The sequence below is a fragment of the Phocoena sinus genome, chromosome X (assembly GCF_008692025.1).
Source record: "Phocoena sinus isolate mPhoSin1 chromosome X, mPhoSin1.pri, whole genome shotgun sequence".
Classification (NCBI taxonomy): Eukaryota; Metazoa; Chordata; class Mammalia; order Artiodactyla; family Phocoenidae; genus Phocoena; species Phocoena sinus.
The window spans coordinates 5,617,350-5,905,707 of NC_045784.1; positions in this window are offsets into that span (position 1 = coordinate 5,617,350).

Genomic DNA, 288,358 nt, shown 5'->3' on the forward strand with positions numbered 1-288,358 from the left:
TTCGCTTAAATTTTTTTTTAATTAACGTAACATGTACATACCGTAGGGTTTGCCATTTTAACCATTTTGAAGTGTCCATTCGGTGGCATTAAGTACATTCACATTGTGAGCAACCATCGCCAGCGTCCGTGTCCAGAGCTGTTTCATCTAGCAGAGCTGGAACTCTGTCCCCATTAAGCACCAGCTCCCGTGCTTTCCTCCCTCCAGCCCCTGGTGACCAGCATTCTCTCTTCTGCCTCATGTGTTTGACGACCCTAGGGACCCCATATGAGCGCAGTCATACACTGTTCATCCCTTTGTGACTGCCTCTTTGCGCTTAGCCTAAATGCCCATTTGGAGAGCGTCTGTGCCATGTGCAAGTGTGAGAATGTCTGTAGCCTCTGAAGCCCTTTCACCTGGCTCTTCTCCCCTGCCTCTTGTCAGACACTCACAGAAAGATGTGCTCGCCAGAGACAGAGGGTTGCACCTGTGGCAGACAGAGAGGCATTTTAGTTTCCCAGTGATCTGTGGGGAGACAGTTGGGGAGGCAGCCTCCCCTGCCATTCTGTTACCTTAGCATGAGAGGCATGGCTGCTGAAACCTAACTCCCAGCCGGGGTGGGCTCTCAGGAGGTCAGCTTCCACAGGTGATGAGCAGCGCTGCTGAGCGCCTCTGTTGTGGCAGCCCTGGCGGGCTTGGCACCGGACTGTCAGTCGCAGGTGGACTGTTGACTCCCGATGCCCAGGCTGAGTACTGCAAAGGGGAGTAGTGCTGACTGAGAGCACTGAATGCTTCCAGAGGGTGTCCTTTCTGGGTTGTTCTGGACACACGTGTCCACTGACGCTGTGTGACAAATGATCACAGTGATGGCCACGCAGCAATGATGGCTTACATTCTCTAGCAGAAAGGATCCATGTGGATTCCTTCCCCCACCACAGACGCACACTCTTCTCCTGAGACTACAGCAAGGCCTACCTCAGCCGTACTCCTGACGTGATGGAAGGAATGGCCGGAACCATCTGGGGCTCTTTCCACCGATAATAACAGAGACAATAGAAGCCAGGTCAAAATTAACAAGATATCTCTGTAAAGACCAACTTTTCTGGTTTCTGGAATGTTTAGCATCCTTCCTGACTCTTACTGCAGGAGGGTAAAAGCTAAGTAGCTATAACTAAGAGACAGCACAGGACAGCCAGTCCAAAAGACAGACATGCATTTCTCTCCCACCCAGAGCGTGAAGGCAGATCTGGCTCCAAATGGTCACCCAAGGCCCCAGGAGAGCAGGAGACCCTTACATCATCACATGACTCCCAGTGCTATTCTAGGGGTCGCAGACTTTAGCCAGCAAGAAGGCAGAGGGAGAGAGGCCATCAGGAGCACCCGTAAGGACCCAGAAGTGTTCCGTAGCAGTTCTGTTCACATTCCCGCTTCTGAGAACTAGGTACAGACCACATCTGTACTTGGAGAGCCGGAATAAAGTATACTGTGGCCGTAACCGTAGGACAACAACAGCAAAGAAAGGTGGGGGGAGGGGTTGGTTAGGGACACATTCAGAAGTCGGCCAAAGTCCAATCTTTTATGCCCTGAAATATACGCACACTGCTTGTTTTCCATCTGTAGGAACCCATTCGAAGGGAGGACAACCCCAAGTCGCATGCAGTGAGAGCATCCAGCTCTTGAGAGAGGTGTAGTTTGCTTCTGCAGGTCCATACGAGACTTCTCATCACCCGCTTTTTCTTTTTCATGTGAGTATTTAATTTATTTATGTATGTATTTTTGGCTGTGTTGGGTCTTCGTTCCTGTGCGAGGGCTTTCTCTAGTCGTGGCGAGCGGGGGCCACTCTTCATCGCGGTGCGCAGGCCTCTCACTATCGCGGCCTCTCTTGTTGCGGAGCACAGGCTCCAGACGCGCAGGCTCAGTAGTTGTGCCTCACGGGTCTAGTTGCTCCGCGGCATGTGGGATCCTCCCAGACCAGGGCTCGAACCCGCGTCCCCTGCATTAGCAGGCAGATTCTCAACCGCTGCGCCACCAGGGAAGCCCCATCATCACCCACTTTTTGATTTAAAAAGTAAAAGCCAAGTTCCTTGCCCTCTTCTGTATAAAACGGCATTGCAGTAACACGGTACATATGAAGATCTATCATCAGAAAAGGGGAGAATGAGAAGCAGATACAGTGAAGACATAGCTAGCGGTCATGAAATCTTACTGGACGGTAGTGCTTCTGGTGGTGGCTTCGCTGCTTGGGTCTCTGGGAGGCATATTCTTGTTTGTCATTCTCCTTGGCTACGTATAAAATGGACGTTGGCCATCACGACCTGCCTGGGTTACTGTAGATCTGTAGAAACTCCTCTTTTTGATATCTGTATGAGAGCTTTTGAAGGTATTCCTCTGCAGGCAAGGCTTGTAGTTTAATTAAGAATATAAATTCCTCAAAAAATGTCATAGGTTTCCAATTTATTTACTGCCCAGGAGGCTCATGAGTCTGTCGTCATTCCCAGAGTCCTTTTCTGGAAAAAGGTCTTGAGTCTGCCTCGCGTATTTGACCTCTTAGTTTACCCAGACTTTCTCTCTCGTCTTAACTCTGCCTACCGTGAGATCATTTAATATATTAGACAACATTGTGAATCAGATCATTGTCTTAGGGCTTGATCTCTTGTTTTTTTTTTAAATGACTAAATATGGCCTTTGAGAAAGGCATTGCTCAGCATTGGTAATTCCTGTGATGGAGGACAGAAACAGTTTCTTTTTCTTAATGACCCCAATTTCTCACTCCACTGTTTCCTTACATCTCTGCCTGCAAATTGGCCAATTATTGCCTAAGTTAAGTTCCTTTTTGTAATGCCTTAGTAAAAAACAATTAGGGTCAGCAAACATAAGAACCTTCTTTTTCCATTCATGTCCGGCAAAAATCACATACTCCACCTTTTAATTTACCATATGTGACACATTTACCAAATATTTTCAAGGTTTGTTCAAGGTCATCAGCTTTCTATTCTAAAGTATGAGTTTCCTTGCCACCAAAGCAATAAGCCAGTGCCATTTTTTTTGTTATCGTTGTCGTTATCTAGTGGCGTACTTGCCATACCAGTTTCCATATGGGATAGTTTTACTAATTTGTCTTAGAGTCGCATGTTGTATGCTCAGTAGACACTACGGAATCTAAGCATTTTAAAGAAAATTATTAGGTGGGACTGGACTAGTAGTTGAAAAAAAGTTGGGGAAATCTTGCCGATCCCATCAAATGCTGTTGACCTAAATTTAGTAAGTAGCTGGATCTGTTTATATTTGAAATATCCTGCCAGGGCTGCTTTTAAAGTTTGTTGGAAAAAGCCAATACTTTTGGGCAAAGAATCAGAAGCCAGTGGTAAATCAGAAAGGGAATGGAGGGTATAAGAGCTAGTTCCAAATGGTCAGCAACAGTGCTACCCAGGTTGTAAAAGTTGTTCAAATGATGGCCAGACTAAACCATTCCATTTGAGGAATGGTTTAGTTGATGTAAAAAGGCATGAGCACAATTTTTTTCGTATCGAGGAACATATCTATAAAATTTCTTTTTACAAATACCCTGTTCCCACTGAACTGTACTGAGATTCTTGGATTACTTTGGGGAAAGGAGATAATTCCTCTATAAATGACTGTGGGAAGAAGCGCACCCTGTGTGAGTTTCAGATTTGTTAAATCATTCCTGTTGAGATGCTACGAAAAATTTTTCACTTCTGGCTGTTGAAATGGAAGGTAATAGTGGACAAATAGTTTCCAATATGAATTTAAATTCATTTTAAAGATGAGTCATAAAAGGAATTTATCATCATCATATTACTTTGTGGTAACTGGCATTATCCAAAAACAGGAAAATATTTTCTAAATGAAAAATGCATCTCTTCAGAGTTTTTCCAAAGGCAATCATTTATTCATACTGTAAGAAAGTGCACTGCTTTCCTTCTTTTTTAATTCTACTATTGGGCTGCTATTTATTTTTCCTTTTCCACATGGAAAGTTCTTAAGAATTGACCATAATATTTATTTCAAAGGTCACTGTGGCAGCTGTCCAGCCAGTTTGCCTAGTCTTCTTTCTTGTATGTTCCCAGTGACTCTGTGATACAAATTTATAGGTTATTTAGTTTGTTTTGGACACAATTTTATAACAACAGGAGGCACAAGCTTATTTTTTTTTTTTTTTTAGTTTTTTTTTTTTTTTTTTAAACATCTTTATTGGGGTATAATTGCTTTACAATGGTGTGTTAGTTTCTGCTTTATAACAAAGTGAATCAGCTATACATATACATATGTTCCCATATGTATTCCCTCTTGCGTCTCCCTCCCTCCCACTCTCCCCATCCCACCCTTCCAGGCTGTCACAAAGCACCGAGCTAATATCCCTGTGCCTTGCGGCTGCTTCCCCCCAGCTATCTACCTTACTACGTTTGTTAGTGTGTATATGTCCATGACTCTCTCTCGCCCTGTCAAAACTCACCCCCCCCCTCCCCATACCCTCAAGTCCGTTCTCCAGTAGGTCTGCGTCTTTATTCCTATCTTACCCCTAGGTTCTTCATGACATTTTTTTCCCCTTAAATTCCATATATATGTGTTAGCATACGGTATTTGTCTTTTTCTTTCTGACTTACTTCACTCTGTATGACAGACTCTAGGTCTATCCATCTCATGACAAATAGCTCAATTTCATTTCTTTTTAAGGCTGAGTAATATTCCATTGTGTATACGTGCCACATCTTCTTTATCCATTCATCCGATGATGGGCGCTTAGGTTGTTTCCATGTCCTGGCTATTGTAAATAGAGCTGCAATGAACATTTTGGTACATGACTCTTTTTGAATTTTGGTTTTCTCAGGGTATATGCCAAGTAGTGGGATTGCTGGGTCATATGGTAATTCTATTTGTAGTTTTTTAAGGAACCTCCATACTGTTCTCCACAGTGGCTGAACCAATTCACATTCCCACCAGCAGTGCAAGAGTGTCCCCTTTTCTCCACACCCTCTCCAGCATTTATTGTTTCTAGATTTTTTGATGATGGCCATTCTGACTGGTGTGAGATGATATCTCATTGTAGTTTTGATTTGCATTTCTCTAATGATTAATGATGTTGAGCATTCTTTCATGTGTTTGTTGGCATTCTGTATATCTTCTTTGGAGAAATGTCTATTTAGGTCTTCTGCCCATTTTTGGATGGGGTTGTTTGTTTTTTTGTTATTGAGCTGCATGAGCTGCTTGTAAATTTTGGAGATTAATCCTTTGTCAGTTGCTTCATTTGCAAATGTTTTCTCCCATTCTGAGGGTTGTCTTTTGGTCTTGGTTATGGTTTCCTTTGCTGTGCAAAAGCTTTGAAGTTTCATTAGGTCCCATTTGTTTATTTTTGTTTTTATTTCCATTACTCTAGGAGGTGGGTCAGAAGGATCTTGCTGTGATTTATGTCATAGAGTGTTCTTCCTATGTTTTCTTCTAAGAGTTTGATAGTTTCTGGCCTTACATTTAGGTCTTTAATCCATTTTGAGCTTATTTTTGTGTATGGTGTTAGGGAGTGATCTAATCTCATACTTTTACATGTACCTGTCCAGTTTTCCCAGCACCATTTATTGAAGAGGCTGTCCTTTCTCCACTGTACATTCCTGCCTCCTTTATCAAAGATAAGGTGTCCATATGTGCGTGGGTTTATCTCTGGGCTTTCTATCCTGTTCCACTGATCTATCTTTCTGTTTTTGTGCCAGTACCATACTGTCTTGATTACTGTTGCTTTGTAATATAGTCTAAAGTCAGGGAGCCTTATTCCTCCAGCTCCTTTTTCGTTCTCAAGATTGCTTTGGCTATTCGGGGTCTTTTGTGTTTCCATACAAATTGCGAAATTTTTTGTTCTAGTTCTGTGAAAAAATGCCAGTGGTAGTTTGATAGGGATTGCATTGAATCTGTAGATTGCTTTGGGTAGTAGAGTCATTTTCACAATGTTGATTCTTCCCATCCAAGAACATGGTATATCTCTCCATCTATTTGTATCATCTTTAATTTCTTTCATCAGTGTCTTATAATTTTCTGCATACAGGTCTTTCGTATCCTTAGGTAGGTTTATTCCTAGATATTTTATTCTTTTGTTGCAATGGTAAATGGGAGTGTTTTCTTGATTTCACTTTCAGATTTTTCATCATTAGTATATAGGAATGCCAGAGATTTCTGTGCATTAATTTTGTATCCTGCTACTTTACCAAATTCATTGATTAGCTCTAGTAGTTTTCTGGTAGCATCTTTAGGATTCTCTATGTATAGTATCATGTCATCTGCAAACAGTGACAGCTTTACTTCTTCTTTTCCGATTTGGATTCCTTTTATTTCCTTTTCTTCTCTGATTGCTGTGGCTAAAACTTCCAAAACTATGTTGAATAAGAGTGGTGAGAGTGGGCAACCTTGTCTTGTTCCTGATCTTAGTGGAAATGCTTTCAGTTTTTCACCATTGAGGATGATGTTTGCTGTGGGCTTGTCATATATGGCTTTTATTATGTTTAGGAAAGTTCCCTCTATGCCTACTTTCTGGAGGGTTTTTATCATAAATGGGTGTTGAATTTTGTCGAAAGCTTTCTCTGCATCTATTGAGATGATCATATGGTTTTTCTCCTTCAATTTGTTAATATGGTTTATCACATTGATAGATTTGCGTATATTGAAGAATCCTTGCATTCCTGGAATAAACCCCACTTGATCATGGTGTATGATCCTTTTAATGTGCTGTTGGATTCTGTTTGCTAGTATTTTGTTGAGGATTTTTGCATCTATGTTCATCAGTGATATTGGCCTGTAGTTTTCTTTCTTTGTGACATCCTTGTCTGGTTTTGGTATCAAGGTGATGGTGGCTTCGTAGAAGGAATTTGGGAGTGTTCCTCCCTCTGACAAGCTTATTTTTAAGGATGATTTTTGATTTGGGGAATTTTCCATTCTATCTTGACATTTTGACATGGACTTTAATAATTTACATGTGTAAATAGTAAAAAAAAAAAAAAAATACAGTTTATTTTTGGCTACCTTAGAATAACTCCGGGCACAAAGGAGGTGTTGAAGGGAGACTGTAGTTTCCTTTCCGTGCTGTCTCTTTGCATTTCCACCAAGAAGAACATCTTCTAGCGCAGGATTCGTGATCTCTCTGCCCCTCACTCCCTCTTCCCGTAGGGGAAAGAAATCATGTACCTCCTGTGACTCTGGGACAAGGCTCAGGGATGAATAACTCTGCTTCTCCCCTCCGCGCTTCTGTTCTGGGAGGCGGCCTGGCCGGTGGGCGAGAGCACGTGTTCTGGTCTGAGCCTGTGTGGTGTCAGGTCCACATATGATATAAGGGCTGGGGGTGAGGCTGCGATCGCTGGGCACCGTCCTTCCTTCGGGGGGAAAATGAAATCTTCTGGGCAGTCGGTCGTAGCCCATTACTGATAAACATCAAATACGTATCTTCTAATCTGGCTCTCATCACTGATAAAGGCGGCAGTCCGCCATCCACCTGCCCGCCTACCTTGCAGAAGAAAAAGTGAAATGATCTGAGAAGCCCAAATACTAAGCTCTGGCCCTTGGTTGGGAGCCTTGAGATATGGATTAGAATTTGGGAACCACTTCAACAGGAAGTTACTGAAGCTTCAACTAGGGGTTGGGATCCAAGTTTCCTGGCCTTGGGATTACCAAGTGGCCTTTTGCTAGAGTTTGAATTTTCCCTTTGGTGAGTCATGCCAGTTTGGGCCATTACTGACAACACAACAGGACACGTTTTCATAGTGAGCGGTTACCTTATGCAAAAACCAGCCCCAGGAAGGACACTGGCTGGGCATACTTGTGTGGGCCTGAGCAAAGTATGGGCCTTAGGGTATAGGGAGAGGTGGCTTGAGCTCCATTCACACAGGCCCTGGACACGTGAAGACCCTCCTTGCTAGTGCACTTCTAAGACTTCTAAGGCGTCCTAAAACAGGAAAGGACTCGTCCTAGGAGAATATGTTCTCACTTTCATACTGTTGATTTTCAGATACTATGGAGGCAGGAACTGGCAATCACCTGCCTTTGTTCTTAATAAGGCATTTCATAGCCAGAGCTTCCTGGAATCATGCCAGGATTTTAAGTTGCACCTAAGCTCCGTGCTTGTGGGCGAGCACGAGCGTGTGAAGTTCCAGCTTTTCAAAAGCCGCGAGTACCGCGCTGATACTGGCAGAAGGAAAACACAGCCGCGGACAATTCTGTGGGATTGAAAGTTGTTCTCAACCTCAGCCGCCTGAGGAAGGCGTGGAGGGTGGAGCTCTGGGAGTCACGTCTTCAGGTTATTAAGAGTCTCTTAGCATCACGTGGACTAGGTTGGCTTTGGGTTTGAATGTTGTTGAAGCTCAGAAAATGGCCCTAGGTGTCAGAACTCAAAGGGATGTGGTTTAAATTTCTGGGACTGTGTGAAATTTAGGAAGATGTCCAGGAAATTCCTTTTGTATGTGCTACAAGAATGGAAGAGATTCCCCCAGGCTGGCTTCTGTCTGTTTCCCGCCTTGTGTCTCCCACGTTGCAGGTACACAAGCAGTGCTGGCACCCAACGAACATTTTCATATAGAAAGAAGCCTGCTGGCCTAGCTCCTTTGTCGTGTCACCAAGAGCATCAGCACAGCAGGTGGTGGGCGCCTTTCCCACACTAGGGTGTTGCAGTAGGCAGAATAGTGGTCCCCAAAGGTGTCCCTGTCCCAACACCCAGAATATGTGACTGTGTTTCCCTACACCGTAAAGGGGACTTGGCAGGTGTAATTAAGAACCTTGAGATGGGCAGATGATCCTGGCTCTTCAGAGGGGGAGCCCATGTCATCATGACGGTCCTTATAAGAGGGAGCTGGAGGGTCAGAGTCAGAGCAGGAGATGTGAGGAGGGGATCAGAGGGTGCATTGATGCGGGACTCGGAGCCCAGGAATCCAGGAGCCTCTAGGACTCGAAAAAGCGAGGAGATGCCGTCTCCCCTAGAGCCTCTGAAGGGGTGCAGCCCTGCTGACCCACTTAGGAGTTCCGACCTCCAGATCTGTTCAGATGCTGACTTTGTGTCGCTTTGAGTCACTGCATTTGTGGTAATTTGTTACAGAGGAAGACGAAACCAATAGAATTGACTAGCAGTAACTTAAACATAGAAAAAAAATGCTGAGAACTTTAAAAATGTTCCACTAAACTGAAACCAAAACGTTACCCCAACTCATCCATCCATAAATATGAGCGCCAGCATGCACCTGAATAGGCCAACCCTGCCCCGCCAAAGGGAAATGTGGGAGAGGAGTTGGGAGTAATGCTGTGTAGAGATCACAACTGCCTGCAGAAGTGTGTTCCTTCTGTCACAGTAACAAATGGCCCTGTGAACTGGACACATTATCAGGGCCAGGGCCAGGGTCCCAGTGAGCCACTCAAGTCCAAGGTCCAATCTGTCCTTATTGAATATTTTGTTCCTTGTGGGATTTTCTTTTCTTGCATTAATTTACATTTTTTAAAAAATAAGGTATTAAAATATTATTTATCCTGATGTCTTACTTTTTGGGCCCTCCCTTCGATTCTGTGCCCAGAGTGCCTCATGCACCTGGCTATTGGCGTGGAGGCAGAGTTTCAGCCTCACTAGCCTCGCAGAAGTCGGCCTCCGCACCAGTGAGAGCCTGGGATAAAGGGACAGGCCTCGGGAGCGCGTAGGTTTGCAGGCCCAAGCAAGGGTCCGCGACTGCAGCTACTGGGACCAAAGATTGCACGGGCTGACTCCCCTGAAGGCAGCCTTGGTTCTGGAAACACGGGGCTCAGAGGAATCAGAGGGCCGGGAGGATGTCGGCAGAGAAGACGGTAGTGACTGGCTTGGCCCTTCCGTTACTTCGCAAGTTTTACAAGACGCAGCTCTCAAACGCTGCACCCTGAGAGAAGAAGCACGCTCTCAGGATTTTGAACATGATGAGAAGATTTGGGGGTGCATCGGTCAGCGTATGAAAGACAACGGAGCGGCACTATTTCGTGCACGCACGTGTGTGTCTCTGAGTCTCACACAGCGTCCGCCCACACGCCGCCCGCGGGTCAACTCCTTCCTGCCCAGCGAAACGCTGCCTGGGTGTCGCTCCCAGGGGAGCTGAAAGGCTCGGGTGTCGGGCCCTGTACAGCCTGGGGAAACAGACACCAGACCTGTTGTCTCCATCCCCAGCTTCTGCCTGGAGGCCACGTCGCCTCTGCCCTGATAGCCCCGTATCCCACTGGATGGGCGGGCTGGCCCAGCCTCTGCGCGCAGAGGAGAGGTGCGGCCTGCACGCTTGGTGGGCCTGGGAGGAAGAAGTGGGTCTGCCTAGCCTTCTCCCCGCACCCCGCTCCTGTCCTGACTGCGGTAGCCTCCACCCGAGGGCGGGCGTCTGGCCTGCCCGTCCCCCACACCCCCACCCCACCCCGTTGCGCACAGGGCCACCCCCGCCCACGGAGGCTGGGGTGGAGGGCCACCTGCGGAGGCTGACTGCGAGGGTCCCTGCCCCTGCCTTTCCTACCTGGGTCCTCCAAGTCAGCTTTCATCAGCCATGGATTGCACATTTCTAATTCCAGTTGTCTCAGTTCTCGCTCTCGGTTGTTTCCGAATTCAGCCAAGAACAAACTGGTAGTAATTTAGTAAGCCCTCTTAATCCCCAGTAGTGGATGATCAATAAATCTTTCCTGAATAAATCAGCAGCCTCATTATTATTTTTTTTGTGTGTGGTACGCGGGCCTCTCACTGTTGTGGCCTCTCCTGTTGCGGGGCACAGGCTCTGGACACGCAGGCCCAGCGGCCATGGCTCACGGGCCCAGCCGCTCCGCGGCACGTGGGATCTTCCCGGACCGGGGCACGAACCCGCGTCCCCTGCGTCGACAGGCGGACTCTCAGCCACTGCGCCACCAGGGAAGCCCAGCAGCCTCGTTTTTATGATTGGCCTCAAGTTTATGCGTTTGCAGAGTTTCAAGAAAGTATGAATCATTTAGCTGGCTACCACAATCATTTAGATTACCACAGGGGAGAAAAATTGTGTGTGTGTGTGTGTGTGTGTGTGTGTGTATATTATATATATGACTGATCTTAGGTCTCTTTTGCATCCAAATTTGATTAACTTTATTTTTCGGTGAATACAATAAAAGTACTTATACATGCGGTCCCTGTCCTTAAATAACTTTTTCATGCATCCTGTTGTCGTTTGTGAATGTGCGTATGTGTGTGTGTCTGTTGATGGAAGCCGAAGCCAAACTGTGTGTATGTGGGTGTAATTAAGGCTTGCAGCATGCACTTCACGTGGTTTGATTTAAATTTGATCTGTTGTAAGTTCAGGGTGAAAAATAAAATCCACGTCTGACAAAGAAAACCAAAAGCATTATGAAAATCATATAGTTTCACATACATCCTTCATTGGGATACAAGCTCACGCCCAGCAATCATTCAAGCAGACAGGTCTCCACTGATCGGTTTGGTTTTAGATTCCACCAGATTTCCTAGACTTGGACCTCTTCATCTGTCAGGCGGCCTGTACGCTAATTGGTCAGGATATCAGACATGTCGAAAACCAGAAATCCATTCATACTGCCTGGTTCAATCAGCGTAGCGAATCTGTATTCCACACGTCCAGGTCAATAGTTTTAACCTGGCATCCATGGCTAAAATTGGAGCCTAAGACCCAAGTGTTTCTCATTAATGGCTTCTGCTTCATATCTTGAACATTCTCTTTTTTGAGGCATTCCTCTGCAATGCCTCCATCCATTCAGAGCCGGTTCCCAAACATTTTGCTGTTTGAGACACAGGCAGTTTAAATCACTTGTAAAGGTCCTGTCAGGCACCCTCTTGTGATTGGCAGTTCAGAGTCCTAAAGAAGGGGTTCTCCCCTTCCAAACATTCAGAAACTTGAAATGGGTTGTGCACCATATAAATGAAATCACCATTTCCTTGAAAAAGTACAAGATCATGATATTGAATACTGCTATAAAATTATCGTGTGTTGATTGGTATAATAAGACAAAAGAGTGGTACTATTTTAATTTTCGTTTAGCACTGCTTTCTGCCCGTTGCCCTTGCCAGGATTTTCAGAAGTTTTTAGCGAGGAGGCTGTACAGGTTGCTAGCACGCTGTGTACCCCACTGTGTCCAGGCGGGAATCTGCCTTCTGACCAACCCAGATTCCCACCACATTCCCGCTCCGTGCTCCTCCAGAATTCCATTGCCATCCTCTCCTGGGTGATACCAAGGCTTCTGGGAAACAAACAAAAATAGAATGCCGCCCCCCCGCCCCCCGCAAATGTTATGGACAGCAGATAAAGGCCAGCACAGAGAGCAGCTGGATAGGACCCGGCCACGACAACGGCGTTATAGGTGTGATTGCATCTGATGTACCTGACAGGCTGCCAGGTGGGCATCACAGCCCCCATTTGTGCACACGCACCTTCTTATACCCAGCCTGCACCCTACACTCTTCCCTCAAGGGCATGGTGACTTCTAAATTTCTGCGCTGCCCTTCAGGGCTTCCCTCGCCAGGTCTTACAGACCGTCCTCCTCTTTCTCTGCACTGTGTAAGTTGTGCCTTATCCCAGATCGTCAGACACACGACATCCCAGAGAATATTAGAACTGTGACCTTCTTCAGACGGAAGGAGGATGTGTCACTACTTTTTCACTCTTGTCATTTTGCCGTTGGAGACACAGGCAGTTTAAGTCACTTCCCAGTGTGTTCCAGATGGTTCCTGGTCACCTTTCCCTTGCCTTGTCTATTTGGAAACTACATTTTCTGTAACCCCCCCTGGATGTGGGTTTCAGGGTAGATTTTACCTCAAATCATCCACGTCATGGGCTTCTTTATGAGCTGGGCAGAGGCTGGGAGGAACTTCCAGTGGTTACTAATCTCTGAGCAATCTCCCCTCTCCTCTGAGCTTCTTCTGGGCCTCCTACCCCTTTGTAAACAGTTCGTTTTCAGCAAAGTGCCTCTGTTTGAACCCATAGAGTGCTAATGTCTTCCCGTCAGACCCTGGCAGATGCAGTCAGTGAAATCTAACTTTATTCTCTTTCCAGGACAAAGAATCAAATTACTTTGGGAAACTTTAGGCAAACAAGTGGTTTTAAGACCCTTTACTATGGCCTAAAGAATTCCAAAAATCTTTTTTTTCTCTTTAAGGAAGTTCCCTGAGTCAGGGATGAACACAGCAAGAAAACATTGACCTTAGTGACTATAGTTTCCCTGAGAATTTTCGGGCATTTTTATGTTTCCAAATACTGAAACATTTTCTAAGCTTCATTGATCGAAACTTCTAACAGCTCAGTGAATTTTATCTATATCTGAAGTGGAACATAAGAAATGCCCCAAGGTTCTCAAAGATGTTTTGTAATGATTTACAGTAAGAACCGTGTCTAATGGAAATGACAGGTATAATTTATTTATGAAAGCCGACATGAAATTCAACCTTGACTACAGATGGGTATTTTTCCAGCGTGCCATGGGACTCTGATGCTCGTGATGGAGATGAAACTATGGGCTTTGGTTTCTTGTTCAAAAACACTAGTTCAACTTTAATTCTGGAGTCACGCAGCACCTGTGCAAATGTACGATCAAGATAATTTTTAAAAATCTTAATTCTTCCTGAGATTTAAATAAAGCTCTTGTCTTTTAGAGCATGCTTGAGTTTTGTGCATGTAGAAGTGCAAAAGTCAAGCTCGCCCTTAAAAGGCAACGACAGTGTCATATTCTCACATGCGACTTTCAGACAGACCCACGTGAGCATCATTTTGTGCGGACAGTACAGCTCTGAGACTCGTGATATGTGGAAATGCGTATACAGAATATTTGGCATAGAAGGGTCTGGATAAGTAAAGTGATAGGAAAGATGTTCCCTAGAGTATTTTTTAAGTGGTGTGAGATTGTGACAGGCTTGTTTTATGTAACCTTATGCAACATCAAAGCGTAACTGGCAGAGGGCGACTAAAGAGCAAGTAATAGGATTATGCAGTTTGCTTGATGATCTTACCCGTACGTTCTGATCGATATTTTCTCCAGAAAGCAGAGCAAATACTGATTTTTTTTTTTTTCTTTTTGCCCGCACCGTGTGGCTTGTGGGACCTTAGTTCCCCAAGCAGGGATGGAACCTGCGCCCCCTGCAGTGGAAGCACGGAGTCTTGACCACTGGACCACCAGGGAAGTCCCCAGCGCAGATATTATTATTCCCGTTTCATGGGTAGACCGTAGTATTGAAGGTCACCTGTTCCATAGTGCACACCTGGCCTAGGGCCGGGTGTTCTGGCTTCCTCCCCGCCCACTTGGGGGCACCAAGCAAGATGACTGTTGTTCTCTACAAGTACGTGCAGTTCCCCACTTCAGAGTACTGGTGACTGCTGTTCCTTGGGTTGCGATTTCCTCCCCATCACTTTTATTTGTTGTTGCAGTTCCCTCATCACATTTGTACGTTGCAACCCTTCTTCCTGGCTCTGCTCAAATGCTCTGAAGTCTTGTGTTGAATTCTGTTAAATTATCAAAAGTAATTAAAGGATCAATGATCAAAAAAGAGGTTTAACCTCACCGTACAGCTTTCATTCCAAATGTGTTGATAAACTGGATATTTTATTTCTTAACCTACCTAGTTTTTATAAAAATTTAAAAGCCATTAAACCAATACAAACCAGAAAACCGAATTAAAGCCATTTTCTGGTTATTTGTAGGTTGAATTCATTTAATTACAGTGGTAATTAAAGCTGTTGAAGCTCACATGCTTTTTGGGTGGGGAGGGCTGGTGGGTAGGCAGTGTGCTTGGGTTGGCTACAATTAAAAACAGTGTTTCAGTTCTTTTATGTGTAGACAGGGCCTTAGGGATGAAATGATGTAAATAACTTAGCATATTCACGTTTTAAAGTGAAGTATAAATATTCATATTGCAAAATATTTTCTGGCTTTAAGGATGTTCCATCAGTATGATTTTAGATTAATCTTTACAGTCAAGATATGTCAGAGAAACCTGACATAGGTTATTTTCTGCATTGTTACTATGTCAGACGGTTGGGATTATGTTTGTTCTTTTTCTGTTCATTGTTATAGCCAATGCATAGTTCCTACTGACATTGATTTTAAAAAGGAATTATGCTGTAAACCTTTATAAATGTGTATACAAGATTTCAGTTCCCGGCCAGAGACTGAAGTCAGGCCGCGGCAGGGAGAGCGCTGAATCCAAGCCACTAGACCATCAGCGACAGTGGCCAGCGACGAGGCGCCTGGCCTGTCGGCTTTGTAGAAATGAATTCCCACCAAGAGACGGAAAGTAGTGGAACAAGTAAAGTGCTTGTTAGGAGGAAATTAGGTACGTGTGAATAGACTCACACGGGTGGACTCAGAGAGAGAGTCGCGCCCTCGCGGTGGTTTGCATCACGCTTATGGGGCATTTCTGCCGGGTTTCCTCTGGCCAGTCATCTCGCTTTGCCGGGTTCTGAGTCCGTATTGGGCTCATCTCAGGGTCCTCCCCTGTGTGCGTGCGCATCTCTCAGCCAGGACGGATTCTAGCGAAGAGGCCTGTGGGTAGCTTGACGTCACCTACCATGGGGGGGCGCCCCCTCCCTTTTGACCTCCGAGGAGGCTTTCTGCGCATGTGTCATCGGGGAGGTCCCGAGTATGAGGACTGTGTGGTCTTTTACCTCTTAACCTGGGCAGGGCTCGGCTCCTCCATCCCTCTGCATCTTGGACTGTTTGTCCACAGGGGACAGCTCAGCTGTCCCGTGGCTCAGCCTGGGGCCCATCTATCTGCTGCCTCAAGTGGACTTTTCTAATCTGCTTTGAGAGGTGGCAGATTCTTTCGGGAGAGGGGCTTTGCCTGCGAGCTGGAGCTGCTTCCTTTAGGCAACCTCTTCGTTATGTCAGGGCTGCCGGAGCCTTCTTGAGGACCAAGGAAGTTTGCCAGTGCCTAACAGAATCTGCTTTTCATTAAGCCCCTATCATACGCCAGCAATGTTGCTAAGGATTTTGTGTGTGTAATTTCTCATTTCTTGACAGTCCTGCAAGATAGGTATTACTATTCATATGAAAGGCCGCCTAACTTATAAAGGGGTAGACGTGCTGAGCTTAGAGTCAGGTCTCACCTAACCCTCAACCCACTCTGTGTTTAATTCACCATTGCTGGGAGGCTTTCGTTGCGGGAATCCCAGGTTTCCGTAATTACCTGTCAAGTGATGAACAAATGAGTGAATGCAGGAGTGCCTTTTAGAGCATCAATCTTTCAATACTCAGAGAAAGTGAAGATTTCACATTATGTGTGTGCAGCCAGGAGGCTGCTGTAGGACCACTTGGCTTGAAATCTAAGACGTGCTTCAAGGCAATGATCTAGATGTTTGCGGTCCAGCTAGGATACCCTGCTTCCAGTTTGCTGGAGACTGCCCTGATTTAGCCCTCTGTGGATCCATAGCCCGTGTTCATGACTTTTAGGTCTCCCTTTCGCTCTCAGCTGTGTTTGGTTTAAACAGTTAATCACACAGTCACAGAAATGAAATTCTCTACAAATTTTAACAAAACTTGTACACAAGAAGAGGAGGAGGAAAAAGAAAAGGAAGAAAAAGAAAAGAGAAACGCCTCATGTGCAGGTTTACAAAGGACAAGTGTCCACATCTGTTGTCTCTGGCATCTGCTGATACCCTGACTCGGCATTGTGAAATCATCTTTCATTATGAACCTCAGGGTTCTTTCTCAGGGCAAAGTTTAAAAAATCAGTTCTAAAATCAAGTATACTTCAATTTAAAAAATAAATAAATAAATAAATAAAATCCTGGCAAGGTCAAACAAGGAAAAAGAATAAAATCGGTATTAGGAATGAAAAAAGAGGATATCGTTATAGTTCCTTGCAGACATTGAAAATATAATAAGAGGATATTACCAACAACTTTAATAAGTGTAAAATTTTTGAAGAAAATGTTAGCAAGTTAACTCAATTAATATATAAAAAACTTAACACGTGAGCAAACGGAGTTTAAACCAGGAGCACAAGACCAGTTTAATGTAATTTTCCACATTAATTTTATAAAGGGGAAAAATCATGTGATTATCTCATGTATGCCAGTAAAGTACTGATTGAAATTAAAAAACAAAACAAAGCAAAATCAGTCAGTTATGCTCATTCAGACACCTAGTGCTGCATGAGACATTTATCCTCAGATATTAAGAACACGTTCATTAATTTTGTTTTGCTTTGTTGTCCCCTCTGGTTGTGTAGTATGTTCTCTAAGGTACAGCCCAGGCCCATAAACACAGAGGGAGAGGGTTGCATGTCACGATGCCCCTTCTCAGGGCAGGAGTTGCAGGGTGTCTTGTGAACCATCTTGCAGGGTGCCTGCCATGGTACACCAGAGAAAGTGAAGATTTCTCACCTGCTGTCGATTGATGCGGTGGCCTTTCAAAATTTGAAAGTGCTGAGGAAAAAAAAAGGTCTGTTTATTCTTCCACTGTACAGTGTTTCGTAAAAATGAGAGACGGTATTTGGAGAAAGTGTTGTGTTGATCTTGATTTTTAGCGGTGGCACAATTTGAGCGATCCCTGTGCGTCTGCTAGTGGTCTAAGAATTTTGAGTGTGTGTACTGTTTTGCAAACAGAGCTCAGTGTGAGAAGGGGAGGGTGTGGTCGGCAGAATTTTAACCTCGCCCCTCCCCCGCCGCCGATTCTGCCCCCACCCCCCACCCCGGCGTCCACACCCTGTACAATCCCACCCCTTGAATGTGGATGTGATGAAGGTGCTCCTGTGGTTGTACCAAGGATGTGGCAAAAGGGAAGAGATAGGGCAGAGGTGACCAGGAAATGGGGCCTCAGCCCTAAAATTGCAAGCAACTGAATTCTGTCAATAACCTGAATGAGCTTGACAATGGAGTGTTTTTTGGTCAGACCTCAGATGCAAATGCAGCCCTGCACAGCTTGACTTCAGCCTGGGGAGACCGTGAGCAGAGGACCGGGTTCCCGCCCCCCGCCCCCCCCGTCCTGGACTTAGCCATCTTGTACGCGCGTGTTGTTCGAACATGCTGAGATCGTGGGGCGTTGCTATTCAGTGTAGAAAACTAATGCACACGGGAAGCCATCTTGTGAGGTTACGTGCAGCATGCAGCCAAACACTACGTAAGAAATACTGTGTAAGAAAAGCCCTGTTGTTTCTTACAGGCAGTAAAGAGCCCGAAGTACCTAACGTGCTAAGTGGGACACCCCCGTGCGAGGAGCTCAAGGTCACGTGTGCCATCCAGCCGGGAGCCACCCGTGTCTGTTCTGCTCCATGTACACCTAATGACTTCTCTGCTTGCCCTTTATTTCACTCCCAAGACATCTCTTTTTATTAGCAGTTTTTTGTGGACTGGTTTTGTCTTTCCTCCTCTACTGCAAGCCTCGACTGGACCCAGAGGCCCTTATTTTTCTTTCCAGTGTGTTTTCCTCCAAGTTCACAGAACGCAAAAAAACAGTGTCGTTAAAACAATGGTGATTTGGGCATGTTAGGAAAATGGATTCCTCTCCCGAGGGCCATTACTGCTGAAGAAGAAAACAAAGTAGCACGCCAGCACGCATTGTAGTGATGGGGCTTTTCCAAGGCGCCCCATTACTTTGATCAATTTCCACACTTTATTAACGTCCGTCAGCGTTGCTCCAGACAGGACCACCTGCCTAGAACTCGAACACAATTTTAGAATAAGCGGAAAAAAACCCCACATTTGTCAGCCTCTGTGTTGTAGTGTCTAGAATTGCAAGTGCTGCCTTCACCTGTTAGCGTCCCGGGACCCGGAAGGTCTGGCTCTGTGTTTGGCCCGCTCTCCCCAGGTGCGCCCCCCTCCCGGCAGGAAAGGCTCCCCACAGACGGGCCAGCCGCACCTGTCGGCCCTTAGCCTCACGAGTTTCACCCGCGTGCGCCGTGCGAGGTTATTTAACGGAGCCAATCCCGTCCTCCCGTGAGAGGGAGACGCCGCTTCGCGTCTGGTGTCGGCCGGGCGGGCCTCGCAGGCCCGGCAGGATCGCGCTGCTCCGCCTCGCAGCCGCAGGGGGACCCCTCGCTGGGGGATGGCCTTCTTCCCCAAAACGTGAGTGCGTGCGGCTAACAAACTGCTGTCGCCTCGTGTGCGGCTCCAGTGTCGGGTGTCCCGCGCGCAGGCCCTCCACCCCCCGTACCGTTTCGGCTGGGGCGCCCCGCCCTCTCCAGCAGGCTGACCGCGAGGGGATGCCGACAGCCTCCCGCCGAGGCGAGCCAGCTTGACCCACGGCATTGCTGCCCCTTTCTGGGCCCTCTGCTTGCCTCCCCCCCGCCCCCCTCCCCGGGACGCCCAGCACTTTGCTCTCCTGGGTTCCGGCTCCACGAGGGTGAGACCTATAACCAAGGAAGCGCTGGTTTCTGGCTCAGCTGGAAGCTTCAGACATCCACCGGGGACACGCAAGAGCGTTAGAGTCTGCACGTTGCAACAGAAGCGAATTCCTATTTCCTTCGCACGCAGAGGCAGAGCTCACTAATTCTGGCTGTGGCGAGGGATTGGAGGAAAGCTTGATATGAGGAACAGTATTTGAGCCAAGCCTTGGGGGAGAGCTGGGTGTCGGCAGTGGGACGGAAGGGCCCTTTAGGGAGACAGGACGTTGTGATTAGAGTTCCAGTTTCGGTGAGCGGGAAGGGTGGGGAGACGCAAGGGGCAGGTGTGCCGATCCAGGGGGTGAGGCGGAAAGTTGAAACAAGACTCGGTCTGACGTGGAGCAGCCTTGGATGCGGTGAAAAGGGCTCAGCCTTGAATCTTTATGAAGTGGGGAAGCGTGGGGCGTTTGGGATTGACGGGCTGACGGACGTTCGTTTTGAGCAGATACGTCTTAATAACAGTGTGGGAGGGATGTATCTGAGCCTGTCATGCGGGTGATACACATATGTAGCATTTAAAGAGCTGTAACTTACCACCTAGAAGTCTCTCCATTTGTACAGCCGTAGTGAGCACGTCGGAGGTGAAATGCTTGTTGTAGGACATCTTTCCAAACTCATCTCAGAGCACATTTGCTCTGAGCCACTTTCTATTTATTTTCCTAGTTACTTCTTACTTTTTCACAAATAAACCTTGTGTTAAAGTATTAGGATTGATTTAGAAAAAAATTTCATCTCGTGTGGTTCCTGAAAATTAGAACTTAATATAAAGTTGTGAATAGAAAAGGTTTTCCATGAACCCAGCTGAATCCATCGGCAGTCGTTTGCTTGCTTGTGTGTTGCACAAATATTTCACCTTTTAATGTGATAAAGATCAAGGAACGTGAAGGGGGGGCCATGATGAACACTTTCCCGCTGCCTTAAAGAAGAATCGTAATCGTGTGTGTTAGTGCCTTCCGCATCTTAGCAACTTGAGGGCAAACTTCCAGATTCCACTTCCAGAATTCTGCCCACCCAGCAGTCCTCTGATTGTCCCTTAGAGGTGTGTTCTGTCGTTTAAGAGTAAATCAGATCCGTGAATACCTTAGGCATCACTGGAAAAACGGTATAGTGCACATTGTTATATATGGTATCTTGGCCAAACTAGAGAGTCAGGTGCCCCAGATTTCCTATTCCTCCCCCAAACTCATACATGTTTAGCTGATTATTAACTAAAGTTCTAGTAATTAAAGAAATAATTTTTTAAAATGTAATAACGGAGATATAGAGGTTATTCTTCCTGGTGTAGTTATTTCTAAAATAAAGTAGGTCAGAGTCCTTTTAGTATTAAGTCCCTTTTGGTTTGGTGCCATTGCTACATTAATACGGTTCGTAGTATCTCCAGGGTCAGAACTGGAGACCATGTGTTGCTGCAAGGCCTGCATGACTAATGTGCTTCTCCAGACACTGAACTTCTAGACTGTGGCAGATCTCAGTGTTTACATGGGAAGGCTGAACTTGACATAAGTAGGGTAACACATCTGGGGAAAATATCAAGAAAACTCAAACCATTTTTCTCTTTTGAATTATTGGAAGGGTGAGATGCTGGGAACATCAAGGATCATGCTTACAGCAATTCAAAAAACATTCCTTCAGAGACTGGGGGAAGCATGAAATATGTCAGTGAACAGGCCGGCGAGGTGATATTTGCGAGAATGCAGCAGGAACTCTCATGGAACTGTAAACCCATTACTATTCCAGATTCGCTTGCTATTATTCAAATAGGAAAATGGCAGCCTCGTTTTCTGTCTCAAAAGAATCCCTCTATTATGATGGTTATATGTTTGATAGATGTAGAAAGTCTTTAATGTCACCTTTAATGATTAAACTGGGTGGGTCTGGAAGATGCTTTTGCTTCATTTCAGAATCTGAGATGTGCATTTGTTTATATTCATTAGCTTAATTTAGCTCCTTTTCTCCGAAGAGTCCAAGGTGCTCTTGAGAGAGGCTTCGCGTAAGGAGCATGCAGTTCCTCTTAAAGCAGAGGGAAGAGACAGGCAGGAGAAAGACAAGGAAAGGAGGAAATGAAAGACCTTGAGGTGAGAGTGAGTTAGAAGGGGTCACATGGTGCTACGAACTTGGCGTGGCTTGTGCAGTTTTTAGAAACTGAAAACGTTTCCGAGATGGGCATTGGCCGTTCAGTAAGCCCAGGACGTGATGGGCAGAGAATACCCAGTATCTCTGGCTTCTTTGGAGTTGAGGAAACCCACTACCTCCAAGTGCAGATAATATCATTGATGATATCATCATTTCCCAAGTATTTAAACCTGGTGTTGACTCTCTTGAATGTTAAACTTTCTAGAAACTCTGTCCTATTTTCTCAGCAACTAACTCTTCCTTTCATTCCACTTTTCCACCCAGTGCCCTGCCCTTCCTCCCCTGCAGCCTGACACCCAGTCTGTGACGGCCCACTCTCTGACTTGCTTCTCTGTCACCGTCCCTCCTTTTCCAGTCAGGTTTTCCCACCTGCACTCTCAGAACGATATCCTTCTGGGGTCTTGGCTGTGTGTGCTCCTTCCCTGAGCGCCTTTTCATGCCTGCTTTCTCCTCTCCTTCTATCACGCTTGTTCTCCAGAATACCTATGTTCTTTTTCTGTGTCTTTCTCTCTGCTGTACATGTCCCGCTGAGTGGGCCTCTCACTGTCTGTCAACTCCACTGGAGCGCTTTCTTCTCCATTCTTCACATCAGAAAGTGTGTCATCACACCCAGGTGGTTATTTTCTTTCTTTCTTTGCACTTTCCCCGTCTTCCAAGCCTGGATGCCCATTCCATGCTCTTGAGGACAACCCTTCTCCACTGTAGGATCCTCTCCTGAAAGTGGCAGCTTTGTTCACCCCCCACCCCCACATACACTGTCCCCAGAGTGCTTCTTTCCAAGGGGAAGGACCATGGCTGCTGAGGTTGCTTGTTCAGAGCCTCTGAGAATTCTGTACACTCAGCACCCTGCTCTCATTTCTCAAGACCCTGTTTTCTAAATGGAAACTGGGGAGGCTAAGGTGCTGCCATGGACTGAATTGTGTTCCCCGAGTTCATATGTGGAAGCCCTAACGCCCAGTGGGATGGCATATGGAGGTAGGGGTCTTTGGGAAGTAGTGAGGGTTAGATGAGGTTGTAAGGGTGGGGCCCTTGTGCTGAGGTTAGTGTCTTTATAAGGAGAGGAAGAGGGAGATCATGGAATCAGCCAACACATTGACCTTGGACTTGTCAGCCTCCAGAGCTGTAAGAAATAAGTATCTGTTGTTTAAGGCCCCAGTCTGATATTTTAACAGTGTCAATGTACTGTACTTGGAGTCTCCAGTTGCCCTTTCTGAGTCTGTAAACTGAAGACATGTCTGGACCTTCCTTCTTTTCAGAACGTTCTAAAGACCAAGTGGATATGTTCTCAAATTATTTCTGGCGAAAGGGGGAAAAAAAATAGGAGGTGGTTTATAGTCCAAGGGACAGGAATCCCACACTGGAGGTTTACAAAGTTGAGTTAAGGGTTGGAAAGTTTTCTTATCATTTCATAGATTTCTGTAAACTTGTAACCAAAGTAAACAGCAGAATAAGAACAGCGTCACTGGTAAAAATATTGACTGGTACCGTAGGCTACAAGAAAACACATTCGTTAGAATATTTTTCCACATTTTCCAATTCTGTCTTAAAGTTGGTTAAACATGTAGAATTCTCTAATTAGCTTCTTAGTCATCTTATGAAACAAAGAATGCTTCGGGCCTGGTGCTGCAGGGAACGTAACCTTTCAGTGGTAGTAACTTGTTTTAAAAGATGAAATTTGCTTTGCATTTAAAAAACATATACCTTAATTGTGTGGTTTTATGGTTGACTGGAAGTTGCACAAAGGGGATTGTGGTGTCCGTGTTTGGTATTTTTTTAAATTAATTTGAATATGAGTTTAAAGTGCAATCAAAGATCTAGCTTTTTCCAAGCAGAAAGGTACTTTATTCCTAATCCATTTCAATCCACTTCAACCTATTAAGCCTGGCAAAGAGGTGAGGCTGGGCCAAGAGTTACTGATTAAACAGGACAGCCCACAGAATGGAAAATTTAATGAATCCTGGCCTGTTACAGGCTACCAAGCTATAATCACATTTTTATTCCTGATCACTTAGAATCCTGTAGGAAGTTTGGCATTCCTGAATATCAGTCAAAATATAAATTTGTAAAATTTCCTATTGATTTTAGAACAGTAAGACTGAATCCCAGATTCCATTAGATTTCAGTCATTAGAATTGTTTCTAAAATACAAAAGAATTTCTTTGACTTTCATTTCAGTTAAATGGGCATGAAATATACCTTAGTGTAATGTTTTGTTATTGTTGTTCTAAGTTTGGTTCAACTATAAACAGGTTAAGAAAAAAATGATGTCTTCAAATTAAGGAGGGGATTCCTAATAGAAAACCAAATGAGATCTGTGCAAAAGCCATTTAAAACCATTCAGCAAGAGTTGTGAAGGGCTTCGTAAGGAGAGTTGTTGCACTCACTCTCCCTTGAGTGAAAGGGATTGAGAAATACTCCAACAAACTCTTTTGGGTGCCATGACTCATGCTGTGTGAGTGCCAAAGATTTGTGACTCAAGTCAACCGATGTTGAAGTGCCTTTGAAGTCTAGAGTGCTCTGGTGAAACCGAATGCCTAGGAGAGGTCTCTGAGGTATTAGCATGTCAGATATTTAAAGAAAACTCTCCCAGTTCTTCGGATGCATCTGCTGTTTGCAAATAGCTAGCCCTAGTACTTTTCAAAGATGTTCTTCTGTCCTTCTTAAAAACCCGATTGGGGAGGAGACTGAAAATATGTTTTGGACAAGACACAACTCAGTTCTGCAAGTCAGTATTACTGCTCCAGGTGAAAACATTTGAGGCAACAGATGAGGACATAATCAGGTTTACTTTTTAAGGTTTTCTTTGAGGTGTCTTTGGAGAACGTGGCCTGGTTATCAGAGAGCAATAACAGAGTAACTGGCCTCATTTGGCTTGACAGTCTTGTCCATGCCAGTGGCCTCTCCCCACAAGGAACTGGGGAAAGGGGTGTCACGCCTTTCAAACCACAGTTGTAGGTGGCTGCGCTGGTGGCTGGTTGACGTCTGGGCACACAGAAAGCGCACTGTTGCAGCGAGGACGCTGGAAGCATGACAGGTCAAACAGCCCGAGTCCCGACTCTGCCATTTCCTGCTGGAGGTGGGGGTGGTGGTCTGAGCCAGCTTGCTTAACCACGCGGGATTTCAGTCCTGACTGTGAGACGGGGATGAAATAACCACCTCATACAACGCACTGCAGTCTTTCATGCACGAGCTTGGAGGGGAGACATAATAGAGTGCTGGGGAAGGGGAGGGGGACCGCAGGCCGACTGCCCGGGTGGGAACTGCAGGCCTCCGCCTCGGGGCTCTGTATCTGAGCGTCTGTGCACTGGATGACAAATGTCAAACGGGGATAGTAATTGTCACTAACCTGTGGGCCTTCATAAATCACGCAAGTGAGATATTTACCATGGTGATGCTCTTTCTAAGTCTGTAATGTATTTGAGCTCTTACTCAAATAAAAATAGGCAGTAGGAAATTAGGAGTAGAGGGCAATGCGATTCATAGGGGCCCTCGTTTTACTAACCTATGGGTATTCCATAAGGAACTTATAAATAAAGGACTGAGGGGTTAAGTGGTGCTATCATTTTCAACCAAGAGAAAAGTGGGAATGGCAGTAAAAGAAAATGGCTGTAGATAGTAGTCACTCTCTGTTTAACTGAAGAAAGAAAGAAAAAAAAGGTCCAAGTATTTGTCCTAGTCGTTGGTGTTAGGAATGGAAACCCTCTGCATTGCTTCAGGAAATGTTCATGAAGTGTCTGCCTCGTGCGTAGGTCTGTGCTGGGAACCAGAGGTGCAGAAAGAACGTGTGCTGCCCCAGGGAGCAGACTCTACCTGGTCAGGGGCGTTAGAACGCTCAGGAGAGTATGGTAGGAGTTGGATAGGGCTCTGTGCCGGCCTCTCAAGGGATGGCCCAGCGCAGATACCCTTCGGTCATCTCTGCCAACTCCTCCTTCCTCTCCCGGGATGGAGGACCCTGATAGGGAAGATACCAGCAGGGGTAGGCAGCCTCTCTGGGCATTTTCTCTCCATGAGATTCTACCCCCTCTCCTGATGCAGGATTTCTCAGCTGTGTTACATCAAAGCAGGTGCAGGAAAATTATTCCATTAAGCCAAATTCTAAATAGAAACTGTGAGTGAATGTAGTTTGATCAATATATATATATAACTTTGCAAAACTTTACAAAGAAAAGCTTTGCATTTCAGTTGACAGCCCTGTTAAAAATGGAACCATTCAAAGTGCAGACTCTAATGTATCTAATGCATTAAAAGTATAGACTCTAATGTAATGTAATGCTGAAAGAGGCCAGACACCATTGACCCCTTGCTGCCCGAGGAAATAACAAAATCAGTGAACTTTTTCTCATCCCAGGGCTATCCAGGGGCTATAGATTCAAACTTACTGATAAATTCAATTAAAAAGGTAGTATCTTGCAATTACTAAATTCAGTTGTGTTTATATGAGTCCATGCAGACACATGCAGGGACAATTACATGCAATTTGATGTCAAAATAAGGCAAGCTAAGAAGCTGAAAGAAGCCTATGGTTCTTCACTTTTCTAAAATAATATCCTAGGGCATTTTTCCTAATTAAGGTTTAAATAGGAGAATTATATGTGTCGACTTGTTACTTTCATGTTTATTTCTGAAAGAGGTAAAAACCTTGAGTTACCATTAAAACCATTACTGAGTTTTGTATCAGCAGATATCAACGTTGTCAGTTTCCTGGTCTTAACCATTGTGAAATTCATACAAAACCTTCCCATCATTTCTGTTCTCCTTGCCCCAGTCTAGGAAGAAAAAGATTTCTTAGGTCTCCCCAAGGTCAGTTTTTATGGATAGCAAACATTTAATCATAAAAGGAAACCATGCTCTTTAGAAGGGTGTTTTGTCGGGGCAGCAAATTACACTCAGAGACTGAGATTGTCTTTGCCAGTAATTTATTTAACACAGGTTCACTGCGGAAATGACCCATAATTTCACAAGCCAATAGAGTACAGGATAATGTCTCTTAATAAGCCACTAAAGAAGTAACATATTCCAAGCCAATGATAGATTAATCACGCTATTGTTCCAGGCAAGGGGACGATGAAAGGAATAGAGTCCAAGTTTAGTTGAGGTGTACCTTTCTCTGAGTTGCTTCTCTGAAGAGTTGCTTGGCCAACTGAGAGCCATGTGTCAGTGCTGGGTCCAAAGTGAAAATTCTTGTTGCTGGAGCACCTTGCCAGGGAGTGAAGGTGCAGATGTTGTGGGTGAGATTACCTCCTTCCTGGGGCCGCTGCATGGTTTCCAGCACTGCGGGCAAAGAGTCGCCTTGCCCAGGCCGGAGCTGATGCCCCCGGGTCTTCAGAGAGCCATTCAGGTCAGCAGTCGCCTTGCCCAGACCAAACACCCTGGGACAGTCCTCACGGACTCTGGGTGTGTATAGTCTGAAAGGCCCCTGCCCTAGCTGCTGCTGCTTGCCATGTTTTTGTTGTTAACCACGTGCATGCATGATGACGTCCTGACAACAATTTCTCTTACGCATCAGAACAACTTATAATCACAACTTTGTTGTCATGAGCAAGTGCACTGGAAATCATATCAGACCAATACACAGCAAAGGGGATAATTCAGCTTGGTGAGTTAGCTGTACTGATCAGGAAACCTCTGGTTTCAGGAGAGTGAAAACCAACTCTAGTCACCTGAAGAAAGAGAAGGCTTTGATTTCCATGTGATGAGAGGTGCAGGTGAATGCAGGAGCTTCAGGGACGCCCTAAGGTAACTTTTCCTCTCCACTCTTGAAATCTGCCTGTTGACCTGATAAGTTAATGCCCTTGTTGTTTACAGAGTGTGTAGCCTATTTATTCCTGAGTGCTTCTCCTGGTATCTATCCCTGGAGAAGTCATCAGCACTGCCGAGCTATCACCAGTTCCTTGGTCTCTCTGCTGTCATTTTAGTGCCTCATTAACCAGAATTACTGCGTGTAATCCATCAACCTTGAACACTCACATGGCATTTACTTGGCTAGCTGTTTAGTTGGAACTTCATTATTAGGAAGAACAAAATTGAAAAATGAAAACGGTGTACATCTACAGCAATGGAATGCTTATTAACGTTCTGTCAGTGCCAGAGCGGATCTTAAAACTAAATCGAATCTGTCCGTGTGTCACTTACACAGGGAAAGGCACAGATCGTATTTGAAGATTTTGCCCTACGTTCACAGAGGAAACGTATGTTGATGTTTGTTTACTAAAAATAATGTTTCCTATGTAACAACAAAGCCCTCCCCATTTCCTTTCACCAATAAGCGAGTAAATCAAGTTGTTCATTACTAATTAGGCTAAAAATAAGGTGAACCGTTTTCAAGACATCCAAAACATTGTTTCAGTAAATTCAGCAAATTATCAAGATACATACGTTCATTTCAGACTCCTTCGGAATGTCAGACTCTTTTAACTTATGCTACAAAATTTATTTCAGTTGTAGTTTTAGTTTTGAAATTAAGAAGTTAAGTTTGGATATTGAAATGGTTATCATTAACTGCATTTTGTCTGTAACTCAGATATGTTTCCCCCTATTTGTCATTTAGATGGGTAAGTGATGAAGTACTGGTTGAGTGTATGTAGTTGAACTATGATAGCTATAAAAACCACTCCAAAAAGCTCAGAGAACGCAGAATTATTGCTAGTGTGTTTTCTTGCTTGTGGAGAGGTATTACATATGCATATTTAACGCAGCAGGCTCGGCATAACTGTGTCTTATCACTGCTGGCTACGGTGGATTCCTGAGTTCAGTCACTTCAGCGTGATAGCACAGGGTGGCTTTTGCCGAGCATGTTACAGAGATCTGACACTGTTAGGTCAGAAGGTCCCAACCGTATACCCCAGCAGGGTGTAAGGACAAGATGTGTGAATTTCCCCCGTTCCTAGTTGTTGTCAGGCCTCAAATCGGGTCCACTCATTACTTACCCTCCACCTCATCCTCTTCTCGTTTTCTCTGTGACGGAGAGTTTCAGAATTTTGCTCCTGTCCTACCTGACCTGTGCACGTGAAGCACCTTAGGACTAGTAACCAGAAGCCAGGTTAAGTGCAGAAGCAGTCTTCGTCTCTCAGTCAACCTCAAGACTTTGGTGTGAAGGGCGAGCCACGCCGCCTAGACCAGGTACCTGAGACGATGCTCGGGGATGAACTACACATCCTCCTCTGGCCTTCCTCCAGGGGCTGGTGGCCCTTTCCCTGGGTGCCTGAAAACGGCAAAAGGAGAACGTATCGCGTCTTAGGCTGTACTTAGCACTGCCTGTGAGCCGATTCCAACTGCGGGGTCCCAGAGTAAGTACAGATGATTCCCCCAGTCAGAGTGGGATTCTGAGAGTCAGGTAAAAATAGAATCTTTGGGGGGCGGGGAGAAGCAGTGGGATCATTTTCCCAAGACCCGAGCGCACAGTCGGAACAGAAACAGGAGGCGCCTGGGTCTCCATAATCCACGGAGTGAAGATTTGCGTGGTAGGAAGAGTAGAAGCTCACAGAATTGCCTTCCCTACTGAAAGACTGAAACAAAGTTCACATTGCGTTCCTGAGGAGAGTAGCAGAGACTAGGGCCACCATCAGAACTGGAGAGTGTCAGGTGTACTGTTGTGTATCACAGCCCCATTTGACTCACTTGTTTGAGATGTGTGGGTGGGACTTGGAGAAAGATGTAGATTCGCAGAGTCAACAAGATGCTGATTCGATTTGCAACTTTGGTCCAGATGTTGTCTTTTTATTGGAAGAAAAAACACACAACCTGCCACCAGGTATTCAGTTAAAGATCTCGTTTTGACCAGTATTTATTCTCCCAGCATCCATTCTCTTCTAGATACTTTATTCCTGTAAGCCTAACCAAGTTTTAGCAAGCAGACGGCCGTCCAGTTAGATCCTGAATTGCCCCACTGGTTTGTAGCTTGGTATGCAGTCACATGACTAAGTTCAGGCCAGTGGAATATAATGGTAACAACAAGAACAGTTTCTGCCTCCAATTCTTGAGAAAGGAGGACAGATACCTTCCATTCTTCTTTGCTTCCTGTTGGCTTAACAGTGTTGACAAATGGAGCAGTTGACCTTAACTCACAGGTGCTGAGTCATGGGTTAAGGACGGCAAAGCTAGCCCTCCAGCCATGTCTGGGCTGTTGCATGAGAGAGAAGCAAACGTGTAGTCTATTTGAACTTCTGTGTTTAGAGTCTTTTTGTGTTACAGTAACTTTACTTCCCAAATAATGACAACATAACCCTGTCGGTCCACTTAAGTTCATGATTCCATATTTAGCCTAGGATGTTTGTTCAACCCCAGATGCTTGTATTCTCTCGGTCACTTGAAGGCCCTGATCTTTGGAGTGCTTGGGCTTCTCTGTGTCTCTCACTGTCTCTGTGCCTCTCCATCCCGGTACAAAATCAAGGTGCACTTCCACAAAGGACAACTCACACAGACATGTAGGTGTAACCACGTTCACTAGTGATTTAGATACTCTAAAGTTAAGTGTTTGAAACTTTTATTGTTAAAAATTGTTCCTCAGTAGTAAAAGAAGATGAGTAATCTTACAGTGGAGAAACCTGAAACACTCGATCAGCCCAGGGATCAAGGTCAATGTCAACTGGGATATGTCATGTTGATAGCATGTGACCTTGATGTGATGTAATGAGAAGGGCACTTTACCTCTGTGGTCTTCCAGATGCCTGTAACCCCAACCTAATCATGAGAAAACCACTGGAAAAAGCAGAATTGAAAGACATTCTACAAATCTGTCAAGGTCATCAAAAACAGGGAAGGTCTGAAACTGTCAAAGCCTGAATGAGACCAAGAAGCTATGGCCACTAAACGTTTATGTGAGGTCCTGGTTTGGATCCTCGTGCAATAAATGGCCGTTAGGGGAAAACTAAGGAAATCCAAGTCAAGTATAAACATCAGTTAACAATAGTGTGTCAGTATCAGTTCATTAGTTGTAACAAAGTACCGGATGAATGTAAGAGGTTCAAATAGGAGAACTCTCCAACATTCTTGCAACTTTCCTGTAAATCTAAAAGTATGCTATAACAAAAGGTTTACTAATTTTTTTTTGACTAAATTTTTTAAAAACGTGATTTAGCTTTTTTCTCTCTTGCTTAGGGTGATTTCTTTCCATTTAAAGGTGAAGTTTAATGAGAGATGAGAAAGCAAAGCATGCAAATGTAGGGACCCCTGGCTGTGTAAAGAGGACAAGCTTGGGAAGCAGATGGGAGTTGAAGGAGAGGTTTTGTTTTGCTTGTTTTCAAAATGAGTATATTTATTTATTTTAAAAGTTATTTATTTATTTTTGGCTGCGTTGGGTCTTTGTTGCTGCGTGTGGGTTTTCTCTAGTTGCAGCAAACGGGGGCTACTCTTTGTTGTGGCGCATGGGCTTCTCATTGCAGTGGCTTCTCTTGTTGTGGAGCACAGGCTTCACTCGTGCAAGCTTCAGTAGTTGCGGCACGTAGGCTCAGTAGTTGTAGCTCGCAGGCTCTAGAGCGCGGGCTCAGTAGTTGTGGCTCATGGGCTCTAGAGCACAGGCTCAGTAGCTGTGGCGCACGGGCTCAGTTGCTCGCGGCATGTGGAATCTTCCCGGACCAGGGCTCAAACCCGTGTCCCCTGCATTGGCAGGCAGATTCTTAACCACTGCACCACCAGGGAATTCTGAAAATGAGTATATTTAAATGTGGGTGGAAAGGAAGCATTGGAGGGAGAGGACAAAATTCTGGAAGGAGAATAGATAATAGTTCTGATGACTGTCCCGAGAAGTCAGTAGCCAGTGGGATCCAGAATACAAGTAGACAATAGGAATCTTTGCAGGAGGAGATAAGGAAGAAAAGATTGCCCCTCTCACAGATAAAAGAGTCAGTCTCACACTAAGAAGTTCCAATCTCAGAATTTCTGTTTTCTCTTTGTAGAAAAGTACATTATTTGGCTGAGAATGAGGGATACAGTCATCGGATGTAAGGTTTAGACGTTAAAAAAAAAAGCATCATCTATCCAAAGACTCAGAAAAATGTAAGAGGTATAAGCATGTAGTAAGTGTCCAAGAAACTAGAACCAAAGACAGAGTATCACTAGGGTTTACTCTCTCCATGCTTAATTCTCCATATTTTGTATCGTTCTCCCTGATTATTGGTTTCGTTAGATATATTGATCGTGGCCACTGCTGGGGAAACATGGGTAGCAGGGCCCCTGCACCCCACTCACACATTCACCAGAAGAGACATGTTGGTACTTTTCACTGAGGCAGAGAAATGGGAGCCCTAGTGACCAAGTCAGGGCTCTGGCCAGGCTGCCCGATTCCAATCTTTGATGTAATTCTAGGCAGGTGCTTTGCTTCTCAGGTTTCTCATATCTACAATGAAGATGGTGCATATCCCCGAGGGCAGAGCTAAGTACATAGCAAATACAGAGCACACAAGCCAATATTTGGGGCATAGATCAACTTAGTATTAGACTGTTGATAGAGGATGTGTGTAAGACACTGGACCACAGGAGTAGAAGGCATTGGCTGGGTACCTGAAGGAACAGGAGACAGCTGGACGTTGTACGGGAGAAGACAAAGAGGTGAAGGGGCTGGAGGTGGAAGATGTTTGCAGGAGGACATGAGCTAGAGGAATAGAAGTGCGCATGGCCAGAGAGAGGAGTACTTGATAAAAGATGTCTGAGAGGAAGGCATCCCAAATGATGGCAAATTGGTGGAAGGACAGCGGGTATTTGGAACAGGCAGTGTCTGGGGACATCCAAACAACAGAGCCATAATGGTTTGTTGGTTCCGTAAAGGAAAGCGTTAATAAAAAGCAGGAAGGTGGAAAGAGGAACAAGGGTCTGGGCATCACAGAGAGGACCACGACCGATGAACCAGTTGAGATGAGGGAGGGTGAGAGGTCAGCGGCTGGCAACTAGAGAGGAGATATTATACCACTGGCAAAGTGGGGCAGTAATCAGTACAGTGTCACAGATTTTTAACAGTGTTAGAGAGGAGTGAAGTTTACTTACTATGACACCATATCAAAGTACGTTACTTTTTCTGAACTGGTTTGGTTCCGGATTGCCATCAAAGTGAAATACAAACGTACGTATTCCTCCTAAGGATAACGTATGGCTTTGTACACGGTATCAGATTTACTTCGGCTGGTGAGTGGTGTGAACACTCGTGGATTTCTGAAGGTTGGCGTATTGCCTTGGAAGGTCAGTGTGCTCATTGTCTGTTGGAGGCTTGATTACGCCTTTGAACAGCATCGTAATTCGGGGGGGGGGGGGGCGCGTTTTCATTTTCTTTCTCATCCGTGCTGAATTTTCCGTTGTGGAAGATGCCAGCCATCAGGAAAAGGGTATGTTTTACAGGGACAGACGTAGTTGCCAAGAAAAACGAGTGTCATCGAATTGTGATTCTTTGTCTTGTAACTTTAGTGGTGCCATTCTGTATAAGCAGGAGATAAAATCTGAACCCTTCATCAAGGGCTGGCTTCAACCTTCACATGTCACATGGCAGTTTTAATCTTTCAGTGTGTTCTCAACTGTTTCTTTTAGCTAACTGTGAACTTGACCTCAGAACTACTATTGTTTTCCTTTTCATCTTTTTAAAATGACTAACCAAACGTGATTCTCTTTTAAGGGCTATATATGTCAAGAGTTTTGAAGGTTACTAATGTAACTAATTTGGGTGGCTCTGGTATTCAAATCGAGCATGTATTTTGACTGGATGTGACATTCGTGAAAAGACCTCCTATATTGTCCCAGATTGTAAAGTTGTTATGCAATGTAATTGATTCCAGATCATGTCTTTAAAAACTTAACTCCTTACTACTAATATGATAGATAGTCTTGATAACACTGGCATTGAAAATTCTTTTCCAAACAATGGAATGTAATCACAGAAAACAGAATCACCACTTGACTGCCAGAGAATTAGTTTATTTTGCAAGTTCGTTTTACCCTTGTTGAATTCTCTTGAAACGGTGAGCAAATGGCACCTGCATTTTGCTGAGAGCTCCAGCTTTTTTTTTTTTTTTTTTCCTCGGTATGTGGGATCTTCCCGGACCGGGGCACGAACCCGTGTCCCCTGCATCAGCAGGCGGGCTCTCAACCACTGCGCCACCAGGGAAGCCCTGAGAGCTCCAGCTTTGAATGTGCATGACAGGTTGCTCTCTTTTGTTTCTCTGTGGTTGGAGAATGGCACTGAGGACCCTGAGTAGCTGGGAACTTCTATGCCTGCCTGGGCCTTAGAGGCAAGGTAACTGTCAAGGTGACCTCTGGTTCTTTTTCCATTATGCGAGTCTAGAATTCCTATAAAAACAACATGTGACCTGGAGAGCCCAGTAATTGCTGAAGAAATCTGGGCTTTTAGTCACCTAGTACTCTTGGCTTGGGGTCTATTCCAGGACAAGTCGTTCAGCCCCTGTGATGACATAAGCCCCTCATCGGTCCAGTGAGGGAGGTGGGTAATGATTACCTACACTTCAGAGCTACTGATAAGAATAATTTGGGATGGATAATGCTTAGATTAAAGGTGCAATGGAAGTTGCTACTTCAACAGCATGTATTTAGCCACTTAACAGTACCATCATTTAAGCAGAGGAAATTGATACAGCTATGGTGAACGTTTTGTCTTCACTAGGGGTTCTCAAAGTGTGGTCTTCAGACCAGCAGCATCAGAATTACTTGGGAGCTGGTTAGAAATGCAGAGTTTCAGCAGCCACCCCCCACCTGCTGGATCAGAACCTCTGCTGCAGGGTGGGAGCAGCTGTCTGTACATTAACAAACCTCCAGGGATTCTGATGCGAGTTCAAGTTTGAGATCCACAGCTCTAGACCAGAGCCTTTTCGGAACAGGGCCAGATAATAAACGTTACTGGCTTTGCAGACATGTGGTCTCCGTCTCAACTACTCAGCTCTGCCGTTTGAGCCTAAAAGTGGCCATAGACAGTACATAGATTAATAGACGTGTCTATGTTCCAGCAAAACCTTTATAAAAATGGTAGCTGGGTTTGGTCAGCAGGCTATCACACTTGCTGACCCCTTTTCTAAACCTCTGTTACTCATTTTAGATCAATTTGGCTTGTTTTCTGTGAGTTGAACTGAAGACATTTATCCACATATGATGTTTTACTTTTTAAATTTTTTATTTTATTTTTGCCGCACCACACGGCTTGCTGGATCTTAGTTACCCAACCAGGGATCGAACCCATACCCTCAGCAATGGAAGAGCAGAGTCCTAACAACTGGGCCGCCAGGGAATTTCCACATAGATGATACGTTTTTTTAAAAGATTCTCTTTATCCAAAATATGTCTATTACTGAGTGCAAATTGAAAACGTCTTTTTATTATTTGAACTTGTAAGGTTTTTGTGTGTAAGCAGAAAAGTAGATGCTTATGATAATTAAGGGAAGATATTTATTTAAAACATTAATATTGTATTTGAATTCATTATTAATAGATAAGGAGCAAAATCTTACCTTAGGTCTTTTGTTTTTCTTGTTTTCTTCTTTTGTTTGTTTATTTTTTTAACTTTTATGTTGGAGTATATATCCAGTATTTTATATTGGAGTTGTGTTAGTTTCAGGTGTACAGCAAAGTGATTCAGTTATACATAATACATGTATCTCTTCTTTTTCAAGTTCTTTTCCCATTTGGGTTATTACAAAATATTGAGCAGAGTTCCCTGTGCTATACAGTAGTTCCTTGTTGGTTATCTATTTTAAATATAGCAGTGTGTACATGTCAGTTTCACACTCCCAATCTATCTGTCCCCCCCTTCCCCCGGTAACCATAGGTTCTTTCTCTATATCTGTGAGTCCATTTCTGTTTTGTAAATATGTTCATTTGTATCACGTTTTTTAGATTCCACATATATGTGATATGTGATGTTTGTCTTTCTTACTTCACTTAGTATGATAATCTCTAGTTGCATCCATGTTGCTGCAAATGGCATTATTTCATTCTTCTTAATAGCTGAGTAATATTCCATTGTGTATATGTAGCGCATCTTTATCTGTTCCTCTGTTGATGGACATTTAGGTTGCTTCCATGTCTTGGCTATTGTAAAACGTGCTGCAATTAGCATTGGGGTGCATGTATCTTTTCAAACCATGGTTTCCTCTGGATGTATGCCCAGGAGTGGGATTGCTGGATCATATGGGAGCTCTATTTTTAGTTTTTTAAGGAACCTCCATAGTGTTCTCCATAGTAGCTGCACCAACTTACCTTCCCACCAACAGTGTAGGAGAGTTCCCTTTTCTCCACACCCTCTCCAGCATTTATTGTTTGTAGACGCTTTTTTTTTTGCGGTACGCGGGCCTCTTACTGCTGTGGCCTCTCCCGCTGAGGAGCACAGGCTCCGGACCTGCAGGCTCAGCGGCCATGGCTCACGGGCCCAGCCGCTCCGCGGCATGTGAGATCCTCTCGGACTGGGACACGAACCCACGTCCCCCGCGTCGGCAGGTGGACTCCCAACCACTGTGCCACCAAGGAAGCCCTGTTTGTAGACTTTTTGTAGACTTTTTGATGAGGGCCATTCTGACTGGTGTGAGATGATATCTCATTGTAGTTCTGATTTGCAGTTCTCTAATAATTAGTGCTGTTGAGGATCTCTTCATGAGCCTCTTGGCCATCTGTATATCTTCTTTGGAGAAATGTCTCTTTAGATCTTCTGCCCATTTTTTTTATTGGGTTGTTGTATTTTTTTTGTTTTTTTTGATATTGAGCCACACATGAGCTCACAAATTTTGAGCTCACAAATTTTGGAGATTAATCCCTTGTCAGTGGCATCATTTGCAAATATATTCTCCCATTCTTTGGGTTGTCTTTGTGTCTTGTTTATGGTTTTCTTTGCTGTGCAAAAGCTTTGGAGTGTAATTAGGTCCCATTTGTTTATTTTTGTTTTTATTTCCTTTATTCTAGGAGACGGCTTGAAAAAGATCTTACTGTGGTATATGTCAGAGTGTCCTGCCTATGTTTTCTTCTAAGAGTCTTACATTTACGTCTTTAATCCATTTTGAGTTTATTTTTGTGTATGGTATTAGAGAATGTTCTAATTTCATTTTTCTAACATGGAGCTGTCCACTTTTGCCAGCACCGTTTATGGAAGAGACTGTTTTTTCTCCATTGTATATTCTTGCCTCCTTTGTCAGAGATTAATGGACCATAGGTGCGTGGGTTTATCTCTGGGCTTTATATCCTGTTCCATTGATCAATATTTCTGGTTTTGTTCCAGTACCATACTGTTTTGATGACTGTCGCTTTGTAGTATAGTCTGAAGTCAGGGAGCCTGAATTCCTCCGGCTCCATTTTTCTTTGTCAAGATTGCTTTGGCTATTTGGGGTCCTTTGTGTTTCCATACAAATCTAAAAATTTTTTGTTCTAGTTCTGTGAAAAATGGCATTGGTAACTTGATAGGGATTATATTGAATATGTAGATTGCCTTGGGTAGTATAATCATTTTGACAGAATTGATTATTCCAATCCAAGAACATGGTATTTCTTTCCCTCTGTTTGTGTCGTCTTTGATTTCTTTCACCCACATCTTTTGGTTTTCATAGTACAGTTCTTTTGCCTCCTTAGGTAGATTTATTCCTAGTTATTGTTTTTGATGTGACGGTAAATGCGATTATTTCTTTTATTTCTCTTTCTGATCTTTCATTGTTAGTGTATAGAAATGCAACAGATTTCTGTGTATGAATTTTGTGTCCTGCAACTTGTATCCTGTCCCCTGTTACTGCCTTTTGGGTTGTAATACCAGTTTTGCCAAACATAGAAACAGTAATGTAGAGAGCTCACATTCACGGTTTCCCGAAACTTTTTAGTGTAAGGAAAGTTCTCAATATGTATAATTCCTTTTTTCTAAATCCATGAGCATGATTTAATAATATACCATGTGTGCATTTTAATGATATGTGTATTTGTATACATAATAATATTTGCATCTTTACACATGCATTATATGGTAAATATAAACTGCTTTCTAGTACCTTCCATTTCTATTTTTAAAAAACTATTTATCTATCTATCTAGATATCTATCTATCTATTTTGGCTGCACCAGGTCTTAGTTACAGCATGTTGGATCTTCGTTGCAGCATGTGCAGTTCTTAGTTGTGGCATGCGGACTCTTGGTAGGGGCATGTGGACTCTTGGCTGTGGTATGCGGGATCTAGTTCCCCCACCAGGGATCGAACCTGGGCCCCCTGCATTGTTCCCCACTGGACCATCAGGGAAGTCCCTAGTCCCTCCTATTTCTTAAAGTTAAAGCTGGTAGGAAATATTTTAAGTGCAGTTATATACTTTAGTGATAAAATTATGTCTTACTCTAAGTTTACAGAGCCCAGGATTATTATCAAATAGATTTGGATATCTTATAGTGCTAGCATAGTCTTTTACTGAGAAGAAAACCATTATAAATATTTGCTGAGATGCTGAGTGAATGAATGGATTAATGAATGAATCAATCAATGAAGCATTACCTGAAGTTAGGACAGTTTTCTTCTTCAGGTCATGGAGCTTTAACGGAACAGCTCCATGTAACTGCTCCAAAATGATAGATAATTGCCCTGTGTTCATATGTGAAAACATGTGTATATTACTTTACACTATGTATGTATTTTTCTCTTGGTTAGTCTATTTTATATTGTATCTTTTTTTTTTAAACAAAATTACTATGAAAGCCTGCTAGTTTATGATGAAGTTTCCACAGGCACTAAAACCAAAAGAAAAATAATCAACTCTATTTCTCCTGTGTCCAAAATGTGAAAATTGTTATTTTTGGATCATTTTCAACTATGTTCTTCATTTTTTTTCTGAATTTGGCTACATTATTTTTATTTTTAGTGTGTGCTTTTTATTTCTCTCTGGCCAGGTTTTCTTGCCTTTAAAAATTGGTTTAGAAATGATATAACCCATGGAGACCTCTGTTATTCTCTAACCGTCCATGTGACAGACATTCTGGCTCAGATGGGTTAGTCAGGGTATAGGTGATTGAAAGCTCATTAGAGTATTCTGGCACTGAAGACACAAACCACACAAAATGGTCAATTTTTGATGAAGGAGACAAGAATATACAATGCGGAAAAGATAGCCCCTTTAATAAATGATGTTGGGAAAACTGGACAGATACATGCAAAAAGAAACCGTACCACTGTCTCACACCATACACAATAATTAACTCAAAATAGTTTAAAGACTTAAATGTAAGACTTGAAACCATAAAACTCCTAAAAGAAAAAAAACACAGGCAATCTGCTCTTTGACATCAGTCTTAGCAATATTTTTGTGGATCTCTCTCCTCAGGTGAGGGAAGCAAAAACAAAAATAAACAAATGGGACTAGGTCAGACTAAGAGGCTTTTGCACAGTCAAGTAAACCAGCAAAACAAAAATGCAACCTACTGAATAGAAGGTATTTGCAAATGATATGCCTGATAGAAGGTTTAATATATAACCCACAGAGACCTCTGTGGGTGTATGTATAAAGAACTCATGCACCCCAGTGTCAAAACCAACAAACAAAATCATTTAAAAATGGGCGGAAGGTAGGAACAGACATTTTTCCAGGTAAGACATGCTGATGCCAGCAGGCACATGACAAGGTGCTCAACATGACTCATCATCGGGGAAATGCAAACCAAAACCCCAATGAGGTATCACCTCACACTGGTCAGCATGGCCGTCACCAAGAAGACAGCAAATAACAAGGGTTGGCAAGCATGTGGAGAAAGGGAACCCTCGTGCAGTGTTGGTGCGAACGTAAATTGGTGTAGCCACTGTGGAAAACAGAATGGGAGTTCCTCAAACACATTAAAAGTAGAACTACTATATGATGTAGAATTCCACTCCTGGGTATTTATCCCCAGAAAATGAAAACACTAAGAAGATACATGCACCCCAGTGTTCACAGCAGCACTGTTGATAATAGTGAAGACATGGAAGCAACCTAAGTGTCCATCGACAGAGGAATGGATAAAGAAGACGTGGCACGTGCATCTATATACGCACCTATATACAAACACACACAATGGAATACTACTCAGCCATAATAACATGAATCAGAGAAAGACTCATTATATTTTTTTCACTTACATGTGGAATGTAAAAGACAGAACAAATGGACAAATACAACAAAGCAGGAACAGACTCACAGACACAGAGAACAATCTAACTGTTGCCAGAAGGGAGGGTGTGGGAGGACGGGCAAAAGAGGTGAAGGGGAGTAAAAGGTGCGCAATACCAGTTATAAGATAAATAAGTCACAGGGATGTAACGTGAAGCAGAGGGAGTATAGTCTTTGCATGATGCATAAAAAATATCCCTTATTTCAAATAAAGACACTAAATTTTCAGGGGCTTGAGGAGCATGGTCAAAGTTACAAATCAGTAGTGACAGGGTCGGAATCTGGGACTTCTCCTTATAAATCACTAGTATAACTTCTTAGGTTTACAGAAGTAATGACATGAAGGAGGAAAAATTGTAATAAATGACAATGGCCAAGGAAAGAGAAGCAGCAAATGTATGAATAAATTTACCCATCCTTAAGGCCCCCTTTTTATCATGCAATGCTCTGTTCATATATAAACAAGGCCCACTTCTGTTATTAGTTCACTAAGTGAAATAATTCATTTCACTTTTCTCTGAGCATTTTTTCGAAAGAAAAAAAAGTGGGCCAGGACAGAATGAATTCTAATCATGAATGAAGATTAAGGGGTTCTTTGCAAATGGGTGTATGTACTTAAGAGATACACTCACAGTTTTGTTGATGCAGATACCATATATCTGTGCATAAACTCTACATTAGCATCCACAGTTTCTCAAAATGGATAATTTTTATGCATGCATGTGAAAATACAAAATTGTTCCTGAATGCCTTGCCTATTTCAATATTGTGCATTTCATTCTATACATAAACAGCTATCTAGATGAGTAGCTAGATGGATGGATGGGTGACTGATGAAGAGGGGACAGAGAAATTTATGCAGCATCGAAAGTCTTTGGCCACTGGATGTCATGGTTTTCCCCTGTAATCGTTAACCCTTCACTGATATTTGAGGGGTTCCTGTATTTCCGGTGCAGCGGTTAGCAGTGTAAATGGCAAGTTTCATTAAACTACGTCACAGTCCTTTTTCAGTTGACTATGCTTTGTCTAAAGCGCATTGTCAGTATTATTTTCTACCTGAAACTGGCTGATGAGGATTAAGTCTCCCAATATATATTTTTAACGTCTAAATATTTAAACGTCCAAGAATTCCATAGTTGTGTTGATTATACTTAGGTTTTACTGAATCAAACTCAAACCTGAAGACTTCGTGCAGTGCATTTATGCACGTGCTAGGGTACGTTTTTAAAGAACTCTGTGCTCTACAGAATTTCCATAGTACAAAGAGGTACAGATTTTTAGACGTAATGATCGTATTTGAGCATCTACTTGCTGTTATCGGGACCTGGTGAATACATGTGTGGTGGCAGGTGTATTATGAAAGCGTACTGTTAATGAGAACCAGAGAGCCATATATCTTCCTTGTGGATGTGGTCCAGCCTACAAAGTCTGATGGAGGTGAGTGGTTGTGACAGTTAAAAACAGTTGTGCTTCTTCTGTCACAGAAATGCTGCTGAGTTTGTTTAAAAAGCACTGCAGGGGCTTCCCTGGGGGCGCAGTGGTTGACAGTCCACCTGCCAGTGCACGGGACACGGGTTCCAGCCCTGGTCCGCGAAGGTCCCACATACCGCAGAGCCACTAAGCCCGTGTGCCACAACTACTGAGCCTGCGCTCTAGAGCCCGCGAGCCACAACTACTGAGCCCACCTGCCACAACTAACAAAGCCTGTACACCTAGAGCCCGTGCTCCGCCACAAGAGAAGCCACTGCAATGAGAAGCCCGCGCTTTCCGCGACTAGAGAAAGCCTGCGCACAGTAACGAAGACCCAACGCAGCCAAAAATAAATAAATAAATTCATATGAAAAAAGTTATTGAGAAAGGTACAACAGTAGGAGTTAGCAAAATGTGTGGGTTCATGGAAAGTCTGCTTTTGTTTGAGAAGGATTTTTCTAGTTAAATTGGAAAAACACAGCCAATGCCCAATTCTTTCATATCCATGTTCAATATTGTTTGTGGAGATGGTGACAGAGGAGGAATCAAAAAATCAATGACAAAATGGAGAAGTGCTATTCTTTTTTTTTTTTTTTTGCTGTACGCGGGCCTCTCACTGCTGTGGCCTCTCCCATTGCGGAGCACAGGCTCCGGACACGCAGGCCCAGCGGCCATGGCTCACGGGCCCAGACGCTCCGCGGCATGTGGGATCTTCCTGGACCAGGGCCCGAACCCGCGTCCCCTGCATCGGCAGGCAGACTGTCAACCACTGCGCCACCAGGGAAGCCCGAGGTGCTATTCTTGGTTACAACTGTCAATAGGAAGATTTTTTGAAATGAGATAAAGACCAAGAAAAATTTAAAACCACTCGTTTAACAGGCATTTTTAGGGCACTTACTCTTTGAATGAAGCTGAAGTTCTACTTCACCAAAACCCCAGCTTTCAGGGAACTGTCAAACTAGTGGAGAGTCAGATACTAAAATACTCACAAAGATATGTCATTAAAATGGGACATGTCGTGTTGGTAGCCCTGTTTTTGGTCTTGGGGTGCAGAGAAGGTTTCCCTGATGATTGATGCTGGCTCTTCAGGCCGGTGGGAGCAGAGCTTGGGACAAGCGTGGTGCGTGTAGTTCAGGGGCACGCCTTGAGGGCAAAGCGCCTGGATGGTTGAGGGACTGAGAGACTGTCACTTGCAGGGAGTAATTTATAGGACGGGAGGAGGCTGGCCACTACAAGGTGGAGGCATAGCGTGCGATAATCTGGAGAGAGGAGGGAGGAGGGAGTGTTTTGTAGGGCTGTTTAAGAAGCTCTGGGCGTTTCAGACATCCCTGCAGAAGGAGAGACAGAAGGGAACGGAAGGGCAGTGAGAAGGCCGTTACAGTAACGTAGGTTGGAGACGAGGACAGCTCGTATGAGGGTGGTGGTGGCGTTTGGAGCACATCAGATGCAGCTGAGAAAAGGTTTGCAGATGAAGTTGATAAGGCAGGCATCGTTCGTAACTGGATGGTGGGAGGAGGTGGGGGGTGGTCCTCAGGAACACAGCTCAGGTTTGTGGTTGGATTAACTGGGTGCATGGGAAGTGGATGCTTGAAGGATCCAAGCCTCAAGAAAAAGGTGATGAATTCCGTCTGGGGTTGGTGAACTTGAGGCGCCTTCGAAACGTTAGTGGAGATAAGTAGTGACAGACATTTGGTTACTGGTCTGAATTTCTGAAGAGAAAGATGAGCTAGGAATGGAATAATGATTAATTTTATATGTCAGCTTTGCTGGGCCGTGGTGTCTGGATGTGTGGTCAAACATTATTCTCCATGTTTCTGTGTGTTTTTGAATGAGATTACGTTTAAATTGGATGACATTGAGTAAAGCAGTTTGCGCTCCATAATGGGGGTGGGCCTCATCCAATCATCTAGAGGCCTGAGTAGGACAGGATTGACCTCTCCTGAGCAGAAGAAAATTCTGCCAGCACATGGCCTTGAGACTGGAACTACAGTATCTGCTCTTCCTGGGTCTCCACCTGGTGGCGCACCACGTGGATCTGGAACTTGCTAGTCTTCCCTGATAGCGTGAGCCAGTTCCTTAGAATATGTCTTTTTCTAGATATTTACGTTTCCCATTGGTTCTCTTTCTCTGGAGAGCCCTGACTAATACGGATGGTTATCACGATGTCAGCGGTGTTGCCTAGGTGGGAAGTACAGAGTGAGGAGAGAGCAAGTCAATGAAGGACTGTTGAGAAACTCCCCCGCTTCGAGCCGCGTAGCGTGTGCTTCCTCGGCACGCCGCGAGGTGCCCCTTCCTTGCCGAAAATAAAGACTCCTCTGCGCACATTTCTTCTTGGAGATGGGCTGGAACCAGGTTCTCTGTGAGGCTGCCTTGTAGTTTTCTGTATGCCCCTGTTCTGATGACAGTGGATCGGTGCAGGGGTCCAGTGTGAGCCAAGGGGACAGTTGGATGTTCTTTCTGGAAGGCTCCAAAGTGGAGCCGAGAGAAGGCTCGCTTTTGTTCCGGTGTATAGATTCGGAGGTATGAGGCGTGGGGACTTGCAGCGGAGGGACACCCGGGTGACCGCATTTGCGACTGGACCCACTCGTCAGAAAGAGTAAACCTGTGTTTGGAGAGAAGCAGGCGCTCAGGCGCTCGTGCGCTCGTGCTGTGGAGAGAGTGCAAGCGCGCGGAGGCGGCCCAGCCTGGACCCCGGGGGAGTCCTGTGCCGCGTCTGCTGCGCCAGCCCCCTCCCCCCCTCCGTTGTGTCTCCCCGCACACATGCCCTCCTGTCGCCTCCGTTAGTTACGGCGTGGCTGCTGTCGTGGGACACCAAGAGAGAGCTGGCTGGCAGGAATGGGTGAGGGCACCACTGAGTAAAAGGAGGAAGAACATTTGAGTTTGGAGGAAGGAGAAAGAGTGGGAAGGCCCCACCGAGTTTTGCAGGCCGGAGACTGTGGGAACGTCTGCAGAGCCGTTTCTGCAGTGACGGAGTGGAAGACACGTGGCAGCAGCCCGAGGGGTGAGCCGCACGTGGGGCAGTGGGAACAGGCACTGCAGGGACCACAGCTGGACTCGACAAGCTGGGAGCTGGGGAGGGAAGTCAGAATACAGAGAAATTCCCCCTTTTATTCTCCCCTCCGCTCCCTTCTCCGTTTTCCCTTTCTTCGTCCCCTTCCTTCCTTCCCCTCTACCCTCCTCACTGCCTGCTGTCCTGCCTGCCCCTTTCTTTCTTTCGTTCTTTTTTTTTTTTTTTTTTTTTGCGGCACGCGGGCCTCTCACTGCTGTGGCCTCTCCCGTCGTGGAGCACAGGCTCCGGACACGCTGTGCGCCAGGGAAGCCCCTGCGTTTCTTTCTTGATGAGAAACTTAAAGATATTTAAATATTTTCATGATTCTTCTGGTAGACAAGGAAAGACTAAAGAGCAAAGGTGTAGTAAAGAGTAACGTCGCTGACAAGGAGAGAATCGAGTCCAGAGAACAGAGGAGGGCTGCCCTCAGGAGGACCCAGGGGGGGATGAGGGACAGTGCAGGCTTGGGTGGCTGGTGGACTTGAAGTGGGAGAACACGAGTTCCCGTTGGATGGATGAGGTTTTACCCTGATGGAAGCATTGTGTCCTCTACTGAGTATAAGGAGTGAGGCAGGAATGGATTGGAGAGCAGTGAACCTTTAAAAGAGTAGTTGTGAACAGCGGGTACGCGGTGGAAGTAAAAAATGTGTTGGTTTTTCTGGATATTTTAAAGTCCCTAGTGGATTTCGTTGATTAGCAGTGCACTGTTATCCATCTGCCATTTGGGTGTGGTTTTCCTAGGGGTACGCCTCACCTGTCTGGGTGAAAGGGAGCAGAGAGATTTGGGTGAGAATGTTTTGTCTGTTAAGTATGAGAAAATGCAGAGCCAAGGCAGGTTAGCTTATTGGCAGGGCGGTTATTAGAAAGGTGAACATTTACTGTGACATAAGTGGATATGCAAACAAGAAAAAGTAACAAGGGGCGATGGATGCCGTGCGTATTTGGACCCGGTGGTACTAAGCAGTAATTTTAGTGGGAGTGGTCCATCAAGCAATCCGCAAGGTAAGAAGACTGAGGTCTGAAGATGAGAGACTTCAGGTTGCTCTGTTGGAGAGGGAGCAGTCATGGAAAAACAAAACGAACGAGTAGATGACCACAGATGCAGTTCCAGTCTGGGCAGTTGTGGGAGACGCAAGGCAGAAACAGAGACATGGAAATGAGTGTGGCGTCAGTTAAAAAAATAGAGTGCCGCGAAGCCCTAGCACGATTCTGCAGGCTGTATGCACTTTGTACCCTGGCCCCGCTGGGCATACGAGTGCATGGACGACAGGCCATCAGCCACCGCAGAGGGCCTTTCTCTTACTGCTTCTCAGTCTACCTCAGGTTTGTTTTGGTGGGTGAGTGACCTGCAGTCTGGTTAATTCGGACCTACCTACAGATGAACTCTGGGAAAACGACATGACAGGGGAGCTCAGTGTTTGCATGCTAATTTTGCAGTGAGCTAATTCAGGGTCTGTTAGAGTAATCGATGACTTTATCCTTAGGGACTCGCAGGTTGAACTGGGCTGAAATGTGAACATGGTATCTGTTCCTCACCGTGGTGGCCGTGGAAGAGGCACGGGTAATGTTGGGAGAGGGCTTGCAGGGCTTGGCTCTGGTGCGAGACTGGGCAGATCTTTGTTTGTTTTCCTAATACCTATTGAGGCGAAATGATAACAAGTGCAAAACCATTATCTATGGTACAACCTGGCGGGGAGGGCAGACACCTAGAATCAGTGAAAGGTCTTCTGAATTATTTGAGCTCAGCAAGGGCATTGCGTTGAATCCCGTCTTGAAATCATTGTCTCATGGAGAAAAAGACATACTCAAGACAGACTTTGAACCAATATGGAAATGCAGCAGGTGGTCAGTTACTGAAAGATGAGCCACTGACTGCCCGTGTGATGGTGGCACGCTCGTCTCTGTTACCTCTCAGCCGTCCTCACCTGCAGGGTAGGGGTGTCTGTCTAGGCCAACACTCGTCTGTGGAGACATCGCTCTCTTTATTGATCTAGCGGTCTGGCTGTGAACTCCCGCCTTAAAGCGATCTGTCACATAAAATCCGGTTTCAAAGTACATTATTTTAAAATAAAATCTCGTGTGTATGTGCTAAAAGCTGTCGCCCCTGCCTAGGCTCTTGAAAGCACAGATGTCAATTCTTTCCTCCTTCTGGCAGTCCGACCGCGCCAACACGATGAGGCCGTCCCCGGAGGAGAGAGGCCGTGTCGTTCCACTGGGTCCTGGCAAATGCGTTTGGGGCTTCTACCTGAGAAATACGCGAACCAGCCCATTTCTCTCGACTCGTATCCTATGTTTTATTGCTACGGATGAATCGGAAGTAAAGACCCCTGACTGCTGTGTCCTCTTAGGGTCTGACTCCACAGGGGTGATGGTCACATTTCGAACAGCAGAGCATGGTGGTGTCTGTGCTAAGCGTTTGTGTCTGTTACAGCAGGGCAGAGGCAGCGTAGGGCCAGAAATGGTTCTAGTGACACGTTCGTGAGTTCCGCTACAGGAGTGTCTCAGCTTGAATTGAAATAAAAAGTCAGTGGCACAGTAGGAAGGCTGCTTTTTGTCACGGGACCTGACAGTCCTGAGTCGGTGTGACTTCTCTCACACGCCACTTTGAGGATGAGAGGTGCAGAGCTGTTCAGATCACCTCTAGATCAAATGGGCTTTGTGTGCATTTGATTATGTATCAGCAGTGGGGTCCGCTGGGTAATTTATCGTTATGTGTAACAACTTATAAAATTGTAAGCTTGGAGGTATCACTTTAATTGATCATCAGATATTTTAGAGCTAAATACACTGATTTTAAATATGTATAATAATGATCGGTCCCCCCCCGGCACACTGGAAAACCTGAACAGTTGCAGTAACCCCGGAGTTTTGAGGTGCTCTACAGCGAGCTGTACTCAGGGCCAGTGTTCCGGCCCCATGGAGTCGCGCTCTTGCCTTTCACAGATTTCCCAGAATTTTTCCCTGGAATGCTCTGGCTGCTGCAGAATGCATATCTGGGTGTACTTTTGGTCTTCCCCCATGTCAGCTAAAATCTAACCTCTGGAACAGAGCTGAAAAGGGCTCCCTCCATCTTCTCAACCGGGTGTAGCCTAGATGCATATCTCAGGAACGATGTAGTTACGTCTGAACAACCAAGACGGCCAGAGCTGCAAGGGGCCTTGCTGTGAGGCTGCATTGCATTCATGGAAGAGAGTGGGACGGCGTTCAGAGATGGGAGACGGTCAGGGAAGAGCATGGAGGGAAAGGCTGAAACACAGTAGGCAGCCTGAGCAGAAAATGTGGATGGAAATAGCAGGCTTTGCTGAGGAGGCTAGGAGCGATGAAGAACAGGGACAGGGACACTTGAGCGAGTGCAAGAGAGAAAATCTGCCACGGAGAGACGTACAAACGACGGCAGCAGGAAAAGAACCAGGTGTGTGTGTGTGTGTGTGTGTGTGTGTCTGTCTGTGGAGAGAGAGAATGACACATAGAGACAAGTAGAGACATAGAGAAGGAAGGGGTTCTGTCGCCCTTATACCTAAATATTCTTGATTCAAACAAGCAGGATTTTTGTGGGAGATTTTTTTAAAAGTGGATAGTTCTACATGCCATCCCCCCCATTATATCAGTATAGAATGATACCCAATTATAAAATTATAGAAGTAGGTATCTTTTCTATCCTCCTGCCGTATTGTCCTATGGAAATTGTAAGCGAGCAAAGTTAAAATTTTTGATCAATGCAACGTAGCTTTCAGTGCTCATGCTAACTCCGTGTAGACCGAAACAAGTCTCTGAAGTGTTATCCGGGTGTTTAAGTCTACTTCTCAGTGCCCGGATGGACTGCCTAATGCATGTCAGGCATAGAGAGTGGGGCTGAAGCACGGGACCCAGGGACATGCCGGAATCCTCAGGGAATTTCACCCACAAGCGTGTCTATTCATCACTGCAATGCGAGGGAGACTAAGATGTATGTTCTCAAGCGAGAGCATTTAATGACTCGGGGATTCCCATCCGGGGAAAATTATAGCTGACTGCAGAGAAACAGGTAAATGGACTCTGTTGGGAGTAAAGACCTGAGGCAGTTGGTTAAGGAAGCAAAGTTTCTATGGGTCTCGTAGGGACAAGAATTCAAAGAGGACTGAGCAGTCTCACCAGCTGGAACACAGGGCGAATGTAGGGTGAGGGCGGAGGGACAGGGGCTGGGCCACACCTGGGAGGGCTATGAACACCAGGTTGGGGGGTTATTGGCGGGCGGGAGGGACCGCTGGTGGCTTAGAGCGGAAGAAGCGGGTTGCATGGCAGTGCTAGAGAACTGGGGGATTGCACGCTCCTTCCAAAGACTGACGCTAACGTGAAAGGAGATAATCTAGGCTCACCCCACGGAACAGAAACACAAGCCCTGACGACGGTCCTCAGACGCAGTATACCCTTGTAGCAGCACTGTCCAGTGGGATTTCCCGTGATGACCCAGAGGTTCCAGGTCTGTGCCGTCCAGTAGGGTAACCACTACCCACATGTGGCTTTTGGCCCCTTGACATGTGCCCAAGGTGGTCGAGAAGCTTAATTTTTAATTTCATTTAATTTCAATTCACTTAAATATAAATGTAATAGCCATGTAGCTACTGGGTTCTGTATTAACATAACTATATTAGGTTACAGAGGGAAAAAGAAAGATGATAAAGCACGTTAAATAGTATAAGGTAGATTTTGATCCTGAGGTTAAGACGTTTCTCCTACATCCACTTCTGGTACTCTGTCAGATTCATTATCAGGAGATCTCTGTCTTACTGTGAAGCTGGATGTTGAGAGCGTTATCAAGGACGCCCTGGAGGATGTTTATGGACCAGGGGCCCAGGCCCAGTCTAATTTGGCGATTCATAGTTCCTGTTTTTCTGCCTGTTGCAGTTACTTGACCAGAGTCTTAATTGGACGTTTTTGTGTCATGCTTATCAAACACCCTCACCTTCTAAAACGCTGTGCTTGGTGGCAGCTCATTTTTGAGGGTGGGTTTCTTCCGGTGGCTGAGAGAAATGCACCTCCAGAAAGTCATTTCACGCTCGGGGGTTTGTGCTGTCGTGATCGATTTACGTGTTGGGCAGAACAGTCAAGGTGAGGAGAGACACGCACACGCGCACAGAGCAAGGTCTTGAGAGACCGCAGGCCGGAGCAAGGGTGACGGGTGGAGGTGGGGAGGTTAACGAAAAACCGAACCAAACCAAGGGATTCCAGACGAGAAGTGAAGACCTTCACACGTTCCTGTGGAAATGGACCGACAGGCTATTAACAAACTCTGACGTGGGACCTCCTCCCCTATAAACGTTAACATGGTGGCTAATGGATCAGAAGACACACGTTCAGCGGCCCCCCTCCCACTCAGCGTCGGCCTTCAGGTGTCTTTGTGGAGCCCAGGGTGTACAGAGAACAGAGTTGGACAAAGTAATTGTGTCTGAATTAGAAGAAATGACCTCAGTGCTGTGTTAGAAGAAAGCAAAAATTCCTGGTCTCACCAGGGTTACCCAGAATAGTTCAGAACAAGCAAGGGCGATTCAAAGATGGTGTAACCAAAACCAGCAGAGCACAAAAACCCAGCCCTCAGTTTGTGGAGGAGAATCCACAAGTGTCTAATTGCAGCCTGAGATATTTATGGTTAGGTCAGCATTTGAGGGCTTCCCTGGTGGCGCAGTGGTTAAGATCCGCCTGCCAATGCAGGGGACACGGGTTTGAGCCCTGGTCTGGGAAGATCCCACATGACGCGGAGCAGCTAAGCCCTTGTGCCACAACGACTGACCCTGCGCTCTAGACCCCGCGAGCCACAACTACTGAGTCAGTGTGCCACAACTACTGAAGCCCGTGTGCCTAGAGCCCGTACTCTGCAACAAGAGGAGCCACGGCAGTGAGAAGCCCGCGCACTGCAATGAAGAGTAGACCCCGCTCACCGCAACTAGAGAGAGCCCGCTTGTAGCAACAAAGACCCAGCGCAGCCAAAAATAAAAATAAATACATTTATATAAAAAAAGATTAGCCTTTGATAGGAAAACTAGTTATAATGTGTACTACATTTCCAAGTGAAAAGATAAAAAAATTAAGATCTCGTACATGCCATAAAACTGAGAATTCCTATCAAAATGACCTTGATCTATCAATACAGAAGTTTGTATCTCAGTAAAGGGGAACACTTCAAAGAAAGCAAAGAAGAGCCCACTGCATTTCTAATCCCAGTTCAAGCTCCTTCGTGGCACAGATGGGACCTGAAAGTCCGGTCTGTGGGGTGTCTACTTGGGAAATGTGTTTAAGCTCCTGAGAAGCCCGTGGAAGGGGTTCTGCGTGAGTCCTCGGGCTTCAGCTGGTTGTATGGCAGCTCCTTCCCCCAGACGCATGTTAAGAATAAAAGGACCACTCGTTCAGTCACTTGGTAGTTTCCCCTCAACTCATGTTATGGTTCTCAGAAGAAGGCAGTTTTTCTTTGGAAGGTGTTTTTGAATGTTGACTTCTGTTGATGAGACTCAGACTACAGTCCTCCTTGGCCCGCCTGGTAGGGAGAACGTGCAGAGGGGCAGGACTTGGTGCGCACAGGCAGGGAGGAGAAGGGCTGTTCCGTCCCATGGTCCTGCTGAAAGAGCAGAGACGCGTTCCTCCGAATACCCAAGGGAGTCTCCTCGTGTCTCATCAGCCTGAATGGGTTGTGTGGCGTCGTGAGCCAAAGCCAAGCGCTTGCAAAGGCAGCGGACCCACTTCCTCGTTTGCTGTAGACTTTCACGCGCCTGGCGTACCCTGGAGCATCTGGCCGCTTGTCGCCCTTCCCGGTGGAGATCCTGGGCACCACCCGAGTCCTAATTAAATCAGACTTATGCCTGAGGCTGGGATGTGTTGACTTCCCCCCCCGCCGCCCCCAGTCCAGAGAGATAAGAGTTGAACACAGAGGAAGAATCGGGCTGGGGAGACCCAGCAGGCAAGTCTAGGATGGACAGGTAGAGATGCTGCTCCAAGTGTTTTCCTCAGGGACACGTCTGCCTGATTCCTTTTTTCGCCTGGTCAGAATACTATCTTTTGTCTGCACCAACTATAATTATGGTAATTATAATGTCTTTTGCAGCATAATTCGCTAAATCTCGTCTTAGAATGCAGAGACCCCGAAGCAGCATCATTGTGTCTATGAACTGTGTGTCACTAGCACGCACAGAAATGGGAGTGAGGAGGAAGGAGTAGAAGGGCAGAGAGAGAAAGTGTTGCCATCTTTGGGAATTTAGCTGATAAACATTCGCTAACATTGGACTTAAAATATCAGATACTTGTTTAAGGACATTTCGGAAAGGATAATTTTAAATGCGTATGAGTTGCCATCGTGTAGGACTTTTTCAGTAATTTGAGTCATTTCTTACTGTGAAACATTTGAGGATGTCTCCTTTATTAAAATGCGCTAATGTCATGCCACGCAAGCGCCTGGTGGCCACAGTAACACAGAGTTAAGAATTTTTGCTTGTTTAAGGAGTCTGCTCCCTATCTTTGCCTGAAATCTTAGAGAATTCTTTTTAGTTCATAAGGAAACATAATACCTCCACCATTCTTAACTCACATCGTTATTAACATGTGTATGAAAATAACCTAAATGTTTTCTTAAACTACACTGGATAACAACATAATTGTTCGACCTGGATACAGGATTATATCAGCACATGTTATGAACAGATCATTTTCTAGAAACACAAAAAAAGAGCAGGGATGAATTTCAGTGCCCCTACTCTAATCACTGGAGACCAAAATTGCTTTACTTCAAACTCTTGGAATCAAGGAAAAATGTCTACTCATGTGCTTAAAGGGTTATTTGTTCTAGATTTAATCTTACAGCTACTTAGGGGGAAAAGAATTGCACTTAAAGGTAAAATGTCACTAGATGTATTTTCAAATCTTTCCCAAAGCATGGTTACTCTTGCTTATGTTTAGTTATCTGGAGAATAAAGTTTTAATGCTTCCCTCATGTTCCCTGAAAACTCCTTGTGTATTTTTATGAGATTAATATCCTGGGAGGAGAGATGGCCATCCGTGTCCTGAAGCTGGAGATTCAGGACTAGGCAGTGGGATGGCTGAGGTTGAGGCTCACTCTTGCTCCTTCAGGTATCAGTTTGTGATCTATCAGTCACATAGTATCGCGGCAAACCTTTCACGTATCTACGGTACAATATGTGCGGTAGACATGATTAAGAAGAGCCTTGATTGCGAAAAACAGATACATAGAGTAAATAACTGCAGAGACGTGACCCGTGCCATCTAGAGCAGTGAATGTAGCTACGAGGCAAGGATGTGCGGGTCGCCGAGAGATCCTCGTGAGCAGAGTCCAGGTGGTCAGCCACGAGTGTTTCGAAGGAGTTTCAAGGAGCAGTCTTCTCACCAACCTCTAAAACTCCATTTTGTAATTAACACGCACTCCATGTTATTTTTCCTGTTGAGTTGCATTGGGCACCTTCCTTTGCATATTTCTGTGCAGGGATGATAAAATACTGACAGAACACATTTTATGGTCTTACGGAGAACGCAAGTGGGAACTGAGACACAGTATTCACATTAGAAAAGAGGCGGCTGGACGGGCTGCTTGTAATACTGCCAGCTCAGCGGTGTCCTAAGTACTGTGTACTTCAGAGCAAGGAGGCACCGCTTGGAGGGGTGTAATTGAGCCTTCACAGGTGCTAAAAAGGAGGTGAGAACTGAAAGAGCCAGTGCAGGCACAGGAATAAGGGAGTCAAGGTCCGGGGGTGGGGAGAATTTAATGGTATTTTTCCCAGCTGTATTGCAATATAATTGGCATATAACATTGTGTAAGTTTAAAGTGTAGAAAGTGTGGATTTGATACCACTGTAGGTTAGCTAACACTTCCATCGTGTGACATAATTCCATTTCTGTTCTGCGGTGAGAACATTGGACTTAAACTCTTCTCAGCAACTTTCAAGTGCATAGTGCAGAATTAACCATATTTCACAGTGCTGTGTATTACAGAACTAGGAGGTGAGAACATCTGTATCATTTCTTCCTGTGAGTGGTTCCCGTGATAACTAGGATTTTACCAAAGGGCGTTTTCTGCCCTGGTTCTCTAAGTAGATGGAAGTGTAAAGCAAGGGTTCCAGTGGTATTTTTAGTGGCCTTCTCTGCTCTGGGAACAGTGGTCTCTCATGTACCCTTCTGCATCTTAATTCACCTTTGCACACTGCAGAAAGTAGCTCCACGGAATCTTCCCGTGTAGGAAGAGAAGTTTCCTGAATCCATGTTCTCTCCACGGCTTCCACACAACTCAGGAGCTGTGAGGGGGCGTCCTTAAGAAACAAAATTCCTTTAAAATATATTTGAAATAGATTTTCAGGTGAAGATGTCACTTAATCAAATGACCAATAACAGAAGAATGTTGGGACTTCAGAAATGTTGCGACTGGGTGGTTGACCATTTGACCCATAAGTAAAAAGGAGACTTTGGTTTAGGGACGTGCCTTCTGCAGTAGGCGGCGTATCTATCTGTGCTACAGATTAAAATGGCAAGATTGGGAAACAGGACTGGTTGCAGGCACACGTGTTACCAACAATGAAATATGCCCTTTGTCTGCAGTGTGTGGTTAAATGATGTTGGTGTCATGTTCAGAATTAGGTTTCTTGGGCTCTGAGTTGTTTGTTGTCCTCAGGGTTAATCTTATAACCATCTTTTATCAGGTATTCATCTCTCCCAGCAATGAAGATGCTGAGGCATAGCTTGAGGTCAGTCAGTTGAAGCAAACGCTCTAGCTCGTTTGATAAAATGGCACCATGAGAGCACACATCAGCTTCTGTCTGCGCACAACTCCCCGTCTCCCCCTGCCACGGAAAAAAATCATTTCACAGCACCCTGTTTATACAGGTATTTCCAAAATCTGAACTTAGTTTGACCTTGGCACTTACCAGATAATGGGAACCGTTATGTAACTGAGAACGTATTATAAAAACGTGCAGAAGACAGACGAGTCTTAACTTCTGCAAAGCCCAGTTGTTTCACTGCAGCAGTGTTTTCCCCATTATTTGCTGGAGTAAATAAATACTGAAGCCAAGAATAACTAACTTCTTTAACATTTGTAAAATGGCCAACTCCCCCAACTAATCCGTCTTAAACACGAAGGGGTTAGGTTTAAAGCTCTAGGTCATGAGTTTTGCTGAAGTGATGGAAAGCTCAGGTTTGCCCTTAGGTAAAACTAAGATTAATAATAATTTTATAAAGTGTCTCATAGTGGTCGTACCTCCACCGGTTTTCCCGTTGAGACCACGTATTTGTGAACAGAGGCCTGGTTGCCTCTTTCTCTCTGGTAGACGGGCGAGTTCATTGTGGTCATGGGGGCGTGAGAGGCTGAGACCCTCCTGGGAATGCCTGGGGGGTGGTGAGTCACCTTGGAAGCACAGCAGTTCTGCACAGGGTCACGTGGTGTCTGAGAGACCACACTGAAACCCACTATAGTTACCTGCAGAAACCGACACTGTTCCTATTGGGGTCAGACCTCCAGTCCATGGGAGCTCGTAGCTTCGGGGACCCACGCTGTGCTTTTCGGAAAGCCTTGGAGTTTATTTACCTTGCCTTTATTGGTTAAGCAAGTCCAGTGGTCTGCCAGGCAGGGTATGTTCGTTTCAAGATGAAGACCAGGTCCTCCCAAGAGGGAGAATGCATGTGCATTTAAATTTTTTTTTAAATTCACCACATAGGTTTTACTTTATTAGCTTCACTGGTTTATAACATTATGTAAGTTTCATGTGTACAACATTGTATTTCTACGCTGTGTCCTGTACATGCCGTGTGCTCACCACCAGAACTGTGTTTCCATGTGTCACCATACAGTTGACCCCTCTATCCATTTCGCCTTCTCCCCTCCCCTCGCCTTCTTGTAACCACTACTCTGTTCTCTGTATGTAAAGGTTTTTGTTTGGTTTGGTTTGTTGATACATTTTTTTTATATTCCACGTGTGAGTGAAATCGTACGGTATTTGTCTTTCTCTATTGGACTATTTCACTTAGCATAACAACCTAAAGGTCCAGCCGTGATGTCACAAGTGCCAAAACCCCATCTTTTTTATGGCTGAGTACTATTCCATCGTGTTTGTTTGTGTGTGTGTGTGTGTGTGTGTGTGTGTGTGTATACACACACACTGCATCTTCTTTATCCGTTCATCCCTGAATGGGCACTTAGATTGTCTCCATATATTGGCTATTAATTACACGTGTATTTTTTTTGTTTTACAGAAAGGTGTAAAGATGGACACTCCTAGGAAAACTGAAGTGTAAATAATGCTGTCTTCCTTTTAAGTGAACAGTGGTTTTGCTTTTTTGTTTTTTTCCACATTAAACTGGTCAGTCTTTGACATACCATGTACCCGTGTGTGTGTGTGTGTGTGTGTATAAATATGTCTGTGTGTGTATGTATACTTAGTATTCTGATAAATTTCCTATATTACACTTGGAAGTTTTCTATGAAAACATGAAATGATACTTGCAATAGTACATGAAAGTTTTCCCTGGTTCCTCTGAATCACCTGTGTCTAGTAGAATTTATACGTCAGCCAGAATTTGAAGTGCCTCTGTAATTGTAAAAGTTCTAGTAGCCACGTTAAAAAGAAACTAGTGAAATTAATTTAAGAGTATATTTTATCTAATACGGTATATCCCAAGTATCAGCTCTACACGCATTGTAAAATGTTGAATGAGATGCTTTATAGCCCACCTCTTTTCCTGTTTAGCCTTTGAGGTTAGTGTGTATTTTGCACTTCCGTCACGTCCCAGTTTGGAAGTGCCACGTTTCCAGTGTACACTGGCCACGTGTGGAAACGAGTGGTGTGCTGGGCAGCCTGACTCTGATGCCGCTGGTGTGGTGGGTTGACGTGCAGAGGCTGGCCTTTCTCGTGGCCTTCCTTAGTGGGATGGGTTCGCTGTACGAGGCCCTCTTGGGTTTTATACCGCTGACTCCGTGCCGGTCTGGAGGTTCGTACCGAAAGTAACCTTTGCTTCAGTTCACAAGATCTTCATCCAGATTCCTTCAGTCACGTCAGGCATTTCTCAGAACTACCTAGGGAGTCAGAGTTTTGCCGAACAATCTTGAGGGGTACTGCTCAGGAACTACATAGAATGTCCTTCAGTTTGGGTCGGTCCATACTGCAATGTAGAGGAAACTTTTCCTGTAAAAAGCCGTAGAGTAAATATATTCAGTTTTGTGAACACTGTACGTACGGTCTCTGTTGCCATCCTTCAGCTCTGCTGCTGTCCTGTGCAAGCAGCCACAGACACTGTGTGAATGAATGGGCAAGGATGTGTTCTAATAAAACTTTATCCACAAAAATGGGCAGTGGGCTGAATTGATCCATGAGCTATTTGCCAAGCCCTGATGGAGAGGCAAGAATGCTAGACTGGAGCAAGTCTTTTTGGTTCTCTATGGGGGGAGGAGAAAATGACAGACTGAAGAAGAAACTGAAAGAGAACAAGTCAACTCAGGTTGCCTTCCATTTGTAAAGTCAGACCCTTGATGCTAACGGCATGTGACCCTAAATAACCTTGCTTTGCCACCTGTCTTTTACGTGATTGGTTTGGTTAAAGAATGAGTATAAATCGTGAGAGGGAGAGAGGAGAGCCTTTCTAGATGCTCTCTTTTACAGCCACCCGCTCCACTCTGACAAGCTGTCGTTTCAGGGCTCCACTGTAGGTAAACAGAAGTGCATGTTGTAGAAGAGGATGCCACGTGAAGTCAACCTGAGGGCAGGTGCCCGCTCAGTTTGTTACAGATGTCTGTCCCTTCCGGGGGGACCCTGTTTAGCAACTTATAAATGCTTTGCGAATTAAGTAAATGCTTTGCTGCCTCAGCACATTCATAGCTTTTTTTTGGTTTTAACCAAAACTAGGATTCCAATATTTCTCTAGTTTTTCTCTTCTTCTTACTCTTGGTGGTGTTATTATCACCATTACTAGCAGAGATATTACCGAGGCCTTAAAAGAGTGAGTGTGTATTTAGATCAAATTGTGAGTTATGTAAAAATATTTTTCTATTATTTGTAACTCTACATAAGCTAAATTTTGAGTCCTCATTGTGCCAAATGACAGACAGTTAGGCTGCAGCAAAAATACAGGTAAACTCATTGACTTCGGATCAATTAAATCCTGCCTGCCCTCTTTTCCTCTTGCCTGCAGTGGCATCAGAAAACCTAGGCTGTTTGTAGTCACTGCATTGGGAGGAGGCATCAGTTCTGGTCACTGGCTTGCCCCTGGGTGGCCTTCACACTGCATGGAGTTCCTATCTTCTTTTTTTTTTCTTTTTTAAAAAAATTAATTATTTTTGGCCACGTTGGGTCTTTGTTGCTGTGCCCGGGCTTTCTCTAGTTGTGGCGAGCGGGGCTACTCTTCATTGCAGCGCGCGGGCTTCTCATTGCGGGGGCTTCTCTCGTTGCGGAGCACGGGCTCTAGGCACGCGGGCTTCCGTAGTTGTGGCACGCGGGCTCAGTAGTTGTGGCTCGCGGGCTCTAGAGCGCAGGCTCAGTAGCTGTGGCTCGTGGCCTTAGTTGCTCCACGGCATGTGGTTTCTTCCCGGACCAGGGCTCGAACCCGTGTCCCCTGCGTTGGCAGGCGGATTCTTAAGCACTGCGCCACCAGGGTAGTCCCCCTATCCTCTCTTTTACGAGGAGAGAAAAGAAAAAGAATGAAGGAGGGGGAGAGGAGGAGAAGAAGAATGGACTCAGCACTTGGCTTTTATTTTTCCAAATCTTTTTGTCATACATCTGCATTATTGCTTTTTTTTTTTTTTAAAAGCAAGACTGACATTTTTGGACTCTGGTTCCAGAGCAACGATCTCCCATTTGGACAATGGCAGCCCAGTACCTAATGGTCCCCACAAGAGGGGAGGAGAAGAGGTGGGAACCGTCGGGGGCAGAGGGAGGGCATCATGGGCTCTAGGAGAAAAGAGCACATTCCCATTCTGTTTTTCATTAACCCTTGACCACATCCACTCCGGACGGCAACTCCAGGATAGGACGTCATAAGCGTGGGAGACAGGCTCGTTGCTCCATGGAGGCAGGGAACCTCCAAAATGTGTGACGTCTGGAGCAGACCAATAAGTGGGCAGCCCTCCCAACTAATGTTAGTTGAACACATTTCATCCTTTACTTCGCGGCAGTGCAGCAATCTCATTTGCTCTTTCCCACTGTTTTACTACAGTTTTTAATCAAAGCGTGGTAGTGCAGCCTGCATCACGTCAAGCATGATGCGAGCGTGTAGGGAAAAAACGAGGACACGCCCTTACGCCTGACCCCGCCCAGCCCCTCCCCTCGTCTTTTCTCCATGAGGACACAGAGGTCCTTGTCCCTTCACACTCCCAACAGCTCTCTCCCCTGTCTGATCTGTTCTTCCTGGAAATGATCACTCCCTGATGGACATTTTGCTTCGTTATTTGTCCCTTCACGTCAAAATCGGTCCTCAGTGAGAATAAGTTGATCTGTTTCGATCGTTGCTATATGGAAGGCTCAGTAAACATGTATGGGATGAATGAGTTGCACTGCATTTATGTGGTCATTTTGCCTGGATTCGTTGTTTTCATATATAACTCATGCCACACAGCAGGTATCCAGTAAGGAGTTACTGTTCTGTGTGTGGAATGTAGTTGTAACTTTATGAGCATGTTGTATCAGGCGGAGACGTTAGAGAATATTGCCGAGGAGACATCCCTGGTCTTCCATGGTGTTTAATATGTAGGGTATAGGGTATTAAACAATGGATGCAGAATGGAAATGAGAATATGATTACGGCGTTGATCTGACTTTCTCATACGACAAGGTTCATATCAATGGGGCTCTTTAGAGTTGACTTTTACTGAGAGCTTGTGAGGGAGTGCCCAGCATCGGATACCACTGTGCTGAGCATCTAACATGTGTTAGGGAGTTCATTTGTCAAAATGACCCTAGAAGAAGGCAGGTACTACTGTTAAGGCTAAATGACTGACTCAGAGAGGGTTATTGATGGAGAGGAATTGTGAGAGTGATCTGGCCCTGGTACCTGTGTTCCTGAATCAAGTAATATTTCTTGAATCCAGAATAGAGTCTGGCTACAGATAACGTACATAAGATTCTAACAGTGGGCACACGTATGAATTGGAGGCTGATGGCTTCCTGTTTTCCAGTTGAAGCAAAAGGTGGCATCTTTGGTTGAGAATACGTTTGGGAGGGCTTTGAAGACAAACCATTTGAAAGGATCCCAGGAGTCTGAGACAGGGATACAGCACAGAGGACAAAACAGACTGGGTCAACTTTGAAAAGCCCAAGGGATGTGAACTCAGTCCCTTCAGGAAGTACGGCTGCCTGAGGAGCTGTAGAGAGATGCACAAGTAGCTGCGGGCTTAACTCAGCCAGAACCAGGAGTCCTCTTCCTAACTGTGGTAAAACCAATGATATAAAGTAAGTCCTCACACTTGGAGAATGGTGACCCTGATTTTGTTTTCTGTTTGTTTTTGGCTCTCATTGGAAGACATGGCTGTTTTATCTTTGAATGATCCCAGAGCGCTTTGCAGCCAGTCTGTATGTTTCTCTCCCCAAGATGATGACCTTATTTGGTTTGGTCTGGTTGGCGTCGTTGGCCTTGGCTAATGTCTGTGTTTCAAGCTCTTCTTCGTTTTCCACGCTTCCCCGATTACTCAGCTGCGTGGTGCATTGTTTCAGCTCCAGTCCCATTAATCAGGCTCTTGCCAACGTTTCACAGCTTGGGAAGGATTTTTACTCAAAACGTTGAAAACCAGCATTTCACGGAATTCAGCTGTGGTTAACAATGGGCGGCCTTGTCGGTGGGGACCACATTCAAAGTTAATGGGCTTGAAGGAGCCTCTTGGGGTCATCAGCAGCTGAGGGTGCAATTAGGATGCTCAGGGCCGGCTCACCAGCCCTAGAGACAGCTTCGCCAGCTCGGACACGTTCTCAGGGTCCGGGATGGGGAGAAGCAAGCCCATGTCCGTACTCCTATTGTGAAGACTCCCGATCAGAGGCAGGGACTTGCAGTGGGAGGAAAATCGGGGATTGTGCCCCGCTGCTCGCTCACGCTGAGGTCACACTGGCCTGCTTTTCCACCCTGCCACGGAACAAAGCCCTCTAATAAATTTATTAAGTCCGAGTTATTTGCAATTCATGTGCTCTTTGCAAATCAGGAGTAGATGATGAGGACGATGCCCTCTTTACACAAAAGAATCTAAGCATGGGGGGAATTTAGGCAGCGAAGGAGGGCAGCGAGTCCTTCTAAATCATCCTACAAGCCCTTCAGGTAGGTTTTTATGCAAACCAGATGCAACGTTCTTTTTCTCTGCTGACTCTGGATAGCTAGGGTTTGGTGTGGGGGGGAAGTTTCTGACTTAAATTCAGGATTATATTTTACATATCACGACATACCATGCCATTCATTTAAACTGTCTCAGCAAACTACTGATGAAGGCATCACTTAAATTTCCTACCATCCTAAACATTTCATTTCCTGACCTCTACAGATGGAATTTTTTTAAAAAGTAGTAGGCTTTGTTTCTCAGAGCACTCTTAGGTCTACAGAAAAATTGGACAGAAAGTCCTGCGTTCCTGCGTACTCTGCTTCCTCCCTCTGGTCACTCTATTATTAACATCTTGAGTCAGTTTCATCCATTTTGTTAAAATGGATGAACCACGATTGACATTATCGTGAGCTAAAGTCCCTGGCTTACATTAGGGTTCAGTTGTTGTGCTGAGTGTGCTGTGGGTTTGGCCAAATACACCACATCCCGTGTCCACCATTACAGTATCAGACAGAAGAGTCTCACTGCCCTGAAAATCCTTGGCATTCCACCTGCTCACCCCTCCCTCCCCTCTAGCCCCTGGCAACCGCGGATCTTTTCACCATCTCTGTTTTCTTTTGTTTTTTTTTTTTAGTTTTTAAATCTGTAAATTTTGCCATCTGAATATTTTTCTTTAATCAACTTTCCTGAAATTGACCAACACCAAGAGATTGCAACAGTAGTTTCAGGTTCAGATCATATATTCGTCTGTCATATGTAACATGGTTTATAAAAATATCCACTTTCATCAAATGTTAATGGACTTATTTTTTTCTTTAATAATAATGAAAATCATTAAGTATCCCTAGACAAAAGTGGCAAAAAATTATAGCGTGTACTGGAAAGAAAATATAAATTGTGGGATTATTTGTGATTTTAAAGGAAGATGTCCTGAAGGACTTGGATAAAATATGACTTTAAAAATATGTACGAACCGTTACATAAGTGTCATGTTTAGAAAAACACATAATTTATTAAAAAAAATTTTTATTGAAGTATAGTTGATTTACAGTGTTGTGTTAGTTTCTTCTGTACAGCAGAGTGACTCAGTTATGCATATATATACATTCTTTTTCATATTCTTTTCCATTATGGGTCATCCCAGGATATTGAATGTAGTTCCCTGTGCTCTACAGTAGGACCTTGTTGTTTATCCATCCTGTACATACTAGTTTGCATCTGCTAACCCCAAACTCCCACTCCATCCCTCCCTCACCCCCCTCCCCCTTGGCAGCCACAAGTCTGTTCTCTATGTCTGTGATTCTGTTTCTGCTTTGTAGATAGGTTCATATGTGTCGTGTTTTAGATTCCACATATAAGCGATATCATATGGTATTTGTCTTTCTTATTTACTTAGTATGATCATCTCCAGTTGCATCCATGTTGCTGCAAATGGCACTATTTCATTCTTTTTTATGGCTGAGTAGTATTCCATGGTATAGATGTACCACATCTTCTTTATGCATTCATCTGTTGATGGACACTTAGATTGTTTCCATGTCTTTACTATTGTGAATAGTGCTGCTATGAACATTGGGCTGCACGTATCTTTTTGAATTATGGTTCTGTCTGGATATATGCCCAGGAGTGGGATTGCTGGATCATATGGTAATTCTATGTTTAGTTTTTTAAGGAACCTCCATACTGTTTCCATAGCAGCTGCACCAATTTACATTCCCACCATCAGTGCAGGAGGGTTCCCTTTTCTCCACACCCCTTCCAGCATTTGTTATTTGTAAACTTTTTAACGACAGCCATTCTGACCCTGGTGTGAGGTGCTACCTCATTGTAGTTTTGATTTGCATTTCTCCAGTACTTAGCGACGTTGAGCATCTTTTCATGTGCTAGTTGGCCATCTGTATGTCTTCTTTGGAGAAATGCCCATTTAGGTCTTCTGCCCATTGTTTGATTGGGCAGGCCTGCTCTGCACCAGCGTCCTGCAGAATACCTCAGCCTCACATCCCCTGCTTGGGGGCCTGGGAGGCCACCAAGTTGTAGACATGACAGCTGGTAGATAAGCAGGACCACCGAGGATGAATGGGCAAGAGATACATCTTTGCTGTGTGGCGTCACTGAAATGGGGGCGCTTCTTAGATACCGTGTCATAGTTTACCTTGTCCTCACGAATCATAATAATTGGGTATCTGAAGCTTTTCCTTTGTATGTTTGGTTTTCTGGTACTCTACTCCGAGCAAGTTGAGGAAAGATTCTGGTTTACTCTTCCCAGGAGCTTATAAAGTAATTTTCTGCTTTGCACTTAACTAATGTCTCAGCAGTAAATTAGGGGATAACCCTAAAGCAAAAAGAATAGTGATTCAATTGTTGTGCTATATATATCTCACAAACAATGTGATAGATGTATATTACATATTATACATATTGTATATTCATCACACATACACACAGGCATACCTGTATGTCGGTACCTCATAAATTAGGAAATACGTATGTATTTGAAATAGAGAACGAAATTAGTGGATTGTTGGCTTATTAGTTTTTCCTCCTTCTCAGGTTTTCAATGATTTATTTCTAGCTTTTTCTAACTTTGAATTTAGCTAAGTTCTAGATCCAGTTGCTAAGTTTTTAAGGAAACAGCGTTGGCTGTAATAGATGTTTTACAAAAGTAATGAACGACAAATTGAAAATATATTGCCATGTGCATTGAAACTCAGTCTGCAGCCTTGATTGCAGCCTGGATGTGTAATAACAATCCATACGGGTTATTGAATCGCGATCATGAGGCTCCCAGTAAAACAGGTTGTCCTAGAGATAAAAACACGGAAATGTATCACAGGTGGTTTAATCTTTACAAGACATTTTATTTTTGCATGACATTGGCAATGGGATACTTTTTAGCATCCATAAAATCATCAACAGTTGTCTCCTCTGGGGACAGTAGCAAAACAGAGGGCTCTGGTGGAGAAAGGAAAGCTCAGCTCCACTAAAAAGACTGACATGGCCAACATTCCCTTGACTTTCATGCTACCACTGTGGGAAGCCTGGTCTTACAGGGGAGCGGCACCCACGGTGAGGCAGGGAAGGGCCCTCGCTCCACAAGGAGCGCAGTGAGACTAGTGAGATTTGGCCTGTCCACACTGTGTATCTGGTTCAGAGACTAACCGAAGGTCAGATAGAAAACACAGCCTTCCGTCAAGTGTCAACCAGGTAGAGATGATTAGACCATCTTACTGCTGTTGAGAAAATAGCGCACTTCTGTGGTCCTCTTAAGACAGCCAAAGAAATGTCGTAAATTTACACTGCTAAAAACTCACTTCACGCTCCCTATATCACTAACGAAACCAAAATCGGACAGGAAGGCACAGACATCTCGCTGTACGTAACACACCGTGTAAAATGACACAATTGAATCTTAACTGCCTTTTGACAGTAAGTGCACATAGGGTCTCTGTTCATACAGAAAGGCACTCATTACAGATTAAAACCAAGTGATAAATTGTCTACCAGAGACACACCTAAAACAAATTGATCGAAACATTTAGGAAAAGTGTCGACAAGCATAAATAAAGCATGACTGTACTTAATCATCATGAGTAAGACCTTTAGAAATACGGGGAGTCGGGGAGGCTGAGACCTCCAGAGATCATGTAAACAAAGTTTGGAAACTTGGTAGAAGACCCAAATAGAATAATTACCAGAATTTAGCATGTGTGTCTGTATATTTAATACCCGTGAGCCGAGCTAGGCAGACCACGCCTTCCCCTCCAGGACCCACAAAACATTTCCAAATTTGGCTTTATACTTGGCCACAAGGACACCCCGCAATCACTCAGTGAAGGGAGCAGTAGTAGACACCCCATTCTATGACTAGGGAACAATACAATTAGAACTCAATAACAAAAAAGTGTAATAAAATCCTAAGTGGGTGTGTTCTTTTAAAAATAGCACTCTTTAAGTAGTGAGTTATTTAAGAGGGCATTCAGAGATTAAGGACATTCAAACAAGGGAACGTTTAAAATGCAATTGCAAGTTATTTAGAAAATAACGCTGCTGGGCAGAGTAAAAATCAAAACGAGCTGGGCGTGGTTAGTGGTGGGCTGGTAACTTTAAGAGTTGCTTTTCTGGGTGTATTTCAAGCACGAGTGGTGTTTGTGTATTCATTTATATTAATGAGTGAGAGAAAAATAACAGGGAAAGTATACATGAGAACTTTACTTGTGCATCCCCCAGCTGAGCAATTTGTTTGCTGAGTTCGGTAGTTAATAAACTTCAAATACTGGGAGATATTTCCTCCATTTCTTTGTGTTTGTTACTCACAGGGTAATGGCTGAAGACTCAACACTCTTTTTGTGGTTAATCTGCACTATTATTATTTTCTCCAGCATTTTCGTTAGGAAATCAACAAAACAATAAAGTCCTGATTTGTAGCACTTGCCAGTTTCTGTGGTGGAAATGCCCCCACCATGGCCGATCTCAAGCTCCCACCATGGTCACTGGACACAGAAGTGGGAGGAGATGGACAGTAGCTGCCAGTATGTAGTGTTTCCACCATAGACGCCGGTAACCTCCACAGCAGGTATAACAAGTAGGAAGATGATGAGAGAATTACAGCATTTGTTTATTTATTACTATGGTTTTAATAGAGTTTTGACTGAAAGTTTATGTAAGTTAATTTTTAATAATGACAGCGTTGAACAGCAGGCTCCCCGAATTCCTGAACATTTAAGAAATCTGTGTGAGCTAGCTCCAGACGTCACCGGCAGACAGTCCAGTCCAAAGTGTCCTTAGGAGGAGAAAATTCCAGTCCAAAGTGTCCTTAGAATTGTTTAATTTCTAATTCGATAAAATACACGTTACGGTAATTTGACTAGGTAGCCCTAAAGATAGGAGGAAGAAAAAATTAAGTTAAAAACAAGAATAGTACTTAGAAAATAGGAAGACAGGGTAGAATTTATAAATGCTCTGCCAGTTTCTTTCAACAAATGTGCAATGTACACAACTAAAATCTGGCGATACTCTCCTTGTTCCCATTGATCCCCGGTCCTCTTAAGAGAGAAGGTGCTGGACGTGGAGAACAGAGCACATAAGGCCAGAACAGGAAGTAGGGGATTGTTTGTAGGAGATTATGAGGTAGATTCATATGACTCTGTAGAGTTACCTGCTGTTCACCTGTTCTGGAACTAAAGTCGGTTTAAGTGCCAAGTATTTTGGCCTAATTCTTTTTTTTTTTTTTTTAATAAATTTATTTATTTATTTATATTTTTGGCTGTGTTGGGTCTTCGTTGCTATGCGCGGCTTTTTCTAGTTGCAGTGAGCGGGGGCTACTCTTCGTTGCAGAGTGCGGGCTTCTCCTTGTGGTGGCTTCTCTTGTTGCAGAGCACAGGCTCTAGGTGTGCGGGCTTCAGTAGTTGTGTCACACGGGCTGAGTAGTTGTGACACACGGGCTTAGTTGCTCCACGTCTAAGTGGGATCCACATCCTGGTGGGATATTCCTGGACCAGGGCTCGAACCCGTGTCCCCTGCATTAGGAGGTGGATTCTTAACCACTGCACCACCAGGGAAGTCCCTTGGTCTAATTCTGAGAGCTTGGAGATGATAAAGTTCCCCTGTGGTCAGAGCATTAGAGGTGGCTCAGTACAGCTTCACGTGGTCCATGCTAGGTGCCCCTCACCAAGAGTGTAAGTCCTGGATCCGGTTCCAAGGATGTGGAAAGACTTGACTACAGCAGCGGTAGGATCAGCTTATACCAATCTGGCTTGTTCAGCTCTCCAACCTGAGCTGACCAAACTAAGTATTTTAAGAAATCCAAACTCTTTGCCCAGACTTATTTACTTGAGTGCAGAGGAAAGGGGAGGAGCAGATGGACCCAGGGGGCACCCTGTGGCTCGTAGTCACAGTGCTGGGCATCCTAGGGATCCAGGGCTCTGTGAGGGACGCGGGTGGTTGCCAGTCGATACAAATGACTTGGTCTCTCTTGGCTGGGCTGCAGCTGGGTACCTCCCACAGATCCGTGTTCTAGGGAATTCCCAGGGCAGAGTCAGGGTTCAAAGCACCCTCCACACAACAAACCAGCAACGTCCACTGCAGCAGCCTTGGTTCTGCACAGAGCCCAGTGTTTGTTCATTTCTTTGTTTTCTTGATTCTTGTCTCATTAGGTTTGGGAGCTTCCTTCTCATTGTCTTATTCCAGGACGAGATGACCATATTCACTTGGATGATTGTTTCATGTTGGTTCCAATGAATTTCTCTGTGCAATTTATGATAAGCCAAGGATCAGTAGGTTGTCGATTTACATTTGCTGTCCCAGAGCTGGTATTGTAGTCAGGAAACAAACTTGATAATTACTAATGGAGTCTAATTTCCTAAGGCATGGTGCACATTGCAGAACCTGTAGATGAAATCCTGTGTACACCAGTGTAAGTGAGGAAAGGGAGAGGGAGGGAGAGAGAAATATAAAGGATAAGTAAGAATGTAAAATTGGAATATATACGGAAAACTGTAGAATATTTATGAGGTGAAATGTTAGGAAAGTGTAAACAGACTGTTGTCATGGTCCCAACTGAAAACAATTGTCAAAGCCTCCCTCCACTCTCTGCTCACACAGTGACAGATGGAGGTTATTCCGCAGGTAATTTTCCCCCATAATATAGGGAAAGTGAAACTTCTATGCTATTGAACTTTAAAGGAACAAGTAATCCCTATGGTACTAAAACTGACCAAGGCCATATAAAAAGAAGGAGTAGTTGTATTAAATATTATGAAGGTAGATTAACTCTGATATTAAAATCTGACAGTGATCACAAAGTAAAAAAGTTATATGCATAAAATGTGTCATCTCAGTTATATAAATATTAACGCAAACTCTGTAAGTGAACATTTAAACCAGCAGATATTAAGAAGTAATACCTCATGATGAAATAACATCTATTTTAGGAATACTAGAATGATTCAGTATTAGGAAATGTATTAATGTAATTCCTGACATTATTAAGTTAAATGAAAAAAATAACTTTGGTGCTTCAGTAAGTGCCAAAAAAGTTTGATCAAATTCAACCACTATTTCAGACAAAAGTTCTAGGTAAAATAGACATGAAAGTAATAAAAATAACTTCAACCTAATGCCTAACTATGTCTTGATGATGAAAGAAACATTCCACTAGAGTCAATAAGAAAGAAGGGTGCCTGATGTCATTTTTATTATTAACATCAGTGTGGAAGTATTAGCCAATACAGTTGTTTAAAATTTTGGAAATCAAAATTAACATATTTTAAAGATAGGAAAGCCAAAAGAATTCATCATGATAATGATAATGAGCTATATGATAATGATAACAGAAAACACAAGCATGTTAAATAAGGTGGCCAGTTACAAAAGAAGCATACGTATGTAAATATGACGTGAAGAATAAAGAGAATGATAATGATGATAATTTAAATGGTATCTACTGTTCATTTAGTGCTTACTTTGTCGCAGGACTTCTTCTGGGCATATTAGTGGCACTGCGTTTAAATATCTTTCACAACCCCGTGAGATAAATATTGTTCTCATTGTACCGGCCAGAGATGTTACTCACCATAAATACTGATTAATGCCTATGATGACAACACTCCATGGTGATTATAAGAGAATAGTCTTGGGAAATAGGTAAATGCTAGAGGATGCAAATGATAGGTTTGGGAGAAAAAAATAATAAATTTTTTTTCACATAGCGTTTATGGGATATCGTGGTAGAGGTGCCTCAGAAGCATTAGAAAGGCAGTTCTAGGGCTCACGTGGGGAGTGAGAGTTGGGTTCATACATTTGGAAGTCATCACCTTACTGACAGTGATGCTAGGTTTTCATCTGAAGATTTAATGTGTGAGTTATTTCTTTTTATAATCAATTTAATACTTAACATTCATATTGGCTTCTAACAATGGGCAGAGTTCAGGACTGAAAATTAATTACATATTTTAAACCTGGTGGAATATTTTAATATTATGACATTTTATCTAATTGATTTATTTTTATACGTATTTAAGTTAGAAGTGTATGTGCACTCATACTACTGCCTGCGTGGAAAGGTGTATATATATATATTTTTTTTTTTTTCAAATACTAGAATATTGGAATATATATATTCAAATACTGAGCATATATATGTATTCAAAAACTGGATTGTAACTATATCCGCTAACAGATCATCTTTTTTTTTAACCACTTAGTATGATATTTAGAAACATGAGCTGCTGATAATAAAATGCATCTAGAGCATTTTAATGGCTAAAGAATATTTTATGTATACTTGGAAAAAAATTCAGTCTTCAACTTTGGGGCAATAAAGTGGTTCATTTATTTCCCTAAAATAAGCAATGTTACGGCAGCTAGTTTTCATAAACTTTGAATATTTGTCTGAAGTGTTTCAACAGAAGATCCTAGAATCAGAATTTCTCTTTCATTAGTTACGCTTTTTAACAATAACATGAGTTTATTTTTTAATATACAGAAGTACAGTGAAAAGAGAAAATGCTTCCTAATATCACCGTCCAGATGACATCACTGATACTTTAAGAAGTAGACACATGTTTAAAAATTCATAGAGCACTAAAAAATTGAAAATGACAAGTGACAACTTCTTTTCCTTTTCTTGAAATACATAAATTGGAGAGCTGTGCATATGAGCATATGCAAATCTAACTCATTGTTTACATGGCTATGAATTATTGAAGAGCCCCTCTCCAGGGGTGGGAAATATTTCTAGATTAAGTCAGCTTCCCAGAAGTGGCTACCTAGTTTGTTGTTCTCCAGTGCTTTGGGCTCCACCATCTGGAATGTTCTTTCTTTTCTGTGTGTTCCTTAGCTGCTCAATAACAGGAAGATACACCCTTTGAACAAATTTCTCAGTTTCTCTGCTTCCTGCGCATACATAGCTGGGGATGCTGAGGCTCACATTTACATTTTGAACTAAGTCGTTCTGTTTTATTCCAGACTGGTAACACTTTTGCCAGTACAACTGTCTCAAAATCTTGGAGGGTCTCCTATGAATTGGATTCCATGCTGGTGCTAGAATGGAATTAGCACTTCTCTTTGAGATATACTTTCCTCTTGGACTCAGTCACTACTTTGGGTATGCAAGGCTGTGCTAGAACAATGCCCTCACATTCTCAATAGTTATTTTGCCCAGCCAACAGGTTCTTCTAGATTTCCGAAGTCTTAGTACAGGGTCTTAGTGCTACACTCCTGCTTTGGTCTTTGCCCTGAGGCTACAGCTTTCTGGTAGTTTGCTGGATTTTTTTTTCCCCAGGGTTTTAACTTTTTTGGGGAATCATTTTCTCACTAAACAAGGTGGTGTTAAGACACATATTTGTTTTCCAGTTTTGCTGTTCCCAGAATCTCTATTTTCTCTAAATTCTGTCTCCAAGTTAACCTGCTGTTTCTGCATCTATTCCTTTTTATAGCAGTACCTTCTCATACACAGTTAGTAAGGGCCAGCTTGCCTCTTACAGTAATTTGCATAAAGCTCTCTGTCCCAGTGCAACAATTTCTTAGGTACATTTTCTGTCTTCCAAAGTTACCAGAGACAACAGGTCAACCAGTGCATTGATTGTGACTGCAAAACACGATCACAGGTTTTTCCAGTCTCTTAGAACAGTTCCCTTGGCATTTTTACAGCCTCCTACATTCTCAGAGATTCTCGGTTGACCGTTCCATTGTGATCATGTTTGTCATGGGTAGTGGTGTCCAGAGATTTTACTTTTACTTATGGGACATGAACAAATGCTTCTCAACACCTTTCCCCTTGTGTTTACTATGGAATGGGTTTTAAGTACTGTTTTCTTGAGCCCTTGGATTCAAGGAGGGTTGGTCTCTGCCTTTCTGGGACGTGCCATTCTTTGCGCAGCAGAAGATAGTTCTCTGAATTCAAATGAAACCCTTGGAGCCTTTCCTTTCATTACACAGTCAGCTTGGTTCTCCTTCTGGCCACACTGCTTCCCCTGAGTTTCCACAACCCCTCGCAGAAAGTGAAAAGGGGAGGGAGACTTGGTATCTGGTCCCAGCTTTCCTTCTCCGAGGGAGGGGAGGTAAACTTCACGTGGGGCTCTCTGGGTGACCCAACCCGCTGAGAAGATCTTGAATGACTTGATTTCTCTTTAGTCTTACTTTCCCCTAAGCTCCTGATAGCCAGAAAAGGAAGGGAAAGGAAAGAACTAGAGTTGTATTCCTTTCCCATTCTCTCATCTCACCATGGACTCCATTGGTCTTTTCATGTCTTCGATAGTACATCATCTTCACCAAGGAGCTTGTCTTCTTGAAAAACTTCCTCCGCTCCCTCCCGGGCCAAATTCTTCGTCCATCCTAATGCCACTCTTAAAAGTTGAGGGTAACTGTGGATCATTTCACAGGTTTAGTCTTACTAAACTCTCTCCTTCCTTAAAGGAGGAAGAGAGGAGAGGCCACATGGAGCTGCACCCAGCAGAGCTTTGCAGACAGCAGGAGAATGTCAGGCTAGACGACATGCTGCTCGTAAATCCTTCCCTTTGTTGGAGCGCTGTGGGTATTAGGGAGTGGGCTGCTTAGGGGTTGGTCTGTGTGTCTTTAAATTGCAGTCTTGCTTATTCTGTCCCCCTTTCCCCCCCCCTTACAGCTTATCTGTTGAAGAACCTGGGTTGTTTGAATTGTAGTGTTCTCCACAGTCTGAGTGTTACTTACTGTATATTTAAGCTGTGGTTAAACAGGTTGTTCTCTTCCCTGCGGTTCCAGATGATTATCAGGTGAATTCAGAGGCTCGATCAAAATCACATTTGGTCCGTTGGGCAGGACTATAGCTGGCGTTAAATCCTTTCATCAGGAGATGCATGTTTTCTGGCTTTTAATCTTTTTGCTCTTATCAGCATTTGGCTTTCAATGCCTATATCCGTGAATTCATTGAGGCCTGCAAAACGGTGATGTTCTAATCTGATGACTTTGTTTATTCCTTTATTTAACGGTAGTAAAAGTATAACTCTCTGCTAACATTCTGTTGCTTACGTGGAGAAAGCCAGATACACATTTAGATTTTCAAGGTAATAAATTGGCCACCACTCATACTCACAGCGCGATCAGCTAGTCTTATTTTTTAAATATATTCATAAATTCACGGATCTAAGTGTATTTGTTGGGCTTCACTCATTTACAGACCTGTCCTTCCTGAAGCTCAGACTGGCTCGGCTGCGGCCAGTGCAAGTTCCTTCAACGTGGCCACCGCGTCTTTTTGACAGACCCCTGCTAGTCTTTGGTATCTTGATTTCTCTGATCTGTCCAGATGTTCTAGTCTCATCGTAAGCAGTCATTTCTCTAAGAAACTCCGCCTTCTTGAAATCGGCAGTGGTACACCGAAACCAAAATGGGAGTGCTGAGAAGGGCCATTGCCACTCAGTCGTGCCTAAGAAGTTCCAGGTAGTTGAAAAGTCGGTATGAAACTTGAGCGTTCATCCTCATGTGTCTGTGGCAGTTCTCCCGCCCGTCTGCCTCTCTCATGGTTGTACGTTTACGTCTGAGAGGCAGACGACTCATCACTTTAGTTCACACGCCTTCAGATCAAGAGGGGCTGCACCCAAGTAAACCTGTCTGCACTTGAAGGTTACTTTGGAGACACGCTTTTCTAACTTAAGTCTGACCTTGACTCTGCAATGACATGACTTTGGGGTCTTGGAAGAGAAGTGACTATTTGGAAGCCAGATATTAGATGCTGGTTCCAAAGGTAACTCCCACTGAACTGCAACTTCTTGTATGCAAGCCCTAATGTAGTCCCCTCCCCCCTGAATCTGGGCTCTCTGTGACCTTACTTTACCAATGGCATGTGGCTACTTGGTGGTGTGCCCATGCATGCCTCAGTCTCAGGAAGGTGTTGCAGGTTTTACTTTTGTGATGTTGTAATCCCTGAGCCTACCATGTAAGAAATCCAACTTCCCTGCTGGAGAGACAGCCGGGAGAGCCTCAGGAAGAGGCCCTGAGACTATATATTGATACATTTCAGCAGAGACCAGCCTTCCAGACATCCCTGACAAGCTGCCGGAAAGATGACTAAACCATCTTAAATGTTCCCGTCCAGCTGAGCCCCTTCAGAGAGCTGCAGCTTCAGCCAATACCGTGTTGAAGAAGGACTGCCTAGTTGAGCCCAGTTAACCCACAGAATCATGAGAGATAATAGAATTATTGTTTTAATAAGACAGAGTGTTGGTATTGTAATATAGCAGTAAAAAGGCCCTACTTACTTTGGCTGTAATCACCACCAAATTGTATATGATTAGCCTCGAGCACAATGTCTGTTCCTAAATAGCTTCGCAGATGCTGTTCCTTCTGAAATATGATTTCTTCTTGTCTGGGTGGAGAAAGCTTACTTCTCACTAGTGTGGGGAAGCCTAACCTGACTCCCTGCAAAGAGAAGTGCTTTCCCTCTGTTCCTTTGTGACTCTCCTGATATATATGTAGGGAGGTGAGTAGGTGGATATACAGATGGACACAGAGATAGGTGGATGGATAGTAGATCTTTCTGTTGATTGCAGTGATCTGTTTATAGGTATGACACACTCATTTTTCTTTTTTTTTTGGTATCCCCATTACTTAACACCTAGTAGGTGCTCAGCAACCTTTGTGAACTGAAGGAGTAAACTTTGTTTCGAGAATTGTTTAGAAACATTATGTGAGATGATCATACTAAGTGAAGTAAGTCAGAGAAAGACAAATACCATACGATATCACTTACAGGTGGAATCTAAAATATACAAGTGAAGCTATATACATAACAGAAACAGACTCATGGATGTAGAGAACAAATGTATGCAAAGGAGGGGAGGGATAAATCAGGAGGTTGAGATGAACAGATACACACTACTATATATAAAATAGATAAACAACAAGGTCCTACTGTATAGCACAGGGAACTATACTCAATACCTTGTAATAACCTATAATGGAAAAGAATCTGAAAAAGAAAAAAAATACATATATATATCTGAATCACTTTGCTGTACACCAGAAACTCACACAACCTTGTAAATCAACTATACTTCAATTAAAAACAAATCATGTGGAATTTTGTAAAAAGGAAACCTATATCATAGAATCACTTATTATTAAATACATGTTATGACTGTTTTAAGTATATGTCATTGATCTGTGAAATGTATATTTCACCTCCATTTGAGGAACCTAAAAATAGAGATGGGAATAGGTGAGGAAACTGACTCAAGTCTATGACCAACCTTTATATTTAATTTGGTTTTTAAAGTCTGTTAGTTCTTTATTTATGTATGTATGTGTGTATGTATGTATTTTGGCTGTGTTGGGTCTTCATTGCTGCACACGGGCTTTCTCTAGTTGCATCGAGCAGGGACTACTCTTCATTGTGGTGCGTGGGCTTCTCGTTGCGGTGGCTTCTCTTGTTGCGGAGCACGGGCTCTAGGCATGCGGGCTTCAGTAGTTGTGGCACATGGGCTCAGTAGTTGTGGCTCGCAGGCTCAGTAGTTGTGGCGCACGGGCTCAATTGCTCTGCGGCATGTGGTGTCTTCCTGGACCAGGGCTCGAATCCCTGTCCCCTGCGTTGGCAGGCGGATTCTTAACCACTGCGCCACCAGGGAAGTCCCAAAGTCTGTTAGTTTTGAACATCCCTTTTAGTTAGTTTTGGAAGAAAATTCTGGGGTATAGGAACCACAGATTTTGTGTCTTCTGAGGTCAGAGTGCTGACTACTGCCCTGTTCTTGTCTTCCTGTGCCTGGCTGGCAAAAATTCACTGCATAAGAAATAACTTTGTTATTGAAACGTTGAAACATTTCAAGAACGAATTGCACAGAATAACAAAAGGGGGTGGTAAGCTTCATCTGCTTGCCTCTGGCTTCTTTGCATTTTGTAGAAGCAAAATTAACTACATTTTCTGTGTAAGCAGGATCATCGTTAAAAAACAAAAATAAAGTGGAAGATTATCCGCCCTTTAAATGAAATTGCTTGTATAGATACACATTAATTATCCGGATTATAGTCCTTTCTCAGTGACAAGTCATCAGCGTATTGGGTCAATCCCTGAGATCTCAGTTCTGTATTTATTGGATCCCTGGAAATAAAGGTGAGACCTTTTAGTCCCCAAGGAGGATTCACAATGCAAGTCAAGCAAAAACACTCATGCTTAGACTCACAGAACCTTAGAATAGGTGAGTATTTGAAGGGAAGTTAAATATTTTCTAGACTAAAATTTGCCACTGTTTGGAAACTTGCTATTACATTTCTGCTACATGTACACCCAGCTGTGTATGAACAGTTCCAGGATACTAAGATTGTGAATATCGGCATTTGAGAGTGTCTTGCCTTCCAGTGTTGAGGCGCTAATACATCAGACAGTAAATTATGCGAGCTTCATGTAAATTCATTTAAGTTATTTGAAATTCATAATGACTATAAGAAGGTTTAGTATTAATCCAACACCAGTAGTGACATTTTTCTGATATTTGGAAGAGTTCAAGAGGCCTCGCAGATTCAAGCAATAAAGTGATCAGTAACTTGGAGAATAAATCTTTTGTAGGCTAGTCAGTTGAAAACCACACCGAGAAAATAAGACTCTAAGGGTGAAAATAAGAAAACTCAAAGTTCTATCAAAGATAAAGTCACCATGTCCTTCAGTTACAAAGAGAATGAGGTGTAGACTTAAATTCTTACATAAAGGTGTTCAGTTGAAGACTCTAAGGGGTGGTCATGTAGAGATTTGGAAGTCTTAAAACACATACGCCTCAAGCATGTTCTTGTCTGAAAACCTGGAAGAAGATTAAATCTTTACAGTCATTTTTCACTAAAAACAAACAAACAAAAACAACTTCATGAGTGTCTGTCACCACCATAATAATCACTTTTTTTTTTTTAGCTCAGAGACTCAAGTAATATTTGCTGAAAAAAGAGTGAATATACGAGTTTTCATAATGGCACCCTGCAGATAGATAACATGGAGATAATATACCAAATAATTGAACTGAAGACAGACATGGACTGTAGTCGTCATTTTATATCTTCAAAAGTGATGGTCTTTGTTGGGACATCTCCAAGTAATAGAGTCGATATTCCTAAGAAGGCAAATTGAGGGAAAAGTTTAGAATTAAGGATATCTGCTGTCACAGACCTATTTGTCTAGTTTGATGGTACGAAAACATAATACCTATTAGGTTTTCAAATAAAATTGGAGACATTGAAAAATAGTACTGTGCTGTTATCGCCTCTGAAATTCATTTCTTGGTGTTAGTTATTTCCTGTTATTTTAGTTTTTCAGACAAGATGAAATTCAATCACTTAAAAAGAAATTTATATCTAGGCCACTCCACAAACCCAAAATTCTGATATCAGTTTTCTTCTTGGCTTCCTTGGAAAAATGTGTCAAGTTCATTCTTTCAGGTAGGTCCAGGAGTCCGGTCAGTATATTAGTGTTGTTTTTGACCATTTTTTAGAACCTCCTACCATTAGCCTATGAGGTATGGATGCCATCTAGACTGGGCACTTTGGAAACTAGTGAGGTAAGAGGAAAGGACTTAACTCTTATCCAAGACTGAGAAGAAGGTAGGTAATGCTTCAAAAGGGCGTGTTACTTGTGGCCACTAAGGTCGTACTCCTAAGAAGCTTTGGGATCTTTAGGATCAAGCACAATCCGTAGAAACATAGAATTGTGTGAGATGTCGCTTTTTATATAAGTTGTGTTCGTAACAGATGGGAAGAATATAAAAAAGTATTCAGAAGAGAATGAAACTGCATATAGATTAGTTCAGTGTATCTCGTGTGTAACTGCTTGGTTTGAACATCCTGGAATTGATTTGCATACTTAATGCTGAGCACAGAGGCATTGGCTGTGGACCACTCCTCTTTAAAGGGCTTGAATGTATAACTACAGACAAAAAATAAAAGTTTCAAGATAGCAAAGAGGATTTAAAGAAATTCATCCTGCATGACTACATCTCCATGGTCCATGTCATGCCTCACTTTTTTGGCCGTCGTTTGCTTGGGTTAAGTCAAGGAACAGGTACACGCATGAAGTAGATTTTCCATTTGAGTATTTGATTTCCAGTCCCATACTGGAGACTGTCCAAGTATCCATCAATAGAAAAATAAATTACCTTCCTTCTTACACATCTATACAGGGGTATGTAATTTATCCTTAGCTGAAATGGGCCAAGTTCAGTGTTTTTGATTATCTCAGTTATTCTAAAACTGTTCTCTTATTATTACACATAGTACCATGCTGGTGAATTTGCTTCTTGTTTTATATTCCTTGGATTTATAAATTCATGGAATATTACCACTAAAGGCAAATTAAGAGATCGCCTCCAAACCTATCCTTTTTCAGGTAATGAAGCATATTCAGAGAGGTTACACCAACGATTCCAAAATGCAAAGGTTGTTTATAGCAAAAGACACCTCACGCTTTCTCTAGGGTTTGTTAAATGGCAAAAAGGTACCTTGATGGTATTATTTTTTTTTTCATTATAAGACTCCAGGTTTAATGGGTCTCTGCTTTGTTAATCACACCTAAATTGGATTCTTTGAAGATTTTCATAAAGTTCAAATTACATACAACTAACACTAATATTTTCAATGTCAAAAGCCCAAAGCCCCTCAATAAAATGGTTTGATCCCTCCAAACAGAATTCTCACATACTAAAATCACATTTTAAATGATTTTTCAATGTTGCATTAGAGTTGTATTTCACATATTAGAAATATAGTCTTCATAAAATGTTTTAGTCTGCTTTTTCATTTACTAGTTTATCAGCATCATTTTCTACAATACTTGAATGCATTTCAGAATTATAAATCATAAGTTAATTCTTGTCTTTTGATCAATATACCAAACCTTATTTACTCTTCCCTTCTGTTGGGACTTCACAGTTTTTACCATTATGAATATTTTGATACACCCAACTTTTTTTTTTTTTTTTTGGCGGTACGCGGGCCTCTCACTGTTGTGGCCTCTCTCGTTGCGGAGCGCAGGCTCAGCGGCCATGGCTTACAGGCCCAGCCGCTCCGCGGCATGTGGGATCCTCCAAGACCGGGGCACGAACCCGTGTCCCCTGCATCGGCAGGCGGACTCTCAACCACTGCGCCACCAGGGAAGCCCTGCACCCAACTTTTGATTTGTTAAAACAGTTTCTTTTTGATAAAGGTTTAGGAGGGAGGTTACTGGGATTAAGTTTCAAGAGCATGAGTAAAACATTTGGATACAAGACACAAGAGTGGATAGGTAAGGAAAGGCCTCACAGTGAATCCCACCTCATCCCTGTAGCAGTGTGACTTCATTTCACATAGCCCTTCAAAGTTTAGTTTCTTATTGGTAAAATGATTGTAGACACATATATCAAACACGAATGTTATTAGGACACTTTACAAATAAAATATATTGTCCAGTGGCAAAATAGGGCAAGTGCTTTATTAATGATGTTTAACATTTTCCTCATGGTTCTTGTGATATTCCTTTCTGAAAGCATTGTGGTGTTTTCTTCTCCTCCTGTGCACCTGGAGTACATCCCTTTTTATGACACACAGGTTTTTTTTTTTAATCTATTTATTTTGGGCTGCATTGGATCTTCGTTGTGGCCTGTGGGATCTTTTTTATTTATTTATTTTTGGCTGCCTTGGGTCTTTTGTTGCTATGCATGGGCTTTCTCTAGTGCGGCGAGCAGGGGCTACTCTTCGTTGCGGTGCCCAGGCTTCTCATTGTGGTGGCTTCTCTTGTTGCGGAGTACAGGCCCTAGGCGCACGGGCTTCAGTAGTTGTGGCACTCAGGCTCAGTAGTTGTGGCTCGTGGGCTCCAGACTGGGCTCGTGGGCTCTAGAGTGCAGGCTCAGTAGTTGTGGCATAGAGGCTTAGTTGAGGCTTAGTTGCTCCGTGGATCTTCCCGGACCAGGGCTCGAACCCGTGTCCCCTGCGTTGACAGGCGGATTCTTAACCACTGCGCCACCAGGGAAGTCTGAGCACATCCCTTTTTAAAATATCTGGCTTATGTATTGAACCTAAAATTATATATTAACTTTGCTCTGAGTTTGATTTCTCTAATTTTCTCTGATTTTATCCTTCTCAAATTAATCAAGTAGTTATTACGTTAGGAAAAAAAAAGTGCATAAAGAGAATGTCCATCCTATTCATTGACTAAGACACTAGATAATATTTTAATGACTATTTATCAGGCTTAAATGGCCCATTAGAATCCCCAGGTGACCTATTGTTTCTGTAATCATATGAAGTAAGCGTAAAACATTGGGTCCAAAACATTTGGAATCCGGGGCGGGGGGAAAAAAAACGTGAGCATTTAAAACCCCAGAGAATCTGAAGAGATACGTGGGGATCCTCAGGCCGCATTGGAAGAAGTTGGAGCCCCTGTAATGATGAGGAGATGTTACGCTGAGATGCTGAGATCGACCGTGTGTGATGGCCGTTCCAAGAGCCATAGCTCAGTTTTGTGAAGGAGCCAGTTTCAGCAATGATGAGAGCAGTGGGTGACGCTCATGTACCGCATGTGACTCTGCTGCTTGAGCTCAGAGCCATCCTGCCTGGTGATTTTTTTTTTTTTTAAGACTTTATGTTTTAATGGCAGTTGTAAGTTTACAACAGAACTGAGGGAGGTACAGAGATGTCCCATGTATTTCCTGCCTTGACACGGGCATAGCTTCTCCCCTTGTCAGCATCACTCACCAGAATGGTACATTTGTTATCAAGGATGAACCTGCATGGATACTTCATCACCGCCCAGAGTCCATCGTTTACATTAGGGTTCACTCTCTTTTATTTATTTATTTAATTTTATTTATGGCTGTGTTGGGTCTTCATTTCTATGCGAGGGCTTTCTCTAATCGTGGCGCGCGGGCCTCTCACTATCGCGGCCTCTCTCGTTGCGCAGCACAGGCTCCAGACGCGCAGGCTCAGTAGTTGTGGCTCTCGGGCCTAGTTGCTCCGCGGCATATGGGATCTTCCCAGACCAGGGCTCGAACCCGCGTCCCCTGCATTGGCAGGCAGATTCCCAACCACTGCACCACCAGGGAAGCCCAGGGTTCTCTCTTGGTGTACATTCAGTAGGCTTGGACAAATGTATAATAACACGTATCCATCATTATAGAATCATTCAGGGTAGTTTCACTGCCCTAAGAATGCTCTGTGCTCTGTCTCTTCATCCACGGAAAACCACCCTTATGCTCTCTCCACCTTTATAGTCTGTTAACACTTAGACATAGTTCTCTCCGATCTTTTATATATGTGTAAGTTTTAACGAAAGGACTCATTTATTACATTGTGTGGTCATAGTTACGTGTATTTCCTAGAGTAGTAGAAAAATGGCCTTCACATTAACTGCTAGTTCGGTCAGTGTCTTATAAATAGAACGGCAAGCGTTGTAATTATTTTCCATTGCTGTTGTTACCCGATATATTTTTTGTGGGAATAGAAGGCAAAATATATTTATACATTTAACTGGACGTTTGTATACCCAGTATAATACATAACTAGTTACTGATTTTACGCTTAAAATAGCTGAGCGTAACTTGTAATCCTTTTCCTGGTCCGCTGAGAATATTTTGTGTTTTTAATCTATTTAATGCAGTGTGCCCTTTTCATGGAGTCATTTTGTTTAAAAAAAGATACAGAGACTTTAGTACTTTGTAGTAAGTTAAAACAGAAGATTGAGTCAGCAGTCAAACGACTATTACCTATCTTCCCCTTCTACCTAAATGTGTAAAAGTTCCCAGGTGTTGATGATTTTAACTTTCTAAGAGAAAAGAAAACGTTCTGCTTCAGGGTGCTGATGAAAATGGTCATTTTCCCTTTCTGACAATCCCTTTTGGGTGGATACATGTTACTGTAATCTCTTAAAAGAGTTCAATGCAAAGGGGAAGCTAAGTGCCGAGAAAGAACATGCCACAGAAATCGCAGAGGAGTATTTATAACTTGAATATTATGAACAATGTTGCTAAACCTTATGTTCTCAACACACATCAGTCTGTCCTTGGACAGTGCATAACCGAGATCTCAGACATCTAAGAATAATGGCATTAAGATGGGCAGGTAAACTTTAGAAGAATCAACTCTGGAGATCCTTACATAAGATTATGCGAACGGGACACCTTACCATTCAATCTGTCGCTCACTTAAAAATGTTTAGGTAAGTGCTACAGAGTAACTTTCTTTTTTTTTTTTTTACTAATCCTTTCCAGTGTGAAGGATGGAGGGGAGAAAGTAGATACAAGCGACTCCTTTGATCTTCTCAGGGGATGTAGAGTGCTCGCTTTAATTTATTAAACTGTGCCTGTAAGACTAGGATCAAGGGCTAATCAGGCGTTTGAAAATATGGATAATCCGAAATTGTGCCAAGGATGAGAAAGATGAGAGAAAGGTGGGGAAATCACCCAATTAAAGAAAAAACACACACCGGAACTCCCACACAGTGCGGCATTTAAGGTGATTTTTACCATGGAGAAAAATGTTCCAACATCGAGAAAATAATTAGATCTTTGGAAGAAATACGAACTAAAATTGGGGGAAAAAAATTAGATTGAACTATATATTTTTACAAGGTTCTATATTTTAAAATCTACTTTCTTTACTTATGATACTTTTTCAATGGTATCTATTCAAAATAAGGACCAATTGATTTGGAAAGTGAGTTCAAAAAGGGATTCAAGGCTTCCCTGGTGGCACAGTGGTTGAGAGTCCACCTGCCGATGCAGGGGACACGGGTTCGTGCCCCAGTCCGGGAAGATCCCACATGCCATTGAGTGGCTGGGCCCGTGAGCCGTGGCCGGTGAGCCTGCGCGTCCGGAGGCTGTGCTCCGCAACGGGAGAGGCCGCAACAGTGAGAGGCCCGCGTACCGCAAAAAAAAAAAAAAAAAAAGGATTCAAACAGTTTCATGAATTTTTAAACAGAACGAGCTATTTTAAAACCATTGTAACACAATTCAGTTTTAACGGCATTAATTTGTGTGCCTGATTTCAGCCTGACTGTTCTTAGGGAGGTCCAATCTTACAATTTGTAAATAGGCCCAATATGTCCGTTATATGATTATGAATCAGTTTCAAGAGTAATTTTAGAGTCAGATTTAGTGATATCTATGACAGCACGTATGGAGCACGTGACATGTTAAAGGCAAGATATTATGCATTAGAGACAACTTTCAGCTGCGAGGAAGAATGAGGCGTGAGTCGATACTAGTGTCATAGGTGTGATGAAACAGGGCCAGAAAATCCTTATGTTCATTGGCAATAAATCACAAATGTAGAGTCTCGATAGCTTAGTTGCTTGTAGTCATTTTTCTCTTTAGCCTGGTTGCACATTATGGTCAACTAGAGAGGTATTTGTAAAAATGCTATTTGTGGGGTACCATGCCCAGAGATTCTAATCCAGTGGCGAGAGGCGTGAGAGGTTGCCTTTTCATTTCCAAAATCTCCTAGAGTTGATTTGAATATGCAACCTGAGCTGAAACTCCTGCCTGGAGTTATAAATAGAACCAGTTCCATACTTGTGTCTTTTTCTATTTCACTTCTATTAGATTAGCAAGACCTGGTGTGAAATATACAATTATTTTCCGACATATTTTAGAAACATCTTTGCACATTATAGTTTAATATCAGAATGCACATAGTGCATTCTAAATGAGCATTTTCCCTGAGAAGTGACCCACAGTCGTGGTCTGAAAAAAAAATGTTTCAGGCACCCCCATGTTAAATTAATAGAAGGTGGTTACAGACTCCCAAAAGGATTGGTGTCACTTTCAGCTAAGGATGTCAACTGGCTGGTTCTTGTTTCTTTTCAAGTGGCTGGTATGTGGTTTGCAGCTGTGATGATGGGAAATTTGGGAAACGTTAAGAAACCATCCTACTGCTTCGTAACAAGCCAGGAATGTATGCATACTCAGAAGTCAGGAACAGTTTAATGAGATGTTTCAAAACAAATAGCGAGAGGGGCATCTTCTCTCTGTTGCCTTCCCCTAGTTTAAATGAGTGTGTGCAGTGGTGATAAAGTAAGTAAACATGTAGAAGGAGAGAGCAAGAAGCAAGCTATCAACTGAACATTGGCAGTGTGCCAGACATGATAGATACATAAAAAATAGTCACAGCAACCCTGGGACCTAGCTGGTACTAGTCCCTGTTTCTGGACACGCTCTGTACAACCAGCTCTGTAAATTTATTTATTCATCCATTCATTTATTCAGCCATGTATTAATTCACGCACATACTTGCATTGGTTTCCTCTTGCTGCCATTACAAACACATACACGCTTAGTGGCTTAAAACAACACGCACGTATTATCTTACAGGTCGGGAGGTCAGAAGTTTTAAATGGGTCTCCCTGGATTAAAATCCAGGTGTTGGTGGGGCTTCATTCCTTCCAGAGAAGAATCCATTCCTTTGCCTTTTCCAGTTTCTAGAGGACATTTGCGTTCCTAACCTCGTGGCCCCTTCCTCTGTCTTCAAGCACATCACTTAATCTTTGCTTCTTTCCTCACGTCATTTTTTCCACCGTTGACTGCCCTGCATCTGTCTCACAGGGGCGCTTGTGATTCCATTGGGCCCACCCAGATAATCTAGGATAATTTTCTGTCTCAAGATCCTAAATTTCATCCCATCTGCCAAGTCCCTTTTGCCCTGTAAGGTGACATATTCATAGGTTTCTGGAGCATGGACATGATTGGACGAGGGAGTTATTCTGTCTACTACAATATTCTCTAGGCAGTTATTCATCAGTTTCTATCTGACACCTATAATTGTTTTTACTGATTAACTTTTGAACTTGAAAAATGTATTTTCCCATTTCACACTTTCTGTTGATTCTCCATTAAATAAGGTGAGAATTCTAACACGCCTGCTTTTCCTCCAGTTCTTATCTGACCTTGTACCTCTTGGAGATATATGTATTTTTATAGAATTCCAAAATAATTGTATATTATTTTATATAGTAATTGTAAAGTAATAAAATTACATAAAATATTTAATAAAATATATATATATTTAATTATCCCTTGTCAAATGTTTATGACACCTAGATTTTGTTCTGAAAGTACAGTTTGATCTTCTGTGCTTTTTCTGTGAGTTGATTCTAAAAGGTGACAACAAGAGTAAAGCATTCATCAGGCCATAGCATGACTTTGTAGATAATCTACACTGACTGTATGTCCCAGCACTTTGGGAGATGATTTAATTTTTGAGGTTCTGAGATTTCACAAGGACATGACTTCTCTTTCATTCCTCTTACCTTTGACCTAAAACCCCGTTTCAAAGTTTATATCTTTTAAAATAATGTACTCCCTTTGGTTTTCTTTCTAAAAATCCTACCAGTACAATACAAGCTCTTGATTGAGGGAGCAAATCGCTTATATGTCAAATAGTATACATTTATCTTTTAGTTTTACATTCTAGGAGTTTCCTTACTTTGTCATCCATCATTCCAATGAATTATTTCCATCCTTCTATTTTTATTTTTCAAGTATTCTTTCTGGCATCTTCATTATTTCTTTTTCATTTAAATGTAATCTTTGCTCATGGATGCAAAACGACTGGAATGTTGCTGAGGGTTAAGTCAGTGTGTTTTACGTTCTCTTCCCTAAATCACGTCTATCTTCTTTGAGATCAGTGTTTATGTTAAATTTACATAATCTTTTACCTTACCTTCTGCCTGATTTCTTTTTTTTTTTTTTTTTTTTTTTTGACAACTTCCTAGTAATAGACATTTGTCTGTTAGGCAGCCTGGTATAGACATTATTCCATGCCATATGCTAGGCAATCGTCAGTTTGTTGATAGATGAAATTTCCTAATTCCACAAGTCATACCTGTTTTTGACCTTAGTGTGCCCAACTCATTTCCTTTTTTAACTTTTTACATTTTTTCATTGAGGTATAGTTGTTTTACAATGTTGTATTAGTTTCTAGTGTACAGCAAAGTGAAGTGGAGTGCCCTGTGTTATACAGCAGGTTCTCATTAGTTATCTCTGTTATACATGTTAGTGTATATGTGTCAGTCGCAGTCCCCCAGTTCGTCCCACCCACCCCCGCCTTTCCCCCCTTGGTGTCCATATGTTTGTTCTTTATGTCTGTGTCCCTATTTCTGCCTTGCAAACAGGTTCATATATACCATTTTTCTTCTTTTTCACTGTTGACTTGTGGTTTTCAGAAGGCGAGGCTGATTATACTGGCTGGCTGGTGTGAGTTTCTTTCACTGTGGTTTCGTGATGTTTTGTTTTCATCAGTTTTCTCCAGGGAAAGTGAGAGCTCTCCAGGTGCTCTGTATAGATGAGCAGGGTTTGTGAGCTATCAGGTTTTGCTGGGTTGAGCTTTTGAGGGTTGGATTCAATGTCACAGAGCCCCTGAATGATAGGATAAGGATATCATTTTCTCTGGGATATCAAAACTCACCCTAGTTACTCACTTTCTCCAGGTAGTCTTTCCAATTATGAAGAGAGGAGTCCTTTGGTTTGTTTGTGTGTTTGTTTTTGTGCCGGCACGTGGAAGGCAGGTGGAGAAACTGTGAACTTTCCTTTCTAGGCAGCAGTATCACCCAGCTCCTTTTCCCTACGCACTAGCCTCTTCTTGTTCTCTGAGTCTGATTGACATTGCAGAATGAAGCACATGTTCTGGTGCACTGTTCACTTTCTGACATTAAGAGTCCTTCCAGAAACCTGTTGAAATCTGTTGTTCAGTGTTAAACTTCTTCCATTTTTCTTTCCAATTATAGATTGCTTTCTGGTTTTTTTTTTTTTTTTTCTTTTTAAATGAGCATCTGGGAGTGAGGGAAGACCTATGATTGCTCTCCATCCACAATGTTGAACCGGAAGATACTGAGAGTTTATGTTTAAATAATTTAATTTACAGGAACTTATGTTTCCATCAACACATTTCATGTATATGCAGTGCAATTTGGTGATTCACAACTAAGACACAGAGAACATAATTTGCCCAATAACCCCTCATTTCACTGACTCTTTCTTCTCTTGTAAAATGAAGAGATTGGATAAATGGTCTGTAGTATTCCTTCTCCGTGAATATTCTATATTCTTCCCCTCTAATACAGGGGGAACATTTAAGACACAAACAGCATATGACATTTTTGAAATTTGATTCACAAACAAAAACATTTCATTACAAATGACAGCCCGTTCCTATGAAGTAGTTCCATTTTATGTGACATTTACATTAATCACTTAAAACTTGACACAATTTTATTAGAATTAAGTTTCACAAATAAAAATACAGCCTTATGTCTGAAAGGAGAGAACATAAAAATATTTTTGTATGGACTTTAAGAAAAATAGTTTGACTTTTAAATAGCAAAGCACATCTCAAACACCTACTTTTTCGCCAGTTTTATTTTAAATATCAATAGTTTCGTTTTCACTGTTTTCTGAAATGATGGAAATGGAAGGTTGGATCCTGCCTAATGATCAGGGCTGCAGAACTATAGACTGTACCTTCGCTTTTCAAATAAAAGCAAAGAAAGTGCCTCCCAAGCAAGGACTCTTATTTAGACTTTGGATTTTATATCTATTGTACTTTCATCAAATACGTTTTCCGTCTGACCCCTACTGTTTGCCTAAATTAGACTGGAAATTAAAGAGCAAGGAATGCCTGTGGCAATGAACCGCTCATTGTTGGAAGTTTGAGAAAATAGCAGAGGAAACATCAGCTGGGCATTTTGACCTAGGACTCATTACATCAGCCTGGGAATTGCTAATACAAGTAGCCGTAATATGTGAAATAACAATAAAGAAATAATTTGTGAAATATGCACAGTATAAAAGTAAGATATTTTGTATTTCATTTCGTCTGCTCACAGGAAGTAGCCACTCTTAGCATTTGGTATTTTTCCACCACTTGAATCCAGTCTCCCTTTCTTTTTTCCTGTTTTTCCTTTCTTCCGAAAGTGAACCAACACAACCACAACAACAGAAACACAGATCATCTCGTGCAGGATGTTCTGTACTCTGGCATTTTTTGAACTTAAGTGCGTTCTGCCTGTGTAGTTTGAGGAGACTCCCACATCCTTAGATATTCTTTACAGCTTGCACAAACTCATCCTCTTGGGGAATCTTCATAACGTAGGGCATTGAAGCAAGTGCTTGAAGGAATACAGGGATGAATCTAGTATAGATTTTGCCTTCTGTGAGCTTGTCAGGGCTACAAGACATGCTAGATCATGAGGCATGGACTGCCCAGGGCTACATCCCTGGGCCGTGGAAACCCACAGTAGAAGAGACACTCCTACCATGCACGAGAGCCTCACATGGCAGGTGATACCTGAGCTAAGCTGTAAAGAATGGGCAGCATCTTGGCAGGTATACCAGCGACCCACCTGTGCAAAGGCACAAGTTAGAACGTGCTGCAAAAGCAGCAAAGGCGTAGGTTTGACTGGAGCCAACACTTTGATGTCACTGGAAGGGAAATAATGCCAGAAAGGAAGAGTGGAATCAGGCCTTGGAGAGCTTGAGTTCCAACAAGATGGTTTCCTACTTAGTAAAGGAGGTAATGATGATTCCACTTTGTTTTTAATTAGCAGCATAGCATGGTCACAGCTATGTTTCTGGATGATGAATCTAGCAGTGGATTATTAGAGGGAGCTCAGAGCAGAGGCTGGAGATGAGAAGAGAAGAAGAGAAGTTTAGCTGAAAGTTGCCAGGCTGAGAATCAAGGAAGGGATGGATTTAAGAAATGTGTACAAGGTAGAAGCAGTGTGATTTGTTCACTGTAAGAAAGGAGAGAGGATTAATCTCCAAATAGACATTTATTGCTCATGTTCATCTCGAAATAGCAGATCCTAAGGTTTTTTTGGAGGTTTGTTTTGTTTTGTTCTCATTGAAGTACAGTTGACTTTACAGTATCATATTAGTTTCAAGGGTACAACAAACTAATGCAATATTTCGATACATTATACTCCATACAAAGTTATTAAATATTGATTATATTCTTTGTGTTTTACATTGCATCCTTGTAGCTTATTTTATACCTAGCAGATCCTAAGTTGTAATGGAAGACATTGGTATTAGTTTTCTACTGCTGACCATAGATGTGGGAACTTAACATCTGTTTATTACCTCACAGTTCTGCATGTCAAAAACGCAGCAAGACATTGCTGGATTCTCTGCTTAGGGTCTTACGAGGCCAAAGTCACTTGGTGCCCTGGAGGGTAGGCTTCTGGCTCCGGGCTCTGGAGAAGGCTCTGTGTCCAAGGCCATTCCCATGGAGAAGAACCCGGCCCCTTGCCGTTGTAGCATGTAGGTTTTTGCTTTAGTACTGAACTTTGGGTGGCGGCCACACTCTGTTGCTAGACACCTCCCACCTGTCCCTGCATGTGGCCCTCTGTTTTTCCAAGCTAGCAACAATACATTGACTCCTCCTTAGGCCTGGAGTATCTCTGACTTACCCTTCTGCTAACAGCCAGAGAAAAAGCTCTGCTTGTGAAGGACTTGGGTGACAGGATTAGACCCACTAAGAGAAGAGGATTTTATTTTGTTTTATTTTTTTATTTTTTTTAACATCTTTATTAGAGTATAATTGCTTTACAATGGTGTTTAGTTTCTGCTTTATAACAAAATGAATCAGTTACACGTGTACATATGTCCCCATATCTCTTCCCTCTTGCATCTCCCTCCCTCCCACCCTCCTTATCCCACCCCTTTAGGTGGTCACAAAGCACTGAGCTGATCTCCCTGTGCTATGCGGCTGCTTCCCACTAGCTACCTATTTTACATTTGGTAGTATATATATGTCCATGCCACTCTCTCATTTTGTCCCAGCTTACCCTTCCCCCTCCCCGTATCCTCAAGTCCATTCTCTAGTAGGTCTGCATCTTTATTCCCGTCTTGCCCCTAGGTTCTTCTGACCATTTTGGTTTTTTTTTTTTTTTTCTTGGTTCCATATATATGTATTAGCATACAGTATTTGTTTTTCTGCCTTACTTCACTCTGTATGACAGTATCTAGGTCCATCCACCTCACTACAAATAAATCAGTTTCGTTCCTTTTTATGGCTGAGTAATATTCCAATGTATATACATGTGCCACATCTTCTTTATCCGTTCATCTGTCGTTGGACACTTAGGTTGCTTCCATGTCCTGGCTATTGGAAAGAGAGATGCAGTGAACATTTTGGCACATGACTCTTTTTGAATTATGGTTTTCTCAGGGTATATGCCCAGGAGTGGGATTGCTGGGTTGTATGGTAGTTCTATTTTTAGTTTTTTGAGGAACCTCCATACTGTTCTCCATAGTGGCTGCATCAATTTACATTCCCACCAGCAGTGCAAGAGTGTTCCCTTTTCTCTACACCCTCTCCAGCATTTATTGTTTGTAGATTTTTTTTGATGATGGCCATTCTGACCAGTGTGAGATGATATCTCATTGTGGTTTTCATTTGCATTTCTCTAATGATTAATGATGTTGAGCATTCTTTCATGTGTTTGTTGGCAATCTGTATATCTTCTTTGGAGAGATGTCTGTTTAGGTCTTCTGCCCAATTTTGGATTGGGTTGTTTGTTGTTACAAGACACTGATGAAAGAAATTAAAGATGATACAAACAGACGGAGAGATATACCATGTTCCTGGATTAGAAGAATCAACATTGTGAAAATGACTCTACTACCCAAAGCAATCTACAGATTCAATGCAATCCCTATCAAACTACCACTGGCATCTTTCACAGAACTAGAACAAAAAATTCCACAATTTGTATGGAAACACAAAAGACCCCGAATAGCCAAAGCAATATTGAGAAAGAAAAACAGAGCTGGAGGAATCAGGCTCCCTGACTTCAGAGTATACTGCAAAGCTACAGTAATCAAGACAGTATGGTATTGGCACAAAAACAGAAATATAGATCAATGGAACAGGATAGAAAGCCCAGAGATAAACCCAGGCACATATGGTCACCTTATCTGTGATAAAGGAGGCAAGAATATACAGTGGAGAAAAGACAGCCTCTTCAATAAGTGGTGCTGGGAAAACTGGACAACTACATGTAAAAGAATGAAATTAGAACACTCCCTAACACCATACACAGAAATAAACTCAAAATGGATTAAAGACCTAAATGTAAGGCCAGACACCATCAAACTCTTAGAGAAAAACATAGGCAGAACACCCTCTGACATCAATCACAGCAAGATCCTTTTTGACCCACCTCCTAGAGAAATGGAAGTAAAAACAAAAATAGACATACGTGCCCTAATGAAACTTAAAAGCTTTTGCACAGCAAAGGAAACCATCAACAAGATGAAGAGACAACCCTCAGAATGGGAGAAAATATTTGCAAACGAATCAACTGACAGAGGAATAATCTGCAAAACATACAAGCAGCTCATGCAGCTCAATATCAAAAAGAGAAAGGGATTTTAATTGACTCGAAATCAAGTGATTGGTACCCTTATTTGCATCTCCCACCGCGCCTTTGCCTTGTACAGGGAGTGAAGTCCTGCGTTCGCGGTTCTGGGGGTCAGGGCAGGGTATCCTGGGGTGATGGCGTCTTCGAGCTCTGCCTGCCTGGTGCCTGTTAGGGAACTGCTCCAGTTCAGGGGCAGCCTGATGCCTCTGCCACTTTCTCCTGCTCACCGTCTGTGTAGTCAGTTGCCTTTTACATGTTCATTCAAGAAACAAAGGCGAAGAACATGCACAGGTGTGGAGGTAAAAGAGCTGCCCTCAGGGGAAAGTGGTGCGTTCAAATGGTGCCGTCTTTGAAAAGTGTAGGATAAGCACATATGCTGTGAGTTGGTGCAGAATCGAGCTTGTCGGGCTGGGAGGATATTCAGAAATGAAGAAATCTGTCACCACGCAGCTCGTGCCAACAGAAACTTCAGACCAGCATGGGTCTCAGCCATGGGTGTATGAATTGGGTTGCAGTAATGTGATAAAAATAGAGAATTATACATGTAGATTTTAAAACTGGCCCGATCTACAACCTGAGAATTACGGTGCGTGTTTTACGGCTACAAGATTAAAAAAAACAAAACAAAAAAACAGTCATTTGAAGTTTATAACCGTCGCGAGTGTAGCATTCTGACTTTTTTGGGTGCGTGTGGCTATAATAGTCTTCTGTCTCCTAGAGGTGGATTAAAATCCATAGACTGTTTACCTCCATCTGTCTGTGTCTGTGCAGACTGTGCTGTGGAATCCTTGCGTTCCACTGGATAGAATGATCTTTGTCTTTTCATCGCTGGCTGCTCACATTAAGAGAAATTGCGGAAGTAAATTCTAGGATGGGGTATCAACTTGGCTCCTTATTTAGAAAAGCAAAAGGATTGGAGAGTCGAAAATGGAATTGATATTGAATGGAAATAGAATTTCTAATGGGACTTGTTCCTTCCTTGAGACTTTTTTTTTTACTTTCATAAGTACCACATTGTTATGGCAAGTCATGGTATGATTTTGGAGTCAGTTCTGTAAAGACAGTTGTCTGACAGGACAGCCAAGGGGCCTTCCCATTGACCTTGAGGCAAATCAGGAAGCACATATTCCTTCTTTATAGTTTACTTTTGTTCTCTCTCTCTCTCTTTACATGCTCTGCCATGTGTATTTTTAGAATCTTTATCATTTAGATTTTATGTTTAGATTTTCTTGGAGTTTAAAAACTCTCATATAATCTTTGGTTTTTCTTTGCCACACATTTATGTCAGATCTCTTATAGTTTTTCTTCTGATCAACGTGGTTCTGTTTATTCTCAACGTATTCATTCTGGCTATCATAATTTCAACAGTGATGCAACTGTCCAACCAGCTTGATTCAGATCAGTTCAGAGTGTTATAAAATTCCAGCCGGATATTAATAATAGACCCATACATAACTACAGAACCATTTATGCCTTTAAACTTAGTTTACTGGAAACTACCTCTGTGTAAAGACTGATAGACTAAAAGAAGTCATATTAACATGAAAGATACCTTTGAGAAGCGTGAGTTTTTCTTCATGGGAAAACAGATTTCACAGATCTATACAGTGGAGTTAAGTAGTTTTAAAATATGATGTAGTGCTGTGGTTTGCCCTCTTTAAGATGAAAGTGTGGTGCTATTAACAGAATTATATCACATTTCAAATTTAAATCACATTGCTTCTACTTGTCTGAAATCTTGTTTTAGGCATTAGCTATTTAATTGAATGAGTAAAGAAGCAAATTATTTAACTGTAGATACATTCTCTATAATCTCTGAGTAATTCATAGATGATGGCATCAAAGTGACATTTGTTAGATATTGTAAACATACTACGGTACAGTATTTCTTAGCTGTCGTGAGTGTGGATTTGGAGCAAAATTCCAACATTAAAATTGAAGTAATCCCCATGCTGTGTTCCGCATTTTGTTCTTAGCCCAAGGGAAAATCACTTTGGAACACAGTCAGCTTTCTCCTTGTGGGAAAGAGAAAAGATGTATGTAGGCTTATTTGCCTACATTTTCTCAAAGTAAACTTTGAAACCTCAAATGCAGCCGCCAGCTAGTAGCTGGCTTCATTTTCCAGAACCAAAGCACAGATGAGTTATGAACCCAAGAAGCATATTTTCACGCCCACATAAGAGCTGGCTCAAAAGCTTGGGAATGCCCTGGGATCTGTGCTTATTAGATGCCTGTGGTCGGCAGAAGGAACAGGGAAGTGCGAATGAAGAGGGGAAATTCCAGCCTATGGAACAACTAGCCTGGAATGGCAAGTTAACAGTCAGGTATTGCTTGAGAAATGATTTTACCCCAGAGAAAAATTAAATCTCTTTCACGCTCCATAGAACAGCAGAGTCCCATGCAGAATTCTCTAATTCCAGGGACAAATATATTTTTCTTTACATGACATGAAACGTTTCTCGGTAGAGAGGAGACCCCCATAATGTTTTTACTGTGGCTCAGAGGAGCTCTTATGTGACCTCCTAGCAAGGAAAACAAGCAGCGTTTGTCAACCAAAGAGGCGTTGCAAAGTTTGGCCGCCATGCTCATAACCAGCACTAGAGGGGACTGGACAGAACCCGGGTTGTGCCTGTGTCCTTAAAAGATGACAGCACCTGAGAGGTAAACGGGGAGATTCAGGCACAACCAAACAGGCATCCGTGTAGATACAAGAGCGTACGAGCTGAGAAATTCTTGGGCACGACGCCTCTCCCTCGTATACAGCTCAGTTACAATGAATAGTATTACACAGGATTCATGGTTTCAAAATCACATGGACTCTCAACAGTTAAAGACTACTGACATACGTTTGCGTGTGATCTCTCAGTTTGGTCCTAAAAATTTCAAAGCATCACTCAAGGGTGGACCATTGGATATGACAGATGTCTCATGAAAGATGTTCAAAGTGCTCAGAATTACTGGCATACATCGTAAGAGAGATCACAGTATCTCTAAGTAAACAATGTTTAAGATACAACCTTCGAAAGATACTTTATAACCTGAATGTTATATAATTTACCCCTCAGATTATAAAATTAAGCTGAGAATAAATTGAGTATATGTTGGTTCTCCTATTCATTCCTGAATGTGCCCCTGGGCTTACAGCTCCCCTCGAGGACTCTGACATATGCAATGCATGGTTTAGACTCTTTTTTTTTTTAATCCATTTTATTTCCTTACCTTTTACAAGGGAGATAAATCCCAGTACTTCTCAGGTGAAGCAAGAACGTAGGCAAAGCTGAAAACATGGCAGCAGATGACGTGAGAAGAGCTGGGCACACGACAGTTTTTTGATAGCAGTTTGAGTTTCTTGTGAGTGGGAAAGAAAGTTTATGGAGAAAAGCAACTGCTGGCTAAAGATTAAGTAATGAATCCAGATGGAAGCTTCCATTCAATTACCACCATCTTGGTGACTAAGTGGGTGTGCGTCCTTTATAGTCGCAGGTTGGGTATCAAACCAGCTACAGTTAGGAGTCAGGAGAGTACTGTGAATAAAGGAAAAATAAAAGAGGGATCGCAGTTGTGGCGGGGGGGTCAGGTAGTTAAAACTCAAAAAACATGTATACAGTAGGCATTTAAATTAATAATTACAGCATCAATGTTTTAAAAATCTGTCTCAATAAACAGAAATTTTTCTTCACCCTGTAATTTCAGATGCCACGGTAGCAGTTGAAAAAGAACAGAAGCAACTTTACATCTTGTAGCAGTTTTGAGAAATAAAATAGAGTCGAACCCGTTAATGGTATTGAAGGGCATACCCATTTGGTACACAGACAGGACATAGTACGTTCATTTCCAGATGATGGGTGGTGTGCCCTGCACACTTTGGTTTCTGCCTCGTTAGTGGAGCCAGTTTCCTGGTTGTTGGCAGGCTTCAATCCCTCCCAGGTTGTTGGGCTGCAAGCTTCAGTTCTCAGCTAGATGTTGGCTAAAGGATGCCTGCAGTTCCTTGCCCCGTGAGCTTCTCCTGCATGGCAGCTTACTTTGTCAGCCTACAGTCCTAGAACAGAGCACAGAGCATCTACTAGCAAGACGGAAGTCACAGTGTTCTGTAGCCTCATCACAGGAGGGAGCCCCCGTCACCTTTGCCACATGCGTCACCGCGTTAGAGTGGACTTGGTGAAGCCCACACCTGACCGGGAGAGGGCTATACAATACAAGGGCATAAACAGCGGGAAGGGGGGATCACGGGGCCTGGCCTACCGCGTGGCTCACCGCGTTTGCATTATGCCCTCTTACACTGCATGTTACGGCTTTACAGTAGTCCTCTTTTTCAATGGAAGCAAATGGAATACTTTTTAAAGTAGGTTGGTCATAGAGCATGAAGACCCCAAATAATTGAGAACTCAATTCTACATACCCCTGCATATTCTAGAATGAGGATGTCTCTCCCCATTTAGGGTCATCTGACCCCATGCGACCCAGAGTGTATTCCACGCACCACCTAGAGCTTGTTAAGATACAGAATCTCAGATTCCACCCTGAAATTAGGGTCAGTATTTTATCCACTTGCCCTGGTGACCTGTGTGCACATTGAATTTCGAGAGGTATTGATCCAGCCCAGGGCTTCGTAACCTGGCTGTACATGGGACTTGCCAGAGAAGTTTTAAAATAGTGGTGCCCGTGTCACATCTGCCAGGGCTTGTATTTTATTAGTCTAGGGCATGCCGTGGGCAAGTTTCCCACGTGATTGTTATGTGTATTCAGTAGTGCTAATATATCTCAATGTATATTTTAACACATTGAATTGAAAGGAAATCAGTGATTGAAAGGAAAATGCCAAAACAATTTTGTGTATATAATGTTTCATCTGTATTTCTGTAAAGTGAAATTATTTTTTTTAATTTATTTAATTCTTGGCTGTGTTGGGTCTTCGTTGCTGTACGTGGGCTTTCTCTAGTTGCAGGGAGCCGAGGCTACTCTTTGTTGCGGTGCGCGGGCTTCTCACTGCAGTGGCTTCTGTTGTTGCAGAGCATGGGCTCTAGGTGCACAGGCTTCAGTAGTTGTGGCATCTGGGTTCAGTAATTGTGGCTCGTGGGCTCTAGAGCGCAGGCTAGAGTAGTTGTGGCGCACAGACTTAGTTGCTCTGCGGCATGTGGGATCTTCCTGGACCAGGGCTCGAACCCGTGTCCCCTGCATTGGCAGGTGGATTCTTAACCACTGCACCACCAGGGAAGCCCCAGTGAAGTTATTTTTAAGATTATTTTCTTTTGTGTCACATAGAACAGCTGAGGGTGCCTTATGGTAATCCTGTATAATTTTATTTATTTTTTAGTCTTATTTAAGTATAGTTGATTTATAGTTTACAATGTGTTAATTTCTGCTGTACAGCAAAGTCACTCATTTATTTATATATATATATATATTCTTTTTCATATTCTTTTCCATTGTGGTTTATCACAGGATATTGAATATAGTTCCCTGTGCTATACAATGGGACCTTGTTGTCTATCCATCCTATATATAGTAGTTTGCATCTGCTAATCCCAACTCCCAATCCTTCCCTACCCCGCTCCCCTCCCCCTTGGCAACCACAAGTCTGTTCTCTATGTCTGTGAGTCTGTTTCTGTTTTGTAGATAAGTTCACTTGTGTCATATTTTAGATTCCACACAGAAGTGATATCAGATGGTATTTGTCTTTCTCTGTCTGACTTGCTTCACTTAGTGTGATCATCTCTAGGTCCATCCATGTTGCTGCAAATGGCATGATTTTGTTCTTTTTTATGGCTGAGTAATATTCCATTGTATATATATGTATCACATCTTCTTTATCCATTCTTCTGTCGATGGACACTTAGGTTGCTTCCATGTATTGGCTATCGTGAATAGTGCTGCTGTGAACACAGGGGTGCATGTATCTTTTCGAATCATGGTTTTTTCTGGTTATATGCCCAGGAGTGGGATCACTGAATCATATGGTAGTTCTTTTTTTAGTTTTTTGAGGAACCTCCATACTGTTTCCCATAGTGGCCGCACCAATTTACATTCCAATAATCTGGTATAATTTTAGTCTTAAATCTTGATCACAAATGAATTAAGACAAACTTTTCCTGAAATTCTTGATAATGTACCTATTTAGTAAAGGTTCTAAAGTTCTGCGTGGCACTTTGAGGAGGCATGTTTTCACTTCTTATTGTTGATACTACCTGTCAGGTGCAGAAAAACATCAAGTTGAATACTGGTCCCGTTCCATCTGAGTTACTGGTTCCCTTCTACAAGAACTGTATGTTGGATTTGCACTCGTCTGAGGGACGTTTAAATTTAAGTCTGAAAATGCACTCAGTGTGAAGGATTGGAGTTGCCATCAATTGATATTATAAACTTTTATTCATAAACATTTATTTATGTAAACTGATATTATACATATTAATATTCAGTTAGAAAAATACCCTGAACACCTTCTCTGCAGCACTCATGCTGCTTGAGGGTTTGAAATAATGAAAAACATGTGCAAGAAATGTGTCCACTTTTTTGGAACCTACGGTGGGTTTGGCAAAACAGGTACAACTCATATTACCATTCAGCTCTATGTTTAATTGAACAGTATGAAAAATGCTATGACAGAAAGGTACACAGGGTCATGTAAACTCAAAACTGGGGAAGCCACCTGCTGGTGGGCGGGAAAGACTGCCCGGAGTCGTAGGGTTTAGCTGGGGACAGGAGGGTAAGCAGATGCCCGCCTGCTGACATGGGTTTGGCTGACACGGTGAGAGGGAAGAGTTATTGCCCTTTTCAGCTTTTTGGAGCAGAAAGGGGCTGAAGTGAGAGGGCTCTACGACCGACAAGCATGCAGACAGAAGGGGTGGCCAGACCAGACGTGATCTTTCTGCCAGTGGAAGACGTTTGGACTCTGTGAGACTAATGAGAAACTCACCAAGAGTCCAGGAGGTGCACGATGGAGGAAGCAATGAGTAGTAAGGTTTGATCTGTCTTGGATAACCTCTGATTTAGGTGCAAAAAAAAAATCATATAAATACGGAACTCTACAGGGAGGCAATATATTTTACATGGAGTGTAAAGGAGTGGCAGGAAGATGTGACCCAGTGCCTCAGGGCACTGGGGCTGCTGTGACTCAGTGGACACCCACCACATACTTCTGTACTCAGTAGTCAAGTCAGACCTAATGAAATCCCAAGAAAAATGGGAAGCCCCGGAGTCTGTCATTGTTAGAGAGCACTCTTTGCTTCTCATGAATTTATATCAACGTCCAGTCTAATGTTTATGACGGTCAGCTTGATTTCTGTTACTCTCGTTTTAAAGCTAGTGTTTTGTGTGTTTTGTGTTTTCTTAAGTTTTGTGTTTATTTTTCCATTCATAGCACTTTCTTTTAATTTTGAAAAAGAAATGGTGACTTCCAAGAGGAAACCTCTTCTCAGGGGTGAGCGCCTCCAGGGAATGACGCAGTCAGGTAGACAGGGAGGACTCACAGCCACGTCACGAGGACGCATTTCTGCACATTATCCCCGTTCCTCCTCTGTCGCTCGGGCTCCGTACTTCCATTAGAACACCATCGTCTTAGATGCCGTACGTCACACGTTGCCTCGCACTGTCGTTACCGCATGCATCTATGCGTCTCCTTGTGGAGAGAGGCTGTCTGTTGTTTCTCGGTCCTTAATGCCAAATTCCTGGGCATTCGGCAGGCTCTCTGCAAACAGTTGTCAGTCAAATTAGCCTTTAACCATGGGAACCCAGAAATAAAACTCAATCCAATTCACTGGAGACTCCTTGGAAACGGGAGAAAAATCATCAAAATCCTAGCACAACCACAGACTGAAAGGGTGGCCCAGAAATATCCTGCTTCCTACTGCACAGACACTTAGTGAAGTCTTGGGTTTATTTTTAATTGACAGAGCACCCTGCTAAAAATGTGCGTGCACCTATTAATCTTTCACTAAGAGGATATTTCTTGATTTTTCCCCTAGTAGCTCAAGTAGGCACAATGTAACAAAGGACATAGGAAGGAATAAGAACTGTCTTTGACTTGTGTACTTTTTTAAAGCAACAGAATTCGTATGAGTATTTGATATTAAATTAGCCCACCATTTCCATATGATGAATATACTTGACATTGGAATTGTTCATGTTTGCCTTTACCTTAATACTTTTATATAAGGATTTGACTTTCGAGGCCATGCATGTGCATGTTGCTGTTTTACTAATTTAAAAGGGAGAGTGTATCTTTTCAGATCTGTTGGGAAGAGAAAAAAAAACTATTCAATTAAAAATCCTTTGCAGTGTTTGCTTGATCATAAATATGCTGCCTTCGTTTCTCAAAAGAGAAATAGACAGGATTACTTGTCTCACATTGTCCCCATCTGTCTTGAAAAGACAATCATATACTAGATTACGGAGTGTGAATAGATGGATAATTTAGAAATTATACAAGGAAATCCTGAGGGTAAACAGCAGAAGTGCCACCAGCACTCACATTAGAATCACCATCACTTGCTTCTTCCTCAGTTAAAAAATACATCAAATGATCAAAACCAGTGTGTCCTTAACCTGTAATAAACTTTACTAGCATATTCTACTGAGCCTGAGGGCAATGGCTTCATGTTAAGCAGCCAATATGGAGATTTGTAGGATTGGAGTTATTTTATTTATTTATATAATTTTATATCTGTAAACTGATAGGCACAATCCTCAGATATCTCCTGTTTTCAAAAATCTATGTGAATTAAAGAGAGAAACGTGATAGGGTATAATTTAGAGCTTAAATTACGTCAGTTACTTTAGAGAACCTTTGGGGTGTCAGTCCTAAATTTTCGTTTGGGACACTAGGTAATCCTGACAAAGTTTAGCTTTGTCGGTACAGTGCCTTTAGGCATTAAAAGCGTAGAACTGGAGAATTTTATTAATGCAGTTAACTACTAAATAATTAGAAGAGATAACAGGGATGGACAGCAGACCTACACAGTGAGATGTTGGAATGGAGACGGGCCAGTGTGTATCCTTCCAGAGTCTGCAGCTGTGTTGTCCGGTATGGTAGCCGCCAGCCACCAGGGACTACGTTTGCATTATTTAAGACAAAATAAAATTTAAAAATCAGTTCCTCAGTTGCACTAGGCACATTTCAAAATGTGATTCCTTCTTGGAAAGTACAGTTGTAGAACACGTCCATCACTGTAGAAGTTTCTATCGGGCAGCCCCTGGAAGGTTTTCTTCACCATCCAACTGAAATAGCCAGTGTGTTTGGAACTAGTATTAAAAGGAGTAATTACTTTCTTCCTGTCAGGTCAACCTCCTCAATCAGGAGTTCTTTTAGGGACAGTTTTGTTTGTTTGTTTGTTTTTCCTGGACCCAGTAGTGTGAACTGGACTAAATTATATTGTTGTCAAAATGGATACATCTACCAATGGGATAAATTATTTCCTGGCATTCAGAGTTGTGTTGAGATACTCTAAGAGGCAAGGAAGCTGAAAATGAGAACATTGCCATTGTTCTCCACCTAGTTTTTCCACTCTCAATTTCAATACAGTCAGAAGGTTCTTTCCAGGGTATTGCAATGCATTTTACAAAACAAGTATTCACATTCTCCCTCTGATTTCAGAGGTGTAGAAGGAGGAAAGAGAAGGATGGATAGACAAATCTCACTAGTTCCCAGAGGACAGTGTGTCTGCATTTACTTTTCTTATTGGTTTTAACTCACTCAAATAGGTTTACTTGGCTTACCTCACTGTAAAACAATTAGTGGTAACTTACAGAAACATTAAAAGGCTAGGGAAGGTAGATGTAATCAGAGTAAAAGAAAGTAAAGTTAGGATAATAAACCCGAGCTTGAGCTAAATGTAACGGAAGCTGTATTGTCGAATCCCGTTTCTAAAGGCAGGAACCAAGGGTGACCCTCTGAAGTACAGCTTGCATAACCTTCCAGCAATTCTCCATGAATATGAAAATTGATAACCTAGTTTTGGTGAAAATCCGGCTGCAGAAAGCATGATGGTAGCCAGCGGTAAGAAAATAGTTGGGAGTGTTTTCTGTTAACAATTAAAGGCCGGTCTGTATGACTTACGTGACAGAGAGCCATGTTGGCACATTCTTAAGAAAATGAAGGAAACTGGTTATGGAAAGATGGAACGTTAAATACACGCCTGCCCTGTCGGCAGCCCATCGTAGAGCCTGTGGAAGGGTCCCCTTCAGATGGCGCTCATATGGGGGAGAGTGTCATTTGTAATTGGATAATTTACCGTTTTTCTCCCAGTTACCTAAATTCATACCATAAATTCACGTATATGCTTCGCCAGTGACACATGTTATGAGTACATATGTAAATACTTGCTGTGTTTGTATACTTAAGAATTGTTGTCCCTAAAAGGAGGATTCTGAAACAGCTGAAATTGAAGGTGCCTTTTATGGCCGTGGGTCAGAGCGAAGTTAGATGCTCACCTGGGCTTTTAACCTGCACTTGACCTTGTTAGCATAGTGTCATAACTGACCCACCTAACCAGCAGCAGACGGGAGGTTCAGCCTGATACCGTTGTTCCACCTCCACGTGTAACTTATCTCTCAATGGAATTTATATACCAGTCGGGGCGTCTCTGTCAAACAAAGCAGTGGCTTTCTTAATTTGGGTCAAATTTTATTTTTCCTGTTAACTCGATAATTACCTTCTTCTCTGTTATAAGTAGGCAGTGAAGTATAGATGCTAAGCTCCAGAACTAATAGGTTACAGACAGCTTGCACGAAATTTCTGTCTAGAGATCGTCAACGTTAGTGCAGCAGAAGACTGCCAGTGGTGGACGGGGAGGGGATTAAGAACAGGAACTCATTTGCTGTTTTGCCGAATCTAAAGTGACAGTAGGCCCAAGAAGTTAAATGTACGTTAAAATACTACGTTTTCTAACTGGCTCGTTCAGATGATAAAACCGCATGATTTAGAACTTCAAGCACCTACCATCTCTAACCATGTAAATTAAAACTAAGTATTGCTTTTTAAGAAAGGGAAATGTTCCTTTTGCTAGAGGTATTGGCTGGTAAAATTAATAAGGAGTCATACGTCATTTTAACATTTAGGAATGCTGCCTTAATGGGCATCCAAGAGAAAACGGCTGACTCAGAGAAGCATGCCGTATATTGGAGTTACGAAATGTCACTTCAGGGATCAAGAACGTGAGCTGTGAGTGAACGTGATTTTTCAAGCTATAGTGATGTTTTCTGAGGGGCTGTGATATTTTAAAATAAAATTGTCGTTTAATCCAACAACAGTATCCTTTTTTCTACTTTGGTAGAAATACCTGGTTTTGAAGGCAAATTCTCCAGTTTTTGGACTAAGGTTTTCATCAGTGTTGGGCAGACCTAGTTGACCTTTGTCAGCTGAAAACCTAAAATGATATAAAGCAGTGTTTTTAAGATGCCAGGCAAAACCAGGAACTTTATAAATGTAACTTCATAGCCGTAATATTTTAAAAATTAATAAAAATTAAAACATAAACTTTCCTAACCTGTAAGGTATAGCGTGAGATTTAATCCTAACCAACTTTATATGTATAAGTAACTCATTTTATTTTGCAGAACAAACAACTCTCAGTACATTTCTGGTCAGGATACTTTCATAAGCTCTCCAATTTATGACATTTCATACGAGATCATTCAGTACGGATTGTGCCAAAGTCACATTAATCATGTGAGCCGAAATAATTTTCGTTTCCACTTGGTACCACAAGAGCCGGTGTTTATGTCTGCTTTCACACCGATTGCTTCATGTCTTGGAGCAAATAACTTGCGGCCTTGGTTTTGTCTGGAAGATGAGCTGTTCGAGCTAAAGGATCTCTAAGGTGCTTTGACTCTTGAAAACTATAATTCTAAATGTGAGATATGGAAATCAGTGTTTAAAACAATTGCCATTAGGACAATAAAATTGACAGTAATTCCCCCAGTAATTAAGGACAGAAGAGCACTAAAGTTACCCTTTCAGATTTCCAGTGAGACAGGGAGTGGCACAACTAAGTGCACCCAGAACGAAGTGGATAATAAAATTGTTTTTGCTGTTACAGAGTCCCACGGGCAGTGGTGCAGAGGCTGAAGAAAGGGAGAGAGGGATTCAAACTAGAAAGATTCTTTCTTGATTGCTTTTTGGAAGAGACACCAATTGGTTGGGGCCAAGTAGTGAGAAGCTTTGGATGTCGAGTTCAAGTTTCAGTCCATCTTGGTAACTTGATGAGAACCGTATCATGGTTAGCGTGAGGGGATGAAATGCAGAGCCCTGTGCTTCAGGAAGAGGATCTCAGTAGAATTGTGTTTACATTGACTTGGGTCAGAGAGTGATTGAGACGATTCCAACGGAGATACTGGAAGTGGCCAGATCTGGTCCAAGGGGAAGGATGTCCAGGCTCCATCTTGTTTGACTCTTCCCAGGTACCTCTTCCCATGACCCCACCCTCATTTTCTGTCATGACATTTTTTCCCCTTCTTCCTCTTTGGTCTCTTCCATCTCAGTTTTCTTTTCAGGATGTACTTCCTTACAAAGTCCTGTTGTACTTTCTTACAGAGCAGAGTGGCATTCTCAGCTACATCTTTACGCTTAAGGCTCTGAAAAATATTCCACGTTTTCTCAGTCATGGAAACTTCCTCCCAGATCTCCATCGTTCCCAGTAGTGCATACGCACCAATGACTGAAAACCCACAAATTTCTAACTCTGTCACTCTGAAACTCTCTGATTTCCTCATCCTTATAACCTAGAAACTGTTAGACTGTTTCTACCAAGGATCCCTGAAGTTAAAGATTCTCAGAATTCAATTTCATTGTTTATACTTCCCTCATATCCGTGCCTTCTCCCACGTCCTTCTCCTCAATTAAAAGCTCTACCGTCCACGTGATGGGTCAAGTCCCAAATCTTGCCTACACCTTCTGTCTTACCACTTACATTTAATGAATTATGCTTAATCACATTACAAGTCCTAAAAGATTGATCCTCCTTACTCTCTAAGCCAGCTCTTCATTCTTTACAGCTGCTGCTTGTTAGTTTTGATTATTGCAACAAACTTCCTGTATCTTTAAACTACCTCCATACCAAACCATGCTCCATTCAACTGCTGGGGTGAGCAGCCCAAAGAAATCGATTGCATAAAACCCTTACTTCCATTCTTTCGGTGGCACCTCATTGACATTGAGATAAAATCTAACTTCTTCTGCACAGTTGGAAAAGACCTTTCGTAATTCTGTCCCTGCCAACCTCTAAATTTCCTGGGTCACACTGCAGGTAGTCAGGTGTTCCGGTCGTTCTGAATGACCTGCAGTTTCCCCTGTGTACTTGTCTATGCTAACGTTCAAATCCCCACTGGAATCTCACCTCCCCTGGGTAGAGTTCTTAGGTACACAGACATCCAGACGTGCACAGTAGTGCCCATCAGGCATTGGTACCGGTGCTCATGATTGTTTATTTCCATGCCATTACCACCTCCTCTTTCTTACCTGCCAAAGCGCTTCCTTACCCAGAGTCTGCACTAATATGGGACACCTTCTCGGCTCTCAGAGAATACTTGTGCATGAACACACACATAAATAAGGGATATTTAAAGAGAACGGTGATGGAGACCTGAGAGGGTGCTGTTAGCGTGGATGTGAAGTAAGACGAGAGCCCTAGACAGACTGACACCTGGTTGGTTAGAAGTCAAAGGAGAGAAGTCACAGCGCTGTTAGCTTTCATCTCTCTGGGGGCTGGGGGTGTTTAGTGGTGTTCATAATCAAGGCGTGCAGTGGGAAGAGTAGTATGTTTGGACATTGGAATGTGAGTTCTCTCTCCAGTAAAATGCATCTCGATCATCTGGGGCACATACATATGGACATGCCCAGGAGGCAGTTGGAAAGAGAAATCTGGAAGGAAAATATGAGGCTTAAAAGAGCAAGTTACTGGGCTGGAGATGTAGTTGTAGCCATGCTGGCAGGTGATACTGCCAAGGGTTCAGAGTGAAAAGATGAGAACGGATTATAAACCCTGAATAAATGTCAGCACTTAGGGGCATGTGGGGGCAGAAGACAGAGGATCCAGCTGGATAGCTTTAGAAAGTGCAAGCACAGAAAGAGAGAGAGGGTGGGAGGGAGGGAGCTGGGAATAGAGAGTAACAGAAATCAGAAAGTACAGTCTATGGTTTCAAATGCTGCAAAACCAATCAGGTTAAAAATGGTTAAAAAAAAAAATTATTTGGTGAAGCTAACTCCAAAAACAACTTCAGTTCTACAGTAGAGGAGGAATGTGTATTGCAAGAAGCTTTAAAAGCAGTGGAGAGGGAAAAGAGAAGGCGTTATTGATGCTAGAATATTATTTCACAGTATTCTTTTTTCTCCTCGAAGGGAAGAAGAGTGAGTGTACAAATTTAAGAAAAAGGAGTTGAGGTGGGTTTCTTTGAATGCAGAAAAGTTGAGCGTATCTTCAAATTTGGAGGGAAGTGAGCGAGGGGAGAGTAGAAACTGTGGATGAAGGGAAGTCGGGTTGTAAATGGGGCAAAATTCCAGGCAAGATTGAAGGACAGGAGAGGAGCGAAAGAGATAGAGGTTTTGTACTGATGTGGAGAAGGGCTGGGAATTTTGCTCAGATGTGAAGGAAGGGGTAACAATACAGGGGACATTCGAGATGGAAGCAACACTTGATAGCATCACTTGATAGCAAGTGATGTTGCTGGATGACAATCATAGTATTAAAGCACAGAATTCAAAACATGAAAAATCTATTTCTGATGAGTTAGGGACCTGTGTGAAAAAGAATGGTCTCAGGCATAAAAATAAAATTAGTTTTCTATGCAAAACTGAACACTGATGATTAGCACTTCATATTCATTTATTTATTCAGTGATGTAAAAATTGTTCATCACTATGCCATGAAATAAAGCATAAAACAAACATATGTTCACTTTATAGTAACACAAAGCAATGCTGGTAAATATTAGATTACTTCAAGCACGTTATTAATATATTCCTCTTGATATGACAAGAGCAAGCAGGAGTAGAGGAAATTGACACATTTAGTTTCTACAATAAAGGGATGTTCAAACAGTATTGCATTTTTTTGAAAAAGCACTAGATAAAGTGATTTTACTTTGTTGTAAAAAGTGTGTCATATTCTTTAGGGATTCAGTCAAGTGATGGCAACATATTTTGATTCATTATCGCTAATTTAAAGGAATAACCATGAGTCAGGACAGTAATGAGATTCAACTCCTCATTAGAAAGAAAGTCAATAATGTCTTACACCATCTAAACCTAACGTGGAAAAAGCAATTAATAACAGCACAGCCTAGTGCACTGTCATAAAAGGGCTTTATGTACTGGCATTCTGAAGAGGAATAGCAAAAATGCATCAAAGTGTAGCGTCTACAGGATGAAAAGCACAATTTTAACACACATTAATGAAACACTTTTCTCTGAGAGATCAGAGGACAGTAAGTAGGGTCCGTACTGCTTTTGAGCAAGAAGCTAGCTATTTCAACTGAAAAAAGTCTTTAAAACACATGGGGAAACCACGGGGAGATAAAAGACCTGTATGCAGAGAACTATAAGACACTGATGAAAGAAATTAAAGATGATACAAACAGATGGAGAGATATACCATATTCTTGAATTGGAAGAATCAACACTGCGAAAATGACTATACTACCTAATGCAATCTATAGATTCAGTGCAATCCCTGTCAAACTACCAGTGGCATTTTTCACAGAACTAGAACAAAAAATTTCACAATTTGTATGGAAACACAAAAGACCCTGAATAGCCAAAGCAATCTTGAGAAAGAAAAACAGAGCTGGAGGAATCAGGCTCCCTGACTTCAGACTATACTACAAAGCTACTGTAATCAAGAAAGTGTGGTACTGGCACAAAAGCAGAAACATAGGTCAGTGGAACAGGATAGAAAGCCCAGAGATAAACCCACACACATATGGTCACCTTATCTTTGATAAAGGAGGCAAGAATATACAGTGGAGAAAAGACAGCCTCTTCAATAAGTGGTGCTGGGAAAACTGGACAGCTACATGTAAAAGAATGAAATTAGAACACTCCCTAACACCATACACAGAAATAAACTCAAAATGGATTAAAGACCTAAATGTAAGGCCAGACACTATCAAACTCTTAGAGGAAAACATAGGCAGAACACCCTCTGACATAAATCACAGCAAGATCTTTTTTGACCCATCTCCTAGAGAAATGGAAATAAAACCAAAAATAAACAAATGGGACCTAATGAAACTTAAAAGGTTTTGCACAGCAAAGGAAACCATAAACAAGATGAAGAGACAACCCTCAGAATGGGAGGAAATATTTGCAAACAAAGCGACTAACAAAGGATTAATCTGCAAAACATACAAGCAGCTCATGCAACTCAATATCAAAAAAACAAACAACCCAATCCAAAAATGATCAGAAGACCTAAATAGACATTTCTCTGAAGAAGATATACAGATTGCCAACAGCCACGTGAAGGGATGCTGAACATCAGTAATCATTAGAGAAATGCAAATCAAAACTACAGTGAGGTATCACCTCACACCAGTCAGAATGGCCATCATCAAAAAATGTATAAACAGTAAATGCTGGAGAGGGTGTGGAGAAAAGGGAACCCTCTTGCACTGTTGGTGGGAATGTAAATTGATACGGCCACTATGGAGAACAGTATGGATGTTCCTGAAAGAACTAAAATAGAACTACCATACGACCCAGCAATCCCACTACTGGGCAGATACCCTGAGAAAACCATAATTCAAAAAGAGTCATGTACCACATTGTTCATTGCAGCTCTATTCACAATAGCCAGGACATGGAAGCAGCCTAAATGTCCATCGACAGATGAATGGATAAAGAAGATGTGGCACACATATACAATGGAATATTACTCAGCCATAAAAAGAAACGAAATTGAGTTATTTGTAGTGAGGTGGATGGACCTAGAGTCTGTCATACAGAGTGAAGTAAGTCAGAAAGAGAAAAACAAATACCGTATGCTAACACATATATATGGAATCTAAAAAAAAAAAAAAAAAGTTCTGAAGAACCTAGGGGCAGGACAGGAATAAAGACGCAGATGTAGAGTATGGACTTGCGGACACGGGGAGGGGGAAGGGGAAGCTGGGACAAAGTGAGAAAGTGGTATTGACATATCTACACTACCAAATGTAAAATGGAGAGCTAGTGGGAAACAGCCACATAGCACAGCGAGATCAACTCGGTGCTCTGTGACCACCTAGAGGGGTGGGATAGGGAGGGTGGGAGGGAGACGCACGAGGGAGGGAATATGGGGATACATGTATACGTACAGCTGATTCACTTTGGTATACAGCAGAAACTAAACAATGTAAAGCACTTATACTCCAATAAAGATGTTAAAAAGAAACCAAACACATGGGGTAATTTTATTCATCTAAAATATTCCTTGACTGTAACTGTATTTCTAAAAGTATCTTTGTGGGATTATGTTACTAATTGAAATGTTAGACATGTTTATGGTTTCATCCACAAAGAGCCATACAGTTTACTTTCCCAAATTGTCAAATCAGAAAATCCTAAAAATTTGCAAGTCCACATTGAATATGTTATAATCTAATATCTGCATTTGTATAGATGAAGAAACTGATACTCATCAAAGTAAAGGACTTGTCCAATGTGGTAATCAACAAACAAGATGAAAATAGACTACTTTCCATGATTCTGTCTCTAGTTTTGAAGTATAGTCGGTTACTGGTGTTTACTCTATCACTTCCGTGCTCAAGTCTAGTATATTCATTCATTCTTTAATTCACTGAGGCATTGTTTTTACGTTTCCTTCTCTGTGTAAGCATGATGCTAGGTTCACATTGTATCGTGAGTTGGTAGAAATGTGCTTCAGTGTTAGCTTGAGTATTTCAAATCAGTTGGATATGATTCCCTTATTAAAATCTGCCTCATTAAATTTTGTAGGAAGGGGAATGTCACTAGAACTTATGAGAACCTACCATGTGCCTTTTAATCCTGTTCCTTCCATTGTGTAATTAAACATTTTATCTCAGTTTTATATATCAGAAGACCAAGCCTCAAGGAAGATAAGTTATTTATCAAAGTTTCTAGCCAAGAAAAGATGAAACTAAGATTAAAAATCAGGACTGCCATAAGGTAGATAGCTAGTGGGAGGCAGCCTCAGGGCACAGGGATATCGACTTGGTGCTTTGTGATCGCCTGGAGGGGTGGGATAGGCAGGGTGGCGGGGAGGGAGACGCAAGAGGTAGGAGATGTGGGAACATACGTATATGTATGGCTGATTCACTTTGTTGTAGAGCAGAAACTAACACACCGTTGTGAAGCAATTATACCCCAATAAAGATGTTAAAAAAAAAAAATCAGGACTGTCTTATTTCATAGCCAGTATTCTTTCTACTGTACTCTTGAGTTGATTAAATTTTAATTATCTTGAAAGATAAAAGTGTATGAGATTAGAACTGTTCAGGAGCAAAGAAAATGAAGACAGGCGTTAGCGCCGGGCTTTATTAGGGTAAACATGCAGGTAAGTCCCATAAAGAAGCCATTAAAATAATATAAATAAAACACAATGAATGATCAAGGAGGCAAGAAAAAGAGGAGAAAAACACAAAAAGACGTTGCAAACAATAGTGTGGGTTTAGGCCCAAGATGTCAATTATCAGGATAAATGTATGCATCTACAGAAAGGAATGAAAGCACTGGGGATAGTAACTGTGCACGTAAATATATAATATTTTTCATTATTTCAATGTATTTAAAATATAGTTGACTGTTGTAACTAAAATAAGAGGAATGCATTGCGAGGTTTTTAACCCCTGTAAAAGCAAAATGCATAACAACAGCAGCGTAAACTCCAGGATAGGAAATTGAAGTCAGCTATTTTAAGGTTCCTATACTAAGTGTGCAGTGGTATCGTGTCATTAAAGGTAGGATATAATAAGTCAGTGATGCATAATGTGAGTCCTACAGCAACTACTAAAATGAAAAAGTTATAGCTAATATCCTACAAAAGAGGTAGAGGGAATCAAAAACATAATTCAGAGAAAATGAAAACAAAGAGGAAAAGGGAATAGGAATAGATGGACCGATGGACGTCAGAGAGGAAGCTAGGAGCCTTACCCTCAACATACCAATCATCACATTACATAGAACTGCTTATCTGGTTGGAGATATTTGTCAAAATTCTTTGAACACGGTACTTAAGGTAAGTGAATTTTATCATGCATAATGTATGACCCAATTTAAAAGGTGATACCACAAAAGAAAAAAGCCACAAGCCGAGAGGAGATATTTGCAACACGTATTGTCTGCAAAAGGTGATTCTTCAAAATGGATAAGTAACTTCTAGAAATCAATAAGGAAAATTCAAACAAAACAAAGAGAAAATAAGATAATTGAGAAAGCATTTCGTAGAAGAAGAAGCACAAATTGCCAATAAATAAGAGATGCTCATTCTCACTATCAATGGATAAAATGCAAATTAAAACTAAGATGAGATACAATTTTGCATTCATCTGCTTGGCCAAAATCTAAATGTCTTATGAGTATGAGAGAGGATGTGAAATGGTGAGATACCATGCTTGGGGGAATAAAATATTAATAGCACTTAAAAAAATGTCGAGCTACCTAGTAAATGTGAACAGCGCACAATGGTGCAACAAATTTTATTCTACTTCTTAAATTCAGTGAAGGGGAAGACACCAGTGGAACCAGGAAGACCCTTCATCGGCCCAGAAATGGAGCCTGAAGTCAGGTTAGAGTAGGTGATGGGCGGGCAGAGATGCAGGTCTGGGCTGTATTCTTCTGAGTAATGTGGGGTGAAGGTTAGGAGTGTGTTAGCTGGAATAAATCAGACACTTTATGAAGCTTTGCTGATGGTGTGATTCTAACTGGAACAGCCACAAAGAGTTTAATGTTTCTGTGTATACGGGGGTGGAGCCGGGGAGGTTCTCGCTGATGTATCCCCTTGGACTCCTGGAAATAAGAGAACAGTTGTTGGAAATGTGTTGGAGGAAAGATGTAGACGTTCAACCTGGAAAATCCATAATCTCATATAAAAAAAATCTTAGTATATTTTCACAAATGTGAAGATGACCAGGCTGCCAGATGCTTTCTTGGTGAGTTACTTAGTGTGTATGCCTCTACAAAGACACTAGTATTGAAACCACGGCCTGAAAGTGTTTAGACAACATGCACAAGCAAATTGATGAGGATAGGAGCAAAAGCACGTGAATGTTGAAAATCCTATGAAGTCTCTCTATAAGTGAGAGAGGTGATCTCAAAACATCATGAAGAGGGCTTCCCTGGTGGCGCAGTGGTTGGGAGTCCGCCTGCCGATGCAGGGGACGCGGGTTCGTGCCCCGGTCCGGGAAGATCCCACATGCCGCGGGGCGGCTGGGCCCTTGAGCCATGGCCGCTGAGCCTGCGCGTCCGGAGCCTGTGCTCCGCAACGGGAGAGGCCGCAACGGTGAGAGGCCCGCGTACCGAAAAAAAAAAAAAACCATCATGAAGAAAGTAGAGGGATGAGCTTTTAGCCCAGCTACAAAGAACATGTGAGCAGGAGCCGTACAGTAGGTTGTATAGTTGTCATGTCACGACCTGAAATTGAATGACAGAACATTTCAGTGTTTGCTACTTGGACAACGGCAGTTGAAATTTTTAAGAAGAAAGTCATGATCAATAAAAGGACTGTATTTTCACAACTTATCACTGTTTTGTTTCATGGTAAATTTTTTTTTTTTTTTTTTGCGGTACACGGGCCTCTCACCGCTGTGGCCTCTCCTGTCGCGGAGCACATGCTCTGGACACTCAGGTTCAGCGCCCACGGCTCACGGGCCCAGCCGCTCCGCGGCATGTGGGATCCTCCCGGACCGGGGCATGAACCCGCGTCCCCTGCATCGGCAGGCGGACTCTCAACCACTGCGCCACCATAGAAGCCCCTCATGGGAAATTTTTACAGGTCTTATTTTTGCCTAAAAACATATACCAAAAATTGAATTCAGATAATTTAAAGATTAAGAAGCTGTCTGTTCCATTGAGTTGCTCCCCTTAGTTCGATATTGTCAGTGTACCATTTTCATTTGAAAGCTAGTACTTGAGTTTTAATAAAAGGTAACGGTATGAATATAATGAGCATGATATGGAAACAGATGACCCAGATTTGATTTTCTTACATAGAAATCAAATCTGGATCATCACTTTCTCTCTATAATTATCCAGAAGTCTTCTTGAATGATAAATTCCACAACCTTATATTTCCTGGAAAATAAAATCAACCCATCAACCAGGTTTGTCCTAACAGAATGGATAAAGTTCACACCAATACCTTTGAATGTTTATAAATATTTCAAGAAGTATAAATTTTAGAATTAAAAATTAATCACAAGTTCAAATATTTTATTTTACTTTTATTCTTTATTTTTTTAACTGAAGTAGATTTACAAAGTTGTGTTAGCTTCACGCGCACAGCAAAGTGATTCAGTTATACATATGTGTGTGTGTGTATATGTATGCATATGTATACATGTATACATATATTTATATATACACACACACATATATTCTTTTTCAGATAATTTTCCCATATAGGTAATTACAAAATATTGAGTAGCATTCCCTGTGCTGTACAGTAGGTCCTTGTTGTTTACCTATTTTATATATAATAATGTGTATGTATTATTCCCAAATTCCTAAGTTATCCCTCACCCCCATTGTTCTGCTTTGGTAACCGTAGGTTTGTTTTCTGTCTCTGTGAGTCTGTTTCTGTTTTGTAAATAAGTTCATTTGTATCATTTTTTTAGATTCCACATATAAGTGATATTATACGATATTTGTTTTTCTCTGACTTACTTCACTTAGTATGATAATCTCTAGGTCCATCCATGTTGCTACAAATGGCGTTATTTCATTCTTTTTTATGACTGAGTAATATTCCATTGTATCTATATACCACATCTTCTCTATCCATTCCTCTTTAGATGGACATTTAGGGTGTTTCCATGTCTTGGCTATTGTAAATAGTGCTGCAGTGAATACTGGGGTGCATGTATCTTTTCGAAGTATGGCTTTCTCCATATATATGCCCAAGAGTGGGATTGCTGGATCATATGGTAGCTCTATTTTTAGTTTTTAAGGTACACTCATACCGTTCTCCATAGATGCTGCACCAATCTACGTTCCCACCAACAATGTAGGACGGTTCCCTTTTCTCCACACCCTCTCCAGCATTTATTATTTTAGACGTTTTGATGGTGGGCATTCTGACTGGTGTGAGGTGATACGTCATTGTAGTTTTGGTTTGCGTTTCCTAATAATTAGCGATGTTGAGCATCTTTTCGTGTGCCTTTTGGCCATCTGTATGTCTTCTTTGGAGAAATGTCCATTTAGATCTTCTTCCCACTTTTTGATTGGGTTGTTTGTTTTTTTTGATATTGAGCTGCATGAGCTGTTTGTATATTTTGGAGATTAATCCCTTATCAGTTGCATCGTTTGCAAATATTTTCTCCCATTCTGTAGGTTATCTTTTTGTTTATGGTTTCCTTTGCTGTGCAAAAGCTTTTAAGTTTCATTAGGTCCCATTTGTTTTTGTTTTTTCATTACTCTAGGAGACAGATCCAAAAAGATATTGCCACAATTCATGTCAAAGAGTGTCCTGCCTGTGTTTTCCTCTTGCAGTTTAATAGTATCTGGTCTTACATTTAGGTCTTTAATCCACTTTGAGTTTTTTTTTGTGTATGGTGTTAGAGAATGTTCTAATTTCGTTCTTTTACATGTAGCTATCCAGTTTTCCCAGCACCACTTATTGAAGAGACTGTGTATCTTCTCCATTGTACATTCTTGCCTTTTTTGTCACAGATTAATTGAACTAGGTGTGTGGGTTTATTTCGCGGCTTTTTTTTCTGTTCCATTGATCTATATTTCTGTTTTTGTGCCCACACCATACTGTTTTGATTACTGTAGCTTTGTAGTATAGTGTGAAGTCAGGGAGCCTGATTGCTCCAGCTCCGTTTTTCTTTCTCAAGATTGCTTTGGCTATTCAAGGTCTTTTGTATTTCCATACAATTTTTTAAAACTTTTGTTTTAGTTCTGCGAAAAAAGCGCATTGGTAACTTGATAGGGATTGCATTGAATCTGTAGATTGCCTGTAGTATAGTCATTTTTTTTTTTTTTTTTTTTTGTGGTACGCGGGCCTCTCACTGTTGTGGCCTCTCCCATTGCGGAGCACAGGCTCCAGATACGCAGGCTCAGTGGCCATGGCTCACGGGCCCAGCCGCTCCGCGGCATGTGGGATCTTCCCGGACCGGGGCACAAACCTGTGTCCCCTGCATCGGCAGGCAGACTCTCAACCACTGCGCCACAAGGGAAGCCCTGTAGTATAGTCATTTTGACAGTATTGATTCTTCCAATCCAAGAGCATGGTGTATCTTTACGTCTGTTTGTGTCACCTTTGACTTCTCTCGTCAGCAAATTATAGTTCTCAGAGTACAGGTCTTTGTCTCTTGGGTAGGTTTATTCCTAGGTATTTTATTCTTATGCGTGTGATGGTAAATGGAATTGTTTGCTTAATTTCACTTTCTGATCTTTCATTGTTCGTGTATAGAAATGCAAGAGATTTCTGTGTATTAATTTTGTATCCTGCAACTATACCAAATTCATTGATGAGCTCTAGTAGTTTTCTGGTGGTGTCTTTAGGATTTTCTATGTATGCTATCACGTCATCTGCAAACAGTGACAGTTTTAGGTCTTCTTTTCCGATGTGGATCCCTTTTATTTCTTTTTCTTCTCTGATTGCCGTGGCTAAAACTTCCAGACCTCTGTTGAGCAAAAGTGGTGAGAGTGGACATCCTTGCCTTGTTGCTGATCTTGGAGGAAATGTTTTCAGCTTTTCACTGTTGAGTTTGATGTTAGCTGTGGCTTTGTCACATATGGCCTTTACTACGTTGAGTTAGGTTCCCTCCATGCCCACTTTCTGGAGAGGTTTTATCATAAATGGATGTTGAATTTTATCAAAAGCTTTTTCTGCGCCTATTGAGATGATCATATAGTTTTTATTCTTCAATTTCTTAGTGCGGTGTATCACACTGATTGATTTGCGGATATTGAAAAGCCCTTGCATTTAAAGAAAAATAAATTTATTTATTTATTTTTATTTTTGGCTGTGTTGGGTCTTCATTGCTGTGCGCGGGCCTTCTCTAGTTGTGACAAGCGGAGGCTGCTCTTTGTTGCGGTGCGTGGGCTTCAGTAGTTGTGGCACGTGGGCTCAGTAGTTGTGGCTTGTGGGCTCTAGAGTGCAGGCTCAGTAGTTGTGGCACACGGGCTTAGTTGATCCGTGGCATGTGGGATCTTCCCAGACCAGGGCTCGAACCCATGTCCCTTGTATTGGCAGGCAGATTCTTAACCACTGTGCCACCAGGGAAGTCTGATCCCTTTAATGTATTGTTGGATTTGGTTTGCTAGGATTTTTGTTTTTATGTTTATCAGTGATATTGGCCTGTACTTTTCTTTTTTGGGGATATCTTTGGTTTTGGTATCAGGGTGATGGTGGCCTCATGGAATGAGTTTGGAAGTGTTGCTTCCTCTACAATTTTTGGAACAGTTTCCGAAGGATAGGTGTTAACTCTTTTCTAAATGTTTAATAGAATTCGCCTGTGAAGCCATCTTGTCCTGGGTTTTTGTTTGCTGGGAGTTTTCTAATCACAGATTCGATTTCAGTACTTGTAATTGGTCTGTTCATATTTTCTACTTCTTCCTGGTTCAGTCTTGCGGATTGTACCTTTCTAAGAATTTGTCCATTTCTTCTAGGTTGTCCATTTTATTGGCATATAGTTGCTTGTAGCAGTCTCTTATGGTCCTTTGTATTTCTGTGATATTAGTTGTAACTTCTTTTTCATTTCTAATTTTATTGATTTGGTCCCTCTCCCTTTTTTTCTTGATGAGTCTTGTTAAAGGTTTATCAAGTTTGTTTATCTTTTCATAGAACCAGCTTTTCATTTCAAAGATAAAACTTTTCCTTTTCTTTTTAACTTTTACCCTAATGTATAATTTCATTATTTAATCCCTTCACCCAACCCATTAACAAGGTTTGTCCTAATAGAATGAGTAAGGTTGACTCCAGTACCTTTGAATGTTTATAAATATTTCATGAAGTATAAATTTTAGAATTAAAAACTAATCACAAGTTCAAACATTTTGTTATAAAACACACAGTTCTTTGTTGTGGTGTTACATAGCATTACCCTTCTTTCTGTGAATTGAAAAAGAAAATTTACTGAGGGGTTTGGCCTCTAAGAAAATAGTAACAAGTGCATGAAAAGCAATACAAGACAAGGAAGTAAATATATTTTTATATGTATATAATACATTATTATATATAAGTATATAATACATATATTTGTATTTTAATATTTATAACATATGTGAATGTATTATGCATTTTTAATACATTATCTATAATTGTATAATATATTAAATTTTATATTAACAAATATTTATACATAATATATTTAATGATATATTTAACATTATTAATATGTAATATACATGTATATTGCATTATAGACTGAAAATTAAATGGTAGAAGGACAATGGGAAAAAACATACCTGGCCTCACAAGTGGCCGTGGGAATTTTTACGGACTACGTCCTTCCAAGAGGAAACAAGCCTGAGCTGTGTCCAGAGTCAGGGCGCTGAGGACTGATGAAGAAGCTCTGGTAGAGACAAAGCTTTCCTAAGGGCATATGCCATGGAAGCAGAACCTTAGGACACAGAAGAGGTGGGGAAGCCTAACCTATGACCCCACCCTTAGCCCAGTCCCTGCGGAGGGCACCGAAAGCTTACAGGTGTGTGTTACTCTCCGGCTACCAGTAGAAACAAAAGCGTATCTCAACTTAGGCCTTCAGGACTAATGATGACTCAGATCAACAGTGAGCTCACAGTTGGAGATTTTGGGGTGGACCTGAAGGAAAACCCCTATACTGGGAGTTAAGAAATAGTGCAAAGAGCAGATTTCATTATAGATTTTAGAACCTTTAGACACGGAATATAGGACAGATGGTTGTAAGATGTTGAAATGAGAATCAGTTCACAAAAATACGGATGTAACTAGAGGTTATTAGGAATGAAGATAAACATTTGGAAATTTTTAAAAAGAACTAGAAATGTAAACCATGATTGCTAAAATTAAAAAAAGCTCCATTGACAGGCTGAATATGAATAGAAGTCTTAACTGAAAATTAGTTTGCTGGAAAAGGTAACGCATTAGCTGGGGTCCTCCAGAGAAACAGAACCTGTAGGCTATATATAGATAGAGAGATAGAGATTTATTGTGAGGGATGGGCTCATGCAGTTATGGAGGCTGAGAGGTCCTAGCCTAGGATCTGCCGTCTGCAAGCTGGAGACCCGGGAAAGCCCATGGTGTAGCTCAGTCCAAACGCCAGGGCCCTGACGTCTGAGCGCAGGAGAGGACCAGAGTCTCAGCTCAGAGTGCAAACTTGCCCTTCCTCTGCCTTTTGTTCTTTTTGGGCCCTGAAGGAATTGGATGATGTTGGCTGGGAAGGGGCACGACACCGTCTCGTGATCATTGAACTGTTCTCTATACCTTGATCTGAGTGGTAGTTGCCCCACCCCAGAGGTGAGGACAGATCATGCTTTCGATTCAAGTGGTAATCTCTCCTAGAAGCACCCTCACACCCACAAATAATATTGTACCAGCTATCTGGGCGTCCCTTAGCTGGTAAATTGACACACATAAAATTAACCATCACAGTTATTTAGGGAAATTCCCCTAGAATGTATCTCAGAGAGAAAGGGCAAGGGAAAATATAAAACACAAGTTAAGAGATTCAGGGTATTGAAAAAGAAAATGTGACATTCTTTCCAGAAGGAAAGAATGGAGACAATGGAGAACAAACAAAATTTAAAGAGAAAAGCTGTGAATTTCCCAGAACCAGTTTCACAGATGCAATTCATGTAGAGGTCAATAACATAAAGATACATTAAAAACATCCATATATTTGGAAATCACAGCACTCATACACATGCATAAACCCATACACACTCACACAAGTAAGACAAATACCAAAACTATGTGGAAGACATTACCAGAGGTTCTGTAGGTGTTAAAGAAATGTTATTTATTAGCCTATGTTATGCTAATAACATTTACATCTTAGATGGTATGGAGAAAACTCTAGAAGGAAAACACAAGTTATTGAACTTCAGGGAACGGAGAAAAGAAACTGAATATTATTGTATCTGTAAAATTAATTTTTTAAAAAGCCTTAATTAAAAAAGCCCACACTTCACTTTAACAGTTCAGATTTATCCCTAGTGCACTAAGTTAATTAACGATACAATCATACATTCTCTCAGAAAATAGAGAAAGGAGGATTTCTTTTCAGCTTTATGACACCAGCTGACACTTGATACCAAAATTTGACAAGCACGTTGCATGAAAAACTGCATTATGGCAACATCTCTCATGAATATAGATATAAACATCCTAATAAAACAGCAACATTGAATTCAGTGATATATTAAAAAGGATGTATCATGACCAGCTGGTGCTTACTAAAATTAAAATCACAAGGAGACACCAGGACATACACAGCAGAACACGTCCAAAGTTTTTTAAAATGACAATATGAAGTATTGGCAAGGATACAGAGTAACTAGAGCTCTCATATACTTTGCTGGTAGGATTGTAAAATGATACTTTGGAAGATGACTTCACGGTCTCTGATATAATTACATAGATGCCCACTGAGTGATCTGGTAATTCCACTCCTAGCTGTATACACAAAATAAATGAATGCACTTCTTCACAAAAAGAGTTAATAAGAAGATACAGAGAAACTTAATTCATAATAAGCCGAAATAAAAACAACCAAAACACCCATCACCTGGAGAATGAATAAACTTCCATATAATCATACCATGGAATACTACTTAGGAAGAAAGAGGCACAAACAAACCATACCTGGAACAACACTGATGAATGCCGAAGATGCTGCGTGGAGGAAGACCAAAATGAAGACATACCGTATGAGAACCTTTTACATCAGATTCTAGAGCATTCACAGCTGAATTCCGGAGTGCGATTCAGAAGAGTGGTTACCTGGGAGACGGGATTGTTGGCTGGGAAGGGGCACGACACCGTCTCGTGATCACTGAACTGTTCTCTATACCCCGATCTGAGTGGTAGTTGCTTGAGCAGGTGCCTGTCTACAAAGTTACCAAACATCCCACTCACAACGTGGGCGTTCTACTGTATGTAAATTGTGCCTCAATAAGAATGCACACATTTATTAAATATAAAATGAGAGGAATAAAAGCAAATATATCAGCTGTCATAATAAAATGACTAGAGTGGTATTTGATTGATTTGCTGATCAAAAGGCAAAGGCAGTCAGATTAGGTTAACATACTAAGCAGTGTTCATTCTGTACACTGGTCACGTCTAAAGCTAACTGAGGAAGGAAGACCTGGGCCAGGGCTCATCAGCCAAAGGCAAACATCAAAAAAGCAAGAATGGGGCTTCCCTGGTGGCGCAGTGGTTGAGAGTCCGCCTGCAGATGCGGGGGACGCGGGTTCGTGCCCCGGTCCGGGAGGATCCCATGTGCCGCGGAGCGGCTGGGCCCGTGAGCCATGGCCGCTGAGCCTGCGCGTCCGGAGCCTGTGCTCCGCAACGAGAGAGGCCACAACAGTGAGAGGCCCGCGTACCGCAAAAAAAAAAAAAAAAAAAAAAAAGGCAAGAATGATGACATCAGTGTCACATGAGGCGAAACCAAGCTTAAAATACTGTAAAAACCAAGAAGAGATATTGATAAAATCAAAATATTAAGTATCATATTTGATTCAAGAAGCAGTCAAATCCCTGAATAAATCTAGGATAATAAAAGAAACACAGGCTAAATAAGTAACTCTCTCCCAAACAATACCGGGGCCCATGTCAATGAGGAGATAATCCCTGTGGTGTATCTTTGTATATAGCTTGTTCTAGAAAAAAAGATTAAAATGTCAGGAAGCTGCACACATAAATCATAGAACCGTCTCACATAAAAAAGCAATTGGACCGTGTCACTTATGAACACCATACGCGAGGGTCATTTAAATCAGAAGAGTCCATAGTGACTTCAACTTCTAAATCCCCCATAAGTGTGCGTGTTCCCAGCGGTTTTGCGCTACAAACCTCCTTTCACGAGCAAGCCACAGGAAACCTTTGTAATACTGTTCTTCTTTCCTTCATGCTATAGAGGAAGTTACCTGAGCAAGGTACTCCAGTGATTTGGGTGTCCTTTTCTACAGAGCAGCGTCATAAGGAAAGAGAAGATGGGTTGTCAAGTTCCCTGGGAGGTATCTTCTTGTTGGCAGGGCGTGCATGCTTGCGGTGTCACGGCTCTATTGGAGAAGAGAGGAAACGGTGCTTCTTGGCGTTAGAAGAGTTCTAAATGAGTAGACGGATTAGAAGTAGTCTTCCCGTGGAGATCACGGGGATACATAGGCAAGCTCTGAGGCTGGCGCTCCTTCGTGGGATCCTGGATCTGGCCAGCAGCAGACTCCCACCTTCAGAAGGCGTTGGCCAGCAGTCAGGATCTGGGTCCTAATTCCTTAGCACGTAAATCATATGTGGAAACGTGGGACTGTCTGTCCTCTCGGTCTTGGTCACCACCTACATCCATTTCAAAACATTGAAAGCTCCTTCCAGGAAGGAAATGCATTCCTAATTTTGGTAGGTCCTTAACCCTCCCCATTCCTAAACTCTTCCAGGGGAATGGGAATCAGAAGCAGCAGGAAGGTTTGACCTCTCAAAACCTTCCCTTTGGATGCCACGAATACCAAACGCTAGTCAGTCCAGTGTCTACAAACAAGGTTCCTGGAATGCCATCAACCTGAGTGATGACTATGAAAAAAGTGATGTGAGAACTTACACATGCAAATGAGTGTTTTCCTTCAAAGTGGTCCCTTGAGAGGCTACACCTGTATTCCAGAAATGTTATTATGGCCCTGAACAATGCTGAAACCTTTTCTGTTTGTTTTTAATTGGCATCAGAACCAGCTTGTGAGTCATGTGAAGGAAGGTAAGTGACACACAGTGGAAAAATGTGTCCCAGACACTGTTGAAATACTTTCACATAGAATATCTCAGATGAAGTAAATATTATTCTGTTTTCTACAAATGAGAAAATGAGTCCTGAGAATGTAAGTTGTCAAAAAATCTGGTTGAAATATTTCAGTTTCTCCTTTTCTACTCACAAATTAATATCATCCAGAAAAATCACTTCACCTATCCATCTGGATACCAAGTAAACTTTTTAAAATTTTATTGAAGTATAGTTGATTTACAATGTTGTGTTAATTTCTTCTGTACAGCAAAGTAACTCAGTTATACATGTATATGGATATTCTTTTTCATATTCTTTTCCATTACGGTTTGTCACAGAATACTGAATATAGTTCCCTGTGTTCTACAGTAGGACCTTGTTGCTTATCCATCCTGTAAATGATAGTTTGTATCTGCTAATCCCAAACTCCCAGTCCATCCCTCCCCTACCCACCCGCCTTGACAACCACAAGTCTGTTCTTTGTATCTGCGAGTCTCTTTCATAGATGTTGATTTGTATCGTATTTTAGAGTCCACATGTAAGTGATATCATATGGTATTTGCCTTTCTCTTTCTGACTTCCTTTGCTTAGTATGATAATCTGTAGATACACCCATGTTGCTGCAAATGACAGTATTTCATTCTGTTGGGGTTTTTCAGATGAATTTTATTTTATTATTATTTTTTTGGCTGAGTTGGGTCTTCGTTGCTGCCTGCGGGCTTTCTCTAGTTGTGGCAAGCGGGGGCTACTCTTCGTTGTGTTGCGCGGGCTTCTCATTGCTGTGGCTTCTCTTGTTGCGGAGCACAGGCTCTAGGCACGTGGGCTTCAGTAGTTGCGCAAGGGCCCAGTAGTTGCGGCGCACGGGCTTAGTGGCTCCGCGGCATGTGGGATCTTCCCGGACCAGGGCTCGAACCCGTGCCCCCTGCATTGGCAGGCGGGTTCTTAACCACTGCGCCACCAGGGAAGTCCCGTTTCATTCTTTTTGAATGCCAAATGAGCTATAGCTCTTTTGAAGTTCCAAGCTTGCCTCAAAAGGTTAAGACTTTCACAGTTGTGATAGTTAAAAGTCTATGCCAGATAAATTTCAATAATAATGTTTTGCATAACCAGATGAAATTTATTCAAAAATTAATTATACTCGGTAATAATAAAAAATCAGTGACGATAAAGTCAGGAAGCTCTTTGTAGGGATTCTGGATAATTCCAGAGGGAATACTTATTCTTCGTTATCTAAAAATATTCACCTGGAATAATTTTTACATCTTAATATTTTAAACAAATCACAGTTGCAGTTTTACGGGAACCTCAAGTGGCTGGATTTTAAAATGATCAGGAAATAGACATGTCCTTTACGGATAGTCTCCTTTGGTTTTGTGGGAAAGCGTCTTTTGGAACACACTTTCTGGTTATTCAAAGGTCTCCTGGCATTTGACACAATGTTTACTTGACACAGATGTTAACAAAGGCAATGATGGTGCCATGGGCTTTCACATGACAGGGAAAAGTTGCAAACGATTAAGCCTTCTGGGAATACAAGATTGTAGGAAGGAGCTCTTGCTTAGATCCTAAGATTCCACTTCTAGGAACTGGTACTTTCTTGATGCTAAAATTAGCTTGGCTTTTGCTGTGCTGGGAGAAACAATCTAGTTAGTGATACAATAATAAATCATGTTTTTGTAATGAAAACGATACCAACCCTGTCATCTGATAATAGCAACTTGCAATAGAAACCCAAATCTGCCCCGAGTACTGGATGTCCCTTCTCTGAACGTGGGATTCAACCAACATTTTACAAAAGCCATTTCTGGCACTTTCTTAAGTTATAATGTCTTTAATTTTCAAAGGCTTTGAGGGCTGCTTTCAGGCAGGTCCCTCAGCTCCTAAGTGATAGAGCTGGAATTTACTTCCTGGTTTTTAGCACTGCAGTTGGAGTTTTTCCACCTATTATGTAAGGGGATTTGGCTAACACTCAGTACCAAGGGGAAAATCAGTGATAAAGAGAGAGTCAGGAATGCTGTGGGGTTGGGGGAAGAGTGTAGGAAGTTTCTCATCCTGAGTGTTCTCATCAACAAGCTCGGTTTCCCTGGGTCCTCAGGTTTCTGTCTGTATGAGCATCTGCTTTTCCCATTTTCCGTGCAGGGTGTTGGGTTAATGGTCACTCTCACCCAGCAGTCCTCTTCACTAGGACACAGATTCAGACCCAAGACACAGAAATCCATCTCCTCACTGCATTGGAAACATAGCTGCCTCACTGTCTTACCCCAGGTTGCCTCAAAAAATAATCATTTACTGTGTTTCAAAAGACCTTCTATTGCATGGCTTAAAACAACTTTTAAATTCCCAAAAGAATGAGGGGGAAAGAATCCCAGAAAATTAGAGAATAAGGTATTCTGCAGTAAAAATTCTTTCCAGATAATTAGGATTATTTATTTTATTTTCCTATTTACTTTTTTCTGGAAAAATTACACTTTATTTTAAAAATCAATTTGAAAAAATTTCATTGGTTCTGTGATGTGAAGGGGTTGGAAAATGTTGCTTTCCACGTTAAACTTCTGTAATTCTATAATCATCGAATTGAAGCTTTAGAAATAGTCAATGAATATGGAAGTACAGTAATGTTTATTTCCTCATAAATTGTTTGCCCTGGAAATCTTTACTTTCATATTATTTTTCCTAATTGTGTTGTCTTCTGAAGAAGAGTTTTAATGCCAGCAAATACCATGCAAACTATTAACATGATGCCCCAAATAGTAAAATCGAAAGTTTCATTTCTGATGACAGAGAGAGCGGCGGGGGGGGGGGGGGGGGGGAGGGATGAGCAACTAAAAGAAAAAAAAAAGGTTTCACTTTACTTAAAAAGACACCATATGGAATGATGTAGTCGATCTAATTTTATATTAGTTTTCTTCATTAAATTCTAAATTTGCACTGCTTTTGAGACATGGTCATTTTATATTCCATTTTAAGTTATATATGGCTAGTTTCAGAGACATAACATTAAATCAAAGCCATGATATGCCGTTTTCTCTCTTATTACTAATGATATTACATAAGAGATACTTCAAAGATACAAAGCTCCTTGTTTTACATACATTGGAAAAAGAAATGAAAAAATAGATTTTACGACTCTTTCTGAGAGGTCAAGGAAAAGTAATGAATATTCAAAAATAAGTTTTAGTTTTAGATCAATGTCTGTGAGAACATTTGTTCACACCTTTAAATTATCCTACCTCTTGCTGTTTTCCATTTGTAAGAGAAGATACTTTTGAGTCCTTCAGATGAGAGAAGATGAGTCTTCTGATGTCCTGTGCTAATAAGGAAAGTACAATTGACCTGTGGTTTGTGACTTTGAAAGTTAACATGACGGTGCTCTAAAATGACAGCATGGTGAGTTATCAAGTAACCTCACGGCCACAAAACTCCATAATTTTATTGTGGACAACTTGCATAATAATGTACTCTAAGGTGGTTCCTAGTCAACCTTCAGAAATGCCAGCTATTTCAAAGCAAGTGATTAATCTCATTTTTGCACAATGACCTACTTTACCTCAAAATATAACAGCAATTCAAATACCCCACAAAAGGGGAATCGTATCAATTTAACGTGCTATCGTTTGCTTTTCAAAGAAAAGAAGAATGTACACTTAGCGATAATCTGGTTACTTCAGTGGGAAATGCGTAACTAATGCGTAGTATGCAAGTTTACATAGCAAGGCCAAGCATTGTGTATGTCTTTTGTGGTTTGTTTTTCGTGTGTGTATATGTGTGTGTGTCTGTGTGTGTTGTGAGTTTGGTAAGTGCCCTAAAGCTCTTCTAAAAGAATACTGATACCCCTTGATTTCATGGCTCAGGCCTCTGCTTTATGCCCACACAAAAACCTGCACCTGGATGCTTAGAGCAGCTTTATTCACAGTTGCCAAAATTTGGAAGCAACAGAAGTGTCCTTCAGTAGGGGATAGATAAACTGTGGTCCATCCAGACAGTGGAATATTATTCAGTGCTAAAAAGAGCTATCAAACCATGAAGAGATGTGAAGGAATCTTAATAAGCATGTTACTAGGTGAAGAAGCCCATCTGAAAAGTCCACGTGTTGTGTGATTCCTACTGTGGCCTTCTAGAAAAGACGAAACCATGGAAACAGTAAAGAGATCAGTGGTTGCCAGGGCTTGAGGGGGGAGTGCAGCCACTGTTCACGTTGCTAGAAGATGGATGCGTGTCGTTATGCGTTCGTCCAAACTCACAGAATGTACAGCACCGAGCGTGACCGCTAATGTAAACCATGGACTTTGGGTGGTGATGATGTGTTAGTGGAGGTTCATCACTTAGAGCAACTACGATCTGTTGGGGGATGGTGATAGTTGAGGAGGCTGGACCCGAGGCAGGACATGGTATACACGGGAAGTCTTCGCACCTTCTGCTCAGCTTTGCTATGAACCTAAAATTACTCTAAAAAACATTAAAAAACGTGTGTGTGTGTGTGTGTGTGTGTGTGTGTGTGTACGTACGTACTCACAATAGAGCATTCTATCCATTCTACAAATGGAGATAAAATGAGAGCCTTATGTGCCATGGCAATGAAATGATCATTTATTAAGAAGAGAAAAAAAAAAAAAACCTTAGCCCCCTGATTGAGATTCACGGAATATGCAGGGCAACGCACCCTTATTTTGCGAATGCTTTAAAGCCTCTGTACATGGCATATCTTGCTTACTTAATTTCAGCAATTTATTTTTTAAACTTTATTTGTTTTTTGGCCAAGCTGCGTGACATGTGGGATATTAGTTCTTTAAAAGCTGGGGACTAAAAATATATGTAGGCCTTTTTCTTTGACAGATTTCTCTTTGGCGTCTATCTATAGAATCGACTGGCAAAGTTCATGTGTTACAAACACACACTCAAGGCTTTCATTTTTGGATAATTCTGTGCCGCTTATGATTTTTCTCTTCTACACGTGGGAGGCAGATTTTCTTTTTACATTTTTTTATTGAACTAATATTGTGTCGGTCTCTGCTGTGCTGCACGGTGACTCAGTTATACACATATGTACACTCCCTTCTCATATTCTTTTCCACTATGGTCTATCACAGGATTTTCCATACAGGTCCTTGTGCTATAGTTAGGATCCTATTGCCTATCCATTCCAAATGTAATAGTTTGCCTCTCCCAACCCCAAATTCCCAGTGCTTTCCTCTTCCTCTCCCCTTCCGCTTTGGCAGCCACAAGTCCCTTCTCTATGTCTGTGAGTCTGTTTCTGTTTTGTAGATACGTTCACTTGTGCCATATTTTAAATTCCACATATAAGTGATATCATATGGTATTTGTCTTTCTCTGTGTTGCTGCAAATGGCATTATTTTGTTCTTTTTCATAGCTGAGTAGTATTCCATCGTGTATATGTACCACATCTTCTTTTTCCATTCATCTGTCGATGGACGTTTAGGTAGTTTCCATGTTTTGGCTATTGTAAGTAGTGCTGCTGTGAACATAGCATATCTTTTTGAATTATAGTTTTGTCCAGGTATATTCCCAGGAATGGGATCGCTGGATCGTACGGTAGTTCTATTTTTAGTCTTCCGAGGAACCTCCATCCTGTTCTCCATAGTGGCTGCACCAATTTACATTCCCACCCACAGTGTAGGAGGTTCCCTTTTCTCCACACGCTCTCTAGCATTTGGTATTTGTAGACTTTTTGATGATGCCCATTCTGACTGGTGTTAGGTGATACCTCACTGTAGTTTTGATTTGCGTTTCTCTGATAATTAGTGACGTTGAGCATCTTTCCACGTGCCTACTGGCCATCTGTATGTCTCCTTCGGAAAAATGTCTAGTAAGGTCTCCAGGTGGCAGATAGTTTGAAGGCTTGTCTTTGGGAAGCAAATGAGTAATTTATCTCTTCTTTCAAAAGTGACTTTTCTCCAGTAAAACACTTCAGTGGATGAAGGCAGAACTAGTGCTTGGTAGTTGCTCATTGTAGACAGGCACTAAAAGAACGGCAGCTTTGCATCGGATACACACAGCTGACCTCAGTGTGACTTGATCGCCTACCTAGTTCAGCTGAGGCACACGCCCTCCTGCCGAAATTACTTATTTCTTAGTACTTGGATATGTAATTCTGTGTATGATGTTCTTGCTACAACTGAGCAGTCTCATCTCTCAGCCTCCCAGTAGTCTGTGAACTTTTGTAAAAGCCTCTTCTGTGTCCTAGTATATAATAAACATTCGTGTGTCCATTCACTCATCCATTCATCCACTCAGCAACACCTGTGTACAGTGTACTTTTCTATCTGAGATTACATTACAAAAATGAGTATGAGGTGCTGCTTACCTTAAAAACTGCTTCTTTCATAATTTTCTTTGAGTAGGAGAATAAATAGTTGAGCATTACGCTGGTGTTTGATGATTAATAACGGTGTAATGAGTTCATCCCCTCCAAAACAGAATTGCCTCGCCTCAAAGTCACAACCGGTGGGAGGGAATTCAGATGCTGTACAACCATGGGACAGAAAGAGAGTTTTATAATTTCATTTGGGTGATAGTTCCGTGAGCCATTTTGGTATCATACTTGTAGTTCTTTCATTCAGTCGTTTAGTAGCTGGCATTAGTCATGTTAATTGGAAGCACCCAACTTTCAAATCATGCTACGTATATACACTGAATGCAAAGTATTCTTTATTACAGCCATTAACTTTAAATAACAGGGTTTATTTAAAGTTTGGCATACTTTGGGGAAAAACATATTTATTTGTCGACTTCGTTCTCTAAGAGTAAGGCCTGTACTTTATTAAAAGTCTCCATTTTTCCTGTCTTACTGTTTTCCATTTTCCTTACATACAGCTCACCCAGTGAATTTTAGTTCAATCAACTATGCGTAACCAATTAGCCATAGCTCTGTGTAACTCTGTTATCAACTCCATGCTTGAAGTAAAATTGTTTATTTTCATATACCTAATTCCTTCTTTAAGTCAAATCCATCCTGAGATTGATATATAATTTGAACCTTGAGGGAACGCTGTGTCTTTAATATTTGCTGTCATTTAATATAGTAGATTGAACTGACTGGACACTTTGTAGAGATGGCTTCAGCTTCCTTCTGGGACTGTTGTGGGTGAGTTAGGCCTGTAACTCTGGATGACTGCCAATGTGCAACGTGCTTCCTTTGAATTTCATAGAGCTAGAACTAATACTGAATAACTTACGTGATATTGAAGAAACCTGATCCATGGTTTTTTCAAAATTCTGTAGATGAGATAGATTTTTCCATTTGCAAATGCATTCATAATATCTTTGCAGGAAATAAAGGGATAATTTGATGCCTCATGTTACAATTGAGAGAACCGTGATCTAACAAGGTTTAAAAAAAATAATATAGGATTGGGACTTCCCTGGCGGTCCAGTGGTTAGGACTTCGCTTTCCAATGCAGGGGGTGTGGGTTCGATCCCTGGCCGGGGAGCTAAGATCCCACATGCCTGGCAAAAAAACAAAACATAAAACGAAAGCAATAATGTAATAGATTCAGTAAAGACTTCTAAAAAAAATTGGTTAAAAAATAATATAGGATATAACATTCAGAAGGAAATAATTGTGAATAAACAGTGAAGTGGATTGATACTCTTTGATACGGTGCTACTATTCTGCGTGATACTTTAATGGTGGATACAAGTCATTATATATTTGTCAAATCCCATAGAATGTACAACACTGAGAGTGAGCCCTAATGTAAATCTGGAATTTAGGTGATGATGACGTATCAGTGAAAGTTTACAGATGATAAGGAATGTCCCACTCTGGTGGAAGATATTTCTCAAGGGGGAGGTTGTAGGTGTACGGGGGGCAGGCTGTATATGGAAGCTCTCTCTACTTGCTGCTCAATTCTGTAGTGAACCTAAATCGGCTCTAAAAAACAAAGGCTATTACAAAAAGGGAAATAATTCCTATAATTATTCATAGTCCTTTGCCATCAATAGCTTCGGCTCAAATATAATTAACTTCTTCAGGTCCTTTTTAAGTACAACTGGAGGACCTGGTTATTTTGTGATGGTTAGTAAGCTTTTAACTTCTCTGGGCCTCCGTTTTCCCATCCATACAAGGGGAACGTAGCTTGAAGAGGTGTGACGTGTAAATAGGAAATAATACGCCTGAAGTCATTTTGAATGCATATGGGAGGCATTTTTGAATATGTGATAGTGGTTTTAGTTGCTACCCTTTGGGGTTAAACGTTTTTTCTGAGATGCCTGTTGCTAATTTTCCTATCATTATCACAATTTATAATCCATTTATAAAATATTTAATATTCTAACATTTTTATTCTAATGCATACTAATATTTTTAAATAATCAGGTTTGGTATTTCATATTGAGGCTGCAATATATTTAATTTTTTTTAATATCACAGTACCTCTATTATCACTCAATACAGAATGAAAAATATTACACTAAATCCCATACCTTCATGGTATGTGTGTGTGGTGTGTGTGTGTGTGTGTGTGTGTGTGTGTGTGTGTGTGTGCGGTTAATGCTGAACTGTGTGTCCGACTTTCCTTTTAATACTAGTGGTAACAGCATGCTGATATATGAATACTGCCTTTGACACTGCTTGGTCGGGGGGAGGAGGAAGACATGGTGTTATAACCGGCATACGCTGGAGTACTTGGATAAGGTTACTGCTGTGCCTGGGATCCTTTCTTCCACAAGAGGGGCCCTCCTCAACTCATGAGAGCGTTACCCCTTCATTACAAAGTGTCGCGAGCCAGTTGTCTCCGACCTGCTGTGCCCCGGGCTTGCCTCTTCAACCCATGAAGTAGCATCACATTCGACCAGCACAGATGAGTAGAAGGCAAGAAATCACCTGATGAATGTTATAGACAGAATTATGAACTGCAGACGACCATGTTGCACATTCCTCTTTGGCCAAAGTATCATAAAGGAAGAGGAGAGTGAAAGGAGTGGCAAGAAAACTCGGAAACCAAGGGTCGGGGTTGCCTCTCCTTCCACCGAGAAGAGGAGAGCAGTGCTGTGCTTTCATTGGCAATACTTTGCCCAGAGGGTGCAACCACGGACCCTGTAGAACGGAGTAAAAACCTGCGGGTTACTGGATTCGCACATCTCTCCTTGCAGTCTCTGGCGCCTAGTGAGCTGTAGTCAGACAAGGGATGTGACTGTGCAAGGATGGTCAGGGAATGGCAGCACTGATGGCTCTGAAAGGGAGGAATGGTCCACAAGCCAAGGAGTGCGGGCATCAGCTAGAAGTGGGGAGTAGCAAGGACACAGATCCGCGTCCAGAATGAGCACAGCCTTGCTGACACCTCAAGTGTAGCCCAGGAGTCCTGTGTGGGGCTTCTGACCTCCAGAAGTATACAGCATTCCTTTGTCTTATGCCACTACCTTTGTGGCTGGTAACTAGTTACAGCAGTGATAGAAAACTAACACAGTGACCATCTCATTCATTAGTTCAAAAAACATTTTTGAGTGTTGGATAAATGAGACATGGCACCTACTCAATTATGTGGCATGGTAGGTGTTAAAATGGAAATGTGACCAGAATGCTGGGGGGGGGGGTACAGAAAAGAGAGAGCCCTAAATTTGGATGGTGGGGAAAGCCTGGCTAGAGAGATTGAAGTTTTTATTTGGAGCATTAGAAAATTGCCAAGAGGAGAAGAAGAGAATGAATTTGTTTGTTTCCTGTGGTGCCCACATCTGGCACATGGTCTGCCGTGAACTAAGTGCTGTGTCATAATTGACTGAGTGGGTTAGGGTGGCCTGAGGCCACCCTGGACGTTCTTTCCAGCTATCTCCCAGGCCGTGTGTATCTTGGTGAACGATTTCTTCACGCATCCACAGCTTCTCACCTCATGTACCTGCATCTCCCCAGACCAAGGCCTTCTCTGGCTGCTAGAGCATTCCTGACCTTTGCATGTGCTGGGGAGTAAGGTCCCTGGTGAACCCTAATCCCCAGTAACCCGCAGATCAAGAGGGGTAAGAGGTGGAGGATTAATCTTCCTTGTCCCGGGAGGAAGACGTTCTGAGACCTGTTCCTCAGGCCTTGCAGAGGTTCCCTGGGGGTTGAGCTTTGTGGTCCCTGGCAGTTTTCCGCCCGTCAGCATACCAGTTACTAGTACCTGTCACTTCCGCTCCTTTCCGACCTCGCCTCATTGTTTCATCTTGATTCTCGCAGTTGCCTCCCGGATCAGCTGCTTGCCCTCAAACTACTTTTTATTACTGAAGTCTAATTGGTTTATAATGTTTGTTAGTTTCAGGTCTACATCAAAGTGATTCATTTGTACATAATAGTTTTTCAGATTCTTTCCAATTATAGGTTATCACAAGATACTGAATATAGCTCTCTGTGCTATCCAGTGGGTCCTTGTTGTTTATCTGTTTTATATATAGTGGTGTGTATCTGCTAATCCCAACCTTCTCATTTATCCCTGCCCCCCCTTTCCTCATTGGTAACCGTAAGTTTGTTCTCTAAGTCTGTTTCAGTAAGTTCATTTGTATCATTTTTTAAAGATTCCACATGTAAGTGATATATGATATTTGCTTTCTCTGTCTGATTTACTTCACTGAGTATGATCATCTCTGGGTCCATCCATGTTGATGCAAATGGCATTATTTCATTCTTTTTTGTGGCTGAGTAATGTTCCATTGTGTATATATGTACCACATCTTCTTTATCCACACATTGATGGGCATTTATGTTACTTCTCTGTCTTGCCTATTGTAAATAGTGCTGCAGTGAACACTGGGGTGCATGGAAAAAACCCAAATAAGACCTTCACTATACATTTTCCTAACACATGAAGAATTGACAGGTAGTGCTAAAATTTGGTGGTGATAATGATATCGTACTATTTTGCTTTCTGTCGTGCCTCTGAAATCTCATTCCTTTGTAACTTTCAGTACCTGCAACGCTCTTATACTGCCAACATAATTTAAGAAGAGTCTCAGGATTTAAAAAAAAAAATAATGAAGTCTTAGACACTGATGCTTCAGGACACTTGACTGTAAGGGACTCAGGTACCATTAAAAAACAAAGAAAACCCCGCCAGATTGTGCGTTGGAAGTAAGTGTGTGCCAGTGGATTGTGTTGTGTAGAACTCCTTGGCCTATTACCTCAACACGGAAACCCTTCTGTCCCTGAACGGAGAGTCTCAGCCTGAGTCAGGAATCTCAGTCAATCCACTGAGACCCTTAGACACTGCTCCACAGGGCCACCCAACCCAGGCAAGGAAAGGTCGGACTCGATGCCAAGACCCTGCTGATGGGTTGAATGATCCAGAAACCATCATTAAAGCATTATTCTCACAACCTGTTTATTACAAATAGAAAAAGCAATTGTTCTATGGGCTCCTGAAATAATTTTCAGTAATATTTTAAAAAACTGCAAGGAACCTCAGAAAGTCATTTTCTGTGTGTCTTTGCTACAAGGCAGAACTGTCTAACTCTTACAGGACAAATGGATATCGCGCAAATTCTTGAAGATTTACAGGGAGCAGCTTCCAGCAGCAACATTGTAATTTTGTTTTTGAATTTCAGTGAAGAAAAGATGCTCAAATTTTATGACAATGCATATAAATGTACAAGATAATTTTTATATCATGCTAGTCTTTTAAAAATCCATATGCAATTATACCATTACTGTCTTTCATATTAATTTTACCCCTTCTGCACATTTTTCAGGCTCTCTTGACTCATTCATAATATCTGGCGTCCTGTGGAGACAGAACCTTAATAAGAACCCCAAAATGCCCAATAGTGAATTTCAACCTTTGGAAGAATATTAGTAATTTTTCTATTTTCTGGCCACACACAAGTTATATGATCCTCTTCGGTGTTGGTGGAATCTAAAATAAACACTATGTATTTGTATTCCTGTTTGAATACTGCATTTGAGAAACAGACTGGTGATTTTTATGCTTTTTTCCACTGTCTTAAATGATGTGATAAAAATGTTACCGTGTCAGAAAATGGCATAAGTTATCTTTGATGAGATCACTACATTTAGGATGCAGACCAATTATGCTATAGAAATTTCTATCGATTTTAATGACTAAAAGAAGTATATTTTCACCTTTGGGGGCTTCCCTGATGGCACACTGGTTAAGAATCCACCTGCCAATGCAGGGGACACAGGTTCGAGCCCTGGTCCGGGAAGATCCCACATGCCGTGTAGCAACTAAGCCCGTGTGCCACAACTACTGAGCCCGCGAGCCACAACTACTGAAGCCCGTGCGCCTAGAGCCCGCGAGCCACAACTACTGAGCCCATGAGCCACAACTACTCAGCCCATGTGCCACAACTACTGAAGCCCGTGTGCCTAGAGCCTGTGCTCCACAAGAGAAGCCACTACAATGAAAAGCCCGCTCACTGCAACCAAGAGTAGTCCCCGCTTGTCACAACTAGAGAAAGCCCGCGCACAGCAACGAAGACCCAATGTAGCCATAGATAAATAAATTTATTTTTTAAAAAAAAGAAAACTTGTTTTCACCTCTGTTTTCTTACGGCTGATGGACATGGCTTAGCAGTGATGACACAGAAGATCTTCCGGAAGCACTCTTGATCTTTGCTTTGTCCAAGTGGAGTGGGGAGTCACCTCCTTTGAGTCGTGATTGTGGCTCCAACATTCAGTCCGTAACACTTAGTCTTTAATGAACCTCAGTCACTAAAACAAGACTCCAACACCACTGTCAACAGGAAAAATGCCTCTCAGAAACCAAGCAACTGTACATTCTGCATCTTCTGTATCTGACCCCTCCTCTGGATGACAGCCACGCAGCCACTGATCTGCCTTCCCTGGGAGCCCAGCGGTTGCTGTGCTGAGCCGTTCCTTGCAGGGCTGATTCACTCTTCCTGATGGCATCGTCCTTCAGAAGTCCACGCTGGTCATCCTGTGCCTTCTCCCTTGGTCCTTCTCAGACTTGTGCGATGTAGGACCGCAGGGGAGAGCTCTGAGCATGCTTCCTAATCCAGAAGCGAAGGGGGTTAACACCCCTGGGACAGCCCACCGTCCGTAGGGCCTGAATGCTGTTGGATACAGTTGATCCTTGAACCACATGGGTTTGAAATGCACGGGTCCACTCATCCGTGGATTTTTTCAATAATAAATACTACAGTATTACAGGTTGCCCGGTCAGTTGAATCCAGGGATGCAGAACCTCGAAGATGTGGAGGAACCATGGATACAGAGGGCCAACTGTAAAGTTGTATGCAAATTCTCCACCGCTTTGAGGGGCAGTGCCCTTAACTCCTGAGTTGTTTAGGGTCAACTGTAAATGCCCCCCTTGAAGGTGAAATCCCAAAAGCATATCTATACAGACCTAAGCAGATAGGGGAGGATTAGCCTCATTTATCCACAATGCCTTCCATTCTTTCCCCTGACTCCTGAGATGACCACCTAAATATGCCACCTGCACAAAAGTGATTTTTTGAAGCTTTCTTTTGGGAGGAACCCAGGATGACTCTTTCTTTCTTCTTTCTTTCTCTCTTCCTTTCTTTCTTTCTTCCTTGTTTCTTTTCTTCCTTGCTTGCTTCCTTCATTCTGTCCCTCCCTCTCTCCTTCCTTCCTTCTTTCTTCTCTCCCCCCTCTCTCTGTGTGTCTATCTAATCTATTGTGTAATCTATCATTTTATCTAGTCTATCATCTCCCATCAAACATGAAGAGATACAATGACTTCTAAAGAGTCGTTTTAAAGGAATGTTTGTGTATGAAAGGCAACTTAATCTGAATCAGTCAAAGCAAATAATTTCTAATCAGTGATTCTTCTTTTAGTTGCGAAAGTTTATTAAAGACTAACTGTTATGGACTGAATGTTTGTGTACCCCAAATTCTTCTGTCTGTGAACCAGGAGGAGGGTCCCCACCAGAACCCGACCATACTCGTACTCTGATCTGACTTGCGGCCTCCAGAACTGTGAGAAATAAATGTCTGTTTTTGCTAAACGACCCAGTATATGAGATTGTGTTACAGCAGCCTGAGCTAAGACCCCGAATCTCTCTCTATTTGAAGAAAGGTGACATGGCAGTTGTAACAGGAAAATTTGAGTAAGTTCAGGAACCAGAGAGTAAACGACAGAGCCTCCTTAAAATGTGTCTGATTAGAAATATTCCACGTGTCTGTTGTTTAAAGAAATGACACAAGTCAAGCAGGATGATCTAAAGTGCACTCTGTGCCCTACCTCACCGGAAATCTGCTCCCTGGCCTGAGTGAGCTATGAACAAACTCTTCCACAGCTCCTTAATCAAAAACACAGCCCCATGTTATTTGCAGAACAATAGTGCTATGACGTTCCTTGCTGCTTGTGTTTTCAGTTTTCAGTATACATCAGATAACTTATTTGATTTTTCATCAGATGATGAGCTCCCTATTACGTCTAGGATAAACATGGCCCCTCAGCCAAGTCCAAGTCCAGTTAGATCATCCTTGGCATCTTCCTGTATTCAATGTTATGTCTCTAAGCTCATCAGAGAATAGCATCCAGTTCCATAGGATGAGCACATGTTCCTGGCTTAATCATCTGCTAGAACTTTGTCACTTCTGTCTAACAGTGATTGGACAGGCGGCTCTGGCACATGAGGTCATTTAGCGTAAGTCATGTCCAAGCAGTGGCCAGTAAACCTCCTGGGAAAAAGATGGATGGAAAAGACTTTAGATTTGGAAATGGTTTCCGTCCCCGAGCTATTTCATCAAACCATTTATTCAGCCTACACTGAGTACCTTGGAAATAGATTGTCTCGAGTGGCTCTCAGGTTATAAGCAGCTGTGGACAGCATTGTGTAACTCTCTCTCTCAATCAATGTGGACAGACACTAAGAAGAAGAAATGCTAGACACTGGCAGAGTTTAAACATAAATGAGCTTATGTGTTTATGTGATTTACTTGATCACATAATGCAATGGATGATTTCCAGATCAGGACTTTTAACTCTTTCCACACGCATGGGCACTAGGTATGTCCAATATTTCAAGGAGTCCTGCTGTGAATCTTCTTGTAAAGTAACACGTCATTCTACGAAGGAAGTTATCCATCTCTCTCGATAAACTTTGGTTTTGTTCTTCTATATTTAATTTTTTTAAGGAAGAGCCACTTCAGAAATTAATTTGATTTTAAGAAGCTCAAGCGTATTTTCCATGTTGGAAGAATCACAGCTTTCAGCTTGCTCTATCTGGCAAAGAAACAAAAGTCGCTACTTTTGTAAAGAGAGTGTAATTTGAAAGATGGTTAAATTAATGATATTTGATCAGTCATCAGAGTAATGGAGCTTGTACATACTCTCTCCCAACCATGCGCTATGAGCCTGCCATCACGCGTCCAGTTGGAAAATGTGCACGTGGATTTGCTTACATTTGAACACAAAGTTGTCTGTGAAAATATACATGGTGATTGGCAGTGATCTCATAAATGCTAAGAACTTTTCCACCCAGAGTACAATACTCATGCTGGAATTAGATGTATGGAAATGCTCGCATATGTCCTGCCAAACAGTATGCATTACAGGCAACATTTACTGGTTACCAGCACGGTGTGTAGAACGCACATACTTGGTTTGTGAAAATCAGAAGAGGGCAAGAGACCTGAATTGGCCAGCTGCCACAGATTATATTTAGAGCAAAATCTCTCTTGCTCATCAAAACAAAATAAACTCACAGCTCCTCAGTTAATTGTATAATTGTATCCATCAAGATCCAATCTAGTACTAGACTCAATAGAGAATACCCTTCACGGTTGTCTGAGATTTGGAGGTTGCTGAATTTTTAAAGAAATTCTGCAATTTTCAAATCTCTTTAGGGCTCTGCCTGAAGTTTTTCTCCTGAATTCAGTATTTCACTGTTCTTGTTTGGGCTTTAAATTCCGTCGTTTCATTTGGAGTTCAAAACCTTTCAAAGACTTTTGTCAGTGAATTAAAATAGCATAAAATCTGTCGTTTTTCAAATATACGCATAGATATATATGTATGCGCCCTCGCCCTCACCTATTGATTTACACCTATATCTATATGCAAGTGTCTCTGCTCAGAGAAATACTTAAAACCAAATATTGGGTCAGTTGTATTTAAATGATTGCAAATGGCTTTATTTTAAGTGGAACTTAATCATATTATCCTCAGTAGAAATCTTGGTAGAACTCAGTTCAGTGGCGTGGGCTTCTGCGTAATATTGAGTCTAGGATGTAAGAATCGCCAGACGTAACCTTGACACTCACACTGCATGGCTTTTATACTTACTGTCTACATTTTGTGCAACTTTGGACTTGCCAAAGTAGTAAAAAAACAAACCTCTCTCCCCTGCGTAAAGCTTTCAGGGACTTGCCGTCACCTACAGGGCAGACCTCAGGCATGTTGGCGTCGTGTAAAATTCTTGAGGACGAGGAAAGCTTACTGAGTGGTTTCTTTTCTCCACCAGCCCCGCTCCCATCCCCCGCCCCTTCCTGCCATGTCTCATATCAACTTTGCCTGAAGAATCCAAGAGCTAGACGGCAATACCATACACGGGAAGCCGCCTGGGATGTGTTAATCAAGGTATTTCCTGTATCTGGAACCTTATTGCATTCTCTTCTTGGCGAGACCCTACAAAACCGAGCTCAAAATCACCGGAGCCTCTAAGCCGAGTCAGTCACTCCCCCCTCTGTTTTCCCGTGACATCTCATTCATTAACAAGAAGATATGTCTGTTCCTGCTTAACAGCTCTTCATAGCAGGGCAAGAATTTCAGGTAGACTGACACCGGGCATCTGTGTCTGCAGTTCTGTTGCTTTTGTGTCAAATCATGTGGTTGGTGATGTGGTTGGTTGGATGTCAAATCATGTGGTTGGTGATGTGGTTGGTGATGTGGTTGGTTGGATCGTCCTGTCGCAAGCTGTACCAACGGGAAGAGCAGTGACGTGCTTACGGTGTTGACCTCTTGTATGGACGTTTGCTCACCATGAAGTAAGGCCCCGATAGATCATAATCAAATGTCACAGCGTTATCAGATTTTAATTGCAGTTAGCCTTGAAATGTAATGCAGTCGAAGGCAGTGCATCGAATGCATTATAGTGCATTGAGTGTAACGCAGTTGAAATGTAATGAAATCCAAAACAGCTACGTGCTATATTATAGGTTCAATTCTTTTCCAAAATATATATAAAGCTATAAATATTCATCACTGGCGGGACTCTTCCAGGGGTGAATGGAGTGGGGCTTATCAGCAAAGGGCCAATGGGAGTGGTCTGAGGGGCACACAGAACAGTCTCCACAAAGGATACATTTTCCCTGTCTGGTGGGATCCCACCAACGTTTTTGAGGCTTTATGAGTACATACTTGCCTTTTTAGTAAAATTCACGTAGGCATTGTCACCTTATTAAACAGAGCCAGAAGCTGAAAGTGTGCGGGCCATTCAGGTACACAGACAAAAGGACTTCTCACTTTTTTTTTAAAACCCTGAACCAATTTTATAAACTGGCATAAAGCAGAGAACCCTGAAGTGGAGACCTACGACAGCAGAGCTGCTGAGGTTGAATTGGAAGGCCCACTCCGTTGTGTGCATGCAGAGTATGGGATGGGTGGATGGTGGCCCTTGTGGCTGCTGGGCAAAATGGCGCCTCGCCGGCACTCCTTTGGGTGGTCGTGGAGACTACTCTGTGCAACCCTAATCCTCCTTCGTATGCAACATGGAAAACCACCAACTCCAGACTCACTTCGTTATTTTACACGAGGCAGGGGGAGTCAGGGAGTTGTCTAAGGCGGGCATCCTCAGAAAATGTTCTTGGGGACAGAGAGTGGAAAGAAATCTTATTATGTTATGTGTAAAGCTTGAAATAATACAGTATATAAACAGATGCAGGGATATCCATGGTATTAGAATTTCACGGGGTGTTTTTTGTTTTGTTTTGTGTTTTTTCCCATACGTCCTTGTTGGTTATCTATTTTAAATGTAGCAGTGTGGACATGTCAATCCCAAACTCCCAGTCAATCCCTCCCCCCCCACCCTTCGCCCCGCCGGTCACCATAAATTCACTCTGTAAGTCTGTGAGTCTGTTTCTGTTTTGTAAATAAGTTCATTTGTATCTTTTTTTTTTTAGATTCCGCATATAAGCAATAGCATATGGTCTTGGTCTTGGTATGTCTGACTTACTTCACTTAGTATGATCATCTCTGGGTGCATCCGTGTAGCTGCCGATGGCATTGTTCCATTCTTTTTTGATGGCTGAGAAATGTTCCATCACATACATGCACCACACATCTTTATCCATTCATCTGTCAGTGGACGTTTGCGTCGCTTCCACGTCTTGGCTGTTGTAAGCAATGCTGCTCTGAACACTGGGGTGCGTGTATCCTTTTGAATCACGTTTTTCTCTGGATATATGCCCAGGAGTAGGATTGTAAGGCTAGTCAATCAGGGGGTGTTGATTAGGAGAAAAACGTTTCAAAAATCTCTTTGGAGGGCGATAATGGAAACAAGTTTCTTTGCTGGATAGAGTAGCGGATGGGGTAATGCTTGATGACGCAGAGGGTAAGATGCAGTGAGACTGGCAGCTGCTTGGAGAAGTTGGTTCGATGGAGATACAGAGAGAAGCGGTGTGCCTGTGGTCTGCTAGGATGAAAATGGAGCTCGTGGGTTGTGCAGTTCTGAACTGACGCAGAGGAAGACGCTTTGTCTTTCTCTAACGCTGCCGTCACACGTTACATCTTAAGGACCTTTTCCTAACCGTTAAAGACAACTTGACCATACCCTGTTGCTTTCCAGACATTTCTGATTATGGAAACGAGTCTCATTTTTTTTGTGATAAAGTCTCGTTTTTCTGGTATTGAAAGGTACCGCCCGCTTTCAAGTTTGGGTCCAATGCAAAGCGTCTCTTCTTCCCCCAGCCTGTGGCTGAGGGACGCACAGAGGGAGGGATATAGGGTTTGACTCTTCCCTCTGCCTCCTTCTTTAAGAACCTTCATTTTGTTACCTGGAAGCCTTTGAGCCATGGGGCCGATAAATTCTGCATTAGAATGTAGAATTCTACAAAACAGAAGTATCCAACTATACCCCAGCTAAGTAAACTTCTCTTTAAAATTGTTCAGTCTAACACATAGGGTAAGTGTTTTTTTTTTTTTTGAATGAAAATAGAAGTACTCTCTTTGTCATGCAAAAATAAGTTAGGGTTCCATCCTAAAGTAGCCCAGCCTGCCTCTACAGGGCATACAGAAGGTGGAAAGGTTTGGCATTTCTCATCTCGGAACTCTGGTCTACACACTTTCCTTTCTAGCCAGCCGGTCCCTAGGTCCTTCAGAATCCAGCTCCTCTCAGGTCTCTTTTGGGCCATCTGCCCCTGGCAGTACCCAGCTTATTAACCCTCCCGTACTTGAAACAAAACTTTCCTTGGTAGGAACCCGCCCTCTCAGAGCCACTATTTATCTGTGATTTGCAAAACGGCACAGAGGGTGTTTATATTTACTCATGGCTTCTTCCAAAAGCCACTGTGTTCCCAGGTTGGCAGAACCATCTCTGAGAGACCCTAAGTGGAAGGCTTCAATCCCAGTGAGAGGATACCTGAGCAAGCAGTTTTAGGCGTACTGTCAGGGAGATATTTGGAGAGAGCTTTCCTTGGGAATCCTCAGATCCCATCACAGACTGGAACTCTGAGTCTTTCTTTGTGTCGTCGGGTCCCAGGTGCACCATTTGGGTCATTTTTTCCCTCTGTACCCCTCAGGTATTTTGTTTTGTTTTTTAATCTGACTCTAATTATTGCCTTTGTTGATTACGCAGCTGGGTGCAATCTTCTCCTGTGCAGATGGTTACTTGTTTATTTTGAAGAAAGCAGCTTATTATTTTTTTTTTTGGTAGCCTGAAAGACTCCCGAAAAAATAACGGCCCGTTGCTCATATCTCCCTGCTGTAGAATCCAAGAGGGATGAGTTCAAGATTGTAGCTAAATAAAGCAGGGCTTCCGTCACAGATAACGGTTCTCTAAAATGAAACCGTTCTCTTAGAGCAGTTTGATGTGGTCCTCTGAGATAAGAGATCTTTTTCTCTTCTGTGAATACAGCCAGTTATCCACGAAACAAAACATTCTTTGGTTCTGATTTACCATGTAGAGAACTGGCATGGCTGCTGCAGAATCCTTATACACCGTGTAAGTAATTAACTGTCATCGTTGCGTAATCCATCCCACTGTCAAGGCGGAGAAATCACTCTCATTTCTGTTTCCTGATCTCCTGGTTGCAACACAATTGACACCATCTGAACTGTTGCATAAGCTTATTCCAGTTGAAACCTACCTGGCGAATCACTCCTTGAATTAGCAGGATGGTTTTCAGAGACTAGAAGAGTAGACCTTTCCCAGCGGAGACCCGCGTCCACCAAGGGAGCCTATAAATCTCACTGGAGAGGGTCTGGGGGAATAAGGTGACGCGTGTGTGCTCCGACTTCTTCTCGGTTATTTATTTCATAGCAGACTCTCTGTGTTTTGTATTTCTGCAAGTAAGGGAATCCTGCCAAAAACTCTAATTTTGAGGAGATATAAATGAATTGTTACAGATGGAAAAAAGAAAACAGACATTTTCTTTAGGGAAAAAGACATTTTACTTCCAAATAAAAAGTGAGTCTCCTTTTTCTTATGAAAAAGAAAAAAATATATATATCAATGTAGACACAACAGCCAACCTGCTGTCACCCACGTCACCCTTGGAGGACCCGTCCCAGGACTGTGCGTGTGGTCGCCACAGAGCATGGAGTTCTCTGTGATTACAACAGAAGGGAGGGCCTGGCGAACCCTGAGTTTTCTCCTTGGAGTCTTCATAAATCACTTCCGGTTTCTCTGAGATCATGGCACGGAGAGGCCATGCTCAGGCAGACCTGATGGAATGCATGTTTTGCGAACTTGAATCACTGCAGCTTGAACATGTTCTTAAGTGTACACGCTGAATTACAATTGTTGAATTGTTCTAATTAGCAACCTGCCACGCTTCATTGTCGATGGGATAAACGGGTTATCTAGGTTTCCCTGAAGTTTTTATTTTTTTTTATTATTTATTATTATTTTTTTTTGCGGTACGCGGGCCTCTCACTGTTGTGGCCTCTCCCGTTGCGGAGCACAGGCTCCGGACGCACAGGCTCAGTGGCCATGGCTCACGGGCCCAGCCGCTCCGCGTCATGTGGTATCTTCCCGGACCGGGGCACGAACCCGTGTCCCCTGCATCGGCAGGCGGACTCTCAACCACTGCGCCGCCGGAGAAGCCCTGAAATTTTTATTTTTCTAAGGAGAGGTGTGTGTGTGTTTACTGTTATTCGATTTTTTAATCCCTTCAATATTTATGGCAAAGGGCGTTGCCTCCCTATTGCAAATGGTCCCCATCAGCAGACTGTCTGCTAATTAGAGGTCCTCTTCCAAGGGACTAGTCAAAGAGGTAAATTTCCATTTGAAGGAAAAAGTTCTTCCAGGGATCTTGGTCAGAGGCCTAAAAGCAATAGATGTAAACTGCTGCTAAGTCTCTGTCTTTTTCCTGTTTTGCAGGTATTCTGGCACCAGCAGGGCTCTCCTTCTGCCCCACTGTCTGGAATATTTCACATTCCGGGCACCTCATCTTCCTCACCCAACAACGATGTTTTGTGTCTTGATCCCAGTTGAAGAGGCTGGCACACAAACAGGCTAGGCTATTCATTCCTGGAGCAATTTTACATATGCAAGACGGAAGCCAAGACTGATGTCTTCATCCCAGACGTGCTCGTTCACACACATTCCGGTACGTTCAAGCGCTGAGATCGGTACAGTGAGCAGTAGGGTTTGGACACATGTTTCCCATCCGTAACTCTGCCCTTGCCCACAGAGCTACCTCTTTGTGGCAGTTCCATCATCCAAATAGCTATTTAATCAAATGATGTTTATTTCGTCCAACCGGAGTTCTTCCAGTGGGCCAGTGATGGCATCACCCGCCCACCCGGGTGGTGCTGTTGGCTGTCTGCTGGGGCAGGACCACTGCCAAGCCTGACACAGTCCCTCACACTGACTCCCAGACTCTCCAGCCAGCAACCTTGGACTGGCACCCCGTTGCAAAGGAAACCCTAGAGCTCTGACTTGTCACCGGCTGGAGATTTTGAGTAGACGTCATGCCCTCCGTGCCGGCCAGGCTTCACAGAATTCTCGGACACTTTGGTTAAAGGTGCTAGAGAAATGCCCCTTTCATTTGCCAGCAAGATCGGGGTTATGCAAATGAATATTATTGAAGGTGTATCGTTGGGACCAGAAACAGCGTGGAGTAGAAGAGGTGGGGGCCGAGGGTGAGCGAGTTGGGGAAAAACAGTTGTATTCGGTCCAGGAAGCAGGAGGTGTGCCAAAGACAGGGCCGTCTCCTGGGTATCGATGCTCAGAACCAGGAGTACAAGAGAAGCCCTGGAGGGCACAGGTGGGTGAAAACAACAGACGCTGTTGCATGATCTTACACAGGGCTGCTTCTAGAAGAACTGGTAGCTCACCCCGGCCTCTGTTGCTCAGAGTGGCAAAAAATAAAAGTCAAATCGAAAGCCTCACCCACATTTGGCATTTTTTCCCTTTCCAACCTATTTATAGTTTTTTAGTTACCTTTACTTTGCCATTTTCCTTTGTTCCAAGAACAATGTCACCTTTATTCCATTTAAATTGTACCTTAGAATGGAATACCAAAGATCAAACTCACAGGACTGTGATAATATTCTTAGGATCCCATTCACCTAAAGGTATAAATAGTAGGACATCCACATTGATTTTCCATTATATCTTTACCTGTATTTGGGATCCAATTTTCAATAAATTTTCTTCTCCAAAAATTATCAGAAAATGTAATGTTTAATAAATTACCTGCCATCCTGATGGAAGGTAATTTATTAAATTAAATCAAATCCTAGTTGGGAAATTCTCAGCTGAACTTTGGTGAATATTGTATAGAAAATATGTAGTTGATCCACGCCGAAGCGCACTGAGTCATGATGTCTTTTGCTATGTTTACTTTTCTCTGAAATAATATTGTGAGAGGTACGGAAACACGGTGGTTTGCTTTTTGTTGAATTGTCTACATGAGGGATGGGAAAATAACAGCCATTTGGTAAGCACCTCTAATGCTCTGGGCTAGATGTCGTTCTAACCTGTTTGAGTCCTGTCAACAATACCAAAAATACAAAATGCAATTACTAGCTGGAATCTGAATCTTTCACTGGCTCCACAATCCCCGTGCTCTACCTGCTCTGCAGGGCTCAGTATAGTTTCCTGTAAAGGGTCAGATGGTAAATACATCAGGCTTTATGAACTGTACGGTCCTCGTTTCAACTACTCAGCTCTGCTGGGGTAGCGAGTAAGCACCCAAAGATACGTGATATGTAAGCAGCTAGGTGTGCCTGTGTTCCAGTAAAGCTTTATTTACAAAACTAGGTGGGGGCCTGTGTTTGCCCTGAGAGCCATCATGAGCCATCCCCTACACGATACTATGATTTTTCTCCAACAGCATACACTGTTTTTCCCCTCTGATCTGTCCACATTTTCCATCTTCGCATCATGGTGCCCTGTGGAGAGTGGCTCTTTCCCCCTCCGCATTGCCGTTCCTTGTAAATCCCCGAATATGAAACCACTTTCATGAGTTTGTGCCACCACCATCCTTTATGGCAAGATTAGTCTTTTGTCAGAAATGTATTATCATGTTCCAGATGGTCTCTTAAACAGACTTCACTGGGGTTCTATTTGGCATGACCCTGGGAGAGATTAGAGAACTGGAGAGCTCATGAAAATATGTGTTTATTGCAAACACAGGGTGAACGAGTCATGCTCAGGGGTCAGAGCAGGAAGTGGCTACCGTTGGACGAAAAATTCTGCAGGAAAAGATGAAAGATGCTTCATGTCTCTGGGAGTGGAGAAAGAGAAAAGAGGCCAGTCTTTTCTGCAGCTGTCACGGTGAAAAGTTCCAGGTATGCATCTCCTTTTGATGTGACGAAACACTGTTTTGTAAATTTACATAATTCAGGGAGGCATTCGGATTGGCCCTTTTTCTGCTCCTCTGTTTTGCATTTTGAGACTCAAGCTTTTGCAACAAGGTAAACCTCCTCCAGAATAACATGAAGTGGCCAACGAGGCTCAGTGTGAAATGTTTGTCTGCATATCACTGTTCCATCTCCTCCAGTGGGAGGAGAATGTTCCTGTGGTCCATGACGCTGTAGACACCTAAGATTAAACATGCGGAGACCTAATATTCAAATCAAATTGAGATTTGAAATCAAAAAGTCAAGGGAGAGCAAAGTCCAATCACTTGTTTGTGTCCAGAAGTGGAAGGTCTTGATGGATTCCGTAATTTTCCTTCAGTTCATCTCTCCCAAGCAAACAACGTTGTTATTTCTTTCAATTTATTCATTTAGCTTTAACATCCACTGTTGAGAACCTAGTGTTCTCTGTGACACACAAACTCCCATTCATTAAATTTAGTTAGACTGCAGTGACCCTAATGGTGACTATTGGGTGAGTGCTTGTCAAGTGCTGAGTGGTGCTTTGAAGATGTCCACGAATGATCTCATTAAACTTCTTTGTATAAATATGGGATAGGTGCTCTAATAACTGTAGTACAAACAATGCCAGTCAGTTGCTCAAAGTCACTGATTTGAATCAAAATAGTTGAACCTTGTGAACCCAGAGCTGTAAACTTGATATCACAGTCAAGAGAATTAGGTGCCTGGGTCATAGACCTTGGTGTATCAGCGAGCAGTGAAGACCAAGGGAAGCAAAGAGCTTCTGTGCTTCTGTTCCACCAGGTTGTCTTTGGATCAGAGAGTTGATTCTGAGGAGACTGAAGTCACTATGGGAAATTGTATCAGTTAGCTGTGGCTGTGTAACAAATTACCACACACTGAACAGCTTCAAACATGGTCCCAGTTTCTATGGGTCAAGAGTCTGTGTGCGACTTGGCTGGGTCCTCTGCTTGGGTCTCACATGGTCAAGGTATCCGGTGGGGTGTGTTGTCCTCTGGAAGCGTGATGAGAGAAGGATCCACTTCTAAGCTCCCTCAGTTTGTGTGTGTGTGTGGGGGGGAAATCTCATTCCTTGTGGTTGTGGAGTTCATGGCAGAACTAAAAGGGAATACAGAAGCTTCAAGGTAACCTTGTGGTTGTGACTTCAAGAAGAAGCTACCACTCTTTCAGTGAGCAAATGAAGGGAAAAAGTTGGATAGAAGTTAAAAGCACAGTTTGGGGGTGAAAATATGAACAGATAATGGGATCTATATCAATATGATTTACATAAACATGAAACCCACATAAAACGCTACACACTGCATAAAAGCAGATGAGCAAATAACTCCTGTGAAACGTATTACATAGTTCCCAACATTGGGGTGAGGAATAGTGATGAAAAGGAACACATGATAAAGTGCAGAGCATCTTTACCTGGACCAGTGGTGATGATGCCCTGTGATTTGAGCAGTGTGAAATATAATTCACCCATCCTTCCCCACCAGAGACTCAAAAGGGGAGAAGGGGCTGTGTTTTAAAGTATTAGTTAACATATTTTCCCAAAAAGGTCATTAAAATAAAAGTAAAGGGACAAAAAGCTTTCCCTGTTGATAGACTTAAACAGTTAAAATAGACTTGTTTTGGTGATGCAAATCATTGTTCTATGGAATATTGCCGACCGTGACCCAAATCATCGTTCTATGGAATATTGCCGACCGTATGTACTCCCCACCCCAGCCAGACAGCCAAGTGCTTCCCAGGGCTGGATAGTTACTTTGTACATGATTAACTGTGCTCTTTCTTCCATGCTGATGCTATCACGATTCCTTTGCTGTTAGTCTGGGCCGGAAAGGGCACAGAGAAGCAATCTTCCTTATAAAACTGAGAGTTACAAAAAATGAACGTGTGTTGGCAAGTGTGGAGAGGAACTTCTCATCAGAAATTCCAGGCTCGGAAACCAAGTTCTGTGTCCAGGCTTTATCATCCTTACACATTAAAGTCATTGCAACTACATTTGTTGATGCATTTGTTATGTGTAATGAGGCTCCTCTCCTTCCGCTGTATGGGGGAAAACAATTGAAGCAAAAGCGAACTTTGTCAGAATCCCAATTTGGTGATAAGTACATTCTTCAAGCAGGCGCTCGGGCTTCTCGTTTTCAGCCAGCCCTGACTTCCTAGGCTCTCTGTTCTGTGATGTTGAGTCGAGCATCTTCATGAGCCCGTGACCTCATCACCAGAAAAGATTTGGTAAAGGGAGTGAAGAATTCTTGGCTGTGTTTTTCTTTCCTAACAGAAGCTCAGAAGTGATGAGTCTGTTTGAACTGCTCTAAATCCTTTTTGTGTGGAACTCTCAGGAAATGCTGTAGCCGTGTCTCATCATTAATGATGTTTTGGAAACCCAGCTCCGTTTGAACTCCTGGGTCTTCAAAAATGATTGCTTTACCACAGTGACTCCTGTACTGAGTCTGGATGTAAATTAAGCAGGAGTTCCCCAATTTAGTGTCTGGAAACTAACTGGAGGCCTGCAGAAGCCACATTAAATCTTCCAAGCAACTTGTTTATTGCACTGAGTGTTTTGATCTGAGGTTGAAGGGGAGGTGTGGATGGAGAGTGCTAGATTTAATCAACAGAAGTAACTTGAGGGTAAAGATACTTTCATTGCCAGTAAGACAGACTCTTCTTTTGGTATTTCAGGCCAGACATTAGTTCAAGGTGAGAGAAACATGTCAACATCCCTTTATTTATTTTGCTCTGAGAAAATAGAAAATAGAGTGTTCTTGGCACACTCAACAAAACTAAGATGAAAGACGAAAGGTCCTCTCTCCAGATAATGTAGTCCTTCTTTTTTTTTAATTTTGATTTTTTTGTTCATTATGGATTTTTTTTTTGCATCTATTTTTATTTATTTGGCCATGCCACATGGCATGCAGGATCTTAGTTCCCCGACCAGGGATCAGAACCCGCGCCCCCTGCAGTGGAAGCTCAGAGTCTTAACCACTGGACCACTAGGGAAGTCCCTAGATAATGTCGTCTTTAGTGGGATGGTTCCTGTGAAAACAAATACAACCAAAATGGTAAGTACTCAGTGCAGGTATATTTAAGGTGAAGAGAAAACATATGAGGATATACAGTCACAGAGAAATTCACGTACAGCTGTGTTTTGTGTTTTTTGAATTTTATTGGAGCATACTTGAGTTACAATGTTGTGGGAGCTTCAGGTGTACAGCAAAGGGACTTAGTTATACATATACGTATATTCCTTCTTTTTTAGATTCTTTTCTCATATAGATTAGCACAGAATATTGGGCAGAGTGCCCTGTGCTACACAGTGGGTCCCCATCGGTCATCTGTCTTATATATAATACTGTGTCCATCCCAGCTCCTGATTTATACCCGCAACCCACGTTTCCCCTTTGGTAATCGTAAGTTTGTTTTCAATATCTGTAAGTCTGCTTCTGTTTTGTAAATAAGTTCATTTGTATCTTTTAAAAATTAGATTCCACACAGAAGTGACGTCATATGGTATTTGTCTTTCTCTGTCTGACTTACTTCACTCAGTATGATCGTCTCTAGGTCCATAAGAGAGAGTTTTAAGCTAAGCCTTAAGTAGAAAGAGTTGGCCCAGGAAGTGCGTCTTAAGATGGCGGGAGACATATCTGCGGTGTCCATAGGAACGGGTCTAGGACCGGAGACTTTGAGTTAACTAAGTATGCCCACGGCACGAAGCACATGGGCAGGCGCACAGTGAGCAGGAGAAGGGCTTGAGTGGGCCAGTTCATGAAAGATAAGCTACACCATGAAAACCCACGTGAACTTCATCCTTACTGACATAGGCCACCTCTGAGGACGAGCTGTCAGCCAGAGACTAGCGCAGCCGTATTCGCGTACTCGAGTGGCTGTTCTGTTAACAGTACAGTGGATGGACTAGGGAAAGAGATGGAAGGCCTTGGTAGCCTGGGGGAGCAGAAAGGAGATGACCGCAAGTGCTGAGCACGTGTGGGGACAGAGGAATGAAGAGGCTCGTCCAGTGCAGCCTCTGAACATCCCCACAGAGACACATGTTCAGAAGGTCTGGTTCACTAGGGTGCTGACTGGTAGGATTTGGTGTGTACCGTGATTTGGTAGGATTTGGTGTGGTCCTCTTACCCTTGGTTTCTCTCGCCAAGGTTTCAGTTACCTGCCGTCATCCAAGGTCGACAAATGTTAATTGGGAAAGTCCAGAAATAAAGAAGTCATGAGTTTGAAATTGCGCGCCGCTCTGAGTAGTGTGGGGAAATGTCTCACCGTCCCGCTCCTTCCCGGCCGGGAGTCATCCCCGTCTTCAGTGAATCCCCGTTAGTGACTTCGTAGGTGCCTCAGTTATCAGGTCGAGTGTCACGGCAGTGCTCGTGTTCAAGGAACCCTTATCTTACTTTATAATGGCCCCAAAGCACGGGAGTAGTGATGCAGGCGATTCACACATATTCACACATGCCAAAGAGCGTCCATGAACTGCCTCCTTTCAGCAAAACGGTGGATGTTCTCAATAAAGAAAAAAATACGCTGAGCTTGCTGAGATCAACAGCAAGAAGTCATCTTCTGTCTGTGAAACTGTGAGGAAGGAAAAAGAAGTTTGGGCTCGTTTTGCTCTTGTCCCTCCGACTACGAAAGTGACGGCCACTGTGCGCGGTACGTGTTTACTTAGGCTGGAAAAGGCATTCACTTCGTACAGTAAGGTATTCTGAGAGAGCGAGACCTCACTCACATAACATTTATTGCAATATATTGTTGCAATTGTTCTATTTTATTATTAGTTATCGTTGTTGATCTCTGTGCCTAATTTATAAATTAAACTTTATCATAGGTGTGTATGTACAGGTGTGTACCTATCGGGTTTGGTACTATCCATGGTTTCAGGCATCCACTGTGATTATTACAGCATATCCCTTGTGGACAGGGGCACTACGTCATGAACATGGCAGCCACTGGAAATGCTTGCAAGTCCATGGTTTAGGCCAGAGATTGTCCCGAGACTGAGGCATTGTGACCTTTCCTCAGCTTGGCCCAAGCAGGGAACACAGGAAGGATGGCATCTGTGAGGAAGTGGGTAGAAGTGAAGGAATCAGCCAGGGGTAGGATTTAATGAATGTGAGACCTCTGTTGGGGGTTCAGGTAGAGATGCCTTGTTGATAACTTGAAATATGGATCTAGAAATCAGAATAAAGTCATAAATAAATTTAGAAGTCAGTCATGTATAAGAAGGCGTTAGACACATCTGTGGGCTTACCCACGAATTGGGTAGGATGGCGAGAACAGAAGAGCAGTGGGGACATCCACTTGTAAAGGCTGGTGACGGGAAGAAGCCTGCACATCCCCACAGAGGAGGAGTTGTTGGGGGGAAGGAAGTGAAAACGGTGGAACAGCAGAAGCCCGCGGGGCTTGGAAAGAATGGATGCGTCCGGACCAAGTACAATAGACTCTGGCGAGATTACTTTATCCCAGCCTTCTGCTCACACACTTTCTCTTGGTAGGAAATATACCTGTGATGCCATCACCAATCTTTCCATAAACTCTGGCCTCTGATATGAAAAAAATGACTTCATTTTTCTTGACCCCGACTCCTTAGAATCCACCAATGCTTGTCCCTCTCATCAGCGCCTCAGTATTGCTAGTCAGAGGTACTTTGGTGTTCACATCATAGTTTCTGCTCTGTTTAAAAAGTCAACCAGGTGGTCAGTGGTCTTCTCTACACTGCATGCTCTGTTTGACCTCTCACATTAAATTTTGAGCTGATGTAGTTTCGCATTCACAAGAGACATGTATGGAGAGGCAAAGAAACAGGCCATCAGTCATTTGCACTTTTTGCAAATGATTGAAAAATAATTCTTGAGGGTATTATGCTTAGTGAAATAAGTAAGACAGAGAAAGACAAGTATTATATGCTTTCACTTATATGTGGAATCTAAAAAATAAAGCAAGGGAACAAATACAACAAAACAGGAACAGACTCACAGATACAGAGAACAAATTAGTGGTTATCACGTGGGGAGGGACAAGTTGGGTGAAGGGGATTAAAAGGGCCAAACTGCTAGGTATAAAATAAATAAGTTACAAGGATGTAATGTACAGCACAGGGAATATAGCCAATATTTTATTATAAGTTTATATGGAGTATAATCTATAAAACTATCAAATCGCTATGTTGTACTCCTGCAGCTAATGTAATATTTAAGTAAAGTATACTTTAATAAAAAATAGTAATTCTTGAGACCTACGCCCAGCCAGGCTTTGGACCAGGCAGAAAGGACACAGCCATGGACGAGCTAGTCTTAATCCAGCCCTCGTCGAATTATTGTCTCCATTTTTCTAGTTTGGAATCCTGGGAGTAACACTGATCTAGTTTGGGTTCTCTCAGCAGCTGAGCGCAAAGCAAGGATTGTCGTACAAGTAACTTTCTGCAGAGGTAACCTCAGATTTGTGGTAAAAAAATTTGAGTCCCTGACACTTGCTTTCTCAGCTTAGGTTGGGCAGGTGGTGCTCTGCCTTCTAGTTCCGGCTTTCACACTGTAAATAGTGTCCTTTGTGCTGTCTGGTTAGTGCCATGTTAGGGAACTTTGTGCCTCATCTGAGTGGTTTTGCTGTTGAAAATGACCCCCAAATGTAGTGCTGACGTGCTCTCTAAAGCCTGGTAGGTGAATGGAAAAGTGAGACACAGGAAAGGGCCCCATAAAGGGTGAGTTACTGAGTACGTTATGTTGAGTCCCTCAAGGGAATACCCTGAGAATGTTCGCAGTACACGCCTGCAGGAGCTCTCTGAGGTGGGAATCAAGCCACAGTGTTTGTGCAGCACCTGTGTGGGGAACGGGAGTGAAGGACCTGTGTCCTCTGTTGGGAACAAAGACATTTTCCTCTGTGCTTCCAGGCTCTTCTGTCTTGTGTAAGAATTAAATTGACCTGAGATCAACAGGAGAAAATTCAAAATTTACTACCACGTATACATGGGAGAGACCCAGGAAAACTCAGTCACTCGCCAAAATGGCAGAACCCCTCCGCTTAAATACCGTCTTCAGTCAAGACAGAAGAGCCTGCTGGGGTAGCGGTTTGGGACCTCAAAGGGGAGGAGGGCAGTTCCCATGGAGACGGAGAAGCAAGTGTTTGTAAACAAGTGTTTGCTGGACCTGCAGAGACAGGGGGACACAGAGAGGGATTGTAACGGGCAGACCTTGCTGGGTTCCTCCCCACCTACACACCCGGTTCACAGTATCGTTATCTAGGGTGACGCCTCCCTTCCTGGAGCAGGTCCTCTGTCTCCGTTCCTCAGGCAGTTAGGGGAAGGTCACACATTCTTTTTGAGTCTTTCGGGCCTTGATTGTTCTTGGCTAGAAATAATCCTCATGCCAAAGAGGCAAAGCTTTGGGGGTGGCCAGCTTTGCTCCCCTACGCCATCTAGAAGGAGTGAGTTTAGTGCGTGTCCAGTGGAGTTAGACAGACCTGGCTTCCAGGGCAGCCGTGCCGCTGGCTGGTGTGGGGCACTGGGAAAATTCCTCGCCTTCTGTCAGCCCGATTTTCCTCATCTGCAGATTGGGGCTGTAAAGGAGAACTCAGTTAATGCCTTCATACCCCGTGGTCGGTTCCTTGCCTGGCACGTGGAAGCAATAAAAGTTTTCTTTCATCGTTAATGTCATTACCCATTCCTTCCATTGAAATCTCATTATCATCCCCTTCTCATTAGTGTTTTAAGTATTTCCTCATTCCCTGGAATCTTTCACAAACATTTTTCTCTTCTTCCTACCACTACTCCCGTTTACCTTTCTAACTCGTGACTAGCGTACGTTTCCAAAAGGATGATCAGAGCAAACAGAGAGGTGGAAAGGTCAACGAAACGGTGCACAGAAAAGATAAGCCTGCATCCTAAAACCCCGCTGAAAACTAAGCATGGCAAATGAAAATAGACCCACCGTATGCCTCGCCGTGAAATTTCTGAGCACCAAGAAGAAAGAAAACATAGCTTTAATCTGATTCAGGATTTTGTGTCTGCACTAAAATTTACATGTAACCCCAAAATCAGTGCTCACGGTTCTTTCACAGGCATTGGCGGACGTGCACACGGTGGGGAAAGGTTTGTGTCACCAGACACACACTTGCGCAGCTGGGTCAGGCAAGACACACTATGTCTTCTTGTTTCAGCTCCCACACTGTAAACATGAGCCTGCACTTGTGGTCTACTTAGTGCCCTGTTTGGGCATCCTTGTGGTTTATTTCAGTGATTCTGCTGTTCCCAGTGGCCCCACGTGTAGTGCTATAGTGCTCCCTGATGTCCCTAAGCACAAGAAGCCCGTGGTACGCCTTATGGAGAAAATGCATGCGCTCCATAGGCTTCGTTCAGGCATGACTTACACCGCTATGAGTCCAGTGTTAAGGAATCAACAATATATGGTAAATAAGGTGTCTTTCCAAAGAAACACAGAAGAAACAAGATCACACGTGTATTGATCAGTTGCCGAAATGTTGTGACCAGAGGCTCTCAGGAACCTAACCCTGTGTTTCTCCCCTCGTAAGCGGCATTCAGTACGGGCAAGTTCGTTGCTCGTGAAGAGTTCATAGCATGTCACTACCAGAATCAATGGCATGTGTATTTTAAATCTAGACAGGACACAAAGCAAAGCGAAACAACTCAGAAGACTTACAACAGAATCAAAGCCAAACTCTTCATATGCAAGACTCCCTCGCAAAACACGGTGGCACAATACCTGCACTGTTCTGAACGAAAGTGATTTTCAAACGATAATGTGGTACCCACTGAAGTAGTAGGACGGAATAATGGATTGCTGTTGAACCCAAGTTCGTGTGCTTGATGCACAGTAAGGCCAAACAAACGCACGTGTCAGAGTCGGGAGCAGAGGCAGGATTGTTGCAGGGCCAAGCAAGGAGAATGGGTGGCTTGGGCTCACAAGACCTGAGCTCCCTGATAGTTTTGGGGGAAGAGTTTTCATAGGCAACATTTGCGGGGAGGGCTGCAGGGTGTGAAACCTTCCTCTGATGGGCAGGTGGGGAGGTAACTGGGTGGTGTTCTGGGAATCTCAAGTCATCAGCCTTCTGGTTCCAGCGAGTCTGGGGTCCATGTGCTTGTGCTCAGCCTGAAGTCACCATCCTCCACCTGGGTGGGAGCCTTTTTTCCCGTGGGAGAACTCAGAGATATATTGTTATGTGTGTCCTTTGAGGAGGAACCAGGACCCTGCTTTATTGCTGCACTGTTGTTTCTTGGCAGCTCCTCCCTTGTTTCTGCATTCCCTCCCTTCCCTAATAAGTTACCTGCCCTTTGGAACTCAGGGAAGGTTTAGGAGGTGGGAGCCTTTTTCCTGCAAACAGGAAATGGGGACGTGGATAGGCTTTTGTACCCGGGAGGACCCCTCAGGACACTGCTTGGTTTCAGTATCCTCTTCTCTTTGATATTTCTCCCCTTGGTCTTGAGGGGAGCAGTTATTGGTCAAGACAGGGAATACAGTTTCGGATAGAGAGGTTAATCATAAAGTCAGCAGAGGAGCTCAGTTTTAGGGGGATGGGTTTGAGAATCGTGAGTTGGCTTTAGAATTGTGTGGCCAAATTCACGGATACTTGCATTCAAAAGGTGGAGCCTGGTCCCCTCCCCTGGGCTGGGCTTAGTGACTTGCTTCATCATTAACCCAACAAAGCAGAAGTGATGGTGTGTGAGTTCTGAACCTAGGTTATATAGCAGCATTGCATATTTCACCTCGGTCTTTTTGAGTCTGTTGCGTCAACTTGCTTTGGGGGAGGCCAGCTGCCCCGTGAAGAGGCTGCCCTGGGGAGGGTCCCCCTGTGGTGAGGAGCTACCACCTTCTGCCCGCAGCCAGCAAGGAACCGAGGTCTCCTGTTGCTTGCCATCTTAGACGCGGATCCTCCGGCAGAGTCAAGCCTCCAGGTGACTGCAGCCCTGGCCAGTGGCTTAAATGCAGTTTCATTAGAGACCCTGAGCAAAAACCACCCAGCTAGGCGACCTCCACATTTTGACCTTCAGACACTGTGTGAGATAAATGATTGTTGTTTAAGCTGCTCAGACTTGGGGGTTATTTGTTACGTTGTTATGTAATGATAGATACCACCTTCCATTAATCCTTTCCAAGTATGGGCTTCAATAAAATGACTAAATCAGGAGAAGAGAAGCTTTGTAACCTAAGAAACTTAAACATAGAAGAGTGGTGCACGTTAATGTCCGTGACAAGCAGCAGTGTTTGGAGCAGAAGGCTGGGGTCTCTGGAGAGAGAACTGTAGTTTATGGAAAGAAAAAATATCCTGTATCCTTTTGTGTGTGATCAGGAAACATGGGAGAGTTTTAAAATACCATAAATACACAGAAATTAAGAAAAGGAAGATAGTTATGAACCTAAGAATGTAAGATACATTCTACAAAAAAAATACCATATGATAAAAAAATTGTCTGGTGCAGAAGTAATATTTATAATGCTGACGTTTATCACGTTTACTGATTTTTCAGTGCCTAGAATTAATGTACCTGTTAGGCACAGAAAATACAATTATAGTTCCAGAAATAAACATGGCCGATATCAGTAGTGGTGGGATTCAAGCAAAGGAGAGGTGATAGGACTTCTTAGGGGGGGAGTGGGAGAAGGTTAGGGAAAATTTACATCCGTATCTGCTGAAGTGGTGGTCATAAGCCACCCTCTATATGGATTTGGGTAGTGGCCAAAATTTAAAATTATATAAGTAAAGAGTTACTAAAATTATTGATTTAACTAAATCGTGAGGATTATGGGAGAGGAGAGGGTATAATATCCATATAAGGAAGCTAGAAAAGCTGAAAGTTAACAGTCTGTCTCTCAAGATAATACATCAAGAAAAATAGCTATGCACACAAGCTTAGAGTTAGCGAGACAGAATCATAGGTTAATTAAAATCCTGATTTTGCAACAGTATTTGTTCCTTGGAATGACGTACATAATGGTAGGTGCAGGGAAAGGGGATGTTTTTTTATCATGAGCAGGATTACTTTACTAAGTATTTATTTTTATTTTTTTAAAAAAAATGTATTTATTTATTTTGGCTGCGTTGGGCCTTCATTTCTGTGTGAGGGCTTTCTCTAGTTGCGGCGAGCGAGGGCCACTCTTCATCGCGGTGCGCGGGCCTCTCCACTGTCGCGGCCTCTCTTGCTGCGGAGCACAGGCTCCAGATGCGCAGGCTCAGTAGTTGCGGCTCACGGGCCCAGCCGCTCCGCGGCATGTGGGATCTTCCCAGACCAGGGCTCGAACCCATGTCCCCTGCATCGGCAGGCAGATTCTCAACCACTGCACCACCAGGGAAGCCCAGTAATTTTTTTAAAAAGACATATCCTGGTTCCTGGTACAGCAGTTGTGTTAGATTAAAGATCATTAATTTCTTCAGTTTGTCGAAAACAGTATGTAAACAAATAATTTTACTCTAGGTTGAACCAAGTTGAAGATTTCCTTCCCTAGATTCATGAGGCTCTAAGCAATAGTAGTAATCTTTTGTTTGCGTAATTTATATCATTATACCTGTAGCCACTTGAAGGAATTAAAACATTTATCAAAATGTACATTTTCCAACATAATTCATAAGCTGACATTTCAATGTTGCAATTCCCATACTTTCATTTTATCTTAGAAATGTAACATATGTTTTACTCCCTCAGTCAGTTTTTAATGATGTTATCTTTTTATAGTTCTTCAATGTGTGCCATACAGTAAATGCTATAGACACTTAGTTCAGAGCTGTGTTTGCTTCCAGCAAGTTAAAAAGCCCAGTTAGAACACGCCTTTCAAAGGGATTCTGTCAAACTCCGACGTGTGCAGTCTACCGGTACCAGCATTTACAGCTCGCAGAGAATTCTCTTTTGAGACCTGTTTCTTCTCAATTAATTTTTAAATGAAGCATTGGTTAGAAGTGACCTTAAATTATTAATGTGTGTGTTGGTTAGAAAAACACTTTTCGTGAGAGAAAGTGTCATTTTGGTTGCATATCTAAGCAAACCTTAAAGAAACCCAATATTTTTATTCTTTGTTCCAAATCCCAAGGGTGATCAAAGTCTGTAGGTGGAAAAAAAATGTTATTTTTAACAAAGATGAGAAGGAAAAACTGCTTTTTATACTATTTTGTATAGTAATTCTTATCCCTACCACTCACGCACCTTCTTTTTCTGATCTAACAGTTGATCCTGCTTCTTTGGCTTCTAACTTAGGTTCCAGGGAGGCTCAGGCAAATTGTAACACACACACACACACACACACACACACACACACACACACACACACACACCACACACACACACACCACACACACACACACACACACACACACACACACACACACACCCCGACCACATCTTGGCCATTACCTTGGAGAAGAAAATCATTGTATACACATTCAAGAACTTTGTCACTGTTTATACACTAGGGTATCATTCCAGCAAATACATTTGAATAACTTCTGAGGGCTCTGAATTCTCTCCCACTTCTGGGCTTGGAAATATGTCCACTGACTTGTTGCGTGACCTCTTTTCATCAGTGACTTGGAGAAGAAGAAAATAGATGACTTTTTTTCCAACTCTTATGTCCGTTTCCCCCATTTTTCCATAATTGCACATTGGCCACATATAACATGATGAATTTTAACCGTAACCTCAAATCTATTGATAGGAGTGGGGGTAGTGACTCCAGGCTTTATTATCAGTGATGAGAAGAGAAACTCTAGACAGGGAAACGGAGGGAAGGAAGCCCCTGGAGATCTTGCACTGGTGCCTGGGAGTCTGCAGGATGCAAGCAATTTGCCCTTCTACCTCAAGAGGGCTCGGAGTTGTGTTATATGTAACTAAAGAGCATGGGGAAAACTTCAGTCTTTTAAGATTAAAACTCAAGCCTTTGAAATGATACATGCCTACATACTAAACTGGACATTTTGATGATAATCACCACTGTCATAAAAATGTTAAAATGGCAGTAATGGAAAATAGCTTTTCTTTTTAGGTGTGGCAATGGCTTTTTAAAAAACTTTGTTTAAGTATAGTTGATTTACGATGTGTTAATTTCTTCTGTACAGCAAAGTGACTCAGCTATGCATACATATATATACGTTTTTTTAATATTCTTTTCCATTATGGCTTGTCACAGGATACTGACTACCGTTCCCCCTGCTCTACAGTAGGACCTTGTTGTTTATCTGGAAAATGGCTTTTTAAACGTGAGACTGCCTGTGAAACAGTATCTCTGTCCACTTGCTAGTATTGTCTGTTGCCCCCCAAAACGAGGAAGGCGATGATAGTGTAGGACCTGCCTCCTGTGTGACAGGGAGTCAAGGATGCTGTTGCACTCTGGGCACTGTACCACCATGCTGGCATCAGTGCATCTACAGATGGTGAGCGTAGGGCCGGAAAGAACTGCGGTCAGCAGGTTTACGCCATCTCCATGAACTCTTCTTGCCAGTCTGTTTATTGGGGCTGATGACAGGGTTATGCGTCTGTTCACCGAGACCAATGTCTCTGTAGCCATTGATATTTGAAGTCTGGTCCAGTATAAGTTATGATATTAGGGTCTAGACAGCTCTCTGCATTTGGAGATCGTTATCCTCCTTCACATATCAGGATGTTCTTGAGCAAATTTACAGAGGACCCATTGGGGTCTCAAGGGAAAAAAAAACCTTCTGTCACTTGCTTGATTTACTTTTCTATCTATAATTATTAAAATAATACTGAAACAATCACATCTGCTAATTTCAGTCATTTCCGTAATGTCTTTCAAAAAGTTAAAGCAATACAAAAGGTTGGGGTAAGCTCTAACTCAGGCTAAGCCAATATGACCAGTTTTAATCTTAAAAGACTGAAGCTTTCCCAATGCTCTTTAGTTAAATATAACACAACTCCGAGCCCCCTTGAGGTAGAAGGGCAAATTGCTTGCATTCTGCAGACTCCCAGGCACCAGTGCAAGATCTCCAGGGGCTTCCTTCCCTCCGTTTCCCTGTCTAGAGCTCCTCTTCTCATCGCTGATAATAAAGCCTGGAGTCACTGCCCCCCATCCTATCAATAGAGCAGAGCCGTCTTCATCATGTCGGTGGACACGCATCCCCTGGCGATGCGAGCAGCCCCACATCAGAGCTTACCCCAAATATGGGAGATGTGGAGGTGACCGTGTATCTCATTTCAGCGTCCTTCAAGGACGACCACATCATCTGAAGTCACTCTCACTTTGACCCCAATCCACACTGATTTATATCATAGAACCATTTGAAACTCTGGTGTTTTACAGAAATGGAACCTATTTTCCTTCTATAATTTAGACCCCATGGGTCAGGAGAAATAATTCTCCCTCTACCCTTCCAGGTTCGGGCTGAGAACCCCCTGTAATAAAAGACAAATTAATAGGACAAAAACAAACAGAAGTTTAATAACATGTATACCTCCCATGTACAGGGGAGATACCCAGGCAAACTGAGTAACTCCCTGAAATGGCCCAAGCCACCCCCTTAAGTAGCAGCTCCAGCTAAAGACAAAAGGAGGTGTTGGGGTGAAGAGGGCCAGGTAAGGGAGGGGACCAGGAGAAGCACTGTAAACAAGGGTACGGTGGCTGTGCAAACTGGAGTCCTCGCCTTCTCGCTTGAGAAGACTCTTGAGATTTAGAGCATCCTTTTCTTCCTGGTACAGAAAGGAAGACACCCTTTACAAATGGAGGTTTCCCTTGAAAATGCAAATGCGTCTTACAAAAGGGTAACTTCTTCCCGGGTTTTCAGAGCTTCTCCTGTGTCTGCTGTTTCTTAAAAATGATCAGCCTCAAGATAACCCTCATGCCAAACAGGCGTATCTGGTGGTGTCATATTCTCCCTTCAACCCATTAGAGACTTGAGAAATCATTGCCTAAAACTCTTACTTCTAAGGAAAGATGATTCCAGAGAAATCGAGCACCGTGCCCTGGATATGCCAGGAGTTACCGTTAGCACTGGGGCCAGACACCTCACGCTTTGCTGTTTCTGATGCCGAAAGCTCAGCCTCTGTGCACCAGTGCTGAATTGAATCTCGGAGACAGAGTTTTGGGTGAAGTAGAAAAGAATAGCGTTATTGCCCTGCCAGGCAAAGGGCGACACAGCGGGCTCCTGCCCTCGAAACTGTGTGTCCCAACCCAGGAGGGTTTGGTGACGAGTTTTATAGCAATGGTTCAAGGGTGGGGTTGCTGAGAAGATTAGGGTATGTGCAGGGCCTGCACTCCTTTAATCTGGCCTCAGGTGGTCTCCTGATCTTCTCTGAAGAATGCTTCATCTTCCATTTGTTGGGGGTTTCAGCTTCCCTTCCCTGATTAGCAACTGTTTTAACCTGCCCTTTGGAACTCAGGGAAGGTCATGGAAGCTGAATAGGACCCACAGGGTCCTGCTCGACTTCATTTTCATAATGTGCCATTTCTCTTTCAGTAAACATTTTAAAATACATATCCAACATCAAAGATCATGTTAAATATTTTTAACCAATAAACCAGAAGAGTGTCTGAAATATTAAAATTTTCTTTAGCTATTAAAGATAAAATTCACTGAAAAAGTTTTCCCGTGAAAATGAAAGATTCTAAAAATATATGAGCATTTACATTGAAGTATGATTCTCTATTGAAAAAGTATGGTCCTGAAGGTTCATTTCTATTCTATTTTTCTTTTACTAGCCTCAGGGGGGAAAATACAATAGGTTCAGCAAAGCACAGTGTTATGCTAAATGAATTGTATGTTTAGGGAATCTTAGTCTAATAGAGGAATTTCAGCAGAACCATTTGATGGTAAAATACTTCATTTCTGATCAAGCAAAAGCAGTTGATGAGCTATCGTGATAGAAGAAACAATTTGGAATTCTGTCAAAGTCAATGAATTTCTGTACAGAATTTCTCACATGGCACGTTACAAATGGTCTCAGGGTAGAAAGTCAGAATCTTCCCTTGAAAAATCAATTAAGTTCATCCAGACATAGCCATAAGCAACTTAAAGAAAAAAAAAAAACCTTAAATACTGTTTTCTCCCTTAAACATGAAGCTTATTCTTAAAAAGCTTGGAGATATTTCCTGAAAATGATTTCTTGCTGAAATCTTTGTGAATTACTACCAAGATCAAAAGCCAATGTGGCTATTTCTCTCTTCTTTACATAAGAGAAGAGGTTTATCATTATTGAAGCTGCATTTAAAAAAAAAATAGAATATCAGGAACAAAAGATAAATGTAAATTAGCTTCCTTTTCAAATAGTTTGTAAAGTTTTTTACAGTCTTATGAGTAATACTTTCTAGCTCTTTTTGATTAGTACAAGGGTACAGTATCAGGTTTTTTTTTTGCTAAAATACCCCAGAACCTCCTTCCTTTTTATTATCATTAACAAAACTCTATCAAATATATATATATATATAGTGAAAAATTTTTACAGAGCAAAAACTAAAAGATAAAAGGAAATATAGAAAAAAATAGCAAATATATCTGTCACAGCAGTAAGTGTGAGTCCTCATCACAAGAAAAAAAATTTGTAACTATGTGGTGATGGATATTAAGTAGACTTATGGTGGTAACCTTTTTGCAATATATACAAATATCAAATCATGATGTGCACCTGAAACTAATGTAATGTTTTATGTCAATTAGAAAATAAATGTAAATGAGATAATTTATCTGCCTATTAAAAACAAAAGATTCTCACACTTAATACACACACACACACAACTTAAAAAGATTACAGTGAGAGGAAATAGTAACGCTCACCGTATTCCATCACAAACAAAATGAGAAAAATAGAAAGTAAAAAAAAAAAAAGCACCCTGAAAATTTTAAGTATTTAAAATTTTAAGTTAAATTACAATCTGTGCCTTAACTGTTGAGTGAAAGAGAAATTAAAAACTCAAAATGCAGAATTTATAGAAAATAAATTTGTTGTAGATAGCTACAACATGCTCAGAAGAAACGGAATGACTTTCAGTAATTACGGGCTAGAAAAAAAATATGCGAAGAACACTCAACTGAAGTTGTTAGAAAAAGCAATTAAAAATAAAACTAGTGCATTCCCTCAGTTTTGCTATGAACCTTACACTACTCTAAAAAAATTAAGTCTGAATTAAAAAATGAAAAATATAAAACTAATAAAGAAAAGTACAAAAATTAAATTAAACATTAGAAAGCAGACAAATGATGAAACATAAATCCAGTACTGACTCTTGGTGAAAATGAGTAAAACGAAGTCAGTAGATGATACAATTTAACAGTTGGTGATACCACAAATCCAAAATGTGAAATAAAATTAAAGAAATAACAGAGATTAAACAAATTACAGAAGGACTTATTTTACTCTATTCTATGGAAATAAATTTGAAAACTTTATAAGAACAGATATTTTCTAAATACAATGCAGAAGTATTTTGATAAAATGTATTACACAGAAAGACGAAATGATGAATGTTTCTGAAGAATTTCTCCTATGAAACTCAATGCAATTTGTATTTTTCAAATAAAACAGGTAAACAAAAAAGCACATAGAGACAGTAACTGACAATGTGTCTGTATTGGTTGATTGATGTTGACATACTGCCATTTATTCAATTGAGAAACAGGGATTGGAAACTGCTCAAAGCCAAGCACTGTGTCAGGCAGTGAAGGTTCAGTGGTTACAAGACCGAGACCCTGTTCTTGAGGGGCTCATAGCCTAGTGTTGGAGGAGAAGCATCAAATAAATGATCATACACATGTGCGCACACACCCACACCCACACCCACACACACACACACACACACACCGTGGCACTAACAACACTGTGAAGAAGAAAAAGTCCAGGGCTCTACGAACTTTTTATAGCTGGACTTACAATTGGGAAAACAGATCTAGCCAGAACATTCAAGGAGGGTTTTCCTGGACATTAAGACCCCTGAAGCAGTGTCTGGATCTAAGGGACCCCATGACTGGAAAGCCCTGGACAGGAAAGACAATGAACTTATTTAAGAATAAAAAAGTTTATAGGGACTTCCCTGGTGGCGCAGTGGTTAAGAATCCGCCTGCCAGTGCAGGGGACACCAGTTCGAGCCCTGGTCCGGGAAGATCCCACATGCCGCATGCCGCAAAGCAACTAAGCCCGTGCGCCACAACTGCTGAGCCCACGTGCCACAACTACTGAAGCTTGCGCACCTGAAGCCCGTGCTCCGCAACAAGAGAAGCCGCTGCAATGAGAAGCCTGTGCACCACAACAAAGAGTAGCCCCCGCTCGCTGCAACTAGAGAAAGCCCACACATAGCAACGAAGACCCAACGCAGCCAAAGTAAATAAATAAACTTACTAAAAGAATTAAAAAGTTTATAGAGGGTCTCCCTCCCTCCCTCTCCTCTCCTCCATTCAGCCCAAACCAACCATTATGGATAACTACTTTTATTAGTTTCTTTATGCAAATGTAAACAAACACTACTGTCTACCCATATCCATATATAAAGATCTGATGCTTCTGTTTTGTACAGATGCATAGTATTTCATTGTGTAGCTTATTGTAGTTTACTTAGCAAGTCCTGTTTAGTGAACACTTATTTCCAGTCGTTTTGCAAATTCCAAATATGGCCTAGATCTATCCACACGATAGAATACAGCAAACCAGATGTTGATGACAGCTAGTATGAAAAGTAATGTCATCTGTATTTCTGTGTCTCTAGTTAGATGTGAGAGAGCACTATTGTCCATCAGCAGCTTTGTGTTTTGAACCTATGTGTGAACTTTTTTCTTCCATTCATGAGGACCACTGTTGAACTCTCTACAACTTTTCAGCATGTGTCACTTCTCCCTCAACCACAAAAATTGGTGGTAAAATGAAAACACAAATAAAGCTATGCTAATGCATCCATGTTTGACATGGAGTTTGTTATTAATAAATGCCTTTGATGATTTTTAAATCCTTGCCAGCCGTTTAGGAATAATTGAGGGTGTGAAGCATGTAACAATGCTTCAGTTCTCAAGCAAACTGAATTTTATTACTGGTGTGTAGATTTCTCTCACTTGTTATTTTTAGATAATATCCGGAAGCAAATGAGCACATGTAGACCCATCTCAATCCAATTTAGAAACAGGAAACATCTATATTCCACACTTTCTGGTGAAGTCTGAGTTACTAATTTGAACTCATCTGCCTCTTTGAATTTCTTAAGATCTGGGCCGAGACGAAGCATCCTTAGATATATTTAATCCCAGGGTTATCCCACCTGAGTACAGCAGTATGGGTGTACCTGTTGTCTGTTATGGATGTCATTTTGATCAAGCCTGTTCCACTGTGTGCCCTTATTCTATTAGTTATTCAATATTTGAAACCATCCTGTGTATTAGAACTCCTTTTTTGTGCCCGTGTTCTCATATAAACTTGGTGAACTGGGCCAGGTATACCCTCTGAGTCCAGAATAAATAAAGATTTGGCAGTGCAAGTACCCTGAGTAACTGAGACAGGAAAGTCTGTTGGGAACTCACTGACGCATCAGAGAGGCAACTATTTACATAGTGATGTCCATTTTGACCAAATGGAGGAAGTTTATCATCCAAAAACTGTAACTTAGTGGCTCCCATAAAACTGATTTATGAGATATAAATCTATTCAAGCCCATTGTTAACCCCAGGCTGTAACATAACTGGAATTAGGAAAGTTACGTTTTTGTGAAAGAAAGCTCTCCAGCTTGAGTTTTATTCAAAACAAATGGTGTAGGTCAGCGGGAAGCTTTCTTAGGGATTGTTTCTCCCTGTGCCAGCCCCACGGAAGAGCCGAATTCCCCCAAACACAAGCAAACTTCAGTTGAAATTTATACTCACTCCACCATCATGAATCTGCTTTTCAAAATAAATAGTATCAGATTAAAATGATTGATACCCTAATTCTTTTGTAATTGCTTCTAAATGTTTACATCCAATAAGTACAGAAAGGCTACTCGCTTCAAAAGTTTTTCATAATGTGACAAACCGGGTAGTATGCCGTCTTACAATTACAGATTAGCTCTAGAGACATTTCAAGAGCAGAGGAAATGTTGACCCTAGATTGGATCTTTCATTCTCCACTGTCTCTATGATTCGGGGAAAAGTTCCAAAAGTTAAAGGAAAGCAGAAATAACAATATGCGACGTATTATTACACGTATATATTGCATCTCTTCCAACATTAGGAATTATATCCATCACTGGCGCCTGTATTTGTGGGTCATAGCATGAAGTGGATGGATCCAGACAGACTTGCGTTCAGCTCTTAGCTCTCCCCATCGCCACATGCTTGAGCTCGGGCAGGCAGTCAGATCCCTTGAGCCGTGGGTTCCTCGTCTGCACAGTGAAGACACGTGGGGTTTAAAATAGACATCATGCATCACTCCTCGAACAAGGTTTAGACGCCACACAAGTGTTTTCTATTTTGACTCAGTTCTCTTGACTGCCGTAAAATACATAATGAATTCTTTCTTTGCCCTTTGATTGATTATTTCTAATTCAGGTCTCTTTTTGAAATGTATTTGGGGCAACATTTAAGACACATGGCAATGTACTACATCTGAAAACTCTCGGATAAAGCCTCCACATTAATCAGGAGATGAGCGGTAATTATGAGACAAATGTAAGGGCAAAATAAGCTACTGGAGGGCAGCTGAAAAGTTCAGTTGGAGCTCCCGTGAGTGATGGCAAGGCAGAGAAACATGAGGAGTTGAAGGTGCTTGCTTTCTCATGAGATGATGCCAACTGTACCCCGGAAGACACCAACGTAGTCCTGGGTCTCAGTGGTGTTTATGGCACATACTTTTCTATAAACTGTGAAGAGATAGGATTGTCAGTGATAGCTCTTCCAAAACACAGTGTAATTCTGACTTCCAGTGGCCCTTGAGACAAAAGGTCCCGGTGCTTCTGGAGTTCATCGTTGGCTCTGGTTCTGGGAAGGTGATACACTGTGGCCTGGCGTGGGTTACTCTTCTCCTGTGTGGGAGGCCTTCTCCCTGACCCTACTGGAGCTGGATTCCCCACCCCCGGGCAGCCTTGACTAGCCAGCAGAGAGGGGTTAACGTCCCTGAAGCAACCCTCAGGGGTGAAGCGACCCTTGGTGGAATAATTCTGAATTTTCTGAGTGTTCAGTTGCAAGATACCCATGATGAGGACATTTTCTCGGTCCTCTCCTTTATTTGTTCAACGTCCTCACTTCCTCAGCGATGCTTCCTAGCATCCTTTTCGGAATAAACTACCTGCCCGTAAGTCCTGGACTCTGTGTCTCCTTTGGGAGACTCCAAAGACAGATTTCATTCAAAGTCAAAAGCACGTCGATAAACCGTACCTTTGTGAAGGGTTTTCTGTGGGGAAATGAGATAACCAATAGAGCATAGTCCACAGCAGCTGGGTCGTGAGCCACTGTTACAGGAATACAGTTTAGACGATCTCAGGTAATGAAGAGATAGTATGCACAATCTCCCCGCATAATGTGGTTAAATAAATCAAATGCATGTCCGACGTTCTAGAGAAGCGAATAGAAATTGAACAAACAGGCATCAGAGTGGCTTGAGGGTTGCTTGTAATTTTCCAGTGTTTTTGACTTGCCTGTGTCCACTTTGTGAAATTCATCTGTGAATGTACATCATCATTCATAGTGAAATACATGTTTGCAGTTTTCTGTATTATGTCACACTTCAGTAGAAAGGTTACCTTTAAGTAAAGTTATGTGGAAAGCTAGCCAAATTGAAGATTTCTGGCACAGGCGTAACATTCAGACGTGCTGTGTTCCTCTTTTGTAAAAGAGAATAATTCCTCTCTGGTAGGACTATGGTGAGACATCAGTGATATGGGTAGAGTTTTCAGCCCCTGTTTGGCCCAAGTAGGAACTCAGTCAGTAGACCGTTTGCCCCTGTGTTTTCAAAGGACATCTCATTCATTTCCTCTCAGTAGCAGGAAAGTAGGTGGCATGGTAATAATTGAGCTTGAAACTTAAAGATCCTGGCGTATGTTCTTAACCTGGCTGATGGATGCCCAGTGTTCCAACAAGTAAACTTCAGTTTGGCTTAAAGGAGTCCTTGAGTTAAATCAGGGTTCAGTGAAGGCTGGTAGCGAAAATCTCACGATTTTGCAGACAGGAAATACCAACATCTGTATACATGCCCCACATGTTCTTCAACCATTCTGCTGTTGAGGGACACTTGGGTTGTTTCCGTGACCTGGCTGTCGTGAAGAGTGCTGCTGTGAACACAGGGGTGCGTGTATCTTTTTGAATTAAAGTTTTGTCCACGTATATGCCCAGGAGTGGGATTGCCGGATCGTATGGCAACTCTGCTTTTAGGGTTTGGAGGACTCTGCATACTGTTCTCCATAGCAACCGCACCAACTTACAGGGAATATCAATTCTTCATTTCCCAGTTCCAGATCAGAAAGCCGAGGCCTAGCTGATTTAACTAGTTTACTTTGGATTACCTAGCCCAGACTCTTGAGTTGGAATTTGAAACGAGGGACTCTCTCTCCAGCAGCCAAACTCTTAACCGACGTGCAAGACCAGGGGGCCTCCCAGGATTCAGCAAGTGGGCCAAACGTGAACACATGTGCATGGCCGCGCATCCTTAATCATCCCTCTCCTGGGGAGCGGTGTTCGCTGACCATCCATCTGTTTCTGCTTACAGGATTTGGGATTTTCCATTGTAAAATGGTTTCAAACTTTGTATGCAGTTTAGTTATTTGCTTAAAGTATCCCTCATAGTATTTTCCCTGTGAAGCAAGCAGCGTATTTTTACACAGGTGGTCTGAATACCTTTACCCATAAAAACAACAGAATTTAGTTCTCTCCCTCATTAGGATCTGGTTAACTTTTTTTTTTTTTTCCTACATGAACTTGTGATGAACGTGGGAGATGGGTGGAATCTTCCCTCCGTTTTTCTACTGCACTATTCTTGTTGTTCATCCAAAAGGAACAAACCACGTCTTCTTCTCTGAGATGCGTCCCCGCCTGAGTGGTCCTCAGATCTCCTCTTGCCATTTTCTTTTGCCACTTGGGTAGCCAAGGGTGTATTGGGCTTGAGTCGTCTTGGGAAGGAAGCTTTGGAGACAGGGCTGTCGTGAAAACAAAAGGAAGGGAACAGAATCCTTTGTACTGAATCCCTATAATTTTAAGACATCATTTCACCTTTTGTGAAACAGTGTTTCTCAGCATTTTTGCTTGTGTTTGCTTGTCTGGGACGGATGAAATGTGGAGCTCGTGGTGGGGATTATTCTCTGTATCTCATAGACAGTTATTTTCTTGGTCCACTCACTGTATCCTTTTAGCATCCTACACAGTAGAGTTTCAGGTTTGGCTGATTGCTGTGTTATTTATTTATTCATTCTTTCTTTCGTTCATTTATTTAGTTTTATTTTCTGGCTAAAAAAATTTGTTAAAATGTTAACTAACATATCTACCTTTGGTCTGATTACTGATTTCTCTGGTAAAGGGAAAAAAGATCTCTTATAATAAGAAGTCTCGCTCATGCTTTCTACCTCATGAAGTGGTGACTGTTGTATTTGGTTGGTTGGGTACAGTTTCAGAGTTTGCTGGTGTGTGATGTACACTATTTAACAGTTAAACCGTGAACCTCTATTCCCCGCAGAGTATATCACTTCAAAAAAAGTCACTACCTTGAAAATGTGACTCTTAAGAAAATTTCTAATTTCAAACAAACTTTTCTCTAGCTACAAGGAGGATAAACAAGGTGAAATAAAAATGCAAACAAAAGATAATTTGTAACATGTCTACTTCACTTTTCCATTAATTTATAATTTATGTTAGATGTGGCCATGCATGAAATGTACATTAGATCCACTCTACATGGATATAAAATGTTTAACAGTAAAGTCCCATTTCTACGCAAGGAGGAATATTTTCAATTACATGACACAAAAACTACCATAGTTTTAATTTTTTCTTGTGATGAAAAAAAAGTTGGGCTTGGCAGATAGAAAGTTGAGGAAATACTCTGGACCAGAGGGAAGCACAGCTTGGACTAAGCCAGTAAAGGAGAGGACAGAGGACAGGGAACAGGGAACAAGAGATGTGAGAATACACAGCACTTCCTTAGTGAGCAGTTAGCGCTCAGAATGTGAGGAGAGAGCAGACACAGGTCCCCCCTGGGTCACTGTCTCCCCTGAAAGAATCTAAATGAGATTTTAAATGGGAAACAGTGCGATTTTCTTGTAACACTGGTGGGAAGTAGGAGTCTAATTAGGAGACGAATATAAAGCAAGTAAACCTGCATTTAGTGCTTTAAGAAATACTGCATTGTTCTGGATTTGAATATCACCCAAATACGCACGGGTACCCGGACCTGTGAACGCGATTTCATTTGGAAACAAGATCTTTACTGATGGAATCAGTTTAAGATGAGGTCATGCTGGGTGAGGGTGGTGAGAGTCAAATCCTCTCACCACCAAAGGACACACACGACTGGTGTCCTTATGAGAAAGTGTCAACATGGGCAAAGACACATGGACACACAGAGAACGCCGTGTGACAGCAGTGACGCGTTACGAGCCAGGGAACATCAAGGATTGCGGGCAACCATGACAATCTAGAAGAGGCAAAGAGGGATCGTCCTCCGGGGCCTTCAGACAGAGCGGGGCCCTGCCCACTCCTTGATCTCAGACTTCAGGCCTCCAGGCTATGAGAGAAAAAAAAAAAAGATCCCTGTTGGCTAAGCTGCCCAGTGTGTGGTAGTTACAGGCGCCCCCGGGAAACTAATACAGGGACAGAGAGGTTTCCATTCTTATGTGTGTAACAGGAACAGTTAACGTCAGAAGCGTAGGGCCCAGACCTGTCTGCCCTCCTTCGTGGTCCCTCGTCCTGCTGGCTCACGTGGTATGTGGCGCACGGTTCCTTCACGAAACGCCGTATCCACGCGCTGTCAGGATGGTGAGCGCCTCCCATTTAGAAGCCTTTCCGTTTGATTCCATTCCATTAGCTCTGCTGGGGAGCCCATCGCCTCCTGAATTCAATGAGGTGATAGAGTCAGCGAGAGCCAGTATGAGTCCACGTTGTATTCTGGGACGAAGCCTATTTTTTTCAAATGAGACATTAATCCCCATCCAGAACTTTTTAGGCAATACCCAGTGTCACGGTGACCGGGACATATCGTGGTGGCGAGGATGCATGGTTTGGAATTTTTGAACACTGAGTTGACAGGGTGGCCTGTGTGGAGGCAAGAAAGGCCCGTGACCTCAGCCTTCTCATCTGGGCCATGGGGTAAAACCTACCCCCTGCAGAGTGGTTTTTGGGGACCCCTGCAGTTGGGTGTGTCATCCCCCAGCCGAGAGCCTGGGGCATAGGAAGCGCTTAGCACCCGTAAGTTTCCTCACTCCACCTCCGCCCCGCTGCTGCTGGTGGGGAGATATTTAAGGCGAGTCTGTTTACGGAGACGGCAGTGTTAACGGTTATCCCGCTGAAAGGTGGATTCGTTTCCCAGGGCTGCCGGAAGACACTACCACTGACTGGGTGGCCTAAACAACAGAACTGTGTTCTCTCTCAGTTCCAGAGGCCACAAGTCCAGAATTAGGGTGTCGGTGTGGCCAGGATCCCTCTGAAGGCTCTATGGCAGAGGTGTCCCCTGCCTCTTTCTCCTCACTTCCGATGTTCCCTGCGATGCTGACACCCTTTGTCCTGTGGTCACATCACCCCCGTCTCTGCCTGCAGCGTCACGTGGCCTCCTTCCCTGCGTGCGGCTCTGCGTCCACCCCTCTTCTTATGAAGGAGACCGGTCACTGGGGCTGGGGTCCACCTGACTTCAGTGTAAACTCATCTTAGTTGATCTGATTACATCTGCCAAGACACTGTTTCCGAATAGCGGCAGCTTCTGAGGTTCTGGGTGGACGTGAGTTTGCGGGTACAGTATTCAAGCCAGCACGGTCCAGCACATTCCCGGCGGGATGAGAAGAGGGTGGCTTTGGGACGTGTTCATATCACGCGGCAGATCTCTGTACCTTTCCTGGTAGAAGGCACTGGGTTTTGTCTGTCTGTCTGCTTGAGGCTGTGTTTGTGTGTGCATTAGGGGAAGCCCCTGAGGGTCAGGAAGGTGATTAGCTCTGCCGCCTTCAGGATGCTTCTCAATCCTTGAAGGAGATGTTCCTGCCTCAGTCCCTCAACTGGCGTGTTCTTTTTACTCAGATTTCACCCTCTTATGGTTAGAGCAAAGGTCTGTGTCCACACGCGGTGTTGTGTGGCTAGCCTACCACACCTGGGGCCTGGAGGATGCACCCACACAGCCCTCCGGCCTCGTCGGCGTGCCTCTCAGGTGTGGTGTCTGCTCTACACAGGCTCCCCAAAGGTGCCCTCTCTTTGGGTTTCCAGCTTTCCTTCCTCTTCTGCCTCCATCACTGCCCCCTCCCCGGCTGGATGCTGTCCTGTGTGCCCCTTCTGCTCAGACCCAGGAGGCCCCTGTTACCTGCCGGTGGCGAGGCCGGCCAGGCCTGTGTGCTGTGAACCCCACAGTCTAACATGGAACCCTTGCGTGGAAGCACCCACTCCATTGCTCCCGTTTCCTCCTTGAGCTTATGACTCTGGGGCACTTCTGTACTGTAAGACTCGTACTCTCAGAAGGGAGGGTGCACGTCGGAGAAAGATGCCATTTGGAGAGATCAGCACTGACGTCAAACGATGGGCAGGAACCGTTCCCTCTTCATTTTTGTACATCTTCTCCACATATTAGAACCTCAGCTGGTGCTTGTGAAATGAACGCGTATGTGGCCAAAAAGCACGTCTGAGATTTTAGCCAAGCCACTGCCGTCATCCTGGTTTTCTCCCTGCATCTCTCTGTGTTTTATATTGACCCCTCCCTGAGCCTGGGGAGTAAGGTTATCTCCACGCTCTGCATGTTTCGTGGAGAAATGAGCAGAAATCCTGCAAGAGGGAGCACATCAGTACATATAGTACATGTTACAAACCTGACCTTTGCAGTTGGCTGGTCTTCAGAGAAAAGGTGCATGTGAGCGTGTAGATCCCTCAACCCAGTGATGCTGGAGCAATGTGTATTAGCGATACCTGCGGGGAATACACGTGTACCCGTGTGTGTGCACATAGCTATGCATTGTTAACCATCCACATTGGGACGTTTTATTCATGACTCTGGAACGACAAGTGTAAATTGCAGTCATCCTGGGGGGAAAGGCTGCCATCACTCTCACTCTGAGAGAGATGGTTATCCCGTGAATTGTGCGTCCTGGTGATGGTCGAATCCACAGTGCACGAGGTTTTCCAGCTTGGGCCACTCGGCAGAGGGTCTCACTCCCTGCCTTCTCCCGTCCTTCCTGTCACCACCGTCATGCAGCCATCCAAGCCGTTGTCCATCCTCCTCGTGGCTCAGACACAAATGCGTGTTTTCCGATCCATCTCCACCCTCCAGTGGAAGGGTCTTCGTACGATGCAGATCTGCTTATGTGCTTCCCCTCCCCAGGCCTTCACAGGGATCCAGAGGCTTCCAGAGCCAAGTGGTAGCTTTCTTTCCTTGAGAAACATTTTACCGAAAGGTAATATAGGAAGAGCGCACAGCTCTGGGAAGCCTGATACCCTGAACACAACGTGTATTGCCAGCCCGAGATCAGGAGACCCACATTCCACTGAAACCCCTCGCTTTCTCTTCCAAACTCTCTTCCCCTCTGTAAGCATTAACCCCTGCCTCAGGTGAGTCTGACTACCCGTCAGCCCATGTGGTCCAGCCTTACCCACCAATATAACCAAACCCCCTGAGGTTCTCTCCTTCTGTTGAATATGCCTCCAGACCCTCCCCCGTGCCCCTCCCCCCCTGCCTGGGACACTGTGCCCTCACTTCTCTGCCCGGCTCCTTTGTAGTTTCAAAGCCATCTTGAGGGCCACCTGGGCCAAGGTGATTCCCCAGACTGGTTCCCCTGCTCCACCTCTCTGCACAGCCCTCTCTCCATCCCTGCAGCGCTTCGTGCCATCATTCTTGGTCTGTTTCTTTGAGGACAGGAGGACAGGGTTTATGTCTTTTCTGTTAACTCCAGCATCTAACAGTATAAAGAATAGTACAGAGAAGTGTGTGTGTGTGTGTGTGTGTGTGTATTCAACAAGCGTTTATGTATCACCTTCTATATTTATATAGAACTCCCTATGTGAATATAGGATGTGATACATAAATACTTGTTCAGGAAATCAGTGAACAAATGAATAACTGAATGGAGTTCACAGTCGTGACTCTCTGTATCGCCCTAACATGCCAACAGGATGAGTGTAAAGCACGATATCCAAGCTGTGCTCTTCTTTTCCTATTTACACATTGGGCAAGAGTGTCGGGAACTCTCTGTATAAACAAATATCTGAGCTGGAAATGTGACTAATGTCTCAGCATGCCGAATAGATTTAGTGATGGGACTTCGTCATTTCAAGAAGCCACACAGGACCCCAGAAGCAGGCGGGGTCACTAATATGCAGCGTCCGTGTGCCAGATCCTTGTTGGACATGAAGGGCTGCCTGCAGATGGTCACCTGGAGTCCCTGCTGCTGCCACCCCTCCCTTCCCCCTCCCCCCTCCCCTCCTCCCCTCCCCCTCCCCCCTCCCCTCCTCCCCTCCCCCTCCCCCCTCCCCTCCCCCCTCCCCTCCCCCTCCCCCCCTCCCCTCCCCCTCCCCCCTCCCCTCCTCCCCTCCCCCTCCCCCTCCCCTCCTCCCCTCCCCCTCCCCCCTCCCCTCCCCCTCCCCCCTCCCCTCCTCCCCTCCCCCTCCCCCCTCCCCTCCTCCCCTCCCCTCCCCCTCCCGTGCCAGATCCTTGTTGGACATGAAGGGCTGCCTGCAGATGGTCACCTGGAGTCCCTGCTGCTGCCACCCCTCCCTTCCCCCTCCCCCCTCCCCTCCTCCCCTCCCCCTCCCCCCTCCCCTCCTCCCCTCCCCCTCCCCCCTCCCCTCCTCCCCTCCCCCTCCCCCCTCCCCTCCTCCCCTCCCCCTCCCCTCCCCCTCCCCCTCCCCTCCCCCTCCCCCCTCCCCCTCCCCCCTCCCCTCCTCCCCTCCCCTCCCCCTCCCCCCTCCCCTCCTCCCCTCCCCCTCCCCCTCCCCCTCCCCCCCCTCCCCCTCCCCCCTCCCCCTCCCCCCTCCCCTCCTCCCCTCCCCTCCCCCTCCCCCCTCCCCCTCCCCTCCACCTTCCTCCCCTCCCTCTCCCCTCCACCTTCCTCCCCTCCCTCCCCCTCCCCCCTCCCTCCCCCTCCCCCCTCCCTCCCCTCCCCCTCCCCTCCTCCCCTCCCCTCCCCTCCCCCTCCCCTCCACCTTCCTCCCCTCCACCTTCCTCCCCTCCCTCCCCCTCCCCCTCTCTTCCCCCTTCCCCTTCCCCCGCTCCTCCTTTCCCTGCTTCCCATTTAATTTCTCAGATTCCTGGCCCAGCACTACCTCCACCCACCTGGTTCCTTCAGCTCCTACATTTGCCTGTTTGCTGTCTGGTTTAGGGCTTTCTCCTTAAGGTCACGAGAAGCTTCCGTTCCACCCGGACAGAGTTGAGATTCTGTCCACCGACTGACTTTCTCTCCTGGTCCACATCATCTTGAATTAAGCTCATCCTCTTGCCCTCTCCCTGCGGCCACACCCATCCCTGGAGTAAGCTCGTGACCCGGGTCTGGGGGTTAGCCGTGCACATAGTTGCTCACTGATGAGAAAGAAGTGCCGATCTTTCCCAGGCTCTTCGACGTGAAAGCACGCCACTCCCTCTTCACGCCCCACCTCTGGAAGGACGCACAGCCCTTGCACTGGAGAGCCCTCATTTAGGCGCCTGACGAGGGTCAGTTCCCCGGGAGCTCTGGTCCCACCGCAGCTGCACGAAGCAGGTGACCGTGCAGGGATGCCTGCCTGGCTCCACCCCATGGCACGTGCGACCAGATGCTAACCCGGGCGTTCGGTTCCTGGGAGTATCTCAGGACGTCCCCTGCCTAGGACTGAGTCGATAGGTTGATTATATTCAAGGACCGAGGTAAACAAGGATTGGAAGCAGCCCACCCCCTTATACAGCTAATGTGTCTCCAGTGCACACCACTTGCCGGGCAGGGTGGACCTTGGTAAGCCAAGGACTCATCGTGTCTGCTCTCCTTGTGCTCGCAGCTCAGTGGGAGTCAAAGCGTAGTTATTTCAACAAGTACAGAATGGGATAAAGCCAATAGTTGAAGGGGAAGGAGGCAGGAGCTATGCTAAGAGTCAGAGGGAGAGCATTCCAGGTAGGCTCGCAGCACATATATGGGTGTGTGCACGGGCACTAAAGTGAGAGTCATTTTATATATTTTATTTCCAGCAAAGGAAAGCCCAGTTGTTCAGTTAAAGGCAGGTGGGCCAGAAACAAACCAGCTTCAATTCCTTAAATTATGTATTTGTGCGTACCCATTCGTTCCTCCCCATATTGTAATTTTCCCTTATCTACATTGATATATTCTTAACGTATGTGAGCAGAATAAACACATCTGCACAAAAGGTTTCTCTCCTGTGTGTTTGTCTTTTTAACTGAAAGTTGAACTAATTTTCAAGTTTCTTTCCACCCATAAAAGTGTGCACTACGGGTTCCAGCCTCAATATAGTTCAGGAGAAGAGAACAAATACTTTCTGTAAACCTTCTATATGTCAGGCACAGAAATTGGTGATTTACATGGGATTTGTCAAACTAGCCCCAGAAATAATTGTTCATTCAAAATTCCCGACAAGCTAAGCTGTGGTTGTTTGACAGAGAGGTAGTTTGTCTTGAAACAAACAAACGAACTATGCATGCAAGATTCTCAGGAAGGCAGGAGGTTCATTCTTACCTCTTTTATTTCCCAATGCTTGAATAATGGTTATTCTGATTTGATATGGTCGTTTGCTGTAATACTAAATCATGTGATGTTTAAATCCAGCATAAATTAAGGTCCTCCGGGAATTAAGAATATTTTACCTGTGGAATATGATTACGTTCCAATTTCTCAAAACCATGCAATACTTCCTCCAAAATACTTGAGGCTTAGATCATCAGATTTGATATACTCTTCTAAATGCGTGAGATTACTTTCGTGAATTTAATTTTTTTTTAAAAAACTGTCTTTGGCATTTAAAACAAAACTTTTGAGAGCCGTAATTCTGAGTTGTCACCAGCCTCTCCACACATGATCCGTCTCTCTGCCAAGCCCTGCAGACAAACTTAAGTGATGTGTGGCGAATCACAGCATCGATCTTCATGTTGGCGGACTTATTCCTGCCTTTCAGTCATCTCTCTCATCCCTCAGCGTGGATGCAGCTCAGGGAGATCCCGAGCTTTCTGTGGGGAACATGGGGGCTGCGCCAGTGCCGCAGAAAGTGTGGACGCGTACCTACGATTCATCCCCGGGAGGCCCGTCCTGCCCGGCGAACAGCCACGCGCTGTAGCTCCCCTCCCACAGCTCAGACAAGGCGGTGAAAGCACGGTTTATTTTTCTGCGACCAAAATCATCCCCCGGGCGATGCAGGCTGCAGTTTTTTGTACCTTCAGTGTCTAAGCCTCCAACCTGGGTAAATATGGAAGATGTTGGTGGACTCCAAGGTATGAAAGCACTTTAGTTTCACAGAGAGAAAAGAGGTCCTGGCAATTCAAGAGTCTTTCATCACAGGAAAGACGTGTGTGATGAATACTGCGTCATGGGGGGCGGGGGATAAACACGAGTGAGAAACCGAGCTGCATCGCGAGGCTCAGTGAGGAAAATACCACCTGGGGAAGCTGAGCGAGGGTCAGACTCCAGCCAGCGGCTCTCGGCAGCGCTCGGTGTCAGGTTCCGGAGGACAGAGGAGGGGCGCCAGATTGTCACCCGGGAGGTCAGGTGCCGGTCCTGGCGTGGCCGTCGGGAGGTCTCATGACGTACCTGGAACTCGGCTGCATTATCCGGGCAATGAGTCGTCTCTTAGATGCTACCCCATCTGAGTTTCTGGGCTGTTCCTCTTCCCATAGCAAAGGTCTCCTTCTCGGGGAAGCCTTCTCTGGTCCGGAATTCAAGTCATCCTTCCATCAGGTCTCATCACGTTGATGTTGTCGCTGGCTGTGGTCTCCTCTGCTCACCTTGACATCTGCTGAGCACTGCCCGGCGCCCACCACTGCCTAAAGGGGCACTAAATGAATGAGTGCTAACCAGAGCTGGGGCCATCTTTCTGTGCCACAGGCTGGGGTCCTGATGCACGATGGAGGACCTCCCCGCCACCCACGCAGACTCAGCCCTCCGGGAAGTGAGTCCAAGGGTCCCACAAGCCAGTGAGCTGAATCGAGGGCCAGGCCAGACCACCCAGCACCGCAATAACGTGTTTTCTCTCAACCAGGGTTCAGGCTGCTCCCCGTGAAGAGTCACTTCAGCTTTCCCATCTACTGTTGATATTTATGTATGTTTATTGGTGCAGAAGGGCATTGTGGAAAATTCTCGGCAAAACCCCTTGATTAGGGCTTTGCTACTCAGCGTGTGGTCCTCGGACCGGCAGCACCCATCTCCCCTGGGCGCAGCTTAGAAATCTAGAACCCCATCGTCACCCCACCCCACCCCAGCGAAGCCGCGTCTGCATTGTGGCACCATCTGTCTGCTCACCGCCCAGCCTGCAGCCACGTTCTGTGATCTCAGTCATTGCAGGATCAGCTTTCATGACGTTCTCTGTCCAGCTGTCCCTTCTGTGTTGCTTGGATGAGAGTAACTGTATGCGGGGCGGGTGTGTAGATATGCTGGTGCAGGGGAGGCTGGCGAGAAGAGCTGCTTCTTACAAGTAGCCTGACAGCTCTGGATCCCTTTGCAAAGGCACTAGCATCGCCCACCCTACAGCAGACACCCCCAGGGAGTCCTCGGCACACAGAGGTGCAGACTCGGCTGGCAGCCCTGGGCAGGTGCACGTACTGACACGAGCACGGCGCTTCGGTGACACTGCCCGAGGCTCCGTATTCTCACGACTTGTGTGCAGAAATCCCTGCTTCCTCATCACATACCTGTGTCCTAGGAACCCCTCACTTAGTTACTGTGAAAGCAATTATAGTGTAATCCAGTATGACTCTATGCTATTTTAATAACTGAGTATTAAGAGATAGGAGGAAGCATTTTCTGAAACGCACACACTGGATGTGGGTCGGTCCCCATTAAATAGCCCCAAATACCCAGTACCTCCTTTTTTCCCTTCCACTTTCCTTTACTTAAAAAAAGAAATCTTGTAATTACCTTGTTATGTTCTTGTCATGTCTACTAGACGATGAAGTCTGGAAAGGCAGTGATTGTGTCTGCTTCTTGTTCCAGATCTAGCATTGCCAGATTTAGCCAATAAAAGTACAAGACTCAGGCTTCCCTGGTGGCGCAGTGGTTGGGAGTCCGCCTGCCGATGCAGGGGACGCGGGTTCGTACCCCGGTCCGGGAGGATCCCACGTGCCGCGGAGCGGCTGGGCCCGTGAGCCGTGGCCGCTGAGCCTGCGCGTCCGGAGCCTGTGCTCCGCAGCGGGAGAGGCCACAGCAGTGAGAGGCCCACGTACCGCCAAAAAAAAAAAAAAAAAAAAAGGTAGAAGACTCAGCTAAATTTGAAGGTCAGAGAAACAATAATGTGATTGGATTTTAGTAGGAGTTCAGCCCAGGCCGCATTTGAACCATGCCCCTGGTTTTGAGATATTTGTTATTTCTCTGACCTTTAAATCTGACGCAGTGTCGTGGACTTTATTTGGGGCGGAACCTGGGCCTACCTCAGCACTCAGATGAGTGTCCAGCCCAGATCAGATGATCAATAAATGTTGAATGCTTGCCTCTGTTAGGAGGCAAAAGCTGAATATGGTAGGTGTGTAAGGAGAGACGTTGGGGGAGAGGGAATGAACAGTGAGCCTTGAAAAATCAGGGCCTGGCTTGTCTTAACCAACGTGGAAAACCTTCAGGAATAGCTTATAAAGGAGAGCATTCACGGATGAGTTACTTCACTGAGGAAAAAAAAAAAAAAAGGGGGTGGTGGTGGGGAAATACCTTCAAGGGCAGTTAACTGTGGCTTTGAGCTCATTGAAGATTCTGACTTTCTCCAGGGAGGCTCTGCCTGTGAAAGATGGAGCATGAATTAGCTCGGGAGATGTTGGGTGGCTTCTTGGGTGACATATGAAACTTTAATGGCAAAACGGGAGACACCAATAATGCATACTTGTTTCTTTGGGGAACTCAGGAAGTTTAGCCTCAAAAAGAGGGAAAGTTGAGATCAACAAAAATTGTAAAAATAGCCGTTTTGTGCAACAGAAAGGTAGCTATAAATGAAGGGCCAGTGTGTTAAATTGAGGGAGAGTAGTCATCCAGTCCTGTGTAGTTCTTTAGTATTGCAGGCATGGGTGTTAGATTGCATCATTGTCTCAGATCCCCACCCCACCTTTCTCCTGTAACTGGGTGGTGCTGTTCCGTTGTGGTCTGGGTGTTCTTCCCCACCCTGGAGTCTGGTCTCACCCATGTGATTTGCTTTGCCTGATGGGTTGTTATCAGATGCCAGCAGCTTGGGAAGTGCTTGCATGCTTGGCCTGGACCTCTCTTTCTCTTGCACCTTTGTTGCCCCAAGGACGGCCAGCCAACCAGCTAATTCCTAGCTGTGAATGAGCCCAGCAACATCAGGACCACCTGGCCGACACCCCCCCACACCCCCCCCACATCAGCCAGGTGAGTATAAACACTCATTATTGTGTGCTTGGCGGGGAGCGGGGGGTATTGTGGATGGGGTCGTGACTGTTTGATATGCAGAAGCATCACGGCAAGAGATAACTGGTACAAGAACACAGCAGCCTGGAAGTCAATGGAGGAACACAGTCACAGTTATAAAATCCATTTTCTCTGGTTCTTTGGCCTCCCTCTCTGTTGGAAATCTCATTCCTCTCACATGTTACCCAGTGGTTCTGGTAATCCTCAGTGAAATGTTCCTGCGTGTTTGATAAACGAGTCCTGCTGGCTTTCCGAGCACTTCCACCGCTTTGATTGTCCTACTCCAGGGAGTGGGGGTGAGGCTTCCTTGTGTTGAAAATGCTGCCAGTTCTTCCTCTGGGACTGGTACCTCCCCAGGGAGCCCCAGTACTCTCCAAGGATGGTACCGTCCCCGTAGACTCTAATGCCCATGGCAAGCTGCCCTTCTCCTGCCAAGAGCACTGAGGCCACTGTCCTCACCTGCCGGAGTCTCTCCGTCACTCCTGATGCCCATGGACACTCATATAGAGGTTACACACAATGCTCAGTTTATATTTTTTTGTTTAGCAAAGTCAAGAATGAAGTGGTATGTTTCAGGTCCCTCTTACATATTTACTAATCTTGTATCAGTTTCCGATGGCTACTGTAACAAATTATCATAAACACGATGGTTTAAAACGAGACACATTGTGTTCTCTCGCAGTTCTAAGATCAGGAGTTGAAAGTGAGCATCCCTGAGCTGAAACCAAGGTGTCTGCAGGGCTGTGCTCCCTCCGGAGGCTCTAGGGGAGAATCTGTGTTGCCTCTTCCAGGTTCTTGTGGCTGCTGGAATTCCTTGATGTGGAACCCTGTCACTCCATGGCTCTGGCGTCATGGCACAATCTCTCCTTCTGTATGTGTGTCCCGATATCCTCTGCCTCTCTTATAAGGACATTTGTGATTGCCCTCAGGGCCCATCTGGATAATTCAGGATAATCTCCCCACCGCAGAACCTTAATCACATTTGCCAAGCCTTTGGCATAAAATGTAACATTTGGAAGGTACCAGGGATTAAGACTTGATATCTTTGGGGGCCTCCATTCAAACCTCTCCAAATCCTATTCCCACCCAAAAACTTAGTGAGAAAATAATCGGTGTTAAATTTACCAAGAGTGGATTTTCACCTCTGAGAAGGCCAATCAGGCATTCAAGAGATACTTACTGAGAACTTATTATGACCTTTGTATACAGACCCCCTCCAGGCTTGATCACAGGCCCTCTTGCCTGTGGCATAAATCGTCAACCAGGCACCTTTCAGTCCCAGATAATATCTCAGGTCCAGATTCTTCCTCAAACTCTGTTCCCCACATCCAGCTGCATCTGCTTGTGAATCTCAAAGGTGCCTCAAACTCAGCATTTCCCAAAATGAAACCCATGCCCTTCTCCTCCCAACGTGCTTCTTGTTGCACGTGTCACTGAATGGCGTCCCAAACAGCGCCTCGGGGCAGCCGTCCCAGACTCCTCTCTCTGCGCACTTAATTGCTGCATCCTGTGGATTTTTATCAAATCTCTTCATTCCTGTCATTCTCCTCTGTCATCACTTTGTCAAGAGTGCCGTCATGCCTCGCCCGGACCAAGTCAGGGGCCTCCCCGCTGGTCTCTGCACACATCTTCTCCACTCCTTAATACGCTCTCCACTTGCCAGAGAGATCTTTTTAAAACACAAGATTTTATCTTGTGACGCCACCACTAAGAACTCGTCGAGGGCGTTCCATGGTTCTGGGGATGAATTCCAACATCCCTCATCTCCTGCCATGCTTTCAGGAACCTAGAGCTGATGTAGCTCTCTCGGATCACTTTGCATTATCCTTTCCTTTTGCAGTTATACCTCACCACGCTTGAATTCTTTAATTCAGTGAGGCTTCCTGCTTCCTGCGTGAGCATGACCCTCGGCGTCTGGAATAAGCATTCCATCCCTCCTGTCTGCCTGCTAAGCTGTTAATCTTCCCCGAGACACAAACCGTACTTCCTGAATGTGGCCATTGCTAACCCCTGTGGCATGATTTATTTCTCGACAGCATTGTTCATAATTAGAAGTAAAAGTTAATTGGGTATTGGTTTGCTTATTGCCTGCTTTCCAGTAAAAGTCTCATTTTTTCTCTTGTAGTAGATGCTCAATTAATATGTCTTTAAAGAAAACGAGTGACTGCATCCTAGTGAATGAAGTAGACCTAATCCTCATCTTCCCTGAGCTCGTGTGTCCCTGTTACATTTACACATATCTTGGTTGTAGAAAGTCCTTTCATCCAAGTCCTGAATACATTGATTATTTGTCTCTTTTTTTTTTTTTTTTTTTTTGCGGTACGCAGGCCTCTCACTCTTGTGGCCTTTCCCATTAAGGAGCACAGGCTCCGGACGCGCAGTCTCAGCGGCCACGGCTCACGGGCCCAGCCGCTCTGCGGCACGTGGGATCTCCCCGGACCGGGGCACGAACCCGCGTCCCTTGCATCGGCAGGTGGACTCTCAACCACGGCGCCACCAGGGAAGCCCGATTATATGTCTTTTGATATTTACCATTGTTAGTTCACAGGGAGAGGTCAGCTTTGTTTCATGCCGTCATAAACTTATTTATTTTCCTTGATATTTGAGGCACTGTCTTTCTTTATACTTCAATTTTTAAAATATTCGTAGAGGGCTTCCCTGGTGGCGCAGTGGTTGAGAGTCCGCCTGCCGATGCAGGGGACACGGTTTCGTGCCCCGGTCCGGGAAGGTCCCATGTGCCGCGGAGCGGCTGGGCCCGTGAGCCATGGCCGCTGGGCCTGCGCGTCCGGAGCCTGTGCTCCGCAACGGGAGAGGCCACAACAGTGAGAGGCCCGCGTACCGAAAAAAAAAAAAAAAAAAAAAAAAAAAAAAAAAAAAATATTCGTAGAGAATGTACATGTATTTTCATGCATTTTGCCAAGAACTCAGTGGACCTGCTAACTGTGTACAGACTTCTTTGTTTTTAAGCTCAGGCAGGTTTTCTTCAGTTATATTTTTGATACTTTTGAGACCCAAACGGAGGCATATTTAATAAGATGCCTTTTGACAGTTCAGTCCACTAGAAGCATTCCTCTTTCCTTTTTTTGCCACTTTTTGAAGTTTATGGAATGTGTTCACATTTTTTGTGTTTCAGCATTGGTAATTCTGTTAGTTTTTCCTTTTGTTTTCTTTCTGTTAAGAAACACCGTAACACTGTGAATGGTGTTTATTGCCTTCCTTCTCCTACTGTTTTCTCACTGCATCTTTCTTTTTTTTTTTTTTTAATGAATTTATTTATTTATTTAGGCTGCACTGGGCTTAGTTGTGGCATGCAGGATCTTAGTTGCGGCATGCATGTGGGATCTAGTTCCCCGACCAGGGATCGAACCCCAGTCCCTTGCCTTGGGAGCACGGAGTCTTAACCACTGTGCCACCCAGGAAGTCCCCTCTCACCGTGTCTTAACTTCAGCCTAAATAATAAAGGCTAAAAAATAAAAATATTTTTTATTTTATAAAAAATAAAATAAGATGTTCTTTGTATTAATAAAATGAATAATCAAATAACTAACACAAATGAAGGCCATGGAAGGATCAGTAAAGATAGTTCTTTTGGACTAAGGAATTTAATTACTCCAATGTGTACTCTTAAGATGCAAGACCATTGTAATCTTCTTTAGTATGCTGTTAACAAAATACTGTCTCAAATGGACATTTCAGTACTGCCTGGCTCATCTGTCAAATTTTTTTTTTTTTTTTTTTTTTTTTTTTTTTTTTTTTTTTTTTGCGGTACGCGGGCCTCTCACTGTTGTGGCCTCTCCCGTTGCGGAGCACAGGCTCCGGACGCGCAGGCTCAGTGGCCATGGCTCACGGACCCAGCCGCTCCGCGGCATGTGGGATCTTCCTGAACCGGGGCACGAACCCGTGTCCCCTGCATCGGCAGGCGGACTCTCAACCACTGTGCCACCAGGGAAGCCCTCATCTGTCAAATTTAATGTAAACGTTTGCATTTCATTTTGGTTGCAGTTAGAATAAAGAGCTTCCTACAAAATTGACATAAAATGAGTGGTAAATCCATTTTTATTGGAGGCACAGCTAAGAATGTATGGTAAGCGCATGCCTTATGAAGATAAATAGAGCGTTACTGTAAGTAATGAGGAAGCAAACGTACGACGGCAAAGGGGCTGCGTCCTGATACAGAATGTAGCGTGCTTAGCGGTGTGAGTTATTCTCATGACCTACGTTGTGTTGCTCGTATTTATCACGGGTGTTACGGAGAATGACTGAAAACCATCCATCAGGTTATTAAAATAATAACGTCATGCCTATCAGCAGAAATTGTTTGTTAAAGAGTTCTTAAATTCTTCCTGGTTCACCTTGTGGTGCCATCAAAAGAGCACAACCTTTTTGGTTAAACAAAAGCAGGCTTCACGTCCCTTACCAGTCTGCCGAACGTCCAGGATCACCGCTTAAATTCAACGTCCTCGTTTGTAAAATGGTCGTAAGATCGTCCGTGCCAGTGGTTCTAGATCTTAAGTGTGCATCCAGGGCTTGTGAGACACAGATCCCTGCCCCCCCCCCACCCCCGGAAGCTCCCCTCTGCTGTTCTGGACTCAGGCTCCCTCTGTTGTTCTGGACTCAGGCTCACAGTTTGCATTTCTTTTGGGGACACTGGTGATGCTGGTGCTGATCTGGGGACCACCATTAGAGGAGACGACCTTTTAGTCGTTCTGAAGCCTGGGTGAGGCGCTTTAAAGTAGACTGTTTCCCCAGAGATTCTGGTTGGATTGACCTCGAGTGGCTGGCCTCGCAGTGACTTAATATGCTGCAGGCTGGGCAACCATCAGTCTATATAAAGCTTTTGGCTCTCCGTGTAGTGAGTTGGGTTGGGCAATACAAGTTAGTTCTGTTTCTTTGCACGTGCGCTTATTTTCATAGCTAACTATTCTAAGTCCCTGAATGAACCCAGATTGGTCAACAGGTATTTGCTTATTCGTTTAATGACTACATACATTTCAGCCTTGACTAATAGAATTTAAGTCCCTCTCTCTGCAGAGTTCAGGCGAATTGTCTACGGTAATTGACTGTTGTCTTTTCCCACACCTGTTATCTATGTGGATCCACATTATGGATCCTTCCACTGCTGGAGCTGGGTAAAGCCAGTCCACGGGCAAACCTCCCTTAAGTGAACTTCGTATGGTGATTTTGGTTAAGGTTCTAGGATAAGCACTTTTTACTTAAGATCTTATCTTCATAAATGTTTCATGTTTGTCATACATCCAAGATTAGTGAGTCTTATAATCATTTGCATAAATATTAAAGTGAAATCAAATACTTACCCAACTAGATGACCAGAAGGGCTTTGAAAAGGGGGGAAAAAAACAAGCTTCCCATGTCATTACCCCCTTTTGAAATTGCAAATAATTCTCCTAAAGTTGACCCCGTTCTGTTCTTAAAAGGTACAGAAATCTCCAGATAAAAGAGCCTTTAGGGATTAAACAAAGACTTTACACTTCTTTTGGCGTTTAAAAAACTTGGAGGAGGCCCTTTCTTGTAATTGATAATTATAGGAGAGGGACCTGGTTCTAAATAGAAGAGTATTAAATTATTTTCAAGGATACTCATATTGTCTGTTGAGTATTAATTTGACATACTTTTCTTCAGTAAACATTTGACAAGTGCTGATATATTCTAGGTCTTGTGTTAGATTTGGGTTATGAAGATCAACAAAACTTTGACTCTGGACTCAAACAGTGAAACAGTGACTGGATAGCAGTCATTTAGTTTTTGGCTTTTCAGCGGGACCCTAAACTATCGAGTGTGAACAAGGTTGAATCATCACCATGATGGGGGTGGGGACTGATGAATGAAAGGAGATGTAGCTTGAAGGTCACCACAGGCCATAGATGAGCAGCTAGAGACACCTGCATAACTCTTGCCTGGGGTTGATCCAATAATTTGTAGCTTAGAAGACCCGTGACCCACTTGTAATTCGCTAATGTTGTGCCAGTGGCCACCTTGGATTTCTACAGACAAAAGTGAACATCCTGAATTTTCAGAAGGATAGAAAAAGTCCTCGAAAATGTACACTCCCCTGTGTGGCAAAGAAATAATTGGTAAACGGAATGTATATTCAATCCCCAAAGCATTACTTGGGACTTCTGTATTAACATTGAATTGCTTTCTATAATCTTAAAACTCTTTCTTTCTTTAAAAGAATACAAAATTCTGTATTTCCTGATGTTTGAGTTAAGGAATCTTTCTAGGGAACAGTCAATGAATGTTGCTGGATTTGGTGGATCTTTTAAAAATTTTTGAATAAAAATCCAATTCTGCAAGAGGCCACATCAAGTAAAAAGAATTGCTTTTGAAAAGGAGCAGGTTGTACTACATGTTATCACTATAATTGAACCGTTGAGAAAATTATGTACCGGGCTTCCCTGGTGGCGCAGTGGTTGGGAGTCCGCCTGCCGATGCAGGGGACGCGGGTTCGTGCCCTGGTCCGGGAAGATCCCACGTGCCGCGGAGCGGCTGGGCCCGCGAGCCATGGCCGCTGAGCCTGCGCGTCCGGAGCCTGTGCTCCGCAGCGGGAGAGGCCACAGCAGTGAGAGGCCCGCGTACCGCCAAAAAAAAAAAAAAAAAAAAAAAAATTATGTACCTCTATGGACTAGGAGAAGATGGGACTGTTTTAAAATTAAAACAAGAGATGTGTTAGGGTGGAAAGTCTGTGGGCGGTGTTTTTCTCTTGATGTTGGTGTTATAACAGCATCTGTTTGAGAGAAAACATGTTTCTAAAATCAGAGACTCAGAACCTATTTTCACAGCTTCCACAATATTTGAGCCTGAGGGGGAAGGGAGGGAGAGGGAGGCAAAGAAAGGCGAAGGACCGTTTTCCTTCACTCTAAGTCTTATCACCATGCAGGGTGTGTCCTCTTCCAGAACTTTCTTAGGAAACAGAGTAAACTTATCCAAACATGTATGCCATAAGGAATGGCATAGAAACATCAGTATGGGAAAAGTGTGTTTCTTCCAGTATGGAGGAAATAGGCTGTCTCCTTCCTAGATCAAGGATGCCGTTCGTTTGAGCTCTACGTTGATAGCTGGTGGCATGTGAAATGTTCTTCAGCTCTTAAATGTGTTCTAATGCCCCCAATTGTTCTTCCCAAAGCAACTGTTCTCAAACCGAGAGTGAGGGGGAAAAATGAGAGAGATGTTTCCATTTCAGCAATAGGACTAGGTTCTCATCCTACTTGTAACTCAAATGAAACTTTCCCAAGCACAACCGAAATAGCTCCTATAGAATTTCAAACGATGAGAATCAAGCCCAGATGGTCTGGACTGAAAACGTTAAATCAGATGCTATGACTCTGGTCAAGTGAGATGACATATTTGCATTTTTCTGATTCTATTTAAAATTAGTCTTTTTAAGAAGTGCAGCTGCTTCAGAGTATCTTTTCCATTTCCCTCTCAGTGCATGAAACTTCCACCCTGAGTCATGCAAGTGGGTAAAGAAATTGAATTTTTAGAAGGCCCTAGTTAAATAATAAATATGTCTGGAGTGGATAGGATAGCAATGCAAAAGTACCCAGTACTGCAGCCACATGAAGTGTTTATTGGGTGGCCAGGAAGACCGAGAGAAAGGTGTTGAGTGCATCTGGACAGACCTGGGAGAAGGGAAGTGAAAGCTCCCCATGTACATAAGTGCCAATTTTCTGGTGCTAAAATAACAGCTAAATTATGCCTCTCCTTCCTTTTCAGTCTACGCTGGGTATTTCCTTAATCTGTAATGACTAGCTCTGTGCTGTTATAAAGCCTAGTAGCGTCGGCAGGGTCTCTCCCTTCTCCTTGAATCAGAGGGTCATGCCCAGGATTCCTGAGTTGCCAGGCGTGTTCTCCCATCATCTTTGTCTAAGAGCAGGCTTTGTAAAATGTGTTTTTCTCAAATCTCAGTTTTCGTTACTTTGTGGCTAAGTCTGGGCACTTCAGACAAGGATTCCACGCTCACATTCCAGTATCGCTCATCTAATTGCCTAAGAGAAGGAAAAGAACCTTCCTGCTCTCCCTTAACTGACAGAGTTGGAGATCCGAGTGTGTTCCTTGTTTTTCTTCTCCCGGCAGACTTCAGTGACTACTGTCTTCTGTTGTCTCCAGAGGCAGCAGACGGAGTGGAAATAAAGTGGCCCTACTATGGTGCAGGAGAGGTAGCTGAACTCTGCACGTGGTGGGGCTCTGACCCAGCCCAGACCTGGTCACTCGGCAGCCCTTGCCCCGTCTGTGTAAACCCCGGGGAAGACGTCCTCATACATACAGCGCCATGTAGTTCTCCTCCTGTCTCCTTGATGCATCGTAAGTGCATGGCTTTTGGACCTGTTTGGGGCCTCACCTCTCTTCATAATCTGTTCTTTACTGACAAAACCAGCCGTCTATGTCTCTGCAGTGATTAGAAGACCAAAGAGAATTACTCCAAGTGGCTATAGGCAGCTTGGCTAGCTCTCTCGTGAGCTACTTCGGAAAAACGAAGAAATCCATCATGGGAGTTAGCAGCAATTCTGTGTCGCAAAACAGAGGTTTGATATCAGCAATTAAATATAAGAATCTGATCATATAGAGCAGGTGCGATTCACGGTCTGTCCCTGTCCTCTTTCTCTGGGTGTCAGGCCACACTGTTAGAAAATTTAGACCACACACACCAGGGCGTGCGAGTCTGCTTGGACTTGCATTTGTTGAAGTGAAGCCACTTTCGTGGGTCAGTTTTTCTTAGTTACAGCGAACCTCGCTTTTCCCAGAAGTGACCGTCCCAGCTGTCAGTAAACACAGAGCTTAGCTTCTGTCTGTCAGGTGGACACGCTGCAGAGACTAAGCTCGCAACCAAGTATTGAAGGGCAGATGGAGGCAAGACACGTCCCCGTCCCGTCATCTCTCTGCATGCCAAGCCCTCCTACACCGTGAACACTCTGGAAGCAGGTTACAGGGTTAGGGCTCTCCTGTTTCTGTGTGTATTGTTAGCTGATAGGGAAAAAAATCACACAAATGAAGATGACTTAATGTGAATTAATATGATGACTGTAAAAACGTGTGTAATACAAATATCGATTAAAAAGAGGTAATAGCAAAAAAAGAACAAAAGAGCTGGATAACAGTCGGAATTTAGCCACATTGCAAGCATATAGAGGGTGATTCTTAAAATCATTTTAATTATCCAGAAGTAACTCACAAAGCATTCCGGACACTAATTAAAGAGATTTTCATGTTGCTGCCAACCCTCCCTTCTTTGAGTTAAAAACAACACAACATAGTTAACCCAAATGAAGCTAGGTCTCATGGAAGTTTTTTTTTTCCCAATTCTATAGTAGTGTTTCTTTAATAGCACTATGGAGATATACTTAAATACCATAAAATTCACCTCTTTAAAGTGTACATTGCAGTGTTGTTTCGTGTATTTGCAGAGCTGTGCATCCTTCGTCATAATCTAATTTTGGAGTAGTTTCATCACCCACAAAAGAAACCCTGCCCCTTCTAGCACTCATTCCCCGTTCTGCATCCCTGCAGCCCCTGGCAAACACCCATCTGCTCTCTGTTTCTATACATGTGCCTACTCTGGACAGTTTATGTAAATGGGCTCCTACAGTATGTGTTTCTCTGTGACAACCTTCTTTCACTCAGCATAACGTTTTTGCATTTCATCCATGTTGTAAGAAGAACCAGCGCTACAGTCCTCCCTCTTGCTGAGCAGAATTGTCGTCAGGCCTCCGTTTCTTGCCTCTCAGCCCCCAGTGCGCATACGTGCTCTGATGCCCTCAGCATACGTGCTCTGATGCCCTGAACTTGTCTCCACTAGACCTGAGCACCACGTAGGGCTTTCTCAGTAGAGGGCGCTGGAGGGACATTGCAAGGGGAAGAGGTTCCTCCAGTTTCAGGTGCAGGTTGGTGGGGGACATCACAGGTGCAGTGGGAACGTCCGGTGGGCCGGCCCCGGCTGTGGGACTATGACACCTGAGCAGCCCTGACGCCTGGGTCTGGCGATAACCTTTCCCCAGCCCTCTCAACGCAGGAAACCAGGGTCCCCTGGAGGTGACACTCCGCAGGCTCCCCATGGGACCCCCTCCCCGGGAACACCTTCTGTATCCTACAGGGCACAGGTGGCCCTTCCCTGCTGGTTGCTGCTCACCTGGTCCTTCAGCCGCATTGTAGGGGTGGGCCTGCGGTCTGCCCAGCAGCTCCAGACCAACTGTGGGCTGAGCAAACCTGCAGGCGTCTCTGCTCTCTGGCAGCGGGACCACAAGCCCTGCCATTCTAAACCCTTTCCTGATTTGTCCTTCTTCGGATGCTCTCCCTGAGGCCGAGTGCACCATATAGAGTTTCCATTTATCTTCTGGTTACTTGTTAATCACAGTTCACACTTCTTTACCCCGTTTAACCTACTGCATGGCTTCCGTCACCAGCTGGACCCAGCCGGCTGCAGTATTCCGTTGTATGGATAGACCACATCTCGTCTATCCATTCGTCAGCTGGTGGGCACGTGCATTGTTTCTATTTGCTTGGCTATTAGAAATGATGCTGCTGTAAACATTGGAGTCTAAGTCTCCGTGTGGACATGTGTTTTCATTTCTCTTGGGTAGATACCTAGGAGTTGAATTGCTGGCACGCGATACATTTATACTTAACTTTTAAAGAAACTGTCGAACTGTTGCTGGTGGGAAGGAAAAATCGTGCAGCTGCTGTTGTCCAAATCGGCTGCAGAATTTTTCCTTCCCACCAGCAATGTATGAGGGCTCTGATTTCTCTACATCCCCATCAATACTTGTTACGGTTCATCTTTTTTGATGATAACTGTTCTAGTATACTTTATACTCTACATTCAAGATAGTGATGGCAGAAATGAAGGTTGCGTAAAACATTCAGAATTGTGTCCAGTATTCAGGAAGAAATAGGCCTTATCTGTTATTTGGTTCATTTCTTTATCAAAAGTTAAGGGGTCCATTTCTTGGGGGTGCAATCATGGTAACATGTCGTTTCCTTTATGCTGTGGCAGCAGACTAAATGAGAGTAAACTCATATTTTCTTTTGGAACCAAAGCAACAGAAAATTTTATTTCAAAAAATATAGACCTCAATAAACTTGAAGAAAAATTTGAGCCAAAAGACAGGTTGATTCTGTGTCCTTTTATATAAGAGTAGGTTTTTTTTCCTTTTTTTTTTTTATGATAGGAGCTTTAAAACTCATCAGTTGGGCCAAAAACGACATTTAATTATTATTTTCTAGGCCATACGTTTGTGCGCAGTACAACTTCAAAGAATGGAGAAACCCTCTGTTTCCGCTTGGAATTCAGGGAATCTCTCTCTGACTGTGGTTCAGATTTCCTGTTTTTGCTCGAGGATGGTTGAAATTTGGGCCGTCCAATCAGGTTCAAATTATGTTAGAATAGCATTTGCCTTCTAGTTGCAACTTAAGGCTTTGAATTCCCACCCACTCTTTCTTGGCTGGAACCACCATCCTCTTCAGTCTAAAGAGCTTTAAAGCTTTTAAACAAGGCTAGGATGAGAGAAAGGCCGAACCCAAAGAGAAAAACTTAGAAACTTTCCTGATAAAGTTAGATTTTCCTAAGACGTTCAGATTACAGGCCTCCTCCGAACCCCTCTGCTTGGAGAGCCCTCAAGTACATAGCTTGACCATAGTGACCTGTAGATTAAAAACACAGAAACAAAAACCACTGTGGAAGCTGTCCATTTAAATCTTTCTGGATTTCTAGCTACTTTAAATATTAGACGGCAAGTCTAGATATAAATACATGTGAGGTTTTGTGGTGTCGGAAGCTACTTGATGCACTGATATCTCCTGGTTCATAGCCACTTTGCTCTGTGCTATTGAAATATGTCAATTCTTCGTGCCGTTTGGACTTCAATATGTACAAATGCCAATAATATTTAAAATAGTTTATAATATTATAATTCTTAGTAAAGTACATTTACAAATTAGCATAACTCTCCATTTAGAGAGATCTATAGATTAACTCTCCATTTAGAGAGAGCTATCGGGTTCCAAAAAATAAAGGATTTTTAGGTAATAAATTTGTGACTTAATATGTCACTTAATACGATCCTTTTAGATACATAAATATATAAAATAGGTTATATATGTGTGTGTGTGTGTGTATAAAATAAGTTAATATAAAAGGTGGATCTTAGTGGAAATATTACACGAATTTGCAAACAGTGCTATTTATTCTGGTTAGTTACAAACATTTGCATGATTCATTTAAAAACTCTTTGTAGGTATAGCTGATGCTTGTTCAATACAAAAAATTATTACCTTGGTGTTCTGTGATTAGTTTTTACGTAAAACAATGCAGGGGTTTGGGCAGAGGGTACACCCCTGTTTGAAGGTAGGACTTTGATTTTATGGCACACAAAAAGGAGACATTTAGAATATACTGATAATTGATTAGTTCAGTATGTATATATTTTAAATAATGACGAATCCAAGCTGCGTGGCCTCAGCATGTTTTCATATTTTGGAAAGGTGCTGAAGTAGTGCAGGTTGGGGCACCTGGACCATATTTCAGGGGCCAATTTCAGCTCAGGGAAGAGCATCTAAAAGTGTCGTGCTTCGGCCCACTTACCTGTTTTTCCAGATCCTGGTTGCCAAATTGCATCATTAACTTTATAATAGCAGAAATTGAAAGAAGCTTATATTTTGCATGTTTTGCCCTTTGATTCAAACAGCATTATTATTTTAGGAAAGAGGTTTAGATATACAGCTCTGAAGTGAAACAGAAGAGGACTTTTGTGAGGAAGGCAGAGTCTGAAAAATACAGGACAATATGTGTCACATGCCTTAAAGGTATTCTTATATGTGGCTTCACGATTCTATATCCAGGGGTCAGGCCCTACTACATAATAAAAAATGTAGAACAAGATTTAAATGCAGAGAAAGCTGCTACATAAATATATATATATATATATATTTTTTAAAAAGTAAGTCAAGCAAAATAATTACATAAATTATGGCAATAACTTTATTGTTTATGTGAAAAATATGCAAATCTACGAATTTCAAAGTACTGGGGCAATAAAAAAAAAGAATCGCCGAACTTTCAACTATTTGAACCTACAATGTCTAGGAATGCCGTGGGATATGAATCCTTAAAAGTGAGACAGGGCCAACAGCTCGGGCGAATGTGTCTCACTCTCGCTGTACACATGGATCTTCTGAAATATGACACTTGATAAAACCTACAGGAGCTTACAAAATGCCGTATGTTCTTCTTGAATTTCAAAAGAAACTCTGTGTCGTTCTGTCTGCACCTCTTCCACTTGTGACACTCTGCTCTCAGCGTCCCCTCTCAACTTACCCTGTCCTCCTCTCACCCTGAAAAATTGTCTGGGAAGGAGGGGGAAGTCAGATCATTCTCAGGCTGTGTGTCTCAAGCAGGACGAGTCAGACCAGGTCTTAGTTTCCCAGTTAGAACAAGAGAAATGCAGGCTGCAGCGACTGGCAGTTCCTCGGCCAAAGAGAAGAAGGTCCAAAGTCAAGTTCCTTCGGTCGTGCGGATGTTAGTAGAAGGGGGTTGGCGCGAGAGCAGTCCAGGACCACGCTGTCCAGCAGGACTTTCTTTGGTGGTGGCGGTGCTCTGTGACCCTGTGCTGTCCCACACAGTAGCCACTAGCCTCACATGGTCATTGAGCACTTGACACGTGGCTCGTGGGACAGAGGAACTGAACCTCTCGTTGTATTTCATTCTATTTACTTTGAATGTAAGTGGCCACGTGGGGCTAGTGGACGTAGTACTGGACGGGACAGCTCCCGTACCTGCTGAGACATTCCATGGTTAAATCCCTTCAAGGTTGCTCTGTCACTGTGACTGGAAGAGTTAACCCCTCAGTCTTCTTCTCTTCAAGAAGATAATTGTCAGAAAACGAAAAGACGTAGCACACACACAGACACTTCCCAAGAATCAACAGCAGTTCTCAAAGTTAATGCAATCCAATATAAATCCATGTTCAGGAAGAGAAACTCACTGGGGAATCATCTCCTTCACATCGAGAAAGTATGGTCAGTTCTCTTGAACCCTTTCCTTTTTTCCTTGGTAAGTCCCGACTGCTCTCAATGCTTGAAAAGCCAACCTTTGCATTTACAAACAATCGAGACATCTTTTTGTCAAAGAGAGGCTAAACTCGTTAAAGAATTCCAGAGAGTTTAGGCATTTATTTGTTTCGGTGACAATAATTCTTTCAGAGGAAAATATTTCGATCAAGTGAAGCCCAAATCCTGAGCTGTTGCTCAGTGGCGTTGAAAATATATAAAAGTAGAATAAACAGAAATAAAAGACCTCAAGTACAAAAGAAAAAAAATCAAGATATTTTCCTTCCTCTGAGGTATAAATTTCTAATTTTCTTAGCAATTATGTTATTTTATCAAAATATAAGAGAAATTCTTTGAGCAGTATGCACATTCAATGTGTAATAAAAGTTAAATACCATGAATATATGTCAAATTTTTAAAAATTCCACCTAGACTTAAAAAGTTATAAGTAAGAGGTGAACATTTTTTTCTGTTAATGGCCAGATGGTAATGTTTTATTTTTTTTAAACTTTTTTTTTATAAATTTATTTTATTTATTTATTAATATTTTTTTGTGTGGCCGCGTTGGGTCTCTGTTGCTGCACGCGGGCTTTCTCTAGTTGCGGCGAGCAGAGGCTACTCTTCGTTGCAGTGTGCAGGCTTCTCGTTGCAGTGGCTTCTCTTGTTGCGGAGCACGGGCTCTGGGTGCACGGGCTTCAGTAGTTGTGGCACATGGGCTTCAGTAGTTGTGGCATACAGGTTCAGTAATTGTGGCTTGCGGGCCCTAGAGCGCAGGCTCAGTAGTTGTGGCGCACGGACTTAGTTGCTCCGCAGCATGTGGGATCTTCCCGGACCAGGGCTCGACCCCATGTCCCCTGCATTGGCAGGTGGATTTTTAACCACTGTGCCACCAGGGAAGTCCTGATAGTAATGTTTTAGACTTTGCATACTCTGTCAGAACTAGTCAACCTGCCCTTTTAGCACAAAAGCCACCATAGACACTGCATAGACAAATGAACGTGGCTGTGTGCCGATAAAATTTTATTTACAAAAATCAACTCGTGGGCCAGGATTTATCCTGTAACCTGTAGTTTGCTGACTGATGGAGTAGAAGAAAAATACAAACCTCTATTGTTGGCGAATAATGCCTATCAATTAGGAGAATAAACATGTGACTATCTCATGAACCAAGGTGAATCTTGTTACTGTGAGCAAGGGGAAGAAAGGAAGGTTTTAAAGGAGGCAAGTGACATCCCTTGAACTCTACATAGGAAGGAAACTGTGAGTATGTTGTACAGAAGAGCTAAGAAAGGGATAAGGGCAGACACTGTCATCATATCAGGACTGGAAAACAAGTGGTTTTGGAATTGGCTGCCAGGACTTTTATTTCACCATATCCAGAATGTCCCCATGATCTTAAAAGCCCACAAGATGCTGTATCTAGCTCCCTCATTTAAAAGATGATTATGGAAAATATATCTTTAAAGGACAGTTTAAGAAATATATTCATGATGGGAGGTTTGAGCACATACAAAAATAATCAGAATTGTGTTATGGCTTCCTTCTTTCTGTCCCTCAGCCCCCCAGCCACTGACCCTCTGTCAACCCTGCCCCGTCCACACCTCATCCTACGCCCATAATGTTACGTGGAAGAAATTTTCACGCACTGCATCATTTCATCTATAACTATGTCAGTTGGTATCATGCCAAGATGAGGGTACAGAGTATATCTGTTTATTTCTGGTCACTGTGTATATCTATACATTTGACCAAAATCTATCTTTTTATCCCGTGAATTAAACTAATTAGACATAACAGACCTACATACTTTTGTAGGTAGAAGGTAACATGGTTTAAAACAGGAAAACGGGTTTATGTATCTGCTGAAAGTTTCATCATAAAAATAAATTCATTTCTCCTATATATATATTTCTTTTCTTTGCTAAATTCAATTTCATACAAGCGGGAACTGTTTTCATACCGTGAAAAAACCTATGGTAAAGTTTACCAACGCTCAGGAAGCACAGCGTATGTCTAACAAGCAAACAACACCGTGACTGTCCTCCCGCGCTCCCTCGGGAGGTTTGACCCAACTCAAATGACAGAAGACAAGGAAACGCCCTAAATGTGCAATCTGAGGAAGTGTTACTGCCTTCTTTGAACAGGTAAAAGGAACCTTGTCTTACCTTTTGAAAAGAACATAGCATACAAAGTTAGACTGTGGGGCCCAGGTGTAAACCAAGGGACTTACTAAAGTTATCAGAAAACAGAATGATTAAAAATAAAAAGAGTGCACTTTCATTGGCCCATTTATCTGTGATTGCATTGCCACTCATCCATGAGACCACGCAGTAGATACTGATTCATTCAGACAAGGAAGTGAAGTTTCCACCAGTGTTGCAGCAGGAGATGTTGGTTTTTCTAGAAGTGGAACTTCAGTCCCGTGCATTGGACTCACCTTCTGTGTCAGCGTGTGTTACCAGTCACTGCTGCTGACAACTGTGTGAGAGCATCAGCAAAGCATGCATAACGCCGCCAGGACTGGGGTCCTGGCCGGAACGAATTGGATGGGAAACTGACTGCTGAAGATACGAAACTATAAAATAATTTCAAATACCCAAAATGTTAAAAAAAAAAAAAAAAAAGAGTGCTAGTAGAATAGTCCAACAAAACATTTTTTTGTATTAATTTATTTATTTGGCTGCCTTGGGTCTTAGTTGTGGCACGTGGGATCTTCATTGCGGCGCGCAGGCTTCTCTAGTTCTGCACAGGCTCCAGAGCACGTGGGCTCTGTAGTTGAGGCGCACGGCCTTAGTTGCCCCGCGGCATGTTGGATCTCAGTTCCCTGGCCAGGGATAGAACCTGCATCCCCTGCATTGGAAGGCGGATTCTTAACTACTGGACCCCCAGGGAAGTCCCAACAGAAGGTGATTTTGTCTTTCTTTGCTTTGGTTAGGAATTCAGAACTTGGGCACTTCTGACGTTTGGGGTGCATCAGTCTGTCCTGGTGAGGGCTGCCTTGTTCAATGCAGAACATCCTCGACCTCTCCCCACTAGATGCCAGTGCCATCTTCATTCCCTCGTCGCGACAACGAAAACCTTCCCTGGGTATTACCAGATGTCCCTGGGGTGCGGAAGGAAGGAGACTCTCCCTTAGCTGAGAAAGAACCACAGCTTCCAAGGCACATAAAGGAATGGAGATGTGTCTTATAGGAGAGATTACCCCCCAAAGACAGTATAGATTCAGGTATTATAACTTTACCTTATAGCCAAAGCCTTAAGATAACTTCCAGCCAAAAAGATTCTTCTCTTTAGTCCTTAGTTAGATAAGTAACTACAGTCTGTGTCATGGTGACGACAAAATGAAATATCATAAACCAAGGTGTGCGGGCATGTTTCATGACAAAGGAGGAGGGTAGCAGGAGTCACCCACTGTAGGGCAAGGCGACTGGCTCCTGAAGGCTCACTGCTGGAGGAGCTGACGTGCCTTGAGCACTTGTGTTTCCTGGAGTACATGCTGATTACACTGGGTGATGCTGCGTTAGCAACGGGAAACTCCCTCTCTAAGCGAGAATTGAAATTAAATCCCTGTTTTGGAAAAGACAGAGCACGTGTACCTCATTTATTGATGAGGCCCTAAGTACCTGCTCGCTTAGGAAAGACTTGGTGACCAGCTCTGAGGCTGACGGGCATCTTGAAGCCCGGTGGAGTTCTCCCCGGGCAGCTGTGGTGAAGATTCAGGGACCGTCAGGGACCGTTAGTGGTCGTGGAAGGAAAGAGACGGGAGGAGGACCCTTCTGTTTGACACGCTCGAGTCAGAGTCCAGAAAGTTCAGTATGCCGTGGCTTCAACATAGTTTTAACTATGTTGTTTAATGCATAGTTTAACATAGCCCTTCAACCCATTTTCCCATGCAATTTACCTTCGACGTCATGGATCTCCATCTCTTCTTGTTTGACGGGATTCTGCTTTTCATGCTCATGACCGCTTTCATGGAACGATCTGAGATGGGCTGTGAGCCTATCCCGTGGTCACAGGAGACCTCTGGAAACTTGGGTGCGATTGGCATGGATGCGGTCCTCCTCAGAGTGAGGCAGAGGATTTGATGGAATCAGGATAAAGTGGGAGCTGACCTGCAAGGCTTTGAAAGCCAGTCTAGTCAGAGGGTTCCTCGTCTAGATGGGACTGGTGAGTGAGAGTCAGGGGCCGAGAGGAAGCACCCGGGATACTTCAGCGAGGCACAGATATCCTTACGTTCTGCTTCTTCAATCACTTTTGTATTGAAGTCGCTTAAACCAACTAAGCAGGTAGTTCCAGGGGAAGAATGTACTGCGAGAACGGCCAGTTGATTCATCATTCTATTCTGAAAGCAGAAATAAAATAATTAGCAGTCAGTCCACTCTTAAGGCTACTAAAATTTGATCAGACAACTGTGGATAATTATAAACACTTCAGATGTCCTGTTCATCCTTTGTTCCCAGCCCCGCAGTCGATGCTCTTGGCATTCACACGTTCTCTGTGGACACGGTTCTTTAGATAACCTTAGAGCCTCGGAGAATTGCAAAATCGTGTAATTCACATGATTTAGAGAGAACTGCAGGGCTTCCCTGGTGGTGCAGTGGTTAAGAGTCCACCGGCCAATGCAGGGGACACGGGTTCGAGCCCTGGTCTGGGAAGATCCCACATGCCACGGAGCAGCTAAGCCCGTGTGCCACAACTACTGAACCTGCGCTGTAGAGCCCGTGAGCCACAACTACTGAGCCCACGCACCACAACTACTGAAGCCTGCGCACCTAGAGCCTGTGCTCTGCAACGAGAAGCCACCACAATGAGAAGCCCATGCACCACGACGAAGAGTAGCCCCCGCTCGCCGCAACTAGAGAAAGCCTGTGCGCAGCAACGAAGACCCAACTCAGCCATAAATAAATAAATAAATAAATAAATAAATAAATAAATAAACAAATGTATTAAAATAAAAAAAAAAAGAAGAATCCACCTGCCAATGCAGGGGACACAGGGGATTCTAGCCCCAGTCCGGGAAGATCCCACACGCCGCGGAGCAACTAAGCCCGTGTGCCACAACTACTGAGCCTGAGTGCTACAACTACTGAAGCCCGTGCGCCTAGAGGCCATGCCCCGCAACAAGAGAAACCACCGCAATGAGAAGCCCATGCACTGCAACAAAGAGTAGCTCCCGCTCGCCGCAACTAGAGAACGCCCGTGCACAGCAACGACGACCCAACACAGGCAAAAAAAAAAAAAAAAAGAAAATTGCTTGAAACTCTACTGTGACCCAAGCCAAAGAAAATATGGGAAATCTGTTTCTTTCTCAGTAGATTTCTGGTGAAAATGCAATGTCTCACCCCTTGTCAGTGAGTACAGGACATACACAGGCATGGAGGAGGAGAGATGAAAAGACTTTCCGGAAAGTGCAGTAGAAGAGCTCAGGAAGGCACCTTCTTCCCCTTCATATCAGTCCTTGAGATTGGAATACTAGAGGTCTGAGGGCAGGAGGGAGGAGGGGAGGCAATTACAGAAGGCTCAGAACAGGGACAGAAGTTAAAATGGCGTTGTGTTTGCTCTTGAGACGGGGCCAGGCCAGTGAGGAGGGGCTGTGTGCGACCTGCCAGGGCTGAGGAAGCCGGGGGTTTAATCTGCTCCACGTGAGGACCACCTCCAGTGACGTGTACACTGGAGTCCATGGACCACCCTCCTGCAGTGACCATGCGTAGCCCAGGGCTTCACACGGTGGTGGGATTCGTGTGGCACTTCTGCTGGGGTTTCCTGGGTGCTGGTGTGTGTCCCCACCATGTAGCTATACCCATGACACACGTGTTTACTGGGAGCCTCTAATGGGCACGGCCTTGTTCTCGATGCCCCCCAGCAAGGCCTGGGTTCTAGAGATTTCATTACAGGGGCAGGAGGAAACAAAGAAAGATAAGATGTATCTGATAGTGATGAGCGCTGTATAAATAACAGCAGGCTGGTTAGAGAGAGCTCAAGGTAGGACCGCGGGGGTGTAAAGCTTCCCAGGACGTCAAGGCGGGGAGCCAGGAGGGAGGGGTGCAGGGGCGAGATGTGTGGATGCCGACCATGCAGGGCTGCGGCCCCTTTATTCACACTGAACTAGCTGCGAAGGCAGTGGGGGGCTTTGAGCAGAGGTGGAACAGGATTGACTTACATTTTAACAGGTTTGCTCTGGCTTGAGGGCAGGTGGGAGGTTGAATGAGGCGAGAGTGATAGAGCAGTTCTGGTGAGAGATACGGATCACCCAGACCCACTTCACCAGGAGACGCCTCCAGAGCCAGAGGGATGGCTGCTAAAGCCAGAAAAGCAAAACCAATCCAGATGAAGCCGAAAGTGGAAGATCCAGCTTATTTCAGCATATTGCAGACATGCACGCAGAAAAGATACCTATTGCTGGTGGTGTGTGTTTTCACTGTATCTCCTCTTCCACAAAACACACACACTCTCTTGCACACACACACACATAGTTGAGCATAAGCTATATTATCCTATATAGTTTAAATGCAAACTATCCAGTAGTTTTTTTTTTTTAATTTATATTGGTATAGTTGATTTACAATGTTGTGTTAGTTTCAGGTGTACAGCAAAGTGAGTCAGTTACATATATACAAATATCCCCTCTTCTTTAGATTCTTTTCCCATATAGGCCATGACAGAGTATTGAGTAGAGTTCCCTGGGCTCTACAGTAGGTCCTTATTAGTTATCTATTTTATATATAGTAGTGTGTATATGTCAATCCCAATCTCCCAATTTATCCCTACCCCAACCCTGGTAACCATGAGTTTGTTTTCTACATCTGTGACTCTATTTTTGTAGATAAGTTCGTTTGTACCCTTTTTTCAGATTCCACGTACAAGTGATATCGTATGGTATTTGTCTTTCTCTGTCAGACTTACTTCATTCAGTATGACAATCCCTAGGTCCATCCATGTTGCTGCAAATGGCATGATTTTGTTCTTTTTTATGACTGAGTAATATTCCACTGTATATATGTACCACACCTTCTTTATCCATTCGTCTGTTGATGGACATTTAGATTGCTTCCATGTCTTGCTGTTGTAAATAGTGCTGCAGTGAATATTGGGGTGCATGTATCTTTTCAAGTTATGGTTTTCTCCAGATATACGCCAAGGAGTAGTTTTGCTAGATCATTTGGTAGCTGTGTTTTTAGTTTTTTTAAGGAACCTCCATACTGTTCTCCATAGTGGCTGTACCAGTTTACATTCCCACCAACAGTGTGGGAGGGTTCCCTTTTCTCCACACCCTCTCCAGCATTTATTGTTTGTAGATTTTTTGATATGGCCATTCTGACCAGTATTGTGCTTTTTAACCATCTGTATGTCTTCTTTGGAGAAACGTCTATTTAGATCTTCTATCCATTTTTGGATTGGGTTGTTTGTTTTTTTGATATTGAGCTGCATGAGCTGTTTGTATATATTTGGGAGATTAATCCCTTGTTGGTTGCTTCATGTGCAAATATTTCCTCCCATTCTGTGGGTTGTCTTTTCATTTTGTTTATTGTTTCCTGTGCAAAAGCTTTTAAGTTAATTAGGCTCCATTTGTTTATTTTTGGTTTTATTTTCATTACTTTAGGAGGCGGACTGAAAAAGATCTTGCTGCGATTTATGTCAAAAAATTTTACAATTTGTATGGAAACACAAAAGACCCTGAATAATCAAAGCAATCTCGAGAAAGAAAAATGTAGCTGGAGGAATCAGGCTCCCTCACTTCAGACTATAGTACAAAGCTACAGTAATCAAAACAGTATGCTTCTGGCACAAAAACAGAAATATAGATCAGTGGAACAGGATAGAAAGCCCAGAGATAAACCCACACATCTGTAGTCACCTAATCTGTGACAAAGGAGGCAAGAATATACAGTGGAGGGCTTCCCTGGTGGCGCAGTGGTTGAGAGTCCACCTGCCGATGCAGGGGCCGTGGGTTCGTGCCCCAGTCTGGGAGGATCCCACATGCCACGGAGCAGCTAGGCCCATGAGCCATGGCCGCTGATCCTGCGCTTCCGGAGCCTGTGCTCCGCAACAGGAGAGGCCACAACAGTGAGAGGCCCGCGTACCACAAAAATTAAAAAATAAAAAAAAATAAGTGGCGCTGGGAAAACTGGACAGCTACATGTAAAAGAATGAAATTAGAACACTCCCTAACACCATACACAAAAATAAACTCAAAATGGATTAAAGACCTAAATGTAAGGCCAGACACTGTAAAACTCTTAGAGGAAAACATAGGCAGAACACTCTGACAGAAATTGCATCAAGATCTTTTCAACCCAATTGTGTAAGTATAAACTGTGGAATTCAGCATGCCTACAAATGTCTTGAGTTCCATTATTTGAGTTCATTTGACTCTTCATTATTATAATTTTCTGGGTGGCTTTTCGTATGTCCACAATAAACGTTAATTCCTCTCTCTCTTTTTTTTTTTTTTTTTTTTGCGCGGTATGCGGGCCTCTCACTGTTGTGGCCTCTCCTGTTGCGGAGCACAGGCTCCGGACACGCAGGCTCAGCGGCCATGGCTCACGGGCCCAGTCGCTCCACGGCATGTGGGATCTTCCCGGACCGGGGCACGAACCCGCGTCCCCTGCATCGGCAGGCGAACTCTCAACCACTGGACCACCAGGGAAGTCCCCTCTCTTTTTATTGGTAGACACTGGAGACTCAGGTGCTGGCAAACGGTTTATTAGAAGTGACATCTTAGGACAGAGGCCACCTCCAACTAGAGCCCCATTCCTGCCTGAGCCATGCTTGGGACAGTGAAATGTGAGTGAGGTGGGCTTAGAAGTATCATCCCCGTCACACTGGAGGGAGGCCCCTCTTCCCATCATCCCCTCCCGGGGCCTGTGCCCCGGCTCACTCTGACCTTTTCCCACGTGCAGTCTGACCCTGGCGGACCGCCTCGGTGCTCCTTTGTGATTCTGGCCGTAGCGGTTTATCTTCATCCTCTTAAATCAGAATATGGACAATAAAGACGTCTTTTTGCAAGCAGTTAAGGGGAGGCCAAAAAAAACCTGTCACCTTTAACCAAAAAGAACCTGAGTGTAGTTCTGTTGGTGAATGGGACGGCCACAGAAGGGGAGGCATGGGCTTTGCTGCCTAAGATAGGAAACCGGGATCCACAGGCCGTGTGTCCTGGGGTGATGAGGTAGTCAACCCCTTGGGCGCTCAGTTCTTCTGTGTCAGATGAAGATGTATGAGTATCGATGTCATAGGCCTTTTGTGAGGCTTAAGTGAAATAATCAGTGCCTGGCCTGTAGCATGGCATAAAGCCCGTGTGTACCCATTAACTGGCAAAACTCATTCTTTTCCTGAGGCAGTGCCAATCTTTTTAGTTGTTTACTCATTTTGTGAGTTCTTCACATAAAAATTCAAAGATGAGAAAGTTGTACAGACTCTCACACATCAATATTATTAGTTAACCACAAACGTATCGCTACTTCTAAATAAGTCAGTCAGTTAACCATAATTATAAAATATAGGAGTTTTTAGTAGAAAATGTTTCAACTATGAAATATAAATATAGAAATGACACTGCGTATCCCTGAAAATATTTTATCACACACAGCAAAGGGCTCTTTTTTAAAGAATGTCGACAATCCTGATAAAGTTAATTGTAGATCAGAATCACCCAGAGGGTGTGTTAATGGGACAGAGCCAGGAGCACCCCTAGAATTCCTGATTCCATAGGTCTGTGTGCAGCACAGTAATTTCCATTTGCAAAAGGTCCCCAGGTGACGGTGATGCTGCTGCCCTGGGGACCACATCTTGAGAATCGTTAATCTCGAGAAACATTTTTACTCTTGTTAGTGCAATACCAATATTTGTTGATGTTGAAAACTAAATTCAATCAAATCAAAAATATTATTGTTACTGTTTAAACTGTACGTCTGCATGAATTCCATTGTCTGCATTTCCTAAAATCTGCAAGGAAAAAACTGAAAAGGTCAAAAGGAGATTGGGAACATCAGAAAAACAATGCACCTGACAGCTAGTAAGTGCACCCAGTCCCGCCGTGGGCGTCAATCTGGAGGGAACATATATTTTGACAGCAGTAGCCCCCTGCAGTCTCAAACTGTGGGCAACTCTCCAAATTGTGAACCTTCCATCTTGTGCAGAAGTGGATGACATGTCTGTGTTGATGGCCGTGGTTTCTCTCTCTCAGCAAACATGTTAGAAATAACGAGCTAACCAAGACCAGTTCCTTTCAAGGTGATTTATCTGCCTCAGTAAATGGGAGAGCAAATCCCAATTGCCTATTGAGGTATTTGAGGTTCCTTATTTACGAGAGAGCTTTAAAACTCCTCGAGTGTTAGCCACACCATGGGAGCGTTAAACACATCTGCCGCCTGTTAGGGATGATCTGTCGATAGGTAACCTTTTTTGTGAAAGCGTTTACTTTGGAGGTAGGAAGGTCCTCCGCAGGCGGACACAGAAACATTACCTAGTTTGCTTTCTACGGTTTCGTGGTGTGAACTCAGCACTCAGCTAAGCGGGAGGCATCCTTCTCCTGGCCTCCTCATTTTCACAGGTTCGCATCAGAACAACCTGTTAGGGCATCATCTTAATTTAAACTGCCTGGTGACCTAACTGGGCTTTTGTTCTTCTGTTTTCTAGTGGACACTGCTTATTTAAGCGACTGTAACTCTACTTGACTAAACCACTGTAACTGGATTCATGTTGTGAGAACTTTGGGTCTGAAAGAGTGTCTGCAACAGTTGGGCTGTGGTCCTCTTGGTGATGCTGGACATCAGCCTGTGTGTGTGAGAGAAACCTGCCCTCGTGTGCCCTGGCTTCCTCACCGGTGTAGCTTAATAGCGATTCTACTGCTGCTGGTGTGGGAGGGGTGGGTTGTATGTACGTGTGGGTGACTTACTTCAAAGGTGCTGGCGGCTGTTTCAGCAACTTCAGAGGTGTGGCCCAGGCAGAGGATTAGAGGCTATCGATAAAACCCTGTCAATCCACTTTAATCCTATTAGAAAAGAACTTATGGGGCTTCCCTGGTGGCACAGTGGTTAAGAGTCTGCCTGTCAATGCAGGGGACGCAGGTTTGGGCCCTGGTCCGGGAAGATCCCACATGCTGCGGAGCAACTAAGCCCGTGCGCCACAACTACTGAGCCTGTACTCTAGAGCCTGTGAGCCACAACTACTGAGCCCACGTGCCACAACTACTGAACCTGCGCTCTAGAGCCCATGAGCCACAACTACTGAGCCTGCTCTCTAGAGCCCGTGAGCCATAACTACTGAGCCCGTGTGCCACAACTACTGAGCCTGTGCTCTAGAGCCTGTGCTCTAGAGCCCGCGAGCCACAACTACTGAGCCTGTGCTGTAGAGCCCATGAGCCACAACTGCTGAGCCCATGTGCCACAACTACTGAGCCTGTGCTCTAGGGCCCACGAGCCACAACTACTGAAGCCTGTGTACCTAGAGCCCGTGCTCCACAACAAGAGAAGCCACTGCAATGAGAAGCCTGCGCACCGCAATGAAGAGTAGCCCCCGCTCACTGCAATGAAGAGTAGTCCCCGCTCACTGCAACTAGAGAAAGCCCGAGCGCAGAAACGTAGACCCGATGCAGCCAATAAATAAATAAATAAAATAAATATATTAAAAAAAAAGAAAAACACTTATTTGTCCCTTTTCTCAAAGATCTGTAGGACAAATATACTTCTTCTTTAGATGTTTTCATACCTTAACTCAATTTTTCTCCTGGAATTCGGCCTGATTCAGGGTCTCAGTTCCTCCGTGAATGATTTTGACACAACTCTCATGAATCAATGTCTCATCTGTCTGTCTCTCCCTCCTCCTTCCTCACCTCTTTGTCCTAACCACAACCATTAGCCTTGGATTAAATATTTAAATATTACCTTAAATTCCTTTCATTCTTGCACTTAACACAATGCTACGTATCTGGAGGAAAAGGTCTCCAGTTAACTTTTCTTTTAATCTCCCGGAAAACATTGTAAGACACACATTGTGAAAAAGTTCAAAAAGGTCGAAAGGTAGAAATGGAACAGTAAAGACCCTTCCCTCTCTGTCGGTCTCTCCTCCTGTCCCCTAAAATGTGTACTGTTTTCACATTCTTTTCACTCAAAATGTTTTTTTAATGGATATAATTTTGGGGTTTTTTGGGTATTTTTGCATCAGATATCTTTAGTTTTTATTTATTTGGCTGCCCAAGGTCTTAGTTGCGGCAGGTGGGCTCTTTTAGTTGCGGCATGCTTGTGGGCTCTAGTTCCCTGACCAGGGATCAAACCCAGGCCCCTGCATTGGGAGCGTGGAGTCTTAGCCACTGGACCACCAGGGAAGTCCCTCACCCAAAATGTTTTGGCCATGCTCTTTCCCTGTCTTTGTATTTAGCTATTCCTTGTGCTCTAATAGCTGAAAAATCACACCATTTTACGATTCCATCCAAATGTATTTAACCACGGCACGTATGTTATTTCCAGTGTTTAGCTGTTACAACCAGCATCGCAATGGGAAAACCAGAATGCACTTGGATGAGAAGCTCTGTGAAACTTAAAGAAGTGGAATAGTGTGTCCCAAGCGTTGAACACATTTTAATTTCTGATTGCTGTTTAAGTCACCCATTTGTAGAAGTACAGAATTCCCGCATGAGTCATAGGGCTCTGTCTTTATTAGGGAAAGTGGAAATCCTCTGTTGTCCTTTTCTGTAAAAAAATAAATAAATAAAAAAATAAGACAATCCAGTCGATACGCGTGTGGATGTGCAAGTAATGTCCACTGTACACCTCAGGAGAAGGTAGGTAGCATTGGAAGGACTTTTATCAGGAAATCACAGTTCAAGGCTGATACTGAACAGGAAGGCCTCAAGCAGGAGCCTCCAGTCGGGGGACGGTTACTTAGCCCCGAAGCATGGCTGTTTGTAATGGCATCAGTTAACTGGGTAAATACCATCAGCGATCTTAGAAACAGCAGTAAACGATAGACGTCGTTCCGGAGTGAACGGCGTGGCTCTGGAAAGCCCGAGCAGGCTCCCTGCCCCGACGCCTGGGGCGGGGTGAGGGCTGAGGAGAAAGGGCCAGCGCACAGCCCGAGGTGGCTTCACAGCTTGGGCAGGAAGCCAGCCGTTTCTGTGACCGGTGCGACGCACAGCGTTCCTCCGGGTTCCTAAGAGCGGGAAGCGGTGCTCCCCGCGCTGCCGGCACAGGCTGTCCCGCAGTGTCTGCGGCCGCTCCCGTGCAGATGCGCGCATGCCCGGCCACCGTGGTCTCCAGAGCTGGCTTTGCTGTGCCGCCTCACGTGGTAGCGAAGTTCCCAGGGAGGACACCACACCTTCCTCTTTCCTCTGGGGGCCAGGGGCTAGTAGTTGCTGAATAGACAAGTTGATTAGGTTCGTGGTCAAGAGAGAAAAGGGTCTAAAATAGCGAATGCAAGGCACATGGTTATTCTGCACGTTCTAGGATCTAGGTAGTCCTCACTGGTCAGTGAACAAACTACTGTATTTGAAGTAAAGGGATGCTGACTGCCTTCAGCTAACTAACTCCCTCTCTCAACATGGGCAGATTCTGGCACATCTAATTGCATGACTTTATTTTGTGTGTGTGTCTTTTTTCTTTAAAATTTAAAAAAAATTTTTGGCTGCGTTGGGTCTTTGTTGCTGCGTGTGGGTTTTCTCTAGTTGCGGCAAGCGGGGGCTACTCTTCATCGTGGTGCACGGCCTTCTCATTGCGGTGGCTTCTCTTGTTGTGGAGCACAGGCAGCGGCCATGGCTCACGGGCCCAGCCACTCCGTGGCATGTGGGATCCTCCCAGAACGGGACACGAACCCGTGTCCCCTGCATCGGCAGGCGGACTCCCAACCACTGCGCCACCAGGAAAGCCCCAATGGGGTTATGTTTTAAAGGGGCAACACAGTTGTGGACTATACACAGCCTGTGTGAAGCACGGGCTTCAGTAGTTGTGGTGCCCGGGCTCAGTAGTTGTGGCTCGTGGGCTCTAGAGCGCAGTCTCAGTAGTTGTGGCGCACGGGCTTAGTTGCTCCGCGGCATGTGGGATCTTCCCGGACCAGGGCTCAAACCCATGTCCCCTGCATTGGCAGGCGGATTCTTAACTGCTGTGCCACCAGGGAAGTCCCAGAAGGAAGATTCTTAACCACTGAGCCACCAGGGAAGTCCCTAATTCCATGACTTGAGAAAAATCTTTCAATTCCCAACTTCCTGCCCACCAGTCCTCTGACTGTGCTGTGTAAAAGATGTTTCTCACTCTCTTTTTAAAATATAATCCTCAGTCCAGAAATAACATCGCTCTACTTTGGGTTAAGAGGAAATTTCTATTAAAATAAAACCCACACCTCTGGGATTCATGGTCTCCCTCCTGTGAATAAAGATTTTAAAACACAAATATTTTAATACACCTTAACATACATGTGATTTACATGTATTGATGTGGGAATAAAATTAAAAAGAAATGTATTCATTTTAAGAATATGCCCATCAAGGAACAGAAAACTTTTTCCATTCAGAAGTGGAAAATTAGAGAGGATGGTAATTTTACCTAAAATAAGTCATTCAATTAAGAAAAAAAAAACTCGTTTCAGTGTTGCTTTTGTTTCCTGCTTTGAAAACTTTTGAATGTCATTTAAGATGAAGGAACTACTTCACATTTTTCTAAAATAAATTGAGATGTCCACAGCAATAGTGAGAAATTAATGAGGGACTTTCCTCAAGCAAGCAAAGGAAATGTAAAGATTTTCATGATTCTGTAGACACTGAATGTAATAAAATAAGATCCTGATGTTCCAAGGACCAAGGTTAATCTCATGACAATCCATCTTTATCAAGGTGCAGCCTGCTTAGGGAAACAGAGCATAGAGAAATCTGAGCTGAGGCTGCCCAGCCAGCAGGTGATTATGTGACTCAAAACAATAATCCTCTTTATAAAGAACACACTGTGCTATTCTTCAAAGCAATTAGTTCATCTATCTTAAAAATCAAATAGAACCCCTGAAGGATGCGCCTGAGAAATCTATGTTTTTAGTAGTCTACCCATTCTCAATTAAAGTAGGTTTATCCCTGTATAGTCCACAACTGTGTTGCCCCTTTAAAACATAACCCCATTGGGGCTTTCCTGGTGGCGCAGTGGTTGGGAGTCCGCCTGCTGATGCAGGGGACACGGGTTCGTGTCCCGTTCTGGGAGGATCCCACATGCCACGGAGTGGCTGGGCCCGTGAGCCATGGCCGCTGCGCCTGCGCGTCCAGAGCCTGTGCTCCGCAGCGGGAGAGGCCACAGCGGTGAGAGGCCCGCGTACTGCAAAAAAAAAAAAAAAGAAGAAGAAGAAGAAAACATAACCCCATTAAGAAGACAAATGATGTAGCTGTAATTGCCATGCTTATTTTCCTGCTCTGTTTCTTCACAGTTATGTACACAATTTAAGAGGCACCTTGAGGTGTGGTGGATGTTGGGAACTCTTGTCTTGTGAAATCCCAGCAGCATATCTCAAATCCTTACCTTTGTTAACTTGCCTGATCCCATACATGCTACACCATCTGACTGTAATTGGGCACTGAGAACAGAATGACTCTGTGTAAAGCACAGGTTCTCAATTGGGGGGGTCACCTAGCACCCCTCCCTGGGAGCCATGTATTGAGACATTTTGCTTGCACGGGGGGGGGGGGATTCTACTGGCATCTAGTGCGTAGAGGCCAGGGATGCTGCTAAATGTCCTACAGTGCACAGGGAGGCCCAGCACCAAAGAATGATCCAGCCCCAGATGTCCATCTGCAGTGCTGAGGATGAGAAACCCTAGACTACAGGAAGCCTGGTTTTTTACCTTTTAAAGCTTTGGATTTTTGTTGGCAAGGCACCACTCCAGTTGGGACTGGATCCCTCTACCTTCCAGGAAAGAGACCTGTGTGAGCCCAGACCCACCTGCTCTTCCGCTTAACCGTAGCAAGCAGTGCCCAGCCTGCTTCTCTGTAACTGGTGTCTGATGGCATGCCAGCTCGGCCCCGTAAATCTGCGCCCGGAGCCCAGCTGAGTGGAGCTCCTTTGTGCACGGGGCCGCCTCACCAGACCCTGTGTGGTGCAGGTGTGTTTTCGGTCAGGTCTTTTGCTGCTGAGCCCTGGCTGTTTGTAAAGCCCTTCCGGGAGATGGGAAACTACTTAGGGGCCTAGCAATGCAGTTGGATCTAGTATTCCTGTATAATTTTTATAGAAAGGGACATTGTTGCTGGCAAAACGAGGCTTCCTGGCAGACCAGATTTGAGGACTTTTTCTTTTTTAATGGGGATGATTAACGGTCCCTTACAAAGTGTCATGGATATTCGGAACCAGGACAAAAAAAAAAAAAAAAAAAAAAAATTCTTTGTTCCGCTGGCAGACTGTGGTGTTTTTGTACACATCCAGCAGTTTCTTAGTTACCTATTGCTGGGTAACAGATTAGCACGAATTACTGGAAGTTACTGAGACTCACAGGCGATGAACTCACCCACCTAAGGATCTGGGATTTGAACCTTGCTCGTTTGACAGGAAATCTGTTATTTTAGATGATGGACCCAGTAGGTGGATTCCTACCCCCTCCTGCACATGCCCTGTATCGTCCTGTTGCCTTGAGTAGTGTCAGGACCCGTGAAGATGATGAGGTGACGCCTCCTATACCCAAGCTCCTGACCCAGGGACACTGTGAGATACTTAATATATGTGCTTATAAGCCACTAACTGCTAGTTACCGTCTGTGAGCCTTAGATGCCCCCTCTCTAACGTGCTGCCTGCTTGACTACTTCCAAGTGTCAGCACAGCATTAAAAGAGAGAGCGAAGAAAGAGCTTTGCATAGAATGGATGCTCAGTAAAGCCTAGTCCCTTGCCTCCACCCGCCCCCATTCCCTTTAATTCTGTGTCCTTTATAAAGAGAAACAGAGATACTAGTAACAATATAGCAGTAAACTTCTATTCCCAAATTTAAATTGCAACAGCATAGATCAGAGTGCAGTAAAATTGTCCTTGGGTGCTAAAACACATTATTGCCCAGATGGATCATTCATGCATTTTTGTTTCATATGTTCATTAAATTTACTAACTGATCACTTCTCTGGACTGTGTTTATAATAGGATCTAACAAACAAACAGTCATCGAGTGACTGGCCTGTGGTCTTGGGTCTTACAACCAGGGGAGGGAACTAGGTAAGTAAAAGGACGTGTGTGTGGATGGCATGTGATAGATGGAAGCCTTGCCCTGGGAAGTGTCCTAGGTGAGCTGAGATTCGCAGCAGTCTGCCAGGTGGGAGGAAGGAGTGGCGAGAGAGGATAAGGAGGCCGGCACTCAGGCTGAAGGAACATTCAGCGCTCGGAAGGGGCGCAGAGATGCAGGTGTTTTGTAAGTAGATCAGTGGCTGCGTGATGAGATGTTAGGAAAGGCATGGGCGATGTAAACTGCTAGGGGCCGGAGTCCAGCGGTGCTGTGTGGCAGAGTGCTTCACACATTCTGCTCTGCAGTTCACAGTTTATTGTAACAATGTTGAAAGGTGTGGGAGATCTTGTTTGCAAGGCATGGGCAGGCTTAAACTTTAACATGGTGATGTTTACACTAAGGAAAGTTTACAAAGAAAGGTGGGAGGTCGGGAAGCCAGGTGCTCAGGGGAGGAGAGACCATGGTAGCTCCAGGAGAGGTAGAGACAGTGGGCGAAGACCAAGAGCCTGTGTATTAATGAAGAAGAACCCGAGGGGCTGGGTGCTGGCTTAGTTGTGGGGAGGAGAGGCCCTGAGGTCCTGGCTCAGAAAGATGAGGTGATGGTGGTGCCCTCTGCTGAGGTGGAGACTCTCAGAGGAGCTCAGACAGACAAGCTAGGGCGGAAGACAGTTTCAGCGTGGAGAAGGTTGAACCTCCATTCCAGGCCTTTGGGGTTACCCACAGGGAATTAGGAAATAGGACTGAAGACTGGTGCTCAACAGCAAGGTCTGGGTTGGGTACACAACGTGAAAATGCCTAGTTACAGAGTGTAACACACACACACTCACTAGATAGAGGGGTGGGAGTGTGTGAAGCGGTACAGCTCAACCACGAGTGGCTTTACTCCCGGGGACCATGCGGTGATGTCCAGGGGCATCTTAAGTCTTCCAGTCGGAGCAAGGGGTGCCCCCAGCCTCTGGTGCATAGAGACCCGGGGTGCCGCTAAACACCCTGCCAGCCACAGGGCAGCCCCGTGGGAGAGAAGAACCAGCCCCAGAGGTCCCTGGACACAGGTTGAGAAGCCATGATGCACAGCCTAGGAATACAGGAGGAACGTGTGACAGCCATCTCCTGCTGTGCTCTGACAGCGAAGGGAAATGAGTAGCAAAGGATCCCACGCAAGTGGCTGTTTAAAAAAGAAAGAAAGAAAGACAGCCAGGGACACAGAAGATGAAGACATTGTGTTGTCATAGAAGCCAAGGGTTAGAGACCTAGACATTACGGTCAAAGTCCCAGAGAGAGCAAGTACAAAGAGACCAAGAAAGAGTCCACTGGGGGACTTCCCTGGTGGTCCAGTGGTTAAGGCTTCATGCTCCCAATGCAGGGGGCAAGGGTTCGATCTCTCGTCAGGGGACTGAGAGTTCTCTGGGTCGCACAGTTGGAGGGTCAGTGGGGACCTCGGTAGGAAAAGTTGTGTTGACCTAGTGGTGGCATAGCCATGTGACGGGGTTCAGAGGCGAATGTCATGCAAGGAAGGAGACGTGGTACGTGGAGACACATCTTTTGGGAAACTTGACCTCAAGTGGGGAGAGACATTGTTTGGTGCATCTAAGAAAAGGCTGGATTAAGGGACATTTTTTTTTTAATGGAAAATACGTTGTGTGGATCCTTACAGAGCGTGACCAGAGAGAGGGAGAGAGTAAACATACAGGAAGAGGCACTGGGTCCGTAAGCGGGATTGAGGGGATGTGTCCTGAGCTGCGGTGGAGCAAGTAACCTTGGGTGAGAAGTGGAGGCAGGAGGGAAGTTAGAGAAGTTACTAACAGCATGAACGCCTTGCACTAGGAGGGGCTCAGGAAGGTCTGAGGCTTCAGCGCCCACCTCCACCCCTTCAGGTCTCTTCCTCCTGGGCCGGGAGACGTAACCGCTCTCTACCTGCCTTTAGGCGGAGACGGGAGGGACACAAGTAATGCCTACGTTGGGACTAATGATTGAACACATAAGTGTGTTCAGATTGTTTAGAGTGGTGCTTGGCATTCAATAAGAACTCAGTACATGCGTGGTAATTCTTGTTATCAGTGGAGCCTGAGACAGACATAGTGATGGAAAGTTTAAAGAAAGTAGAGCAGTTTTAAGATAGCCTCTGGGGTGAGTGGAGCAGACACATGAACAAGGAAGAGCGAAGTACATGATAGGGTGGCTCTGAGTCCAGTTTTATGTGCGCCCGACACGGACTGGCAGCGAGATCCTACACCGTTAGCAGCAGTTCCACGAATCGAGGAACTTGCGCCCTCTCTTCACGTTCCCTCCTGTATTTCTTTTCATCTTCTCCTCATTCTGGAGTCAAGCAGATGGACTCTAGGTCCTAGTCATTCACTTCTAGAAAGAAGGTATGGTTAGAAATTCGAGACTCAGCTTTGCTACTTTGTGTAAATGGCTGTCTGGCCCCATTCCTTCTTTTAATAAGTCGGTTTGTAGCATCTTTTATGTACCAGGCAGAGGAGGAAGAGCAGGGATCAGTGCAGTTTCCCTGATGTCACACACTGAGCACCATGTGGTGCTGAGATGCAGGTGGAGGGGACATGCAAGGAGAAAGGAAGCTACGGGTTGTCATCGTGGGCGGTGTGCCTCTCCTCTCAGGGAAGTGGTTCTGCTTCTGCTGACCTCGCAGAGACGTGAGGAGACTCCAGCCGGGTGCTGCGTGTCTGAGGGCCCAGCAGAAGCGGCAGCTTCCTGGGGATGCAGCTATCGGGAGGGCCGGGCATGGGGGGCCTCCCGCCAGCCTTCGCAGCACGGCGTGCCCAGGCCCCTGGTGGGCGACCGCACCGTGGTCACCACGCCAGGACCTCCTGGACGTTACTGTCTCAGGGGATCGTCCTGATTTCTGATCTGCCTGCCCACTCCACCACCTCCACATCTGTGCCACTCGGGCAGCTCTCAGGTACACTGACCCTGCCGGTTTGCCCCATCCCAAGAGCATCCAACCTCTGCTTGATGGATTGTGACTCGGGTAATCAGAGATCGTGGAGGGTCTGGATTTAGGATTTGGGGCTCCAGGCTGGAGGAGCCGGCTGTATAAAGTGTGCATTTTTAGGGGCCTTTGGGAAACAAGACAATACTGACACTTTCTAGAACGTCGACCTCTGGCCCGGCTTATCTCCTAGAGACCTTGGGAATCAGGTCATTGCTCTCTGATATTATGAGTCAGTGGAGTCATTCCCTTCTGTGCACCGCTAAGTGATGGGAGAGAAAAATACTAGAGATACGAGGTCCCATGCAAAAAGAAAAAGAAGATGGTCATGAAAATACCTATGGCTTTGTCTCCAGTGTGGAGCAGATAGATAACTATTGAACTTTTGTATCCAGTGACCCAATGGAGAGTCAGTGAGTCCTGGTTTCCTGACAGCTGACATATTTCTTACAACTGAAATAACAATTACAAATGTGCACCCTGAGCTGTACTTTTTCACCGTGGACATATTTTCTCTTTAGCAGACACATGATGGTATTCTGTTGGCACGTTGAGGTGATGTATTGTCACTGATGTCATGGTCTGGAAGTTGAATCCAGATGCAATATATAAAGTGATAGTGTATGTTCATGGGTGGAGAGGGCAGGTTTTTAACAATCATTTGCTCTTACTGTGTGTATGACTGTTAGAGAAGTCCAGGTCCCCAGATGTTACTCGCGATAATCACCAACAATCAAGCGTCGTACTAAGACCGTCTCAGCTGTTTATTTAGTTCATATAGTAGCTCTCAGGGATGATCAAAGTCTTTCCTGTCTGCCGGGTTGGTCTCCACAGATGCTGGGTTCACTCCTCCAGAAGAAGTATTCTTTCCGCTGTCCGTGCTTTCTGTGGGAGAACAATTAAATCACCCCAGGGTCCGATTTAATACAAACTTGCTCATAACAATTCATGGACGATGGGGTGGACACAGGAGAACTCCGTGCAAGTCGGCTGTGCTGAGCTGCAGAACTGGCCACCGTGCTGGGCCCTGCGGCCCCTGACATCGAGAGTGGGCACCTCTTTCCCCACCTCTTCAGGAAAGGCAACGCAGCAGTGCATTTTGTTTCTGGGTTTGTTTGTTTGTTTGTTTTTAGCAAATCCTGAGCACACAGGTTAACCCACACGTTGAGAGACAAAGTTCGATAAAATTTTCCCTAGCTGTTCAGAGAGGAGTATTTAGTGAAGAGATAAGAGCTCATCAGTACAGAGGCAGTAAAGGAAGAGGAACAAGTGGGCATAGCAGACTTTCTCCATTCACTGTTTTACAGCATGGTGTACTGTGTACCTAGAGACACGGAATTATTTTCCACACCACATATTTCATAGAATCTTCTGCTTGTTAAATAATTGTCTTTCAAAGGAAACATTTTTTGCCATTAGACTTTTTTTCTCAAAATATATTTTGATCTATAAAAAATCTATATACATATATATCACAATGTTGATACACATCTAGATATATGTCTAGGTAGATGTAATATATACAGCCATATATACACACACACACACACACACACATATGTGTATATTTCATGTGCATACACACACCATAATTTTCCTTGCGTATTGGGATGACCCTTCAGGGTCACTGGGATGACCTTTCAGGACTCTTGGATTGGGAAGCCATCTGCCCTGTTGTGAGGAAGCCCAGGGCTTGTGAGGAGACCTGTGTGGAAAAGAATCAAACTCTCCAGGTGTGCCCCCAGCCGAGCCCCCAGATCTTAGCCAGCACACAGCTTGCCACCACGAGTCATGAAAGAGCTTTGCCCTAGCTGCCAGCTGACACCACGTGGAAGAGGGTCCTGTGCGAAGCCCGGCGCAAATCACACAGTCAGGAGAACCAAAGCCGGTGGAGGTTTGAGTGTAGACGGGGTTCCATGCAGAGATTAGAGAGACAGATACAATGCAGGAGCCTTGGAGGACTGAAGTCAGGCAGGCGGCTTTGTGAAAGTACAAAGGTCCCCGAGAAGCCACCATCGACGTTCTCAGCCTTGTGCGGCACTCTGCAAAGGAGCGGTTCTCAGAAGGCCGACTGGAAGCCATGGGGAAAAGACTCCCGTCTCCTGTCAGCCAGCACCACAAGCTGCTGCAGAGGGCCGGGAGCTATGTCTTCTTTCCCTTCCACCTTCCAGATTTTGCAAAAGTGCCCTTCATTATCTGCATCTAAACAGAACCCTCGTGGTAAGAGAGTATGAAGAAAGTAATTTTCAGGCTTAGTACTCGGCAGTACCGGGGATTGCTTAGAAGGACAAGTGTGATGCTGAGTATTAAACTATAATGGGGGGCTTCCCTGGTGGCGCAGTGGTTGGGAGTCCGCCTGCCGATGCAGGGGACATGCGTTCGTGCCCCGGTCCGGGAGGATCCCACATGCCGCGGAGTGGCTGGGCCTGTGAGCCATGGCCGCTGGGCCTGCGCCTCCGGAGCCTGTGCTCCACGACGGGAGAGGCCACAGCGGTGAGAGGACCGCGTACCAAAAAAAAAAAAAAAAAAAAAAAAAAAAAAAAGCTATAATGGGTATAGCTGGACTATGAAGTTATGCTTCCATTCTGAGGAAGCAGAGCGGCAGGAACAGCACAAGACGTCTGCTCTTGTAATGGTAAATTGCGTATCGATCTCTGCTACGGAAGATTGTACTTTCCAAAAACGCCCAGCAGTATTTCCAGTCCCAGGTATTCTTCCAGAGCCTTCCCCCTTCCCCATCGAGAGGGGGCACCCGGGTCTACTTCGGCTGATAAAGGACAGTGGAAGTGACACTGTGTGACCTCCGAGTCTAAGACATAAAAAGTGAAACAGCTCCAGCATGGTTCTCTCTGGACACTCAACCTCAGAAGCAAGCCGCCTTATTGTGAGGAAGCCTAGGTCACGTGGAGACCCATGTGTGAAGAGGGACCGAAGCTTTTCCAGCACCCAGATGCCAGCCAGCGCCATCTTTCCAGCCATGGATATGAGGAAAATCATGGTGGAAAGGACGCTTCAGTCAAGCCACTCCAGCTGATGCCGCGCTGAGCAGAGACAAGCCTTCCACACAGCCAGACACAAACTGCACATATGTGAGCAAAATAACTGTCTGTTATTTTCAGTCATAAGTTTCAGCGTGGGTACGTGTCACAACGAAACCCAAACTATGGCTTTAGGATTGGTGGCAGAGGTCAGAAGGTCCTTGGAGACATTGAAACCTGATAATCCTTGAAGAAGCCGTTGTCAGCAGCTCAAAGGAAGTTGAGAAAAATACTACTGGACACTCAAAGAAAGGGGTCAGATAATTTAGCGGCACTGTCACCTGAAGTAACACGGTAAATAAGAAGTATCCCTACTGAACTGGATGAACTAGCTAAAGAGGTTGCCATTCGCAGTGTCAAAGGTGCCACTTGCATTCCTCTACCTGCCTCTAGTGACATTAAAGAGGAGAAAAATAAGGAGTGAACCACTAAATAGAAAGAAAGCCAGCATTGCTGAACTGAAGTAAAAACTCTCACATTCAGGATTTCCAGATGGCAAATGTTTCTCAAATTAAGAAATATCTGAAGGGAAAGATAAAATCCAGGGTGCTGTCAGGAAAACACGGTCCAAAGATGGATGCAAGGGGGAATGTAAATCATTTCGTGAAGATCTCAGTGAGATTTATGGAGGTTCCTCATACACTTTATCAGATCCATCTAATGATCTTAAAGGCATGCCCAGAGATCTTGTTTGTTAAATAATAGAGCTGCTAAAAATCTTTAGGGGGTTGACTGCCAATAATTCCACAGGGAACCCAAGATACAAAAGGGCTTACGTTGATGAGATTTGGGGGTGAGGCTTTTGTTTAAAAGAGTGAATTCCAATAAGATGCATAGAAATCACATGAAGTTTTAAAGGACTTGTATCAGTTGAAGTGCCACCAGCTCAGAATAAAAAAGAAAGGCCTTTGGACACTGGCCATACAGGCTGAGAAAAATAGTCCATTTTGAACTTGGGCTTTTTATGGAAAAAGAAAAACTAACACAGAGGAGAAGACAAAAGCCCACAAGGCAGAGCCCCGAGCCATAGTAAAACCATCCCCAGACCTCAAGGAGCCAGCAACAGGTGGCCAGCTGGATTTCAGAAATGCTGCGGACCAGTGACAGCTGTGTGCGTCCGGTTCCCCTCCATGCTGAACGGAATTATCTGCAGTGGTTATCCTGTGACTGTCCCCCGTGTATGTGCGGTGTGCAGATCTGGGTAGCGGGTAGCTACTTTGTCACTGTGTCCCAGGTCTTCAGATCAAAAGGAACCTTCTCTGCACCTGACCCATATTTAGATGCCAGGAGCCTGGTCCTTGAGCTGAATGTCCATGTCCTAACAGACAGGACTATCGGAGCATTTTGAGAAGGGATGAGTTTATGTAGACGCGTACATAGCGCGTGAGAGCAACGTAAGTAAACTTATCACCAAAGAGCAGACCGTGGAGGTTCTAAAATATGCCCACAAATTCTTGCCAGCCCTCCCGTTTAGATGGGGGAGTGAACTGGTGGAGGAGCCCCGGCTGTTCTAGCCGCCAGCTGTCTGAGCCATCCCAGACCAGAAGCCAGACGTGAGTGGAGAGACCCTGCAGACGACCCTTGGCCCTGGCCACCTCTGACTGTGACTGCAGGTCAGCCAGCAGGGGAGCTGTCTAGGCAAGCCCGGCTAACTGGATCAGCTTGGTCAGCCTATACTCACGAGCAAAGCAAGTGTTATCATTGTCGGCCACTCTGGGGGACACTGCTGTTATACGGCAATGGAGAATTGGAACAGCTCTGCTCTTGGGTTTGAAATTTTGACCGAACGCCATATTTTTTGCCAGCGTTCTCTTCCACTTGCGTTAGTGGACCAATTAGTATTTTTCGGTGTCTGCAATGTATCATTCACAGTAGAGTATTTGGAAGACCTCACATAGCAGAGAGTTTTATTGTACTCCTGTAATTCTCAATTTTGTTTAATCTTCATCCTCTGTTCAAACTTCCTTAGCACAAGGAAGTTCATGCACAAGGATGGAGTATTTTTTTAAAACTCTCTCCCTAGGACTTCTCAGAAACACCACTTTGGGAGGGATCCTCTTGAAGGGCCCTGAACAAACATGCTTCTTTTCACGAGATCCACTCTGAGGGGGACCCTGGTCCCCCACAGTTATTATTTTTGGAGGCCTTCCTGAAGTCAGTAAGTGATACCCTGATAGTATCGTGTTCTATCATGATTGGTTCAGCTAGCGCAAGCCCCCCAGGAGAACGCCCCACTTCTACCGCAGTCATGTGTGGAGGCTGGTGTTTGTGCTTCGGAGGCTCTGCGTTTTCGTTTCCTCACTGGGAACGAAGCTAGCGGTCCCCAAGGACAGGCCTCCATCCCGTGCCGCCAGCTGCCTGTGATGCCTCTGGCTTTACAAGAGCAACAAGTGCAGCCTTTGAGCATCTTTTGGTTCTGGGGGAGGGGAGGGGCTTAACGGGGTTGATGACAGCTTTTCTCCCGTGTTCAGCTCCATGCTGCTGCTTCCAACACAGGCTGATGCTTCTTTTTTGTTTTTTCCCTTAATGCTACTACTACAAAAATTTTTTTGGTCTGAGACTGAATACCAGACATTAAAAAACATGATCAGCAACTTCATATGGGCTTCAAGAGTTAATCTCTTTGTTTATCCTTAAAATAGAGTTTTGCCCTAAAGTAGTCACATTCAATTAAATGTCATTTCTGTTACTTCTGGTGCAGTGAGGGTTAAAGGCCATCAGAATGACTCCACAGAGAGACCAAGATTGCCCTTACTTAATTTTCTCAGAATAGAGAGCATTCGTCAGGGGGAAAAAATAATAAAACGGTCATAAAGTTATGAAAAGTACACAAGGAAAAAATTAAAGGATTATATTTTAAAGCCTCGGGACACAGAATATTATTCCTTATAAGATACATTCCGTGGTATTATTTCCTGGAATGTTCAGGATTTTTTTTTTTTTTTTAACTACCTAATGACTAAACCACAAGCATGCAGATCATAAAAGCTTCAGAGAAAATACGTTGGTATTTTTCCTTAACGGGGTTTACTTGTAGCCTCTAGCGCTATTTGTATGAAGTGTTACATCAGAACAGTTTGTTCTCAAATAAAAGTGTCATTCACAATTTATAAAATACTATATGATCTCCATAGCACATATGTGCAACTGTGTGAAGTGGGTACAAGGTCATCACCTGAAATGCAAGTAAAGCTCGGACGTCAAACAAAGGAAGTTCCTACAAGAACCAGAAGTAGATTCTAAAATATCTTCTCATGTAATTTCCCTCCTAAAAGTTGTTCTTTCAAAACCAAAAATTCTATGGTGGTTCTATGCCAGTGAAGATAAAAATGCTATTTGAGTCATCAAGGTGTCACTGACCTTCTAATACTGCAGACTCCTCATATCCGTGTCCAGGCTTGGCTAAGGGCTGTCACTCCCAGGGGTTCTAAACTTTGATCTATGCCACATGGTGGACAGTCAAACCACTCGGTTTTGTGGTGTGTGGGGCATTTCAATGTACAACGCATCCCCTGTGCCCAGACACTGCATCATCTCTTAGCATCTCCTTTGTAAGGAGTTTGGGCTCCCTGGAGTAGCAATGATGTTCTCAGCTCAAGAGTGAGCCACACCTTTGTCCACTCCTCTATCAGTGGATGCGTAGGTCGCTTCCATGTCTTGGCTGTTATAAATAACACTGCAGGGAGCACTGAAGTGCATGTATGTTTTAGAATTAGTGTTTTCATTTCCTTTGGGTAAATGCCCAGAAAGGAAACTTGCTGGATCATATGGCAGTTCTACTTTTAATTTTTTTGAGGAACCTCCATACTCTTTTCCATGCAGCTGCACCGACTTACATTCCCACCAAAAGTGCACAGGGGTTCCCTTTTCTCCACACTCTCGCCAACACTTATTTGTTGTCTTTGATAACAGCCATTCCCACAGGGGTGAGGTGATGTCTCATTGTGGCTTTATTTGCACTTCCACGATGATTAGTGATGTTGAGCATCTTTTCATATGTCTGTTGTCCATCTGGGTGTCTTATTTGGAAAACTCTCTATTTAGGTCCCTTGCCCATTTTTTAAAATCAGGTGTTTTTTTTTTTATGTCAAATTGTATGAGTTCTTTGTATCTCTTGGATATTAATCCGTTATTGGATATATCATTAGCAAATATCCTCTCCCGTTCTGTAGGCTGCCTTTTTGTTTTGTTGATGGTTTCCTTCACTGTGCAAAAACCTTTTAGTTTCATGTGGTCCCATTTGTTTTTTTTTCTTCTATTTCCCTTGCCTGAGAAGATGTATCCAAAAAATACTGCATACTGCCTGTTTTCTTCTAGTAGTTTTATGGTTTCAGGCCTTACATTTAAGTCTTTAATCCATTTTGAGTTTATTTTTGTATATGGTGTGAGAAGGTAGTCCAGTTTGATTCTTTTGCATGTAACTGTCCGGTTTCCCCACCACCATTTATTGAAAAGGCTGTCTTTTCCCTGTGGTATGTTGTTGCCTCCTTTGTCATAGACTAACTGACTATATAAGTGTCGGTTTATTTCTGGGCTGTCTGTTCTGCTCCATTGATCTATGTGTCTGTTTCTCTGCCCGTACCATACTATGTTAATGGCTGTAGCTTTGTAGTATAGTTTGAAATCAAGGACTCCAATACCTCCAGCTTTGTTTTTTCTCAAGATTGTTTTGACTGTTAGGAGTCTTTTGTGTTTCCATACAATTTTAGAATTATTTGTCCTAGCTCGGTGCAATATACCATTGGTGTTTTGACAGGGATTGCATTGAATCTGTAGATTGCCTTGGGCAATAAGTTCATTTTATTTAATTAATTTATTTATTTATATTCTAATCCCAAACTTTTTTTTTTTTTTTTCTTGTGGTACGCGGGCCTCTCACTGTTGGGGCCTCTCCCGTTGTGGAGCACAGGCTCTGGACCCACAGGCTCAGCAGCCATGGCTCACGGGCCTAGCTGCTCCACGGCATGTGGGATCTTCCCGGACCAGGGCACGAGCCCGTGTCCTCTGCATCGGCAGGCGGACTCTCAACCACTGTGCCACCAGGGAATCCCCCAAACTCTTTTTTTAGTTAATTAATTAATTAATTTTTTTATACAGCAGGTTCTTCTTATCTGTTTTATACATATTAGTGTATAATGTCAATCCCAATCTCCACCATCACCCTGATACCCAAACCAGACAAAGATAATACAAAAAAATAAAATTGCAAACCAGTATCACTGTAGAATATAGATGCGTAAATCCTCAATAAAATACTAGCAAACAGAATCCAACAACACATTGAAAGGATCAGACACCATGATCAAGTGGGATTTATCTCAGGGATGCAAGGATTCTTCAGTATGCACAAATCAATCAGTGTGCTACATGATATTAACAAATTGAAGAATAAAAACCTGTGATCATCTCAGTAGATGCAGAAAAAGCTTTTGACAGAATTCAACACCCATTTATGATAAAAACTCTCCAGAAAGTGGGCATAGAGGGAACCTACCTCAACATAATAAAGGCCACATAGGACACACCCTCAGCGAGCGTCATTCTCAGTGGTGAAAAACTGAAAGCATTTCCTCTAAGATCAGGAACAAGACAAGGATGTCTACTCTCGCTATTATTATTCAACATGGTTATGGAAGTCCTAGCCATGACAATCAGAGAAGAAAAAGAAATAAAAGGAATACAAATTGGAAAAGAAGAAGTAAAACTGTCACTGCTTGCAGTTGACATGATACTATACATAGAGAATCCTAAAGATGCCACCACAAAACTACTAGAACTAATCAATGAATTTGGTAAAGTTGTAGGATACAAAATTAATGCATAGAAATCTCTTGCATTCCTATACACTAATGATGAAAAATCTGAAAGAGAAATTAAGGAAACAGTCTCATTCACCATTGCAACAAAAAGAATAAGATACCTAGGAATAAACCTGCCTAAGGAGACGAAAGACCTGTACTCGGAAAACTATAAGACACTGATGAAAGAAATCAAAGATGACACAAACAGATGGAGAGATATACCATGTTCTTGGATTGGAAGAATCAGTATTGTGAAAATGACTGTACTACCCAAAGCAATCTAGAGAGTCAATGCAATCCCTATCAAATTACCAATGGCATTTTTTACAGACCTAGAACAAAAAATCTTAAAATTGGTATGAGACCCAAAAGACCCGAATAGCCAAAGCAGTCTTGAGGGAAAAAAAAAACAGAGCTGGAGGAATCAGACTCCCTGACTTCAGACTCTACTACAAAGCTATAGTAATCAAGACAGTACGGTACTGGCACAAAAACAGAAGTATAGATCGGTGGAATAGGATGGAAGGCCCACAGATAAACCCATGCACCTATGGTCAACTAATGTATGACAAAGGAGGCAAGGATATACAGTGGAGAAAAGACAGTCTCTTCAATAAGTGGTGCTGGGAAAACTGGACAGCTACATGTAAAAGAATGAACTTAGAACACTCCCTAACACCATACGCAAAAATAAACTCAAAATGGATCAAAGACCTAAATGTAAGACCAGACACTATAAAACTCTTAGAGGAAAACATTGGAAGAACACTCTTTGACATAAATCACAGCAAGATCTTTTCTGATCCACCTCCTAGAGTAATGGAAATAAAAACAAAAATCAACACATGGGACCTAATGAAACTTAAAATCTTCTGCACAGCAAAGGAAACCATAAACAAGACGAAGAGACAACCCTCAGAATGAGACAAAATATTTGCAAACGAACCAACTGACAAAGGATTAATCTCCAAAATATATAAACAGCTCATGCAGCTCAATATTTAAAAAAAACAAACAGCCCAATTAAAAAATGGGCAGAAGACCTAAATAGACATTTCTCCAAAGAGGACATACAGATGGCCAAGAGGCACATGAAAAGCTGCTCAACATCACTACTTATTAGAGGAATGCAAATCAGAACTACAGTGAGGTATCACCTCACACCGGTTACAAGGGCATCATCAGAAAATCTACAAACAACAAATGCTGGAGAGGGTGTGGAGAGAAGGGAACCCTCTTGCACTGTTGGTGGGAATGTAAATTGATACAGCCACTAAGGAGAACAGTATGGAGGTTCCTTAAAAAACTAAAAATAGAATTACCATATGACCCAGCAATCCCACTACTAGGCATATACCCAGAGAAAACCACAATTCAAAAAGACACATGCACCCCAACGTTCATTGCAGCTCTATTTACAATAGCCAGGACATGGAAGCAACCTAAATGCCCATCAACAGATGAATGGATAAGATGTGGCACATATATACAATGGTATATTACTCAGCCATAAAGGAATGAAACTGGGTCATTTGTAGAGATGTGGGTGGACCTAGAAACTGTCCTACAGAGTGAAGTATGACAGAAAGAGAAAAACAAATATCGTATATTAACGCATGCATGTGGAATCTAGAAAAACGGTACAGATGGTGGTGGGATGAATTGGGAGTAAGTTCATTTTAACCGTCTTAATGCTTTCAATTTACGAGCATGATATATCTTTCCATTTGTTTCATCTTCAGTTTCTTGCGTCTGTGTCTTATAGTCTTTTTTTTGACTGTACGCGGGCCTCTCACTGCTGTGGCCTCTCCCGCTGCGGAGCACAGGCTCCGGACGCGCAGGCTCAGTGGCCATGGCTCACGGGCCCGGCCGCTCCGCGGCATGTGGGATCTTCCCGGACCGGGGCACGAACCCGCGTCCCCTGCATCGGCAGGCAGACTCCCAACCACTGCGCCACCAGGGAAGCCCTGTCTTATAGTTTTCTGACTACAGTTCTTTTACCTCCTTGGTTAGATTTATTCCTATAGGTATTTTATTCGTTTTGATACAATTGTATATGGAACTGTTTTCTTAATTTCTCTTTCTGATAGTTCATTGTCAGTGTATAGGAAAACAACAGGTTTCTGTATATTAATTTTATATACTGCAACTTTATGAAATCCTGCTTTTTGCGACAACATGGATGGATCTAAGGGTGTGATGCTAAGTGCGAAACATCAGAGAAAGACAAGTACCACGTGATGCCACTAATATGGAATCCAAAAACCAAAACAAATAAACAAAATGAGAACAGTCGTAGGTACAGAGAACAAATGAGTGGTTGCCAGAGGGGAGGGGAAGGAGGGGGTGGACGAAATAGGTGAACAGGAGTCAGAGGTACAGAGCTCCAATTATATGGCATATAAGCCATGGGGACGTAATATATAGCATAAGGGATATAGTCAAAAATATTATAAAAACTTTGTAATAGTGTATACCCACTGTATCACAATAAGAAAAAAGGGTGGGCCCAGAGTTGGGGGATGGAGCAATGGGTAAAACTGAAATCCCCTGCCTAGTGAAAAAGGGCAAAATGAGTGGAAAATTCTGACTCTAGGGAAAAAAAACTTTTTTGTTGAAAATGTCAAGCCTTCCCAGTGTGACGTGTATAGGTTCTTGGTCCCAAAAGAAGAAAAGTGTTCTTTTGTTTTAAAATTTGCATCCAGCAATTTGGTAATGAGTCGCTGTATATCCTGAGAAGCAAATGCAATTAAGTAATTACAAATTGCATATTTAGTTTCTATTTACTATGGTGGAGAAGAAACAAATTCATGCTAGGAAGGGAACTGGGACGCTGGTACCTTCCTGATGGGTGTTCACAGGGTAAAAAGCAGAGGCTGTTTTCAGTTTTGTTCCTTGAAATGCAGTGACCTGTCTAATCTTTGATTTTTGTTTTTTTTCACTGAAAGAGTTTCTTTATTTGCTCTGGAAGTTTGATTCCTTCCTTACTAAAAGACCACTCTCACAAACCATTCTGAATTTATGTTATCTAAAGTAACAGAATTCTAGACGATCTCCTTTACATTTATACAGGATTCTGGTGTATGTGATGTCCTTTGACTGGAAGAATAGATGTAGATATAGGTGTAGGTGTACGTGTAGGTGTAGGTATAGACATAATTATGCCGAAACATTCACATTTGATCGCTTAGCTTTTAAGGAAGGAAGAAAATGCCCACACGGTTATTTTAACTCAAAATTCCTTACCTGTTTTAGCTCTCAACAACTCTATGCTGGATTTAAAGCAGGGGACCTAGGTGCACCAGTTATGAGCACAAACTTTGGGAGAAGATGTCTTCACATCTTATTTGCTGTGTAACCTCAGACAAATTTGTTAACCTCTCTGTGCCTCAGTGTTCTCATTTGCAAAATAGGGAAAATGACAGTACACCTTTATGGGCGATTGCTGTGAGAATTGAACCATGAAGTGGAAACTCAGTGGAACAGTTCGTGGCATGTGGCAACTGCTCTAGAAGCATTCACTTCTGCTATCATTGTACGTGTAGAAAACAATATCCTAAGATGTTCATTCATGTTCCCAAGTCCACAACAGCGTATTCATGGTTTAAATGCAGGTCTAGTTCCAGGTTCCTCTCTAAGGACAACTTTGTTGATGACGGCTTGAATGTGGCGCTCTGGATCCTTGTTCTGGAGCTCCAGCTCTGTGGACTGGGACACATTCCTCTTGCATCTAATTTCCTCCTTTGTGGATCGTAGGGGCCTCTTAATGGAATTCCTGTGCTCTTCAGAGTTAGGGCAAGAATCAAATAATTTTAAGCAGTCAAAATTACAAAGGGCTGGAAAGGGTTTGGTGGTTTTATGATTTCCTGGTTTTAAGTAAAAAATTCCTCATTATATAGATGCAAATGTGTGATAGAAACATGGTCCAACATCTAGGTCCTTAAGTCAAGGAGATGGGACAGCCACAGTGATGCCTCACGGTGGGTCTAAAAGATACTCAATGTGTTGTGTATTTTTATTCCTTACATTGTATTTTTACTGGAATTTACATTTCTGGATTGACTTGGGTGTTCTGCGTGCGTTTTTATTTTGCCTGTGTCTTTCACTTAAGTTGTAGATAACAAGAATAGACATCTAGATATATAGAAAGGCTTTTGAAGAGAAGCAGAGTTAGTAAAGAAACAGTGTGGGGCCAACATCAAATTTTCCAAGCAGGTAGAAAATATAAACCAAAATGTTGGGTGCATAATTTGATAGATTGCTGGCACACATGGCCTTCTGTCTGTAAGAAATCAGATGTGAACAATCTTTGGACATCAAGTAGCTTACAAAGGAAAGTATTTGATGAGTCGAGCAAAGGAATGAACAATAGCCATACGATTTAGATTTCCTGAAAATTCTCTAGAGTTTGAAGTAAAAGGAATTTTGACTTTGGCACACTACATCTCAGAGTTGGCTGAACCAAACATATTTCAAAAATAATTTGAACTCTCGGTTGAGCCTAAAGCATATTTTTTCCCACAAGCCTTAAAACCATGTCTTATTTTATCCAGAAATTTTAATTCTTTACATCCCAAGGGAAAATGCACATTTGGACACTTCTGAAATACATGAGACTTTTTAGGTTAAGATGAATGGTCTGTAAAGTACATTTATACCGTGTACTAGGCAGTCTTCAAGGTATTCACACTCCTGTATCAATCCTCTCCCTCACTGAACATGGTTGGTCTGTGCGACCAAAAAGAAGTGCGACTCTTTTCATGTTTCCATGTTCTATATCAAAGGGGAGCTTGATTCCATGCACTGGGGACACAGGTTTCTAGATCATTTGTCAGTGTATCAGGTTCCTCCTTTACATTTTAAACATTGGTGACTGTATGTAGATAGCAAAGCAAAGGGAAATCAGCTTTTTGGCCCCCCCAAATTATATATATATATATGTGTGTGTGCATGTATATATATATAATTATAATATATATACATAATATATATAATATATATACTTCATATCATATATATATGTATGTATGTTTGGCGACCTTATTCTTACATTATTTACAAAATTCAGTCTATCTATATCTTTTGCTTCTGTTTTATAAATATTAGACAACACTGCCCCCCCCAAACACAACAGTTAGGCCATTTTGTACCCTTTCTGTTTATTAGACTGGGAAAGATGTAAAAGACACATCGTAGCAAAATAATGTTTCATCAGGAGAAACAATCCAGTGAAAAGCTATAGGTTTCCACCTACACCTATTGCCTAAATATCTCATAATAATGTCATTACTCCCTTGTTGGAAACAACTTTCTACAGAAAGACTTCATTCGCTAGAACTTGCCTAAACGTAGCATCAAAGTCTTAATTCACTTCTGTAGAGTCGGGATCATACATTTTGCCATGCATTTGAAGATTTTGAAGTTCCTGGACGGCAACAGGATGAAAAAGTAACTTTTTCCCTTAAATGACTACTTTGTAGAAATGAATATAGCCATTGTTTTCTGAACTTCAAACACATGGCATAGGTCTTAGTACCTTTGAAGTCAGGCTCACTTTTGGCACAGTTTACATCATGGCCACTGGAAAAGGCTTTCGTGGTCCTGTAGACACGGCTGTAATATTTGACATCGTGGTGTTCACCAGACCTGGTTGCCTCCGAAATATGCACACCCCGACCGCTTCAAGGAAGGATTGTGAATGCCTGCATCCCGTTTGTTTCGTACCAGTGTTCTCCCCGTGTGTCTTAGGTTTTGTTAGCTCTTTGGCCAGTGTATGCCGTTGCTGTCTTTCTCCCCATTTGGTCAAACATTCTGTTGATGCTAATTCATGAATGTCACCTCCGTTTTTCAGTCTTCCTGTGGCAAATGACATTCTCACAGCTTTTGCTCATCATCTAAATGACATTAGAGCAAACTCTCATTTGCTTAAGGCAGTAAAAGGTTACACACATTATAGGGGGATGGCAGGAAGAACTAAACACAGAACCAAGTCTCAGTATTACAGGGGTACTACATTTTTAGCGCCTGCTCTATTTGCTTATTAGGTGAATAATTGACACTCTCTCCTGAATTTGATTATCTTTTAGGATAGAAGACTTGCAGATTTTCCACACTAATAATATCCTTCTCAGCCGGGGAAAGCTACTCAGCTTTATATACTCGGATACTTTATTTTCACCATCAAGCAAGATAGCTGATATCCCGTCAATATAAAATATGTGTATGAGGTCATGTAGCTAATATGTACTGGTATCATTTTCCCATAAAGGTCCCAGTGAAGATTTTAAAACTTACCCTGCTGACAATGCAGCCCACCCATGCCATAATATGGGAATAAATTACATTGCTCTTTAGACAACAGGATCCCGATTTGTCCATTTTTGGCCACGTCAGACTTTGTAAAGTTACTCTTCTTAATATCTGTTGGTTTCCGGGTGGAGAAATTACTCCTGGCAACACAGAAAGGGTCTGACCGGGTAGATGCTGACATTTCTTTCAGTGGATGTTTCCCAACTGACACACTGGAGACATATTTTAAAGAGTTTTGTTTTGGTTTCTGTTTTACCTGGACATGCAGTGTACATTTTGAATATGTATTTACTGTCGTAAATCAGTCTCTTTTTTCACATCATTGGAAATCCTTTGCTGCTGCCTCTTCTTGATGCCTGACTTATCCACAGATACGTGAAAGGCTCTGATTGTTCCTCTGTTGAGTGCCCTCAGCTTCGGCTTGGGGATGGAGCAGATCAAAGTATGATAGGGTCCCTTTCAATCTGGTGAAATGAACGAGACACTGCAAATGAGACCGTATCTGGTTGCAGGTGTTAAAGTCTTGTGTTCGGGGCGTCTCTGTGGCGCCCAGGACAGAGCCGCTGCGGCACAGCCATGAGACTGCCTTGTGGGGCATCTCCAGCAGGTGGAATCACTCTGGCTTCTCTCACGTGCTCCGAGTGCACCCGCTGGGTCATTGCGTCACAGAGGGTTAGGGCTGGCGTTTGAGAAATGCTGCTGTGTCTAGCACGCGCTTGCGTCCATGTATGGTCGGTGGGATCATGTGTAATAGACAAAGCATTATGATGGTTGTGGCATCGTTTAAAAAGCCATCTATTGTGATCCTGAGAGCACACCTTTGGCACAAAACTTTGTCAACAAGTTGAATTATTTTCACCTTTAATGTCACCCGTTATAAAGTGTTAGATGACACCTGTTTTCCAGGCACTGGTGTTCCTGTGGAAAACCTGTTCTGAATAGAACCCACGTGCCATTTGATTTCACTTCTCACCAGGATTCGCCACCCAGCCCTTCGCTACTGCAGTTTCTGTGGCAAAACCACTCTTAGAAAATAAAAAGTCAGTTGATAAAGAGAAATAGTTTAACTTGACCTTATGAAAAAGATTGCTCCCTGCAGAACCTCCCATTCTATTTCTTTTTAATTTTTATTTTATATTGGAGCATAGTTGATTAACCATGTTGTGTTACTTTCAGGGGTACAGCGTAGTGACTCAGTTATACATATACATGTCTCTATTCTTTTTCAGATTCTTTTCCCATTTAGGTTATTACAGTAGACTGAGCAGAGTTCCCTGTGCTGTACAGTAGGTCCTTGTTAGTTATCCACTTTAAGTACAGTAGTGTGTACACGTCAATCCCAAACTCTTTTGCACAATGCATGAGTCTAGACCAAACGCAACACTTGAAGTTTGTACTGGTGTATTGCACTTTTAGCCTTTGTCACCTCTCCGTCCTCTCGGCGGCAGAACCACAGAGGCTACAAAAGAGCACGAGCGACAAAATGCACACAGCGTTTGGGTGACTGGGAACGTCGTGATGTGGCAGTGGTGGTGAGATTCACAGCGCGATCTTCTAGATGCTAATGAGCTATGTAGCTGCAGTTTCAGGAAGCCTCTCCGGAATCATCAGTTATATTGTGGAACTCTCACTTTTCTAGATTAAACATATACGCTTGAGATATAATGGGAAACTTGTAATTAAGGAGCCAGTAAACAGAGGAAAAGCCTAGCAAAAATTAAGTGGAATAAGTATCGGTGAGGTCTTTCTCCTTCTGTCATTCACTTTCTGGAATGCTGCATTGCTTTTACAATGAAGAAGAAAACATTTGAGTCCCATTTAGCAGGCAACTTAGTATTTTTTTTAACCCTTGGAGTTTAGGCCGATTTAAGAAGATTCTTTTAAAATAGAGTAAGTATCTTGTTGATCTTTATTAAAAAATTGAGATATACTACACATACCATATATTTTACCCTTTTAAGATCTACAGTGCGATGGTTTTTATTCTATTTGTAAAGCTGTGTGACCGTCACCACTGTCTAATTGCGCAACATTTTTATTACCCTAAAAAGGAAACCTGTACCTTTTTGCTGTGTACCACACAGCCACACCAGCAGGCAGCCACTATCCTACTATGTCTTTGTCTGTTCTACACATTTCATAGAAATGGGACATACGGCACATGGCCTTCCGTGCCTCGCTTTTAGAGAAAAGGGAGTCGGTATCAAAAATGAGATAAGGAGGTTGTACTGGAGAGCTTCGCGCAAAGGCAAGAAATAAAATTTCTGCCATCAGTTTCGAAAGGCAGCTTCCTTTTGGCTTCTGGTGAGGCATCTACTCAGTGAGGATTTCATCACGTGCACTTGCTGTCATTCTCCCGCAGGGTCTCGTTTTTCCCATAGTGAGCAGAGGAATACAGGAGGTAGCAGTGAGTAAAGCTGCTGGTTATTAATGCTAATATCATTGTTAGCAATCACAATATTAATAAGTCTTTTGTTACACTTAACTAGTTTCTTTGGTCCATTATACAGATGCGGTCACAGAAAGCAGGGAGCAGAGAGGACATGGGGACACAGTGGTTGACGTTTACTGAGGGTGTGTCTGTGTTTGACACTCCATGTGCTCCTTGATTGAATCCAGGGATGGAGAGACCAAGGGAACCGAATAGAGAGTCAGAAACAGAACCGCACAGAGTCCATTGATTTTTGATAAGCAAAGGCAACTCAAAGGAGAATGTACAATCGTTTTGGTGCTGCAACAGTTAGACATCACCCAACCAAAAAAAAAGGGAACTTAGCCTCAGACTTGGAAAAAAGTTACGCCTTTCAAAACCATCTCAAAATGGAGCGTTAGGCCTAAGTGTATAATGCAAAACTGTGAAACTTGTAGAAACTAACATAGGACAAAATCTAGGTGACCTCTGGTTTGGCAATGACTTTCTAGATACACCACAAAAAGCGTGACCCATGAAAGAAAAAAATAAGTAAGGGTGCATTGAAATTATAAACTGCCCTGTTAAAAGAATGAAAATATAAGACAGAGACTGGAAGGAAACATTTGCAAAACACATATCTGATAAAGGAATTGTGCCCAAAATATACAAAGAACTCTTAAAAGTCAAGAAGAACCACGCAATGAAACATTAGGAAGAAAAAAAAACTGAACAGACTCGTCACCGAAATGATACACGGGTGCCAGATAAGCATTAGAAAGGATGTTAAACATCTTTTTTAAAGGGAATTAAAACTTAAAACTATGAGTTGTTTCTGCCCCATTAGAATAGTGAAAACAAAACAAAACAACAAATCCCCCCCCCCCGCCAGAAAAAACCACCACCACCAATTGCTGGAGAAGATGTGGAGAAACAGGAACTTTCATGCAGTGCTGGGGGGCAGGGATGCAAAATGACCCACTTTGCAACACACTTGGGCAGTTTCTAACAAAGCAAAACAGAGGCTGACAACACCATCCAACAGTCATGCTCCTGAGTATTGACCCAACTGATTTGAAAACTTGCTGCACCCAGAACAACCCTGCACAGACACGTGTATATCAGCTTTACTCATAAGCACCCGAGTCACCTGGAAGTGGTCAAGATGTCCTTCAGCAGGTGGACGGTAAACAAACTGTGATGGTGAACGTCCACACCATGGAATATGATTCAGTAACGGAGAAAAGCAGAGGGAGCGATCAGACCACAGAAGAGGGAGTAACCTTAAATGCATATTGCTAAGTGCACAAGCCAGTCTTCAGAGGATCCATCCTGTGTCATTCTGTTTGTGTGGCGTTCTGGACAAGGGAAAATCAGAGTGGTGAAGTGTCAGCGCTCTGTAGGGTTGGGCTGGGGGAGGTATTAGTAGATTGATAGGTGACGCACAGGGCCTTTACGTGTGGTGAGAGTGCCCTGTATGGTGCTATAACCCGTGATGGATACAGGGCACGAGGCGCTTGACAAAACCCCTAGCACTTTTCAGCACAAAGAGTAAACTTTAACATACGCAGTACTTTTCAAGATCACGTAAGTTAGTAGATTCAGGAGAGAACGCAGACTGTGGCAAAGCAATCGGTGTTGCAAACACTGTGTATGAAACAACTGGGCGGTGGGGATGGAGGGGAAAGTGCCGAGCTAAGCAGCCTTGGGAATGACCGGAGACTCTGAGAGTAAAAGGCAGAAGAAGCTGCATGAGCCCTAGTTGATAGAGTTCCACCTCAGTGTCTGCGGCTACGGGTCACCTGCTGTGATGGGGCGGTACGCGTATATATGTTGGAATTGAATGTTAACTTAAAGGCATAGGGGGCGTTAGGAGCCAGACTTCTTAGTGTCGCTGTGGAAGGTTGCAGACCGCCAGGCAGGAGGCTGGTCGTGCGTTAGGCTTGGAGACCTCACGTGTGGCTTAATGTAAATACAGACGTTTACGTATAGGAATATGTCTAGGTGTCTAGCTATACCTGGGTTACTATACTTTGGAAACACTTGTACAGAATTCAGAATCAGTCTAAACTAACCCATGACGATAGTAGTGAGAATCGAGGTTGTCTTGGGTGCGCTAAATGTGTCAGCAGAGGGACGTTTGTGTAGAGACTGCTCTGTAGCATCCCCTAGGTCCTGTTGGCACAGGTGTACAAGCAGGGAAGGATCACAGCGCTGCACTCTTAAGAGTCGCGCAGTTCACTCTGAGTTAAATTGTGCCTCAGTTTCCAAACAATTGAATAGATGATTTCAAATTGCGGTCGGAGTGTTTGATTGCATGGCCTGGGGACCATCCTTTCAACGAGGAGTGGAAGTTACTGAGAGAAAGCAGAGTTCTTAACAGATGTTCCAAATCAGGCTCCCGGCACCCTGGCCTGTTGAGGACGTGATACGAGGAACAGACAAACGCTCAATCTTCTCCTGGCCCTCCTGACGCTCCCTAGAATATCTGTATGATATTGAGAAATGCTTTCCTTTACTGTGTGTGTTTCAGTTAACCAGCAATGTGTGAAAGGCGAGCAGGTATGGAAAATTGCACTTTTACCATTCCCTGGTGGGCTCTGGGGCTTTGCTGGCTTGTAATCACGTGCTGTGGTTGGGTTGTACACTCCCTGCCATACTTCCGTTCAGCATTAGCAGTTGGTGGAGATGAAATCCACACGGGATTGTGCTTTTCCATTGTTTTCACCAAACTACAGCCAGTAAAAGTTCTCCCCTGTTTATTTAGATAGTTCATTATTGAATTGGCTGCATTCAAATTCCCAGGAACTCTGTGACTAGTAACCCTGACAGTAAAACGCAGGTGCTTAGGAGGATGGCAAGTTGAATTCGTTTCAAGTTACACACCTGCCTTTTCTTCACTAACGGCAGTGACTTTGACCTTGGCTTATGCATAGACGTTTGTCTTCTGAATGTACATTCCCCAGACTGAGCGCCTTGTTTTGAAACTGAAATGCTCTTGTAACAAAACAAAACAGGAAGGTCCTCACTTACAGAATTAAAAGTACTAACTTCCTAAAACAGTTCTGTCCTAAAATTCCTCAAACGTTGATCACTGAGCCAAGGCTGGAGGGAATGGACTATAATTGGGGGAACAGAATGCTCGAGTGAGAGGCTCACGTGAACATCTGGAAGAGAAGCCTGGAGGGCTGACCTCAGAAAACGACAACTTGTACGGTGACCAAAACGTGCAGGCTTCTACAACCTGTGGGTGGAGGTGACCAGTGGGGTTAGTGAATGTGGGGAAAACTGAAAGCATTACGGTAGGCTGTGGGCTTGTTCATTTTTCTTTTCTAGGAATAATTCGACCCTTATTTTAAAAGCTCTGTTAACCAATGAAAGTTTAAATGATATATTTTTACAGCTAGATGGACTTTTGTGATATGCAGCGTCAGTATTATTCTTCTTTTGAGCCAAGTATCATGGTCTCTGTAGAGAACGTTCTGAAGGAATTATTTTGGAGTGATGGGACTCTCTCATCACTGACATTCCTTCAGTGGAGAATGTCAGAGGAAGCCCCCTGTGTGTGAATTGCCCACAATGCCATGTGTTGCCTGCCCCTGGTCCAAGACTCAGAAGATTAACGTCCAAAAGAAGATCGCAGCTGGCACGTGGTTATTATTTCTGCCTTTTAGCTGTCAAACCTGGCCTCTGAATCTCATAGCAACATAAGAGAAAACTGACCACTATGAATTCATAGAATGACCCAGCAAGCTGGCCAAGTGGGTTCTAATAAGAGCCCAGCGTTATGTGGAAGCTTCATAGGGGTGAAGTATTAACTGAGGTGTACCGTGTGAGAGGTATTCTTAAATTGTGGCCTAGCGCTAGCAAATTCCATCCATAAGAACTCTAGAATATGCCTTTCAAAGCTATTTCTCCTTTATACAACTTCATCTTTACCCCCCCACGCCCCGGGCGCCCTGCAGTACACACCTCAACCATGTCTCTGCCTCCCCTCCTCTCGGTCACCGTGCAGCAGCCCTGCTGATTTTTATCGAAAGGCTATTTTTAGGAGAGTTTTAGTTTTACAACAGAATTGAGAGGGAGGTACAGAGATGTCCCACCTACACCCCCCCGACGCTGCCCATGGACATGCATGGCCTCTCCTGTTACCAGCATCAGTCAGCAAAACGGTACTTTTTTTTTTTTTTTTTTTTTTTGGCCAAGAATGAACTTACATCGACACATCACGATCACCCAAAGTCCATAGTTTACCTTAGGGTGTACACGTGGTGTTGTACATTCTGTGGGAACCGACAAATGTGTAGTGGCATGTATCCTTCCGTATCATGTCAGAATGTCATACAGAGTATTTTCACTGCCCTAAAAATCCTCTGTGCTCTGCCTATTTATCCTTCGCTCCACCATAAGTCCTGGCAACCACTGATTCTTTTACCACCTCCCTAGTTTTGTCTTTTCCGAAATGTCGTATGGTTGGAATCATTACAACACATAACCTTCTCACACTGGCTTCTTCACTTACTGATGTGCGTTTAAATGTCCTCTGTAAAAACATAAATCAGATTATATGGCCCTCTTCAATTTAAAATTATTTATTTACTCCCACTGAAAACGTTTTACTGTATCCGCAGAATCTTTGGGCGTGTTTTCTGAACAACCTCGTCCTGTCAGACGAGACCCTAACATTATCGACCGCCACAGTGTATCCCACATTACAAAGATGTGGGTTAAGAAAAAGTACTTGGAATGTGACCACTTATAATATTCTAACCCAAACACGAAGAGCTTGTTTTTATAAGTAGAATGTTTTATGCAGTGCTTTATGTATCCAAACAGCATACTGTTCTATGTATAAGTTATGTCACATAAGGATAAAGTTAACACCGATGGACCCTCCAAATGCCTCAAAGCTAAGTTGATCTCTGTATTCCTTTTATCATGTCATCTTCTCTCTTCCCAGTAACAGCCACTGTATTTAATTTTTGTGCTTTTTATTATCCTTTTAAATAGAATTTTATTATACGTGTATTTGTCCCTAAGTAGATTTTGTTCTGTGTCTTTTTCAAATCCCTTTCATTCGTCAGTATTAGTTCTGTGGAGGTTAAGTCACACATAGCGAGATACATCTGTTTTCAAGTTTAACAGATGTATACTCACGAAACAGCTACCATGGTGAGATGGAGCATATTTCAGTCACCCCAAAATGTTATTGCATCCCTCGTTGTGCTTCATTGCCACCATTCTTCTCCTCACATCCAGGGAACTGTTTACTGATCATTTTCACTATCATTTATCATCAGGAAAATGCAAATGAAAACCACAATGAGATGTAAGTACACACTGGCCAAAATGATGGCCATTAAGGAGACCGACCATAGCGAGTGTCAGTGAAGATGCTGAGCAACTAGATCACTCATCATGGCTGCTGGGGACGTGAAATGTCACGCTGCAAAACAACGGGGCATTTTCTTACAGAGTTACACACGCCTCCCGTGGTCCAACCCAGCAAATCCCTCATAGGGTTTACCCCAGACCTGACACCGTATATGTACCTACGAAGATGGAGGTACCAGTGTCGGCAGCTTTCGTCATAGTAGACACAAACTGGAAGTGACAACACTGTCAACAGGAGAAAAGAGAAATGGTGGCACGTGGATGGTTACTCAGCGTAAAAATGAAGACGCCATCATTACCTGCCGCGGGATGGATGAATCTCACAATGAATGTGTTGAGGGAATGAAACCAGATGAAAAAAAAAAAAAAGAGCGCACACCGCGCAATTCCCTCTCTATTAAATTTTACAACAGGTGAGGTCGGTTTCAATTGCTTCTGTGCTTTGTAAAAACTGGTATCCAATATGCAGTGTTCAGTGACTTGATCTTTTTCATTGAGTATCAGGTTTTCAAGATATTGCTGCCTGTTGCTATAATTCACTGTAGTTCATGTATCCTGCTCGTCTGTAACATTTCGCTGCATAAACTGGGAAGATTTGGTCCATTGGCTGCACTTTGCCCACCCCTGCTTTAAGCTATTATTGGCCCAACGCCCAGGACACATCAGCTTCTAGAGCAGGAGTCAACCCACTGCAGTCTGTGGGCCAAATCTGGCCCTCCGCTTGTTCGTTGAAGTAAAGTTTTATGGGGACCCAGTCCCGTTCACTTGTTTGTGTGTTGTTTGTGGCTGTCTCGTGCTGTAGTGGCAGCGTCAAGCAGCTGCGAGGGACACCGCGTGCGCTGCAGAGCCTGAACGGTTTCCTGTCTAGCACCTTACAGGAAGATTCAGCAGAAAACCTCCTGGACCAGGGTCTGAACAAAGATCGTCACCTAAAAGTCTGTGCTGAACAAGTGCAAGCAAAGACACCCCTCAGGATGGTCCTTGGGCTAAATTACTTCTGCTATCCAAAACTACAGCCGTGGAAAATAACCCAAGCTCAGGCTACTGGCCACACTGAAAAAGATTCCACTGCATTTAAAATTATTAGACCTTGTTAGCCTGTGCAGCCCAGGTATCCATGGCTTTGTGACACCCAGGCCTTGTACGGGCCAGGTAGCCGTCTTGGTGTCAGCTGAACCGTGTGATGGTTTTACCTGTCAGTTCAGGTTACCCAAGCCTTGGATAAAGTCAGAAGACCCCAAATAGACCCTCATCCATCTTGAGATTGGCGGCCAAGGAGAAGGTTCCAGGGCAGAAAGATGCATCCCCTAGTCATGGCGTGGTCCTATTGCAACAGTAAAATTTATTTGCAGAAAGTAACCTGTCCAGACCGTGGTTTTCGTTTTTTTTTTTTTTTCAAACTCTTCTTGGTACCAGTGAGTATTTCCATATTCCGGGGCCATCTTCGTAGAATGGGAAAGTCTCCACATTTGTGAAGGTATAAGAGGGTTTTACTTTCAGCTCAGCAAACAGACCTCTTTTATTGCCTTAAACCTTTTAAAGAAGCTAGTAGCCGGAGTTGTCCTTAAAATGCCCTTTTATTTTCTGGCTTAATAGCAAAACTGCCTTCTGTCTACACTCTTTCTCTTGCCCCAAGAGAGGCCCCATTCTCTAAGAAAGTAGGCAGCGGGCGTGTTGCCAGAAAAGTTCCAAAGTGAGTAGCAACATTCCCCCACTAGGTGTTCTTCTCAAAATCACAAATTCATGCTCCAGCCTCTCCCGGAAAATACTTAAGAGGAGCATCTGTCCATTCAGAAATTCGTTCCTTAAGCATAACCTAAAAAGGTAGCATCTGAAACAAGGATTATTTGCGGAGGGAAAAAAAAAAAGGAACCAGTCTCTTGTTTTAAAAATCTCTCATTCTCACTCTGCCAAGCCTGCATTGCACAAAAATGTGTGTCTTGATTTAAGTTCATCTCGGCCCACTGATTCTCGTCTGCCCAGCGTGATCTGCAAAGCCTTAAAATCAGGCACAGCCTCTGTTGAAGCCGCTAACTGTGTTTGCGAGACTGAAAGAGGATCCAGATGAAGAGGTGAAACTGCTCCAGGCCTCCGTGCCAAGCAGACACCAAAGATGTGTCCAAGATTCTCAAGTCTCCTGATAACACAGGGAGGGGCTGGCTCCACCAGGCCGTCGACAGCATGGGAACACCACGCTGAAGGGAAGCTGTTCGTCGGTGCTGGCTGCCACTCGGAGCACAGTAACAAAAAGGTTGGCGGCCGTTGGCATTCTCAAGTTACGGCCCACAGCTTCGCGAGTTTGCATACACCGCCTTCTACACATTCCGAGGGTCGCACCAGTGAAAACGAGAACCGTACGTTTCAGCTTGCGTGGAGCTTCCTAGGCTGGCATCTCAGCGTTTCCGCCCTGTTATCTGACATGATAGTCGCTAATTTACCTGCGAGGCAGGTAGGAAGTGTGTCCCTGTTTGCAGAGGGGGAAACCGGACACAGAGGAAGGGGGAGCTATGTCCTCGGTCCAGAGCTTCAGAAGAAAGATCATGTCCCTCCTGGCTCAGGATGGAACTGGCTGTGCAAATCCAGGCCCTTTCTTTGGCAGGAAGTTCTCTGCTTCTTGTGTGTGTGAAGAGAAGGTTGAGAAATGCGAGTTGCTGCTGGAAGAAAGGGAAATCCAGCATGATCTCTCCCTTTGCCTAACACCGAGATACGGGACATCTGAGCTGTCATTTCTCTAAGGAACCTCAGGGAGGAAGGCTGGAATCTTGATGTAACAGGATGATTTGTTTATACTGTGGATTCAGGAGTCAAGGGGACATAAAATTCAGAGAAAATCTGTGTCCAGTGTATGTCGTATGCCTAAAGATTATTACTGATTCTGCCCGTCAACATTTTCTTTTTTCCATTAGAGGAACTGTTCCTAGGAATCTGGGCTGCTTGATCCCCACAGTTCCGTTTAAATCATGAAAGCATAACCCTGGCTTGCGGACTTGCTGTTCCTGCTTTAACAGTTATTTTAGAACCATGGAAAAGTTTCCTCTCAATGGAGACTTTGCCCTTAGTCTTTCCTACTTTCAGGGCAGCTAGTCCAGCTGCTTCCCACCCTGTGGTGATCTCCAGCCATGCCCGACAGACACACACCCAGGCACAACCAGCTACCTGCCTTATCTGCACATCACACAGATCCAGATGTGCGCGGTCGGGCGGGACCACAATCTTCCACGTCCCTGCTGGGCTCCGCAGGAAGACGTTGCCATCTGTTTGACCAGGAAGTGGTTCCCGTGACTGTCTTGAACAAGAAGCCACCAGAGACACGTTGTAAACGTGGCTCATTATGTGTCACCGCCTCCCAGTGTTACGGCCCTGGTAGGACATGGTTCTCTCTCCAGGCTCCCAGATCCGATTGGGATATTGCCTCGTGCCTCGCCTGAGCAGAGGAAGTGATTGCGGAGAAGAACAGTAGGAGAACTTTAATCTCTCAACTTGAGACGAAGCCATCACTTACTCCCCGCACATGTTTCCCCACCTTTCTCATGCAGTTTGTCACAACTTCAGACGACCTTCACATGGGAGCGGTGGCGTGCATCCCGTTATTCTTATCCTTCTGGCAAGTTTAGGAAATTTCCTGCCGGGCACGCAGATGAAATACTACATATATGTTCGTGTTGGTCAGCAGAATCCATATCATGCTCTGGAAATCACCTGAAATTCTGTTTTTCTTTTGTTTTTTTTGTTTTTTTTCGTTTATACAGCCTTTGGGTTTGTATAATTTGGGGCTTTGAAATCAAATGAAATCAAATAGCAAGGACTCTCTACCACCTTGTAAAGTTTGTCCCCAGATTTACTTACATTTATATTTTTGTGATTTCAGGGTCCAACATTGCACCAGGGCATAATTTAAAAATAGGCAAATGTGGGTCACAATGAAGGATGGTTCACAAAATTAGGTGAGATGATCCACTACTGAGACACAGGACTCCGAATCCCAGTGACTCTCCACACCGCCGCAGGGAACGCATCTCAACAAAGCACTGACTACCAGTTAAGTGAAAGGAATTTCAGAGTCCAGAAATGTTGACATCCATCCACATAGGGTTACAGGCTGAGTGCAGACAGGAATTAGGCTCCCTGAGAGTTTGGTCAAATGTATGTATACGTGTTAAAATTTGAGATACCTAATCAAAGTGATGTGTGAACTAAAGTAAAAATTATATGGAGGAATGATTACACATGTGGTAAAACTGCATTAGCTGGGGCTTCCCTGGGGCACAGTGGTTGGGAGTCTGCCTGCCAATGCAGGGGACACGGGTTCGAGCCCTGGTCTGGGAAGATCCCACATGCCACGGAGCGGCTGGGCCCGTGAGCCACAACTACTGAGCCTGCACGTCTGGTGCCTGTGCTCCGCAACAAGAGAGGCCGCGATAGTGAGAGGCCCGCACACCGTGGTGAAGAATGGCCCCTCGCTTGCCACAACTAGAGAAAGCCCTCGCACAGAAACGAAGACCCAACACAGCCAAAATTAAAAATTAATTAATTAATTAAAAACAAAAAACAAACTGCATTAGCTGTACACGACCACACAAATGAGTGCGTGTAGAACCGGGGAGGTTGGTGGATATGTTTCCGGGTGGTGCCATAGGACTGCACTTCTGCAAGATGTTACTCTTGGGGAAACACATGAACATGACTTGGGACTCTCTCTGCATTATTTCTAACACTTGCATGTGGATCTGCAAGTTCCTCGACATAAAAAATGCAATTAAAGGCACTCTGTGGAGGAAGGCAGAAAGACAGCAGGAAGATGCATGTCCCGAAGCGCATTTGTAAATGTCCACAGAGGGTAGGCAGGCAGAGAAGGTGGATGTGATCTTTAGGGTCCGAGGATTAAATAGCAGAGGGCTGAAGGAAGGTTGGAAAATCCTATGTCTCCCTGAGGAGAGAGATCAAATAACAAGGCCACGATTATGACAGCTGAAAGGAATGTCTCCAGGGTTTCCCACCCTTGACGCGGACACACACACACACACACACAGTGTTGGCGCCCGGATTGAATAGACAGCACCAGCAGTTGTCCTGGGTATTAGCACCGGCACTAAAATGGAATCCTGAGTCTCCTGGGTCGCTTTCTTTTACAACTGTGAATGCTGAAATCTGGCTTGTGAACTGATCAAAACTCAAGCTTAAGGTTGCGGGTTTGCTGCCTCTTTGGAAAAACCAACCCTTGGGTCGAAATGCTAATCAGGCTTTATTTTAAAGCATGAAAAACAGAGGGGGAAAAAAAAGGAGACAGTCACCGTCGACAAGCTGACTAATTTCTGTTCAGTGATATTTCACAGCCTGGCAGCCCTGGAGTCTGGCACCTTTGATCTCCTTTTCCTAAAGAGCGTTCCTTTGTAGAGGACACCGCCGTGCTGGGGAGCTGGGGTCTGCCCTCTGCCCTGACTCTGTACCTTGTTCTCTTCCCGCATGTGGGCTATAAGAACAGGGTCTCTTTCTAACAGGATGCTTTCGAGATTCAAAGACTTGAAGTTTCCATAGCACCACCTGTATCCACCGTTCACGTTTGTCGTCGCCACGTTCGTTCATGTGCTCCGCTGTAGGAGAGCCTCTCGTTTTGTTTACTCCTTTTCCTTTGGGTGACTGTTGACATTACAATTCTACCTCTAGGGACATATGCCCAGGAGAAATGAGAGCATGTGTACACAAAAGACTCATCTAAGAATGTCCACAGAAGCACCCTTCATATGAGTATGATGAAATAAGTGAGAGGATGCACGAAGGTTAGTAAGGGAAGCATCCTTGGGGAAGAGAGAGGCAGGAATTGGAGGAGGATGGGGCAGAAAGTTTGGAGCAGGGTCCAGGAGGAGATCTCAGTGTTGGGAAGCATCTTGCTCCATGCAGGCTCAGTTCAAATGCTGTATAATTTCCTGTCCCCTCCCTCTACCTTAGTTCGGACAGCTAAGATTGTCTGTAACGTGCCAGTGCTCCTGGTGTTAAGAGTAGTCAGTTTCGTCCATGCCACTGGCTGGATTAAGGAGGATTAAAATAGGCTGACTCTACTTTCTATGGTTAAATAACAGTCCATCCTAAATTATTTGGCTTTAAAGAATGCATTCCCCACCTCCACGTCCAAAATACTGATACCGGGAGTGTCAAATAGTAGGCGCGTTACTAGAAGCAGTGAACTTTAATAGAGATGGCATTGGGCGGACGTGATAATACCCAGATTTTTACCGTGTCACTGGTACTAGCAAACCGAGTCAACCTGAAGAATCCCTTCACCTCGTGATAGCTCTGCTGGCTCTAAAATAGTGGCTTTGGAGTACATGGCTCTAAGATTCTCTAAGCTCCCCAAACCTGCAGGGTGAAGTTTTCGTATTCTATAAATCAGTAGCTTCATATCTTTGTATTTCACTGTTGGTCCTGAGGTCTCTAGAATACCATCCCCAAGGCTGCTTGATTTTACTGTTCGGGATTAGAGACCTCATGGTGAACGGAGTGGTTGCTTCTACCACACGTGTGCCAGCCTTTCTCCACGACCCCAAGAAAGCAGTCACGTTCTCTTGCCATGAATCAGAGCTGAAAGGGGACGCCGGCATCTGACCCCACAGGGTTCCTGCCAGCTGCGGCTGCATAGAATGAGGCAGTTCGATGTGTCACCTGCTTAAGACCACTTGCTGGTGGTTTAGGGTGAGTTTTCAAGGATTCAGTAGTAAAATCATCATTTTCCTGCAGGCATTTAATGCGCATGTATAGCTTCAATTTTGCTTACTCAGCTGTGCGGTATCACGTCTGTATAAATGAAGATTCAAGCAGAGAAGGAGATCTCCTAGGATAGACAGATGATAGACAGATACAAGTGTAGATATGTAGATATGATACGTAATTATATACAGTATATAACCTCTACATAGATAGAGACGGATAGATACCTATAATAGCTATCTTATGTATCTATACGTTATATTAAGCATATAGATTATTATAATACAATGTAGATATTATGGATTATTCACAATGTATAGATAGATATAGATATGGACAGATGGAGAGAGATATCTATGGGTCAATATTTGTCTATCACAGATAGATAAATAGATAGAAAAATAGATGTTGACATATATCTACGTCTCCGTTTTTCTGTGTGTCTGTATCTATGTACCTGTCATCGTTTATCTATGGAGAAATGGGCAAGTCTCAACTCTGCAGGGCTGGGAATCCCCTGGTGGTCCAGTGGACTGCGTGCTCTCACTGCCAAGGGTCTGGGTTCAAGCCTTGGTCGGGGAACTGAGATCGCACAAGCCGTGCAGCGCTGCCAGAACAAAAAACAAAAAACAAAAAATCTGTAGTGCAGACCAGCAGGAAAGGGCAGCCTGGGGCTGCTCTACACATGCAGAATTTTTCTTCTCTCATGGAAATGTCAGCCTTGCTGTTTCCCCCCAGCTTTGTCAAGGTATAGTTGACGAATAAAAGCTGTATGTATTTGAGGTATACAGTGTGATGGTTTGTTACATGGGTACTTTGTGAAATGAATACCCCGATCAAGTTAATGTACACATTTATCACCTCACAGAGCTACCATTTTGTGTGTGTGGCGAGAACATTTAAGATCTACTCTCTCAGCAGATTTCAAGTATACAATATCGTATATGCCGAAGCACTCGTGTTTTTCTTGTTCCACTATTCTGCAAAGAAAGGGAAAGAAAGGGAAAAAAGTCGCTACTTAGTGTAAAGCCATGGCTTTCCCTTCCAGAGAGCTCCTAGGCCAGCGCTGGGCAGGGACCTCCTATGGCATAAGTTGACGGTTAGCCAGAAGGAGAAAAGCAAACCAGGATGAAACTAAGAAATAACTGATAAAAATTTAGATTTATTGGGTTAAAGATTTATCTGATGATTAGGTACTCAACGCTTCTGTTCCTTACTTTCCTTAAAGCCAGCAAATAGAGTGTTTTGTAAATTTTATCCTGTTACGGTGATTTTTTTAAAGGTTTTTTTGAAAAACAGGAAGTGCATCAGTCTCTATCTGGTGCTCAATGGGCAGGAGTAACATCAGGAGAGCGAATAACCCCCAGGGCCACTGCTACTCCTCACACAGTAGCCGCTTTGGAAAGAGCTGGGAAAGGATTCAGGAAGTAACCCATGTCTCGAAGGGTGGCCGTCAGGGTTCTCAACTTACGAGTGAAGGTCACAGAGCACAGTTTATTAAAAGTTGGATATGTGAACCGTCTTCTCAACCATTTTGCTATGAGTGATGCTTTTTGAAACACATATGTACATTGTCTGACAAAATCCAGATTTAGAGGAGAAGAAAGCCTTAAATGTCCTCGTCATCTTGATGAGGAGGGATCATGATATCGTGTGACATGGAACAAGGCCAAGCAGTTTTATTATTGTCTGTGGTTCCAAGAGCTTAGCCTTTTCCAAAGCGAGTCAAAACACCCAGCTTTTAATCAGCGCGATCAGAGTAACAGTGTTACTAGTTCAGTGGGCTGCCATCTCATCAGGCAATTTGCTCTACAAGAAACATTTTGCAAACACAATAAAACCCAGAGTTTCCGTAAGTCTCTAGAATACAGTGAGAGTTGCTAATAGCCTGTCAGTAAGAGCAGAGAAAATCTTGGAACTGTAATAAAAAAGCTGGTTTTCTTCCGCAAAGAATTCTGTAGGGGGGCTTCCCTGGTGGCGCAGTGGTTGAGAGTTGGCCTGCCGATGCAGGGGACGCGGGTTCGAGCCCTGGTCTGGGAGGATCCCACGTGCCGCGGAGCAACTAGGCCCGTGAGCCACGACTACTGAGCCTGCGCGTCTGGAGCCTGTGCTCCGCAACAAGAGAGGCCACGATAGTGAGAGGCCCGCGCACCGCGATGAAGAGTGGCCCTCGCTCGCCGCAACTGGAGAAAGCCCTCGCACAGAAACGAAGACCAACACAGCCAAAAATAAATAAATAAATAAAAATCTGCTAAAAAAAAAAGCTGTAGAAAAATCTTACAAGAAACTTGGGTTGCGCTGCACTTTTTTGTGGTGGTTACGTTGATTCTGGATTCGTTTGTCACTTCTCCAAGGTCTCACTTGCTCTCATTGCTTGAAGCAGCTTAGCCCAATGCTCACTAATTTGAGGAGTACGGCAAAACAAGCCTTACTAATTTCAGTGATGTACAGATGAGCTGGCTTCCTTGCTACTGTACAGAAAGGAAACTGTGAATCCCACTAGCAAAACCATCCAGGAGGCTTCATGAAGCACATTATGTATCCAAGGAAAACGCAGCTCTCCGTAAAGTATCTGCTATATTTCCAGTCTGTCTTATTTTGGGGAAAAATCACTTAGATTGACATTTATGAAGTTTCCGATGATGCAATTGTGTCATTCAAATCGTTTCTGAACATTACACAGCAGTAACAATTTATAGCCTAGTAATTTAGGGACTGTCCTGCAAAGTTACGGATAAGTTTCACCCTCGGACATACACTGGGCTGTGAAAATCCATGCTTTCTGCATTTGCCAGCCACAGTGAAATGCTTCGCTTACAAGATCCAGACTATACATTGAAAAAGAGAGTGGTGGGAAGGTTATTGGGAGATCCCATAACTTGTTTGGTTAGATCTAGGAGACCTCTCGAGATGATGGGGAGAAAATAGAATGGTGGCCTCGAGTCAAAGGCTTGGTTTCCCCTATGTGTTCTTATTCTTTTTTCAGTTTTATTTTATATAGTAGATATAAATGTGTATCTCTAAGCTATAAAAGTATAGTTGATCGACAATACTGTGTTAGTTTCAGGTGTACAGCAAAGTGATTCAGTTATACATATATATCTGTCCATTCTTTTCCAGATTCTTTTCACATATAGGTTATTACAGAATACTGAGTAGAGTTCCCTGCGCTGTACAGTAGGTCCTTGTTGATTACCTATATATTTTTTAACATCTTTATTGGAGAATAATCGCTTTACAATGTTGTGCTAGTTTCTGCTGTATAACAAAGTGAATCAGCTATACGTGTACGTATATTCCCATATCCCCTCCCTCTTGCATCTCCCTCCCACCCTCCCTATCCCACCCCTCTCGGTGGACACAAAGCACCGAGCTGATCCTCCCATGCTATGCGGCTGCTTCCCACTAGCTATCTATTTTACATTTGGTAGTGTATATATGTCCATGCCACTCTCTCACTTCGTCCCAGTTTAACCTTCCCCCTCCCCATGTCCTCAAGTCCATTCTCAACATCTGCGTCTTTACTCCTGTCCTGCCCCTAGGTTCTTCAAAACCAGTTTTCTCTTTTTTTTTAGATTCCATATATATGTGTTAGCATACAGTATCTGTTTTTATCTTTCTTACTTCACTCTGTATGACATTCTAGGTCCATCCACCTCACTACAAATAACTCAATTTCATTTCTTTTTATGGCTGAGTAGTATTCCATTGTATATATGTGCCACATCTTCTTTATCCATTCATCCGTCAGTGGACACTTAGGTTGCTTCCATGTCCTGGCTATTGTAAATAGAGCTGCAGTGAACATTGTGGTACATCACTGTTCTTGAATTATGGTTTTCTCAGGGTATACGCCCAGTAGTGGGATTGCTGGGTCGTATGGTAGTTCTATTTTTAGTTTTTTAAGGAACCTCCATAGTGGCTGTATCAATTTACATTCCCACCAACAGTGCAAGAGGGTTCCCTTTTCTCCACACCCTCTCCAGCATTTACTGTTTGTAGATTTTTTGATGATGGCCATTCTGACCGGTGTGAAGGAGGTGATACCTCATTGTAGTTTTGATTTGCATTTCTCTAATGATTAGTGATGTTGAGCATCCTTTCATGTGTTTGTTGGCAGTCTGTATATCTTCTTTGGAGAAATGTCTGTTTAGGTCTTCTGCCCATTTTTGGATTGGGTTTTTTGTCTTTTTGATGTTGAGCTGCATGCGCTGCTTTTAAATTTTGGAGATTAATCCTTTGTCAGTTGCTTCGTTTGCAAATATTTTCGCCCATTCTGTGGGTTGTCTTTTCATCTTGTTTATGGTTTCCTTTGCTGTGCAAAAGCTTTTGAGTTTAATTAGGTCCCATTTGTTTATTTTTGTTTTTATTTCCATTACTCTGGGAGATGGATTGGAAAAGATGTTGCTGCGATTTATGTCAGAGAGTGTTCTGCCTATGTTTTCCTCTAAGAATTTGACAGACCTTACATTTAGGTCTTTAATCCACTTTGTGTTTATATTTTCTATTTCCTCCTGGTTCAGTCTCGGAAGGTTGTGCTCTGCTAAGAATCTGTCCATTTCTTCCAGGTTGTCCATTTTATTGGCATAGAGTTGCTTGTAGTAATCTCTCGTGATCCTTTGTATTTCTGCAGTGTCAGTTGTTACTTCTCCTTTTTCATTTCTAATTCTGTTGATTTGAGGCTTCTCCCTTTTTTACAGATGAGTCTGGCTAATGGTTTATCAATTTTGTTTACCTTCTCAAAGAACCAGCTTTTAGTTTTATTGATCTTTGCTATTGTTTCCTTCATTTCTTTTTCATTTATTTCTGATCTGATCTTTATGATTTCTTTCCTTCTGCTAACTTGGGGTTTTTTGTTCTTCTTTCTCTCATTGCTTTAGGTGTAAGATTAGGTTGTTTATTTCAGATGTTTCTTGTTCCTTGAGGTAGGATTGTGTTGCTATAAACTTCTCTCTTAGAACTGCTTTGGCTGCATCCTGTAGGTTTTGGGTCATTGTGTTTTCAAAGTCATTTGTTTCTAGATATTTTTTGATTTCCTCTTTGATTTCTTCACTGACCTTTTCGTTCTTTAGTAGCATGTTGTTTACCCTCCATGTGTTTGCATTTTTTACAGTTTTTTTCCTGTAATTGATATCTTGTCTCATAGTGTTGTGGTCAGAAAAGATACTTGATATGATTTCAGTTTTCTTAAATTTACCAAGGCTTGATTTGTGACCAAAGATATGATCTATCGTGGAGAATGTTCCATGAGCACTTGAGAAGAAAGTGTATTCTGTTGTTTTTGGATGGAATGTCCTATAAATATCAATTAAGTCCATCTTGTTTAATGTATCATTTAAAGCTTGTGTTTCCTTATTTATTTTCATTTTGGATGATCTGTCCATTGGTGAAAGTGGGGTGTTAAAGTCCCCTACTATGATTGTGTTACTGTTGATTTCCCTTTTTTTTTTTTTTTTTTTTTTTTAATTTTATTTATTTATTTATCTGTTTGTGCCGGGTCTTAGTTGCGGAATGCATGTGGGATCTAGTTCCCTGACCAGGGATCGAACCCGGGCCCCCTGCATTGGGAACGCGTAGCCTTATCCACTGCACCACCAGGGAAGTCCCTGATTTCCCTTTTTATGGCTGTTAGTATTTGCCTTATGTATTGAGGTGCTCCTATGTTGGGTGCATAAATATTTACAATTGTTATATCTTCTTCTTGGATTGATCCCTTGATCATTATGTAGTGTCCTTCTTTGTCTCTTGTCATAGTCTTTATTTTAAAGTCTATTTTGTCTGATACGAGAATTGCTACTCCAGCTTTCTTTTGATTTCCGTTTGCATGGAGTATCTTTTTCCATCCCCTCACTTTCAGTCTGTATGTGTCCCTAGGTCTGAAGGTGGGTCTCTTATAGACAGCATATATACAGGTCTTGTTTTTGTATCCATTCAGCCAGACTGTGTCATTTGGTTGGAGCATTTAATCTATTTACATTTAAGGTAATTATTGATATGTATGTTCCTATTACCATTTTCTTAATTGTTTTGGTTTTGTTACTGTAGGTCTTTTCCTTCTCTTGCGTTTCCTGCCTAGAGAAGTTCCTTTAGCATTTGTTGTAAAGCTGGTTTTGTGGTGATGAATTCTCTTAACTTTTGCTTGTCTGTAAAGTTTTTAATTTCTCTGTCGAATCTGAATGAGATCCTTGCTGGGTACAGTATTTTTGGTTGCAGATTTTTCCCTTTCATCACTTTAAATATGTCCTGCTACTCCCTTCTGGCTTGCAGAGTTTCTGCTGAAAGATCAGCTGTTAACCTTATGGGGATTCCCTTGTATGTTATTTGTTGCTTTTCCCTTGCTGCTTTTAATATTTTTTCTTTGTATTTAATTTTTGATAGTTTGATTACTATGTGTCTTCACGTGTTTCTCCTTGGATTTATCCTGTATGGGACTCTCTGTGCTTCCTGGACTTCATTATTTCCTTTCCCACATTAGGGAAGTTTTCAACTATAATCTCTTCAAATATTTTCTCAGACCCTTTCTTTTTCTCGTCTGCTTCTGGGACCCCTATAATTTGAATGTTGGTGTGTTTAATGTTGTCCCAGGGTTCTCTGAGACTGTCCCCAATTCTTTTCATTCTTTTTTCTTCATTCTGCTCTGTGGCAGTTATTTCCACTATTTTATCTTCCAGGTCACTTATCTGTTCTTTTGACTCAGTTATTCTGCTATTGATTCCTTCTAGAGAATTTTAAATTTCATTTATTGTGTTGTTCGTCATTGTTTGTTTGCTCTTTAGTTCTTCTAGGTCCTTGTTAAATGTTTCTTGCATTTTGTCTATTCTATTTCCAAGCTTTTGGCTCATCTTGACTATCATTATTCTGAATTCTTTTTCAGGTAGACTGCCTATTTCCTCTTCATTTGTTTGGTCTGGTGGGTTTTTTAGTTTGCTCTTTCATCTGCTGCATATTTCTCTGTCTTCTCATTTTGCTTAACTCCCTGTGTTTGGGGTCTCCTTTTCACAGGCTGCAGGTTCGTAGTTCCCATTGTTATTGGTGTCTGCCCCCAGTGAGTAAGGTTGGTTCAGTGGCTTGTGTAGGCTTTGTGGTGGAGGGGACTGGTACCTGTGTTCTGTTGTGTGGGGCTGGATCTTGTCTTTCTGGTGGGCAAGGCTGCGTCAGGTGGTGTGTTTTGGGGTGTCTGTTAACTTAGCATGATTTTAGGCAGCCTCTCTGCTAATGGGTGGGGTTGTGCTCCTGTCTTGCTAGTTGTTTGGCATGGGGCATCCAGCACTGGAGCTTGCTGGCAGTTGGGTGGAGCTGGGTCTTAGCGTTGAGACGGAGCTCTCTGGGAGAGTTCTTGGTGATTGATATTACGAGGGGCTGGGAGGTCTCTGGCTGTCCAGTGTCCTGAACTCGGCTCTCCCACCTCAGAGGCTCAGACCTGACACCCGGCCAGAGCACCAAGACCCTGTCAGCCACATGGCCAGGTACGTGGGGAGTTCCTTGCCTTTTGGGAAGTCTGAGGTCTTCTGCCTGCGTTCAGTAGGTGTTCTGTAGGAGTTGTGCCACGTGTAGATGTATTTGTGGGGAGGAAGGTGATCTCCACGTCTTACTCCTCTGCCACCTTGAAGGTCCCCCCTCTGATTATCTATTTTATATAGAGTAGTGTGTATATGTTCATCCCAGTGTCCCCTACGTGTTCTTGAATCTCAGAGAGATCCCTGCAGCCATCCTCCTTCTGACACTTCGAGGTCCGTGAGCACCCAGTGGGTGGGTGTCTCCACCGTGGTCTGAAGCCCGGAGGGCACCATGCTGTTCACTGCCCTGAGGAGAGGTGGTTGTACTTGCATGAGCTGAAGTATGCTTTCAGTTCCTAAGCGCTCAGCTCTGCTTTGAACATATACCCTCAATCTGACCTTTTTTATCATCTCCATACTTCACATCTTCCCTTCGTTGGCTACCAAAGGGGCCCCCTAACTGGCCCCTGATTCTGTCCCAGCCCCGTTTATTCACACAGCGTTCCGAGCTGCTTCACAGGGCACTCACTGATTTAAGATGAAGCCAGAGCATCGCTCTTCCACCCAAAGCCTGCCGGTGGCACCCTGACTCCCCCAGAACCAAAGGCAAGTCTTTGCCACGGCCGCTGAGGCTCTAGGTGATGGGCCCAGGCCTCTGCATCATCTCCAGCTTCATCTCCTAGGATGTGCATCCTTATTCACTCAGAGCCACTCCGTGCTCCCCCCCTCCCCCCGCTGTTTCTTAGGTTAGTCCAGCTCACGCCTGCCCTGAGACTTTCCTGTCGTGCCCCTCTACCCAGAGTACTCTCTCCAGATTCCCACTTTTTAAAATATTTTAATTTTATTGGAGTATAGTTGATTTACAATGTTGTGTCAGATTCCTACTTGACTTTCCCCTTCACTTGCCTCAGGTCTGGGCTCAAATGTCATTTTATCAGTATGACATTCTCTGACTACATTCTATAAACAGACTGTCCTCTGCTAAGTTTCCTGTCCCCCATATACTCCATAATCTCCCTCGTAGGTCCTTCTCACGACACATGCATGCACACGCGTGTGTGTGTGTATGCTGCTTGCTGCTGATAGCCCGTGAGCTTGGAGAGGCCCACTCGGGACACAGAGTCCAATAAATATTTTTGAATGAATGAATACATGATTGGGTTAATGTATAGAATGCAGGACACGAGGTTCTAAGGGTCTGAATTAACAAGGGCCTCCACTCTGGTGGATGCTGGATGCAGTAGAGGTGGTTGAGTTTTTCTGACTAAAGACTCACAGGAATTTCTAGGACATATTTGCAGTTCCCTAACTTTTCATGTGGTACGTTAAATAAGTAAAATAAGGTTTAGATAGAGTTCTTAACCTCTATTTCACATATCCCAAGGTGTTCAGGAAATTAATGAGTATGACGCTTAGGGACAAACATTCTTTGAAAGAAAAGACTGCATTAATGAAAGATTAAGCTGCTGCGTTTAAAACATGGCAGCCTGAAAAAAATAACTTGCATCGATGATTCTAAGACACACCTGCACACACACACAGAGTAATGGGCTTCACTGTGTCCCCCTAAAATTCATACGTTTAAGTCCTAACTTCCAGTATCTCAGAATACAACTGTATTTGGAGAGATGCCCTTTAAATAGGTAATTCAGGTAAAGTGACTTCATTAGGGTGGGCCCTAATCAGTATGACTAGTGTCCTTATAAGAGGCAGTTCAGGCACAGAGAAAGACACCAGGGATGCATGCTTACAGACCACGTGAGGACACAGCAAGAAAACCCTACCCCCCAAACATAATGGGGTAATACATATGGCTGGCATTCTTGCCATGCTGTTCCTCCCTCTGATCTCATAATAACTCAGTGAGGCTGGCATTATCATTGGCCCTTTTTGTATGAGGAACCAGGTGTAGGTCTACCCATGGTCTCAGAGATGCTGGGAAGGAACCCGGCTTCAACTCCACAGCATTTGGTCTTGACAGCCACGCCATTGCCTCCTGATGTTATGTGAGTTAAAAAAAAAGGTCGCAGGTTTTGGACCCAGACAGACATGTGTTCAAATCTTGGCTGTGCCTCTAATGCACATTTTGAGTGGCAGTCGCCTCTTATGACGTGCCTGCGTGCGGGAAACATTCCGTACCACCTGCTGCTTTTAGTATCGAATTACTTTTGTTAAAATATTATGAGACGACGTCTCTCCATGCCAAGAGATTTATCGAGTATACTTATTCAAAATCATTTGGAACCAAAAACCACTGACCAAAGGCAATTTTCCAATGATGTGATTGCATTTTGCATCATTAGTTTTATGCTTTAAATTAGTCAGACTTGAATCATGTTAGAATATGAGCCTTTAGATCAGTCTGTGAAGCTTTCCATAAATGTCACCATATGCCAAAGAGTGGCAAAAAGATATATATATATATATATATATATATGTTAAGGAGAATATCGGTCTATGTCTTTGAAACTTATAACTGCTACTATGAATTTATTCCAGTCAAAATTACCCATCTTTGCAAATTCAGCATATGATCTCTTGTATGTTAGCAAAGGACCATTTTCTTTTCAGAGATAATTATAAGATATATTAGAAATGAAATGAGAGCTGTGAAGGGTCAGGTACAGTATAATTCTATTGGGTAACATTTCTTTTAAGATACCACTATATGATATTATCAGGGTAATCATTTTTATAAAAGAAGAATTGCTTCCTTTTTTTTTTTTTTTTTTTTTTGCGGTACGTGGGCCTCTCACTGTTGTGGCCTCTCCCATTGCGGAGCACAGGCTCCGGACGCGCAGGCTTAGCGGCCATGGCTCACGGGCCCAGCCGCTCCGCGGCATGTGGGATCTTCCCAGACCAGGGCACGAACCCGTGTCCCCTGCATCGGCAGGCGGACTCCCAACCACTGCGCCACCAGGGAAGCCCTAGTTTCCTTTTTATGCTTCCAATCATTGCTATGCTTTTTAGTAGCCTCAGGGTTCCTTTTTTCTAAGTAAAGTGAGGAAGATGTATTTCTCCATTGTTTACTGAAATGTGTAATATGTGAAAATGTGTATGTGAATGGAATTCTAGGGGGAAAAAATGAACCAGATTTTTGGTTCCTTTCTAAAAATTGCCTTTATAATTGTTTTTTTTGTTAAAATGGAACATCTTATAACATTCTAGGTGAAGGAAGATCAGAGTTGTAGAAATTATCATCATGTTTTAGGCATAACATACATAAACTGTACAAATCTTTAAGTGTGGAGTTCAGTGATATTTTACGTATGGATATACTTAGGTTACCAATACGCCGGTCAAAATAGAAATATTTCCAGGACCCGGCAGTTTCCCTCGTGGTCCTTCTCGATCGGTATCATCCTCTTACCTAGAAGTTGCTGTCACTCTCACATCTACTATTATGGGTTAGTTTAGCCTTGCTTAACCTGTAGATGGATGGGGTCAGGCAGGATGCGCTCGTTTCCAGCTTCGTCTGCTCATGACTACGTCTGTGAGATTCATTCATGGTGTTGCATGCAGCGGTGTTTCGTTCTGTTTTTATTATTACTTGGTAACATTCTTTTGTAAGAATGAAGTGTAATTTCTTTTATCCACTGGTTGGGTCGATCTAGTTTGGAGCTCTTACGTACATAAGCCCACGATGAACACTCTTGAACTTTTGTTGGACAAGCATATTCTGTTGTCCTAGGTCCACCCCTAGGAATGAACTATGTGGGTATTTGTGGGGTAGGTACATGATTGGCTTTAGTGGACACTGTCAAACAGCTCTCCAGAGAGGTTGTCCTATTCACACTCCCACAAGCTGTATAGTTAATTAGCTTCACAGCCGTAGAAATACTTGAGGTGGCCAGTCTGTTTACAGTTTCATCCGTTCTAGTCGCTGGGTAGAGGTATGCATTCTGGCTTTCATGTATATTTTCCTGGTGAGTAATGATCTTGAGTAACTTTTCCTATGCTCATTGACCATTTAGAAATCCTCCTTTGTAGTGTCTGTTCAAGTCTTTTGAAAATGTTCCATCCAGTTTTCTTTTTTGTATGAATTTGGAGGTGTTCTTTATATATTCTGTATTCTGGATACTGGTCCAGTGTTATCATTTAACTCTCTTACTGATGTCTGCTGATGAACCAAAGTTCTTAATTTTAATGAAAAACAATTCATCAGTTTTTTCTCTTTTGTGCCTAGTGATTTTTGTGTGCGGTTTAGAAATTATTATATACCTCAAGTTCATAAACATATTTTTCTGTTTCTTTTCTACAAGGTGTACTGTTTACATTTTACAGATGGTCTGTAATTTATTTCATATTTATTTGAGGTAGTGATAAAGATTCCTTTTTGATTAATTAATAAACTATTAAAAGATAAAATTCGTAAGATAAAAATAAATTAATAAAAATATTAACATCCAGTTGAACCAAAATGACTTATTTAATTGTCAATCCTTTCCTCTAATGAATTGATATGCCACTTTTTCATAAATAAGTTGACTGTATCAGTGACTCATCTAGATTCTAGACTGTTTGTCTCTTGTGCTACTATCTTGGTTTCTGTAGCTTCTTTTGTATGTCTTGATATCTGGTAAATTATACCACTGACATTTGGTCTACTTCAAGATTAACCTGGGCTAATGTAGGCCCTTTGATTTTCTCCCAACTGCCACAAAACTTGAGTGAAGTATTGATAAGGATTGCATTGAACCTATAAATCAAGCTGGGAAGAATGGGTACCTTAAAAATATCAAGTGCTTCAATCTAGAAACATGATAGGTTTCTCTATTTAGGTCTTCTTTAAATTCTCTCAGCATTTTGTGTTGTTTCCCGTGTAAAAGATTTCACATAATTAGACTTATTTCTTGGTATTTGGTGTATTTGATGATGCTGTCAATTATATGTGTGTGTTTCTCTTTCTTTCTTTCCTTGCATTTAAGTTTCAAATTCATTGTTGTCTGTATCACTTTCAGGTTTTCCTAAATCATGAAAAAACTACTTGACTGTCAACTTTGGTCAAGCCAATAATAATTGAAGTAATGTTTAAACGCTTCCTTCACTGTACATTTATCAGGATACACAGGCAGCGTCCTCAGTCCATCTTCCTTGCATCTCACTTGTTTCTCAAAGTAAATTTTTATGACGGTCCCGCAATGAATCTTTTGTTATATCTCTTACCAGTTCATGTACACGCTATTGTTGGATTAGCCATTATTAAGCATAGCTCTAATCATAGCATTTTCTTATCAAATCTCCATGGTGTCCTGATATTTTCAGTTGTGCCACTACTCCCTTTTTTCCAGCCTTATCTCTGTTTCATCCTCTTGTGTTTCAGACACCAAATCAAACCATCCACCTTTACACACCTTAGATGAAAAGATGTGACCTTTGTTCATGCTGTTTTACGCTTACGGAATTTTCATCCATATTTGTCCCTTCTGCACCCCTCCCTCAAGAAACATGTAGATCACAATTTGGTTTAAAATAAGATGCTTTATGAGCCCTCAACCAAGTATAATTAAGTGCTTCTTTGAAATCACGTAGTACACATTTTTCACTGTTCCCCATGCACTGCTTATCTGAGGAGATATTTCCCCCAAAACCTCTCTGACACTGTCCAATCCACCTTTGTGTCCCTAACAGTATTCATTGTCGTCTTTGGCTTGTGGTCAACAGTTAATAAATACACGTTGACTTAAATTTAATTGTATTCAATGCAAAGAGGAGTCCATCATGCACGATGCAGTCTTTTCTGTGTGAGTTTTGCAAGCCACGGGTTCCTGAGCAAACCTTTTGAAGTACTGACACAAAAAAATAGGCAAAACTCCATTCCGCTGTGGCTAGAGTATCGTTAAAGAATTCTGAACCTTCAGTTTTTTTAAAGCATGTAATTTATGTGCATGGTAAAACAGCCCCTTTGTTTCACAAGTCAACATTCTTAATGCAGCCTGTCAGAATGCATTCTCAGTAAATTGCTTTGATGAGCATGCCAGCCCAGTTAGTTCCTTTTAAGGGGAAGAGAAGAAAGGGGGGAAAAAAATAAAAAACTTTTGCAGCAGAAAAAAAAGAAAGTAAATAGAACAGGTCTAGACTGTACCGCATAGTTTTACATCCAAGATTGCAAATAATATCGTTTCACACTCTCATGAGCCAGGATTCTGCCTCAAAATTTGCAATTCAAAAGCTCTGTTTTTGTTTTATAACAGATATGTGGTTCCGATTTCAGCTTCTGCCTCACATACCCACCCACGAGCAGGTCCCAAGCATGCATGGACTTGATATAATTTTAAATGTCCTCCTAGGAAAGCAGTCCTCAGCTTGACAACCCTGAGTTCTGGTACTTGGAGGTGCTCTGCAAGTCTGTGTCCTGGCGATGCCCAGGACAGGATCTCACCCCTAGGACTCCAGGGACAGGATACTGGTTAGTTTTTAACTGACTTTTCTGTATGCAGGACCTGGTATAGCTAAGAGAACCTAGTAAAACTTCCTGTATATATTCTCCTAGAAAATTTAAAACAAAATTCTTGGTTTCCCTCCCCTACCAAGGCTGCTGGTTTTTTCTGTAAAAAAAAAACATATTGAAAATAGAGTAGCAGAGAGATCCATTTGCTGTTTCTGTCTTAAGCGGAGCTTTGGATAAATGGAGACTTAGCCTAAAACATGTTAATTCACACAAAAGAGAGCCAGATTGTCTCGTTATCAGTCTTTATAAGTACGTCGATTGTGTGTGTGTACACAAATGTTCACATACATACATTTGGGGGAGGTAAGTTGCCGCCTCACTTTGGCGCTAGCCAACTACAGAAAAGCTATTGCTTCATTCAGTTAGCTCCAGTCTCTGCACTAAATGTGGTCAGGTTTAGAGGGAGATTCTCTGTACTGGAATTCTCCGTAGGTCACTTGAGTCTTAACTAGTGTTTCCTTGGGCAGAAAGATGAAAATAAGGTTTATTAAAGAAAGCTCTGACCTTGTTGTAATACACAGTGTCAGATAAACAGTGACGAGAGATCATCAGTGAATATTGTATTGTGTGTGCAGTGTGTCACCATGTTTGTTTGTTTGTTTTTCTGCGTTATGTGGCTGTCACTGTCAACCTGACACTTTTTTCCTCCAGGCTTCACGAGGGTCAACAATGCCCTTCCCGTAAAGCAGCTGTCAGAATGTCCTCGCCCTGGCTCTGAAAGGCATGGCCCAGGATTCCTTTCAAAAGCTTAGAAAGTGGGAGCAGATTTTTGCACCCGATTCGGTACAAATCAGTAGGAGACGTGTCGGGGAGAGAGGAATGGCCTGGGATGCAGGCCGGTGGAAGGAATGGGAGGCCATGGCCTCCAGGTGCTTCTAGAACCCCCCCAGGTGGCAGACCACACAGGCCCACCCCTCCCACGGTGATGCTTTGATCTCTTTAGAGTTCTCTGTCATGCCGCCCCAGTTTCTCCAGGAGAAATACACACACCTCCACAGGAGACCCAAGGGAAGTAGATCAATATAGTCTAACAGTCAAGACTCACACAGGTTGGTCAAACCTGCTGTCTCCTTTCTCCGCTACTGCTCGTCCCTGTGAATGGACCGTTCACCAGCCCGGTCAGTTCCCTGGGGCAGCCTTTCCGTTCTCCAAGGCCGCAAGGCTCCTTCCACTTCCTCGGCCCCCATGCCACACCCAGGCTCACGGATTCTTTACCGCGCAGGATAAGCATGTGGTAAGGCCCCTCTTTCAATCCCAGGCCCCCTATCCCGAGATGCTCCCCCTCTCACCTGAGGCCGTACAAGCGTTTCCAAGTCTGTCCTCGCTTGACAATTCCACCTTTTCTCGAAAGCTGTTCTGTGAATGTTTGCGGGCTGATTCTCGGTCCTGGAGGTAGAGAGGGCCAGGAAACAGGATGCATTCTGGTGTAGGAACTTGCTCGAATTGGTTGACTCTCAGCTGTGTCTCTCTGGAAGGTGGATTTTTTTGTTTGTTTGTTTTTTTAGGAGGATCTTGCTTTTCTCAGCGTGAATATAAAATATGTGGTGACTGGAGATGTTTGGTTATCAAGGCTTTGATCTGTCTTGGTCCAGCTCTGTGTGTCCCCGCGTGAGCAGCTGTTTCCAAAGGTGCAGACCTGAGATGGGCATCCTGGACCATAAGGGCCTGGCCTGGACCGTATGCAGTTATTTAAGACTGAACGACCCGTCTCTTCACACTCAGGAAAGCCTGTTTATGTCACACCAGAGTCCCAAAAGGCGGGGGCCCATCTCTGTTGTTCTGCATTGTGGTTACAGGATCCAGTGTTGGAAATGAGCTTTTCGCTCTGATCTTGGGTACATACTCATTGTACGAATGGATGGATATCCGTGAAGAGATGAGCGAACTGTGGTCTTCTGATGAAATTATTCTGGTGGGACCAGAAGCGAGGGCAGCCCCACTGCCGCCCCCCGCATTGTGTGGCGGGAGGCACTTCTCCTGGGACAGAGGGATTTCCCATCCCCAGCTGACCCTGAGAGATGCACATACAGCGGCCGAAATTAGAAGTAAGAGGAGAATCATTGGGCCCCCTTGAGCGGAGGACTCCTTCCCTTTTTTGGCTTCATGAAATTCGGTCCTGGGGACGGAGACAGTTGCAGGGGTGACGTTTGCCGGATCCTGACAGGGTACTGCCTTCCGGTTGCTACTTTGATAAAGGAACGTCAGCTGGGCCAGTCCGTTCCACACACCCAGACTAACTTAATCTGCAGAAAGGTGAGGTTTCGGCACTGGCAGTCCAATCCCTTGCTCCGAGCCCCGTACAGATTGACTCCCATCCCTCTGTTGTTGGTGTCATTTCCAGCTTGTTACTTAAGCCTCTTTGGTCACAGGAAGCCCATCCTTCCTACTGAGATGCAAGCCCCTGAGGGACAGAGTCAGGGAGGCCCATCCTTCCTGCTTAGATGCAAGCCCCTGAGGGACAGAGTCAGGGTTTATTCTTCACAGGCCGCCATGCCTGCTGAAGATAGACCTCGCCCCAGGATGCATGCCTTACATTCCTTTTGTTTTCTTCATTGAGGTTAAGTAGTTTGCTTGCAGTGGGCCCCTTATTCAAGGAATTGAGAAAACTTGAGACCTGCATCTATATTCATTTCACAACCAATGTGTGAACATGTGGACGGGTAGCTCCCTGTTCCTCATTCCTTTTTATTTTATTTTTTATCTTTTTTTTTTTTTTTTTTACTGGTGCATAGTTGCTTTACAATGTTGTGTTAGTTTCTGCTGTATAACGAAGTGAATCAGCCACATGGATACATATAGCCCCTCCCTCTTGGACCTACCTCTCCCCTCCCCCATCCCATCCATCTAGGTCACCACAGAGCACCAAACTGAGCTCCCTGTGCTTTATAGCAGGTTCCCCCTAGCTGTCTGTTTTACACGTGGTAGTGTATATATGTCAGTCTTAATCTCCCAATTCGTCCCACCCTCCCCTTACCCCACCCACGTCCACATGTCCATTCCCTACGTCTGCATCTCTGTTCCTGCCCTGCAGATAGGTTCACCTGTACCGTTTTTCTAGATTCCACGTGCATACGTTAATATACAGTGTTTGTTTTTCTCTTTCTGGCTTACTTCACTCTGTATGACAGGCTCTAGGTCCATCCACCTCCCTACAAATGACTCACTTTTGTTCCTTTTTATGGCTGAGCAGTAGTCCATTGTATACATGTACCACATCTTTATCCATTCATCTGCCGATGGACATTTAGGTCCCTGTTCCTCATTTCTGAATACGCATGTGTAATAGGCACACAGCTTGACTTAGACCTGACCTACCATCTAAATGGTTATTTGACATGTCAGTTCTAAGGAGCTTGTTAGGGGCATGGTAATTCTGGACATGGTGCTCCAACAGAGCTTTCTCATAATTCCTTCCACCAGGAAGGGGGGAACCAGGAAGGGTGTGGTTCCAGTTAGTGAAGGCGTCTGTGGACCGTCTGCCATTTCCGACACCTGGCATGAGTTGAGGCAGCCTCCGTACCTTCGTTGCCGTCACGGTCAATTGGGGCTAACATTTATCTTCTTCGAGAGTCATGCCCTCTTACGTGCTTTGCCTACTCACATGTATTTGCAACGTGCCTTAAGTTCCTCAGATTCCTGCCCTAAGCAAAGTGTGGCAGAGGACAGAGCTTGGAGAGCTTTGCAAATTTGCAGCTTGGGAACACTTCAAAGCCTGGTAATGATAGCACATGTCTAAGGTGATTGGGAAGCGTCTCTGTGTTTCCTTTACATCCCTTTGCTGGGGATTTGGTGTATATGTCATGACTCCATTAAGTTTCCAGGGGTCTCAGATCCTTAAAATTAAAAGGATTGAATAAGATTATTTGTAATATTGCTCCTGTTTGTCGATGCCTTGTTTATTTGGGAACAGTGAAAAATCCTAAACCTTATCTGCACTGGAGTATAAAGCATTCGTTCTTATCAGGTAACATACAGTTCCCCTTCTGAACCCCGTGGTTTCATGAAATAAGCTGAATTTTCCTCCCTTGACAGAATAATTTGAAAACAACCTCTGACCTTAGCAAATGCAATCTGGCCAGCATTTGGCTCGGCTATAGAACTGAGACCTGAAGATAAATGATTTTCATCGTTCCATTTAAAAATATTATTTTCCCAGGTGTTTAAACGTAAGCAGTACTATTATGTAATTAAACACAGGTTCATGAACATTTTCGTATCTTGGATTGTTTGCCGCCTTACAAGATGAGTCATGTCAGATTAGCTATGGTCTGAAGTAAATATGCATAATAAACAATACATTATTTTGTAGACTTGTATCAAGTGTCCCAAGTAGTTTTAGTTACCAATACAACAAACATTTATCCCATGGAGCAATTTCTCTGTTAGACCCTGGCAAGTGAATTGCTGGGAAGTTTCCGGGCGTTCCGGGGGGCTGTGCACACCATGATTTCATTTCAGCGCGGTTTTGTTTGCTGCTCCAAAACATTACAATCAAAAACCAAGTATCCAGGAAACAAGATTCGGACAGTGTTTGTATTCTCGTGTGAATAATGTTAGACACCAAAAGCTGCCTGTGAAAGTGGATTACAGACAAAATCCTGTATATAGTTTTTATATATACACACACACATGTGTAGGTATCTAATTTTATTTACATATGTATTTTGTTTATAACATATATAGTCACATACATGTTTGATGATATATGATCTCATCTATATACATATAATATTATAGTAAAAGGGACAAAACAGAAGACCAGCGGTTATTGAAAGCCAGCTCTATCTCCATCTCCACCACCTTGCCGAAAGAGCAGTAAGCCCAGTGTTTGTAACTGACATCAGTGCATTGGCGAAAGTCAAATCTTCTGTCATCCTGCGTTCCTCGCTACAGGCTCCGTTCTCAGATTTCCAGGCCACGTCACTTGCACTGAACGCCATGATGAAATGTTTTCTCAAGTGTGGTTTAGTCTGTCATATCCTCACTTCCAATATGCATTAGCGTGGACCAAAAGGAAGAGAGATTAATAGAAAGCAGGTTCTCAGGGTTCCAAACCAACGTCAGGACTTTGTATAAAGCTAGAGAAAGACGCTTTCTAACAGTGATGGTTAAAATTCCGACCTCCAAATATGAATATCTCAAAAAGCAAATGAAAGCTTCAGCGACTTGAATCATTTCAGTTCCTAGAAAGGCTGAAATGGCCATTGAGAACTGATTGTTCCAGTTCGGCTGGGGCTGAGTTACCATTTGACATTTTAAATTATTCTTCAGGAAGGTAGTTGTAATTTGGTTGCCTAGCAATTTGGTTTTTTAATATAGTCACTTCGTCTTGAAGTGACAGAATGGTGTCCGTGAGAACAGCTGAGAATAAACTTTGACTAGTGACCAAGATAGGAATGAATGATCTTCTATCAACGTTTTCATTTTGTCCCTAAGCCCCATAACAGTCTACATTTTAGGAGGTTATTCATTGTATGTTGCGTCAGTCCACAGAGTATATGCAAGGGCTACGGTATTCTGAATGGTAATACCATGTTATTGTCTTAGTCGGTTCAGACTGTACAATAGAATACTGTACTCTGGGTGGCTTATAAACAACAGACATTTCTTTTCTCACAGTTCTGGAAGCTGGAAGTCCAGGATCAAGGTGCCGGCAGATTCGGTGTCCGGTGAGTACGTGCTTCCTGGTTCATAGATGGTCGTCTTCTTACTGTGTCCACACATGGTAGAAGGTATGAGGGGGCTCTCTGGGGTGTCTTTTATGGGCACTAATCCCATCATGAGGGTGACACCCTCATGACCTCATCACCTCCCGAAGGACCTAACAGCATCACATGGGGGTTAGGATGTCAACATACAAATGGAGGGTGGGTGGAGACACATTCAGTCACATATGGTGTTACATATGGTGCTTTCAAAAAAAAGGTTCCTCGTCATTTTCATTATCATTCTGGCACACATAGCCTGTGAGGTAGGGTTGCCTATGGGATGTCGATATAGACACTAATGTTACCAACTGGGAAAATGAGAGAGAGTGTAAATTGTGTTCATCCTCCCACCAGGTACAGTTCAATAGTGTTTCAAGGCTGGGGAAGAAAAAGGAAGGCACAACACTCTGAGATAAACAATTCTTGCTCCTCCCTTTTGGTGTTTCACATTGTAAATAACACAGTGGGAATATGTTCATTATAAAAAACTATGTATGTCCCAATGTAAGAAGCTAAATGATGAGGGTTATTGGTATCTCAAAATAATGGATACGTAGGTAGCTCTCCGAAAGGGGATGAAAAAAATATGTGGTTGATTATCTGGAAAAATGTTGCATAAATCCTTTCCTCAAAATGAAAAGGGAAGGGCTGTTTCAAACAGTTAGTGTTCGCTTATTAATTCGCTTATCCCTTTTACAATGAATTTTTAAAAGTTATTTATTTTATTTATTTATTTTTGGCTGCGTTGGGTCTTTGTTGCTGCGCATGGGCTCTCTCTAGTTGCGGCGAGCGGGGGCTACTCTTCAGTGCGGTGCACGGGCTTCTCATTGCAGTGGCTTCTCTTGTTGCAGAGCACGGGCTCTAGGCACGAGGGCCCAGTAGTTGTGGCTCGCGGGCTGTAGAGCGCAGGCTCAGTAGTTGTGGCGCACAGGCTTAGTTGCTCCGCGGCATGTGGGCTCTTCCCACGTCCCCTGCATTGGCAGGCGGATTCTTCACCACTGTGCCACCAGGGAAGTCCTACAATGAATGTTTGTTAACTATCTACCATGTGCCAAGGATTGGGTTAAACGTTGGGGAAAAATAGTGAACAAAACAGAATTCCAAACAAACTTCCTATTTCCTCCCTCATGGAATGTGTATTCTCTTGGTACATGTTAAGCAGATGATTTTTAAAATGTAAGTTACGTATCTGTTACCTGACATGAAGGAGTAACTCATGTAGACTTGGGGATCAGCGAGTCATTTTTCTTGAGAGCGACACTTGAACTGAGGTCAGAAGGAGGTAAGTGAAGATTTCTGTGTCAAGACCAAGTCATCTAAGCCAGTTCCTTAATCACACAGATGTAGGCAGTGAAGCTCTGAGGTGGCCGAACTCAGTGACGTTACCCTGGGGACTGAGGTCTCGGTTTTCCAGCTCCATTTCCAGCTGAGTTTCTTCCCATCACATCATGTTTTCTCTTCCAACCTACTTAATACAGGAGAAACAGTTTAAAATGTTTTATTAGATTTTAATTTCTTTGTCTTAAGCTTTGCAGTTTTCATTGGCTTTTCTTCTGTGTAGATTTAATTCATGTGTGTTTATCACTTGATTGAATTATTTTAATCAAAGTCAGTTAACCAAATCCTTTAAAAATTGAAAAAAAACCCACTCTCTACCATTTTCTATTACTAACTGCTATCCTGTTAAAATAGCAAAGGAAAATTTGTATCATCGAAGAAAAATCACAGCTCAGAATGAATTTGACCTCCTGAAACACATTTTAGAACACTTAAGTATGTGTGATAGCTCTTTTTGCTTCCTGACAAGAACAAAGACAGATTTATCTAGAGATTTATTAGCACAACATGCTTTTCTGGCAAAACGAGCCATGGTCTAACCTTTGAGATCGACAAAATACAAAATACAGCAAGAAATAAAAAAAAAATTGCAGTTAACCTGTTGTTTTCAAGATAGAGCATTTTTAAAAAATAATCTGCAATGCTAGAGACTTAGGCATCTATTTAAATGTTGGACAATTTAGGGTTCTTCAATGGAAGGATTTTTAGGTCTCATTTAGAAATGAAAACAAACTTGAATTGTAAAAACTAAAATTCTTAAAAACAAAGTTTATAGTTCTACTTTTGTTCCTTCTCGCCATGTTAAATGGTAAGCTTAGTTGAATTTGAAAGAGAAAAAAATTGATACGGTACATGTCTTACACAGTCTTCTGCTACCGTGAATTGCTTAAGACTAGAGAGTGAATGAAGAGGACGAAAGGTCCTGATTGTCCTGGTTCTGGACTGACAGGTTTAGCGTCTGTAATGATTTTTTTGCTCCGTGAAAATTTTATTGCCAGCCGAGGCTGAAATGATGTTGCGTACAGAGTGGGCAAACATCTCATCAGTGTTTATTCTCGGTAAGACTGTATCTTCGTCCAAATGCACTACAACAATGCCAGAAATACAGCAGTCTTTGGTTATTGTGTGAGTGTTAGAATCCTTCTAGATCAAACAGCGTCTATTCTGAGTCTGGATAGGAACTATCTAGGTGCTCTTCCAGAAAGTCAGTTTATTTCCCCTGGATGGGGAATAAAGGAGAAAAACACACGCCAGGGGAAAGAGCGAACCACACATGCAGTAGACGTATGCGTCCTCTGACCTACTCTACAGCTCAGCCTTAGCAGGGAGGTCAGCCTGACCTTGATGCCTGGATCCTGTTTGTGCCCAGGGGCATTTTCACAGCCCTGTGCTACTGTAGTTAGGATTTGGAACTGGTCTTGTTATGGGTGCCTGAGGGTCTGCAGCGGCCCATGAAACTGGCTCTAGTCCTAGGTCTCAGATGCCAGCCAGGTTCCCTGCTCACACTGAGGGCTGTGATCGGAGCCAACAGTAATGGTTTGGAGCATAGCCCTGCCTCTCCTCACGGCCTGGATCTTCTAACCCTCCCATCCTTCCCCCATCAGTGTGCTTGGTCCTCCCTCACTCTGAACAGTCACCTTGGGGACATATCACTAATACACACTGATTCCTAGAATTTCACGCCAGGAAACTCTAGATGCTTCCTCATGTGGGTTTCCAGGTAATGGGACGAGGGAACAAGTTTGGCCATTGTCTATCCTGGAGTCTCGTTTTTATGTCAGTGTATCTTCCAGAACGTTGGGCTTGTGAAAGGGGCCGCGTGCCCACAGACAGCTTCTGGAGCCGTCGGATCTGTGGGAACACTTCCTAACACAGCTGTCATAGGCAAAGAAAAGCAGGGCTGGCAGACGTGTGAATCGTCGGCTACGTCACCCCGATCGTCTGCCAGAACCAGGGACGAAGTCTGCTGAAAACTTCATCGTGTTGGTGTTGACACAGATTAAGGTCTAATTTTGCTCCATTTTGCACGATCAGACCTCAAGTGTTTAAGCACCGTCCTCCTAGAACTTCACACAGGGCGGAGTTATAAGACAGAAATGCGTTGAAAGAGCCCCAGAAGTCTTCCTACACAGAGGGTTATGTCAGTAGCAGGTTTTCGTGCAGTTCCCTTTAAATCATCCGTCTCAACTGACCTCGGGGCTCACATCTCCGTAACAGGACTCCACACACAGCAGAGATTCATTACTTCCAGGAGGCTGGAATTAATTAATTAATTCCCGATGGGAAAAGGGACATTTCAACTCCCGACTGGACAGCTTACAGTTTGTGGTGAAGTGTTCATTCCGGGGGCGTCAGCTGTTGTCTATGAGACATTTTTACACTGCAGACAGCTCAGGAATGACACGTAGCTAGGAATCAGACGTGGTGTGCCATCTCTCGTTTTCTGGGAGAGGAAGGATCGTGGTCTTTCACTGGAATCGCACTTGAGGGGTGAGTCGGCTTTGGGTAAGGAAAAACGCACTGAGCTAAGATTCTAGAATCTGAAAAGCGTGATTTCTAGAGTGTTGGTGCCTGCTTGTGATAACGGCTTGTTCAATTCCTGTTACCCTCCCAAAAGGGCAAGGAGAAGGACAACAGTCAAGCAGAGAAAGCCCACTTTTATCAAGTTTACCTGTTTCACTGGGGTTTCAGGTTAAAAAAAAAGAAGAATGCTATAATTCTTTAAAGTTTGAAAACAACAGTCTGTGGATTAGCCAGGGTTAGACACGATGCTGTTTTCATTGGAACAAGGATGGGTCGTGTCTGCATCCCGCCCTCCGAAAGCTCGCAGTCGGTTGCGGAAGAGAGACACGATTGAGTCTCATTTTTTGTAGGTCCCGTATTTGCAGGCTGCCTTACTTAAATTATTTGCAACCCAAATCAGTACTTGCAGCATGTTTGCAGTTATCCATGGACGTGCACTGTGGCAAAAGTGTTGACTTCAGTGCCGCCCACGTCCCTAGCTGAGGTCAGTGCTCTGCCCTTTTCAGCTCTCCTACTATAAACAGGTGTCCTTTACATGGTCTAAAAAGTTGTTTGCCCTTTTGGTTGATGAGTTTGCTGCCTAAAATGACGTTGGGTGTGGTGATGAAGTACTGAGGTAGTGTTCCTCAGCGTAAAAAGTTTGTGACGTGTCTTAGGGAGAAAATAGGTGTTGGAAAAGCTTCATTCAGGGTTGACTTATAGTGTGGGTGGACGTGCGTTCAACGTTAGTGTATCCGCAATATATATCCAATAAGGTGTCTTTAAACAGAAGCACACGTAAAACACACAGAAAACAAAGTTATATACGGGCAGTGGATGAAAATGTGACCAGATGCTTATAGGCACGTAACCCTGTATTTCCTCTAGGAGCGATGGTTTGGTATTTGCGAATTCAGTATTTGTGGTGACGTATGGAATACTACTGCCACGAAGAATGCGAGTTGACTCTGTGTGTGTGTGTGTGTAAGCATGTTATTGTGGTACAGGAAGCATACACAGGTGTCATGAGGACACACAGAAGAGCCACATCTAGAGAAGCAAGGGCTGTGTGAGGCCCCAACATCACTGTCCTTCATGGCCAGAAGAACACAGCTGTAGAAGATGGTCTCCTTTCTTTGGTGACTGTGGCCTATCTGTAGTTTGATTCTTCCGCTTGCTGAGAAGTTACCTGAGCAGTAACCACTGTCTGGCTTGTTCTGGTCTGCTGGTAGCTAAACGATAAAAAGGAGATTAAAATATTCTCTTGAATACCATAATGCCAAAGGTTTTACATAGACACAGAGTTGCTTTGGAGCGAAGGCCTTTTGAAAGATATTACAGGTGCCACATCTGACCAAAGTTAGATTAGTTTCACTTTGAACCTATTAACGCAAAGAGGCAAACAAAATGGTGCCTCGTAGAAACTCGTTTCCTTTCTTCCGGTGTTCCCTTTGTCTAGTACATTATCTGCCTGAGAAGCAGAATGATGTTTTGAAACTATAAATTGGGGGGGGGGGGTGGTGAACAGGCGGAGCACAGAGGCACTTCAGGGAGGTGACTGTGTATGACGCTCGCACGGTGGACACGTGCCGTTGTGCATTCGTCCAGACCTGTGGACTGTACATCACTAAGGGTGAACCCTAATGTAAACTGTGGATTCGGGTGACGATGGTGTGTCCGTACGTGTTCATCGGCTGTAGCAGATGTACCCTCTGGAGGGGGGTGTGGACAATGGGGGAGGCTGTGCATATGTGGGGGGCAGGGGGCGTATGGGGACTCTCTGTGCCTTCTCCATTTTGCTGTGAACCTAAAACTCCTCTAAAAACAAAGTCTAATATATATAGTATAACATATAACATATATACGTACGTAGATTATGTATATCAGGTCAGGCAACTCCCTTGTTTATAAATCTTCCATTATCCCTAAAGGAAAGTCTATATTTCTTAGCGTAACTTGGCCAGAAGTTGATCAGACCACATCTTTTATCATTATCCTTCTGTCATTAGCAGACACAGATAAAGATGTCGTGAGACGTAAAGCTTAAATTATTTTTAAAGAGAATATAAAACTAAAAAATCTGAATTTAGGCTAGGGCCTTAGAAGAGAAGAAGGGGCCTTCCAAAGATTCATTAGTTTTACAGCAAATTCAATACCAGTCATTAATCCGCCACCAAACTGGCATTCCTTTTGTGCACTGGAGAGGCCAAACCCATTCCCCACTCAGAGAGCTCATATTAGGTCAAAGTTGCATCTTCCTCATCACTCATCTGCTGAAATGGTCACCTTTTCAGAGAGATGGTGCCCTGGGTTCCGTGACTAAGGTAGCCACACACCACCCCATTGTATTACCCTGTGTAATCCTTGCACACTCTGGAACCGTATTCCGTTCCATTCATTACATTGTAGTACATATATTAATTTGAAATGGTCAAATACAGGTTGAATGAATGAATGAATACAGGAAGGAATGAACCTCTCTGTACTTAACAATAAAGAGCATGTCAGGACAGTGTTACATGCCAGAAATCTAAGGATCAGCCTGTGGTAACATTAGTAAACCCACTGATGAGAATGGTCACTGATGACAAAGTTAAAACAATGGGATTCCCTCCCTACTGCACGAAAACAGACATCTGAAAAAGACATTCATTTTAATAAGATTCCTTAGTTCAATCAAAAGTGCTTCCTCCTTTCTTAATCTGAGAGAGAGCTAATCTCAGCCTCAGGTGAGGCGGCAAAAGAATAGAAGCCTTTCCAAGCACAGTCAGATTAAGAGAAGTGTTCTGGTATCACCAAAAGGTTTAAACCATCTCATAAAAGTGCTAGTCACGGCTTCCCTGGTGGCGCAGTGGTTGAGAGTCCGCCTGCCGATGCAGGGGACGCGGGTTCGTGCCCCGGTCCGGGAAGATCCCACATGCCGCGGAGCGGCTGGGCCCGTGAGCCATGGCCCCTGAGCCTGCGCATCCGGAGCCTGTGCTCCGCAATGCGAGAGGCCACAGCAGTGAGAGGCCCGCGTACTGCAAAAAAAAAAACAAAAACAAAAAAACAAAAAAAATGATATCTTACTGGCCCCTCAAAATAGCCTTCACAACCAACAAAACAAAAATGAATAAAGACGTGAACAGGCAATTTCCAGAATAAGACAAAAAATAGTAAACATATAAAATAATCAAACCTCACTGCTATCCCTCCTGCCAAAAAATAATTTTGCAAGATTTTACCTTTTTTCCTATTATTTTGGCAAAGATTTAACAAAGTAGTAATATCATGTTTTGTTTTTTTTTTAATGGGCTATGTATAAAATAGATAATAAGAACCTACTGTATAGCACAAGGAACTCTACTCAATGCTCTGTGGGGACCTAAATGGGAAGGAAATCCAAAATGGAGGGGATGTATGTATACGTATAGCTTGTTCACTTTGCTGTAGAGCAGAAACTAACACAACATTGTAAAGCAACTCTACGCCAATAAAAAAGGGGGGGCAGGGCTGAAAATGGAAACCTTTATACAATTTGGTGGTATTATAAATTTATGAATATACTCAAACTTAGGTTATATATGTTCACTGTATGTTCATTTTTAAAGTGTATATACTCCTTGATAATGTGATTTACTTCAAATGAGCTAGTTTATGAAGATATTTGGGAAAGTACACAAAGATCTAGAAAATATGCATAAATTTAAACATACAGGTACACAAATCCAGGTATTTATTTTTATAAAGCAAAAAGTGAACCCATAGTTGTTCACAATAGAAAATTATTAAGTAACTTATCTTACATTCATCCAGTGGAATAGCATCTAGCACTTAAGGGTAATACTAGGACATGAAAGATGCTGTGAAAAGATGTAAATAATACTGTATATTGTTAGGTAAATGTGTAAGAAGATCCAATATGTACAGATATGCACCTCCAATATATTCTGTGCCTCTCTCTGGGGGCTAGAATGTTGAGGCACTCTTGAGGATTGGTTAGTTTAAATTTCTAAAAACATCTTTATATACAAATTGGTTACTTTGAGAGCAAGGAAAATACGTCGTAATATTCACCGTTCAAGTCAAAGTAGCTAAATCATAAGAAAATAATCTATTCTAGAAGTGTCATTGGGGAGGCGAGGTTTGTGCGAGCAAAATAGGTGACTAATACTGAGAATAAATGTGTTAACTTGAGTACAGAAAAGGAAGAAACCAGCTCGCTACTTGAAATGTAAGAGATGCCTCCTTCACGGGGAGAGAGCCAACCTCAGTTTGCTAGCGTCTTGCAACTGTATATCTCGCGATATGGAAATGTAAATGTGCTGGGTACCTGGAGAATAAGATAATCAGTCCCCCACTCCCTCAAACAAGTCCTTCTTCCCTGTTCAAATCAAGAAGAGGAATTATGGGGACTTCCCTGGATGTCCAGTGGTTAAGATTCCACACTCCGAATGCAGGGGGCCCAGGTTGGATCCCTGGTCAGGGAACTAGATCCCACCGGCCGCAACTAGAAGATCCCATGTGCGGCAACGACCCTCCCGCATGCTGCAGCTAAGACCCAGCGCAGCCAAATAGGTAAATAAAGATTTTTTTTAAAAAAAGGAGAGGAATTCTTTACACCCATTACGGCTCAATTAAGTGCCTTATGGGATAAAGAGACTGACATCTTTTTCCCTGGAATAAATGTTGTTTTGTATTCATATTCTTGCCATAAAACCGTAATGGTATGTTCTGGGGCAAGTCTTTCGGAATTGTCATAATTTTCCTGTCATACTGAAAAACAAGTCTCTAAGACTTGGCATGTGACTTGAAGGTTGGACCATGGTGAGACTGAGTAAGTAGGGTCTTGCTGGGTCCACTTAGACTGTGTGAAAGTTTCCAATCTGGAAGAAATAGAGCAGGTCTCTCCGAGAGCTGAGGTGTGAATGATGGAGACAGATGGCGAGAGCGCATTTCATAAGGTGCCTGAGTTTCCTAAGTACTGGGGCTCAGGTTTTGCTGGATCCCCATGAAATTTCTTAGTACATTTAAATACCTCTGTGTAAGTGTGTGTGTGCGTGCGTGTGCACGTGCTACACTGGCGGAGTTTCCATTCCGCACCATCAAAAGAATTCTCACCGTGCATTTTCACATGCTTGCAGCAAGGCAGAAATAACTCCTTTCTGGGACAGATGGAAAACAGACATCAATAAGTGACCTGGGCCAAAGTCAAACTGTCCAGTTGGCCCTGGTCAGTTCCAGCCCACTCCAACTGTCCTAGGCACCATGGGAAGCAGCAAAGCATTGCTCGTGAGTTGTACTGCTGCATTGGGAAACAGTTGGCGTGCGGTAGGTAGCATACGGATGTAGGTTCTGTGGTTTGTAAGCGAAGAGCACATTTAGTCTGGTTTGTGACTGGTGATGGTGGGGAATATTTTTGAGGAAATGACTGATTCCACCCAAAGTGTTTATTCAGGGAGATTCTGCAACACATTCAGAACAAGCCAAATGATTAAAAGTCAATGCCCATAACTCCAGGTTGACTTGTTTTATTACTTTCCTGCGTGAAGATGTATGTCAAAGCATGGAGCCTATCTGGGTGCATTAAATCACTGTTCCAAATTTGTTGGCTTGGAGTTTCCTGTTATTCAGTTTAAATGAATTGGAAAAAATGGAAAGGCTTTTGGATTTGTTTTCCTGTTCCAGTCAATTCAATTTGGATTAATAAAAGCAGACCCTGAGCTATGTTGGGTGCTGCTGTAGGTCTCAGACGACCGTGGATGGCTGCATGCCTCTATGGTGTGTTCAGATGGGCGTCTGGGACTATGAACCTATGCTATGCCCAGAAAATAACAGTTATGGGGCAGTGACTTCTGTCATCACAGCAAAATATATTTTCTTGCTTTTCCATGAAAAATATATGTACAAGTTTCTTCTCAATAGCTGATAAACTAAGCGAGGGACCCAAGAAATGCCAGATGACCTTAAAAAATTTTTCTTGACATAGAAAATATTTTCTCTTGATTAATGTTACAGGGTGACAGCAACTCAGGTTATTTTTAGATTCATGCAAGTTGAAGAAGTGTTAAAGCATTTTGCAAACTATGTCATGCAGAGGTTAGCTGTCCCTAATGTAATGCATTTGAGACTCACGTATGAATTTCATTTCTTCCATATCTTAAAATTTATCCTCAACAATACCTATTTCTTATAATACCACCACTGTTAGTTTAGAGAGTGGGAAAAGGTGGCTGACTACAAATTATCTGGAAACAGTTTGGCTACTTCTTTTTCATTAGTTTACAAACGTGTATTACTGCATTTGTTTAGCATTATGAATGGGTGATTATCCGTCGGTTAGACAGGACACTAGGCAGTCCTCACTTCTCATGATGACTGTGTGTCTCCATCTGAGATTTTGGGAACTTTATTTTGATAAGAGTCTTTGAAACTTTCTCCCATTCTGTAAATTCAAATTATTGTATTTCAGGTAGAGTATAAATATTTTAAAATTCATCACTTTCCCTACCCCTTACAATCGCATAACCATAAAGTGACGTGGAAGACAGATGATAATTACCACTATAACATTCTGAATTTTATTCTGACCCACATAATTACACAGAAGATGTGAAGATCCATAGGAAAAAGGCAAACGCAGTGGGAAAAAAAACCAAGGGATATTACAAACCATTTTCAGAATCATGAATTGCATATTGAATGGTTATTGAAGAAATGCTTAAACTTAAAAAAAAACATTAGAATTAAAAAGAGATGAACTTTTTTTTATTAAAGTATAGTTGATTTACAGTGTGTGCCAATCTCTGATGCACAGCAAAGTGACTCAGTTATACACATATACACATTCTTTTTTTGTATTCCATTAAGGTTTATCACAGGATATTGAGTATAGTTCCCTGGGCTCTACATTAGGACCTTGTTGTTTATCCATTCTAAATGTAATAGTTTGCATCTACCAACCCCAAACTCCCACTCCATCCCTCTCCCTCCCCCTGCCCCTTGGCAACTACAAGCCTGTTCTCTGTAGCCGTGAGTCTGTTTCTGTTTTGTAGATAGGTTCGTTTGTGTCATATTATAGATTCCACATGTAAGTGATATCATATGGTATTTATCTTTCTCTTTCTGACTGACTTCACTTAGTGTGATAATCTCTGGTTGCATCCATGTTGCTGCAGATAGTATTATTTCGTTCCTTTTTATGGCTAATAGTCCATTGTATATATGTATCACATCTTCTTTATCCATTCATTTGTTGATGGACATTTAGGTTGTTGCCATCTTTTGGCTATTGTGAACAGTGCTGCTATAAACATGGGGGTGCACGTATCTTTTTGAATTACACATTTGGCCAGGTATATTCCCAGGAGTGGGATTGCTGGATCATATGGTTATTCTATTTTTAGTTTTCTGAGGAACCTCCATGTTGTTTTCCATAATGGCTGTACCAACTTACATGTGCACCAACAGTGTAGGGGGGTTCCCTTTTCTCCACACCCTCTCTAGCATCTGTTATTTGTAGACTTTCTAATCATGGCCATTCTGACTGGTGTGAGGTGCTACCTCATTGTAGTTTTGATTTGCGTTTCTCTGATAATTAGTGATGTTGAGCATCTTTTCATGTGCCCACCGGCCATCTGTATGTCTTCTTTGGAGAAATGTCTGTTAAGGTCTTCTGCCCATTTTTCAAGTGGGTTATTTTGTTGTTGTTGAGTTGGATGAGCTGTTTGTATATTTTGGAGATTAAGCCCTTGTCTGTCACATCACTTGCAAATATTTTCTCCCATTCTGTAGGTTGTCTTTTCGTTTTGTTTTGTTTTTCTGTTTGTTTGTTTTGTTTCTTTTTTTATGGTTTCCTTTGCTGTGCAAAAGCTTGTAAGTTTGATTAGGTCCCATTTGTTTATTTTTGTTTTTATCTCTATTGCCTTGGGAAACTGATCTAAGAAAACATTTGTATGGTTTAAATCTGAGAATGTTTTGCCTATGCTCCCTTCTAGGAGTTTTATGGTGTCGTGTCTTATGTTTAAGTCTTTAAGCCATTTTGAGTTTATTTTTGTGTATGGTGTGAGAGTGTGTTCTAACTTCACTGATTTACATGTGGCTGTCCAACTTTCCCAGCACGACTTGCTGAAGAGACTTTTTCCCATTTTATATTCTTGCCTCCTTTATCGAAAATTAATTGACCGTAGGTGTGTGGGTTTATTTCTGGGCTCTCTATTCTGTTCCATTGGTCCATATGCCTGTTTTTATACCAATACCAAACTTCTTTGATTACTGTAGATTTGTAATATTGTCTGAAGTCTGGGAGAGTTGTGCCAGACTTTGTTTTTCTTTCTTTTTTTTTTTTTTTCCCTCAGTATTGCTCTAGGAATTCTGGGTCTTTTATGGTTCCATATAAATTTATGTATTATTTGATCTAGTTGTGTGACACATGTCATGGGTAATTTGATAGGGATCATATTAAATCTGTAGATTGCTTTGGGTGGTATTGCCATTTTAACAATATTAATTCTTCCAATCCAAGAGCATGGGATATCTTTCCATTTCTTTGAATCCTCTTTTATTTCCTTTATTAATGTTTTATAGTTCTCAGCAAATAAGTCTTTCACCTCCTTGGTCAGGTTCATGCATAGGTATTTTTTTTTTGGTGCCATTTTAAAAGGTATTGTTTCTTTTACATTCCCTTTCTGGTATTTCATTGTTAGTGTGAAGGAATGCAACCGATTTCTGAGTGTTAATCTTGTATCCTGCTACTTTCCTGGGTTCGTTTATTAGATCTAGTAGTTTTTGCATGGAGTCCTTAGGGTTTTCTGTATATAGCATCATGTCATCTCCATATAGTGACAATTTTACCTCTCCCCGGAAGGGATAACATTTTAATCCATCGGTTTGAAAAAAGTCAACAAAGAAAGGTAATATGCAATATTGGAAATAGGAAATTGGTATTTGTATGCACCATTAGCGGGAGTGCATAGTGACAAGGCATTAGTGGAGGAGCATTAAGGGAGAATACCAGTTTTGAATTTGCATACTTGGGATAAAGAGTTCCATTAAAATTTTTCAAAAATTGTACCACAGTCACACCAGATAAATACACAAGATATTCTTTTCAGTGTTGTTTTGTAAAAGTATGAATAGTAACCTTCCTAAGAGACCAACATTATAGTGTTAGTTAAAGAAATCATACATCTGTGTGAGGAGCTGCTAAGAATTGCTAAGAAGGTGATACATCTCTGTTGCTTACAGAAAGTTATTTATTATGTTCTTAAATTTTAAAATAAATCGTACAGTAAATTAAGCATGGTACAGTAAATTTAAAAACTAGAAAATATATACATTCAGGGCAATCATACCTGCACCCTGTGTGTAGAAACATAATGAGTATTAGGCTAGGCATGTTGTGTATTTTTGGAGGGACAGAGGAATTGGGGTGGGGGGATAAAGGTACAAAGGCCAACTTTTCTTTACATAATTCTTTTTTTTATTTTTGAAATTCTTTTTTATTTTTAATATTTTATTGAAGTGTAGTTGATTTATAATATTGTGTTATTTTCAGGTGTACATCAAAGTGATTCAGTTATATATTTATATACATATTTTTTTTTCAGATTCTTTCCCATTATAGGTTATTATGAAATATTGAATATAGTTTCCTGTGCTATAGAGTAATTCCTTGTTGCTTATCTGTTTTATGTATAGCATTGTAGTATGTATCCGTTAATCCCATATGTCTAACTTATCCCTCCCCCTTCCCTTCCCCTTTGGTAAACCAAGAGTTTGTTTTCTGTGTTTGCGAGTCTATTTCCGTTTTGTAAATTAGCTCATTTGCATTATTTTTTAGATTCCACGTGTAAGTGATATCATATAATATTTGTCTTTCTCAGTCTGACTTACTTCATTAAGTATGATATTCTCTAGGTCCATCCATGTTGCTGCAAATCGCATTATTTCATTCCTTTTTTATGACTGAGTAATATTCCATTATGTGTATATGTGTGTGTGTATATAAACACACACACACACACACACATATATATATATATATATATCTCACATCTTCTTTATCCATTCATCTGTCAGTGGAAATTTGGGTTGCTTCCATGTCTTGGCTATTGTAAATAGTACTGCTGTGAACATAGGGGTGCATGTATCTTTTTGAGTTAGAATTTTCTCCAGTTATATGCCCAGGAGTGGGATTGCTGGATCATATGGTAGTTCTATTTTTAGCTTTTTAAGGAATCTCCACACTGTTTTCTATAGTGGCTACACCAATTTACACTCCCACCAACAGTGTAGGAGGGTTCCTTTTTCTTCACGCCATCTTCATCATTTGTTATTTGTAGACTTTTTAATAATGGCCATTCTGACCGCCGTTGAGGTGATGCGTCATTGTGGTTTTGATTTGCATTTCTTTAATAATTAGCAATAGAACATCTTATCACCTACTGGTTGGCCATCGTTATGTCTTCTTTGGAGAAATGTCTATTTTAGTCTTCTGCCCATAAAATTAATTCTTATTAATTGAACTTGTGGATTAATTAAAAAAAACACAAGCAATATATTTTCAATGTTGTTATGAAAAACACAAAATTGTAGAAACCTCTTATGTAACTCTCCAGCTCATCTTTTCTCATCTGTGAAAATATGATAAAGCTAGGTCATTGTCACTGCATCATTGGGGAGACTACACAACATAATCTGCCAATGATTTTACAGTTTGCACGATGTAACCTGAATGTCACTCTATATGATTATGAGTGTAAGTTACCATTCACTTAAATAACTCAAACAAGGGGCTTCCCTAGTGGTCCAGTGGTCAAGACTCTGTGCTTCCAATTCAAGGGGTGTGGGTTTGATCCCTAGTTGGGGACCTAAGATCCCACATGCCACACAGCATGGCTGAAAAAAGAAAAAAAAATTTTTAATTTAATTAAATAACTCAAGCTTTCACTTAATTATATAAAACTGGAGATTGTTGCCCCTCAAATTTTTTTTTTCTTTTTTTTTTGGTACACGGGCCCCTCACTGCTGCGGCCTCTCCCGTTGCGGAGCACAGGCTCCGGACGCGCAGGCCCAGCAGCCATGACCCACAGGCCCAGCTGCTCCACAGCACATGGGATCTTCCCGGACCGGGGCACGAACCCGTGTCCCCTGCATCCGCAGGTGGACTCTCAACCACTGCGCCACCAGAGAAGCCCTTTCCTATACATTTTTAAAGTCACTTTATTGAGGTATAATTGGCATGTAAAAAGCTGTGCTTATTTAATGTATATAGCTCAATGAGTTTGGGGATAAGCATACACCCGTGAAACTGTCAGTGCCATGAAGGCCTTGGATATACCCATCACCTCCCAAAGTTTCCTCCCACCTTCCTTATTATTATGTGTGTGTGTGTGTGTGTGTGTGTGTGTGTGTGTGTGTGTGGGGTAAGGATACTTAACATAAGATGTAGCTGTTGGCAAATTTAAGTATACATTAGAGTATTGTTAGCTGTAGGTACTATGCTGTATAGTAAATCTCCAGAATCTTCTCATCTTGTATAGATGAAACTTTGTACCCCCTGAGCATCACTTCCTGTCTCCCCCTCCCCCAGCCTCTGGCAACCACTCCACTCTCTGCTTTGATGAGTTAGACTATTTTAGGTTCCACATTTAAGTGAGATCATACAGTATTTTTTAACCACACCTCAGTTTGCATGACAGATTTATGTTAACAAATAGAACCAGATGTCTTCTTCATAGTTGTCTCTTTGAAGATAAACTTAATGTATTTGCTGCTCCATGCTAGACATTTTACAAAACACTGTTACTTGAGAATAAGAAAACTGATCACAATCAGACATGACTATATTACTATACTCCAACGTAATAAATGAAAAGCTAATAAAACATAAATAGTAAATTGTACATAAAGAAAATGACAATTAATTCGACTCAAGCAGTGTATAGAAGAGTAAGTTTAAGTTATGTAATTATTTCAATGATACTCAAGTAATCCAAAATGTCTTGGGAATCATGTCTTCAAATTCTCTTCAAGAGTCAAGACAGGGCTTCCCTGGTGGCGCAGTGGTTGAGAGTCCGCACACACGGGTTCGTGCCCCGGTCTGGGAGGATCCTACATGCCATGGAGCGGCTCGGCCCGTGAGCCATGGCTGCTGAGCCTGCGTGTCAGGAGCCTGTGCTCCGCAACGGGAGAGGCCACAGCAGTGAGAGGCCCGCATACTGTAAAAAAAAAAAAAAAAAAAAGAGTCAAGACAGTGACTTCCCTGGTAGTGCAGTGGTTAAGAGTCCGCCTGCCAATGCAGGGGACACGGGTTCAATCCCTGGTCCAGGAAGAGCCCACATGCCACAGAGCAACTAAACAACTACTGAGCCTGTGCTCTAGAGCCCGCAAGCCACAACTACTGAGCCCTCGTGCTGCAACTACTGAAGCCCATGTGCCTAGAGCCTGAGCTCCACAACAAGAGAGGCCACCACAGTGAGAAGCCTGCACACCACAACGAAGAGTAGCCCCCACTCACCGCAAGTAGAGAAAGGCCGCGCGCAGCAACGAAGACCCAGTGCAGCCATAACTGAATAAATAGATAGATAGATAAATAAATAAATAACATTTTATTAAAAAAAGAATCAAGTCATATTCCTTTGAATGTTTTTAAAATAACTCTTATAAAGGTGGCTTTGGAATTCTGAAAAATGTCATAAGTTATATGGAGACTATTCCATTAGGAGGAAAGAGTAGGAAATGTTAGCAACAAAAATAAGGTGTTTTTTTGTTTTATAAATTTATTTATTTATTTTTGGCTGTGTTGGGTCTTCATTGTGGTACGCGGGCTTCTCATTGCAGTGGCTTCTCTTGTTGCGGAGCATGGGCTCTAGGCACGTGGGCTTCAGTAGTTGTGGCGCGTGGGCTCAGTAGTTGTGGCTCGTGGGCTCTGGAGCGCAGGCTCTGTAGTTGTGCCACACGGGTTTAGTTGCTCTGCGGCATGTGGGATTTTCCCGGACCAGGGCTTGAACCCGTGTCTGGGATTCTTAACCACTGTGCCACCACGGAAGTCCCAAAATAAGTTTTTAATATCAGGAAATAGAGCTGTTCTTACACGTGCTCGTACACGATCATTAGCAGTGAACTGTTGGGTACACGTTAATCATACTACTGTCTGGTTTGTAAAGCTGAAGCATGCAGGTAATAAGGCCTGTTAGGATCCCACCTAGAGTCAAGGAATCCTAGAAAGTTCGAAGTAGAAGAGGCCATAGAGATTGGCTTGCTCAAGTCCTTTGTTTTAGATGAGGAAACTGAGGCCCAGAGAGGTTCAATGGCTTTCCCGGGGCCCGAATTAACCCGGTTGCCAATCTAAGGATTGGCAGCCTCTCAGTTCATTCCTTCACAGAGATATGGAGAAGCCAAAGGATATGTTGATACCAGTGTGTCCTTTGTGGGGTGATCAACTAATGAGAAAATCATAGTGGAGAAATGGATGTGGACAGTAATAAATTAAAACTTAGAAACACCGTGAGCAATATAATAAATAATAGTGTAAGAAAAAAGCATAGGAACAGCTAATGTACTGAACCATGAATTTTGAAAGGAAGGGTGATATTTGATGCATCCTTGAATTTCAAGTGCCAGCAAAGCGCCCAACTCATAGGAAGTCCTCAAAGCTGTTGTTGAAAATGGCTTAACAGTTTCGTAAAGGCTCATCAGGGAGGGGATGAGTTGCATCATAGTTACTCTTCCTGAGAAGTAGAGATTGCAACGGGCAGGTGCCAGCCACACTGGGCTGTGCAGGAAAATCATGTGTGCAGCTGAGTATTTGCAATGCCACGACCGATTTTGTTTTATTTGTTTGTTTTTACTTTTTAAAACCTTTTGTCGTTGGAGTAAAATTGCTTTACAATGGCGTGTTAGTTTCTGCTGTACAACGAAGTGAATCAGCTATACGTATACATATGTCCCCTCCCTCTTGGACCTCCCTCCCACCCCACCCCCATGCCACCCATCTGGGTCACCACAGAGCACCGAGCTGAGCTCCCTGTGCTATAGAGCAGGTGCCCACTAGCTATCTGTTTCACACGTGGTAGTGTATTCATGTCAAACCTAATCTCCCAATTCGTCCCACCCTCCCCTTCCCCTACCCCGTATCCACACGTCCGTTCTCTATGGCCACGACTGAATTTAAATCCCAGCTACGTCGTGCATATCAACACGAACTGTGCCATAAAAGCCACGTCTGTTGAACATCATAAAACTTCCAATCGGGAAAACCACCCTTGACTAAAATAAATCAAGTGAAGAGAGATTTTTACGGATTCATAGGTAAGCCTGAAATATTTGGGATCCTTTTTGCCCCTGTCATCCGTGTGGAGTACAGCTCCCGCTCGAACTTGAACTTCTCTGTTCTCACGCAAGCTCACGGTCAAAGCGCAGGATGCACTGAAGTGTCTGTCAGATGCTGGTCCCCGTGGCAGCGTCTCCACAGTCAGCTGATGATATTGTTCATGTCTGATGTATCCCAGACTTCCTTGGGGTTCCTGCAGTGGTTTGCTTTAGAAACTAGAGAGTTGAATTTTCCTTTCGTAGCAATAGCTTTCACGTGTCTTCAATAACAGAAAACAGATGCAGGTGCAGTTATCTTTCGCAGTCCATAAATTTCACAGAGAACGCATTCCTTTTTTTTTTTTTCCTGGCCTTTCCCTGGAAAGACTGCCGAGGGTTTGCCAGGCCTCCAGGACCTTGCTCAGAGGTGTCACCTCTGAGCGTGGTGCAGTCCACAGCAAGAGACCCAAGCCCACCCATGAGACAGTGCACCTGTTTAAACCATCTGCGGAGCCAAAACAGAATAAATTTTTCTTGCAGTTCACTGATGCTAACAGAATGAATGGTTGGAGCTGAATTCTGCAATCAAGGCATCTGTGGGGACATAGCTGGGTTCACCCCAACAAATCTGCACAGCTAGGGCACGTTTATATGCCGAAGTCCTTTAGAAATCTCCTATCCATGAGGTCATTTCAGAAATGAAGAAACCGAAGGTTGTGATCATACAGAGTGACCTGTCTCTTATGAGATCCCTGAAATATGGCAGACGCGATTGTAAAATGTCTTTACAACTGCTCAACTCAATTTTCAATTGTTAAATACGTCCATTTGGAGAAGGACATATTCACTATATCCTAAATAGACATTTTTAATGCTAAAAATAAATGATTATGTCTACAGTTGAAAATCGTATGGTGGTGATATGCCATTGTGTAACTGTTGTTTGAGAATAACCAACCTTCCTAACCATTCATTTATAAAATCAGACACTTAAACTGTAACTTGCACAAGTTAGCTACTAGGATTACTCTGTCCTCCAGACTTGACATCTTGGATACATGTGTATGATCACCTATATTCTGAAAGAAGGAAGATTGTTTTCGGTCACATCCTACATCTTGAGCAAACTCTTCTATTTCACTACCTTTTTCTCTTAACTAATTTTATTAATACTGTTGTCTACATTTTACTGTCCTTCTACTGGTTTTCTGTTTGAGGAAGGATTGAGAGTACACTTGAGATCTCAAGCATTATGGGCAGACCTAATCATTCACGACTGAATTCCATAATGTCACAGTGATGGCTTTGTGACACCTAAAACTTATGCGCTTCTGGGAAACAAGGCTAATGAGTGAGGCATGTTGATGTGACGAGGAGAATGTATCAAGTCTAAGCTATTAGTCCAGACTCCGCTGCAGTCTTGCCCTGGTTTCTTTTTTTTTTTCTTTTTTTTTCTTTTTTTGCGGTACACGGGCCTCTCACTGTCGTGGCCTCTCCCGTTGCGGTGCACAGGCTCCGGACGCACAGGCCTAGCGGCCGTGGCTCAACGGGCCCAGCTGCACCGCGGCATGTGGGATCTTCCCGGACCGGGGCACGAACCCGCGTCCCCTGCATCGTCAGGCGGATTCTCAACCACTGCGCCACCAGGGAAGCCCCCCTGATTTCTTTGATATTTTGAAGACGTTTCAGTGATCTCAAAAATCAACATCCGCTTTTTAAAAACGGTGCTATCTTATTGAATAATTTGTTCCCTAAGTAATAATCTGCTAAGCAAAAATCTTATATAAAAAAGTTAGGACTTAATAAAGCCCATCAAAACGATTATTAATGAATAATGATGAATTATTATTGATACATTTCCCAAGATCTAATCAATAAATTTAATTATATGGCTACCTGTGAATGTAGAGCAATCCCAAAAGGTACATCGTATATTATGTGGCTGCTCAACCTAGTTTATAAGAGAAGACATTTTAAACTCAATTTACTACTAAATTGTACTAGTTGTTAAGGAGGGGCCTGAAAATGGGTAAGAACAGATTCTCTTCTCACTTAAATTATCATTTCTTTATGTGATTCTATATAATGGATGATATATAATTCCTGCAACTCTAATCAAAAGATTTAGAAGGAGGTAGGGGCCCTGGAGCACAGAAATGATGAAATAACATTAAAAAACAACAGAATAAGTGTGGGACAAAGTTGAAATATTTTTGAAAAGCAACAATGAGTGGGGCTTAACAAGTATTGAGAAGAGTTGCAAAGTGGCCCTCGTAAAGCAGTAGGTTAATTGTTCAGGAACTGCTAAACGTACACATGTAACTTCCAGAAGTATTTCCAAAGATGGATAAGAAATTAAGATACGTTAAAGGTGGCATCTTCGTCAGTGTAAAAAAGTCACATTGACCAGTACATGGGATTGAAGCAGCTGGCTGTTTTGAAAACAAAGTTATGTCTTACCTCATGATAAGTAACATAATATCTAGATGGAGTAAAGATTCAAAACATATATGTAAGAAATACTGACAACAGAAACATAGTTTTTAAAAATTGGGGGCTAATCTTTCTAAAACCCGCCCAGTGATTAAAACAATAGCTATAACTGTTTTAAGCCGATACCAGGGGTTAGAAAACCACAGCAGGTGGACCTGTTCTAACCTGGAGGTGGATTTGGTGTGGCCTAATCTAAGAATGGTTTTCATATGCTCAAAGGGTGGTAAAAAAGAAAAGAAAGAAAACAAGAAAGGACAAAAGGAAGAAAAAGAGAAAAGAGAGAAAAATGAAACAAAACAAAGAAGAATGTGCAACACAGATTGTATGCAGCCCACAAACCCTAAAATTTTCACCATGTGGACTTCACAGAAAACTCTACATCCTTGATCTTCACTATTCACTGAATAAAAATAACAATGTCAAAACATCAGAAACAGTAAGAGTCAAATGAAAATTTGCAGAAAGAAGGATTTAAAATATACATGTCAAAAACTTATCCTCTTTCATAAAAGAATATAGAATATACACAAAAACCCTGTTATGCATAGTTTATTTTTATTATTACATATTGGAAGTCTTTGACAGTGTTTAGGCCTTTAGTGTAACTTTTTCTGTTTTTTTTTTTTCTTTTTTTTTTTCGGGTATGTGGGCCTCTCACTGCCGTGGCCTCTCCCGTTGCGGAGCACAGGCTCCGGACGCGCAGGCTCAGCGGCCATGGCTCACGGGCCCAGCCGCTCCGCAGCATGTGGGATCTTCCCGGACCGGGGCACGAACCCGCGTCCCCTGCATCGGCAGGCGGACTCTCAACCACCGCGCCACCAGGGAAGCCCCAACTCTTAATAATAATGAATTTTTCTTCATGATTTTATTAATCTTTACTTATGATTTACCATATTTCCTCATATAAAAAAAAATAAGATTTGTCTCCAATCAGTAGCTGCAGTCTGATCACTTAAAAATCCACTTGCCGGAAGTGAAAGGTCTCAGCGTCAGGGGTCATGCAGATCACAAATAGGTGGTATAGTTAACAGCTGCTCAGCCAGTGGCCTTGGTGTCCCAGAGGCACCCAGGTGGGGGCATGGGAGGCAGCTCAGGGGTTACAGGTAGCCTGAGGAGGGTGGCTCTTCACTCTTGTCCTACCCGGGGCTTAGGTTAAGATGGACGACAGAAGTGGATGCTCAGGGCTAAAACCGGGAGGCATCCGGGAGACCCCCCAAGGGTCGGTGCTGTCCCTGTTGTCGACAGTGTGGATAAGCAATGAATTCGTGGTATTACAGTAAGTCCCTACATATGAACCTTCTTCAAGTTTCAAACTTTCAAAGATGCGAACGTGCGTTCCATCAACATCAGGCATGAGTGAAATTGCAGCTTGCTCTCTGTGTCCTTTTTTTTTAAAAGATTTAATTTTGTTTATTTTTGGCTGCGTTGGGTCTTCGTTGCTGCACGTGGGCTTTCTCTAGTTGTGGCGAGCGGGGGCTACTCTTGGTTGCGGTGCGTCTAGAGCATGGGCTCTAGACGCGCGGGCTCGGTAGTTGTGGCTCGTGGGCTCAGTAGTTGTGACGCACGGGCTTAGCTGCTCCGCGGTATGTGGTATCTTCCCGGACCAGGGCTCGAATCCGTGTGCCCTGCATCAGCAGATGGATTCTTTACCCCTGCGCCACCAGGGAAGTCCCCCTCCATCTCCTACTGCTGACGATCCTTCGGCTCTACCATCTCCCACCTCCTCTCTGTCCTCCAGTCAGTAACTCTTCTTGCCTGTTCCCTCGATACCAGCCCCTGGATGCCAGCTATTGTACTGGACTTGTACTTTTCAAGGTACTGTACTGTGAGATTAAAAATGTTTTCTTTATTTTTTGTGTTTTTTTATGTATTATTATGTGTGAAAAGTATTATAAACCTATTCCAGTACCGTAGTATATAGCCTATTGTGTTAGTTGGGTACCTAGGCGAACTTTGTTGGACTTACGAACAAATTAGACTTATGAACACGCTCTTGGAAGTGAGCTCGTTCATATGTAGGGGACTTAGTGTACTCAGAGTACTCACTCCTGCGTACACTCACGTCTGCTGTGCGCCTGCCAATTACATGATGTTTTCTATCCACAAGCAACTGAAAATATAAGCTGCATTCCAGTTTTTCATGCAAGCAGTGGTCCTGTTTGGCTCTCCGTCAAAGCAAACCACATCTTGTTCTGCGGCTGTCCCCTTGCTCATCACATCTGAGACAGCTGTACCGGTTTGCCCCTTGCATCAAGCCACGAGCGCATCCTCAGACTTTTTTTGGAGGAGTACGAGACAGAGAAATTTACTTTAAAAAATATTAATAAACAGTGACTTCTTTTTTTTTTTTGTAAACTGGATTTCACTTTTCTTACCTCGCTTTGGGTATGGGGTTTACATCCTGCACATTGAAAAAACCTCAAAACTGTCCCATCTTCAGAGTTGAAACACTATATTATACTGTTTCATGTTTCTATTAATATGTAGCTAATGCATATTAATAATAAAAATGCATGTGCACTCATCAACATGCACACTGGTTCCAAAGAGTCACCCAGAAAATATATATTGAATCCTTCTTCAGGGGACAGATCATTTAATTTCCTTTATTAATGGATTATATAGATTTTTCTTTAGTTCCTCTCTGTGTTTAAAAGAAATCAGCTTCTAAAGTATAAAGACGTGGCCTGAAAGACAGCACTGTGGAAACTGAGGTATTGTTCAATGCTTATTTGATTGGACCTCCATGATGCAATTTGCCATGGATGATGTGAGTATAGACTTCCATTTGATTGTGAACTCGTTAATGTGGCTTTGATTTTAAAAGCACAGAAGGCCTGCCTCATGCTTTAGTTTTGAAAATACAGATGGCAGCACTGTGGCTTATTTATTGACAAGCCAGGCTACCAAGGGGAATTTCTGACCCAGGTCATACCAGCAACTGGAGGTCCCTAGGGCGGTTAGGTCAAACCCTGTTTTAATTAACCTGAAATCATTTCGACATCACTCCTGATGTTCACTGACTTGTGGACTCTGCTGCTGCTTCAAGATTTAACATGATCACGTCATTGTTATTCCTCAGTTGTATTTCAGAAATGCACATTTCCTACTTCAAATGTCATTCTTTTAAGAACTACAGGTTTGCATGAATACACACTCACACACAAATGAATGGTTAATTTGAAAATTTGACTGTATCCAACTTGGTGAGAAATAAAGTCCTGTAAACATAGAACAAGGCATATTATTCGTGATGGTTTGGAAAGATCATTTAAGTGGCAGTGCTTCGTAAATGAACAGAGCCGTGCAAATACATGTTACTGTAATAAGAGCCTTGGTTTCTGCAAAGGATATATTCTGAGATCTTTGCAAATTTCCAAATTAACGAACACCACTAGAAGGCCTACTTTAACCCACAGATTTGGCGAAGATACTGCCAGTGTCTGTGTGTCAGAATCCTGACAGTAAAGACAGCTTAAATAAAGATGCTCCAGAAGAAAAACAGCTTTTACAATGATGAGTAGAGAACCAGAACAAACAAACAAAGGCCATGCCAACCTGAGGAAGGAAACCTGGAGTTTTGCCAGCATCACCACGAAGCTGCAGGCCAGATTTGCCCAAATTTTGAATCGATGCCTTAACAAAATTCATAGTCATTACTGGCTGTGGAATTTTAAGGTCACTCACTAGTCCACGGTGAGCATTCGTGTCTCCGGCAGTGTTGTTTGTGCAGCCTTGCAAGGGAGTCCAGCTCCCCACACAGCACCAGTCCAGTTATCAGCCCTACCCTTTCTAGGTCCAATATAAGAATGTAAACCTAGAGATTTAATAAGGAGTGGAATTCATGGACACAGCAAGTCATTAGGGAATTGAAATAGCATCTCTCGCTGTCCTGAACACGGCTGCATCTCAGGTCTCCTCGTGTGGGAGAGCGTACATAAACAAAGCCTCTTCCCTTTGAAAAATGGTGATTTGCCACCAATCCTTTTCCTTTCAGTGTGGCGGAGAAATATCGCTGTTGAAAAATTCCAAGAACGTGTCCAATATGGGAGGATTAACAGGCTGATGTCTTCATGTCTTTCTTAGCTTTCAAATCATTTAATGTTGGCGCGGATAGTAAAAAACCTTCGCTCTTTTGTTAAGTAAGATACCTGTTGGGGAGCTGAAGCATGGTGTCAAGAAGCATCTAAGAAGCAGCTCCCCACCGGCCAGCGCTCAATAAGTCTGCTTCTCTGCCTCGGTTCTTTACCGAAAGCACGTGAAATGTGCACATAAATGTGGTGGGTAGAATGTTTTCAGAGGACGAAAGGAAAACTGGGCTACTCATTTCTGAAGAGATTCAGGCTCCGTGTGTTTCTCAAATATTGGATTCTACTTTTAAAGTAAAAAACATTGGAAAGATCCTCCAGTGGTTTAGAGAATTAGTCATGTACTACTACTAATATACGTATCTGCAATGAATCCATTTCTGAAAATTCAGTATTGGATTTTGACCATTTCATTGACCTCAAGAACGTCTTGTGTATGTAAATTTTCATTCATTCATTAATACGTTTCTGTCCTATGATTCGTATTCAGGTTATATACAGTGTTTCTTCTGTCTTTTATCCTGTCTTTGTTTCATTGTATTTAAGATATTTAGATTAAATATTAACATCTTAATCACAAAGAAATTAATTGTATTTTAACCCTGGAAGTTACCCCTTATCTCTGCCCATTCAAAAGATTAAGGCCTGTTTTTTAGTCTCCAGGTCCTTCCCTTACATGCTCAAATAACTGATAAAGATGAGGGATTTTTTTTAATGATCTGAATTTTTATCTCATTTCTTCACTTTACTGTTCATAGATAGCTGAACGTGAGAAACGCACAGTTTCAACAATAATTAAAATCAGAGCCCTCTGCCCTGAGCTGTTCCTGGTGATGGATGGGTTGTGACGAGGCGTTCATACGTGTGCCATCACACTGGGTCAGCTCAGAGTCATGAGAGCACAGTGACGAGTGCAGGTCTCCTGCATCTGACCGGAGGCTGAGGGACGGCTCCCGAGACACGGCCTCATTGTATGGTCTGAGCAGGACAGAATCGTCCTCCCAAAGCTAACAGTGTTACTTAGGCAAGGGCTGCGGTCTTATTTGAGACGTGTCTGTATTTTCCAGAACTGTTTAGTTAACACATGCATGTTAACAATGCATAGTAGATGAAGCCCGGAAAAGCATGAGGTAAAAAGTGGAATAGTCGCTCCGAATAGACTCAGCATTTAACAGGTGTGGTCTTTTAAATAATGGAGTCAGTTATTTAATCATTAAGCATGAATGATCTTGTCTGGAGTAAAAATACACTAGGCTGATACCTCCGGAGAGCCCAGTATCTAGTTCAGGCTGTGAAGAAAACATGATTTGTTTTACTATATATAATTTGTTGTATATACAGTCGTGTGTATCTCTCGATCCCAATCTTCTAATGTATCCCTTCCCCTCCCTGTCACCCCTTGGTGACCATAAGTCTGTTTTCTGCATCTGTAACTCTATTTCTGTTTTGTAGATAAGTTCATCTGTACCCTTTTTTTTTTTTAGATTCCACATGTAAGCAATATCGTATGATATTTCTTTCTCTGTCTAACTTACTTCACTCAGTGTGACAGTCTCTAGGTCCATCCTTGTTGCTGCAAATGGCATTATTTCCTTCTCTTTTATGGCTAAGCAGGCTGGCATTGACAGATACACATTACTATATGTAAAACAGATCACTAATAAGGACCTGCTGTAGAGCACAGGGAACTCTACTCAGTACTCTGTAATGGCCCATATGGGAAAAGAATCTAAAAAAGAATAGATACGTGTATACATCTAACTGACTCACTTTGTTGTACACCTGAAACTAACACAACATTGTAAATCAACTATACTCCAATACAAATTTTTTTTAAAAGAATGTGACAAACATCTCAAAAAAAAACCCCATAATTTGAACGTGATCAAAATAGTGTTGGTATATTTTCTGTGTTTGCTTATG